Source organism: Macaca fascicularis, chromosome 16 (assembly GCF_037993035.2).
Source record: "Macaca fascicularis isolate 582-1 chromosome 16, T2T-MFA8v1.1".
Lineage (NCBI taxonomy): Eukaryota > Metazoa > Chordata > Mammalia > Primates > Cercopithecidae > Macaca > Macaca fascicularis.
This window is the reverse complement of record NC_088390.1, coordinates 64,097,184-64,320,545: the sequence shown is the minus strand read 5'-3', so window position 1 is coordinate 64,320,545 and position 223,362 is coordinate 64,097,184. Positions and strand designations below refer to the sequence as shown.

General features: G+C 46.3%; 6 protein-coding genes, 2 long non-coding RNA genes, 1 other non-coding gene and 1 pseudogene across 80 annotated transcripts in view; 5 read left to right on the top strand and 5 right to left on the bottom strand.

The window, feature by feature from the left end:
• Positions 1 to 21,034: 21,034 nt before the first annotated feature.
• LOC135967973 (U2 spliceosomal RNA) lies at positions 21,035 to 21,225 on the top strand. The gene has a single exon (XR_010582360.1). It is a non-coding gene; the product is annotated as a U2 spliceosomal RNA (small nuclear RNA).
• Positions 21,226 to 21,326: 101 nt separating this feature from the next.
• LOC141408826 (uncharacterized) lies at positions 21,327 to 22,722 on the top strand. Its single transcript, XR_012425901.1, has 3 exons — positions 21,327 to 21,423; positions 22,170 to 22,272; positions 22,572 to 22,722. It is a non-coding gene; the product is annotated as an uncharacterized lncRNA (long non-coding RNA).
• A 20,694-nt stretch (positions 22,723 to 43,416) lies between these two features.
• On the bottom strand, positions 43,417 to 62,879 carry TMEM106A (transmembrane protein 106A). Of its 8 annotated transcripts, none has more exons than XM_065532440.1 (9): positions 62,832 to 62,879; positions 61,191 to 61,422; positions 60,242 to 60,305; positions 58,208 to 58,361; positions 57,562 to 57,702; positions 57,411 to 57,454; positions 56,839 to 56,892; positions 55,878 to 56,085; positions 43,417 to 43,631 (listed from the first exon to the last, which is right to left on the bottom strand). In XM_065532440.1, exons 2-8 carry the CDS (start codon positions 61,399 to 61,401, stop codon positions 55,920 to 55,922), a joined length of 834 nt encoding a protein of 277 aa, XP_065388512.1. In that variant the 5' UTR covers positions 61,402 to 61,422; positions 62,832 to 62,879; the 3' UTR covers positions 43,417 to 43,631; positions 55,878 to 55,919. The 8 variants fall into 8 exon arrangements, with proteins under 8 accessions (XP_065388512.1, XP_073875847.1, XP_005584387.1 ...); XM_074019746.1 differs by lacking the exon at positions 43,417 to 43,631 and adding an exon at positions 62,360 to 62,525 and having other exon boundaries at positions 54,146 to 56,471; XM_065532439.2 differs by lacking the exon at positions 43,417 to 43,631 and adding an exon at positions 62,360 to 62,525 and having other exon boundaries at positions 55,194 to 56,085.
• On the top strand, positions 45,294 to 55,087 carry CCDC200 (coiled-coil domain containing 200). The gene is made up of 5 exons (XM_005584354.4): positions 45,294 to 45,398; positions 49,576 to 49,927; positions 50,548 to 50,606; positions 52,573 to 52,732; positions 54,977 to 55,087. Exons 1-4 carry the CDS (start codon positions 45,294 to 45,296, stop codon positions 52,597 to 52,599), a joined length of 543 nt encoding a protein of 180 aa, XP_005584411.3. The 3' UTR covers positions 52,600 to 52,732; positions 54,977 to 55,087.
• Positions 62,880 to 63,065: 186 nt separating the features above from the next.
• NBR1 (NBR1 autophagy cargo receptor) lies at positions 63,066 to 104,530 on the bottom strand. Of its 26 annotated transcripts, XM_065532433.1 has the most exons (22): positions 103,752 to 103,852; positions 99,519 to 99,639; positions 98,845 to 98,955; positions 96,706 to 96,768; positions 94,663 to 94,681; positions 93,223 to 93,245; positions 88,910 to 89,107; positions 86,250 to 86,327; positions 85,567 to 85,781; positions 84,237 to 84,404; positions 83,431 to 83,640; positions 81,736 to 81,895; positions 81,351 to 81,641; positions 80,480 to 80,629; positions 79,936 to 80,011; positions 78,162 to 78,272; positions 77,745 to 77,909; positions 74,241 to 74,676; positions 73,041 to 73,135; positions 72,146 to 72,218; positions 71,070 to 71,175; positions 63,066 to 64,841 (listed from the first exon to the last, which is right to left on the bottom strand). In XM_065532433.1, exons 3-22 carry the CDS (start codon positions 98,944 to 98,946, stop codon positions 64,668 to 64,670), a joined length of 2,913 nt encoding a protein of 970 aa, XP_065388505.1. In that variant the 5' UTR covers positions 98,947 to 98,955; positions 99,519 to 99,639; positions 103,752 to 103,852; the 3' UTR covers positions 63,066 to 64,667. The 26 variants fall into 26 exon arrangements, 22 of the variants coding, with proteins under 22 accessions (XP_065388505.1, XP_045231865.2, XP_015294017.2 ...); XM_045375930.3 differs by lacking the exons at positions 99,519 to 99,639; positions 103,752 to 103,852 and adding an exon at positions 104,112 to 104,530; XM_015438531.3 differs by lacking the exon at positions 99,519 to 99,639.
• A 1,742-nt stretch (positions 104,531 to 106,272) lies between these two features.
• On the bottom strand, positions 106,273 to 118,220 carry LOC141408823 (uncharacterized). Of its 3 annotated transcripts, XR_012425897.1 has the most exons (6): positions 118,124 to 118,220; positions 114,157 to 114,219; positions 112,433 to 112,451; positions 111,543 to 111,645; positions 106,794 to 106,855; positions 106,273 to 106,686 (listed from the first exon to the last, which is right to left on the bottom strand). It is a non-coding gene; the product is annotated as an uncharacterized lncRNA (long non-coding RNA). The 3 variants fall into 3 exon arrangements; XR_012425898.1 differs by lacking the exon at positions 106,794 to 106,855 and having other exon boundaries at positions 106,547 to 106,686; XR_012425896.1 differs by lacking the exons at positions 106,273 to 106,686; positions 106,794 to 106,855 and having other exon boundaries at positions 110,729 to 111,645.
• Positions 118,221 to 119,105: 885 nt separating this feature from the next.
• On the top strand, positions 119,106 to 205,163 carry BRCA1 (BRCA1 DNA repair associated). 38 transcript variants are annotated; one of them, XM_065532412.1, is made up of 25 exons: positions 119,106 to 119,316; positions 119,649 to 119,815; positions 120,442 to 120,540; positions 129,784 to 129,837; positions 136,105 to 136,194; positions 140,329 to 140,406; positions 142,190 to 142,278; positions 143,530 to 143,669; positions 147,903 to 148,008; positions 150,855 to 150,900; positions 152,578 to 152,654; positions 153,634 to 157,059; positions 157,465 to 157,553; positions 166,776 to 166,947; positions 173,336 to 173,462; positions 176,065 to 176,255; positions 179,166 to 179,476; positions 182,712 to 182,799; positions 186,114 to 186,191; positions 186,691 to 186,731; positions 190,894 to 190,977; positions 197,677 to 197,731; positions 199,907 to 199,980; positions 201,780 to 201,840; positions 203,659 to 205,163. In XM_065532412.1, the coding sequence occupies exons 3-25, from the start codon at positions 120,461 to 120,463 to the stop codon at positions 203,781 to 203,783; spliced, it is 5,682 nt and encodes a 1,893-aa protein (XP_065388484.1). In that variant the 5' UTR covers positions 119,106 to 119,316; positions 119,649 to 119,815; positions 120,442 to 120,460; the 3' UTR covers positions 203,784 to 205,163. The 38 variants fall into 38 exon arrangements, with proteins under 38 accessions (XP_065388484.1, XP_065388488.1, XP_065388481.1 ...); XM_065532416.1 differs by lacking the exon at positions 119,649 to 119,815 and having other exon boundaries at positions 120,455 to 120,540; XM_065532409.1 differs by lacking the exon at positions 119,649 to 119,815.
• Positions 169,507 to 169,991, bottom strand: LOC135967848 (large ribosomal subunit protein eL21-like; annotated as a pseudogene).
• Positions 205,164 to 220,608: 15,445 nt separating the features above from the next.
• Positions 220,609 to 223,362, bottom strand: part of RND2 (Rho family GTPase 2) — a 4,680-nt gene continuing 1,926 nt past the window's right edge. Inside the window, exons 3-5 of the mRNA XM_005584329.5 lie at positions 222,853 to 222,962; positions 221,951 to 222,085; positions 220,609 to 221,409 (exon numbers count right to left, since the gene is read on the bottom strand). Coding sequence (XP_005584386.1) covers positions 221,161 to 221,409; positions 221,951 to 222,085; positions 222,853 to 222,962 — 494 coding nt within the window. The 3' untranslated portion in view covers positions 220,609 to 221,160. The remainder of the gene's footprint in view (positions 221,410 to 221,950; positions 222,086 to 222,852; positions 222,963 to 223,362) is intronic.
• The window catches only part of VAT1 (vesicle amine transport 1), a 15,835-nt gene continuing 14,938 nt past the window's right edge, over positions 222,466 to 223,362 (top strand). Inside the window, exon 1 of the mRNA XM_074019741.1 lies at positions 222,466 to 222,606. Coding sequence (XP_073875842.1) covers positions 222,481 to 222,606 — 126 coding nt within the window. The 5' untranslated portion in view covers positions 222,466 to 222,480. The remainder of the gene's footprint in view (positions 222,607 to 223,362) is intronic.

Genomic DNA, 223,362 nt, shown 5'->3' with positions numbered 1-223,362 from the left:
TCTCTCTCTCTCTCTCTCTCTCTGTCTCTCTCTATGTCTCTCTCTCTGTCTCCCCCCCCTCCTTTTTGGTATCCCCCCTCCGCCCCCCCACAAGTTCTGGGGTGCATGTGCAGGACGTGCACGTTTGGAACATAGGTGTACGTGTGCCACGGTGCTCTGCTGCACCTATCAACCAGTCATCTAGGTTTGAAGCCCTGCATGCGTTGGGTATTTGTTCGAATGCTCTCTCTCCCCTTGCACCCCACGCCCCGCCAGGGCCCGGTGTGTGATGTTCCCCTTCCTGTGTCCATGTGTTCTCACCGTTCAACTCCCACTTAGGAGTTTGGGTTTCGGTTCCTGTGTCAGTCTGCTGAGAATGAAGGACATGAACTCATCCTTTTTTATGGCTGCCTAGTAATTCCATGGTGTATACGTGCCACGTTTTCCTTATCCAGCCTATCGTTGATGGGCATTCGAGTTGGTTCCAAGTCTTTGCTACTGTAAATCAACATACGTGTCCATGTGTCCTTCTAGTAGGAAGTTCTTCCTCTTCGGCCCGCTGAGTAGCTGGCACTTGAAGGCAGGTGCCAACGCACCGGCGACACGCTTCCGTGTTTGCCCAGGAAAAACTGCGGTGCAGGTAATATAAGCCATGTATCGGGGCAGTCCAAGCATCGTGGCTCCGCCGTTCATGCTTGATGCATCTGTAGGCTCCGTTCTAGGTATGCACATCGTTTACGGGATCAGCCACCGGCAGTTGCCTTGCAACCGTGATGACAAATCTCTGCCGGCTCTTTTGGGTCTCATCCCTGTATCTATAAATTGCATCCCAACATAAAGATCGGAATGTTCCTTTTGCTGGCCCAATCTCTCACCCTTTCCAAACTCCAGAAATCTTGTCTGTCCTCCGCAAAACTCCCCCTGCTTCTTTCTCTGAAGGCGGTCTTCAGGCCGGGCACACTGGGAGGATCGCCGGAGCCCGGAAGGCCGCAGCGAGGTGAGGTGAGATCACACCATTGCACTGCAGCCCCGGCTGCAGAGCCGGAGCCCCGTCTCGAAACAAACAAACAAACACACACACAAAAAGAAAGAGCCCAGGCAACCTAGTGAAACCCTGTTCGGGCTGGGGCGTATCTGCACCCCAGCTATTCCAGAGGCTGAGGCAGGAGGATGGATGGAGGCTGGGAGGTGGGTGCTGCACTGAGCAGTGACTGCACCGCTGCACTCCAGCCTGGGTGACAGAGCCAGACCCCATCCCAAATCAATAAACATAAAAATAAAGGAACCAGTTTGTAGAAAGCGGGAGAGGGTCCCATTGAACTTCAAGCCTTCAGGCTACAGCTGCGGCTGGACAGGTTGGAGCAGCAGGCTGGAGCAGTGGCCATCTTGGCAGGGATCATTGACCCTGATCTATCATCGGGAGGAGGAAGAGCTGATCTCATGCAGGGAGGGCAGGTGGACTACGTGTGGACTCTGGTGATCTGTTTGGGTGCCAGGTGTTGCTCCCAGGGCCACCTGTAACTGTGAATGTGCGGGAACCCTGACTTGAGAAGGGCGTGGCCACGGCGAGCCTCGGCCCCTCAGGGATGAGAGTTTGGTTCACGGTACCCAGGGAAACCACCAGCATCGGCAGTGGTGATAGCTGAGGAGGAGGGGGGATTTGGAGGAGAGACACAGGATGAGTAGCAGGGGCAGCCCTGTGATCAACAACTGCTGCAAGAGGGGCTGTTTGTTCGACTCACTAGTCTTCTGCGGCTCTATGCAGTACTGAAGAGCAGAAGACAGAAGACACAAAGACCACAAAAATTAGCCGGGCGTGGTGCTGTGCGTCCATAATCCCAGCTACTCGGGAGGCTGAGACAGGAGAATCGCTTGAACCCGGGCGGCGGAAGTTTCAGCGAGCCTAGATCACGCCATTCCAGTCCAACCTGAGCATTCGAGCGAGACTCTTATCTCAGAAAATAAAGACAGAATTAAAGAGCCCGGTGCGGTGGCTTACATCTGTGATCCCAGCGCTTTGGGAGGCCCAGGCGGGCGGATCGCCTGAGGTCAGGAGCTCGAGACCAGCCTGGCCAACGTGGCGAAAGCCCCGGAAAAATACAAAAATCAGCCAGGCGTGGTGGCGTACGCCTGTAATCCCAGTTACCCGGGAGGCTGACGCAGGAGAATCGCTGGAACCCGGGAGGTAGAGGCTGGACTGAGCTGAGATGGTGCCACTGCACTCCAGCCTGAGTGACAGAGCAAGACTTTGTCTCAAGAAAACACAAAACAAAACAAAACAAAACAAAACAAAAACAAACAAACAGCAACAAAAAAGCCGGGCGCGGTGGCTCACGCCTGTAATCCCAACACTTTGGGAGGCGGCAGCTGGGCAGATCACCAGAGGTAGGGAGTTGGAGACCAGCCTGACCAACATGGAGAAAGCCCGTCTGTACTAAAAGTACAAACTTAGCCGGGCGTGGTGGCGCATGCCTGTAGTCCCAGCTACTCGGGAGGCTGAGGCAGGAGAATCGCTTGAACCCGGGAGGCGGAGGGTGCGGTGAGCCCAGATCGCGCCATTGGACTCCAGCCTGGGTAACAAGAGCGGAACCTCCGTCAGAAAAAAGAAAAAAAAAAAAGAAAAAAAAAAATGTGAGAGTTGTACTCATCCTGTCTTCAAAATCCCATGTGTATTTGACACTTTACAGCACAGCTCCATTAGAACTGACCACATTTCCAGGGCTCCCTAGATACCTGTGGCTAGCGGCTGCCATAGTGCACTGCGCTGGGCAGTAGAATGGGGGATGACAAGACAGGGCGGCGGAGATTGGGATGGCGTGAAATGAGGGAAACACTCGCCGGTGGGAGAAAGCAGAATAGTAAGGGGGCACCGAAAGATTCAGTAGTCCACGTGAATATCTTGATTATCTTGTAATCGAGATAATGTGGGGTCCAGCTCTACCGGGTCTGTGGGTTTTCTCTTCGTGTGCGGAGACGAGAGATCGTAGAAATAAAGACGCAAGACAAAGAGATAGGAAGAAAGACAGCTGGGCCCGGGAGACCACTGCCACCAAAGCGCGGAGACCGTAGTGGCCCCCAGTGCCTGGACGGCGCTGCTATTTATTGTATTCAAGGCAAGGGGGCAGGGTAAGGAGTGTGAGTCATCTCAGATGATTGATTGATAGGTCACGCGAGTCACGTGTCCACGGGACAGGGGGGCCTTTCCCTTTGTGGTAGCCGAGGTGGAGAGGGAGGACAGCAAACGTCAGCATTTCTTCTATGCACTTATCAGAAAGATCAAAGACTTTAGTCCTTTTACTAATTCTGCCACTGCTCTCTTCTAAGAACTCAAAAGGAGGAGCCAGGTGTACAGGCGGAACGTGAAAGTGAACACGGAGCGTGACCGCTGAAGCACAGCATCACAGGGAGACGTTTAAGCCTCCGGACGACTGCGGGCACGCCTGGCTAATGTCAGGCCCTCCCACAAGAGGTGGTGGAGCAGAGTGTTCTCTAACTCCCCTGGAGAAACGGAGATTCCCTTTCCCGGTGTGCTAAGTAACGGGTGCCTTCCCAGGCACTGGCGCTACCGCTACACCAAGGAGCCCTCAAGCGGCTTTTATCTGGGCGTGACCGAGGGCTCACACTCTTGTCTTCTGGTCACCTCTCACTGTGTCCCTTCCGCTCCTAACTCTGTATGGCCTGGTTTTTCCTAGGTTATAATAAGAGAACGGAGATTATTGTAATCACAGAACAGAGAGTCATACTACAAACTAATGATTAACACTGTTCACATATAATCATATCTGTATCCTATTTCTAGTATCACTTTTCTTATTCTAATTATTTTCTTTATTACACTGGAACAGCTTGTGGCTTCAGCCTCTTGCCTCGGCACCTGGCTGTCTTACCGCCCCCATCGCCCCCCTTTTTATTGACCAGGATCGTCACTGCCATCATTGCTTGTCGTTGACTTCAGACTTGTCCTCGGACCCCTCGGAGACATCTGCAGACTAAAAGCAGCCAACATAAACGTACCGACGTTAATAATGCCAAAGACAACAGTGGTCTTCTGAGGGGTTTGATCCATTTAAAGGGATTTGGATCAGATAACCCTTTGGTTATTCCTTCAAAGATGTCTGATCCAGGAATGGTAGTTAAGTGAGCCTGCGAGTCCTCAAAAATTTGTTCTTTAAGTTTTGAGATACCTAACGTTAGGTTATCATCCCAGGCTTTTAAATTTAAGTCTCATGACTTTTTCCAGCTATGCTGATCTTTATTATAAGCATAAGGCCTTATGTAATAATCAGAAGTATTCCAATCACATTGTAATTGCATACGGTGTTCCAAATTCATAACTCTATCTCCCAGCCATATCATACTCTGGCGGAGATCATTAATTTGATTAGCCAATTTTTGATCAGCCTGAGCCTGAGAATTCCGGAGTCTAGTGGAGTTTTTCTGCCATGCTTCCACATATTGAGCGGTCTGGACAGAATTGTGGATAGCAAGTCCAGCGGCCGCTGCTGTGGCAGTAACCGCAATTAATCCCGCAATGACTGCAGTAAGAGTAAAGAGGAACCTCTTAGTTGTCTGAAGGGTACGTCTAAGAACTTCATTGACTATGTGAATAGAGGGAGAAGACTCCCATGGACGGTGTAAGGAAACTGGTATCCATACGCCCTCCCTAGCCCTCACCAGGAGAATACTTGTTCTGGGATCAAAAGGGGCATCAATACATGTGATGAGTTTGCAGTCATCACATTCTATAGTTTGTCTATTGGGAGTGACATTTATAATTCCAACTAACAGCATATAAGGGGGTTATCCCTTGTAGGCTCCTGATAGGTATTACCTGTTCTGACATTACAGTGACTTTAAATATGGGTGTTTTGGTATTGGTGGGAGAGATTTGGTAGGTAGCGTCCCATAGTCTGATTCCGGTCGTGGCCGCAGCTAATTTCCGTAATCGAGGATGTTCTGGGGCAACAATAGGATGAATCGTTTTTGGTCTAGGAGGAACGATTCCTGAGTCCATCCATTTGAATGGGTAAGGAGACACCCATTCCCTCAACCTGCAGGACTGCCATCCGTCTCGTACGCGATGTATCAAATAATTGAACTCAGAGCATTGGGTATTTTGGCCGGAGTAGTTCCGCCAATAATACCCTCTTGGAGCCCAGTCAATAACAGCTCCTGTAACTAGGCTCCGTAACACTACGTACGGCTTTTGGAGCATTACAGTCATTCCATATGATTGAGTTCCCTAAACAAGTTCCCTCGGTAGGTTCTCTTGAACAGTCTGGCAGTCCTTTTGTTGTATTATTTTTGGTGGTGACGGGAACTCTCCATTCCTCATGAGGATTAAGTTCAACAGCCATGATCTGAAAAGAATTACTGCTGAACACATGATGTACTTCATAAGAATCATTACTAGAGGATGGTACGGTCCACATCCAATTTTGATTAGAGAAAGCCAAGCAGCCAGGTGACATTGCTATGCACAATGGCGGGAATTTATATCCAATTGACAAATTAAACTGCATACCCTTTTCCTCTGGTTGAGCGGGAAACCTGTCATCGTTAGGGACTGGTATAAGTGCGCTATTACTAGTATACAGGCAGCATTTGCGAAGCTGTTGAATGACCTCATCATTTAGTATAGTTTGATTTGTAGTTGCAGGCCATTGTCCCCTTCCCAATAACTGGTCAGCTGCAACATTAACAGGAGGATTAGAGCCTTGATTAAGCTGAACTCGATCCTGGACAGCATCGACCCACCAAGTCCCGAATTGTAAATATTGGGATTTAGATAATACCGATTTTGCTAGAATTTACCAATCATAAGGCACCAAACTGCTGTTTATCTTCTGCGAGGGCTTTTAATGTGGACCGGACAAAAGGGGAGTTGGTGCCGTATTGCTTCACTGATTCTTTGAAATCTTTGAGGAATTTAGAAGAAAAACTTTCCCAAGAAGCAGGGCGTAGCTGGACCTGGCCTGGATGAAGAGGATCTGGTTGGACTACTGCCCGGACTGCAGGTATACCTGGAACTGGCTGCGCCGCAGGCAGTTGTGGAGCCTGGTGATTTGCCTGAGGAGCCTGACTGTCAGGCTGCGGAGCTTGAGGAGCCTGAGGAGCCGCGGGCTCAGCCACCTGCTGGGCAGGATCAGCGGGCTGTGGCTGATCCTGTGCCTCAGGGACGGGGGCGGCAGGCATCGGAGGTTGTAAAATTACAGGAAATTGCCAGGCTTCGGGATCCCCGTATTCCCTTCCCTGAGAGATGGCCCTCATAAGAGGAGTATCATTTTAAGGAATGTATGTGATTTGTTGCTCGTGAGCGGCCATGGTGGTGGCGGCAACCGCAGTGGTGACCGGACCAGAAGCAGAAAAGAAATGAGGGTTTTGAATAGAGGAAGAATTGAGAACCTGTAAGCCAGGTGGAGGCGCGAGTACCTGCTGAGCAGGTCTTTCAGGGGCCTGAAGACCAGGCTGCCGGCGGTAACTGCAGGACAGGCTTCAAGCGAGCCTGATACTCCGAAGGAGAAGCAGAAGTGAGAGATGGATAACCGGGTTGAGTAGGGATAGGGTTGAGGGCCTCGTTACCGGGCCGAACGGGCGGAAGGTGGAGAGGCCTGCGGCAGGTGGAGAGCCCTGCGGCAGGGCTGAACAGAGACAGTGTTGAGAGCCTCACTGGCGGGCTGAACAGGCGGAAGGTGGAGGGCCCTGCGGCAGGGCTGAACAGAGACAGTGTTGAGAGCCTCATTCGCGGGCTGAGAATTGAGAGCCTCCGTACCAGGCTGCATAGAAACGTAGTTTAGAGCCTCTTTTTCAGGCTGTATAGCCTCATTTCCGGGCTGTGTAGATGGAAGGTGGGGGGCCCTGTAGCAGGGCTGAGGAAAGATAGGAGGGTCCGGCCACGACGACGGCTGTGGATAGTATATTTCGGTTGGATTCTGCTGGTTGGCGGCGAGGACATCATTTGAAAGTTCATCGTAAAGTGATGATGGGGGCACGGCAGGCTCTGGTGTGGGCGGCGGGGCCCAAGGAATGTCAGAATGGAGGTCCGTCTGTAGAATCACGGCCTCAATCTGTGCAGTATCCTCAGGGGAAAGAGAACTGAGAATTTCCTCAACCTCCTCAGAGGAGAGGAAAGAGGGATCAGCCTCCACGTTGTCCACGCGAGTCTGCAAGGAGTCTAGGACAGAGCGAACCGAAGCCCAGACTGGCCAAATAGTGGGCGGAATAACGTGTCCCCCTTTATGAGCAATTTTAAATTGTCGGCCAATTTCATCCCAATGTTTGAGTTCTAAAGTTCCCTCAGTAGCAAACCAAGGGTAAAGGAGATCTACGACCTCGAACTGGTTTAATTCACTTATTAGTAGAAACTTTTACACCTCCGTCTTTAAGCAGAGTCTTTATAACATTTAAATAAGCCGAGTACTTGGTACCGGCCTGTCCCATGGTGTCCCCGGGATACTCTGAGTGCCCAAGCTTACCGCCCAGCCTATTGACCGCAAGCCTCAGGAATCTGTCGTCGGTAGTCCTCCGCTGAGTTCCGCGCTCAAAGTGCACCTTCACACAGCGAGAGAGAAATCCTCGTTGGGTGCCAGATGTAGGGTCCAGCCCTACGGGGCCTGTGGGTTTTCTCTTCGTGTGCGGAGGCGAGAGATCGTAGAAATAAAGACACAAGACACAGAGACAGGATGAAAGACAGCTGGGCCCGGGGGACCACTGCCACCAAGCGCGGAGACCGGTAGTGGCCCCGAATGCCTGGACGGGCTGCTCTTTATTGTATTCGAGGCAAGGGGGCAGGGTAAGGGGTGTGAGTCATCTCAAATGATTGAGAGGTCACGCGAGTCACGTGTCCACTGGACAGGGGGTCTTTCCCTTTGTGACAGCCGAGGCGGAGAGGGAGGACGGCATAGGTCAGCATTTCTTCTACGCACTTATGAGAAGGATCAAAGACTTTAGTACTTTTACTAATTCTGCTACTGCTATCTTCTAAGAACTTAAAAGGAGGAGCCAGGTGTACAGGCGGAACGTGAAAGTGAACAAGGAGCGTGACCACTGAATGAAGCACAGCATCACAGGGAGACGGTCCAGCCTCCGGACGACTGAGGGCGGGCCTGGCTAATGTCAGGCCTCCCACAAGAGGTGCCGGAGCAGAGTGTTCTCCATCTCCCCTGGAGAAAGGGAGATTCCCTTTCCCGGTGTGCTAAGTAACGGGTGCCCTCCCGGGCACTGGCGTTACCGCTAGACCAAGGTCTGTTAAGTAAGGAGGGCCTTCCCAGGCACTGGCGTTACCGCTAGACCAAGGAGCCCTCGAGCGGCCCTTATCCGGGCGTGACCGAGGGCTCACACGCTTGTCTTCTGGTCACCTCTCACCGTGTCCCTCCAGCTGCTAACTCTCTATGGCCCGGTTTTCCCTAGGTTAAAACAACAGAACAGAGATTCTTACAGTAGTAGAACAAAGAGTAATGCTGCAAACTAATGACTAGTAATAGTCATATATAATCATATCTGTATCCTATTTCTGGTATAACTTTTCTTATTCTGATTATTTTCTTTATTATACTGTAACAGCTTGTGCCTTCAGTCTCTTGCCTCGGCCCCTGGGTGGCTTGCCGCCCACAAGGTAAGATATATTGCATTGAACTATAGTTTGTGTTGATTGCCGAAGGGTTTGGGGCCGGGGGGGGGCACCCCCTGAAATTCCGCCCTGGAGGAGTGGCCTCACCCTAACCCCGGCCGTGCCTAATGATAAGGCCCACCTCTGACGGCCTTCGGCCGTCGAGTGAAATAAATGTTGGAGGTAATGCGCCTAAAGCCCTCAGCCCTCAGCTCTCCGCCGAAGTTGGGTTAGGAAGGAGGAAGGGAGAGGTAAATGCTGACCCCGCAGGCGGCAGTCTGTGCCTCGGAGAGAAACTTTATCGCAACCTTGCCGGGGGCCTTGACGGCCATCCTCCCGCAAGAGCACCCCGGCAGTCACCCCTGCCCTCTGGTGTCCTGCCACCCCGAGCCCGACCTTCCCCCTTTACCCCCGCGCGGGGCCAGTAACCTCCTAACTGCGTCTTCTCTGTTTCGGGCTGTCGTGCTCATCACGTTTGCGTCGTTTCTTCGCTCCACAAACGTTTACTGAGCGCCTTCCACACGCCAGGCACCAGACTAGCGCCGGCAAACGGGGATAAGTACTGGGGAGGGGTCCCAGCCCTCAGTGATGGGATTTCAGAGGGGGAGATAAAGGATTGCCCAGAAGGGTGGTGAGTGGAATAGTTGATATAAACAACGGGGGTGCGACGAAATACATAGGAGGGCTGCTAGTCACGTATGGGGTGAGTGCCCAGGGCCCTTAATTAAGGGAGGCTTCCTGGACGGGTGACACCCAAGCGGAGTCCTGACAACCTGCGTCAGGAGTAGCCAGGCGAGGAGGAGGTGAAAGGAATCCACGTCCCGAGCAGAGAGGCAGCTTTCCCTGCACAGCACAGGACACGGTCCGTGCACAGAAGCCACAGGAGACGCAGGCACAGGGGCTGGGGAGAATCCTTGCCGGGCCCTCGCCATCCACGCGCCGCCTCCCTCTGCCGGGTGTCTGGTGTCAGCCTCCCGCCCGGCAGAGGAACTCCAGCCCCTGCTCCCGGAAGCGCCTCCAGGCCTTCGGCTTCCCCGACTCCCTGAATGGGCCCCACGTCCGGCGGGTACGAGGCCGGTCTCCCCGCCCGCTGGTGACGAAGTAAAGGCCCGGCGCCGCCCGGGCTCCTGCCCTGGGACCTCGTCTTTCTCCAGGAAAACGTGGACGGCTCTCCGCCGAGCGGTCTCTTCCACAGTCCCCTCTCGCCTTCGCCCCCAGTCTCCTTCGGTTCTGTCTTCGCGCCGGCGGGATACAAACCAGGAAGTCGCCCCCAGCGGAGCCCCGGCTCCCCCACGCAGAGGCGGCCCCGGGGCGGAGTCAACCTCGGAGGCCGCGCCCTCCCTGAAAGGGCGGGGCATGTAAATTCGAAATGAAAGCCCGGGAACGCCGGATCCAAGCACCGGTGTGAGGTCATACCTTACACCCGTGCTTGGAGGTCGTAACTACAAAGGTCTTTCCTGAAGGGGAGTGTAAATTCCTTCTGTGTCTAACAGTGCTTATCACCCCTTGGCTATAGTTGAGGACAATAGCTCGATAGCTCCGTGGAGTGAATCATCCTGAGGTCCTAGCCCCACCCTACAGCCATTAAATTAGAATCTTTGGGACAGGGCCTAAGGCTGTTGTACTTCACAGCTTCCGGGGTATTTCCCTGGGACCAAAAGCACCTCTTAGAAATGTCCAGTGAAGACAGTAGTGAGCTTGGTCTGGAACAACGAATTGTCCCCGGAAGTGAAAGTGTTCAACAGGAGGCACTCAGTAACCAGTGTGTGTAAATGAGAGAGTAGCAAATCCCTTGGTTTTGTCACTGACAAGAGGCCACCCAGCCCAGTGAGGAGGCTTTTCCACCCAAATTGGAATATGTGCACAGCAAGTCCGACAGCTTCTGTGCTGTTCCCACTCTGCAGAACTAGATGGACCCCACCGCCACTACTGACCGAAAATTTATTTTGGAAATCGAGACTGGTGACACCACACAGGCACCGAGAAGGCGTGAAAGGTTTATAACTCACAAAATGAGGTGTTCTGGGAGATCAGAGTGGCTCCCAGGCAGGTCGGAAAACGACTTGAGAGCGAGGAGACTGGGTTGGTGTTTTGATGGGGGTTTGGGAAGGGGCAGGATGGAGGGCTCTGGGAGCGGGGGCTGGTGCTGCCTGCTGGGTGCCAGTGGGGGGAGCACCCGAGTTTTGTCGTCAGCTTGTTATCTCCACTCATAGAATGGGAGCCTCTTGTCATCTCCACTCAGATTGTCGGGACCTATTAATACACTTGGCTCTAAGAGGAGGAGGGCTGTGAAGGAACGCTAATGCCTACAGCGCCTTGGTCATTTAGGCTGAGGTTAAGTGCGGGACTTGCACTGTCAGTTACCGTTATTTCGCATTACATCAGCAAAGGAGATCTCTAAACGCTGTCTGCTGACAAGGTGGAATGGGAGGTTCTTTCGTTACCTCCACGCGTTTGCATTGGATCGTCGGGGCCTGTTAGCACACTTGTGTGTATATAAGTCAGCAGCGTGTACTTTGGAGAGTGTGGCTGCTTTAGATTTCACTTGGTTTAGTCACATGCGGTGTGACGATCATTGGATTAAAGGTTACCGCACCTACATCAGTATCCGTGTTCTGACTGGTCTCTGCTATTACTTGGCACACTCAGATGCGATATTCGGATCGTTATGTTTAAGTTTAGCGCCCCTACTTTACGAAGCGGGACGGTTTTTTTCATTTACGTGTCTCTATCCGAGGCAGTATAAACATCTTTCCATTCGAGTTTACCGCATGTGTTTCACCATCCAGAGTCGGACTGCTTTTCGATTTACGTGGCTTTGTGGGATGCGGTATGAAGATCGTTGCATTCAAGTTTGCTTTAAAGATAGTAATATGGGACTGGGTGCCGTGCCTCAGGCTTGTAATCCCAGCACTTTGGGAGGCCGAGGTGGGTAGATCACCTGAGGTCAGGAGTTGGAGACCAGCCTGGCCAAGATGTTGAAACCCTGTCTCTACTAAAAACAAACAAACAAAAACAAAAACAAAAACAAAAATTAGCCAGGCGTGGTGGCGCGCTCCTGTAATCCCAGCTACTCGGGAGACTGAGGCAGGAGAATTACTTGAACCCGGCAGGCGGAAGTTGTGATGAGCCGAGATCGCTCCATTGCACTCCAGCCTGGGCCAACAAGAGCAAAAACTCTTTTCGTGTGTATTTCCTGTTTCTTTAACTCTTCCAGGGGCCCCTTTCCCAAGGCTCCGCCCAGCCCTGGAACCAGTCAGAGCATGTGCTCCCCGGGGGGCTGCACCCTGGCCTCTTGGAAAACTTGCCGGACCAGACAGTTGAGAAAGGGCTAGAGGGACGAGACCTGAGTACCTGTCTCCATGTGTGCAGCTATAGAAAATATGCAATTACGTGTCTGTAACACATAATAAAGCAAGTACAGCAAGATGACTTTAGGTGATGGGCATACGGGTGTTCACCAAACAATTCTCTCAACGTATGTGTGAATAAAAGTTTAAAGAAATGTCGGATGCCGGCTAGGTGAGGACGAGAGGGGGAGGAGGAGGGAGAGGGAGGTGAAGGGAAGGAGGGAGGGAGAGGGGAGGGGAGGAGGGAGGGGGAGGAAAGAATAGCCCCATAGAGTTCTTCGTGTCTTTTTCGTTCTGGGTTTTTCCTCCTGAAGGGCAATGAAGCCGAAGGAGCGTTCCCAAGATCCCAGTGATTTACAGGCTCTTTTCTGTTCAGCAGTTGGCAGGCAGGGCACGGCGCGTCTGGGGCGGGGCATGCAAATTTTAAATGGCTGTTTCTCTCGGGAGTTATGGGAGCAAAAAAGGAAAGTGAATGTCCTCGGAAATAGTAACAATATTACTTAGGCAAGTTTTAAAATTTGGATAAAGATACACAGTTTCAACGTAGGAGAGAGAGTTATTGAGGGTGATATCTGTCACCCTGAGCTGAGGATGTGTGGAGAAGGAGTGCAGTGGACGATAGGTTCACTTGTACCGAACCTGCTCTGACGCCATTTACACTGTAAGGTTCCCAACGCCCTTTACGCCATAAACGCCATCATTCCCCCCCCCAACGCCTTCTGCGCCATAAACGCCATAAGGCTCTCGTCGGCAGTCTTCGATCCTGTTTCACGCCGTTTGTGCCGTAAGGCTCACAACGCCGCGTACGCCATAGGCTCGCATCGACGGTCCCAGAGCCTGCTTTATGCCATTTACGCTCTGAGGCTCCCAACGCCCTTTACGCCATAAACGCCATCATCCCCCCCAACGCCTCCTGCGCCATAAACGCCGTAAGGCTCACGTCGACAGTCTTCGTGCCTGTTTTACGCCGTTTGTGCCGTAAGGCTCACAACGCCGCGTAGGCCATAGGCTCGCATCGACAGTCCCAGAGCCTGCTTTACGCCATTTACGCTCTACGGCTCCCAACGCCCTTTACGCCATAAAGGCCATCATCCTCCCAACGCCCTCTAGGCGATAAACGCCGTAAGGCTCAGGTCGACAGTCTTCGAGCCTGTTTTACGCCATTTACGCCGTAAGGCTCCCATCAACAGTCTTCGAGCCTGTTTTACACCGTTTGTGCCGTAAGGCTCACAACGCCGTTTACGCCATAAGGCTCGCATCGACAGTCCCAACGCCGTTTACGCCATAAGGCTCGCATCGACAGTCCCAGAGCCTGCTTTACGCCATTTACGCTATTAAGGCTCACATCGACAGTCTCCGAACCTGCTTCACGCCGTTTACGCCATAAGGCTCACAACGCCGCCTCTGTTTTTACATTGGCCGCCTGTGCTTTGGAGAGCTTAGTTGCTTTCGGTTTCACTTGGTTGCGGCGTGACGATCATTGAGCTAAAGATTACTGCACTCACATCGGTCTCCATCATTCTCCGTAATCTGACTGCTCTTTGCTATTACTTGGTTTACTCACATACAGTATGCAGATTGTTCCATTTAAGTTCAGCGCCCGTACTTCACTATCCCGAGTGGGACTGCTTTTTCATTTACGTGTCTCCATCCAAGGCAGTCTAAACATTTTTCTATTCAAGTTTGCCGCATGTGTTTCACTATCCAGAGCCGGACTGCTTTTCGATTTACGTGGCTTTGTGGGATGCGGTAGGAAGATGGTTGCATTCAAGTTTGCCGCCTCCACTTAACTGTGCAGAATCTGACTGCAGTCAGATCTGTATGACAGATGTTGCACTCGTTTTCTGCGGGTACGTCACTATCCAGTCTACTTTTTCCATCAACGTGGCTGAGTCATATGTAGTATGACTGTCAGAGGCGTTGGAACCCGAAGCGACCCCATTTTGAGTGAGGGCTAGAAAAATGAGGCCGGGATTTACGGGCGTGCATTCTCTGAAGGATATTCCTAGCTGTCAGATGTTTACGGTTAAGGGAACAAATTAATGTTTACTAAGGAGACCCGAGTGTCCAGATAGCTGGATATCTGGAGAACAAAGGCGTTCCTAATTTTGCTTTAAAGATAGTAATAGGGATTCTTGCACAATATAATAATTAAAATTAATCCTTTATCACAAACCCTTGTAGCAGAGCACCTCTCCCCATGTGTACACGCATTGTACCTAGGGTGGATACGTTCCGTCTCTTAGTTTCGGGAACGTCCTACTCTGTCTTTGGAGTAGCTGTTCTTTCACTTTACTTTCTTAATAAACTTGCTTTTATTTTGCACCGCGGACTTGCCCTGAATTATTTCTTGCGCGAGATCCAAGAACCCTCTCTTGGGGTCTGGATCGGGGCCCTTTTCCTGTGACATATTTCTGGCGACCACAGATGGGACTGTAGTGCTTTGGGTAAGTGTTGGGGCCCTATAACATATTTCTGGCGAACGACGGAAGGGAGGATACTGAAGAAACTCACCCAACCCAAAGGAAGTAGATTGCAGCACTGATTGGACGACTTTGGGTAAGGGGTGGAGTGCCCGGGTAAAGAATGGGATTGGGTTAGAGACCCAACTTAGTGGAGTTAGAGTCTTTCCTAAAAGAGAGTGGGTTAGAGGCCCCTCTTAATAAAAGGCAAGGATGCTTGACCTCGGGTTGGGGGCCCAACCTAGGAGGGTTAGAGTCCCTTCTAAGATTTAGGGGGTTAGAGGCCCCTCAGTGAAGTCCCTCTCGGCTAAAAAATAGGTTTCACACCGCAAGCTATGCTCTTGGCATTAATCTGCCTTGTCCTCTTGGCATTAATCTGCCTCGTCCTCCTTGTCTTGGTTGCTGTCTCCCTTTCACTGTCATTTGCAGGAGACTTCATTTAACTGGTCTTAGGGATTTTACCTTATTCTTCCCCTGTGTCCTTCCCGATTTCTCTCCGTTTGCTTGTGAAACACTGAGAACAACAAGCATTGGAGGATCCGTCTCTAAAATTGCTGATTGAGATTTGGTATTTAACAACTATGAGCAATAAGATTAGATAGATATGGTTCTGTTTTGTTGCTGCTATGCTAAGTGTGATTGAGAAGCATTACGATGGAAATCAGGGGACTTTTCTCCTTGCTGTTTTGTTTCATTTTGCACACTAAAAAAGCTCCTTCATGGCCAAGTGCGGGGTCTCACGCCTGTAATCCCAGCACTTTGGGAGGCTGAGGTGGGCCAATCACCTGAAGTCAGGAGTTCAAGACCGTCCTGTCTAACACGGTGAAACCCCGTCTCTACTAGAAATACAAACACTACTCGGGTGTGGTGGTGCACGTCTGTAATCCCGGCTTCTTGGGAGGCCGAGGCAGGAGAATCGCTTGAACCTGGGAGGCGGAGTTTGCAGTGAGCCGAGATTGCACCACTGCACTCCAGCAGCCTTAACAACAGAGCGAGACTGTCTCAAAACAAAAACAAAAAAACTTTCCTTTCCTGGGTTCGGGCAAACCGGCTTCGCTTTGCTTTTCCAATCCATACTGCTGCTATTGCTTGCTCTGGTTGTTCTTATCTAAATCCTCTTCATTTATTTTGCCTTATTTGACATTTTTGTCGAAGTCCATGTTGTGGTTTATCTAAGATTCATGGCTCAGCTCACTTATGTTATTTGGATAATGTGAATCATGTTTGATGAGAGGAAAAGAAGAAAAAGATCTAGACATACTAGGTGATCCTTTAATGCAAGCCCCGCCGTGGTTCAGCGGGCATTTTTGGGTGGAGCAGAACCTCCTTCTGTCAGTTCCGAAGGTTCAGATGTATCAGTTCTTTCTCCCTCTAGTCCACCTGAAAGTTTCTGAGAACCCTTCGTCCCTTCTCCTTACCCAGCTAGTCCCACTCTATACCTACCACTCCCCACGGAACTCAACCCAGCGAGTACTACTCATAGTGGGGCCTCCTATCATCCTATCAACCTCCAAGGGGAAATCTTTGTCCACTTAGAGAAGTGGCAAACTGGGAAGAGGGCACTGTGAGAGTACATGTTCCCTTTTGTACGTCTGATTTGCCTCTATATGTAGAGAAGGTTGGTAATTTCTCTGAAGATCCAGGACAATTTATAGATAGGTTTGAGAAATCAACTCTGACCTATAGTTTAACTTGGTAGGATCCGCATGTTTTGTTGTCTCTGTGTTGTACAGTGGAAGAGAAACAATGCATTTTGGGGACAGCTAGGACCCATGCAGATGAGGTATTGGCTCGCGACCCGAACCATATGATATATCAGGCAGGAAGTATAGCAGTTCTAGATCAAGATGCAGAGTGGAACTATCAAAGGGGCAGTGAGGACTTGGGGAGGAGAGATCATATGGTCACTTGTTTGTTGGAAGGGATGAAGAAATGTATGAAAAAGCCTATTAACTATGAACAGGTTAAGGAAGATTCTCAGGATAAAGATGAGAATCCAGCTTTATTTCGAGGGCATTTAGTTGAAGGAATTAGGAAGTATATCACTGATCCTGCCTCAAAGAAAGGACAAACCCTTTTGGGAGGATATTGTATAACCCAGTCTGCCCCTGATATCCACAGGAAACTACAAAAAGCAGCTGTGGGAGCCGGTGTGGTGGCTGAAGCCTGTAATCACAGCACTTTGGGAGGCTGAGGCGGTGGATCACTTGAGGTCAGGAGTTCAAGACCAGCCTGGCCAACATGGCGAAACCCCGTCTCTATTAAAAATACAAAAATTAGCCGGGCGTGGTGACAAGTGCCTGTAATCCCAGCTACTTGGGAGGCTGAGGCAGGAGAATTGCTTGAACCCATGAGGTGGAGGTTACGGTGAGCCCAGATTGCGCCATTGTACTCCAGCCTGGGAGACAGAGCAAGACTCTGTCTCCAAAAAAAAAAAAAAAAAAAAAAAAAAAAGGAAAAAAGAAAAAAAAAAACCCCACTATGTGGCTATGTGTCCCTAGACTCCTATGAAACAGCTTTTGGATATGGCATCTTTAGCTTTTAATAACAGGGGCAAAGCAGAGACTCTCCTTTGCAGCACTATAGAAAGGATATTACCTCTATTTGACAGATGAGAAGTGATTTTCCCTAGTGCACACATAAGGCTTTCCTTCCTCTAGGCCTGGCATTTCCACAAGAAGCTTCCCAACTACCCAAATCAGAGAGGTGTCATCCTTATGCCCACGCTACAATTGCAAACCATGAGACTGCATATGGTTAACAGGTGGCTTGGGTTCAAATGCTGACCTTGCTTCCTTTTAGGCAAGTTGCTTAGCCTCTCTGAGTGTCACTCTACACAGTGCTGTTCCCTAGAAATATGTACCTCACATGTAACTTTAAATGTTGCAGTAGCCGTATTTTTGAAATAAAATAAGAACAAACAAGGAAATTAAGTCTAATTTCATTTAACTCAGCATATACAAAATATCACTTCGACAGGTAACGAACAGCTTTGGAAGGCCGGGGCAGGAGTATCACTTGAGGCCAAGAGTTCCAGGCAAAACTAGGCAACATAGGAAGACCGTGTCTCCATAAGAATTAAAAAACGGGTCAGGCGCAGTGGCTCATGACCGTAATCCCAGCACTTTGGGAGGCCCAGGCAGGAGGTCAGGAGTTAGAGACCAGCCTGGCCAACATGGTGAAACCACATCTCTACTATAAATAGAAAAAATTAGCCATGCATGGTGGCACGTGCCTGTAATCCCAGCTACTCGGGAGGCTGAGGCAGCAGAATTGTTTGAACCCGGGAGGCAGAGGTTGCAGTGAGCCGAGATCACACCACTACATGCCAGCCTACGTGACACAGCAAGACTCTGTCTCACAAAAAAATAAATAAATAGAACACTTGGTTCGGGAACAGTGGCTCAGGACTGTAATCCCAGCATGTTGGCAGGCCGAGGCAGGTGGATCACTTGAGGTCAGGAGTTCAAGACCAGCCTAACCAACAAGATGAAAGCCAACCTGTATTAAAAATACATGAATTAACTGGGTCTGGTGACCCGCACCTATAATCCTAGCTACTCGAGAGGTTGTGGCAAGAGAATCGCTTGAAACTGGGAGGCGGAGGTTGAAATGAGCCCAGATCGCCCCATTGTACTTCAGACTGGGCAACAAGAGTGAAATTCCGTCTCAAAAAGAAAAAAAAAAAAAAAAAAAAAGGCTCACGCCTGTAATCCCAGCAGTTTGGGAGGCCGAGGCGGGCGGATCACAAGGTCAGGAGATCGAGACCATCCTGGCTAACACAGTGAAACACCGTCTCTACTAAAAATAAAAAAAATTAGCTGGGCGTGGTGGCGGGCGCCTGTTGTGCCAGCTACTCGGGAGGCTGAGGCAGGAGAATGGCGTGGGCCCAGGAGGCGGAGCTTGCAGTGAGCCAAGATCGCGCCACTGCACTGCAGCCTGGGCGACAGAGCGAGACTCTGTCTCAAAAAACAAAAAGCAAAAAAATCTTAGTATGGGTACAGTGGCTCATGATTGTCATCTCAGCACTTTGGGAGGCCGAGGTGGATGGATCACTTGAGGTCAGCAGTTCCGGACCAGCCTGGCCAACAAGGTGAAACCCAATCTGTACTAAAAATACAAGAATTGGATGGGTGTGGTGACCTGTTCCTGCGTCCCCAGCTATTAAAGAGGCTGTGGCAGGAGAATCATTTGAACCCGGGAGGCAGAATTTGCAATGAGCCGAGATCTCATCACTGAACTCCACCCTGGGCCACAGAGCATGGCTATATCTAAAAAAGAAAAAAAGAAAAAAAAAAATAGGCCAGGTGCAGTGGCCCACGCATGTAATCTCAACACTTTGGGAGGCTGAGGCGGGCAGATCACCTGAGGTCGGGAGTTTGAGACCAGCCTGACCAACATATAGAAACCCCATATCTCATAGAAATACAAAATCAGCCGGGCATAGTGGCCCATGCCTATAATCCCAGCTACTGGGAAGGCTAAGGCAGGAGAATCACGGAAACCCAGAAGGTGGAGGATGCGGTGAGCTGAGATGGCTCCATTGCGCTCCAGTCTGGGCAGCAACAGCAAAACTGTCTCAAAAAAACAAAACGAAAACAAACAAAAAAGGCCGGGCACAGTGGCTCAGGTCCATAATCCCAACACTTTGGGAGGCTGAGGCGAGTGGATCACCTAGGGTCAGGAGTTCGAGACCAGCCTGACCAACATGGTGAAAGCCCATCTCCATTAAGAATGCAAAAACATTATCAGGGCGTGGTGGTGGGCGCCTGTTATCCTAGCTACCAAGAAGGCTGAGGGAGGAGAATAACCTGAAACCGGTAGGCAGAGATGGCAGTGAGCCAAAACTGCGCCATTGCACTCCAGCCAGGGCGACAGAGCAACAATCCATTTGAGAAAATCAAATATATATATATATGTATATATATGATATACGTATATATATGTATACATACAATATATACACATATATGTCACATATAAAGATAAAATTAGCCAGGCATGGTGGGAGGCTGAGGGAGGAGAATTGCTTGAGCTCAGGAGTGGAAGGTTTCAGTGAACTGGAATCCCTCAACTACACTCTAACCTGGGCAAACGGGTGAGTCGCTGTCAAAAAGGAAAACAATAGTAAACAACATAAAATTTATTTTTGAGAGTTTTAATCATTTTATATTGTTTTCTAAATCCCATGTGTATTTTAAACTTACAACACAGAAGCATTAGAATTGACCAACATTCGAGATAACGCGCCTAAAGCCCTCAGCCCTCAGCTCTCCGCCGAAGTTGGGTTAGGAAGGAGGAAGGGAGAGGTAAATGCTGACCCCGCAGGCGGCAGTCTGTGCCTCGGAGAGAAACTTTATCGCAACCTTGCCGGGGGCCTTGACGGCCATCCTCCCGCAAGAGCACCCCGGCAGTCACCCCTGCCCTCTGGTGTCCTGCCACCCCGAGCCCGACCTTCCCCCTTTACCCCCGCGCGGGGCCAGTAACCTCCTAACTGCGTCTTCTCTGTTTCGGGCTGTCGTGCTCATCACGTTTGCGTCGTTTCTTCGCTCCACAAACGTTTACTGAGCGCCTTCCACACGCCAGGCACCAGACTAGCGCCGGCAAACGGGGATAAGTACTGGGGAGGGGTCCCAGCCCTCAGTGATGGGATTTCAGAGGGGGAGATAAAGGATTGCCCAGAAGGGTGGTGAGTGGAATAGTTGATATAAACAACGGGGGTGCGACGAAATACATAGGAGGGCTGCTCGTCACGTATGGGGTGAGTGCCCAGGGCCCTTAATTAAGGGAGGCTTCCTGGACGGGTGACACCCAAGCGGAGTCCTGACAACCTGCGTCAGGAGTAGCCAGGCGAGGAGGAGGTGAAAGGAATCCACGTCCCGAGCAGAGAGGCAGCTTTCCCTGCACAGCACAGGACACGGTCCGTGCACAGAAGCCACAGGAGACGCAGGCACAGGGGCTGGGGAGAATCCTTGCCGGGCCCTCGCCATCCACGCGCCGCCTCCCTCTGCCGGGTGTCTGGTGTCAGCCTCCCGCCCGGCAGAGGAACTCCAGCCCCTGCTCCCGGAAGCGCCTCCAGGCCTTCGGCTTCCCTGACTCGGAATGGGCCCCTCGTCCGGCGGGTACGAGGCCGGTCTCCCCGCCCGCTGGTGACGAAGTAAAGGCCCGGCGCCGCCCGGGCTCCTGCCCTGGGACCTCGTCTTTCTCCAGGAAAAGGTGGACCGCTCTCCGCCGAGCGGTCTCTTCCACAGACCCCTCTCGCCTTCGCCCCCAGTCTCCTTCGGTTCTGTCTTGGCGCTGGCTGGGTAGAAACCAGGAAGTCGCCCCCAGCGGAGCCCCGGCTCCCCGAGGCAGAGGCGGCCCCGGGGGCGGAGTCAACCGCGGAGGCCGCGCCCTCCGTGAAAGGGCGGGGTATGCAAATTCGAAATGAAAGCCCGGGAACGCCGGATCCAAGCACGGGTGTAAGATTTCCCTTTTCAAAGGTGGAGAATAAGAAATGAGCCCGAGTGTGTAACGGCGTCCATAGTGGGGTGGACGAGACAGAGGGGATGGGGCAAGGAGCGCGGGTGGGGCTCTCACCGCGACTTGAATGTGGATGAGAGTGGGACGGTGACGGCGGGCGCGAAGGCGACGGCATCGCTTCTCGGCCTTTTGGCTAAGATCAAGTGTAGTATCTGTTCTTATCAGTTTAATATCTGATACGTCCTCTATCCGAGGACAATATATTAAATGGATTTTTGGAGCAGGGAGATGGAATAGGAGCTTGCTCCGTCCACTCCACGCATCGACCTGGTATTGCAGTACCTCCAGGAACGGTGCACCCCCTCCGGGGATACAACGCGTTTGCTAAAAGTAGAAGGGGCGCTTGAGAGAGAGAGAGAGAGAGAGAGAGAGAGAGAGAGAGAGAGAGAGAGCGCGCGCATGGGCGGGGCGGCTTGCACGCCAAGCGTGTGTGATACGCCGTCTTGCCGGCTCAACTGCTCGTTGGAGTACCGTGGGGTTTCTGACCTGCGGGCGGCAGACGGTAGGCCTTGCGGCACGCTTCCATTTACGCTGTGACTGCAGCGCTTTGGGAAGGCTACGACCCCCCCGCAGCCGACTGACTACTCCTTTGGAGGTCGTTAGATCTCAGCTTGGCAGTCGAGTGGTGGTGACCTTTTAAGGGAATGGGATCCACCCGGAATTGAACTCACTCCCTTCCTTCCTCTCTCTCTCTCTCTCACTCTCTCTCTCTCTCTCTCTCTCTGTCTCTCTGTCTCTGTCTCTCTCTCTCTCTCTCTGTCTCTCTCTATGTCTCTCTCTGTCTCCCCCCCTCCTTTTTGGTATCCCCCCTCCGCCCCCCCACAAGTTCTGGGGTACATGTGCAGGACGTGCACGTTTGGAACATAGGTGTACGTGTGCCACGGTGCTCTGCTGCCCCTATCAACCAGTCATCTAGGTTTGAAGCCCTGCATGCGTTGGGTATTTGTTCGAATGCTCTCTCTCCCCTTGCACCCCACGCCCCGCCAGGGCCCGGTGTGTGATGTTCCCCTTCCTGTGTCCATGTGTTCTCACCGTTCAACTCCCACTTAGGAGTTTGGGTTTCGGTTCCTGTGTCAGTCTGCTGAGAATGAAGGACATGAACTCATCCTTTTTTATGGCTGCCTAGTAATTCCATGGTGTATACGTGCCACGTTTTCCTTATCCAGCCTATCGTTGATGGGCATTCGAGTTGGTTCCAAGTCTTTGCTACTGTAAATCAACATACGTGTCCATGTGTCCTTCTCGTAGGAAGTTCTTCCTCTTCGGCCCGCTGAGTAGCTGGCACTTGAAGGCAGGTGCCAACGCACCGGCGACACGCTTCCGTGTTTGCCCAGGAAAAACTGCGGTGCAGGTAATATAAGCCATGTATCGGGTCAGTCCAAGCATCGTGGCTCCGCCGTTCATGCTTGATGCATCTGTAGGCTCCGTTCTAGGTATGCACATCGTTTACGGGATCAGCCACCGGCAGCTGCCTTGCAACCGTGATGACAAATCTCTGCCGGCTCTTTTGGGTCTCATCCCTGTATCTATAAATTGCATCCCAACATAAAGATCGGAATGTTCCTTTTGCTGGCCCAATCTCTCACCCTTTCCAAACTCCAGAAATCTTGTCTGTCCTCCGCAAAACTCCCCCTGCTTCTTTCTCTGAAGGCGGTCTTCAGGCCGGGCACACTGGGAGGATCGCCGGAGCCCGGAAGGCCGCAGCGAGGTGAGGTGAGATCACACCATTGCACTGCAGCCCCGGCTGCAGAGCCGGAGCCCCGTCTCGAAACAAACAAACAAACAAACACACAAAAAGAAAGAGCCCAGGCAACCTAGTGAAACCCTGTTCGGGCTGGGGCGTATCTGCACCCCAGCTATTCCAGAGGCTGAGGCAGGAGGATGGATGGAGGCTGGGAGGTGGATGCTGCGCTGAGCAGTGACTGCACCGCTGCACTCCAGCCTGGGTGACAGAGCCAGACCCCATTCCAAATCAATAAACATAAAAATAAAGGAACCAGTTTGTAGAAAGCGGAAGAGGGACCCTTTGAACTTCAAGCCTTCAATCTACAGCTGGGGATGGACGGGTTGGAGCAGCAGGCTAGAGCAGTGACCATCTTTGCAGGGATTCACGACCCTGATCTATCATCTGGCGAAAGAAGACGTGATCTCTTGCAGGGAGGGCAGGTGGACTACGTGTGAACTCTTATCGTTTGTTTAAGTTTTTTTTTTTTTTTTTTTTTTTTTTTTTTGAGACGGAGTCTCGCTCTGTCGCCCAGGCTGGAGTGCAGTGGCGCAATCTCGGCTCACTGCAAGCTCCGCCTCCCGGGTTCACGCCATTCTCCTGCCTCAGCCTCCCGAGTAGCTGGGACTACAGGCGCCCGCCCCTGCGCCCGGCTAATTTTTTCTATTTTTAGTAGAGACGGGGTTTCACCATGGTCTCGATCTCCTGACCTTGTGATCCGCCCACCTCGGCCTCCCAAAGTGCTGGGATTACAGGCGTGAGCCACCACGCCCGGCCCGTTTGTTTAAGTTTTAGGTGTCATTCTGAGGGTTACGTGTAACCGTGAATGTGCAGCCTTTCTCCCTTGAGAAGGGCCTGGCCCTTTTGGTTACTCATTGATTCTCATGAACCGGTACTCTCTTCTCTAGTTTCACATACTTTTCTTTTTTGTAATTAGTAATGTTGCATCAGTAAGACTGTTTCAAGTTTGTGGGAATATTCACATTCAATTTTAATTCCCATAGCTCCTGGGAGAAGCAGCCATTTTGAATTTGCATGCGCCGCCCCAGAGAACCGGCGCTCTCTCCTCCCTGTCCGCCGGTCAGCCACTGAATAGAAACGCCCTGGTAAATCACCGCAACCGCGGGGAAGCTCTCTCCTCTTTGTTGCTGTTCAACAGGAAAAGCTTAGAACGAAAGAGACGAAGAGTTCTGTGAGGCTTTTCTTTCCTTCTCTCTCTCTTTCTCTGTTTTTCTTTTTTTCTTTTCCGTTTTCTTTTCCCTTTTTTTTTTTTTTTTTTTTTTTGAGACGGAGTTTTGCCCTTGATTCCCATGCTGGAGTGCAGTGGCGCCATCTCGACTCACTGCAACCTCCGTCTCCCGGCTTCAAGCGATTCTCCTGCCTCAGTCTCTGGAGTAGCTGGAATTACAGGCCTGCGCCACCACGCCCAGGTAATTTTGTATTTTTATAGAGAAACTGGAGTTTCGCCATGTTAGGCAGGCTGTTCTCGGACTCAGGTGATCTGCCTGCCTGGGCCTCCCAAAGTGCTGGAATTACAGGCCTGAGCCACTGTGCCCGGTGGTTACAGAAGTTCTTCTTTTCTTTTCTTGCTTTTTTTTTTTTTTTTTTTTTCCCGTACGGAGTTTCGCTCCTATTGAGCAGGCTGGGGTGCAATGGCCCGATCTCGGCTAACCCCAAAGTCCGCCTCCCGGGTTTCAAGCGATTCTCCTGCCTCAGCCTCCCGAGAAGCTGGGATTACAGGCATGTGCCCCCACGCTCGGCTGATTTTGTATTTTTAGGAGAGACCGGGTTTCTCCATGTTGATTAGGCTGGTCTCAAACTCCTGCCCTCAGGTGATCCTCCCGCCTCCGCCTCCCAAAGTGTTGAGATTACAGGCGTCAGCCACTGCGCCCGGCGGTTACAGAATTTCTAAGCTGCAAAGCATTTAAGAGGTGATTTGGGTGTTAAAAGCATACAGGTTTTTGTTGTTGTTGCTGCTGTTGTTTTTATTTTTTTGAGACAGTCTCGCTCTGTCGCCGAGGCTGGCATGCAGTGGCAAGGTCTTGGCTCACAGCAACCTCTGCCTCTCGGGTTCAAGTGATTCTCATGCCTCAGTCTCCTGAGTAGCTGGGATTACAGGTGCCTGCCACCCCACCCGGCTAAAAATTGTCTTTTTATTAGAGATGGGGTTTCACCATGTAGGCCAGGCTGGTCTCAAACTACTGATGTCAGGTGATCAGCCCGCCTCAGCCTCCCAAAGTGGTGGGATTACAGGCATGAGCCATCGTGCCCAGTAGCATTCAGTTGTTTGTTTGTTTGTTTTAGATGGAGTCTCCCTGTGTCGTCCGGGCTGGAGTGCAGTGGCACAATCTCAGCTCACTGCAATCTTCATCTCCCGGGTTCAAACAATTCTCCCACCTCAGCCTCCCAAGTAGCTGGGACCACAGGCACCTGCCACCACGCCAGGCTCATTTTTGTATTTTTAGTAGAGATAAGGTTTCACCATATTGGCCAGGCTGGTCTCAAACTCCTGACGTCGTGATCTACCTGCCTAGGCCTCCCAGAGTGCTGGGATTACAGGCATGAGTCACAGCATCTGGCCAGCATTCAGTTGTAAAAGTGAAACAAGCCAGGAGCAGTGGCTCATGCCTCTTGTCCCAGCCCTTTGGGAGGCCGAACAGATCACAAGGTCAGTAGTTCAAGACCAGCCTGGCATAGATGGTGAAGCCCCATCTCTACTAAAAATACAAAAATTAACAGGGCATTGTGGCGGGCTCCTGTAATTCCAGCTACTTGGGAGGCTGAGGCAGAGAACTGCTTGAATCTGGGAGACAGAAGTTGCAATGAGCCGAGATCACACCACTGCACTGTGGCCTGGTCACAGAGCAAGACTCCATTTAAAAAAAAAAAGCCAGGCGCGGTGGCTCATGCCGGTAATCCCAGCACTTTAGGAGGCCGAGGTGGGTCAATCACGAGGTCAGGGGATTGAGACCATCCTGAGTAACAGGGTGAAACCCCGTCTCTACTAAAAATACAAAAAATTAGCTGAGCGCAGTAGTGGGTACCTGTAGTTCCAGCTACTCGGGAGGCTGAGGTGGGAGAATGGCATGAACCTGGGAGTTGGAGCTTGCAGTGAGCCACGATGGTGCCACTGCACTCCAACTTGGGCGACAGAGCAAGACTCTGTCTCAAAACAAAACAAAACAAAACAAAAAAAACACGTTAAAATGAGTATACAATTTCAAAAAATGTGCAGCCTGCAATGCAGTAGAAAAGAAAAACCCAGGCTGGGTGCAGTGCCTCATGCCTGTAATCCCAGTACTTTGGGAGGCTGAGGCAGGCAGATCACAAAGTTAAGAGATTGAGACCATCCTGTCCAACCTGGTGAAACCCGGTCTCTACTGAAAATACAAAAATTAGCTGGGCGTTGTGGCACACCCCTGTAGTCCCAGCTACTCGGGAGCCTGAGACAGGAGAATTGCTTGAACCTGGGAGGTGGAGGTTGCAATGAGCTGAGATTGTGCCAGTGCACTTCAGCCTGGCAACAGAGCAAGACTCCATCTCAAAAAAAAAAAAAAAAAGAAAGAAAGAAAGAAAGAAAGAAAAATCTGAGAAATTCAGGCTGGCCTCAGAAATTTGCATAAGTAACTAAGAGTCATGAAGTTAATCATGAAGACAATGGGGGGAAGTTTCTCCAGGTTATGTCAGAGACCTTCCGGTGGCAGACCCTCCCATCACAGGCTCAGAGGCCTAGGAGGAAAAAATGGTTGCATGGGCTGTGCCCAGGGCCCCCCTGCTCTGTGCAGCCTGGGGACTTTGTCCCTTCTATCCCAGCTGCTCCAACCATGACTAAAAGGGGCCTAGGTACACCTCAGGCTGTGGCTTCAGAGAGTGCAAACCCTAGGCCATGGCAGCTTTCATGTGGTGTTGTGCCTGAGAGTGTACAGAAGTCAAGAACTGAGGCTTGGGAACCTCCGCCAAGATTTCAGAGGATGTGTGGAAATGACTGGATGTCCATGTAGAGGTGTGCTGCAGGGGTGGAGCCCTCATGGAGAAGGACTGCTAGGGCGGTGTGAAAGGATATTGTGGGGTGCAAGCCCTGACACAGACTCCCAACTGGGGCAGTGCCTAGTGGAGCTGCAACTGCAAGAAAAGGGTCACTGTCCTCCAGACCCCAGAATGGTAGATCCACTGACAGCTTGCACCTTGCTCCTGGAAAAGCCACAGATACTCAAGGCCAGCCTGTGAAAGCAGCCGGGAGTGGGGGCTATATCCTGCAAAGTCACAGGGGCAGAGCTGCCAAGGCCATGGGGGCCCATCTCTTGCATCAGTGTGACCTGGGCATGAGACATGGAGTCAAAGGAAATCATTTTGGGGCTTTAAGATTTGACTGCTGGCCGGGCGCGGTGGCTCACGCCTGTAATCCCAGCACTTTGGAAGGCCGAGGCGGGCGGATCACAAGGTCAGGAGATCGAGACCACGGTGAAACCCCGTCTCTACTAAAAAAATACAAAAAATTAGCCGGGCGCGGTTGTGGGCGCCTGTAGTCCCAGCTACTTGGGAGGCTGAGGCAGGAGAATGGCGTGAACCCGGGAGGCGGAGCTTGCAGTGAGCCGAGATCGCGCCACTGCACTCCAGCCTGGGCGACAGAGCGAGACTCCGTCTCAAAAAAAAAAAAAAAAAAAGATTTGACTGCTGCCAGGCACGGTGGCTCACTCCTGTAATTCCAGCACTTTGGGAGGCCAAGGTGGGAGGGTCACTTGAGGTCAGGAGTTCAAGACTAGCCTGGCCAACATGGTGAAACTCCATCTCTACTAAAAATACAAAAAAAAATTAGCCAGGCATTGTGGCATGTGCCTGTAATCCCAGCTACTCTGGAAGCTGAGGCAGGAGAATTGCTTGAACCCGGGAGGTGGAGGTTGCAGTGAGCCGAGATCGTGCCACTGCACTCCAGCCTGGCCAACAGAGCAAGACTCCATCTCAAAAAAAAAAAAAAAATTTTTTTTTTTATTGCTCCACTGGACTTCAGACTTGCATAGGGTCTGTAACCCTTTATTTTGGCCAATTTCTCCCATTTTGAACAGTTGTATTTACTCAGTGCCTGTACCGCCATTGTATCTAGGAAGTAACAAACTTGCTTTTTTTTTTTTTTTTTTTTGAGACAAAGTCTCACTCTGTCACCCAGGCTGGAGTGCAGTGCCATGATCTTGGCTTACTGCAACCTCTGCCTCCTGAGTTCAAGCGATTCTCCTGCTTCAGCCTCCCGAGTAGCTGGGATTACAGGCCCATGCCATCACACCCGGCTAATTGTTTTGTATTTTTAGTAGAGACGGGGTTTCACTATGCTGGCCAGGCTAGTCTTAAACTCCCAAACTCAGATGATCTGCCTGCCTTGGCCTCCCAAAGTGCTGGAATCACAGGTGTGAGCCACCATGCCCGACCCTAACTTGCTTTTGATTTTACAGGCTGGTAGGCGGAAGGGACTTGCCTTGTCTCAGATGAGACTTTGGACTGTAGCCTTTTTAGTTAATGCTGAAATAAGACTCTGGAAGACTGTTGGGAAGGCATGATAGGTTTTGAAATGTGAGAACATGAGATTTGGGAGGGGCCAGAACAAAATGATATGGTTTGGCTGTGTCCCCACCCAAGTCTCATCTTGAATTGTAGCTCCCATAATTCCCACGTGTCATGGGTGGAACCCAGTGGGAGGTAATTGAATCATGGGGCCAGGACTTTCCCATATTGTTCTCATGACAGTGAATAAGTCTCACAAGATCTGATGGTTTTATAAAGGGGAGTTCCACCGCACAAGTTGTCTCTTGCTTTCCACCATGTAAGACATGCCTTTCATCTTCCACCATGATTGTGAGGCTTCCCCAGACACGTGGAGTTGTGAGTCCATTAAACCTCTTTTTCTTTATAAATTACCCAGTCTCAGGTATGTTTTTATTAGCAGCATGAGAACACACTAGTGCAGACCTATTGGACCCCAGGTAGCAAATGTAGATGTCTATTTTCCCCCAGCATGCCCAGGGTTAAGGTGAGCCCAGTCAGCTTCCACCAGTTACACTCAGTGGCACAGGTGCAGTTTGTTAGAGTTGGTGCAGTTAGATTAGTTAGAGGTGGGCCCAAGGACTTTGGGGATGTGGGTTGAGGGGGTGGGGAGTGGGGTGACAGGTACCAAAGGGTAGCAGAGGGAGGGATGGTAGAGGTGATTGGAGAGTGTGACCCTCAAAGTGGATGGGGTTATGGCAATCAACAATGACAAGACCTAGGGTTAGACCAGGTAAATGAGTGGCTGGGGTAGTCAAGGCTGAGGTCAAGGAACTGGGGAACTAGGGTGTCGATTGATGACAGGAGTTATGCTGGAGAGACAGTGCTCCAGGAGCTAAAACCTTCAAGGAATAAAGTAAATGTTGGCATGGAGTGACCAGCAGCCAGGAAAGACAACAGCAACAAGGAGGGGTAGTGGGCAGCACAGGTGAAAGGCACAATGGAATGAGAGGTGGGGAGAGCAAACAGAAAGAGGAAAGCAAGCAATGTCCTCAGGGGGAGGATAGAGCAAATGAAGAAAGGGGGGGCCGGGCACTATGACTCACACCTGTAATCCCAGCACTTTGAGAGGCCGAGGTAGGTGGATCACCTGAGGTCGGGAGTTTAAGACCAGCCTGACCATGATGGAGAAACCCCGTCTCTACCAAAAATACAAAAAAATTTAGCCAGGCATGGTGGCACATGCCTGTAATCCCACCTACTCCAGAGGCTGAGGCAGGAGAATCGCTTGAACCCAGGAGGTGGAGGTTGCAGTGATCTGAGATCACACTATTGCACTCTAGCCTGGGCAACAAGGGCGGAACTCCATCTCAAAAAAAAAAAAAAGAAGAAAAGAAGAAGAAGAAGAAAAGAAGAAAAAGAAGGAGGAGGAGGAAGAGGAAGAAGAGGAAGAAGAAGGAAGAAGAAGGGGAGGAAGAAGGAAGAAGAAGAGGAAGAAGAAGAGGAGGAAGAAGAAGAAGGAGAAGAAGAAGAAGAGGAAGAAGAAGAGGAAGAAAGAAGAAGAGGAAGAAGAAGAGGAAGAAGAAGGAAGAAGAAGAGAAAGAAGGAGAAGAAGAAGAAGAAAGAAGAAGAGGAAGAGGAAGAAAAGAGGAAGAAGAAGAGGAAGAAGAAGGAAGAAGAAGAGGAGGAAGAAGAAGAGGAAGAAGAAGAAGAAAAGAAGGTGTAGTAACTCAGGCCTGTAACCCCAGCACTTTGGGAGGCCCAAATGGGCGGATCACTTTGAGGTCAGGTGTTTGAGACCAAGCTGACCAACATGGCAAAACCCCGTCTCTACTAAAAATGCAAAAAATTAGCCAGTCGTGGTGGGCACATGCATGCAATCCCAGCTACTCAGGAGGCTGAAGCACAAGAATCGCCTGAACCTAGGAGGCAGAGGTTGCAGTAAGCCCAAATCTGGTGAAACCCCGTCTCTACTACAAAAAAATACAAAAAAACTAGCCGGGGGAGGTGGCAGACGCCTGTAGTCCCAGCTACTCGGGAGGCTGAGGCAGGAGAATGGCATAAAACCCGGGAGGCGGAGCTTGCAGTGAGCCAAGATCCAGTCACTGCACTCCAGCCTGGGTGACGGAGCGAGACTCCAGCTCAAAAAAAAAAAAAAAAAAAAAGGAAATGGAGACTAGCCACGGACCCAAAAAAAAACTAGCAAGAGTATAAAGCCTACTTTTGGCAATTGTGCATGTGGAGAGGAATGAATGCAGCGTTCTTGAAATCATTGAAATATTAGATCAGGAAGCTGAAGTGGGAGAACCATTTGAGTCTGGGAAGTCGAGTTCATAGTTCTGAAGCCAGTAAAAGTATAAAGAAGCCTTAAATAAAAACTCAACTACAGTTGCATAATATAATGCAATAGAAACATGAATATAACAAACTAATATTTGAAACACAACACTCAGTCACCCAAAAAACAAAAGTTAACCTTCGCTAGAAGTACTATATAACCTTCTATTCTAACTCTCATATTCCAAAGGCCCATTTGACATAGCATCCTTGGATAGAGAAGGTACATAAACAGTAGGCTAGTATAAACACAAAATTACACATGACATGAACTAAAAGGCCAGAAAATTTTAGTAATGTTAGCATTTTGGCTGGCGCCGTTACCACCCTCCTGTCACGCATATTACACTCACGTCACAGTGAGCCACGACAGGGGCAATTGAGAACTCCCTTTGTTTCTCAACAGGCCTGCTGAAAACAGCAAGCTGTTGGGCATGGTTTATTGTTGGCTACATTTTCAAGTGAATTCTCAGATCGGTTTTTGCCCCATGGCTGAAGCGCCATTTCTAATTTGCATGTCTCGCCCTTTCCCGCGTGGGTAGGCGTGGCTACAGCGGTCTGAGTCCCAGCTGCGGTCCAGCTCTGCTGGCAGGGGCCGAAGGGGGTCTAGACAGTGGTCAGGGGGAAATGGGTGTGGGCATTGTTAGGCAGGAATCTAGACCCAACATGGCGGCATTAACCGGCGTAGCAGGCCTTTTGTTAAAGACTCCCTTCACCCTTGTACACACCTGCAGACTTACATGCGTCAGAGTTCTGGCTGGGCAACCACACTCCACAGCTCACCTGCATTCTACAAGTTCATAAACAGCAGTTTTGGTTGACAGTTTCCAAAGACCCCTTCCTCATGACCCTTACTCAACTCCTGCCCTACTAGTTTCAAGACTCCCCAGGCCCTATTTGCACAACCAGCTTCCCTACCTCTTGGGCTATAAAAAGCCCCTACCCTCCTCCCTCAGCGTGACTTCCTTGGCCCTCACCTTTGGACCGAGGAACCTCGTCCGCGAGTCCTAATAAAGGCTATTCTCACTGCCATTTGCCTTGTGTCTTTGTTCCCAGTTCGGCTCCAGCCTCACTTTACCTTTACAGGCATCACTAGCAGTCTGTGGGAGGGAGTTGGAGGAGAGTGGTCCAAGTTCTTTTGAGGAAAGCTATCGGGTCATCACCGTAAAGACTGGAGCATCCCACGACCTGGCTGGGTCCGAAGCGAAGGCGGAGCCAAAGGCCCCCTGCCACCCCTCACCCCCTTCCTGGGACCACAGAGAGAAATTGGGCCACGAGACCGCACCCTGAGGGGGCTGCTGCCCTGGGAGTCACAGCCCCATCCCCGTGCCTTGCCCTGTCGGCAAACCACTTAACCTCCTGACTCTGTTTCCCCAGCTGGAAAGCAGAAACACCAATGCCTACCTCGTGGAGTGGAGGGAGCAGAAATGGAGCCGAGGAAGGGACGTGGCTCAGTAGTCTACAATGTGAGTCAGAGTGTCCCACGGGCTTCCCGGGAAGGGGTCATGACTGTGAAATGACTGAGCAACTGTGTTGCCTGAAGACAGTAATATAGGAAGCATTTACTGCTTGGCTTAGTCTCTGTGTTAAGTGCCCTCCTCATTACAAACTTGTGAAAGTTACATACAGATGCAGAAGTTGAGGCAGAGAGGGTAAGCAGCTTGCCCAAGACCACAGGGAGGTAGGATTTGAACCTACCTGTGTGCACTGGCCACAGCATCTTCCCCATCACTCCATCCACCTGTGAAGCAGAGAGCCTAGAGCCAAAAATGGATACCTAGAGAAAGATAATTTGTTCTTGTGTGTCCAGCACTCTATGAGACAAAGCATTGAGCCTGAGACACAAGTCTTCTGTCTGCAAAGAGGCAGGAACCAAGCTGTTTGCTGCAGCAGTTGAGAAGAGCCTTGGCCCTGGCATGGTGGCTTGTGCCTGTAATCCCAACACTTTGGGAGGACGAAATGGGAGGTTCACTTGAGCCCAGGAGTTCAAGACCAGCCTTGGCAACAGAGTGAGAGCCCCATCTCTACAAAAAAAAAAAAAAAGTATATATATACAGAAAATGTGCTGGGCGTGGTGGAGCAGGCTTGTAGTTCCAGTGACTGGGGAGACTGAGCTTGAGGGACCACTTGAGGCCTGGGAGGACCACTTGAGCCCTGGGAAAACAGCTTGAGCCCCAGGAGGCCAAAGCAGCAATGAGCTGTGATCAGGCCACCGCACTCCACTCCAACCTGGGGGACCGATTGAGACCCTATCTAAAAAAAAAATAAAAGGGCAGGCAGGGTGGCTCACGCCTGTAATCCCAGCACTTTGGGAGGCCTAGGCGGGTGGATCATCTGAGGTCAGGAGTTCGAGACCAGCCTGGCCAACATGGTGAAACCTCATCTGTACCAAAAATACAAAAAATTAGCCAGGCATGGTGGCTGGCACCTCTAATCCCAGCTATTTGGGAGGCTGAGCTGGGAGAATCGCTTGAACCCAGAGGTGGAGGTTGCAGTGAGCCATGATGGCACCATCGCACTCCAGCCTGGGAGACAGAGCAAGACTCCATCTCAAAAAATAAATAAATAAATAAATAAGTCGGGCATGGTGGCAGGTGCTTGTAATCCCAGCTAATCAGGAGGCTGAAGCAGGAGAATCGCTTGAGCCTGGGAGGCAGAGATTGCAGTGAGCCGAGACCATGCCACCCACTGCACTCCAGCCTGGGCAACAGAGCGAGACGCCATATCCAAGAAAAAAAAAGGCAAGGGAAAGCAGCTTAGGCAACTCTGAGGCTTTTTTTTTTTTTTTTCCTTTATAAAACAGGAATCTTAAAATCTAGCCTGTAGTCCTGGTGTTCTCTACCCTCATCCACACAGGATCTCTGTTCTCTTTTACCTGGCTTTATTTTACTCAATGGCACCTGTCACCCAATGTGTTTATTGCATTTTAGCATAGTAGAATGTAAGCTCGAGAGCAGGAATCTTTGTCACTTGTTCATTTTTATATGACTAGCACCCTGAACAATGCCTGGCATATAGTAGCCACTCATATATTTTTTGAATGAATGAATATTAAATATATTAGTATTTCCTAAAATAGAAAGTGATTAGTAAATCTCCTGGCTTGTGGTAAGTATCATGACCCTGCTGGGCTCACTATTTTACTGCCTCTGTGCTCATTTTCATGTCTATCAGGCCATCTTTTGCTTACTAATTTGGTTTCCCAGGTACTGCTTTTTTTTTATTTTTTGTTTTTTGGTAGAGATGGGTTCTCACTATGTTGCCCAGGCTGATCTCAAACTCCTGAGCTCAAGCAATCATCCTTCCTCAGCCTCCCAAAGTACTGGGGTTACAGGCATGAGCCACCATTCCCGGCCCCCAGTATTGTTTTGAGTACTTAGGGGAACCAAGGGGAAATTTCCCTTCTTTGCCCCCTGAAGATTCAGTGAAAAATCACTGGCACGAGGCAGGAGAAAAGGCATATGATTTTGTTTTTAATGTGTATACATGAGAGTCTTCAGAACAAAGACCCAAAGATACAGAAAAAATTGTCCATTTTAATGCTTATGGTCAATAGAGTATGGAAGGCCATATGAGTGGACAAGACGGCATGCTGTAAGGAGAGTACAATGAGTGGGGAAATCCCTAAGGCCCCTGTCTGTCCAGGTATTTTTTTTTTTTTTTTTTTTTTTTGGCAACACAGTCTCACTCTATTGCCCAGACTGGAGTGCGGTGGTGTGATCATACCTCACGGTAACCTGAAACTCCTAGGCTCAAGAGATCCTCCTATCTCAACCTCTTGGAGTAGCTAGGACTACAGGTGTGTGCCACCACACCCAGCAAAGTTTGTTAAGTTTTTAATTTTTTGTAGAAACAGGGTCTTGCCTTTTGAGACTCAAATTGGAAATTTTTTGAAACCTTTTTCATGTCTTTCTCCTCAGCCACATGACGAGCTGTTGCTGTCTGTCTCTTTCTCCTTTAGACTTTTGCCACATAGAGGATCTTGAACTCCTGGCCTCAAGCAATCCTCCCGCCTTGGCCTCCTACAGTGTGGGAATTACAGGCATGGGCCACCATGCCTGACCTGTCCACATCCTTGTTGGCTTCTCTGAGCATACATTCCTTCTGGATATGGGGCAGAATGCTCTGTGGAATGGGGGTCTTACGACCTACAGTCAAACACAGTAGGTCAGGTAATTTCTTTGTGGCCAGTTTTTACAGATAGGACAGAGGGAAAAACAGAGTAATATTTTTAGGCTTGTAGGTTGGCTTTGGAGAAAAGGGCTTCTGGTTTCTATGACCTGCCTCAGGGAAGAGGGATTTTCGTGTCTATGGCTAGCCTCAGGGGAAAATGGGACTGAGAGACAGGAGGAGAGAGTCGGAGAAAAACTTTTTACTTCTGAGGCTGCTGCTGAGGCCTTCATTTTAGGGTGTTGTTTTCTGAGCCCACTGTATGCCAGAGTATCTAAGTTTTCTTTTCGGTCTTTCAACAATCCCGAATGCAGCCAGGTATAGTGGCTTACACTTGTAATCCCAGCACTTTAGGAGGCAAAGTGGGAGGATCACTTGAGCTTAGCAGTTTGAGACCTCATCTCTAGAAATAATAATAATAAAAATAAGGCCAGTTACAGTGGCTCACACCTGTAATCCTAGCACTTTGGGAGGCCAAGGCAGGAGGATCACTTAAGCTCAGGAGTTCAAGACCAGCTTGGGCAACATAGTGAGACCTCATCTCTATTAAAAATAGTAATAATAAATAAAATAAAACTTAGCTGGGCATGGTAGTGCATGCCTGTGGTGCCAGCAAGTTGGGAGGCTGAGGCAAGAGCATCACTTGAGCCCAAGAGGTCAAGACTACAGCGAGCCGTGATTGGACTAGCACACTCTAGGCTGGGCGACAGAAAAAAAAATCCCAAATGCAACGTTATTTATCACACTTTATACTTGATGAAATTGAGGCTTCTCAACATCCTCAGCCTTCTTCTTCTTCCTCCTGCCAGAGTATAAAGGGGCCCCCCACTCTTGGCTGGCAATTTTATATCTTTATTATCAGTGGATCTTTATTCTCATTCACCTTAGAGGAAAGTGGGTCAGGTTTATAATCTCCATTGAACAGATGAGAAGGCTGAGTTTCAGGAAGGAAATTCGAGCTAACCAAATCTTCCAAGAGATTGACTTAGTTCTGTGATACATATTCAAGAAGGTGGAAACCTGGATGCTGAGGATGGAATGTGAAGAGCCTGGCACAATGATTAAGATCACAAGAGGGCCCATGTGGAGTGGCTCATGCCTGTAATCCCAGCAAAACTTTGGGAGGCCCAGGTGGGAGGATCGCTTGAGCCCAGGAGTTTGAGACCAGCCTGGGCAACACACTGAGACCCCATCTTTTTTGGTTTTTTTTGTAGACCGAGTCTCACTCTGTCGCCCAGGCTGGAATGCAGTGGCGCGACCTCTGCCTCCTGGGTTCACGCCATTCTCCTGCCTCAGCCTCCCAAGTAGCTGGGACTACAGGTGCCTGCCACCACACCCGGCTAATTTTTTTGTATTTTTAGTGGAGACGGGGTTTCACCATGTTAGCCAGGATGGTCTCAATCTCCTGACCTTGTGATCCGCCCATCTCGGCCTCCCAAAGAGCTGGGATTACAGGTGTGAGCCACTGCGCTCGGCCAGTGAGACCCCATCTTTACAAAAAACAAAAATATTAGCCAGGTGTAGTGGCACACACCTGTAGTCCCACCTATTCAGGAGGCTGAGATGGGAGAATCGCTTGAGTCCAGGCGTTTGAGGTTACAGTGAGCTGTGATCACGCTACTGCTCTCCATCCTGGACAACACAGTGAGATGCTGTCTCAAAAAAAAAAAAAAATCACAAGGGTATTGGGTATCAGGGATCAGCCTGCTGCACTCTATCACCCCTAGGAGTGCTGGGTCATCCCCAAGATCCGGTTCTCTCCTTGCTGCAGCAGGGGACAGCAGGGAGCAGCAAAGCAGCCCTTACCTCTCAGTGTGTTATGGCCTCCAAGCAGGCCAGAGGAAACTCTTCCATTCTGTGCTTATTTGGTCCATGAGAAAATTCAGGCCCACAGAGGGAAAGTTCAAGGTCTTCCAGGTGATGGATGACACCAAGGGTCAAGGTCCAGGCTTCCAAGTGACCACACTCCGTGATGGTGCCTGATTTCACTTATTTTTGAGACAGGATCTCACTCTGTCCCCAGGTATCAAGCAATGCTCCTACCTCAGCCTCCTGGGAAGTGAGAAGCTGAGACTACAGGTATGCGCCACCGCACCTGACTACTTTTTAAACTTTTTGTCAAGGCAGGGAAGGCTGGTCTTGAACTCCTGCGTCAAATGATCTACCACCTTGGTCTTCCAAAGTGCTGAGATTACAGGTGTGAGCTACCACGCCTGGATGATTTCATTTATTCAGAGAGCACATTTTTGTTCCATATTTTTATACCTCAGAAACCAGGATGCAACTTACATCCAATGCCAGGAGAAAGCACTACAGCTGTTTAAATGTCAGCATCTTTTTTTTTTTTTTCCTTTCTTCCTTTCTTTCTGAGGGGTACATAAAATAATGGTGCCTCTCACAATCCATGACATCTTAAACATCATGAAATACTACGATAGAAGCCTCTGTTTATTAAACCTTGTGCTTGACATGGATTACTGCTTTTTTTTTTTTTTTTTTTTTTTTTTTTGAGACAGAGTCTTGCTCTATTGCCAAGCTGGACTGTAGATGCGCCATCTCCTTCGGCTCACTGCAACCTCCACCTCTCAGGTTCAAGCGATTCTCCTGCCTCAGCTTCCCAAGTAGCTGGGTTTACAGGCATCAGCCACCACACCCAGCTAATTTTTGTATTTTTAGTAGAAACAGGGTTTTGCCGTATTGGCCAGGCTGGTCTTGAACTCCTGACCTCAGGTGATCTGCCTGCCTTGGCCTCTCAAAGTGCTGAGATTACAAGTGTGAGCTACTACACCTGGCCGAATTACTTCTTTTAATATACCAATACCTCTAGGATGGAGGTATTATTACCCCTACTTTGCTGGTGAGTGAACTGATAATAGAGGTAGAGCAATTGATCATATCTGTACAATTAACAATGCAGCTGATTTTTTTTTGTTTTCGTTGAGACGGAGATTTGTTCTTGTTGCCCAGACTGGAGTGCAGTAGTGCGATCTCGGCTCATCGCAACCTCCACCTCTCAGGTTCAAGTGATTCTCCTGCCTCAGCCTCTCGAGTAGCTGGGATTGCAGGCATGTGCCACCACGCCTGACTAATTTTGTATTTTTAGTAGAAATGGGGTTTTTCCATATTGGCCAGGCTGGTCTTGAACTCCCGACCTCAGGTGATCCGCCTACCTCAGCCTCCCAAAGTGGAGCCATCACGCCTGGCTTTTTTTTTTTTTTTAAGACTGAGTCTCTATTGCACAGGCTAGAGTGCAGTAGCGTGATCTCAGCTCACTGCAACCTCTGCCTTCTCGGTTCAAGCAATTCTCCTGCTTCAGCCTCCAGAGTAGCTGGGAATACAGGCACCTGCCACCATGCCTGGCTAATTTTTTTTGTAATTTTAGTAGAGACGGCATTTCACCATGTTGGCCAGGATGGTCTCTAACTCCTGACCTTAAGTGATTCACCTGCCTCGGCATCCCAAAGTCCTAGGATTACAGGCATGAGCCACCATGCCCAGCCTATTGTTTTGTTTTCTTTTTTTTTTTGAGACAGAGTCTCGCTATGTTGCCCAGGCTGGAGTGCAGAGGGCGATATCAGCTCACTGCAACCTCTGCCTCCCAGGTTCAAGCAATTCTCCTGCCTCAGCCTCCTGAGTAGCTGGGATTATAGGCGCTGGCCACCATGCCGGGCTCATTTTTTTATTATTAGTAGAGGCGGGGTTCCACCATGTTGGACAGGCTGGCCCGGAACTCCTGACCTCAAGTGATCTGCCTGCCTTGGTCTCCCAAAGTGCTGGGATTACAGGCGTGAGCTACTGTGCCCGGCCCTGCAGCTGATATTTCACAGGACTCATCTGCTTGTGCTTCTTTGTGTGTGTGTGTGTGTGTGTGTGTGTGTGTGTGTGTGTGTGTGTGTTTTGAGATGGAGTTTTGCTCTTTCGCCCAGGCTGGAGTGCAGTGGCGCCATCTCGGCCCACCACAACCTCTGCCTCCCGGATTCAAGCAATTCTCCTGCTTCAGCCTCTCGAGTAGGTGGGATTACAGGCATCCGCCACCACACCCAGCTAATTTTTTTGTATTTTTAGTAGAGACGGGGTTTCACTATGTTGGCCTGGCTGGTCTTGGTCTCTTGACCTCAGGTGACCCGCCTGCCTCGGCCTCCCAAAGTGCTGGAATTACAGGCAAGAGCCACCGTGCCCGGCCCTGTTTGTGCTTCTAAACACACTTTGCTTCTTCCAAAACAGAATATTCTGGGTCTTGAATAACAACAAACTTGCTTTATTTTATTTTTTGTAGAGATGGGGGTTGGGAAATGGTGGGGTGGGGGTGCCAGTTGATATGTCTTGTCTATGTTGCCCAGGCTAGTCTGGAACTCTTGGGCTCAGAAAATCTTCCCACCTTGGCCTCCAAAAGTGATGGGATTACACGCATGAGCCAGTGCCCCAGCCTACAGGCTTCATTTGTTTGTTTGTTTGTTTGTTTGTTTGACAGAGTCTCTCTCTGTCACCCAGGCTGGAGTGCAGTGGCACTATCTTAGCTCACTGCAACCTCTGCCTCCCAGGTTCAAGCAATTCTCCTGCCTCAGCCTCCTGAGTAGATGGGACTACAGGCACATGCCACCACACTGGGCTAATTTTTTGTATTTTTAGTAGAAACGGGGTTTTACTGTGTTAGCCAAGATGGTCTCGATCTCCTGACCTCGTGATCCGCCCGCCTCGGCCTCCCAAAGTGCTGGGATGACAGGCGTGCGCCATCGCTCCAGGCCCTGGCTAATTTTTTGTATTTTTAGTAGAGGCGGTGTTTCACCATGTTGCCCAGGATGGTTTCGAACTCCCAAGCTCAGGCAATCCGCCCGCCTTGGCCTCCCAAAGTGCTGGGATTACAGTATGAACCACCCAGCCCAGGCTTTATTTTAAATTGCAAATGTGCAAATCGTTAAAAAATTAGTGACAGCATGGTGCCCTGAGGACCAATGTGAGTTAAAATCCAGATTGTAAGGGAGAGTAGAATGTGGTGCAGAGCCCTAGAGGTGGAGCTGGGAGAGGCAGTGTGCACATGGGAGGCAGGAGGGGCTCAAAAAGGGAGATGAGGCTGGGTGTGATGGCTCTTGCCTATAATTCCAGCATTTTGGGAGGCTAAGGCTGGAGGATCAATCGTTTGAGCCCAAGAGTTTGGATCACCTTGGGCAACATGGTGAGACCCTGTCTCTACAAACAAAAAGGGCACAGGTGGGGAGATGAGGAGGAGGGAACGATTTTGGTAGAATCACTCTGAAAATCCTCTGGTAAGAAGACTGGCTTAGAGGGTTGGAGACTTTTCCCCAAATTCAGCCCAAGCCCCCTCCTCCACCCTAAGTATCCATCTGATCTCTGTCCTTCCAGGGTAGGAGGAAAGAGGGAAAGAGAGAGGAAGAGATGCCAAAAATAGCCACTTCCTCCTTTGCCCATTTAATTATTGAGACTGTTGAAGTGCCTTTCCTTCCCTCCTATCATTGTTTTCTATCTAAATATGTTTAGATATATAATAAGATAAATATGCTATGAAGATAAATGTCTAGTGACAAGCCTCAATGACATCTTTTGCATCTGGAAACCCTCCTGTACCTACAGTTACAGAAGACAATCTCTCAGTGCTGGGAGAAGGAACTAGCACTCCTTTTTACAAGAGAAAGACATCCAGCAAACCTTAGTGCCCCCAGCAGCAGAGCTGGGACGTCCCTACCACCTGGTCATAGCTGGGTGCCCCACTGTGAGGGCAGGCACTTTCAAGGTATTCTCTGGGGTCTTCCGACAACCTTAACAAGGAGAGAGGCCTTGGATACACTGAGCGCCCGACTGACCTGTCCAGGTACCCCCAGCTAGTAGGCATGCAGGGTCCTCCAGTTTCTCCTGCTTTCATACTGTGTCCTGACCATAAAGCAGAATGCTTTGCCTGCTTTTTGACTCAGCCCACTGCAAGTTTTCCCCAAAAGTCTTGAATCCAAACCATGGCCTTGAACAGCCATTGACAAAGATATATATGGGTTTAGGAGGAAAAAAAACAGTGCTGAGCCAAATTCTTCAAACTTTTATATACACTTCACACCCTGACCCTTCACTGCCGACACAGCGAGGTAGAACATCACTTTTCTCTCGCTGTCCATCTGGAGGATTGCTGCAGCACATCGTGTGCAGAAAAGTTCCCCTAAAACATGCTTTGGACCAATCACCTCGGTGTTGAGTGCTTTCTTTGGATTCCCCGCTCAGGACAGTTTGGGGCACTCCTTTGTGGGAATTCCAGCTGCAGTTTGGCAGGATGAAACAAGGTGACACAGCCAGGATTGAACCTGAGTCTGATTCCAAAGCCCAAGCTGACTCCACAACACTGGTTGCTGGAATTGACAGGCTCTCCTGGAATCCGTTTTTTTTTTTCCCAAATGTCTCAGCAGAATCATTAGACCTGTTCTGATTCAAGGGCTGCTCCCCACCCCAATCCCCACCACACTAGAGGCTGGATTTGAAGCATCCTTTTCACCTACACCCTTTCCTTGCCCCCAGCCCTGAAGCTAGACTTGGGCTCATTGCTTTCAGAAAGATTTATACCTCTGGGTAAAAGTGTGTGTATACATAGGAGATAGGTCAATGGTCTACTTGGGGAGATTTTTTTTTTTTCTTTTGAGACGGAGTCTTGCTTTGTTGCCCAGGCTGAAGTGCAATGGCACAATCTGCAATCGCCGCCTCCTGGGTTCAAGCCATTCTCCTGCCTCAGCCTCCCGAGTAGCTAGGACTAGAGGCACGTGCCACCATGCTTGACTAATTTTTTTGTATTTTTAGTAGAGACGGGGTTTCACCATGTTAGCCAGGATGGTTTCGATATCCTGACCTCGTGAGCTGCCTGCGTTGGCCTCCTAATGTGCTGGGATTACAGGCGTGAGCCACCTCGCCCAGCCACTTGGGGTGATCTTAAATGCACAGTCCCAGGCTGGGCGCAGTGGCTCACGCCTGTAATCCCAGCACTTTGGTGGATCACTTGCAAGAGTCACTTGAACCCGGGAGGCGGAGGTTGCGGTGAGCCTAGATAGTGTCATTGCACTCCAGCCTGGGAAACAAGAGTGAAACTCCGTCTCAAAAAACAAAAAATAAAATTAAAATTAAATTAAAAAGTTAAAAAATTAAATGTACAGACTATCCCCAAAAGCCTTCCTGGGCTTCCGAGAATAATCCTCTCACCTGTTCACTCCACCTACTGAGGACGCAGTCCTTGGAAGGGTCAGGTAGGATAATACCAACCTGTAGCTAAACAATTTTATACTTTATGGCCGGGCGCGGTGGCTCACGCCTGTAATCCCAGCACTTTGGGAGGCTGAGGCGGGCGGATCACAAGGTCAGGAGATCGAGACCACGGTGAAACCCCGTCTCTACTAAAAATACAAAAAATTAGCCGGGCGCGGTTGTGGGCGCCTGTAGTCCCAGCTACTCGGGAGGCTGAGGCAGGAGAATGGCGTGAACCCAGGAGGCGGAGCTTGCAGTGAGCCGAGATCGCGCCACTGCACTCCAGCCTGGGCGACAGAGCGAGACTCCGTCTCAAAAAAAAAAAAAAACAAAAAACAATTTTATACTTTTATTTCCCATCCATTATTCTATTTGACCCTTATAACAGCTATGTGAAAGAAGGTAACAAGCTATCACTTCTTCTTTAGGCAAGGAAACTGAGGTCCAGACAGATTAGGTAGGGTCTCCAGGATTATAGGAAGAGGTGGTGTGAGGCCCCAGATGGAGGTGGGGACAAGCAGAGCCCACTGCTCCCACCACCTCTGTCTCTTCCCACTCAGACCCCTCTGCCTGTAACTGGAACCACCTCACAATGTGGTTACTGCCAGGGCAACTGGGCAGGCCCTGCCTGCTTTGTTGAGGAAGGGAGGCGTTTTTCCCAAGGCTCTCAGGGAACATCTGCAAAGTACCTTTCTCTCCTGGGTGCTGAGCAGATGGAAGACCTTCCCACCTTAGCTTTGAGTCTCAGTGGGCCCCATGGAAAATTCAGCAGTAAAGTCTTTTCTCTCTGGCTTCTTTCCCCCACTCTCCCTCAGGGGCTTTTTAATACAGATGGGGTTTCTCCATGTTGGTCAGGCTGGTCTCCAACTCCCAACCTCTGGTGATCCACCCGCCTGCCGCCTCCCAGAGTGCTGGGATTACAGGTGTGAGCCACTGGCCCAGGCTTTTTTTTTTTTTTTTTTTTTTTTGAGATGGAGTCTTGCTCTGTCACACAGGCTGGAGTGCAGTGGTGCATCACCATCTCAGCTCACTGCAAGCTCCGCCTCCCAGGTTCCCGCCATTCTCCTGCCTCAGCCTCCCAAGTAGCTGGGACGACAGGCGCCCGCCACCATGCCCTGCTAATTTTTTTGTACTTTTAGTAGAGATGGGTTTTCACCATGTTAGCCAGGATGGTCTTGATCTCCTGACCTCATGATCTGCCCGCCTCGGCCTCCCAAAGTGCTGGGATTACAGGCGTGAGCCACCGCACCCAGACTTTTTTTTTTTTTTTTTTTTTTTTTTTTTTTGAGACAAAGTCTTGCTCTGTCACTCAGGCTGGAGTGCAGTGGTGCGATCTCAGCTCACTGCAGCCTCTACCTCCCGGGTTCCAGCAATTCTCCTGCCTCAGCCTCCTTGGGTAGTTGGGATTACAGGCATACGCCACCACGCCTGGTTAATTTTTGTATTTTTAGGGAGGGGTTTCGCCATGTGGGCCAGGCTGGTCTCGAACTCCTGACCTCAGGCAATCCGCCCGCCTGGGCCTTCCAAAGCGCTGGGATCACAGATGTAAGCCACCGCGCCGGACTCTTTAATTCTGTCTTTATTTTCTGAGATAGAGTCTCGCTCAAATGCTCAGGTTGGACTGCAATGGTGTGATTTCAGCTTACTGAAACTTCCGCCTCCCGGGTTCAAGCGATTCTCCTGTCTCAGCCTCCCGAGTAGCTGGGATTATGGACGCACAGCACCACGCCCGGCTAATTTTTGTGGTTATTGTGTCTTCTGTCTTCTGCTCTTCAGTACTGCATAGAGCCGCAGAAGACTAGTGAGTCGAACAAACAGCCCCTCTTGCAGCAGTTGTTGATCACAGGGCTGCCCCTGCTACTCATCCTGCGTCTCTCCTCCAAATCCCCCCTCTCCTCAGCTATCACCTCTGCCGATGCTGGTGGTTTCCCTGGGTACCGTGAACCAAACTCTCATCCCTGAGGGGCCTAGGCTCGCCGTGGCCACGCCCTTCTCAAGTCAGGGTTCCCGCACATTCACAGTTACAGGTGGCCCTGGGAGCAACACCTGGCACCCAAACAGATCACCAGAGTCCACACGTAGTCCACCTGCCCTCCCTGCATGAGATCAGCTCTTCCTCCTCCCGATGATACATCAGAGTCAATGATCCCTGCCAAGATGGCCACTGCTCCAGCCTGCTGCTCCAACCTGTCCAGCCGCAGCTGTAGATTGAAGGCTGGAAGTTCAATGGGACCCTCTCCTGCTTTCTACAAACTGGTTCCTTTATTTTTACGTTTATTGATTTGGGATGGGGTCTGGCTCTGTCACCCAGGCTGGAGTGTAGCGGTGCAGTCACTGCTCAGTGCAGCATCCACCTCCCAGCCTCCATCCATCCTCCTGCCTCAGCCTCTGGAATAGCTGGGGTGCAGATACGCCCCAGCCCGAACAGGGTTTCACTAGGTTGCCTGGGCTCTTTCTTTTTGCTTGCTTGAACCCGGGAGGTGGAGGCCACTGCACCCAGCTGCTTCGGATGATCTTAAATGCACAGTCTGAGGCCAGGCATGGTGGCTCACACCTGTAATCCCAGCACTTTGGGAGGCCAAGTGGGGCGGATCACCTGAGGTCGGGAGTTTGAGATCAGCCTGACTAACATGGAGAAACCCCGTCCCTACTAAAAATACTAAAAATACTGGGTGTGGTGGTATATGCCTGTAATCCTAGCTACTTGGGAGGCTGAGGCAGGAGAATCTCTTGAACCTGGGAGGCACAGGTTGCAGTGAGTCGAAATTGCGCCATTGCACTCCAGTCTGAGCAACAAGAGTGAAACTCCGTCTCAAAAAATAAAAATAAAAAAATGAAAATACAATTAAGAGGTAGACGCTAGGCTTGAGTTCAGCATTAGAAATCTCCAGAGCTAGGGTGTCTTCTAAGAAATCCCTTTGCATTCTGGGGTCTCAGACCTCAGTGAGGCTTAGTAGGATTTTGTATTTTCTTTCATTCTGACTCAGCACAGACATTTATGGGGGAGATGGGGAGAGGAGAGATTAAGGAGAAAAAGGTAATTCCGGAGACCTAAGTGGGGAGGGATGAGCAGAGGGGAGTCAGATGATGCTGGAAGCCTCTGAGGAAGAGTCGGGGAAAGAAACCAGAGAGAAAAGACTTTACTGCTGAATTTTCCATGGGGCCCACTGAGACTCAAAGCTAAGGTGGGAAGGTCTTCCATCTGCTCAGCACCCAGGAGAGAAAGGTACTTTGCAGATGTTCCCTGGGAGCCTTGGGAAAAACGCCTCCCTTCCTCAACAAAGCAGGTGGGGCCTGCCCAGTTGCCCTGGCAGTAACCACATTGTGAGGTGGTTCCAGTTACAGGCAGAGGGGTCTAAGTGGGAAGAGACAGAGGTGGTGGGAGCAGTGGGCTCTGCTTGTCCCCACCCCCACCTGGGGCCTCACACCATCCCACTATCATGGGTAGTGCCTACCACTGGGAGGCCCGGCGCCGGCAGATGGCTTTGGACCGAAGGAGGTGGCTGATGGCCCAGCAGCAGCAGGAGCTGCAGCAGAAAGAACAGGTGCATGGGATAGGCTGGGTTCTTCAGGGTCCTTTCTGGAGTAGGAAGGCAATGGAGAATGGAGACAGAACCCTAGGAAGCTGCCTACTATTTGGTGAATGTTGTTTGCTGGGGGTAGGAGGAAAGCAAGGTCATTTGGCGTTCTCTCAGATAGACTGTGTCTGTGTTGGGGAGAACACTACAAGCTAACTCAATTTCCCTGTTGTAATAGATTGGGGGAGGGCAAGTGTACTAGGCCTGGGAGGTTTAAAGATGTTCTGTCCAATAGGGTAACCCCCAGCCTGTGTGCTATATTGAGCTTTGGAGTGTGACTGAGAAACTAATTTTTTTTTTTTTTTTTTTTTGAGACGGAGTTTTGCTCTTGTTGCCCAGGCTTGAGTGCGATGGTGCGATCTCGGCTCACCGCAACCTCCGCCTCCCAGGTTCAAGTGATTTTCCTGCCTCAGCCTCCCAAGTAGCTGGTATTACAGGCATGCACCACCACGACTGGATGATTTTGTATTTTTAGTAGAGATGGGGTTTCTCCATGTTGGTCAGGCTAGTCTCGAACTCCCGACCTCAGGTGATCCGCCTGCCTCAGCCTCCCAAAGTGCTGGGATTGCAGGCATGAGCCACCATGCCCGGTCAGTTTTATATAAATTTAATTTAGTTTTTAAAAATGTTATTTTGGCTGGGCGTGGTGGCTCACACTTGTAATCCAGCACTTTGGGAGGCTTAGGCCAGTGGATCACTTGAGGTCAGGAGTTCAAGACCAGCCTGGCCAACATGACGAAACCCGGTCTCTACTAAAAGTACAAAAAGTAGCTACGCATGGTGACGCATCCCTGTAATTCCAGCTACTTGCGGAGGCTGAGGCAGGAGAATCACTTGAACCAGTGAGGTGGAGATTGCAGTGAGCCAAGATGGTACCACTGCACTCTGGCCTGGGTGAAAGAATGAGACCCTGTCTCAAAAAAAAAAAAAAAAAAAAAAAAAAAATTAAAAATTTTATTTTATTATTGTAATAGAGACAGGGTCTCACTTTGTTGCCCAGGCTGGTCTGGAACTCCTGGACTCAAGCAATCCTCCTACCTCAGCCTCCCAAACTGTTGACAGGTGTGAACCACCATGCCTGGCCTTGAATTAATTAATTCACTTATTTATTTATTTATTTTTTTGAGACGGAGTCTTGCTCTAGTCTTGCTCCCAGCCGGGCACGGTGACTCACACCTGTAATCCCAGCACTTTGGGAGGCTGAGGCAGGTGGATCACCTGTGGTCAAGAGTTCGAGACCAGCCTGACCAACATGGTGAAACTCCATCCCTACTAAAAATACAAAAATTAGCTGGGCGTGGTGGCACGCACCTGTAATCCCAGCTACTCGGGAGGCTGAGGCAGGGGGATTGCCTGAACCTGGGAGGCGGAGGTTTCAGTGAGCCAAGATCACGCCATTGTACTCCAGCCTGGGCAACAAGAGCAAAACTCCATCTTAAAAAACAACAATGGCCGGGCGTGGTGGCTCACGCCTGTAATCCCAATACTTTGGGACTTTTGAAGACTTAGTATGAAAACAAAGAATATAAAATACTTCATTGATATGTTCATATTGATGTTTTGGATGCATGGGGTTAAGTAAAATACATTATTAGGTCGGGCGCAGTGGCTCATGCCTGTATCCCAGCACTTTGGGAGGCCAAGGCGGGCTGATCGTTTGAGCCCAGGAGTTTCAGACCAGCCTGGTATCATGGTGAAATCCATCTCTAAAACAAATACAAAAATTAGCCGGGCATGGTGGTGTGCACCCCTAGTCCCAGCTACTGGGGAGGCTGCAGTGGGAGAATCACTTGAGCCCAGGAGGTCGGGCTGCAGTAAGCCTTGTGACAACGCCACTACATTCCAGCCTGCGTGACAAAGTGAGACCCTGTCGCACACAATAAATAAATAAATAAAAGTAATTAAAATTAGTTTCACTTGTTTTTTCTTCTTCTTCTTTTTTTGAGACAAGGTCTTCCTCTGTCACCAAACCTGGAGTGCGATGGCCCATTCATAGCTCACTGCAGCGTGATCTCCTGGGCTTAAGCCATCCTCCAGCCTCAGCCTCCAGAGTAGCTGGGACTACAGGCATGCACCACCATGCCTAGCTAATTTTTTGTAAAGACCAGGTCTCACTATGTTGCCCAGGCTGGCCTCAAACTCCTAGCCTGAAACAATCCTCCCATCTCAGTGCCACAAAGTGTGAATTACAGGCATGTGCCAGTGCACCTGGCCCTATTTCTTCTTCTATGTGGCTATTAGAAAATTTAGTGGCTAGGTGTGGTGGCTCATGCCTGTAATCCTAGCACTTTGGGAGACCAAGGCAGGCAGATCACAAGGTCAGGAGTTCAAGACCATCCTGGCCAACATGATAAAACCCTGCCTGTACTAAAAATACAAAAATTAGCTGGGTGTGGTGGCACATGCCTGTAATCCCAGCTACTCGGGAGGCTGAGGCAGGACAATCACTTGAACTCAGGAGGCAGAGGTTGCAATGAGCCAGATCAGGCCATTGCACTCCAGCCTGGGGGACAGAGCAAGACTCTGTCTCAAAAAAAAAAAAAAAGAAAATTTAAAATTACACGTGGCATGCTATATATATTATATATATATTATATAAGCATATTATCTATTATATATAAGCATATATATATATATAGAGAGAGAGAGAGAGAGAGAGACAGAGTCTTGCTCTGTCACCCAGGCTGGAATGCAGTGGCATGAACCCAGCTCATTGCCACCTCCGCCTCCCGGGTTCAAGTGATTCTCCTGCCTCAGCCTCCTGAGTAGCTAGGATTACAGGCGCCTGCCACCACGCCCAGCTAATTTTTGTATTTTTAGTAGAGACGGGGTTTCATCATGTTGGTCAGGCTGGTCTCGAACTCCTGACCTTGTGATCCGCCCGCCTCGGCCTCCCAAAGTGCTGGGAAGACAGGCGTGAGCCACGGTGCCCAGCCCGGCATGCATTTTATATATATATATATATATATATATATATATATTTTTTTTTTTTTTTTTTTTTTTTTTTTTTGAGACGGAGTCTCGCTCTGTCGCCCAGGCTGGAGTGCAGTGGCCAGATCTCAGCTCACTGCAAGCTCCGCCTCCCGGGTTCACGCCATTCTCCTGCCTCAGCCTCCCGAATAGCTGGAACTACAGGCGCCCGCCACCTCGCCCGGCTAGTTTTTTTTTTTTTTTTTTGTATTTTTTTAGTAGAGACGGGGTTTCACCGTGTTAGCCAGGATGGTCTTGATCTCCTGACCTCGTGATCCGCCCGTCTCGGCCTCCCAAAGTGCTGGGATTACAGGCTTGAGCCACCGCGCCCGGCCTATATTTTTATTTGACACTGCTATTTCAAAGCACTTGTAAGGTTAGAAGCACCCTTGGGCTATTAGAAAAATTACTCTGGGAGGCTGAGGTGGGAGGATTGCTTGAGGCTAGAAGTTCCAAACCAACCTAGGCAACATTGGAGGACCCTGTCTCTACAGAAAATTTAAAAATTAGCAAGTCATGGTAGTGCGTGCATTTGGTCCAAGCTATTCAGGAGGCTGAGGTGGAAGGATTGCTTGAGCCTGGGAGGTTGAGGCAGCAGTGAGCCAAGATTGCACCACTTACTGCACTCCAGCCTGGGCAACATAATGAGACCCTGACTCTATTTAAAAAAAAAAATTAACTGGTCATGGTGGTGTGCACCTGTAGTTCTAGCTACTTGCAAAGTTGAGGCAGGAGAATCACTTGAGCCCAGTAGTTCCAGATTACAGTGAGTCATAATCATGCCACTGCACTCCAGCCTGGGTGACAGAGTGGGAACCTGTCTCTAAAAAACAAAACACAACACAGGACATTTGCAGGGAATCATTCTTTATCCTCCAGCACTAAAAACTGCTTTCCGTGCTGAGCTCTCAAGTAAGGAAGCAGGTGCTCGAAGACCGTGCTATTTCCTGGGCTGGGGCTGTGCTACGGGTGCTGTCACCCAGAAATCATTCTTGGGTGTTACAGTGGGTGAGGGAGATAGCGTAGGCCCAATTTCAGCCTGCAGCTCTAGGGATCAGAGACCACTGCCACCTATACTTCTCTACTCACTTGCCTTGTTCCCTGAAGTTTCTCTGGCAGATGGGTGATTGGGTGGGGAGAGGAGGATGCCACTTGCCCGGGGGCTTCTTGCCAGGAACTGAAGAAACACCAGGAAGAAGAACAACAATCGGAGAAAAAGCTCCAGCCACCTAAGAAGTCAAATGTGCCGCAACCACCAGTGGCGAAATTGTGGACATCACGGGAGCAACGACGGCCATCACAGCAGCAGCCATCGGTGCAGCCAACATCGCAGCCACCACCACAGCCGTCACCACAGCCATCACCATTGCCACAGGCACAGGCGCAGGCGCAGGCGCAGGAACAGGCGTGGCCAGGGCCACAACCACCACAACCACAGCCACCACCTCAGCCAACACAACCAAGTGCTCAAGCCCGTTGTACTCAGCACGCCTCCAAATGCAATCTCCAAGATTCCCAAAGGCCAGGTCACCAGCCTACTTCAGTGGGAATCTATTAAGCTGGAGGGCAATCTCTGTATGAACAACAGATTCCAGGGTGGGCAGAAAATCCTTACAGACTCTGGACTGGAGCCTGGGAGTGGGAGGTGGTGAGGAGAGGAGCCCTTTGCTTCCATCCCAGACCTGTAGTGCAGAATCCGTATCCACTACCCTACCCTCTCTGCCTCTCCCAAGTACCGTCGGCCTTTAACGCCTTGCTAGTCAACTCCCTCTGGGTGGGTTTATGCCAACCTACAGCTGCAAAGGAGCCTTCCAACTTCTGCAGAGAGTGGCTGAGAAAGTTGTTGGCCCCTCTTCCAGAGTGAGTGTGACAGAGGAGCTGGCGGTGATCAGAGGGTGGGACAGGAGTTGTAGGCTTATTAACAGATATATTGAGCCCCGTGAGGTCTGGAACAGGGAACCACAGCACAGCTTCCTAGTTGAGAATCTTCAGGAAGGGCTCAGTCTGTACCCTGTCCCAGGTAGGAGCCTGTCCTCACCGTACCCCCATCACCCCCTGGGTCACCAGACACAAGCAGTCCAGGCTTGTAGTGTTCCATCCTTGGAAAACTGCTGGATGAGTAACCTGTACTTTGTTTCATCATCAGGTCTCATGAACCCATGCCAATCTAGCCCCATCAAAAACACTGGGTATTCACAACTCAAGGTAAGATAGAGACACAGACCCTGAAAGACAGACTCTGGGTGACTGAGTGTGTGTGTGTGTGTGTGTGTGTGTGTGTGTGTGTGTGTAGCCCAGAGAAACCTCCTTAGCAGGAGTAAGGGTAGGAAATTAGAATTATTTCACATTACTTCTGGACGGTCTATTCCTCTATTCTTTGCCCCCATTAAAAATATTTTGGTAGGAAGCTGGGTGCAGTAGTCCTGGCTACTTGGGAAGCTGAGACAGTAGTACTGCTTGAGCCCAGGAGTTCAGGTTCAGACTGGACAATATAGTGAGATCCCATCTCAAAAAAAAAAAAATGAAAAAAATGAAAGAAAGCCAAGTGTGTGGTGGCTCATGCCTATAATCCCAGCACTTTGGGAGATCAAGGTGAGAGGATCGCTTGAGCCCAGGAGTTTGAGTCCAGCCTGGGCAACAGAGTGAGACTCGGTCTCAATAACAACAAAAATTTTTAAAAACTAGCTGGGCAGCCGGGCACGGTGGCTCACGCCTGTAATCCCAGCACTTTGAGGCAGGCGGATCATGAGGTCAAGAGATCAAGACCATCCTGGCCAACATGGTGAAACCCCATCTCTACTAAAAATACAAAAATTAGCTGGGTGTGGTGGCACGTGCCTGTAGTCCCAGATACTCGGGAGGCTGAGGCTGGAGAATTGCTTGAACCCAGGAGGAGGAGGTTGCAGTGAGCTGAGATCGCGTCACTGCACTCCAACCTGGTAACAGAGTGAGACTTCGTTTAAAAAAAAAAAAAATAGCTGGGCATGGTGGCACACACCTGGAGCCCAAGCTACTTGGGAGGCTAAGGTGAAGACTGCTTGAGCCCCAAAGGGTGAGGCTGCCGTGAGTGGTGATCACACCACTGCACTCCAGCCTGTGCAACAGAGTGAGACCCTCCCTGAAAAAAAAAGAAAAAGAAAAAATGCCTGGGTATGGATGGCCTATTGCTCAGCGCTATCCATAAAATGAGAATAATAGATGATACAACTTCCTCAACAGAGGGTCATGCGGACTGAATATGGCAATTATTAGTAAAGGAAAGGGGCCAGGCGCAGGGGCTCACGCCTGAAATCTCAGCACTTTGGGAGGCCGAGGTGAGCAGATTGCCTGAGCTCAGGAATTTGAGACCAGCCTGGGCAATATGCTGAGATGCCATCTCTACTAAAAATACAAAAAAAATTAGCTGGCTGTGGTAGGGCGCATCTGTAGTCCCAGCTATTTGGGAGACTGAGGCAGAAGAATCACTTGACCCCTGGAAGTGGAGGTTGCAGTGAGCCAGGATCACACCACTGCACTCCAGCCTGGGTAAAAGAGCGATAAAAATAAATAAATAAATAAATAAATAAATAAATAAATAAATAGATAGATAGATAAAGGAAAGAGCACTAAAAGCACTTAGCTTGGAGTCCAGCTCACTGTAGGCCATCAAACTCAGGATGACAATTTTTTTTTTTTTTTTTTTTTTTTTGAGACAGAGTCTGACTCTGTTACCCAGGCTGGATCTCAGCTGCACTCCACCTGCAACCTCCACCTCCCGGGTTCAAATGATACTCCTGCCTCAGCCTCCCGAGTAGCTAGGATTACAGGCATGTACCACCACGCCTGGGTAGTTTTTGTATTTTTTAGTAGAGATGGGGTTTCGCTGTGTTGGCCAGGCTGGTCTCAAGTGATCTACCCGTCTCGGCCTGCCAAAGTGCTGGGATTACAGGTGTGAGCCACCACGCCTGGCCTGGATGGCAACTCTTAACAAGAATATATAATTGTGCAAGGCGTTAGAAAGGTGTCTCTGACAGAGGTGCAACAGATGAAAGAACCTGATGCTAGCACTTCTAGGATGAGGACTGGGCTGCTACATTTCACTTTGATTCCTCTGGCCTCACAGGATTTCACACAGTGTTCTGAAACCAGAAGCTGCTAACTTGTTTTGTTTCCCGTCTCTTCCTCTTCTCAGTCTACCAACTACATACAGCAGTGGTGACCCAGAGATTGAACCCGAGACCCCAGTGGCCATCCCCAAAATGCAGATGAGCAGCCACATCTTCTCAGCATCCAGCAACATCTCCACTTCAAAAGCCACCCACTCTAGAAGAGGTGGCTGCCAGGAATAAAACGTAATTCTTTTCCTGGGAGGAATCACAGCACTGGTCAGCTTTATGAGACAGGGATGAGAGGAAGCAGGCAGGAGGACTCACGAAGGGGATGGAGAGGGTGGAAAGAGAGTGGAAGACAAGTTTATGCTTCTCTAGGCAAAGCCAATGGGAGAACTGGGTCTTGGGTCCCCTGCAAGTATGCAACTCCTACTACTATCACTACCTGCCCTCATTCAGCAGTGATAAGTCTGTCAGGGGTTTCAGTTTGTGACTGTCACTGGAGCCATCACTCATTCCCCCAAGCCCATGCTTACTGAGATACAGCCTGGGGAAGGAGGGGTCACATCACATCAGAGCAGGCCTGCAGCAGCAGAAAGTGGTTGCAGGCAGTGATGCTCCCCACCTCCAAGCCCAGTGCAATGTCTGGCCTACAGTGGGCACTCAGCCGTCAAATGGACGATGGGGGCAGGGATGGAGAGAAAGAGCTTGGAGGAAAGTGGGGGCTATAGCCTCAGGAACATGACACTTGACCCTGGGACGGGGAGGGAGGTTTGCCTTCTAAAACCCACAGCCCTCTTCCTTCCTGGCTCTCAGCCTCTCCATCTAGCGACAACCAAGAGATTCACCAGCCCCAGGTGAAGGAGTGGGTAGGGCTGGGAGACCCTGGGTGTTAGACTTCAGGAAGGTGCAAGCCCTGGGAAGGCCTTTCTTCCTCCATGCTGAGAAAGGCTGCCTCAGTCACCTCAATCACAAGCCCCATCCAAGGGATTAGCTGGGTATTTCATTGTAGCCTACATAGCATTGCCTTTGGTCTGAAGGGGCCATTTCAGTGCAACCCACGAAATTTCCTGATGAGAGCAGCTGGGGAAGATAACGGGATGGTGGGGAAGATAACAGCACAGAACAGGAATAGTAAAATTGGAAGAGACTTTAGAGATACACAATGGGAGCAAGAGGAAGAGAGTGAGATCCTGTGAGCAATCTCATGGAAAACAGAAGGGCAGGACATATCATCAGCGGCCCAGAGGCCCGGGGAAGAGACCTTGCTGTCCGTTAGAACATTACAGTTTCGGCCAGGTGCAGTGGCTCATGCCTGTAATCCCAGTACTCTGGGAGGCCAAGGCGGGTGGATCACTTGAGGCCAGGAGTTTCAGACCAGCGTGGCCAACATGATGAAACCCTGTCTCTACTAAAAATACAAAAATTAGCTGGGTGTGGTGGTGCATGTCTGTAACCAAAACTACTCAGGGAGTCGAGGCACGAGAATTGCTTGAACACAGGAGGCAGAGGTTGCACTGAGCCAAGATCACGCCACTGCACTCCAGCCTGGGTAACAGAGTGAAACTGTCTCAAAAAAAAAAAGAAAAGAAAAGTTTGTGAAATAAGGAGTATCCTAGGGAGTATTCACTAGTGCCCTTCCCACTCCCAGGAGACTTTTTTGAATATTCTTAAGTATAGTTTATTGAATACAATATAAATACTCCACATTTGGCAGTCTATACACAGCAGCTCCAGCCTGGCTTCCCTGGACTTTTGCGCTCTTGCCAGCACCACCTTGACCTCAGCGTGTAGACAGCAGAGTCTCCTTCCTTCCCCTTGTTCCCCTAGTTACCAAGTTCTGTCACCACTTCTCCCTATTTCCATGCATCCTACTTCAAATTTAGCTTTCCCTGCTCATCTTTTTTTTTTTTTTTTTTTTTTAAGAGAGTCTCTCTCTTGTTGCCCAGGCTAGAGTGCAGTGGTGCGATCTTGGCTCACTGCAACCTCCGCCTGCCGGGTTGAAGTGATTCTCCTGCCTCAGCCTCCTGAGTAGCTGGGATTACAGGTGCATGCCACTATGCCCAGCTTCTTTTTTTTTTAAACAGGGTCTTGCTAATGTTGCTGCTCTTGTAAGAGTTGAACTCCTGGGCTCCAGAGATCCTCCCACCTCAGCTTCCTGAGTAGCTAGGACTACAGGTGTATACCACTGCACCCAGCTGTAAGACCAAGCCACCTTTAATGAGCAAATATCCTTCCTGTTCTGCTAAAGTACAGAAACCTTTCTACTAGGAGCCAGTGGGAAACCAGGGGTTATCTGGGGCTTAGCCCTAGCTGAGTGACAGGAAAGGGAGGGTCTAGACCAGTCCCTGCCGACGTGCTGCTCCACATTGTCAAAGCCCAAGGAAGGATGAGGCCTCTGGGACCAGAGTGGGCCCTGGTGCTAAGGTGGTGGTGGAACAGAACCCAGCAGCCTCAGCTGGATACTGACAGCTTCATCTCCTGCAGGCTTTCAGATGAGAGCAGCTGGGCCCACCGTTTGACCTGCCTGTGTCTACTCACATGGGCTCAGGATGTGGACTTACAGGTTCTCCTTCAATAAATATCTTATACAATGAATCTGACTTTGGCTCTTTTTTTCCTGTGCAGACCCACAGAATGCCAGGTGCCTCCCTCCCCTCCTCTACTATTTTGGCTCCCGCTATGAAAAGAATAGTGAAACTGCTTTATAGAGAGGAGAAGCTTTAGCTGGAGAACAGCTGTCTTCCTAGGAACCAGGGACAGTCAATAACCAGAAAGGACAGAGGGCTAAGGGGCCTTGGCTCATCTCTCAGATGGGTGGCAGACAAGTTACCAGAGAGAGAGAGAGACTGTCACTTTTTCACATGGTCAAAGCAGACAGGCACAGGAAAGCATCTATGATCCCCAGAAAGTCCTTGGAGATGGCACTGGATGTCCCCAAATTTTCCTATCAGAGAGTAGAAAACTTGAAAAGGGTCTCTTTTTTTTTTTTTTTTTTTGGAGACAGAGTTTTGCTCTTTTGCCCAGGCTGGATTGCAGTGGCATGATCTTGGCTCACTGCAACTTCTGCCTTCCGGTTTCAAGTGATTCTCCTGCCTCAGCCTCCGGAGTAGCTGAGATTACAGGCGCGCGCCACCACACCCGGCTAATTTTTGCATTTTCAGTAGAGACAAGGTTTCACCATGTTGGCCAGGCTGGTCATGAACTCCTGACCTCAAGTGATCCACCCGCTTCGGCCTCCCGAAGTGCTGGGATTACAGGCATAAGCCACTGCGCCCAGCCGGCAGGTCTATGTTTTAAAAGCCAGATAAAACTACAGCTCTCTCCCCATTCAGACAGGACGGCCAGCCCTGATGGAGCTGGGGTGAAATGGCCCCTTCAGACTCACCAGGTGCTCAGTACAGAAAGGCCAGGTGCCACTCCAGGGAATCTAAGGTGCCTCAAGAAGATGCCAGGTCAGATTTTCCTGAAGAAAGACCAGCCAGGCACAGTGGCTCACATCTGTAATCCAAGTGCTTTGGGAGGCCAAGAAGGGAAGATCGCTTGAGCCCAGGAGTTCAAGACCAACCTGGGCCAACAGTGAGACTCTGTCTCTACTGGGAAAAAAAAAAAAAAAAGACTAACCAAGGGCAGAATCTGATGGCAGCCCCTGAAAGAATCTGGGGGAAATTGGAGGATATGAGTGTGTGTGTATGAAGTTAACTTCAAAGCAAGCTTCCTGAGCGGGTGGGAGGTTAAGGGTGTGATGAAGCAGGGCTTCTCCTTTGGCAAAGCCTCTGTAGTCCTTCCTTAGTCACCAGGGAGTTGTGGGAGATAAAGACCAGGGTTGCAGGTGCCTGGAGTACAGGGACAGCAGACAGGTCATGGTGGGTGAGGGGTCAGCTGGTGGGGCACCGATGCATTTCCTCGGCAGTCCACATACTCATAGCTCTGGAAGACCAGCTGCTCTGAATGGCTCAGGTATGAGCAGGTCAGGGTGCCCCTGGAGAGGAAGCAGGCCTTGTTGCCATGGCTGGAAGGAAAATGAAAGCTCCGGCCCCATTATACTGTCTGGGGGTGGAGAGTTGGGGGCTCCCTCATTTTTCCCTTCCCTCTAGCTCCCCACTCTGCCAAGGTACCTGGGACAGCTGCCCCACCTGTTTTCCAGCAGCTTCCAGACAGCCCTATGCCTGTTGCCCCTAATAGTTTATAGGCAAGGTGAGACTTAGAAAAGGGGCTAGACTTGCTATTCCCAAGAGCCAACAAAGATTCATGGGGTCAGCTTGCATGACTCTGCCCAGAAGGTGGAGCTGAGTGAAACTGAAGTCAGAAGTGAGAGCAGGGACACCAGAGCTCCAAGCTCTACTTACTGGATGTGCAAAAGCACATGGTGGACTTTGATTTCCAGCCAGGTACAGATTTTGCTGAGAGAGAAGAAAAGACAACGTGGGACCACATGTCACATGGAGCAACCTGTCAGCTTAGAAGATGCCTGCAGGTCCCAGTTTCCTTACCCCACACAACCCCTTCCTTCCATCAGGTGCCCCCAATATGCCACTTCCACCCTTTCCCACCCTTCAGGTCAGTGTGGCAGCGTGGCTGCACTATCACTCTGACCTCCACTCACTTGGCCCAGGCACATGCTGGACCCCCCCTCAGGAGAAAAACAAAACATTCATCTTCCTCAGCAATGCAGGCTGAAGAGCCCAAGGTCACATATTGTAGAGATTAACCAAATTCCAGCCTGTTTTTCATTCTAATCAAGGTCCAAACAAGCAGAGACTGGGGACCCTGAACCCTTGCTTATTACATCCTTGGCCATGGGAGGGCAGTCCAGATGCTGGCTGAAGAATCTGCTAAGCAATCAGGAAAGCTGGTGGGTATTAAGTGGGTTCCTAAGCCAGGCAAGCGGCTAGGGAAGAAGAGATCAAGGGGTACTCACTACGTGTTTTCATCCGGTATCTTGGTGGCTACTGCGTAAAACATCTGTCAACCAAATGGGCACAGGGTTAGCCCCGACTCCAGTTGCCCCTTTCCCACCACCACACATCCACACGCTGGTGGGCAGGGCTGGCCAGGGAGAGGGGAGTCACCTGTTCACTGGTCAAAGGGCCAATGTGTAGGAGAAGGTTGTTGGAAACCTGCCCCACCACGAGGGATAGGTGCAGAACCTCGAGGGTCAGCTGTGTCACCGTAATGGGGTAGTAGTTGCCATTGGAGATGTTTAAGACATTCTGGGGATGAAGACAAGGGAAAGGAGGACTGAAGATGGCCCATCCTTAGGAAAAGCCAAACAGTTGCAAAAGCCTGGCTGTCTGGCCTAAGCCCCATCTACCATGACAAGCTTCAGGTGCAGAGGACCAAAACCAGGAGCCCCATGGAGGGGCACTGAATGGTGAGGGATCTTTACGAAGTTAAGCTGGCTCAGGATCCAGGCCCACCCTGTATGACTTCTTACCATTCAGTCCTGTCCATCCAGAGAGTCTCAGGCACTGTCACCCCACTCCACCCCTATGATTTATCTATCTGGTCCAGATTCTGACCCCTTACTGTGCAGAGTCCCAACCTTTACGATCTGTCATGGAGCTCATGGTTGCTCCTACTTCTCTTCAGGCTCCCAACACCCTCTGGGTGCCATAAGATCCCTGGCTTCCCATGCCCAGGGTCACAACGCTGGACAAAGGTTACAGTGAAGTATTGCTGGGAAGGAGGGGTTGGAGCCCAAGGGCACCCACCCACCGTTATGTTGAGGTAGATATCAGCCTCATCAAAGGCCACCGTGGAGGAGTTGAGGCCTGCAGGCTGCACAACGACGGACCGGGGAAACAGGAAAAAGATGATGAAGGAGGAGGTCACCAGGCAGATGAGCACGGCCAGGAACACAAAGAGCTTCCTGTGTGAAAGCAGGATCCAGGATGGAGGAATGGAAAAGTCTGAACACCAAAGAAACTTGGGGAGGAGGTTCAGACACTCCTCTCCATACACCAGGCTTTCCCCTGCACACTACCCCAACATCATTTAGCTCCCCAGATGTGGCCCGGAATGAGTAGGGGCACAGGATTGGCAGGCAGGCAGCCTGGTTTCCACTCCAGCTCTCTGTTCCCATTGACCCAATAACATGGAGCAGCCCACTTAATCTCCTTAAGTCTCAGTTTCCTTGTTGGTAAAAGGCAGATAATTGTACTGACCTCATAGAATTTGTTATCGGCTAATATATGAAAAAATACTAATCACAGGTCCCTGCACATGGCAAAAGCATGATGAATGCTAGTTATTATCACTAGAAGAAATAAGTCCATATTTGGAAGTTCTGAATTTTAACATTCAGAACAGGACACTATCCATCCATCTAATTCAAAATTCAGATACGCATTAAAGAGATAAGTACTTTGTTAGTATCTTATGATGGGCACGGCTAATTTCTTTTTTTTCTTTTTTTTTTTTTAGATGGAGTCTTGCTCCGTCACCCAGGCTAGAGTGCAGTGGCGCGATCAACATCCTGGGTTGAAGGGATTCTCCTGCCTCAGCCTCCCAAGTAGCTGGGATTACAGGCACCTGCCACTGTGCTCAGCTAATTTTTGTATTTTTTAGTAGAGATGGGGTTTTGCCATGTTGGTCAGGCTGGTCTCAAACTCCTAACCTCAGGTAATCCTCCTGTCTTGGCCTCCCCAAACTGCTGGAATTATAGGCATGAACCACCACACCCAGCCTGATTTCTTTTTTTTTTTTTGAGACGGAGTCTTGTTCTGTCACCCAGGCTAGAGTGCAGTGGCGTGATCTCAGCTCACTGCAAGCTCCGCCTCCCGGATTCACACCATTCTCCTGCCTCAGCCTCCCGAGTAACTGGGACCACAGTCGTCCGCCACCATGCTCAGTTAATTTTCTTGTATTTTTAGTAGAGACGGGGTTTCCCCATGTTGGCCAGGATGGTCTCGATCTCCTGACCTCGTGATCCGCCCACCTTGGCCTCCCAAAGTGCTGGAATTACAGGTGTGAGCCACCGTGCCCGGCCACGCCCAGCCTGATTTCTAATTCTGGTATAGTGGGGTGGCGGAGAGGGTTCGGCTTGGTGGTGACTCCCAGGTTGACACCAGGACCTTAGGAGGAGGTTGAGGGAGTTCCATGTCAGATAGACTCAGATCACAAACACAGTAGGCCCCAGGGCTGCCTGAGGTTCTGAAGTATCCCAGAACAGCAGAAAATAGGTTTTTCACCTCTACTGGGAGAAGAACAAGCAAGTCTGAACTGCCTCAGCAAGGGAGCTGCTTAAGAAAAATAATGTTTTCAAATCAATTGCAGCCAGGGCCACATGCTTGTTCCCTCCTTCCTGGGAGGACTTGCAGAGCTACCAGATCCTTCCTGTCTTGGAGAGGGTGCCATGTTTCCTGGAAGCAGTGATGCTTAAGGAAGGCCACCTGGTGTCCTCAAGTGACATCTGCTGCTGCTGCTGCTACTTTTTTCTTTTTTTTTTTTTTTGGTAGAGATGGGGTTTCACCATGTTGCCCAGGCTGGTCTTGAACTCCTGAGCTCAAGTGATCTGCCTGCCTTGGTCTCCCAAAGTGCTGGGATTACAGGTATGAGCCACCACACCCGGTCCAGGAGCTTCTAAATCAGGAAAAAATTCTTGGACATAAGGAGGTGGTATCTCTGAGGCTCAGGCTTTCTATGGAAGAACTAATAGGAATATATTAGGGGGGATCAAAACAGGGGAGACAAAGGGAGCAGCCCCCATGGGCAATGGCTTGTGGAGCTGAGGGAGGAAGAGGGGCTTACGTGTGCTTGGGCTTCAGCCTCTGGTCCCCATAGGGGATGAGAGCCACCAACTGCTTCTCCAGCTCTAGAGAGAGAGAAGGTGAGAGGGAGGGCAAAGATGAAACTGTGACAAATATTTCCTGTGCCAGCCTCCCAGAAGCATGCCTCCACCCACACCATAGAGTAATGTTTTTTTGTTGTTTTTTTGTTTTTTTTTTTTGAGACGGAGTCTCGCTCTGTTGCCCAGTGGCCGGATTTCAGCTCACTGCAAGCTCCGCTTCCCGGGTTTACACCATTCTCCTGCCTCAGCCTCCCGAGTAGCTGGGACTACAGGCGCCCGCCACCTCGCCCAGCTAGTTTTTTGTATTTTTAAGTAGAGACGGGGTTTCACCATGTTAGCCAGGATGGTCTCCATCTCCTGATCTCGTGATCCGCCCGTCTCGGCCTCCCAAAGCGCTGGGATTACAGGCTTGAGCCACCGCGCCCGGCCGGAGCAATGTTAGAAGCATGCCGCCTCTGCCCCAGAGCAGAACTGGAAGCACTGGACTCTGCTACCAAAGTTGGCAGGTCAGCTTTGCCATCTCTAGAATGGAAGTGAGATTTCCACTAATAGGTATGAAGAATCTCTGAAAGTCACCAGCAAATCAGAGATGCCCAGGATCTTTGGAAAGGTAATTTCTAACTTCCTGAACTGAATGAATCCTAAGACATACAGTGTTGCTTAGGAGCACAGTGGCTAGAACCCCTCTTTCCCACAAGGGGCTGGGGAATACAACCAGGGAAGGAGGGCAGGTTTTTGCAGGGAACCCAAAGATAGTTAAGTATCTCCCTGGCCAGCCTGAGACTGGGAGGTCAAGAGCTGGGAGCAGATCTAACCCCATCCAAGGAGATTCAGAGGGGCTGCCCCAGGCCAATAGGCTAAGAACTTTCCCTGGACTCCAGGGTATTTCCAGAGCCGTGGGCCACTCACCTTGGGGAATCTTGCCACTGCCCTGGCAGGTGGGACAAGTCACAAAGCTGGCACCAGCAGTTCCTTCACAAGGCACACAGGAACAAAGAGACTTGCTGCTACCGGTGCTGAAGTAACTGACAGCCTGGCTGCCAATGGCTGGATTGGAGGGCAGGATTGACTTGTTCTCGTCCTCCCGCCAAGAGCCCAACTGTGAAAACGTCTTACCCATTCTTCGGAGGCAGGGGTTTCACTAATGAGAAAAGACCAAAGTTCAGTGCTAAGCACTGACGCCAAATGTAATTTTGGTTTGAGGTTCTCAAAACTGGCAAGGAGCCCCACCACAGTTTAAGCAAGCTCAAGTCTAAGGAAGATAGGGTGTGAAAAATTGGGTGGTTACACGGGACTTTCAGAAGTCTCAACGCATTTCAACTCCTTTCATTATTTTAAAAGAGACCAATCTGCCTACAAAAGAGAAAACAAAAGAAAAGCAGAAGTTATTTCACTTTAAGGAACTTCCATAAATGATTGGCAGAGCATTTAATTTTTCTCTGGAAAAGTTGCTGAGCTGTCGCCGGGCGCGGTGGCTCAAGCCTGTAATCCCAGCACTTTGGGAGGCTGAGACGGGCGGATCACAAGGTCAGGAGATCGAGACCATCCTGGCTAACACGGTGAAACCCCGTCTCTACTAAAAAATACAAAAAACTAGCCGGGCGAGGTGGCGGGCGCCTGTGGTCCCAGCTACTCCGGAGGCTGAGGCAGGAGAATGGCATAAACCCGGGAGGCGGAGCTTGCAGTAAGCTGAGATCCGGCCACTGCACTCCAGCCTGGGCGACAGAGCCAGACTCAGTCTCAAAAAAAAAAAAAAAAAAAAAAAAAGTTGCTGAGCTGTCATTCAGTTCAAGGGAAGGAAGTTGGATAGGGCAGAAAAGAGATTCTTTGAAACAAGCAGAGAAGAGGCCAGACTGGTCACAGGTGTGGTTAAGACCCCTATCTAAAGAAGCCCTGGGAGAAAGCAGACACCTCACTGCTTTCTGAGGCGGGGTAAGAAAGCCTGAGGAGGTCATAGTGATACCAGAGTCTGTCTTTCACTAGGAAAAGTCAAGGCTAAATCTGGACTCTGTGTGGCAGAACGAGGCCGGCAAGTGAGCCACACAGATCTTTCTGGGCTAAAATATTGCGAGGCTCACCTGGTTCAGGTCTGGGACCCCAGGCTCCTCAGCTGCACAAGGGCGAGACTTTTGACGTGCGTCTTTGGGGAGAAGGGCCTCTAACGGCAGAGTGGACTGGACTGGGCTGAGCTGGGCGGTGGTGGGGAGGAGAAACACGGCGTGGGGCCGGCAACCGGCCGGAGTCCTAGGGGAGCGAATGTGCCGCACTGGAGAGTGGGGATAGCGAAGACGCTGACCTCCCCGAAGGGCCAAGCCGATTCCTGGGCTACATGGGGGCTCTGCCACGGGCCGACCCGGTGGGCGCGGACGGAGAAGGTGTGACTTCATTAAGGGAGGATTTCAAGTCCCACCACACACACCGAGAGGCCGTTAGTCAAGCTTACTACGCGTGCAGGGGGCGCCTGTGTGTTGGGCGAGACGGCGACAACAGGAGGTGTCTTGACCTCCGAAAGATAAAGTAAGTAAATAGAGTGTCTAGGGAGGGTCTTACCCGCGGACGACTGCAGCGACAGAAACGGCAGCAAGCAGAATCGAAAGTGCGGGAGCGGACACTCCCCTCAAGCTTTGACTCAGTGCCCAGGGAAGTCCCGCCCCAGCCCCTAAGGGCCCACCCCCTCGTCCCCCGGACCACCCCTTCGCCACGCAGCAGCCAAAGACGCTCCCAACTCTTCAAACGTTACCCGAGGGCCCGGACGCTGCTTCCGCAAGGACTGGCCAATCCGGATAGGAATTTCGAAGAACATTTATTTCACCATTCTTTAGGTGGTTATGTACAAGTGCAACGGAGAGGACAACCCGGGCCCTCCTGGCCCTCGACTATAAAGCTCCGATGGTCAAGACAGGTCCCGCCCATCAATCCAGTTACACACACCCTGCCGCTCCACCTTCTGCCCGGAAGCCCCGATTAAAATGTTTTAAATAATGAACGGCCTGGTTGGCTTGCAGTTTGAATCCTGGTTTATTTAAGTAGCATTCAGGAGTTATACTGTAAATAAACATCATTATGGCTAATGACTAATTAAAATCACCATTCATTACAAATACCAACCAGGTTAGATAATACTATTTTAACTATCTTTTCCCCTTCGGTCTGGAATTCATATTCTTCCTTTCCTGGAAGTCATTTTCATGGATAAAATATTTAGCATTTTTTGTTACCTCTTCCTTCACCAACTGTACTCAACTCCCTTCTGTAAACAGAGTGAGAACCTGGGTCCATGGACAAGCTCCTTCCCACTTATCTTGGAGTTAAACCAAAACTTTTTCAGCAACTTTGCCCCCATCCAAGTTTTGCACAATACCAGCTGCCTCTTCCTGTTCCAGGCTTTCTAGGGCTGGATACCTCTGAACGGACTTCAAGCATTAAAGAAGTCATCAGCATTTCCTATACCTCACACACACTCATTTGCCCACCCTGAACTTTACTGACATTAATTTAGGAGCCTGCCTTTTGCCTTTCACATGTTTCTATTTCCCCCACTGTACTGTAAAATAAGATCTGCCCTGACATTAAGAAAAAAGGTAACTGTTAAATTTACTTTTCCCTTTAAATAACAGAAGGATTTTTTCCTTTTCTACGAGATTAGCAAAATATTTCACACTACCTAAATTTTTTCCCTTAAATAAAAATGTATGCAAAATTACTATAATAGACATTGCTCAATAGGTGCTGGTGGGTTTATCAGCACACTCTTCCTCCTTTCATTGAAATGCAGAGATTCCCTTGAAGTTGGGTACTCTTGAATGCACCACGGAGTCTTTAGAAAGCAACGGTGCCAACTATTAAGTCTTGCAGGAAAATTTCTTTCTCCTTGAGAGAGGAAGAGTAACAACATTTCTATCATGCTCTGGGTGTTATTTTAATGCCAAATAGCTATGAAGCTTGAGCTGGGTTACAGAAATTATGAGAATAATTCTTAAAAACAACTTACGAGGTTAATGTCTTTCAAAACCTGAAAATTAACAGATATCCCCATAAAAAATCCACATTAATCAAAGAAAAACACTCAACTTCAATAAAAGCAGAAAGAAAAATGGTTCTATATGAAGTTGAAGTTATACTTGTCAATGCACTAAAATAGTTTTATCCAAATCAACTGAAAAACTGTCTTCATACTATTCATCCAATGTCTAAAGTGAAAATTTAAGTTCTGGTCTTTAACTTGCTCCCCAAAATACTGTAATAGGTATTGTCTTGGTAACTCAACAATGGGCTCTACACAGATTCATCAGATTAAAAATAAGCAAGGGCTTCTACCCCATACCCCAATGACAGAATAAAGATCATCTCTGAGCAGCAGGCAGTTATTTAATACAAGGTCACTCCTCAATAGCGTTCGCTGTACCAGTCATTGTTGTTTATCTGAAGAAGTTCCGTTACAACCTGCAGGATATTGTAATTGTGTTTCTTCAGCAGCCGTAGGTTCAGCTGCCTGTCACAGAATCCCATTTCAAAGAGATGGGCCATCAGGGCTGCTGTCTGATCTTCAGAAACTATTGGCTGTGTAGAGACAAGCAAAGCAAAAAAAAAAAAAAAACTGTATAATTTAAATGTTTATTTTATACATTTGTATCATCTTGTAAGCATACCAGACTTTCCAGATTTATTCAAAGTACTAGGTAATTAGATTCAAGGCTATGGCACTCCTGTGTACTTGATACCAACGGTTCCGACTGGGAAGACCCTGTTTTAGATTAGTTATGTGTGTACTTGAAGGAGGAGAAAAGGGAAACCGGGGAGCTAATGAACTACTTAGAACTAGGAGAATACTTCATGGGGAACTTTCAGGAAGAAGCATGTTTCGGCCAGATGAAGGAATGACAGCAAGCCCCGGAGACCCTGTGAACATAAATGTCATTGTGATGATGGGGCAAGTATGAGCAAGATAAAAGTGTTACTGAAAGATGCTATGGGAAATTTTGTCAGATATGCAGAGGAGCTGTACAAAAAAAAAACCGCTTGGGAAATTACAACCTGGGAAGGCTTCTTGATTTTTTCTCCTCCAAAAGAATAGGTAAGAAGGGCTGGGCGCAGTGGCTCACGCCTGTAATCCTAGCACTTTGGGAGGCCGAGGCAGGCAGATCACGAGGTCAGGAGATCGAGACCATCCTGGCTAACATGGTGAAACCCTGTCTCTACTAAAAATACAAAAAATTAGCTGGGCATGGTGGTAGGCGCCTGTATTCCCAGCTACTCGGAAGGCTGAGGCAGGAGAATGGCGTGAACCCGGGAAGTGGGGCTTGCAGTGAGCTGAGATTGCGCCACTGCACTCCAGCCTGGGCAACAGAGTGAGACTCTGTCTCAAAAAAAAAAAAAAAAAAAAAAAAAAGAATAGGTAAGAGGAAGTTAACATTCATTCATTCAAGCCCTATGGTGGAAGCATTACCTTCCTAAATCCTTAAACGCTTGTTTTTTTGTTTGTTTTTGAGACAGGGTGTCACTCTGTTCCCCAGGCTGGTGTGCAGTGGTGTGAACACAGTTTATTACAGCCTCAACCTCCTGGGCTCAAATGAACCTCCTGCCTCAGCCTTCCAAGTAGCTGGGACCACTGGTCCGTGCTACCACACCTGGCAAATTTTTAAATTTTTTACTAGAGATGAGGTCTGCCCTATGTTGCCCAGGCTGGTCTTGAACTTCTGGGCGCAAGTGATCCTTGAACTCTGGTCTCCCAAAAGCTGGGATTATAGATGTGAGCCACCTCGCCTGGCCTCTGGTTCTGTTATCATAATTTCACAGTCTGGGGATACTGAAGCTGTATAGCAGAAAGATTATTAACTTTGGAGACAGACAGGCTTAGACTCAAACCCTAATCTTCCATTTACTAACCAACTGTGCTACTGATTACTTTATGAACTGAAGATATCTCATACCTCCTACTTTGCAGGGTTGTTGAGAAAGTATGTAAAGATGAGAACAGTATGCAAACATGTTAAGCATTTCCCTCCACATCTGATTCCACTGTTCCCTTCTACCTTCTTATTTCAGAATAGATTATCCATCCTCCTTTGCAGATTAATGGAATGTACCTTGCATTGTATCTCATTACCTCTCACCACTTCAAAAATCTTTCTCCATCTCCAATCTGTCTCTCATCTTTATTATTAACCTCTTTCACTACTGGCTTGCCCATCTCTAAAGTCTCACCCAACTTTAAAAATGTTTCCTCTTGTCTTATGTATCCTAGCTTCTGCCTGCTGTAGCCTAGCTATTTGAAAGTGTGGCATACTTCCACTCACCACCGGTTCACATCTCTCTGTAGCATCTAACGCTGTTGACCATGTCCTCCTCGTTAAAACAACCTTCCCTAAGTTCCAGCATAGAACTCTCTCTTTATTTTCCCCCTAGTTCCCAGTTTTCTTTCAGAGTATTCCTTTCCCTGATCCTTAAAGGTTGCTTCTTGCTTTCCCCATTATTCCTGCAACACCTCATCCCATCAGATGGCTCCTGCTATAATCTGTAGGCAAGTGACTCTCAAGCCTGTATCACCAGGCCAAATCCCTCCCCTGTGATCTCGATGGATACAGCTGGCCTGCCATATCTGTGGGTTCCTCATCTATGGATCAATCAACTAAGAACTGAAAATACTTGGGGAGAAAAAAAGGAACACGTACAGACTTTTTTGTCATTATTCCCTAAACAATACAGTATAACAACTATTTATATAGCATTTACATTGTATTGGGTATTGTAAGTAATGCAGAGATGAAGTATACGAGATGGGCTGGATGCAGTGGCTCAAGCCTGTCATCCCAGTACTTTGGGAGGCTGAAGTGGGAAGATTGTTTTGAGGCCAGGAGTTAGTTGCCCTGGGCAACATAGTGAAACCCCATCTCTTCAAAAATATATATATTTTTTTTTTTTTTTTTTTTTTGAGACAGAGTCTCGCTCTGTCTCCCAGGCTGGAGTGCAGTGGCCGGATCTCAGCTCACTGCAAGCTCCGCCTCCCGGGTTTACGCCATTCTCCTGCCTCAGCCTCCCGAGTAGCTGGGACTACAGGCGCCCGCCACCTCGCCCGGCTAGTTTTTTTGTATTTTTTAGTAGAGACGGGGTTTCACCGTGTTAGCCAGGATGGTCTCGATCTCCTGACCTCGTGATCCGCCCGTCTCGGCCTCCCAAAGTGCTGGGATTACAGGCTTGAGCCACCGCGCCCGGCCCAAAAATATTTTTAAAAAACTAGCCAGGAATGGTGGTGCCCACCTGTAGTCCCTACTACTCAAGAGGCTGAGGTGAGAGGATTGCTTGAACCCAAGAGTTCTAGGCTGCACTCCAGCCTGGACAACAGAGCAAGACCCTGTCTCTAAAAAACTAAAACTAAACAAGTAAGCAAGAAGATATGCCTAGGTTATATATAAATACTACACTATTTTATATAAGGGACTTAAGCATCTATGGATTTCAGTATCCCATGGGGGGTCCTGGAGTCAACCCCCATAGATACTGAGGGACAACTATATATCCAGCTGCACTCTGGATATCTTTACCTTTACCTGGATATGCCACAAACTCAACACTGTCCAGCAAAACTGACCTAGTTGTCTTCTGCTCAAATACATCCTTCCCAGCATGTCTTATCTTAATAAATGGTACTAAACCAGAAATTTGGGATTTATCCTTGACTTCCCCTACCCCACCCCAAGATAGTGTCTGGCTTTGTTGCCCAGGCTGGAGTGCAATGGCATGATCTCAGCTCATTGCAACCTCTGCCTCTGGGGCTCAAGCTATTCACCAACCTAAGTCCCCCGAGTAGCTGGGACTACAGGTGTGCACCACCAAGTCTGGCTAATTTTTTTGTATTTTTTGTAGAGATAGAGTTTCACTATGTTGCCCAGGCTGGTCTTGAACTCCTGAGCTCAAGTGATCTGCCCACCTTGGCCTCCCAAAGTGCTGAAATTACAGATGTGAGCCACTGTGCCTAGCCTATCCTTGACTTCTTTTTAGCCACTTAATCATCATCTCAAAGTTATGCCATTTTCATCTCTTAATTATCTTTTCTACCCTTCCTTTCCACCAACATGTGGATTCTCTTAGGGATTTCCTTTTTTGTTGTTTTTTTTGAGACGGAGTCTCGCTCTGTCATCCAGACTGGAGTGCAGTGGCGCAATCTCGGCTCACTGCAACCTCCGCCTCCCAGGTTCAAGCGATTCTCCTGTCTCAGCCTCCTGAGTAGCTGGGATTACAGGCAAGTCACCACGCCCAGCTAATTTTTGTATTTTTAGTATAGATAGGGTTTCACTATGTGGGTCAGGCTGGTCTCGAACTCCTGACCTCATGATCCACCTGTCTCAGCCTCCCAGAGTGTTAGGATTACAAGTGTGAGCCACCACGCCCGGCCTTTTTTTTTTTGGAGACAGGGTCTCACTCTGTCGCCCATACTGGAGTTCAGTGGTGCGATCTCAGCTCACTGCAACCTCTGCCTCCCGGGCTGGAGTGATCCTCCCACCTCGGCCTCTTGAGTATGTGGGACCACAGGCGTATACCACCATGCCCAGCTAATTTTTTATAGTTTTAGTAGAGACAGGGTTTTGCCCTGTTGCCCAAACTGGTCTTGAACTCTTGGACGCAAATAATGTACCCGCTTCGGCCTCCCAACCTGCTGGGATTACAGGTGTGAGCCACCAAGCCCAGCTGGTCTTTTTTCATCTTACTCTTCTTCTCAGACCAGATTCACACTCCATGCTCACATTTCCAAGTCGTTTTTACTGGCTACACTGTCTATAATGATCTTTCTCTCCCTCTTTCCTGATGAACATTTACTCTGTCATTTAGGACTCAGTTCAGGCATCATTTACCAGAAAGCCTTAGTTGGGCACACCAGGCTGAAGTGTTTCATCTGTCTGATAGCACAGGCATAGTATCTTTTTTTTTTTTTTTGAGATGGAGTCTCGCTCTGTTGCCCAGGCTGGAGTGCAGTAGCACGATCTCACTGCAACCTCCACCTCCCGGGTTCAAGTGATTCTCCCGCCTCAGCCTCCCAAGTAGCTGAGATTACAGGCACATATCACCGTGCCCAGCTAATTTTTGTATTTTTAGTAGAGATGGGGTTTCATCATGTTGGCCAGGATGGTCTCGATCTCCTGACCTTGTGATCCGCCCGCCTCAGCCTTCCAAAGTGCTGGGATTACAGGCGTGAGCCACCACGCCCGGCCAACATAGTATCTTTATGTACTTCATGTACTTTAAGTATCCATGCACCTCACTTGTTTCCCATAGTTTTTAGGCAAGACTCAGAGTCTTTTTTTTTTTTTTTTGAGACGGAGTCTCACTCTGGTCCCCCAGGCTGGAGTGCAATGGCACAATCTTGGCTCACCGCAACCTCCGCCTCCTGGGTTCAAGTGATTCTCCTGCCTTAGCCTCCTGAGTAGCTGGGATTACAGGCGCCTGCCACCATGCGTGGCTAATTTTTGTATTTTTAGTAGAGACAGGGTTTCACCATGTTGGTCAGGCTGGTCTCAAACTCCTGACCTCAGATGATCTGCCCGCCTCGGCCTCCCAAAGTGCTGGGATTACAGGCTTGAGTCACCGCTCCCGGCCTGTTGTTGTTTTTTGAGACAGGGTCTCCCTCTGTCACCCAAGCTGGAGTGCAGTGGCTCCACTGTGGCTCACCATGGCAGCCTCAACCTCTTGGGCTCAAGTGATCCTCCCACCTTAGTTTCCCAAGTAACTGGGACTACAGGTGCATGCCATCATACTTATCTTTTTCTTTTTTTGAGATGGAGTCTCACTCTGTCACCAGGCTGGAGTGCTGTGGCGCCATCTCGACTCACTGCAAGCTCTGACTCCCTGGATCAAGCAATTCTCCTGCCTCAGCCTCCTGAGTAGCTGGGATTACAGGCACGCGCCACCATGCCCAGCTAATTTTTGTATTTTTAGTACAGACAGGGTTTCACCATGTTGGCCAAGATGGTCTCAATCTCCTGACCTCGTGATCTGCCCGCCTCGGCTTCCCAAAGTGCTGGGATTACAGGCATGAGCCACCGCACCTGGCCATACTTATCTAATTTTTGAATTTTTTGTAGAGATGGGGGTCTCACTATGTTGGCCAGGCTGGTCTCAAACTCCTGGGCTCAAGCAATCCTTCCACCTTGGTCTCCCAAAGTGCTAGGATTACAGGTAAGAGCCACCATACCTGGCCAAGAACTGGTGTTTTATTCATGCCATAGTGCCAACACCTGGAACAGCTTCTCTCTATAGAAAATATTAATAGATCATCAACAATAGATTCTTCTCTTTCTTTCCCGTAAGTAACTTGGCTAAAGTCATATAGTTAGAAAGTGGCAGAGTTGGCCGGGTGTGGTGGCTCACGCCTGTAATCCCAGCACTTTGGGAGGCCGAGGCGGGCAGATCATGAGGTCAGGAGATTGAGACCATCCTGGCTAACACGGTGAAACACCGTCTCTACTAAAAAAATACAAAAAATTAGCCGGGTGGCAGGCGCCTGTAGTCCCGACTACTTGGGAGGCTGAGGCAGGAGAATGGCGTGAACCAGGAGGCGGAGCTTACAGTAAGCTGAGATTGCGCCACTGCACTCTAGCCTGGGCGACAGAGCAAGACCGCGTCTCAAAAAAAAAAAAAAAAAAGAAAGTGGCAGAGTTGTGTGTTAACCAAAGACTAAATCTAAAGCCTATGCCCTTTCCACAATGCCATGTTATTCTTCAACCCAGATGCCACCACTTTCACTGGTGACATGGAGTTGAGATTCAGGAAAATAAAACAGACACACACACTGACCTGTGCAGTGACGGGTGGCCCAGCAAACAGGGCCTTGTATGCAGAGGCAGCAACAGACAAAGCCCCCTTCACCAGTCCTCCAGCAATGCTACTCCCATGATGGTGCCTGTAGAAGAAAACCAAATTATCTCCCCAAAGAGACACAAATCATTACCTTTTTACAAGATAATCTGGGCTCTAATCCTTGAAAGAAAATAAGATTTCCTTAAGAGAGAAAAATCAGATGTAAAAAGAGAACACGATTGCTTTCATATCAGCTTTATAGCTACAGATCATGGTCTGATGGAGGGCCCAGCTCTACTGGTGCAAGATATGGGCACTGCAGGAAACGCACGACTCTGGTAACCATGACAGCTCTCACTCCTAGCTGAAAATTAATGTGATTGAGGACACACCAGGGTATCAACAGTTTGTCTGCTCAGTTATTCTCTCAGAGAAAACACCTTGCAAAGGAAATGTGATTTTCTGGACACTGGCCTAATATGAGTGGGAACAGAGAACCAGGTAGGTCCAAGAAAAAATTATTTAGATGTATACTGGGCTTAACCTTTCTACCTTTTCCCCTGTGCTAAGGGTGAGATAATTTGGGGACATTACTTTCTTGTCTGGAACATAAAACATTCTTTTTTTTTTTTTTCAGACGTCATTTCACTTGTCAGCCAGGCTGGAGTGCAATGGCGCAATCTAAGCTCAGTGCAACCGCCGCCTCCTGGGTTCACGCAATTCTCCCGTCTCAGCTTCCTGAGTAGCTGGGATTACAGGCACGCGCCACCATGCCTAGCTAATTTTTGTATTTTTAGTAGAGACGGGGTTTCGCTATGTTGGCCAGGCTGATCTCGAACTCCTGACCTCATGATCCACCTGCCTCGGCCTCTCAAATAGAACACTCTTAAACATCAGCCTTAGCCCTTTGTTTAGTGTTGCTCAAAGGCTTAAGAAGAAATAAGAACAAGAAGGAACGAGGGTTCCCCTTCTCTGCCCTCTGAAGATGGGTATATGCTGTGAAGGGCTATTTTAAGCAGAAGGAATACTAGGATATCCACCTGCTTCTGAAAGAGACTGTACAAGGTTGTTACCTTGAGTGGTCATAGCTCTTCTGTCTGCTGTTTACAAGTCCTGATGAGCCTCTGGGCTCTAAAAGCAAAAGAGCTATTGGTTAGATGTAGCATCCATAAGCACCTAGTGTTTCCTAACTCAAGCAAGGCTATTACTGAGGCAGGTGGCAATCAGATCAGTGTTTGAAGTCTTTTTTTTTTTTTTTTAAGTATTTGGGAAGTTTTAAGGGTAGTTTAAGTGATAAGGAGAAACTGTCCAGAAATGCAATGCAAGATGACTGTTTATTGAATCAGAAAAATCAACTCTATAATCCCAATGCACTGATATATTTTGTAGTAAGAAAACAGACTCACAGCCATTAGAAACCTGCTGAACTGCTAGTCAGGAAAGGTGGAGATAGAGCTGGAACTTAGATTAGTTTGGCACAAAGCCTGTGTTCTTTCCACTGCCTCTGTGAGGTCTAACAATATATTCAACCAGAGAATAGAAATTATCAAGTATGCAGGAGGATCATGGAGAGTGAAGGGCAAGTTGTTTTTTCTTTTTGTTTTTTGATGGAATCTCGCATTGTTGCCTGGGCTAGAGCAATGGTGCGATCTCGGCTCACTCCAACCTCCGCCTCCAAGTAGCGGGGATTACAGGCACCCACAACCATGCCCGGCTAATTTTTGCTATTTTTTAGTAGAGACAGGGTTTCACTATGTTGGCCAGGCTGGTCTCAAACTCCTGACCTTGTGATCTGCCTGCCTTGGTCTCCCAAAGTGTTGGGATTACAGGTGTGAGCCACCATGCTCAGCCTGTGAAGGGCAAGTTTCTAAAAACCGCCAAGAATCACGAAGACAGAGAGGCTATTTATACCTGGTTTCCATTAGACAGGAACAGAGAAAAAGAGAAAAAGCTTAGGCTGATCATTACCTCCTCTGATCTGATCAGGGACTGAAGAAACTTCTGATACGGTAACTGGTAAATCCACTCCTGGGGAACCATGATGATGTACACAAGGAGGGCTCCTTTCAGAAAGACACAATATGGAAAGTAAATTGAAAAGACACTTATGGCATTAGTGGAGAAATAGTAAACACAGCACAGCAGTGCCAAATTCTCTACAGAGGCTTCACATTTCTGATCTAAATCACATGTCTGGATTTAGCGTTCCGTCATAAGGGCTACATTGTACCCCGTTTTCCTCTTTAGCCACAGCCAAGCTAGAAATGTTGGCTTCAGTCTGTTCATGTCCCTACCTACATCAAGTGGTGTCAATAAATGGAAATGTCTAGCTTTTGGGGAGAATGGTTTACATTATAGGCAAGGCTCCAGCATTTTCCCTACTATTAGGATAAGAATGATTCAGATAGATTCACCAGGGAATTGAAAACAATTTGTTTGGTTTTTTAGTGTTTTTTCCCATAATGGATTTAACTTCCTAATTATGGCTGTTTGGGTAGAGTTTTTGCTGCCTTTACTGAAGAGTCAATAAAACAAGGAGGGAAGGTCCAGGGATGTTTGTGTTTACAAACTGGCTCTCAGCCAGGCACAGTGGCTCACATCTGTAATCCCAGCATTTTGGGAGACCCAGGCGGGTGGATTGCTTGAGGCTGGAGTTCACGACCAGCCTGGGCGCATGGCAAAACCCCACTTCTACAATAAATACAAAAATCAGCTGGGTATCATGGCCCATGCCTACAGTCCCAGCTACTCAGGGGGCTGAGGTGGGAGGATTGCTTGAGCCTCAGAGGCAGAGGTGGCAGTGAGCCAAGATTGTGCCACAGAACTCCAGTCTGGGCAACAGTGAGACCCTGTCTCAAAAACAACAACAACAACAACAACAAAAAAAAAAAAACAAACAAAAAACAAAACCAGCTCTCAGTAATCAAAATATAAGCAGACAGACTATACTCAGATAATTTAAGGCCAACTAAAACAAATATTTCTTTAAATCCAGAATCCACAAATACTGGGAAATACAACCTTTATTCATCTAAATTCAGACTTTACTATGGAAAATAGTCTCTTCCCATACTGAGGAAAAAACAGGTTTTTGAGATCAGGTCGGTTCCTCTCACTCTTTATTTCACCTCTGAAGAACACCCCAGCTGAGGCGGCTGTGAGTGGTACCTGGGCAGTGGCGGTGGAAGCTCCACTACCTCTGGGATTAGGGGCACTGTTTCCAGAGTCTGTGAGGACGTGAGGATGTCACTTATGCTGTGCTCCTGTGGCTGGTTCTCCCCTCCAGGAAGTCTCTCCCCAGCCTCAGCTGGTTCCTGCCCAGCCTCAACCCCAGGCTCGCCTTCAGCACCTCGCTCCAGGCCTGGCTGTGAGAGTGCAGAGCTGTACATGGAATCCCCCAGGGGGCGGCTGGTATCAAAGCACTCAGGCAGGATGATGATGTAATCCTCTGAGGAAGCAGAGGACTGACTCTGAACTTCATCTTTGAGCTCCTCCTCCTCCTCCTCTTCCTCCTCCTCCTCCATGACAGCTTCTTCCTCAGTGATATGGACAATCTCCTCCCTCTCATCTCCAAGTGGTCCTTCCTCAGGCAAGGCAAATTTCACTAAAGGATGAAAGCAACCAATTTTAAGGTGGAAGCTAAAAGCAGGCCTAAGTACTATCCTTACTTGGTAAAGCCTTGTGGATCATGAGATAGAATTATGAAAGCCAGAGGAGAGGGAAGAACTAGCGAGAAGGGCTGGTTCTGGAACTATGACCACATTCTAAGGTTGAAGACTATGCAAAACAAAATAGAATCAAAGCTCACAGAAACAAGGTAGGCAGAAACACCCAGGCTTCCAAAAAGTTCTATGAATCACAAAAGGAGGCAGCTCCATCCCTTCCCTTTTCCTTTTCATGTGATGGTTAATACACTGAGGTAGAGTTTAAACCAAAATGGATACACTAACAATGCTATAAAAAGAGAAAAAGTTAGGAGACTAGTATTGCAGGATTACATGCCTATTCTCCTCCTCTTCTTTACAAAGATGATGCAATCATGGGAGAAAACTGGCCAATCATGTTTGAGGGGGTAAGAAAGGGTATAAAAAAGCTACCCAGGGGCTGGGCGCGGTGGCTCATGCTTGTAATCCCAGCACTTTGGGAGGCCGAGGTGGGCGGATCACAAGGTTGGAAGATCAAGGCCATCCTGGCTAACATGTTGAAATCCCATCTCTACTAAAAATACAAAAAAATTAGCCGGGTGTGGTGGCAGGCACCTGTAGTCCCAGCTACTCGGCTGGCTGAGGCAGGGGGATGGCATGAACCTGGGAAGTGGAGGTTGTAGTCAGCCGAGATTGCGACGCTGCACTCTAGCCTGGGTGACAGAGAGACTCTATCTCAAAAAAAAAAAAAAAAAAAGCTATCCAGGCCAGGTGTGGTGGCTTACGCCTAAAATTCCAGCACCTGGGGAGGCCAAGGTGGGCAGACTGCTTGAGCTCAGGAGTTCGGGACCAGCCTGGGCAACGTGGCGAAATCCCATCTTTACAAAAAAAAAAATTTAGCTCAGTGTGGTGGCATGTGGCTGTGGTCCCAGTTGCTTGGGAAACTGAGGTGGGGGGAGCCCAGAATGTTGTGGCTGTAATGAGCCATAAACTTGCTACCCGCACTGCAGCCTGGGTGAGAGTGAGACTTTATCTCAAAAAAAAAAAAAAAAAAAAAAGGCCGGGCGCGGTGGCTCAAGCCTGTAATCCCAGCACTTTGGGAGGCCGAGACGGGCGGATCACGAGGTCAGGAGATCGAGACCATCCTGGCTAACACGGTGAAACCCCGTCTCTACTAAAAAAATACAAAAAAACTAGCCGGGCGCGGTGGCAGGCGCCTGTAGTCCCAGCTACTCAGGAGGCTGAGGCAGGAGAATGGCGTGAACCCAGGAGGCGGAGCTTGCAGTGAGCTGAGATCCGGCCACTGCACTCCAGCCTGGGCGGCAGAGCGAGACTCCGTCTCAAAAAAAAAAAAAAAAATACCCATAAATCCTATCAGAATAACAGCTGTGAATATTTTGGTATTGTGTTTCCAGACCATTTTGTTATGTATTTGTACACACATGTGGAAAAACATATAAAGATATGCACAATTGATTGATTGCTTGATTGACTGATTAATTTGAGACAGTCTCACTCTGTTGCCCAGGCTGAAGTGCAATGGCTTGATCTTGGTTCAATGTAAGCTGCGCCTCCCGCGTTCACGCCATTCTCCTGCCTCAGCCTCCTGATTCGGTGGGACTACAGGCACCTGCCACCATGCCTGGCTTATTTTTTGTATTTTTAGTAGAGTAGGGGTTTCACTGTGCTAGGATGGTCTCGATCTCCGGACCTTGTGATCCACCCACCTCAGCCTCCCAAAGTGCTGGGATTACAGGCATGAGCCACTGTCTTATTATAATTTTTTTAGATGGAGTCTCGCTCTGTCACCCAGGCTGGAGTGCAGTGGCGCAATCTCGGTTCACTGCAACCTCTGCTTCCCAGGTTCAAACAATTCTCCTGCCTCAGCCTCTTGAGTAGCTGGATCACAGGTACACGCCACCACGCCCAGCTAATTTTTGTACTTTTAGTAGAGATGGGGTTTCACCCTGTTGGTCAGGCTGGTCTTGAACTCCTGAGCTCGTGATCTGCCCAACTCAGCCTCCCAAAGTGCTGGGATTACAGGCGTGAGCCACTGCGCCTGGCCTTACATGTGTATTTTAAACAAAAGTAAGATAAATAATATTTAAAGATATAGGTCAAATTTCATTATAATAGATAAAGAGATTCTCCAATATTATTTTGACACAGTATTATTTGAATTTTTGGATACTTCTTAAAATATATGCTATTGGTTCTATTTGATACCCAGAAGTTTCTGTTATAAAGGTATTTATTCCTTTTTCTTTTTTTTTGAGATGGAGTTTCACTCTTGTTGCCCAGGCTGGAGTACAACTGCGCAATCTCAGCTAACCACAGCCTTTGCCTCCCGGGTTAAAGTGATTCTCCTGCCTCAGCCTCCCGAGTACCTGGGATTACAGGCATGTAATCCCTGGCATGTAGCCACCACGCCCGGCTAATTTTTTGTATTTTTAGTAGAGATGGGGTTTCTCCATGTTGGTCAGGCTGGTCTCGAACTCCCGACCTCAGGTGATCCACCCACCTCAGCCTCCTAAAAGTGCTGGGATTACAAGCGTGAGCCACTGTGCCCGGCCTATAAAGGCATTTATTACAGCAGAATTTAACCTTGAGAAACTTTGTTTGGTACTCCTGTTTCTATCCACTGTTTCTGGGACTGCTGCCCTTGGAGAAAGCAGACAACTCAGCTACCCAGAGGGGTCTTTGCTAAGGAGCTCTGTCAAATTACAGGAAGATTCCTTACTGCAGAATCCAGGCAGCACAACTGGCTGCTATTCCACTGTGGAGTGCAGCTGTAATTCTGCCCGAGAAGACGGAAAAAGGAGTATGGTGGCTTCTTTGCTCCTGATGCTCTAATTAGAACAGTCAGGTAGCATATGTAGAGTCTAAAGACACAAACAAGATCAGAATTTCTAACAAAGATTCACTCTCCTTTCACTCTCAGTGAAGAACAGCACATCTAACTCATCAAGTCTGGCAGTCACGATTCAGGTGTCACCCTGCTAGGTGGGGGAAATGCAAGGACACTCACTCTGCAAGGTTTTCTGTCTGCAAGGAGGGTTGTGGTCTGGGGCAGCATCCAAGGTAAGGGATCGGATTACTGTCTCACACACAAACTGGGTCCCACTCAGGTCTTCTTCTGCTTCCTCCACAGAAGCAATGTTCTGAGTCTTTCTCTTTACTGACACTGTAGAATCTGAAAGACATATGAACCTTGTCTGCACTTAGTGTTTAAAGTGCTGAGGAATGTTCACCAGTCATTACCCATGCTAAAACTAAACCAAGGAATAGCTGCTATCTGTGCCACGTGAAGGTGAGGCAAAACATGAGATGCTATAGAAAGAAAGCCCATTTACATGCTAAGTAAGGTCAGTAGGGGATAGCTGTAAAATAGAGTATGGTATGGAAAGGAAGGATGTAAATACTTTACAAATATTTAATCCCTTACCAGGAAGTGCTTTAAATCCTGTCCCTTCACTCTCTTCCTCTATCTGCCCCAAGCCTGGCTTCTCTATTAAAGGACTGTCATGTGGCAGAGGAGACATGCAGGGAGTCATATCTGGAGAATGAAGAGAGGAGAACCATCAATCAAGAGAAAGCATCATATCATCAATAGTCAGTGTCCAGAAGTAGCACTTAGCAGGCTTCTTGCCTCCTGCAGAACTAAAATAAACCAAGATATGCTTTGAGGTCTCTTACAGAAAATTTCTCCAGACCAATAAGTATGCAAAATATCTCAGATCAATCAATGCAGAAAGAATCACAGTTATTTAGCCTGGAAAGCTATGGCCAAGATACAAAACCATGAATATAAAGGAACAAAAGGACAAAATGTCTAGAGAAAAAAAGAGAAGAATATAAAGGAACAAAAGGACAAAATGTCTAGAGAAAAAAAGAGAAGAGGATTCCTTTACAGTGGAAAAGCCTTGCACAAACTTGTATCATTGCTTCTTTTTTTTTTTTTTTTTTGAAATGGAGTCTTGCTCTGTCACCCAGGCTAGAATGCAGTGGCAAGATCTCAGCTCACTGCAACCTCTGCCTCCTGGGTTCACGCAACTCTCTGCCTCAGCCTCCCGAGTAGCTGGGATTACAGGCACCTGCCACCATGCCCGGCTAATTTTTGTATTTTTAGTAGAGATGGGGTTTCACTATCTTGGCCAGGCTGGTCTTGAACTTCTGACCTTGTGATCCACCCGCCTTGGCCTCCCAAAGTGCTGGGATTATAGGCGTGAGCCACCATGCCTGGCTATGCCCAACTAATTTTTTTTTTTTTTTTTTTTTTTTTTTTTTTTTTTTTTTTTTTTTTTGAGACAGAGTCTCGCTTAGTCGCCCAGGCTGGAGTGCAATGGCGCGATCTCGGCTCACTGCAAGCTCCGCCTCCCGGGTTCACGCCATTCTCCTGCCTCAGCCTCCCGAGTAGCTGGGACTACAGGCGCCCGCCGCCTCGCCCGGCTAATTTTTTGCATTTTTTTTTTTTTTTTTTTTTGAGACGGAGTCTCGCGCTGTTGCCCGGGCTGGAGTGCAGTGGCCGGATCTCAGCTCACTGCAAGCTCCGCCTCCCGGGTTTACACCATTCTCCTGCCTCAGCCTCCCAAGTAACTGGGATTACAGGCACCCGCCAACTCACCCGGCTAGTTTTTTGTATTTTTTTTAGTAGAGACGGGGTTTCACCGTGTTTGCCAGGATGGTCTCGATCTCCTGACCTCGTGATCCACCCGTCTCGGCCTCCCAAAGTGCTGGGATTACAGGCTTGAGCCACCGCGCCCGGCCATTTTTTGCATTTTTAGTAGAGACGGGGTTTCACCGTGTTAGCCAGGATGGTCTCGATCTCCTGACCTCGTGATCCGCCCGCCTCGGCCTCCCAAAGTGCTGGGATTACAGGCATGAGCCACCGCGCCCGGCCAATTTTTTAAAGTAATTTTTGTAGAGATGGGGGTTTCACCATGTTGCCCAGGCTGGTCTCAAACCCTGGCCTCAAGTGATCCTCCCGCCTTGGCCTCCCAAAGAGCTGGGATTATAGACACCAGCCACCATGCCCAGCATATTGTTGCTTTTGAGAAAGGTCAGGAAAGAAAGAAAACGGATCCATGATTGCTGCTTTACTGTCCTACTGAGGGAGAATTCCTTGCCATTTCCTCAGAATAAAACACTACCAGCGTCTAGGCTATGGTATTGTGTGCCTATTAGTAAGATGAACAAGATGAAATGAGTGACATTCTTACCCACAGGGGTGTTATGGGGCACTCTCTCCAACTCTTGAACAATGTTTATATCCAACAGCTCAAACGACAGCAGGTCCTATAAAAAAAGACAGACAATGTTAGGCTGTTTGGAGTGCATGCTGGAGCCACGTCTTGATGGGATCTGTAGACCATTTCCACATCGTCTTGTATTCAACTCTGTTCAAATTCATGCCTGTCTCCAGACAAGTGAAAAAAGGAAGAGTTAAATAGGAATTAGGTGTTGAAATAACCAAATGGCAGGAAAGAGAAAATGCAGCAGGTAAAAAGGAGAATCAGCTAGGCCAAAGTGAAGAGGCCACTAAAGGGAGTTTGTGGGGAAGTACAGGATTGAGTTCCCAATTCAAAGAGGAAACATCTAGTTTACAAATTTGCTTCCATGGGTGATCTCCTTCCCATTAAATATACCGGACTAGATCAAAGTGGGCATATCTCTGATTTCCTGATTACCGCCTATGGCTCTACCACCTTCTCTCCTGTGCTCTCTCCCTCTGTCCCTTGCCCTACAAAGTGCTGAATCTTCCACCTGGGCAGTCAGAAGATCCACAGATGGGATGTAGAGCTCCCTCTCACTGGCAACATTTTTTGCCTTCTGTGGGATGCAGGCTGCTGATCCTTCTGTCTGCTCAGTCACTTCACCAAGTTGTCTTTCTTCTTTAGCCAGAAGAAAAGCTTCCTATAGAGACAAACCATTGAGACAAATTTTAGGCCTTCAACAGAACTGAAGAGGCAGGCTGACAATGCCCCCAAAAATAAAAACTCTGCTGTACCTCTGTATCTTAAAAAACTTAAGAAATGTTTTTGATATATTTTTACAGTTATAGAAAAGCTGTAAAAACAGCAGAGAGAATTCACATTCACCCAGCTTCCCCTAATGACAACTTACATTAACTATAATAGTCAAAACCAGAAAATTAACATTGGGTAACTTTAAGCAGTAAACACTCTGCCCGACTAATACAAAGAAATTGCATTAAAAAACTGTGCACTAAGTAGCAACCAGGGCAAGACTTCATTAGTATTTAGGAAACATACACACAGTATTTCAGGAGAGATGGATATTAAGGAGAAAAGCTATAAGTTCAGCAGTTCCATAGGCCAGGCCAGGCCAGGCGCCCCTTTTTCCCTTGTGCAGCCAACAGGCTGACCATGCAACATTACAAAGAAGTATTCAGGGACCGCCTGCGGCAAGACCCTAAAGATACTAAAACAAAGACACTAAAACAAACACCCTAAGGAAGAGGCCAAATATCAGCACAGAAATGTGTTGGGGGCGGGGGGAGATGCTAACCTTTCAAGATTTCTGGAAAACAACTAGCTATGAGTGGGTTCTTTTAGCCATGTCCTTTCTAACTATGATTTGGATACTGGGCCAAAGCCTGTCAGTCAATGCTCACCTCTTGCTGGCAGGTGAGATCATCAGTTTTGCTTGAGCTGATCATGCCCTTTTCAATGTTATCAGGGCTCTCTTCGGAGGGGAAAGGATCCACTATGATACTGCACCAGACTCGAGGCCCAAATTGCTGGCCTTTGTGAGAAAGACGCCAATGGGAAGTATACGTTCCCTCCAAGGCTGGGGCAATGAACTCCACAGATACAACTCCCACATGGCCGGCCTTGAGGCAAGGAACCAAAACATCCTTCTTTTCTGTGGAAGCCAAAGTCAGGTTTCCCCACATGAACTTGAGCTGAAAAAAACAGTAAGAAGAGAAAGCAAGCTTGTCAGCTGAGCACTCTGCCACTTCAAATCACCTCATCTTCACATTTTGTGGGAAAAATTACCTTTGTGTCTGCACTCCACTTCACATTTCCTGTATTCTTCATCCTCCAGTGTTTGATAAACTTGGTTCCTGGCTGAAGGTGAGTCCCATCAGGCAAATTCTCATCCACAAATGCTGCACTGAGCATTGGCATAACGGGGGTATAGGGTTGCAAAGGGAGCCTGAACAGAAATTCAGATGCTTAGTCACTTGCTGTTGGGTGTGAAGTCTTCAGAATATCTCGCACTGGCTTGAGAGTCTGGCTGTGACTCTTGAAAATGTACTAACCCATTTGCCTTAAAAATAATACTAATATTACTAGTATAGGACCACATATCATAAACAATAAATTTTCTGACAAACTTAAAACAATAAAACAAAACAGAGGATAGGTCTCACTCCTGAGCTAAAAAAGTCATGGTAAGAGTAATTAAAAGGGCCCATAAATACAACACCTAGAGAGTCAGGCTTTTAAAATATTTGTTCCTTTTGCTTCAATTCCAGACTGCCTCCAATGAAGAGAGGGACCCCACCATTCTGAACTTTAGTGGTTTCTATCTTTCTGAAGAAGGAAACAAAACAAGTGTCAAAAATAACTACCAAATGTGGCCGGGCACGGTGGCTCACGCCTGTAATCCCAGCACTTTGGGAGGTCAAGGCGGGCGGATCACGGTATCAGGAGATCGAGACCATCCTGGCTAACATGGTGAAACCCTGTCTCTACTAAAAAATACAAAAAAATTAGCTGGGCATGGTGGCGGGCACCTGTAGTCCCAGCTACTTGGGAGGCTGAGGCAGGAGAATGGTGTGAACACAGGAGGCGGAGCTTGCAGTGAGCTGAGATCGTGCCACTGCCCTCCAGTCTGGGCGACAGTGTGAGACTCCGAGACTCTGTCTCAAAAAAAAAAAAAAAAAAAAACTACCAAACTACCCTTTAATAATACTAACACCAGACCAGGCACAGTGGCTCACGCCTGTAATCTCAGCACTTTGGGAGGCCAAGGCGGGCGGATCCTGAGGTCAGGAATTCGAGGACAGTCTGACCAACATGGTGAAACCCCGTCTCTATTGAAAAAAATACAAAACTTAGCCAGGCATGGTGGCATGCGCCTGTAACCCTAGCTACTCAGGAGGCTGAGGCAGGAGAATCACTTGAACCCGGGAGGCGGAGGTTGCAGTGAGCCGAGATCACACCACTGCACTCCACCCTGGGTGACAGAGCGAGACTCCGTCTCAAAAAAAAAAAAAAAAAAAAAAAAAAGCTGGGCGCAGTGGCTCACGCCTGTAATCCCAGCACCTTGAGAGGCCAAGGCGGGTGGATCACAAGGTCAGGAGATCAAGACCATCCTGGCCAACACAGTGAAACCCTGTCTCTACTAAAAATACAAAAAATTAGCCAGGCCCGTGGTGGCGGGTGCTTGTAGTCCCAGCTACTCGGGAGGCTGAGGCAGGAGAATGGCGTGAATCCAGAAGGCAGAGCTTGCAGTGAGCCAAGATCATGCCACTGCACTCCAGCCTGGGCAACAGAGAGAGACTCCGTCTCAAAAAACAAAAACAAACAAAAAAGCCAATAACAAAAAAACTAAGACCAGATAATCGGAATTTTTAAGGATTTGGGTGTTAAGGGTTACCAACAAATAAGACGGAAGTTGGTTGAAGTTCCAGTTTCAGAGAGCTGGGCCTAAAGTTTTGGCTCCCACCCCAGCCCTGGGCTTACATCAGGGTATTAGACTGGAGCAAGCTCTCAGGTCGGCCTAAAGGAGACTTGGGGCTCTGGAGTCCATGGATTGAATTCCACAGGTGAATTTTCCTATGGAGTTTAAGTTGCTTTTTAAGTTCCTTGACCTCTGCTTTACGTTGTTTCTTCTCAGCTCGCAATCTTTGCTTTTCTGCTTTAAGAAAGTTCTTATCAACCTGTTTCTGGAGCCTGTGAGATAATAAAAGCAAGTCTTAAAAGAAAGTCACAAATAAATTCTGAAGTTACGTGGAGCCAATTGCAATCTTCATCAGTGTCAGCTTCTAGTTGAATTTCTTTTTTTGTTTCAGAATCAGGGTCTCACTCTGTCATGTAGGCTGGAGTACAGTGGTATAATCATGGCTCCCTTCCACCTCATATTCCTGGGCTCAAGCAATCTGCTCACCTCAGACTCCCAAGTAGCTGAAACTATAGGTATGTACCACCATGCCTGGCTAATGTAAATGATTTTTTTTGTAGAGGCGGGATCTTGCTATGTTGCCCAGGCTGGTCTCATATATTTGGCTTCAAGCGATCCACCCCCCTTAGCCCCTCAAGTTGCTGATAAAACAGTTATGGGCCATTGTGCCCAGCCTACTTTAGTTTCTTAATTTCTTTTTATAGTTATTATTTCTATTTCATTAACTTTGGATAACTGTCTTCATTATTGCACATCAACTGAAAATGAGCAGAACTAAGGAGACTATCTGCAGTTTTGTGATTCACACCTTGTCACCAGAACCAAGAAGTCAATCAGAGAATAAGCATCTCCATGTAGAGGGTTTTACCTGACTTGTTCCAGAGCAGCAGGAAGACGAGGAGTAGAGTATTTTGAGTGAGAGAATGGTTCAGAGGAGCCCACAACAGGTCTCCGCAACTTCAGCAGGACATGGTTAGTGTCGTGGCTATATGGCCCTGCTTCACAATCTTCACAGATATTGTAGGATGGGCATAGGCTGTGGGTAAAGAATGGCACAATACACAAGGGCAGAATAGGAAGTACCTGGGGTAGGGAGATATAAAACCATACCTCTATGTTTGCTCCAGTACCAACTAGCTGGTAACCTGAGCATGTCATCTGACTATGCCATGCCTCAATTTTCTTCATTAATAAAATGAAGATTGCCAGGCGCAGTGGCTCACGCCTGTAATCCCAGCACTTTGGGAGGCTGAGGTGGGCGTATCACAAGGTCAGGAGATCGAGACCACAGTGAAACCCCGTCTCTACTAAAAATACAAAAAATTAGCCGGGCGCGGTGGCGGGCGCCTGTAGTCCCAGCTACTCGGGAGGCTAAGGCAGGAGAATGGCGTGAACCCGGGAGGCGGAGCTTGCAGTGAGCCAAGATCGCGCCACTGCACTCCAGCCTGGGAGACAGAGCGAGACTCCGTCTCAATAAATAAATAAATAAATAAATAAATAAATAAATAAAATGAGGATAATAACACTTAACCCATATCCATTTTAAAGGAAAATCTATGGGAGGAAGGTAAGATGTGAAAGTATATGGGGCCAGGCACAGTGGCTCATGTCTATAATCCCAGCACTTTGGGAGGCCATGGAGAGGAGGATCATTTGAGTCCAGGAGTTTGAGACCAGCCTGGGCAATCTAGGGAGACCCCATCTCTAAAAAAAATTTAAAAAAATATGAGGCAGGAATGGTGGCCCATGTCTGCAGCCCCAGCTACTTAGCAGGCTGCAGTGGGAGGACTGTCTGAGCGTGCGAGGGTGAGGTTGCAGTGAACCGTGATTGCACCCTGTACTCCAGCCTGGGTGACAGAGACGCTGTCACCAGAAAAAAAAAAAGAAAAAGAAAAAAGAAAACAAAAAGGCATTTGGAATAACCGAGGAACTACCCTTAGTGATCTAATTTTGTGTGTTCAGGGGAACATAATTTTGCCTGGCTTTGCTAATCCAAATGCACATTTGAACAAAACAATCTGAATAGCACAACCCACAAAGCATGTGGGTGAAGAGTAGCTTGTGCTTCCAACTCACAGCTATGACATCTAATGCTCAGAAACAGGGCACAATCAATTTCCCTTCACCTACACAGAAAGCCAGGGAGATAAATGCTGTAAGGTCTATCACTAGCTAGCTACTCCCAAGCAACTGCTTACCTACACTGGTAGCGGACACCAACAATCCTTCTTTGGCAGTTGTTGCAAGCAATATGCCAGCTGAACTGGTTTTCTGGCAAAAACAATGTTTCCTCTGAAGTAGGCATTGAGACTTCTGAGGGATAAGAATCCAAAGATGGGTTCTGGAGGACAAGCTTTTCATGTAATTTCTGTTCAAGCTTCTCAACCGTTTCTTTAACCACTTGTTCTCTGAACTAGAATATGGAGCAGAAGGTGGGGAAAAAACTCAGTTCCAATACTGGAAAAAAGTGTGAAGATATCAATAGATCTGAAACCTAACTGTCTCTGGTATAACACAAAAACACAACAACCAACTGCTACTGAATAGACAGAAACATAGCAAAAGGTCTTTTCCTTCTAGAGCCAAACTGGTTCGAAGAAAATATCAAAAAATCCTTTTGATAAGTAAATTTCTAACTTTTTCTCAAGCAGAGATTTGTCCCTCTCCCTTACATGCTTAGAATTAGACTCCCTCTTTTTCTGGCACTTCACTGCAAAGGTTAGAGCTTTCTTGACTGGAACGGTTCTAAGTTTGGAAATTATAAGCTACCACTCTTCACGTGTACCAGAGGCAGCAGCCATCTGGGTTCAGTTTTCTATTTCTTCCACATTCCACCTGTGCCAACACCGCAGTTAAAACCCAAGCGAGAGAGAACACTCACTGTCTCCAGGTAGCTTGTGAACCAGTCTGGGGGCTTGTCCTGAGGCTGGTCTGTGTCACATGGAGCAAGTGGCAACGACTGGGAGAAAACACAAGCCGAGATGTTAGAGGTTACTTTTTCTATTTAAAATACTTTTCCCTGAGTGTATTATTTTGAGGTTTCTTTTGTGAAATCATACAAGTATATAATTTTTTAAAAAGTCACAGTATGAAGGCGTACTAAAGGTAAACAAAGTCTCCAGCCTGCTCTCCTTCTACAGAAGTAAAGGATTACCAGTTTCAAAAGTCAGAGATAGAGAGGAACACAATAATTCCCAAATCTCTGATAAATATGCAAATCTTACAACAAAGACAATGAGAAATAAATCTAGAAAGTGGATAGACTGAAACAGGCAATGGGGAAAGGATTCCCTATTTAATAAATGGTGTTGGGAAAACTGGCTAGCCATATGCAGAAAAATGAAACTGGACCCCTTCCTTACACCTTATACAAAAATTAACTCAAGATGGATTAAAAACTTAAACATAAGATCTAAAACCATAAAAACCCTAGAAGAAAACCTAGGCAATATCATTCAGGACATAGGCAGGGGCAAAGACTTCATGACTAAAACACCAAAAGCAATGACAACAAAAGCCAAAATTGACAAATGGGATCTAATTAAACTCAAGAGCTTCTGCACAGCAAAAGAAACTACCATCAGAGTGAACAGGCAACCTACAGAATGGGAGAAAATTTTTATAATCTATCCATCTGACAAAGGGCTAATATCCAGCATCTATAAGGAACTTAAACAAATTTACAAGAAAAAAACGACCCCATCAAAAAGTGGGTAAAGGACCATTTTTTTTGAACAGACACTTCTCAAAAGAAGACATTTATGAGGCCAACAAACCTATGAAAAAAAGCTCATCATCACTGGTCATTAGAGAAATGCAATGAGATACCATCTCAAGCCAGTTAGAATGGCAATCATTAAAAAGTCAGGAAACAGGGCTGGGCTTGGTGGCTCACGCCTGTCATCCCAGCACTTTGGGAGGCTGAGGAGGGTGGATCACAAAGTCAGGAGTTCGAGACCAGTCTGACCAACATACTGAAACCCTGTCACTACTAAAAATACAAAAAATTCGCCAGGTGTGGTGGTGTGCGCCTGTAATCCCAGCAACTCGGGAGCCTGAGGCAGGAGAATCGCGTGAATCTGGGAGGTGGAGGGTGCAGTGAGCTGAGATCGTGCCATTGCACACCAGCCAAGGTGACAGTGCAAGACTCTGACTCAAAAAAAAAGAAAAAAAAAAAGTCAGGAAACAATAGATGCTGGAGAGGATGTGGAGAAACTGAACGCTTTTACACTGTTGGTGGGGGTGTAAATTATTTCAACCATTGTTGAAGACAGTGTGGCGATTCCTCAAGGATCCAGAACCAGAAATACCATTTGACCCAGCAATCCCATTACTGGGTATATACCCAAAGCATTAAAAATCATTCTGCTATAAAGACACATGCAAACATATGTTTACTGCAGCACTATTCACAATAGCAAAGACTTGGAACCAACCCAAATGCCTATTTTTTGTTTGTTTGTTTGTTTGTTTTGAGACGGAGTCTCGCTCTGCCGCCCAGGCTGGAGTGCAGTGGCCGGATCTCAGCTCACTGCAAGCTCCGCCTCCCGGGTTTATGCCATTCTCCTGCCTCAGCCTCCCGAGTAGCTGGGACTACAGGCGCCCACCACCTCGCCCGGCTAGGTTTTTGTATTTTTTTAGTAGAGACGGGGTTTCACTGTGTTAGCCAGGATGGTCTTGATCTCCTGACCTCGTGATCCGCCTGCCTCGGCCTCCCAAAGTGCTGGGATTACAGGCTTGAGCCACCGCGCCCGGCCCCAAATGCCTATTAATAATAGATTGGATAAAGACAATGAGGCACACATACACTGTGGGATACTATGCAGCCATAAAAAAGGGTAAGTTCATGTCTTTTGCAGGGACACAGATGAAGCTGGAAACCATCATTCTCAGCAAACTAACTCAGGAACAGAAAACCAAACACAGCATGTTCTCACTCATAAGTGGGAGTTGAACAATGAGAACACATGGACACAGGGAGAGGAACATCACATGGGGCCTGTCGGAGGATGGGATGGTAGGGGAGGGATAGCATTAGGAGAAATACCTAAGGTAGATGATGGGTTGATGGGTGCAGCAAACCATCATGGCTCGTGTATACCTATGTAACAAACCTGCACATTCTGCACATGTATCTCAGAACTTAAAGTATAATAAAAAGGGCCGGGCACGGTGGCTCACACCTGTAATCTCAGCACTTTGGGAGGCCGAGGCCGGCGGATCACGAGGTCAGGAGATCGAGACCTTCCTGGCGAACATGGTGAAACCCTGTCTCTACTAAAAATACAAAAAAATTAGCCGGGCATGGTGGCGGGCGCCTGTAGTCCCAGATTCTCGGGAGGCTGAGGCAGGAGAATGGCATGAACCCGAGAGGCAGCGGAGCTTGTAGTGAGCCAAGATCGCGCCACTGCACTTCAGCCTGGGCGAGACAGCGAGACTCCGTCTCAAAAAAAAATAAAAAGATAAAATAAAGAAACCTATTCAGCTTTATTTTAAAAAAAAAGAAAAGATATTGGATAGACTGGGCCATACCCTTCATACCTGCACTGCAGGATCCTCTGGGGTCTTCTTCATGTCTGATCCCAAGACTCTCACCAGTGAAGAGTAATGTGCAAGTGGCTTCTTCCCTGCCCTGGCAGCTAATCGTTTTGCTCCTACAACTGGGGGCGGGGCTTCATCAACAACATGGTGCCCTTCGTGGACTTGCATCTGCAGTTGGTTTCCCTGTTTAACTGCCATCTAAGAGCATACATTATGAAACAAAAACATACGACGTGATTCTCCTCTCCTAAATAACATTTCAAAGACATCAAAACAGAAGATTGTGGTAAATTATGCTAGAAAATACTGGGATTTGTGTTTGCTTTATTAAATCCAACAACAATATAATGTTTACACTCAATTTGCTATTTCTTTGCTAAGAATGTTAACTAGAAATTTATTTATTTATTTATTTATTTTTGAGACAGAGTTTTGCTCTTGTTGCCCAGGCTGGAGTGTAATGGCATGGTCTTGGCTCACTGCAACCTTCGCCTCCTGGGTTCAAACAATTCTCCTGCCTAAGCTTCCCAAGTAGCTGGGATTACATACAGGTGCCAACCACCATACCCGGCTAATTTTTGTACTTTTAGTAGAGATGGGGTTTCACTATGTTGGCTAGGCTGGTCTCGAAATACTGACCTCAGGTGATCCACCCACCTCAGCTTCCCAAAGTGCTGAGATTACAGGTGTGAGCCACTGTGCCTGGCCTAGAAATTTATTTTTATTTTTTTGAGATGGCAATTTGCTCTGTCGCCCATGTTGGAATGCAGTGTGTGGCTCACTCCAGCCTGTCTCCTGGGCTCAAGCGATCTTCCCCACCTCAGCCTCCCGAGTAGCTGGGATTACAGGCACATGTTACCACACCTGGCTAAGGTTTTTGTTTTTGTTGGAGACAGGAGTCTCACTGTGTTGCCCAGACTGATCTTGGACACCTGAGTTCAAACTATCCTCCCACCTCAGCCTCCTGAGTAACTGGGACTACAGGTGCGTACAACCACACCTGGCTAATTTTTGTACTTTTCTAGAGGTGGAATTTCATGATGTTGCCCAGGCTAGTCTCGAACTCTCGGGCTCAAGCAATCCACCCACCTCGGCTTCCCAAAGTGCTCAGGTTACAGGTTTGGGTCACTATGCCTGTTGGCTAATTTAAAAAATTTTTTGTCATATGTTATCCAGGCCGGTCATGAACTTTTGTTATTAAAACCACAAAAGTACTGTGTTGCTTTATTCCACAAAAACAAACAAAAAACCCCATAAAACTAGGTTTTAAGATGGCAAATTAGGTAAGATTTTCCTTGACTGGGTTACTATTTTTCTGTTTGTTTCTTTTTTTTTTTTTTTTTTTTTTTGAGATACAGTCTTGCTCTGTCACCAGGCTGGAATGCGGTGGTGTGATCTCGGCTCACTGCAAACTCTCCCGGGTTCAAGCGATTGTCCTACCTCAGCCTCCTGAGTAGCTGGGACTATAGGCATGCGCCACCACACCCAGCTAATTTTTGTAGTTTTAGTAGAGACAGGGTTTCACTATGTTAGCCAAGATGGTCTCGACCGCTTGACCTCATCATCTGCCTGCCTCAGCCTCCCAAAGTGCTGGGATTACAGGAGTGAGCCACTGCGCCCGGTCTAATTGGTTTTTAAATAAGACATCACTTACGGAATCTTAACTCAGGTTTCCAAAAAAGTTAATTCTAGACTAACAAAACTCAAAAAACTTAAAGATATGTCCTATAATTAAGCATTTACTTTTCCAATAAAAATAGTATTTTGGGGCCAGGCGTGGTGGCTCATGCCTGTAATCCCAGTACTTTGGGAGTCTGAGCCGAGCAGATCACCTGAGGTCCGGAGTTCAAGACCAGTCCGTCCAACATGGTGAAACCTCATCTCTACTAAAAATACGAAAATTGGCCGGGCATGGTGGCGTGCACCTGTAATCCCAGCTACTCGGGAGGCTGAGACAGGAGAATTGCTTGAACCCAGGAGGCAGAGGTTGCAATGAGCTGAGATGGCACCACTGCACTCTAGCCTGGGCAACAAAGTGAGACTTTGTCTCAAAAAAAAAAAAAAGAATAAGGCCGGGCGCGGTGGCTCAAGCCTGTAATCCCAGCACTTTGGGAGGCCAAGACGGGCGGATCACGAGGTCAGGAGATCGAGACCATCCTGGCTAACACGGTGAAACCCCGTCTCTACTAAAAAATACAAAAAACTAGCCGGGCGAGGTGGCGGGCGCCTGTAGTCCCAGCTACTCGGGAGGCTGAGGCAGGAGAATGGTCTAAACCCGGGAGGCGGAGCTTGCAGTGAGCTGAGATCCGGCCACTGCACCCCAGCCTGGGCGACAGAGCAAGACTCTGTCTCAAAAAAAAAAAAAAAAAAAAAGAATAGTATTTTGGGGCAGTGAGAGGTGGTTCATGCCTATAATCCCAGCACTTTGGGAGGCCAAGGCAAGAGGATCACCTGAGGTCAGGAGTTCGAGATGAACCTGGCCAACATGGTGAAATGCCATCTCTACTAAAAATACAAAAATTAGCTGGGCACGGTAGCGCGCACACCTGTAATCCCAGCTATTAGGAAGGCTGAAGCAGGAACACTTGAACCTGGGAGGCGGAGACTGCTTTCAGCCAAGATCGCACCACGGCACTCCAGCCTGAGCAACAGGGCGAGACACCGTCTCAAAAAAAAAAAAAAGAAAAAAGGATTCAATGTGTAACTACATCTGAGGTGATGGATATATTAATTAGCTTGATTGTGGTAATCATTTCAAAACATATACATATTTCGAAACATCACATTTTATACCTTAAACACATACAAATTTTTAAAAATCAGAAACTAAAAACAAAAAAAAAGCATTCCATGTCCAAAAAGTGGCTATCACCTCTGCCTTAAACATAAGATTGTATGGGCTGTAAAGAACAGAGTGAGGTAGGCTGGGTACAGTGGCTCACGCCTGTGATCCCAGCACTTTGGGAGGCCGAGGCAGGCGGATCACTTGAGGTAAGGAGTTTAAGACCAGCCTGCCAAACATGGCGAAACTCTGTCTCTACTAAAAACTACAAAATAAATTAGCTGGGTGTGGTGGCACACACCTGTAATCCCAGCTACTTGGGAAGCTGAGGTATGAGAATCACTTGAACCCCAGAGGTGGAGGTTGTAGTGAGCCAAGATTGCACCACTGCACTCCAGCCTAAGCAACAGAGACTCTGTCTCAAAGGAAAAAAAAAGGAGAGAACAGAGTGAGGGAAAGAGGTGAAAAATGTGAACCAGAAAACATAGTTCTAGACCAGGCATGGTGGTGCACACCCATAGTCCCAGTTACTTGGGAGGCTGAGGCAGCAGGATCACTTGAGCGCAGGAGTTCAAGGCTGGCCTGGGTAACATAGCAAGACCCAGTCTCTTTAGGAAAAAAACAAAACAAAACAAAACAAAAATGGCATCAAGGCACAGTTCTAGAGAGTTTTTGTTTTGTTTGAGATGGAGTTTCCCTCTTGTTGCCCAGGCTAGAGTGCAATGGCATGACCTCAGCTCATTGCAACCTCCGCCTCCCAGGTTCAAATGATTCTCCTGACTTGGCCTCACAAGTAGCTGGGATTATAGGCATGCGCCACCACACTTGGCTAATTTTTTGTATTTAGTAGAGATGGGGTTTCACCATGATGGTCAGGCTGGTCTTGAACTGCTGACCTCGGGTGATCTGCCCGCCTCAGTCTCCCAAAGCGCTGGGAGTGCAGGCATGAGCCACCGCGCCCGGCCAAGATATTTGTATTTTTAAACACTAGAACAGTAGCACAAAGACCAGTAAAGAGATGGGACTATAACTGAGAAGGACCTTTTTATTATGAATTGCCTTTTGCTGAGTGTCTCCCTCATCAGTCTCCCTAAAAATAGGTTTCATGGTGTTTATACTTATTAGTCTCTGCCCATAACTAATGGAATTCAGGTTTGAGTTTCAGTCAATAAATATTTTAGGCCAGGCGCAGTGGCTCATACCTATAATCCCAGCACTTGGGAGGCCAAGGCTGGCAGATTGCTTTAGCCCAAGAGTTCTAGATCAGCCTGGGAAACATGGCAAAACCCTGTCTCTACAAAAAATATAAAAAGTTAGCCGGGCGTGGTGACATGTGTCTGCAGTTCCAGCTATTCAGGAGGCTGAGGAGGAAGGGTCACTTAAGCCTGGGAGGTGGAGGTTGCAGCAACCCCAGATTGTGCCACTGCACACCAGCCTGGATGACACAGCATAACCTCGTCTCAAAAACAAAAAAACAAACCCACAATAATATTTTTTACATTATTTGAATATGAGACTAAATACTCATTACCTTAAGCGCTTCTTCATATTCTCCTAAAAGGACAAAAAATATACAACATGATATTTCTTCACACACCCCAAAAGATTCTATTATTTTTAAATTATTTTTACTTCGTACACACCCATTCATTCATTCAAGAACCAAAAATTCTATAAGAGTAAGTATAGCCAATCCTAAAGATGAACTGTACAACATGAGGAACATATTATAGTTAAATAATCGTATATTCATGATTTTTGCTAAATAAGTAGATTATGGCTGGTTTCTGGGGAGGGCTCAGGGCACCACAGGGCCACTATAATGAGATGATGGATATGTTAATTTGCTTCACTATAGTAACCACTGCCACGTAACATTGTGGTCAACCACATGTATGATGGTGATCCCATAAGACTATAATGACACATTTTTACTGTACCTTTTCTATGTTTAGATATGCAAATACCATTGTGTTCCAACTGTTTATAGTATTCAGTACAGTAACATGCTCTGCAGGTTTGCAGCCTAGGAGCAATAGGTTACACCGTATCTCCTAGGTGTGTAGTAGGCTATACCATCTAGGTTTGTGTAAGTATACTCTGTGATGTCCATATAATGACAAAATCACCTAATTGATGCATTTCTCAGTATATATCCCTGTCATTAAGTGATGCATTACTGTATATGTATTTCATAACATCATGTTGCACACCTTCAATATATACAATAAAATTTTTTTAAACATACAGCCAATCCTGACATTAAAGAATTCTTAGCTTATTGTTTATGAACAGCAACTATCTTTTGCTGACAAACTCTCTTCTTCTTGCAAACAGAATCTACTGTAGATCAGTTCTTCCCCTTAAATCCCTCTTTCATCACTACTGGGAGTCTTCCAGTTACAAAATCTCAAGCCAGGTCCCTCACGTTTAGGCACTGTGATGCTCAGGACTCAAGAGAGTTCAGTGTTAATACTATCATTTCACCTGATTAAAATAAGATTTTAGGGGCTATCCTGGGAAACTAATTTTCAACTATAACATGGTTCCTATGGGATAATGCACTCCAAGCTCTGAACATCTGATAAATAAACTTTTGGAATACCACTTGTTTGTAAGTTCATATTAACATATATACAAAGTCAGAAACAAATGCAATACCATGGGAATACTTATATGTATTGAACTGGGAGGCATATTAATTTCAGAGGACTGGCATCTTAAATATGTGAACCTCCCGTTAAAGCTGTCCTTAGGGTCCATTCAAAGGCATCATCCTATACACAAAAAACTGCTATACAATAAAATCCCCTATGTAACTAATGTCCACCAGTGCAATGTCAATTTATAGTATACCAAATTCCAAACTCTAAAATTAATACTGCAATAAGGTTTGAGTACAAATAGAAATGCCTCAATGAGCAGATTAAGGCTTTTAAATAAGGCTGAACAGACTCTCTCAGGGACTCACCTTGACTGTTGATGGATACCTACAAAAGGAAAAAAAACAACAGTGAATTATAAGTGTCTCATCAATTGAGCATTTCTGTTACTAGGACCAGCCCCATAGGACAGACAAAAACTCAGGCCAAGCCTTCAGCTTTTCCGTATCACTTGCTAGTCATGAATAATACTTAAGAAATTTTAAGGCTGGGCGCGGTGGCTCACGCCTGTGATCCTAGCACTTTGGGAGGCCGAGGTGGGCGGATCATGAGGTCAGGAGATCGAGACCATCCTGGCTAACACGGTGAAACCCCGTCTCTACTAAAAATACAAAAAATTAGCTGGGCGTGGTGGTGGGCACCTGTAGTACCAGCTACTTGGTAGGCTGAGGCAGGAGAATGGCGTGAACCCAAGAGTTGGAGCTTGCAGTGAGCCAAGATAGCACCACTGCACTCCAGCGTGGGCGACAGAGCGAGACTCCGTCTCAAAAAAAAATAAAGAAATGTTATTGCTTATCTTCTGTGCCCTCCTTTATTTCAGATACATTAAGAGGCAGTGCAATATAACGGTTAGGAGCTTGAGTTCTACAGCCAGAGGGTATGGACTGAACCACTACTTTACTACTTCCAAGTTTTTGTGCGTTTGGACAAGTTATTTTCACCTCTGTGCCTCAGTTTCCTCATGGGTAAAACAGTGATGATAATAATGTACTCAATACATGGTATTGTTGCTAGTCTGCCACACTGTAACCACTCAATAAAGCTTAGCCATTAGCCTGGGCAATGAAGTGAGACCCCATCTCTCCAAAGAATTAAAAAATTTTGCCGGATGCAGAGGCATGTCCTAGGTACCCAGAAGGCTGAGATGGGAGGATTCCTTGAACCCAGGAGCTCTAGGTTGCAATGAGCTATGATCATGCCAATGCACTCCAGCCTGGGCAATAGAGTGAGACTCTGTCTCTTTAAAAAAAAAAAAAAAGCTTAGTCATTATATTTGTATTATTATAAACTAAGTGGTAGCTTATGCTATATGTGAACTTAAGGTCACTATATAATTTTAAAAGTTATCTTGGCCAGGTGTGGTAACTCACGACTGTAATGCCAGCACTTTGGGAGGCCAAGACGGGCCAATGGCTTGAGCCCAGGAGATCAAGACCAGCTTGACCAACATGGTGAAATCCCGTCTCTACTAAAAATACAAAAATTAGCCAGGCGTGGTGGTATAAACCTGTAATCCCAGCTACTCAGGAGGCTGAGACAGAAGAATCACTTGAACCCAGGAACTGGAGGTTGCAGAGAGCTAAGATCGCACCACTGCACTCCAGCCTAGGCGACGGAGTGAGGCTCTGTCTCAGGAAAAAAAAAAAAAAAAAGTTATCTCAGGCCAGGCATGGTGTCTCACACCTATAATCCCAGCACTTTGGGAGGCTGAGGTGGAAGGACTGCTTGAGTCCAGGAGTTCAAGACTGGCCTCAGCAACATAGTGAGACCCCATTTCCTTTTTTTTTTTTTTTTAAAGTGAAAGTTATCTCAGATATTCTTCAATGTTACTTCTCCATTTCTCAATTCCATCTCAGATGCTGCAAGTCTTCTTAGAATATTCAATTATCAAATATATTTAAACCACCACACAAATGAGCTAAACACTATTTTGAATTATTAAAGCCCATATCACTGGAGAAATAAGATTGCTATTCTTTTTTTTTTTTTTTTTTTTTTTTTTTTTTTTTTTTTTTTTGAGACTGAGTCTGGCTCTGTCGACCAGGCTGGAGTGGTGCAGTGGCCGGATCTCAGCTCACTGCAAGCTCCGCCTCCCGGGTTCACACCATTCTCCTGCCTCAGCCTCCCGAGTAGCTGGGACTACAGGCGCGCCACCTCGCCCGGCTAGTTTTTTGTATTTTTTAGTAGAGACAGGGTTTCACCATGTTCACCAGGATGGTCTCGATCTCCTGACCTCGTGATCCACCCGTCTCGGCCTCCCAAAGTGCTGGGATTACAGGCTTGAGCCACCGCGCCCGGCCATAAGATTGCTATTCTGAACACCTAGCAATAAGTACCATAATATACTTTACCTCTTCATTTTCCTCATCCAGGTATTTTATTTGAATAGTATTCAGATCAAATGAAACTTTTACCTACAAAAGAAATACACATTTAAAGGCAGGTTATAATATATGCAGAAGTCAAAGGATGAGCTGGGCATATTTCATTACATATTAAATATTTTATACAGTTAAAAAAATCCACAAAATCAAAAGACAAACAACAAACAACCATAACAACCCATAACAAAGGGTTAGTATCTGCGACACACCCAGAACATCAGCAAAACTGCTAATGATACAATTAACAACCCAGGTAAAAATATACATAAAATTCAGAGAAGAGGAGATCAGAACACCTAACAAGCACATCAGAAGACTTTCAAACTTTCTGGTGGTCAGAACAATGCAAATTGAAGCAATGAGATGACATCTCATCAGAATAGCAAATTGTGTGTGTGTGTGTTTGTGTGTGTGTCTGTTTGTGTGTCTGTGTGTGTGTGTGTTTTGAGGGGGGAGTGGGGTAGGGAACAGCAAACGTTTTTTAAAGTCATAACATCCAGTGTTGTCAAAAATTCAGGACATTGTCATGTATTTCTGTGTGCTGCTACGATTGTTCTGCAAAGCATTTGGCAGAATCTATTAAAATTCCAAATAAAAGGCTTTGTGACCCATTAATCTCACATTTGTAACAGGACAGAGTTTATCCTGTAGAACAGTGTATAAGTTATGTGTATAGATGGATACCTCCTGAAGTTTCATGATAAGAGGGAAAAAAACAAAAAGCATCTTTTGGTTTTTTTTTTTTTTTTTTGAGACGGGTCTTACTCTGTGGCTCAGACTGGAGTGCAGTGGCTCGATCTTGGCTCACCGCAGCCTCAACCTCCAGCACTCAAGCAATTCGTCCACCTCAGCCTCCAGAGTAGCTGGGACCACAGGGGCCTGCTACCACGCCCAGCTAATTTTTGTATTTTTTAAATAGAGATGGGGTTTTACCATGTCGCCCAGTCTGGTCTCAAACTCTTGAGCTCAAGTGGTCCACCCGCCAGGGCCTCCCAAAGTGCTGGGATTCCAGGCATGAGCCACTGTGCCCGGCCAAATAATGTTTATAATATGATCCTAGTATGTTATCTGCATGAACATGGAAAATGTAAAGTACATACAGGGCTGTTAATATTGGTTACCCAAAAGAGGTGGGAGTAACAGATGAGGGGAGGGAGAGTGGAGGGCTACTAACTGCTTGAGATGGTTTCTCTTCTTAAAATGGGCATGTATTATACTTTTACACTTAAAATTTACAATGAAGAAAAAAGGCAAGCTCTCAGCTCATTTAACTACTAGGAAAAGAAAGATAACTGTGATTTTCACATCTTTTCACAAACAAGATCTAACTTCTTTCTGAATCCAATATTTTTTTTTTTTTTGAGATGGGTCTCACTGTCACTGTTAGGATTCAGGTATTTGCTGGAAGGCAGACAACTACTTTAGATCATCTTTCAAGATCTACCATTTCTTTCCCTTTTTAGTTACCATCAGATATATAACCAGGTAAACGTAGAGTTTTACCAAAGGGAAAAACTCTTTCAGTAGAGAAACACATCAACACAGGAAGTAAAACATTCACCACTGCAAACTGAACAAAAACAGAAGAGTACAAAGGGCAAACCAACAGGAGGAAAAGCCTTAGCAAAAAAACAGAACAGATGAACTGCTGTCTAAGCAGGTATGAAAGTTTTTCCTGCTCAACTTTGAGATACTCAACCTCTGACCCAGCAATAAAAACAATCGATAGGTTCTTGCAAAACACAAGTTATATCCTCACTCACGCAAGAGAACATTTCCTTGGGACCTGGTTGGGGTGGAGCCCACAGCAATTCATTCCTCATACTGTTTCTAAAATTAAAAGGTTTTCTAAATCCTATCTCACTAAAAACAATTTTACCTTCCCTTTCTAAAATGTTCAAAAGGAAACTTATTTGTTGGTTCCCTTTATTGGGGCACATCTCATATATGAATACTGAACTCCTATCAAAAGCAATTTTCCAAAAGGCCCAGAAATGGTAACTATGACAGACTTTACAGCTATGAAACAACACTACTAAAAATAGCTACCTTTGGAAAAAATAACCACGCTTAAACCAAGGAGAAACAAAATAAAGTAACACTCACCATAGCCTCAATATCAGCCCAAGTTGTATTTTCTGGATCAGAAACCAGAAAGCTTTGAATTTCATTTTTAAAAGTCACATTTAGAGTAACCTGTGGTTCCATGCTGTGGGGCTAGGGTTGAGAAGGTTGGTAGGAAAGAGAGAAAAACACATTAGAAAAGGTTCTATAAGTTGCATTAAAAGTTCACTCAGCAAAACTTGTGAGGACCCAATATGGGCTGGGCTTAGGAGACATAGGACAAAAGAAACACTGTCCCTGCTCTTATCGAACTTACCATCACTGTTAAATAGAATTGTTTCAGGAAAGAGAGATAGGCTAAAACCATGCCATAAAGACTTGTACTTAAGTCACAAAAATTATTCTTGAAGCTATCAGGAACTTCCACATTAGAAACAGAAGTATGCTGAAAGTATTTAAATTTTGACCAAATTCCCAGAAATCCTCTAGCATTTGTAAAATCCTTAAATATTTTATGGTACTTTATGATGACTGGTTAATTAAACAAATCCTTACTAGTAGCAGGACATACCAACATGGATAAGAGAGATAAGGTCTCTGTCCTCAGGGAACTTGTATTCTTGTATGACTTGAGAGTGACATTCTACATTTTTCTTGCAGAAGGAGGGTTGTCATAACTTGAGAACCTAGGTTTTCTTTCAGTTTTAAGAACTTACAGGCCGGTCGGGCGCGGTGGCTCAAGCCTGTAATCCCAGCACTTTGGGAGGCCAAGACGGGCGGATCACGAGGTCAGGAGATCGAGACCATCCTGGCTAACACGGTGAAACCCCGTCTCTACTAAAAAATACAAAAAACTAGCCGGGCGAGGTGGCGGGCGCCTGTAGTCCCAGCTACTCGGGAGGCTGAGGCAGGAGAATGGTCTAAACCCGGGAGGCGGAGCTTGCAGTGAGCTGAGATCCGGCCACTGCACTCCAGCCTGGGCGACAGAGCGAGACCCTGTCTCAAAAAAAAAAAAAAAAAAAAGGAACTTACAGGCCAAAACACTAGCCAAGAAACTACACAGAGGTAGCATTCAACGCCCTCCATCCAAGTTACTATGTTTTTTTTACAATCTACTGATTTTTTTAATTAATTAATTATTTATTTCTGAGACAGAGTCTTGCTCTGTTGCCCAGGCTGGAGTGCAGTGGCGAGATCTCAGCTCACTGCAACCTCCACCTCCTGGGTTCACGCCATTCTCCTGCCTCAGCCTCCCAAGTAGCTGGGACTACAGGTGCCTGCCACTACGTCTGATTTTTTTTTTTTTTTTTGTCTTCTTAGTAGAGACGGGGTTTCACTGTGTTAGGCAGGATGGTCTCGATCTCTTGACCTCATGATCCACCCGCCTCGGCCTTCCAAAGTGCTAGGATTACAGGCATGAGCCACCGTGCCTGGCCTTGTACTAATTTTTTAAGTGGGGGATTTCAAACATATATAAAAGTGGAAAGTAATAAACACTTAGTTAAACCAATAATCAACTCAAGGCTATCCTCATTTGACATATACCCCTGCATTCCCCACTTCTGCCCCAACAAGTAACTGACAGTAGTCAACTAATGTTTTAACCAAACTATAATAATCTAATTATTTTATATTATTGTATTTATCTATTTTGAGATGGAGTCTCGCTTTGTCGCCCAGGCTCAAGTGCAGTGGCACGAACTGCAACCTCTGCCTTCTGGGTTCAAGCGATTCTCTCACCTCAGCCTTCCGAGTAGCTAGGACTACAGGCGCCTGCCACCACGCCCGGCTAATTTTTTTGTATTTTTAGTAGAGATGGGGTTTCACCATGTTAGCCAGGATGGTCTCAATCTCCTGACCTCATGATCCGCCTGCCTTGGCCTCCCAAAGTGCTGTGATTACAGGCGTGAGCCACCATGCTTGGCCTATTATTTTTAATATATAGACATATTTTTGAGACAGAGTCTCATTCTGTTACCCAGGCTGGAATACAGTGGCATGATCTCGCCTCACTGCAACCTCTGCTTCCCTTTGTTCAAGCGATTCTCCTGCCTCAGCCTCTGGAGTAGCTGGGACTGTTACAGGCACGTGCCACCACGCCCAGCTAATTTTTGTACTTTTAGTAGAGAAGGGGTTTCACCATGTTGGCCAGGCTGGTCTCGAACTCCTGGCCCACCTCAGCCTCCCAAAGTGCTGGGATTACAGGCATGAGCCACCGCACCCAGACTATTTTTTAAAGTATTTTTATGGGAAAATTTAAATCTATACAAAAGTAGAGAGAATATAATGAATCCCTATGGACCTATGAACTAGCTTCTTCCACAATTATCAACTCAGGACCAATTTGCTGTAACCAAAGGTTTACAGCAATACTGTTTCCCTACTAGATTATTTTGAAAGACATCCATCCTTTTACCCATTAATAATTGAGTATGTACCTCTAAAAGATAAGAAGTTTTTAAAAAACAGTGTAGATATCATTATAATGTCTAACAAGTTAACAATTCCTTAATCGAATTTCTATTCTGATCATTATGTTTTTAATTAAGGATTTTGTTTACTGATAAATGGTTACGTTTAATTGGTTTTTATGACTTTATGAAAAAATAGCTTAGGTTGAGAGAAACAAGATTAAGTCCCAGGGATTTACAGTGTGGTCTGTGGGGCCAGGGCCAGAGGCTGGGAGGGAGGCGGAGGAGCATACAAACTGGGAAGACTTAGTTTGCAGACATAGTTCTGGCCCATTACTAGACATAAAACTGTGAGCAGGTCAATTTACCTTTGAGCTTCAGTTCTTTAATCTATAACAGGTCTAATATATCTGCTCTGCCTATCTCACAGTGTTACCATAAGGATCAAATTAAAAATGTGTACACAAGTTCTTTCAAAATGTCATTCAAATATAAAAAATATTATAATGAAGGTCAGGCACAGTGGCTCATGTCTGTAATCCCAGCACTTTGGGAAGCAGAGGCAGGCAGATCGTTTGAGTCCAGCAGTTTGAGACCAGCCTAGCCAACATAGTGAAACCTCATCTCTACAAAAATACAAAAATTAGCTGTGTGTAGTGGCGCAGGTCTGTAATCCCAGCTACTCAGGAGGCTGAGGCAGGAGAATTGCTTGAACCTGGGAGGCAAGATTGCAGTGAGCCAAGCTCATGTCACTGCACTTCCGCCTGGGTGATAGAGCTAGACTCTGTCTCAAAAATAAAATAAAATAAAAAACTGGCTAGGTGTGGTGGCTGATGCTGGTGATCCTAGCACTTAGGGAGGCTGAGGCAGAAGGATCATGAGCCTAGGAGTTCCAAGACCAGCCTGGGCAACAAAGCCAGACTCCATCTCCTTAAAAAAATTAAGTTCAATTAAACATTCTAAAAGATAATAAACCAGTCTTTAGAACCATAAACCTGTAGTGTTTTCCACAATGTAACGCACTGCCCGGTAAAACACTCCAATTAAGACTGTCATTTAAAGGACCCTGAACTCTGTCAAGATCAGGCACTTTTTTGAAACCCTAAGACAATTATCCCCCAATTTTCTCCATTCTTTGTTTCTACCAAGAACCAAGTTCACCAGCAAAATAATACTAGTCTCTTAACAACAATCCTGCTGACATCTAGTATTCATTCATACGACATGTAATTATTGGGGTCTTTAAAATTTGAACAGAACCTTTGTCAATTCCCCAAGACCTTAGGCAAAAAATCAGGGAAACGAAGTAACTCTGTCTGCCAGAAGTGGATATTCTGAAACATCACTTTCCAGCTTCAAGAAACACACTTCCCTGCTTGTGAAGGAAATGAATCTTCCTCTCTTTTTCTCAAATTACACAATTGGAAATCAATTTAGATACTCTGGAGCTCCTCCAGCTAGTGGGCCAACTAAGAGAAAACAGGAAGTCAGAGATTCTAGCTTAGCTGGATCATATCCAGGTCTTCATAAGGAACTCTCTTCCGCTGACATGTAAAAAAATTCTTTCAGCAAGAGCGTTAATCTTGAACGTGTGTAAACACCAAAGCTATGGTTAACCCTATCTCACCCTTAGGTCTAAAGCCAGTATAGTCAGATAGCTGGGTCCTAGGCCTTCAGCTTTCATAACTGGCATTATTGTAAGTCCACGCCACTGACTCACCTTTGCTTGGCACGAGTTAACTTTTCCTCCACGTCGATTTTTTTTTCACCCTCAACAAAATCCCTTTAATGAAACAGACCTGGCAACCTGAGCTTTGATTTCTGTCTCCACCAGAGGTCTGTACAAGCCAAGTTATCCAAGCTTTAAAATGTGTGATTTGAGGCTGGGAGTGGTGGCTCATGCCTGTAATACCAGCACTTTGGAAGGCCGAGGCAGGAGGATCGCTTGAGCTCAGGAGTTCACGACCAGCCTGGGCTGGTCTTTCTCTGAGAAAGCAAGACTCTGTCTCAAAAAAAAAAAAAAAAAAAAAGTGTGCTCTAAAAGCTGGGTGTTTGACAAAAAGGAAAAACAGTGCCTTTCCAAAACCGAAGGTCCCTAACCAAGGAGATCTCTTTAAGGTCTCGAAAAAAGGAGGATGGAATGAAAAGGATGTGTAAGTAGTGTCATTTTTTAACTTGCAGAGTTCATCCTAGTCTTCCAGCTATCGTTTCATAGCACTCAATGTTCCCAAGACAGTGTCACCACCCCGACTTTCTCTCGTTTTCTTTGCCCAGGCCCTCATTCCACTGGGGAGTCGCGGCCTTCCATAGGTAGAAGCCGATGTTCTGAACCACGGACTCTCCAACTCTCCGGCGCTTTTCGCCCACTCGGTCCCTCTGAACACGAAGGGCTCTCTCATCCTGTCACTAAAAACATTAACTGTCCCGAGACACGGAAAAAGTCGCCCCTCTTCTTTGCAGGATTCCTCCCTTGAACTTCCCCAAACCCTCTCAGTGTGACGTGACCCCACCCCTAAGTAACCTCAGCCGCTTCCTTACCAGCTTCCCGCCCCCGGGGGGCGCCTGCCGTAGGCCAAGGCAAGGACCGTCCGCTGCCAGCTCTGCCGCTATCCCTGTGGGGTGAATCTAACATGGCGGATAAAGACAGTAACTAGTCCCCTGTTTCGCCGAGTTTTCGCCAAGATGATTGGCTCTTACCACTTGTCCCTCAAAACGACCACCCCATCGATTGGTGGAGATTGCGTCGACGGGGCGGGGCAGAAGAAACCTGAAGCCGCACAACAATAACAAACATTGGGGCCGAGGGGCGGAACTACGAGTGCGCAGACGTGAGCCAGAGCGGATTTCCCCTTCCCTAGGCAAATTCGGCGCCTATTGCGTCCCCCGCAGGTCACTGACCTTACAGGACGACTTGCCCAAGACTCGTGGGGCTGGATGGGAATTGTAGTCTTTCTAGGAGTTGTCGGTATCTCTTTGGCCTAGTCTCTGCTCTCAAGATACGAAAACATAACAACACTCCAATCCACAACTGTTGACATGTATAAGCGCGCGGAGGTCTCCAATCTATCCACTGGATTTCCGTGAGAATTGTGCCCGCTTCGGTATTGGATGTTCCTCTCCATAAGACTACAGTTTCCAAGGAACAGCGTGGCGAAGGCCTTTCATTCCGCAACGCATGCTAGAAATAGTAGTTCTTTCCCTCCACCCCCAACAATCCTTTTATTTACCTAAACTGGAGACCTCCATTAGGGCGGAAAGAGTGGGGGAATGGGACCTCTTCCTACGACTGCTTTGAACACTATCTTACACTCATATTCAGGCCTCGGGTAGCGATTCTGATCTTTGTACAGCGATTACTGTGACGTAATAAGTCGCAACTGGAAGCGTAAAGGCGAGAGGGCGGGCGCTTTATGGCAAACTCAGGTAGAATTCTTCCTCTTCCGTCTCTTTCTTTTTACGTCACCCGGGGCAGACTGGGTGGCCAATCCAGAGCCCCGAGAGACGATAGGCTCTTTCTGTCCCGCCCTTCCTCTGTGTCTTGATTTCCTATTCTGAGAGGCTGTTGCTCAGCGGTTTCCGTGGCAACGGTAAAGCGTGGGAATTACAGGTAAATTAAAACTGTGGAACCCCTTTCCTCGCTGCCGCCAAGGTGCTCGGTCCTTCCGAGGAAGTTAAGGCCGCGTTGGGGTGGGGCCCTCACCTCTTCCGGCAACTAGCACCCCGTCTGGCGGCCCCAGCCCCACACTCGCCCGCGCCATGGCCTACGTCTCCGAGCTCGCTTGCATCTACTCTGCCTTCATTCTGCCCGACGATGAGGTGACCGTCACGGAGAGTAAGATCAATGCCCTCATTTAAGCAGCCGGTGTAAATGTTGAACATTTTTGGCCTGGCTTGTTTGCAAAGCCCCTGGCCAACGTCAACACTGGGAGCCTCATCTGCAATGTAGGAAAAACAAAAACGTGACTGAGCGGCGTGAGCTCGCTGAGACTTTCTGGACGGGGGACAGGCCGTGGGGTTTCTCAGATAACTGGGCCCCTGGGCTCAGGAGGCCTGCACCCTCTGCTCTGGGTAAAGGTAGAAGAGCCCCGGAAAAGGGACAGGGGCCCAAGAGATGCTCCGGGGGACAGGCGGGGGAGAGTGAACTTCCGAAGCAGGCAGATGGGTATTCTTTAGGCGGGGTGGGGGGCGCGGAACCTGAGAGGCGTAAGGAGTTGTGAACCCCCTGGGGAAGGGGGCAATTTGTAGGTCGCGAGGGAAGCACTAAGGATCAGGTAGGGGGCACCGTGTGTCCGAGGGGGAATCCTCGGGATAGGAACTGAAATGTGCCTTGAGGGGGACACCATGTGTATAAGAACATCAGCTGGTTGCCGGGGACGGTGCCTCATGCCTGTAATCCCAGCACTTTGAGAGGCCAAGGCGGACGGATCACGAGGTCAGGAGTTCGAGACCAGCCTGACCAACATGGTGAAACCCCGTCTCTACTAAAAATACAAAAATTACCCGGGCGTGGTGGTGCGCGCCAGCTACTCAGGAGGCTGAGGCAGGAGAATCGCTTGAACCAGGGAAGCGGAGGTTGCGGTGAGCCTAGATCGCGCCATTGCACTCCAGCCTCGGCGACAGAACAACACTGTCTCAAAAACAAACAAACAAACACCGGCTAGTATTTATGAGAGGATGGGCCCTTGCGGAAGAAGAGGTGCTAGGAATATGTCTGGGACGGGGAGGAGACAGGATTTTGTGGGAGGGAGAACTTAAGAACTGGATCCATTTGCACTATTGAGGGAATAGCCAACAGGGAAGTAGAGGAGCGTCAGTAGTAACAGATGCTGCCGGCAGGGATGTGCTTGAGGAGGATCCTAAGATGAGAGCAGGTCACTGGGAAGGGTTAGGGGCGGGGAGGTGTTGATTGGTGTTGGTTTCAGTTTTATGCATGAGAAAGAAAACAGCCAGAAGCATTGGAGAAAGCTAAGGCAAACCACCACTTACCCGGTCAGTCACTCCCCTGTAGCTTTCTCTTTCTTGGAGAAAGGAAAAGACCCAAAGAGTTAGAAGCGATATGTGAAAAAATACAGAGTTTATGTTGTCTAATTACAAAAAGCAACTTCTAGAACCTTTAAAAATAAAGGATTTTGTATTCGAAACCTTCCAAATCTTAAATTTATTTTATTTTATTTATTTTTGAGACGGAGTTTCTCACTTGTTGCCCAGGCTGGAGTGTAATGGCGTGATTTGGGCTCGCCGCAACCTCTGACTCGTGGGTTCAAGCGATTCTCCTGCCTTAGCCTCCCAAGTAGCTGGGATTGCAGGCATGCACCACCATGCCTGGCTCGTGTTTTTGTATTTTTAGTAGAAACGAGGGTTCTCCATGTTGGTCAGGCTGGTCTTGAACTCCCGACCTCAGGTCATCCGCCCATCTCGGCCTCCCAAAGTGCTGTGATTACAGGCGTGAGCCACCACGCCCAGCCCTATTTACCTTATTTTAAAATGATAAAATGAAGTTGTCATTTTATAAACCTTTTAAAAAGATACATGTTTTTCTAATGTGTTAAAGTTCATTGGAACAGAAAGAAATAGATTTACCTGCTGTTCGCATTTAAGAAGTACAAAATGTCCTTAATGCAGAAAATCTTAGAGTGTCCAATCTGGTAAGTCACCACAAGAGGGTATTAATTTGAGATTCCTATAGATTATCTCCTATGCAAATGAACAGAATTGACCTTACATAGTAGGGAGGAAAAGTCATGTCTAGTAAGATTAGGCTATTGTAATTGCTGATTTTCTTAACTGAAGAACTTTAAAAATGTAGAAAATGACTCCTTGCTCTCCATCCACTCTTCCTCTCCCACTCCTCTCCTCTTCAAAACAAATCCTGTGGTCTGGGAAAGACAGGGACCCTGTCTTGATTGGTTGTGCACTGGGGCAGAAATCTAGTTTAGATTAACTGGCATTTTGGTTTTCTTCTAGCTCTAAAACCAGCTTCATCACTTGAAGTGGCAAAATAAATCATGAATGAGGCCGTGGGCAGTGGCTCATGCCTGTAATCCCAGCACTTTGGGAGGCCGAGGTGGGAGAATCATGAAGTCGGGAGATCGAGACCATCCTAGCCAACATGGTGAAACCCCTTCTCTGCTAAAAATAGAAAAATCAGCTGGGTGTAGCCGCGCATGCCTGTAATCCCAGCTACTCATGAGGCTGAGGCAGGAGAATCACTTGAACCGGGAGGCAGATGTTGCAGTGAGCCAATATCGTACCACTGAACTCTAGCCTGCCGACAGAGCCAAACTCCATCTCAAAAATAAAAATAAATAATAAATAATCGGCCGGGTGCGGTGGCCCATGCCTGTAATCCCAGGACTTTGGGAGGCCAAGGTGGGCAGATCACAAGGTCAGGAGATGGAGACCATCCTGGCTAACGTGGTGAAACCCCGTCTCTACTAAAAATACAAAAAATTAGCCGGGCATCGTGGCGGGCGCCTGTAGTCCCAGCTACTCGGGAGGCTGAGGCAGGAGAATGGCATAAACCTGGAGGTGGAGCGTGCAGTGAGCCAAGATCTCAGAACTGCACTCCAGCCTGCCACTCCAGCCTGAGCGACAGAGTGAGACTCTGTCTCAAAAAAAAAAAAAAAAAAAAAAAAAAAAGGCCGGGCGCGGTGGCTCAAGCCTGTAATCCCAGCACTTTGGGAGGCGGAGACGGGCGGATCACGAGGTCAGGAGATCGAGAGCATCCTGGCTAACCCGGTGAAACCCCGTCTCTACTAAAAAATACAAAAAAACTAGCCAGGCGTGGTGGCGGGCGCCTGTAGTCCCAGTTACTCGGGAGGCTGAGGCAGGAGAATGGCGTAAACCCGGGAGGCGGAGCTTGCAGTGAGCCAAGATCCGGCCACTGCACTCCAGCCTGAGCAACAGAGTAGGACTCCGTCTCAAAAACAAAAACAAAAACAAAAAAAAAACAAAAAAAAACAAACAAAAAACCATGGATGATTGGTGTCGTTTAGGGGATAAGTCTTTGAAAGAACCTTCCTCTGAAACTGGCTCTGTACATTTAAATAAGAATACTGCAAGTCATCAAAGCCTTTAGCAAGTCTGACTCTTGGAGTGAGCTTTTGTTTTTCTTGGTCTATAAAAGGAAAAGGGGACTATACTATTCACATTTTGCTTTTGAATTGAGGTATAATTTACATACAATGAAATGCAGAGGTTTTTTTATACAGGATCTCTGGTGCTATCACAGCTCACTGCAGCCTCAACCTCGCCAGGCTCAAACGATTCTCCCACCCTAGCCCTCCAGAGTAGCAGGGACTACAGGTGTGCACCACCATGCCCAACTAATTTTTGTATTTTTTTTTTTTGTAGAGATAGGGTTTTGCCATGTTGGTCACGCTGGTCTCAAACTCCTGACCTCAAATGATCTACCCACCTTGGCCTCTCAAAGTGCTGGGATTACAGGTGTGAGCCTCTGCACCCAGCCATGGTCTGAAAATCTTGATTGAAATACCTTTTCATTTCCAGACAGCGCTATTTAAAATTACAACACCCTCAAGACACACTTTATCCTCCATTCCTGCTGCTTCTCCATAACATTTATGACTAGCTGACATTCTAATCCATCCTTTATTTCGAGTACCACAGAACGTAAACTCCAGGATGGCAGCAGAGATTTTTGTTTTGTTTATGTACATCTGTATCTTCAGTAGTTAGAACAGTACTTGGGACCTAGTTGCCACTCAATAAACATTTGTTGAATACGTTAAATAATAAACTAAACTACATTAGTTCTTCGATTAATTTTTAAAAATATGGTCATTAGTAGTGAGTAACATTCAAAAAATAAGTTGAAAATGTGTACCTATTGCCTGTTACCCACAATAAAAAAGGGTAAATTCAAGGAAATTTTCTTTTGTGCTTTATGAAAATTGTTTTTCATATTTGGAGCCATGTCAATCAGATTAAGGAAAATGCAAGTTTTGTTTTCAGAGAGATAACAAGATTTATAAATAACCATCCTCTCCCTTGCCCTTCAACATTTAGCTAAACAAAAATAAGAGGAAAACAAGATTTATAATTTATCAATTTATTGAAAATCAGAGCCAGAGAAGCAGGAAATGACATTGTAGGAAAAAACTGCTTTTGAAAAAGCACAAAACTGCCGGGCGCAGTGGCTCAAGCCTGTAATCCCAGCACTTTGGGAGGCCGAGACGGGCGGATCACGAGGTCAGGAGATCGAGACCATCCTGGCTAACACGGTGAAACCCCGTCTCTACTAAAAAATACAAAAAACTAGCCGGGCGCAGTGGCGGGCGCCTGTAGTCCCAACTACTCGGGAGGCTGAGGCAGGAGAATGGCGTGAACCCAGGAGGCGGAGCTTGCAGTGAGCTGAGATCCGGCCACTGCACTCCAGCCTGCGCGGCAGAGCAAGACTCCGTCTCAAAAAAAAAAAAAAAGAAAAAGCACAAAACTTACTCATGACAGAGTGATCAAAAAAATCCTCAATAGTGTGGCATTTAGATCCCTTTCTCTTTACATTTCCATGGAACAGAGTCATAAAAATAGGATGTTCTTTCTCATTCTGGCAAATTAAACCATCAATTAAAAACTCAGATACATAAAAATTAAAGATGTAAGAATGAAAGTTAATGCTAAATTTTTATTTTCAGTCAGCTATTGTATGTTTTCTAGTTTTTCATTGCTTTTTTCCTGTTTTCTGTTAGATTACTTTTTTTTTTTTTTTAGACGGAGTTTAGCTCTTGTTGCCCAGTCTGGAGTACAGTGGCACCATCTTGGTTCACTGCAACCTCTGCTTCCCAGATTCTAGTGCTTCTCCTACCTCAGCCTCCTGAGTAGCTGGGATTACCGGGGCATGCTACCATGCCTGCCTAATTTTGTATTCTTAGTAGAGATATGGTTTCACCATGTTGGTCAGGCTGGTCTCGAACTCCTGACCTCATGATTCGCCCGCCAAGGCCTCCCAAAGTGCTGGGATTACAGATGTGAGCCACCACACCTGGCCTAGATTAATTTTTAATGGTTTTTTAGACTCATATGTATGGAAAGCTCTAGGATGGGGATCATATTTCACTTCCTTTTAATACAGTACCCAGTATAGCACAATTTGCAGTTATGTCTTAATATGTGATTCCTGATCATGACTGGAAACAGTGTTATTTGTGGTAGCTATAGGGTAAGTAAGGATTTCATCCTCCTTTAGTTTTCTTGAACTAAAATTCCTTCTGCTGGCCTCTAAGTCAGTATTGGCAGTTGTTTCCGATAATTGGTAGTTCTCTGTAACTTTTTACCTATGACTATAACATTTTTGACTTTCAGAAGAATTTGCTAAAATGTGTACACCAGTGGGTTGTTGTTTTTCAACCTAAACCTAGCTGCTTTTTCCAGTCACTTATCCGTATTGGAAGCTCAAAATGCAAATATACAGTAGGCCTAAAATATTGCCTGGTTTGAAAAGTGCTTAAAATATTTGAATCATTTTTATAGTAAACATTTACTCTCATCAGGACCTAGAAGAGGAACATTTTAATTTTTTTCGTATTCCCTTTTCACAGTCTTCCTTGAGCATTCATTACCTTTTTACATATTGGAGTTTTCATCTGTTCAAAGTTTGTGTTTACAGTGTGTTTATATAGTTTAGATTATAATTACCATACTGAAATATAATTATTTCAGAATTGAGTCAGTGGTGAGAATGAAAGCCATCTGGTATGATAACTGAATCCAATTTTCCTTTTACGGAGAATTTCTTTGAAATGTAGCTTATCTCAGAAATAGGGATTTAGTAACAAATCAGTTTTCTTTGTCAAGGTTGTTTCTCTTTTTTTTTTTTTTTTTGAGACGGAGTCTTGCTCTGTCACCCAGGCTAGAGTGCAGTGGCGTGATCTCGGCTCACTGCAAGCTCCGCCTCCCGGGTTCACACCATTCTCCTGCCTCAGCTTCCCGGGTAGCTGGGACTACAGGTGCCCGCCACGCCCGGCTAATTTTTTGTATTTTTTTTTTTGAGACGGAGTCTCGCTCTGTCGCCTGGGCTGGAGTGCAGTGGTGCGATCTCGGCTTGGCTTACTGCAAGCTCTGCCTGCCGGGTTCACGCCATTCTCCTGCCTCAGCCTCCCGAGTAGCTGGGACTACAGGTTCCCGCCACCACGCCCGGCTAATTTTTTGTATTTTTTTTAGTAGATACAGGGTTTCACCGTGTTAGCCAGGATGGTCTCAATCTCCTGACCTCGTGATCCGCCCGCCTCGGCCTCCCAAAGTGTTGGGATTACAGGCGTGAGCCACCGCGCCCGGCCATTTTTTGTATTTTTAATATAGATGGGGTTTCACCGTGTTTGCCAGGATGGTCTCGATCACTTAAGCCTGGGAGGTGGAGGTTGCAGCAATCCCAGATTGTGCCACTGCACGCCAGCCTGGATGACAGAGCATAACCCTGTTTAAAAAAAAAAAAAAACCCATAATATTAAATTATTTGAAAATGAGATTAAATAATCATTACTTTAAGTGCTTCTTCATATTCTCCTAAAAGGACAAAAAATATACACCATGATACTTCTTCACACACCCCAAAAGATTCTATTATTTTTAAATTATTTTTATTTTGTACACATCCATTCATTCAAGAATCTATAAGATTAAGTGTAGCCAATTCTAAAGATGGACTGTATAACATGAGGAATGTATTATAGTTAATCATATATTTATGATTTTTGCTAAATGAGTAGATTATGGCTGGTTTCTGGGGAGGGCTCAGGGCACCACAGGGCCACTATAATGAGATGATGGATATGTTAATTTGCTTCACTATAGTAACCACTGCCACGTAACATTGTGATCAACCACGTGTATGATGGTGATCCCGTAAGATTATAATGTCCATTTTTACTGTACCTACTGTACAAATGCAACACTGTGGGAATACTTTTATGTCTTGAACTGGGAGGCATATTAATCTCAGAGGACTGGCATGTTAAATATGAAAACCTCCCAATAAAGCTGTCCTTAGGGTCCATTCAAAGGCATCATCCTATACACAAAAAACTGCTATACAATAAAATCCCCTATGTAACTAATGTCCATCAGTGCAATGTTAATTTGTAGTATACCAAATTCCAAACTCTAAAATTAATACTGCAATAAGGTTTGAGTACAAATAGAAATGCCTCAACGAGCAGATTAAGGCTTTTAAATAAGCTGAACAGACTCTCTCAGGGACTCACCTTGACTGTTGATGGATACCTATAAAAGGAAAAAAAACAACAGTGAATTATATGTGTCTCATCAATTGAGCATTTCTGTTACTAGGACCAGCCCCATAGGACAGACAAAAACTCAGGCCAAGCCTTCAGCTTTTCTGTATCACTTGATAGTCATGAATAATACTTAAGAAATGTTATTGCTTATCTACTGTGCCCTCCTTTATTTCAGATACATTAAGAGGCAGTGCAATATAACAGTTAGGAGCTTGAGTTCTATAGCTAGAGGGTATGGACTGAACCCTGACTTTACTACTTCCAAGATTTTATGCGTTTAGGCAAGTTATTTCACCTCTCTGTGCCTCAGTTTCCTCATGAGTAAAATAGTGATGATAATAATGTACTCAATAGATGGCATTGTTGCTAGTCTGCCACACTGTAACCACTCAATAAAGCTTAGTCATTAACCTGGGCAACAAAGTGAGACCCCATCTCTCCAAAGAATTAAAAAATTTTGCCAGATGCAGAGGCATGTCCTAGCTACCCATAAGGCTGAGATGGGAGGATTCCTTGAACCCAGGAGCTCTAGGTTGCAGTGAGCTATGATCATTCCAATGCACTCCAGCCTGGGTGACAGAGTAAGACCGTGTCTCTTTAAAAAAAAAAAAAAAAAAAAAAAGCCTTAGCTATTATATTTGTATTATTATAAACTGAATGGCTTGCACTATATGTGAACTTAAGGTCACTACATAATTTTTTTTTTTTTTTTTCTGAGACGGAGTCTCGCTTCGTCGCCCAGGCTGGAGTGCAGTGGCGCAATCTCGGCTCACTGCAAGCTCTGCCTCCCAGGTTCATGCCATTCTCCTGCAGCAGCCTCCCCAGTAGCTGGGACTACAGGCGCTCACCACCACACCCGGCTAATATTTTGTATTTTTAGTAGAGACGGGGTTTCACCATGTTAGCCAGGATGGTCTCGATCTCCTGACCTCATGATCCGCCCGCCTCGGCCTCCCAAAGTGCTGGGATTACAGGCATGAGCCACCACGCCTGGCCACTACATAATTTTAAAAGTTATCTTGGCCAGGTGTGGTAGCTCACGCCTGTAATCCCAGCACTTTGGGAGGTCGAGGCGGGCCGACTGCTTGGGCCCAGGAGTTTGAGACCTGCTTGGCCAACATGGTGAAATCCCATCTCTACTAAAAATGCAAAAATTAGCCAGGCGTGGTGGTATAAACTTGTAATCCCAGCTACTCGGGAGGCTGAGACAGAAGAATCACTTGAACCCAGGAACTGGAGGTTGTAGTGAGCAGAGATTGCACCACTGCACTCCAGCCTAGGCGACGGAGTGAGGCTCCGTCTCAAAAAAAAAAAAAAAAAAAAAAAGTTATCTCAGGCCAGGCATGGTGTCTCACACCTGTAATATTACCCAGCACCTTGGGAGGCTGAGGTGGGAGGACTGCTTAGGCCCAGGAGTTCTAGACTGGCCTCAGCAACATAGTGAGACCCCATTTCCTTTTTTTTTTTTTTTAAAGTGAAAGTTATCTCTGAGCTATTCTTCAATGTTGCTTCTCCGTTTCTCAACTCTATCTCAGATGCTGCAAGTCTTCTTAGAATATTCAATTATCAAATATATTTAAACCACCACACAAATGAGCTAAACACTATTTTGAATTATTAAAGCCCATATCACTGGAGAAATAAGATTGCTATTCTGAACACCTAGCAATAAGTACCATAATATACTTTACCTCTTCATTTTCCTCATCCAGGTATTTTATTTGAATAGTATCCAGATCAAATGAAACTTTTACCTACAAAAGAAATACACATTTAAAGGCAGGTTATAATGTATGCAGAAGTCAAAAGATGAGCTGTGCACATTTCATTACATATTAAATATTTTATACAGTTAAAAAAATCCACAAAATCAAAAGACAAACAACAAACAACCGTAACAACCCATAACAAAGGGTTAGTATCTGCGACACACCCAGAGCATCAGCAAAACTGCTAATGATACAATTAACAACTCAGGTAAAAATATACATAAAATTCAGAGAAGAGGAAATCAAAACACCTAACAAGCACATCAGAAGATTTTCAAACTTTCTGGTGGTCAGAACAATGCAAACTGAAGCAATGAGATGCCATCTCATCTGAACAGCAAATTTTGTGTGTGTGTGCGCGTGTGGGAGCACAAAAAATGGGAAGACTTGGGTTCCAGACACAGCTCTGGCCCATTACTAGACATAAAACTGTGAGCAGGTCAGTTCACCTTTAAGATTCAGTTTTTAGCCGGGCGCGGTGGCTCAAGCCTGTAATCCCAGCACTTTGGGAGGCCGAGGCGGGCGGATCATGAGGTCAGGAGATCGAGACCATCCTGGCTAACATGGTGAAACCCCGTCTCTACTAAAAATACAAAAAATTAGCCGGGCGCGGTGGCGGGCGCCTGTAGTCCCAGCTACTCGGGAGGCTGAGGCAGGAGAATGGCGTAAACCCGGGAGGCGGAGCTTGCAGTGAGCTGAGATCCGGCCACTGCACTCCAGCCTGGGTGACAGAGCAAGACTCCGTCTCAAAAAAAAAAAAAAAAGATTCAGTTTTTAATCTTTAATCTATAAAAGAGGTCTAATATGTCTGCTCTGCCTGTCTCACAGTGTTACCATAAGGATCAAATTAAAAATGTATATGCAAGTTCTTTCAAAATGTCACTCAAATATAAAAAATATAATAAAGGTCAGGCACAGTGGCTCATGTCTGTAATCCCAGCACTTTGGGAAGCAAAGGCTGGCAGATAGCTTGAGTCCAGGAGTTCCATACCAGCCGAACCAACATGGTGAAACTTCGTCTGTACCAAAAATACAAAAATTAGCTGCATGTAGTGGTACAGGCCTGTAATCTCAGCTACTCAGGAGGCTGAGGCAGGAGAATTGCTTGAACCTCGGAGGCAAGGTTGCAGTGAGCCAAGATCATGCCTGTGCACTCCCGCCTGGGTGATATAGCGAGACTCTGTCTCAAAAATAAAATAAAAAATTGGCCCGGTATGGTGGCTCGTGACTGTAATCCTAGCACTTTGGGAGGCTGAGGCGGAAGGATCATGAGCCTAGGAGTTCAAGACCAGCAACCCCATCTCCTTAAAAAAATTAAGTTAAATTAAACATTTTTTAAAATAATAAACCAGTCTTTAGAACCATAAACCTGTACTGTTTTCGACAATATAATGCACTGCCCTGTCAAACACTCCAATTAAGACTGTTATTTTAAGGATCCTGAACTCTGTGAAGATCACGCACTTTTTTGAAACCCTAAGACAATTATCCCCCAATTTTCTCCATTCTTTGTTTCTACCTAGAACCAAGTGCACCACAAAAATACTACTACTCTCTTAATAACAATCCTGCTGACATCTACTATTCATTCATATGAAATGTAATTATTGGGGTCCTTAAAATTTGGGCAGAATCTTTGTCAATTCCCCAGGACCTCAGGCAAAAAATCAGGGAAATGAAGTGACTGACTTAGTCTGCCAAAAGCAGATGTTCAGAAATACCACTTTCCAACTTCAAGAAACACACTTCCTGCCAGGCGCGGTGGCTCACGCCTATAATGCCAGAATTTTGGGAGGCCGAGGCGGGTAGATCATGAGGTCAGAAGATAGAGGCCATCCTAGCTAACACGGTGAAACCCCCGTCTCTACTAAAACCACAAAAAAATTAGCTGGGCGGGGTGGCGGGCGCCTGTAGTCCCAGCTACTCAGGAGGCTGAGGAGGCAGGAGAACGGCGTGAACCCGGGAGGCGGATCTTGCAGTGAGCCGATATCGCGTCACTGCACTCCAGCCTGGGGGACAGAGGGAGACTCCGTCTCAAAAAAAAAAAAAAGAAAAGAAAAAAAAAAAACACACTTCCCTACTTGTGAAGGAAATTAATCTTCGCATCTTTTTCTCAAATTACACAATTGGAAATTAATTTAAATACTCTGGAGCTCCTCCAGCTGGTGGGCCAACTAAGAGAAAACAGGAAGTGGGAGATTATAGCTTTGGCTGACAAGTAAAAAAAATTCTTTCAACAAAAGCATTAATCTTGAACGTGTGTAAACACCAAAGTTATGGTTAATCCTATCTGCCCCTTAGGTCTACAGCCAGTATAGTCAGATAGCTGGGACCTAGGCCTTCAGCTTGCTTGCTTTTTTTTTTTTTTTTGAGACGGAGTCTCGCTCTGTCGCCCAGGCTGGAGTGCAGTGGCGCGATCTCGGCTCACTGCAAGCTCCGCCTCCCGGGTTCACGCCATTCTCCTGCCTCAGCCTCCTGAGTAGCTGGGACTACAGGCGCCCACAACTGCGCCCGGCTAATTTTTTTTTGTATTTTTAGTAGAGACGGGGTTTCACCGTGGTCTCGATCTCCTGACCTTGTGATCCGCCCGCCTCGGCCTCCCAAAGTGCTGGGATTACAGGCGTGAGCCACCGCGCCCGGCCCTTTTTTTTTTTTTTTTTTTTTTTTTTGATACGGAGGTGTGTTTTTTTCTTTTTCTTTTCTTTTCTTTTCTTTTTTTTTTTTTTGAGACGGAGTTTTGCTCTTGCTGCCCAGGCTGTAGTGCAATGGCGCGATCTCGGCTCACCGCAACCTCTGCCTCCCAGGTTCAAGCGATTCTCCTGCCTCAGCCTCCCTAGTAGCTGGGATTACAGGCGTGTGCCACCACGCCCGGCTAATTTTGTATTTTCAGTAGAGACGGAGTTTCTCCATGTTGGTCAGGCTGCTCTGGAACTCCCGACCTCAGGTGATCCGCCCGCCTCAGCCTCCCAAAGTGCTGGGATTACTGGCATGAGCCACCGCGCCCGGCCTGGCCTTCAGCTTTCATAACTGGCATGACTTTAAGTCCATGCCACTGACGCACCTTGGCTTGGCACAAGTTAACTTTTCCTCTACGTCTTTTTTTTTTTTTTTTTTTCCTCAGCCTTAACAAAATCCCTTTAATGAAACAGACCTGGCAACCTGAGCTTTGATTACTGTCTCCACCAGAGGCCTGTACAAGACAAGTTATTCAAACTTTAAAATGTGCGACCCGAGGCCGGGAGCAGTGGCTCATGCCTGTAATCCCAGCACTTTGGGAGGCCGAGGCAGGAAGATCGCTTGAGCTCAGGAGTTCAAGACCAGCCTGGGCTGGTGTTTGAGACAGTAAGACTCTGTCTCAAAAAAAAAAAAAAAAAAAGTGTGGCCTGAAAGCTGGATGTTTGACAAAAAGGAAAAAGAATGCCTTTCCAACACCGAAGGTCCCTAACCAAGGAGAGCTCTTTAACAGGGTCTCGAAAAAAGGAGGATGGGATGAGAAAGATGTGTAGGTAGTGTCATTTTTTTTACTTGCAGAGTTCATCCTAGTCTTCCAGTTATCGTTTCCTAGCACTTAATGTTCCCAAGACAGTGTCACCACCCCGAGGACTCTCTCTCATTTTCTTTGCCTGGGCCCTCTTTCCACTGGGGAGTCGTGGCCTTCCATCAGCAGAAGTCGATGTTCTCAACCACATACTCTACAACTCTCCGGCGCTTTTCGCCCACTCGGTCCCTCTGAACACGAAGGGCTCTCATCCTGTCACTAAAAAGATTAGCTGTCCCGAGACACGGGAAAAGTCGCCCCTCTTCTTTGCAGGATTCCTCCCTTGAACTTCTCCAAACCCTCTTACGGTGACGTGACCCCACCCCTAGGTAACCGAGGCTGCTTCCTTACCAGCTTCCCGCTCCAGTGAGGCGCCCGGCGGAGGCCAAAGCCAGAACCGTCCGCTGCCAGCTCTGCCACTATCCCTGTGGGGTGAATCTAACAAGGCGCATAAAGACTAACTAGTCCCGTTACTCCCAGTTTTCGCCAAGATGATTGGCTCTTACCACTTGTCCCTCAAAACGACCACCCCATTGATTGGTGGAGATTGCGTCGACGGGGCGGGGCAGAAGAAACCGGAGCCGGACAACAATAACAAACACTGGGGCTGAGGGGCGGAACTACGAGTGCGCAGACGTGAGCCAGAGCGGATTTCCCCTTCCCCAGACAAATTCGGCGCCCACTGGGTCGCCACAGGTCGCTGACCTTAGAGGACTGTTTGCCCGAGACTCGTGGGGCTGGATGGGAATTGTAGTCTTCCTAAGAGTTGTAGGTATTTTTTTTAGGCCTAGTTTTACCTTTCAAGATACGAAAACATAACAACACTCCAATCCATAACTGTTGACGTGTATAAGCGCGTGGAGGTCTCCAATCTATCCGCTGGATTTCCGTGAGAATTGTGCCCGCTTCGCTATTGGATGTTTCTCTCCATAAGACTACACTTTCCACAAGGAACACTGTGGCAACGACCTTTCATTCCGCAGCGAATGCTGGAAATAGTTCTTTCCGTCCACCCCCCCCCCCCCAACAATCCTTATTTCTTATATTTACCTAAACTAGAGACCTCCATTAGGGCGGAAAGAGTGGGGGAATGGGACCTCTTTTTACGACTGCTTTGGACACTAGGTAGCGATTCTGACTCTCGTATAGCAATTACTGTGACGTAATAAGCCGCAACTGGACGCGTAGAGGCCAGAGGGCCGGCACTTTAGGGCAAACTAGGGTAGAATTCTTCCTCTCCCGTCTCTTTCGTTTTACGTTATCTGGGGGCAGACTGGGTGGCCAATCCAGAGGCCCGAGAGAGACTTGGCTCCTTCTGTCCCGCCCTTCCTCTGATTGTGCCTTGATTTCGTATTCTGAGCAGCTGTTGCTTAGCGGTAGCCAGCTGGTTTCCGTGGCAACGGAAAAGCGCGGGAATTACAGATAAATTAAAACTGCGACTGCGCGGCGTGGGCTCGCTGAGACTTTCTGGACGGGGAACAGGCCGTGGGGTTTCTCAGATAACTGGGCCCCTGGGCCCCAGAGGCCTGCACCCTCTGCTCTGGGTAAAGGTAGTAGAGTCCCGGGTCCAAGTGATGCTTTGGGGGACTGGCGTGGGAGAGAGAGTGGGTATTCTTTTGGGGGGGGGAGCGGTGGCGGAAGCTGAGAGGCGTAAGGAGTTGTGAACCCTGGGGAAGGGGCAGTTTGTAGGTCGCGAGGGAAGCTCTGAGGATCAGGAAGGGGGCACGGTGTGTCCGAGGGGGAATCATCGTGATAGGAACTGAAATATGCCTTGAGGGGGACACCACGTCTATAAAAACATCGGCTGGTCACGAGGTCAGGACTTCCAGACCAGCCTGACCAACATGGTGGAACTCCGTCTCCACTAAAAATACAGAAATTAGCCGGGCGTGGTGGCGCTCCAGCTACTCAGGAGGCTGAGGCAGGAGAATCGCTAGAACCCGGGAGGCGGAGGTAGCAGTGAGCCGAGATCGCGCCATTGCCCTCCAGCCTGGGCGACAGAGCGAGACTCTGTCTCAAAACAACAGACAAAAACACCGGCTGGTATGTATGAGTGGATGGGACCTTGCGGAAGAAGAGATGCCAGGAATACGTCTGGGAAGGGGAGGAGACAGGGTTTTGTGGGAGGGAGAACTTAAGAACTGGATCCAATTGCGCTATTGAGAAAGCGCAAGAGGGAAGTAGAGGAGCGTCAGTAGTAACAGATGCTGCCGGCAGGAATGTGCTTGAGGAGGATCCTGAGATGAGAGCAGGTCACTGGGAAGGTTTAGGGGCGGGGAGGTGCTGATTGGTGTTGGTTTTGTCGTTGATTTTGGTTTTATGCAAGAAAAAGAAAGCAGCCAGAAACATTGGAGAAACCTAAGGTGACCACCACTTACCCGGTCAGTCACTCCTCTGTAGCTTTCTCTTTCTTGGAGAAAGGAAAAGACCCAAGGGCTTGGCAACAATATGTGAAGAATTACAGAATGTATGTTGTTTAATTACAAAGAGCCACTTCTAGAACCTTTAAAAAAATAAAGGATTTTGTCATTAGCTCTATGGTTTGTATTCTAAAACCTTCAAAATCTTAAATTTACCTTATTGTAAAATGATAAAATGAAGTTGTCATTTTATAAACCTTTTTTCAAACTATATATATGTATATATATATTTTTTCTAATGTGTTTAAGTTCATTGGAACAGAAAGAAATGGATTTATCTGCTGTTCGCGTTGAAGAAGTACAAAATGTCATTAATGCTATGCAGAAAATCTTAGAGTGTCCAATCTGGTAAGTCAGCACAAGAGGGTATTAATTTGGGATTTCTGTATGATTATCTGCTATGCAAATGAACAGAATTGACCTTACATAGTAGGGAGGAAAACACATGTCTAGTAAGATTAGGCTATTGTAATTGCTGATTTTCTTAACTGAAGAACTTTAAAAATATAGAAAATGATTCCTTGTTCTCCATCCACTCTGGCTCTCCCACTCCTCTCCTGTTCAACACAAAGCCTGTGGTCCGGGAAAGACAGGGACTCTCTCTTGATTGGTTCTGCACTGGGGCAGGAATCGAGTTTAGATTAACTGGCATTTTGGCTTTTCTTCCAGCTCTAAAACCAGCTCCATCACTTGAAATGGCGAAATAAAATCATGGATGAGGCCAGGGACGGTGGCTTAACGTTTGTAATCCCAGCACTTTGGGAGGCCAGGGTGGGAGATCACAAGGTCAGGAGATAGACACTGGCCTAGCCAACATGGTGAAACCCCCTCTCCACTAAAAATACAAAAATTAGCTGGGCATAGCGGCGCGGGCCTGTAATTCCAGCTACTCAGGAGGCTGAGGCAGGAGAATCACTTGAACCGGGAGGCAGATGTTGCAGTGAGCCAGTATCACACCACTGAACTCCAGCAACAGAGCTAAACTCCATCTAAAAAAAAAAGAGATCATGGATGATTGGTGTCCTTAAGGGGATAAGTATTTGGAAGAACCTTTGTCTGAAACTGGCTCTGTACATACAATGAAATTACATACTCATTTACATACAATGAAATGCAGAGGTTTTTTTTATACAGGATTTGTGTCAAGAAGCTGGAGTGCAGTGGTGCTATCACAGCTTACTGCAGCCTCAACCTTGTCAGGCTCAAGCAATCCTCCTGCCTCAGCTTCCAGAGTAGCAGGGACTATAGGTGCACACTACCATGCCCAGCTAATTTTTTTTTTTTTTTTTTGGTAGAGATAGGGTTTTGCCATGTTGGCCATGCTGGTCTCAAACTCCTGACCTCAAGTGAGGCCTTGGCCTCTCAAAGTGTTGGGATTACAGGCGTGAGCCATTGCACCCAGCCATGGTCTGAAAATCTTGATTGAAATACCACCTTTTCATTTCCAGACACTGCTATTTAAAATTACAACTCCCCCAACACACACTTTATCCTCCATTCCTGCTGCTTCTCCATAACACTTATGATTAGCTGACATTCTATGTAATGTATCCATCCTTTAGTCCCATAGAATGTAAACTCCAGGACGGAGAGATTTTTGTTTTGTTTTCGTACATCTGTATATTCAGTAGTTAGAACGGTACTTGGGACCTAGTTGCCACTCAATAAACATTTGTCAAATACATTAAATAATAAACTAAACTAAATTAGTTCTTTAATTTTTTAAAATATGGTGATGGTTAGTAGTGAGTAACATTCAAAAAATAAGTTGAAAACTTGTACTTATTGCCTCTTACCCACAATAAAAAAGGGTAAATTCAAGGAAATTTTCTTTCGTGCTTTATGAAAGTTGTTTTTCATATTTGAAGTCAAGTTAATCAGATTAAGGAAAATGCAAGTTGTGTTTTCAGAGAGATAACAAGATTTATAAATAACCATCCTCTCCCTTGCCCTTCAGCATTTTAGCTAAACAAAAATAAGAGGAAAACAAGATTTACAATTTATCAATTTATTGAAAATCAGAGCCAGAGAAGCAGGAAATGACATTGTAGGAAAAAACTGCTTTTGAAAAAGCACAAAACTTACTCATGACAATCAGAGTGATCAAAAAAATCCTCAATAGTGTGGCATTTGGATCCCTTTCTCTTTACATTTCCATGGAACAGTCATAAAAATAGGATGTTCTTTCTCATTCTGGCAAATTAAACCATCAATTAAAAACTCAGATACATAAAAATTAAAAATGTAAGAATGAAAATGCTAAATTTTTATTTTCAGTCAACTCTTATATGTTTTCTAGCTTTTCATTGCTTTTTTCCTGTTTCCTGTTAGATTAGTTTTTTTTGTTTTTTTTTTGAGGTGGAGTCTCGTTCTGTTGCCCAGGCTGGAGTGCGTGCAATGGTGTGATCTCAGCTCACTGCAGCCTCCACCTCCCAGGTATCAGCGATTGTCCTGCCTCAGCCTGCCAAGTAGCTGCGACTACAGGCGGGCGCCACCACACCCAGATAATTTTTGTATTTTTAGTGGATACGGGGTTTCACGATGTTAGCCAGGGTGGTCTCAGTTTCCTGATCTCGTGATCCGCCTGCCTTGGCCCCCCAAAATGGTGGGATTACAGGCATGAGCCACCACCCTGCCTAATTTTTTTTTTTTTTTTTGAGACGAAGTTTCGCTCTTGTTGCCCAGACTGGAGTGCAATGGTGGGATCTCAGCTCACCACAACCTCTACCTCCCCGGTTCAAGCGATTCTCCTGCCTCAGCCTCCGGAGTAGCTGGGATTGCAGACATGTGCCATCACGCCAGCTAATTTTGTATTTTATAGTAGAGACAGGGTTTCTCCATGTTGGTCCAGTTGGTCTGGAACTCCTGTCCTCAGGTGATCTGCCCGCCTCAGCCTACCAAAGTGCTGAGATTACAGGCGTGACCACCACGCCCAGACTTTTTTTTTTTTTTTTTTTTTTTTGAGATGGAGTCACACTCTGTCACCCAGTCTGGAGTGCAGTGGCTCCATCTTGGTTCACTGCAACCTCCGCCTCCCAGGTCCAGGCGCTTCCTCTGCCTCAGCCTTCTGAGTACCTGGGATTACAGGCGTGCACCACTGTGGCCGGCTAATTTTGTATTTTTAGTAGCGATATGGTTTCACCATGTTGGTCAGGCTAGTTTTGAACTCCTGACCTCGTGATCTGCCAGCCTTGGCCTCCCAAAGTGCTGGGATTACAGGCGTGAGCCACTGGGCCTGGGTTAAGATAAATTTTTGATGGTTTTTTAGACTCATTTTTATAGAAAGTTCTAGGATGGGGATCATATTTCACTTCCTTTTAATACAGTACAGTATAGCACAATTTGCAGTTACGTCTTAATATATGATTCTTGATCATGACTGGAAACAGTGTTATTTGTGGTAGCTATAGGGTAGGTAAGATTTTCAGCCTTTTTTAGGTTTCTTGAACTAAAATTCCTTCTGCTGACTTCTAAGTTGCTATTTGGCAGCTATTTCTGACAATTGGTAGTTCTCTGTAACTTTTTACCTATAACATTTTTGACTTTCAGAAGAATTTGCTAAAATGTGTACACCAGTGGGTTGTTGTTTTTCAACCTAAACCTAGCTGCTTTTTCCAGTCACTTATCCGTATTGGAAGCTCAAAATGCAAATGTACAGTACGCCTAAAATATTGCCTGGTTTGAAAAGTGCTTAAAATATTTGAATCATTTTTATAGTAAACATTTACTCTCATCAGGACCTAGAAGAGGAACATTTTAATTTTTTTCGTATTCCCTTTTCACAGTCTTCCTTGAGCATTCATTACCTTTTTACATATTGGAGTTTTCATCTGTTCAAAGTTTGTGTTTACAGTGTGTTTATATAGTTTAGATTATAATTACCATACTGAAATATAATTATTTCAGAATTGAGTCAGTGGTGAGAATGAAAGCCATCTGGTATGATAACTGAATCCAATTTTTCTTTTACGGAGAATTTCTTTGAAATGTAGCTTATCTCAGAAATAGGGATTTAGTAACAAATCAGTTTTCTTTGTCAAGGTTGTTTTTCTTTTTATTTTTTTTTATTTTTTTATTTTTTTTATTTTTTTTTTTTTGAGACGGAGTCTCGCTCTGCCGCCCAGGCTGGAGTGCAGTGGCCGGATCTCAGCTCACTGCAAGCTCCGCCTCCCGGGTTCACGCCATTCTCCTGCCTCAGCCTCCCGAGTAGCTGGGACTACAGGCGCCCGCCACCGCGCCCGGCTAGTTTTTTTTTTGTATTTTTTAGTAGAGACGGGGTTTCACCGTGTTAGCCAGGATGGTCTCGATCTCCTGACCTCGTGATCCGCCCGTCTCGGCCTCCCAAAGTGCTGGGATTACAGGCTTGAGCCACCGCGCCCAGCCGTTTTTCTTTTTAAAGTCACATTTGGTCCCAGTAATAACACCAACATTGGTACAAGTCATCTCAGGTTTTGAAGCATTTTCCCAAGTGGCATTTTATTTTGTTCTTGCAATAGCCCAAGGAGACTGGCAGGGTGAATGACAGAGAAGGAAACTGCGGTTTAGGTAGAGTGGTTAGCTCAAGGTGGCTCTGCTTATATACACAACTGGTAGTAGAAACCCAGCCTTCTGACTTAGTTCACTGTTTTTGTTTTCACTGCCCTGTGCTGCATCAGAAATTACATGATTACAAGAATTGTATTACCAAACCCTTTACAATAAGATTACTGTCCCCGAGCTTTTCTTGTGATCCTTTTCTTTTTTTTTAAATTTTTTTGAGATGGAGTCTCTGTCGCACAGGCTGACCCGCCTCAGCCTCCCAAAGTGCTGGGATTACAGCGTGAGCCCCTGCACCTGGCCCTTATGATCCTTTTCTAAAAAGTTAAATATTTAATGAAAATAACCACATTCTTGTCACACTACCAGGTTACTTGTTCTTTGATGTCCTGCCTGGACTTTACCCAAGAAGTTCGTTTCAAAAGTTTACATTTGGCCGGGCGCAGTGGCTCACGCCTGTAATCCCAGCACTTTGGGAGGCCGAGGCGGGCGGATCACAAGGTCAGGAGATCGAGACCATGGTGAAACCCCGTCTCTACTAAAAATACAAAAAATGAGCCGGGCGCCGTGGCGGGCGCCTGTAGTTCCAGCTACTCGGGAGGCTGAGGCAGGAGAATGGCGTGAACCCGGGAGGCGGAGCTTGCAGTGAGCCAGGATAGCGCCACTGCACTCCAGCTTGGGCGACAGAGCGAGACTCCGTCTCAAAAAAAAAAAAAAAAAAAAAGGCCGGGCGCGGTGGCTCAAGCCTGTAATCCCAGCACTTTGGGAGGCCGAGGCGGGCGGATCACGAGGTCAGGAGATCGAGACCATCCTGGCTGACACGGTGAAACCCCGTCTCTACTAAAAAATACAAAAAACTAGCCGGGCGAGGTGGCGGGCGCCTGTAGTGCCAGCTACTGGGGAGGCTGAGGCAGGAGAATTGTGTGAACCCGGGAGGCGGAGCCTGCAGTGAGCTGAGATCTGGCCACTGCACTCCAGCCTGGGCGGCAGAGTGAGACTCCGTCTCAAAAAAAAAAAAAAAGTTTACATTTAGGGCTAAGTGTAGTGGCTCATGCCTGTAATCCCAGCTGAGGCAGGTGGATCACTTGAGGTCAGGACTTCAAGACCAGCCTGGGCAACATGGTGAAACCCTTTCCCTACCAAAAATACAAAAAAATTAGCTGAGCGTAGCAGCACACGCCTGTAGTCCCGAAGGCTGAGGCACAAGAATCACTTCAATCGGAGAGGCAGAGGTTGCAGTGAGCCGAGACCGCATCACTGCACTCCAGCCTGAGCCGTAGAGTGAGTGAGACTCCATCTCCCCACCCCACCCAAAAAAAAAGATTCACATTCAGAAGAAAGCTAAAGACCAGGTACAGTAGCTCACACTTGTAATCCCAGCACTTTGGGAAGCCGAAGCAGGAAGATTGCTTGAGGCCAGGCATTCAAGACCAGCATGGGCAACACAGTGAGATCCTGTCTCTACAAAAATTAATTAACATTAATTTTTTTTTTTTTTTTTTTTTTGAGACAGAGTGTTGCTCTGTCACCCAGGCTGGAGTGCAGTAGCGTGATCTCCACTCACTGCAAGCTCCGCATCCTGGGTTCACGCCATTCTCCTGCCTCAGCCTCCCGTAACATTAAAGATTTTTAAAATGGCCGGGCATGGTGGCTCACTCCTGTAATCCCAGTACTTTGGGAGGCCGAGGCATGGTGGTGTGTGCCTGCAGTCCCAGCTACTCGGGAGGCTGAGGCAGGAGAATCATTTGAACCCATGAGACGGAGGTCACAGAGAGCCGAGATCGAGCCACTGCACTCCAGCCTGGGAGACAAAATGAGACTCTGTCAGAAAAAAAAAATGAAAAAGACCAGAATAAAGCTGAAGATTTTTTTTTTTTTTTTGAGACGGAGTCTTACTCTGTCGCCCAGGCTGGAGTGCAGTGGCCGGATCTCAGCTCACTGCAAGCTCAGCCTCCCGAGTAGCTGGGACTACAGGCGCCCACCACCTCGCCCAGCTAGTTTTTTGTATTTTTTAGTAGAGACGGGGTTTCACTGTGTTAGCCAGGATGGTCTCGATCTCCTGACCTCGTGATCCGCCCGTCTTGGCCTCCCAAACTGCTGGGATTACAGTCTTGAGCCACCGCGCCCGGCCAAAGCTGAAGATTTAAAATAGCCTCCAGGTTCCTACCAGGAGTTACCAACTACCTCTCTGATGGTCTTTCCCTACAATATCCCGCTGGATTATTATATTTTAGCACCTTGACCTATCTGATGTCCTGCATACATAGGCATGGTCCTGCTTAGGGTTTGCCTTCTCTGCTCCCTCTTTCCTGGAACGCTCTCCCCCTAATTGTTTCATAGTGTGTTTCTTTACATTATTAAGCTGTTCTCTAGTCTTACCTCAGTGACACTTTCCTGACCCCCTCCATGTACATCTCACCCCCACATACATATTGAACTACCTGTTTCCCCTTACCCTGCTTAATTTTTCTCTTTAATATACTTATTCCCATGTATTCTTTAATTCTGCATCAACTGTCTACCACACTAGAATGTGAGCTCTATGAGAGCAGGCTTTATTTTGTAAACTGCTGTATTTCTATCTCCTAAAATAGTACTTGAGTATAGTAGTAGATACTTAATAAACACTTGTTGTATTAGTATAATAAATGAATTAATCTCAGGAAGGCCTTGGTTTTGTGGATAGACAGGTAGGGATGGGAACTTGGGTGATGTATTTTCTAAAGTTTTAATTTTTTAAGCTTATTATTATTATTTTATTATTATTTTGAGACAGAGTCTAGCTCTGTTGTCCAGGCTGGCGTGCAGTGGTGCGATCTTGGCTCACTGTAACCTGCACCTCCCGGGTTCAAGCGATTCTCCTGCCTCAGCCTCCCAAGTAGCTAGGATTACAGGTGCCTGCTACCCTGCCCAGTTAATTTTTGTATTTTTAGTAGAGACAGGGTTTCACTGTGTTGACCAGGCTGGTCTCGAAATCCTGACCTTGTGATCCGCCCTCCTCGGCCTCCCAAAGTGCTGGGATTACAAGAATGAGCCCCTGCATCTGGCCTTATTTTCTTTTTCTTTTTTTTTGAGACAGAGTCTTCCTCTGTCACCTAGGTTGGAGTGCAGTGGCGCGATAGTGGCTCACTCTGCAACCTCCACCTGTGGGATTCAAGTGATCCTTCTACCTTAGCCTCCAAAGTAGCTGGGACCACAGGCATGCCCCACCATGCCTAATTTTTGTATTTTTAGTGTAGACGAGGTTGCACCATGTTGCCCAGGATGATCTGGAACTCTTGAGCTCAGGTAATCCACCCACCTCAGCCTCCCAAAGTGCTAGGATTACAGGCATGAGACCAGGCCTGGCCTTAAGTTTATTATTTTCTAAATTTCCTTTGGTGAGTACTTTTTACACTGTTTTTACAAAGTAATCACAAACCAAACACCATGCCTCTTCTGAAGTGATCTAATAAGAGTACACAGTACCATCTGTAAAGTCGTCTTGCCAAAAAGTTGAACCTGAATTTGATTAAGTGTATAAGTCTAGTTTACAGGAAATAAGGCTAGTGATACAAGTTAAACCTCACCATGGGGTTATACAATCAGCAAAATCCAGAATGTGATAAACTCCACAAGTCAAATGACCTAATTTTAAAAATAAATGTTAAGGGAGGAAAAGTATGGGACACCTGTAGATTAGAAGACACTCGGGACTGGGCATGGTGGCTCACGCCTGTAATCCCAGCACTTTAGGAGGCCAAGGCAGGTGGATCACCTGAGGTCAGGAGTTCGAGACCAGCCTGGCCAACATGGTGAAACCCCATCTCTACTAAAAATACAAAAAATTAGCTTGGTGTTGTGGCGCATGCCTGTAGTTCCAACTACTTGGGAGGCTGAGGCAGGAGAATCACTTGAACCCGGGAGGCAGAGGTTGCAGTGGGCCAAGATCGCACCATTGCATTCCAGTCTGGGCTACAAAAGCGAAACTCCATCTCAAAACAAAGAAGACACTTGGATTGGGTGTGTTGGCTCTTGCCTGTAAACCCAGTGCTGGGAGGATTGCTTGAGCCCAGGAGTTCAAGGCTGCAGTGAGCTGTATTTGCACCAGTGCACTCCAGCCTAGGTGACAGAGTGAGACCTCATCTTAAAAGTAATAATAATTAAAATAATCTGGGGTGGGGTGGATATGGATGAAACAACTTGGCCATGAGTTGATGATTGTTGAAACAGGGTGATGGTCTATATAGTCCATTTTATTATTTTATTTACTTGAAATTTTGAAATACTTAAAATTTTCCATATTGATTTATAAAGGCATTTACAAGGCCGGGCGCGGTGGCTCAAGCCTGTAATCCCAGCACTTTGGGAGGCCGAGACGGGCGGATCACGAGGTCAGGAGATCGAGACCATCCTGGCGAATACGGTGAGACCCCGTCTCTACTAAAAAATACAAAAAAACTAGCCGGGCGAGGTGGCGGGCGCCTGTAGTCCCAGCTACTCCGGAGGCTGAGGCAGGAGAATGGCGTAAACCCGGGAGGCGGAGCTTGCAGTGAGCTGAGATCCGGCCACTGCACTCCAGCCTGGGCGACAGAGCCAGACTCCATCTCAAAAAAAAAAAAAAAAAAAAGGCATTTACAGTAAAATTTTAAAAAAAGGGCTAGGAAGGAATTCAAAAGAAATATAAGCAGAAAATTTTGTCTTTATAGAGCTTAGAGTTAAGATTTGAGATGGGCACCCACAGTGATAGTGCAGAAAAATATATCACTGAAAATGAATTTGTACCAACTATTATCACGTAATCTTTTAAATGCTGATGATAGTATAGAGTATTGAAGGGATCAATATAATTCTGTTTTGATGTCTGAAAGCTCACTGAAGGTAAGGATCGTATTCTCTGCTGTATTCTTGGTTCCTGGCACAGCAGACATTTAATAAATATTGAATGAACTTGAAGCCTTATGTTGACTCAGTAATAACAGCCCAGAGTTGAACTTATTCATGAAGAATATCTTTATTTTTAAATAAATTATTGAGTCTCATTTATTTTCTTTTTTTTCCTCCCTTCCCTACTAGTCTGGAGTTGATCAAGGAACCTGTCTCCACAAAGTGTGACCACATATTTTGCAGGTAAGTTTGAATGTGTTATGTGGCTCCATTATTAGCTTTTGTTTTTGTCCTTCATAACCCAGGGAACACCGAACTTTATAGAAGCTTTAGTTTCTTCAATTAAGTGAGAATGAAAAATCCAACTCTATTTCATTCTTTCTCAGTATACAGTCATCAAAAGTTGGTTGTAATCATAGTTCCTGGTAAAGTTTTGACATAGATTATCTTTTTTTTTTTTTTTTGAGACAAAGTCTCGCTCTGTCACCCAGGCTGAAATGCAGTGGCACGATCTTGGCTCACTGCAACCTCTAGCCCCCAAGTTCAAGCAGTTCTACCTCAGCCTCCCGAGTAGCTGGGACTACAGGTGCCTGCCACCACGCTTGGCTAATTTTTGTACTTTTAGTAGAGACGGGGTTTCACCATATTGGCCAGGCTGGTCTCGAACTCCTGACCTTATGATCCACCCTCCTCGGCCTCCCAAAGCTCTGGGATTACAGGCGTGAACCACGACACCCGACTGACATATATTATCTATTAGGATGTAATATCATTTTGAACAGTGTTTTGTATTTTTTGCGTCCACCAGTGAAAGCAAACTGTAAGCAGTTGTGAAATAAGCAAATTGTGTTTGAGCCTTCTCAGTTTCTCCTTTCTGTTCATTCTGCATATCTTTATGCATTCCCCCTTTTAAGGGTCAGTGTTTGCCTGCTTCATAATCCTTGCGAAGACAGTAAAGGACGTGAGACTAGTATCTATTTAGGCCGAAATTCATTTATAGTGGTGATTCAAGTTATATTTACGTATTTGATTATCTTGACCTTTGAAATGAAAATGTTTGTTTCTTAATAAAAGAATTTCAGAAAAAGTAGAGTAGGTAATTTAGTAGAATAAGTGGGCTTTCTCCTTTTCTTTATGTTAAGCTATGGCTCACAGCTTACCTTAAATGTCAACTAATTTATTTTTAAGTATTTATGTACCTGGTACATTACCTGGTAGCAGGTACAAACTATGTACTTGGTAAAAAGTTTATTGGCACAAAAAGGTATATGATGCAAAGTATATTTCCCTCTTACCCTACAATCCCTGCCTCCCTGTTCCCTGCCCAGACAACCACAATGATCAATTTCTTATGTATCCTTTGAGGAATTTTTGAATTCCAGAGTTCTTAACTTGGGGTTTATGAATAGTCCTTATGAATTTCCTAGAATTATATTTAAATTGTGTTAAAAACTATGGCCATGTACATTTTTCTGGGAAGGTAGTCCATAATTTTCATCAGATTATTAGGATGTTTCCATAAGCTAAAAAAGGGAACAGCTGCTTCTCTAAGGATAATGAGGGCTGGCTGAAGCTGAAGGAAACCTGTTCCCATTGGAGAGAGACCCTGTGAACACAAGTCTGCCAGCTGGCTGGTGCCTTCCTCTGAATTCTGTCTTTTTCTTCCCATTCTTCTGTCCCAGTAAGAATTCAGAAGCTCATTTTCACTGTCTTTTCCCTGTGCCATGTCATGCCACTGGCCTAAATCTGTTCCCAGCAGTTTCCATCTGATTCCGCAGCCCCTGGTCCCTGGACATGCGCCAAGACAACACAGCTTTATCTCTCTACTTCAGGAATTTTTAGTATAGCCTGGCGCGGTGGCTCACGACTGTAATCCCAGCACTCTGGGAGGCCGAGGCAGGCGGATTATGACGTCAGGAGTTCAAGACCAGCCTGACCAACATGGTGAAACCCTGTCTCTACTGCAAATACAAAAATTAGCAGGGCATGGTGGTGCAGCCCTGTAATCCTAGCTACTTGGGAGGCCGAGGCAGGAGAATCGCTTGAACCCGGGACGCGGAGGTTGCAGTGAGCCGAGAGCCAAGATCGCACCAATGCACACTGCACTCCAGCCTGGGCAACAGAATGAGACTCCGTCTAAAAAAAAAAAAGCAAATAATTTTTAGTTTAATAATTTTGTGGCCTCTACAGCAGTACTTCTCAAACTGCCTATGGTGTAGGACCAATTTCTTCACAGGTCAGTACTTCCGAAAAAGAAGGCCAGGCGTGGTGGCTCCAGCCTGTAATCCCAGCACTTTGGGGGGTTGAGGTGGACAGATCACTTGAGGTCAGGAGTTCGACACCAACCTGGCTAACATGAACATGGTGAAACCCCATCTCTACTAAAAATACAAAAATTAGCCGGGCATGGTGGTGCGCACCTGTAGTCCCAGCTACTCGGGAGGCTGAGGCAGGGGAATCACTTCAACCCGGGAGATGGAGGTTGCAGTGAGCTGAGATCATGCCACTGTACTCCAGCCTGGGGGGAAAATGAAGTTTAAAAGTCCCATTATTGGCCAGGTGCAATGGCTGAGGCCTGTAATCCCAGCAGTTTTGGAGGCTGAGGCAGGTGGATCACCTGAGGTCAGGAGTTTGAGACCAGCCTGGTCAACTTGGTGAAACCTCGTCTTTACTAAAAATACAAAAGTAGCTGGGCGTGGTGGCGCATGCCTGTAATCGCAGCTACTCAGGAGGCTGAGGCAGGAGAATCTCTTGAACCCTGAGGGTGGATGTTGCAGTGAGCTGAGATCATGCCACTGCATTCCAGCCTGGGTGACAAGAGGGAAACTCCAAAAAAAAAAAAAAAAAGTCCTAGTATTTACTATAGATAGCTAAAGATTAACCTTATAAGTGCTGGGGCTTTCAATTTCTCTGGATGAGACTCTTTCTGGAATGAACTGTATGTTTTCTTGTCACCTTGAGTAACAAATGCTGAACATACTATATTATTACAGTGACTTAAGAAAAGATTAAGGGTCCAGTGTGGTAGCTCCTGCCTATAACCCCAGCACTCTAGGAGGCCAAGGCAGGAGGATTACTCGAGGCCAGGAGTTCGAAGCTATAGTGAGCTATGATCACACCACTACACTCCAGCCTAGATGACAGAGTGAGACCCTGTCTTTTTTTTTCTTTTTTTTTTTTTTGGAGACGGTGTTTCACTCTATTGCCCTGGCTGGAGTGCAGTGGTGCCATGTCAGCTCACTGCAACCGCTGCCTTATGGGTTCAAGCAATTCTCCTGCCTCAGCCTCTCAAGTAGCTGGGATTACAGGCATCTGCCACCACACCTGGCTAATTTTTGTATTTTTAGTCAAGATGGGGTTTCACCATGTTGGCCAGGCTGCTCTTACTCCTGACCTCAGCCACCTTGGCCTTCCAAAGTGTTGGGATTACAGGTGTGAGCCACTGCGCCAGGCTGACCCTGTCTCTTAAAAAAAAAAAAGAGAGTGATTAAATTATGAACATTAGTTGCTTTGAGAACTTGTGGAAGAAGGAAATTATAGGCTTATAGAAATGTACAAAGAAACGAAAATAGAGGCCGGGCGCAGTGACTCACACTTGTAATCCCAGCACTTTGGGAGGTCGAGGTGGGCGGATCACGAGGTCAGGTAATCAAGACCATCCTGGCCAAAATGGTGAAACCCTGTCTCTAGTAAAACACAAAAAAAACTAGCCTGGCATAGTGCACGCACCTGTAGTCCCAGCTATTTGGTAGGCTGAGGAAGGGGAATCACTTGAACCTGGGAGGCAGAGGTTGCCCTGAGCCGAGATCATGACACCGCACTCCACCCTGACGACAGAGTGAGACTCCATCTCAAGAAAAAGAAAAAGAAAATAGATTACATCCATGAAAAAGAAACTAACTTTGCATATGTGTATAGGAGTTGTGTTAGAAAAGGAAGAAGCCCTCAAAAATGGGGAAGATGTTTGCAAGAAAGAGAAGGTCCAAGAGGAGACAGAAGGGATTGGAAATAGAAAATGGATGTAAGAAAGAGTTAATTATTACTCATAAACAGTAATGAAGGAAAAGGAAAGTAATTCTACAGGAAGATGCTGAGGTGCTTTGAGCCCAGTGACGTAGGAGGTAAAGGCAACTGTTGAGATTGAGAGGGTTAGAGTTGGCAACTGGAGAAGAGTGAGAAGCTTGAAACCCCTAATAATGAAGATTGTGATAATCAGTAAAGAACCAGTCATATAGATATATATGTGTGTATACATATATATTATAGAAATATGTTATATATACGTGTGTGATACATATATATGTTTGTTTGTTTGAGACAGTGTCTCCCTCTGACACCCAGGCTGGAGTTCAGTGGTGTGATCATAGTTCACTTTTACCTTGCACTCCTGGGCTCAAGCAATCCTCTCATCTTAGCCCCCCAAGTAGCTAGGACTACAGGTACATGGCATTTGCCCAGCTAATTTTTTAAGTTTCTTGCAGACATGGGCCAGCCATATTTTAAATTGTGTTTTGAATGTTATATTAAAAGTCCAAAGCCGGGCGTGGTAGCTCATGCCTGTAATCCCAGCACTTTGGGAGGCCAAGGCAGGCGGATCACGAGGTCAGGAGTTTGAGACCAGCCTGGCCAATATGGTAACCCCATCTCTGCTAACAATACAAAAATTAGCCAGGCGTGGTGGCGCACGCCTGTCATCCCAGCTACCTGGGAGGCTGAGGCAGAGGAATCGCTTGAACCCGGGAGGCAGAGGCTTTAGTGAGTTGAGATCGTGCCACTGCATTCTAGCCTGGGCAACAGAGCAAGATTCAGTCTCAAAAAAAAAAAAATGTCCAGTATAATGCCCATGTGCTAGATTGACTTTTTCATGATATTACTTCTGAATATCAATATAATCTGAATAATACTTTGATCTATATGATGAGAAAGCTGGGAGCCTGGGAGCGATACCCCCATGCTTTGATTGTATTAATTGTATTTTCTACGGATAAACTCTAATTGCTAAAAATAAAACAACTTTTTTGACCCAAGCAAGCCTAAAGTTCTGAAATCTTTTTTTGTTTGTTTGTTTTTTGGGTTTTGTTTTGTTTTGTTTTGAGACAGTCTCGCTCTGTCGCCCAGGCTGGAGTGCAGTGGTGCAGTCTTGGCTCACTGCAAGATCTGCCTCCTGGGTTCTTTTCATTCTCCTGCCTCAGCCTCCCGAGTAGCTGGGACTACAGGTGCCCGCCACCATGCCCGGCTAATTTTTTTGTATTTTTGGTAGAGACAGAGTTTCACTGTGTTAGCCAGGATGGTCTCCATCTCCTGACCTTGTGATCCGCCCGCCTTGGCCTACTAAAGTGCTGGGATTACAAGCATGAGCCACTGCGCCTGGCTGTTTTGTTTTGTTTTTTGTTTTTTTGGAGATGGAGTCTCACTGTGTCGCCCTGACTAGAGTGCAGTGGCATGATCTCAGCTCACTGCCACCTCCACCTCCTGGGTTTAAGCGAGTCTCCTGCCTCAGCCTCCTGAGTAGCTGGGACTACAGGCATGTCCCACCATGCCCAGCTAATTTGTATTTTTAGTAGAGACAGGGTTTCACTATGTAGGCCAGGCTGGTCCCGAACTCCTGACCTCAGGTGATCTGCTTGCCTTGGCCTCCCAGAGTGCCTCCCAAGGTGGCTCACAGGCATGAGCCACCTTGCCCAGCCAGTTCTAAAATCTTTTATGAAGCATACAAAAAAAGATAATAATATCAATCTAGAAAAAATTTCTTAAGGCATTCATGCATTAGTTTGAACTTTCCAAGCAAAAGATGCAATGTGTAATACTTTTTTTTTTTTCTTTTTCTTTTTCTTTTTTTGAGATAGGATCTTGTTCTGTTGCCCAGGCTGGAGTGCAGTGGCACAATCTCAGCTTACTGCAGCCTCCGCCTCCCTGGTTCAAGCGATGCTCCTGCCTCAGACTCCCAAGTAGCTGGGCTTACAGGCGTGAACCACCATGCACGGCTAATTTTTGTATTTTTAGTAGAGACAAGGTTTCACCATGTTGACCAGGCTGGTCTCAAACTCCTGACCACCTCAGCCTCCCAAAGTGCTGGGATTGCAGGCATTAGCCACCACGCCCAGCCTTGTACTTTTAGTAGAGACTGTGTTTCAGCATGTTGACCAAGCTGGTCTTGAACTGACCTCAAGTGATCTGCCCACCTCCACCTCCAAAAATGCTGGGATTATAGGCATGAGCCACCACACTCAGCCTGTAATACTTTTTTGAAGATCTAGAATCACATTGTTCAAAGAGATAGAAAGTGAGCCATAAATGTAACTTAAATTTTTCAACAGCTACTTTTTTTTTTTTTTTTTTGAGACAGGGTCTCACTCTGTTGTCCAAGCTGGAGTGCAGTGGTATGATCATGAGGCTTACTGTAGCCTTGACCTCCCAGGCTCAAGTGATCTTATCACCTCAGCCTCCCAAGTAGCTGGGACTATAAGTGCACACCACCATGTCAAGCTAAATGTTGTGTTTTCTGTACAGACGGGGTTTCGCCATGTTGCCCAGGCTGGTCTTGAACTTTGGGCTTAACCCATCTGCCCACCTCGGCATCCCAAAGTGCTATGATTACAGGTTTGTGTCATGCCTAGCCAGTATTTTAGTTCGCTCAGTCTTTTCAAGTCATATACAAGTTCATTTTCTTTTGAGTTTAGTTAACAACCTTTATACACGTGTTCTTTTTCTAGCACAAAGAAAGATTTGAATCCCTATATTGGTTGATTTCTGCATACCTAGTTCCGCTGCATTATTTATATTATTGTGTAGACTACAGCACAAGACAGCTTAGCTTGTCACTCTACTGTACTATATTCTGCAGTACAATCATAAGGGAATTTCCTCTCTTCCCCTGCTCTGAATTGTTCAATTGTACTATTTGCTGGAGTAATGCTCGATGCCTCCGTGATCCATTATACTAGAGTATATGTAGTATTTGTAGATTCTGAAGGAGCGGGAGCCTCTATTCTGAGTTTTAAAGGTACTTATGTACAGTGGAGGTAGCTTTTTGACAGCCTCATCTTCCAAACTATAGAGTCATTGTTTTGTTGAGTGCAATATGGTACTTGAAGCATCTATATCGGCAAAGAAGGACCCGAGTCTCCTTGACCTTACCTACTATATTCACTTTCTCTAGTAGGAAGATTGTGGGTGCCTCTCCCCAGACTTAGTTTCCCTGTCAAAAAAGAAAAAAGGAAGATTGTGGGCTTTGCAACAATCCAATTCTGGATCCAATATAACCTTCACTGCTTAATTACTGTGTGTTCTGGGACAAGCCTCTACTCTATAAAAATGAAGATAAGGCCAGGCGTGATGGCTCATGCCTGTAATCCCAGCACTTTGGGATGCCAAGGCGGGAGGATCACTTGAGGCTAGGAATTCGAGACCAGACTGGGCAATATAGCGAAACCACATCTGTACAAAAATAAAAATAAAATGTAGCCCGGCGCAATGGCTCACACCTGTAATCCCAGCACTTTGGGAGGCTAAAGCAGGCGGATCACTTGAGGTCAGGAGTTCAAGACTATAGAAAGACAGAAAGAAAGAGAGATGGGTTTTTTTATTTGTTTGTTTGTTTGTTTCTTTGTTTGTTTTTGAGATGGAGTTTCGCTCTTTTTGCCCAGGCTGGAGTGCAATGGTGCGATCTCAGCTTACCGCAATCTCTGCCTCCCGGGTTCAAGAGATTCTCTTGCCTCAACCTCCAGAGTAGCCAGGATTACAGGCACATGGCACCATGCCCGGCTAATTTTTGTATTTTTAGTAGAGACGGGGTTTCTCCGTGTTGGTCAGGCTGGTCTCTCCCAAAGTGTTGGGATTACAGGGGTGAGCCACCATGCCTGGCCTTTTGTTTGTTTGTTTGTTTTTGTTTTTGTTTTTTGTTTTTTGAGACGGAGTCTCGCTCTGTCGCCCAGGCTGGAGTGCAGTGGCCCGATCTCGGCTCACTGCAAGCTCCGCCTCCTGGGTTTACGCCATTCTCCTGCCTCAGCCTCCTGAGTAGCTGGGACTACAGGCGCCCGCCACCGCGCCTGGCTAATTTTTTGTATTTTTAGTAGAGACGGGGTTTCACCGTGGTCTCGATCTCCTGACCTTGTGATCCGCCCGCCTCGGCCTCCCAAAGTGCTGGGATTACAGGCGTGAGCCACCGCGCCCGGCCCTTTTTTTTTTTTTTTTTTTTTTTTTGAGACAGAGTCTTCCTCTGTTGCCCAGGGTGGAGTACAGTGGTACTCTCCCAGCTCACTGCAACCTCTGCCTTCCTGGATTTCAGTGATTCTCATGCCTCAGCCTCCCAAGTAGCTGGGATTCAGGCGTGTGCTCACCATGCCTGGCTAATTTTTTTGTATTTCTAGTAGAGATGGGGTTTCACCACGTTAGCCAGGCTGGTCTCAAACTCTTGGCCTCAAGTGATCTGCCTGCCTCGGCCTCCTGGGATTGCAGACATGAGCCACTGCACCCGGCCAAGAGAGGGTAATAAATGTTAAATTACCTGACTAGTAAAAAATATTCTCTAAGTGTCTTCTCTCACAATTCCCAATGCCTTTTTTTTTTTTTTTTTTTTTTGAGGCAGAGTCTCACTCTGTCGCCCAGGCTGGGGTGCAGTGGTGCAATATTGGCTCACTGTAACCCCCACCTCCCAGGTTCAAATGATTCTCATGCCTCAGCCTCCCAAGTAGCTAGGACTACAGGTGTACCACCACCACAGCCAGCTAATTTTTGTATATTTAGTAGAGACAGGGTTTCACCACATTGGCCAGGCTGGTCTTGAACTCCTGGCCTCAAGTGATTCACCCACCTCCTAAAGTGCTGGGATTACAGGTGTGGACCACTGTGCACGGCCCTAGTCTCAACACTGTTTTTCGTAATTTTTTTTAGCCCCTTAATCTTTTCTTTCCTGGGTCTCTTCATTGTCAGTGTCAGCTATTTACTCCCTACCTAGTCACCCCCTTCACCAGTATATTATGTCCTTTATGTTTTATTTTTCAGGATCTTATTTTGCTTTTCTATTAATCCCCTCCATCTATAATAGTACTAGACATAGTAAATATTGGTTGTATGAGTGAATCGCTGCTTTTAATTATCATCACCATTACTCTCTCTGCTTCTGGTCTATGATCCACTTTGAGTTAACTTTGGTTATTTGGTGTGAGATAGGAGTATAACTTCATTCTTTTGTGTGTGTGTGTGTGTGTGTGTGTGTGTGTGTGTGTGTGTGTGTCACAGAGATTTACTCTCATTGCCCAGGCTGGAGTGCAATGGCGCAATTTTGGCTCATTGCATCCTCCGCCTCCCAGGTTCAAGCGATTCTCCTGCCTCAGCCTCCCGAGTAGCTGGGATTACAGGTATGTGCCACCACGCCCAGCTAATTTTGTATTTTTAGTAGAGAGGGTGTTTCACTGTGTTGCCCAGGCTGATCTCGAACTCCTGACCTCAGGTGATCTGCCCGCCTCAGTCTTCCAAAGTGCTGGGATTACAGGCGTGAGCCACTGTGCCCGGCCAAGAGTATAACTTCATTCTTTTACATGTGGGTATATTCTTGTCCCAACACTATTTGTTAAAAAAACAAAAAGTATTATTTTCCCATTTAATCATCTATGGCCTGGGTACGGTGGCTCATGCCTGTAATCCCAGCACTCTGGGAGGCCATGGCAGGTGGATCAATTTGAGGCCAGGAGTTCAAGACTAGCCTGGCCAACATGGTATAACTAAAAATATAAAAAATTAGCTTGGCGTGGTGGTACATGTCTGTAATCCCAGCTACTCGGGAGGCTGAGGTACGAGAATTGCTTGAGCCTGCAGTGAGCCGAGATTGTGTCACTACCCTTCAGCCTGGGTGATAGAGCAAGACCCTGTCTCAAAAAAAAAACTAAGAATATAAAAATCATCTGGTATTTATTATTGTTGAAAATTACTTGATCACAGATGTATGTATGAGTTTATTTCTATACTGTCAATTCTATTTTATTGACGTATGTGTCTATTCTTATGCTATTACCACACTGTCTTGATTACTGTAGCTTTGTGGTGAGGTGTTGAGATTTTAAACTAATTATAAGCATCTTACATGAACTACTTACCATTTATATTTGATTATGCAACATGAAATAATGAATATATCATTAAATATGTCATATTAAGTTTTATGTGATCATAACAGTAAGCCATATGCATGTAAGTTCAGTTTTCATAGATCATTGCTTATGTAGTTTAGGCTTTTGCTTATGCAGCATCTAAAAACAATTAGGAAACTATAGCTTGTAATTCACCTGCCATTACTTTTTAAATGGCTTTTTTTTTTTTTTTTTTTTTTTTTTTTTTTCCAGACGGAGTCTCGCTCTGTCGCCCAGGCTGGAGTGCAGTGGCCGGATCTCAGCTCACTGCAAGCTCCGTCTCCCGGGTTCCCGCCATTCTCCTGCCTCAGCCTCCCGAGTAGCTGGGACTACAGGCGCCGCCACCTCGCCCGGCTAATTTTTTGTGTTTTTAGTAGAGACGGGGTTTCGCCGTGTTAGCCAGGATGGTCTCGATCTCCTGACCTTGTGATCCGCCCGTCTCGGCCTCCCAAAGTGCTGGGATTACAGTCTTGAGCCACCGCGCCCGGCCTTAAATGGCTCTTAAGGGCACTTGTGAGATTATCTTTTCATGGCTATTTGCCTTTTGAGTAATCTCTCTACAAAAGGAAGTAACTTAAATTGTTCTTTCTTTCTTTATAATTTATAGATTTTGCATGCTGAAACTTCTCAACCAGAAGAAAGGGCCTTCACAGTGTCCTTTGTGTAAGAATGATATAACCAAAAGGTATATAATTTGGTAATGATGCTAGGTTGGGAGCAACAACAGTAGGAAAAAGTAGAAATTATTTAATAACATAGCTAACGTTCCTATAAAACCATTCATCAGTAGAGAAATTTATAAAAGAGTTTTTAGCAGACAATAAATTATTTCCAAAGTTATTTTCCTGAAAGTTTTATAGGACATCTGTCTTATACAGGTATTAGAAACTTACTGCCTTTCTCTAATGCTTCTAAATACCGTAAAAACTTACAGACTTACGTAAAGTAGGGCTGTATCGCTGTGCCTCCATTGTCTGCTAATCTTGTTTTTATTTCTTCATTGTGCTTCCTTTTCTTTTTTCTTTGAGACGGAGTCTCGCTCTATTGCCCAGGCTAGAGTGCAGTGGCACGATCTCGGCTCACTGCAAGCTGTGCCTCCTGGGTTCACGCAATTCTGCCTCAGCCTCCCGAGTAGCTGGGACTACAGGCACCCGCCACCACGCCCAGCTAATTTTTTGTATTTTTAGTAGAGACGGGGTTTCACCATGTTAGCCAGGATGTTCTCGATCTGCTGACCTCTTGATCCGCCCGCCTCGCCCTCCCAGAGTGCTGGGATTACAGGTGTGAGCCACCACACCCAGCCTTTTTTTTTTTTTTTTTTTCAAGACAGGGTCTTGCTCTGTCACTGAGGCTGGAGTGTAGGGGCATGATCTTGGCTCACTGGAGCCTCCGCCTTGAGCCTCCTCCTGCCTTAGCCTCCCAAGTAGCTGGGACTACAGACGCATGCTACCATGTCTGGCCAATTTTTGTATTTTTTGTAGACATGAGGTATCGCCATGTTGCCCAGGCTGGTAACTTCAGAGCTCAGGTGATCTGCCCACCTTGGCCTCCCAAAGTGATGGGGTTACAGGTGTGTGTTTATTTCTATCTAATTATTTACATAAACACAATGTATTTTTATATTGTGTATCTCTTCTGCTACAATGTAAATTCTATGAGAGTAGTAACTTTGTCTGTCTCAACACTGTTTTTTGTAATTTGGTGCATAGTAGGCACTCAGATGCTTAAAGGAATGAATGGTGTTTTAATTCCACTTTCCTAAACCCAGATCTCCCTTTGGACATTGTTATCTATGTGTTTTCAAAGAAATGTAATCATAATTTGACAGAAATCCTTGAGAGGCCGAACTAACAGTGAGGGATTGGGCAGGGTTCAGATGTTAAGAACAGTAAGCTCAGCAGGATGTGATTGTTTATGCCTATAACCCTAGCACTCCAGGAGGCTGAGGTGGGATGATTGCTTGAGGCCAAGAGTTTGAGATCAGCCTGGGCAACATAGTGAGACCTCATCACTACCAACAAAAATAAGTAAATATACATGGTGGCATATGCCCATAGTCCTAGCTACTTGGGAGGCTGTAGTGGGAGGATAGCTTGAGTACAGAAGTTTGAGACTGCAGTGAGCTATGACTGGCATTGCATGTTAGCCTGGGCAATACAGCAAGACCCTGTCTCTAAATTTAAAAAAAAAAAAGTACTCTAGTTTTCTATGCAATGGATTATATCTCCTGTGGATTTAGAGCAGTATTGTATCACAATTTTAGGCATTTGGTAGGCTTAAACGAATGACAAAAAGTTACTAAATCACTGTCACACAGTTTATACAGATGTCAGTGATGTATTGATTATAGAGGTTTTCTACTGTTGCTGCATCTTATTTTTATTTGTTTACATGTCTTTTCTTATTTTAGTGTCTTTAAAAGGTTGATAATCACTGCTGAGTATGTTTCTCAAACAATTTAATTTCAGAAGCCTACAAGAAAGTACAAGATTTAGTCAACTTGTTGAAGAGCTATTGAAAATCATTCATGCTTTTCAGCTTGACACAGGTTTGCAGTGTAAGTGTTGAATATCCCACGAATGACACTCAAGTGCTGTCCATAAAAACTCAGGAAGTTTGCACAATTACTTTCTGTGACATGATAAGACCTTTTAGTCTAGGTTAATTTTAGTTCTGTATCTGTAATCTGTTTTAAAAAAATTACTCCCACTGGTCTCACACCTTATTTTATCAATTGTAAGGTGCACATTTTTCTTTTTTTTTTTTTTTTTTTTTTTTTTTTTGAGACGGAGTCTTGCTCTGTCACCCAGGCTGGAGTGCTGTGGCCGGATCTCAGCTCACTGCAAGCTCCGCCTCCCGGGTTCCCGCCATTCTCCTGCCTCAGCCTCCCGAGTAGCTGGGACTACAGGCGCCCGCCACCTCGCCCGGCTAGTTTTTTGTATTTTTTTTTTTTTTTTTTTTTTTTTTTTTGAGACAGAGTCTCGCTCTGTCGTCCAGGCTGGAGTGCAGTGGCCGGATCTCAGCTCACTGCAAGCTCCGCCTCCCGGGTTCACGCCATTCTCCTGCCTCAGCCTCCCGAGTAGCTGGGACTACAGGCGCCCGCCACCTCGCCCGGCTAGTTTTTTGTATTTTTTAGTAGAGACGGGGTTTCACCGTGTTAGCCAGGATAGTCTCGATCTCCTGACCTCGTGATCCACCCGTCTCGGCCTCCCAAAGTGCTGGGATTACAGGCTTGAGCCACCACGCCCGGCCATTTTTTTTGTATTTTTTAGTAGAGACGGGGTTTCACCGTGTTAGTCAGGATGGTCTCGATCTCCTGACCTTGTGATCCACCCGTCTCGGCCTCCCAAAGTGCTGGGATTACAGGCTTGAGCCACCGCGCCCGGCCAAGGTGCACATTTTTCACATCTTAACGTCTCTGAAATTGGGAGCATTTTACTATTGATGGTGTGTCATTTGTTTAATTTGAGTGCTTGCTTTCTTAGTGATACAGAAAATAATAGTGCAGCTTACATTGTTGGTATCTTAACTTTAGTGAAATACAGTATTGATAGGCAGATTTCTTAGTGTTAAGGTGGAAGACAAGGACTCTAAGTAAGTTTGATGGTCTTGTATTTGTTTTTGTTTCCTAGGAGTAAAATTTCCAGTTGATTTTTTAAAATTTGATTTTTCAAAAAATCACAGGTAACCTTAATGCGTTGTCTTAACACAACAAAGAGCATACATAGGATTTCTCTTGGTTTCTTTGATTATAATTCATACATTTTTCTCTAACTGCAAACATAATGTTTTCCCTTGTAATTTACAGTTGCAAACAGTTATAATTTTGCAAAAAAGGAAAATCACTCTCCTGAACATCTAAAAGATGAAGTTTCTATCATCCAAAGTATGGGCTACAGAAACCGTGCCAAAAGACTTCTACAGAGTGAACCCGAAAATCCTTCCTTGGTAAAACCATTTGTTTTCTTCTTCTTCTTTTTTTTTTTTTTTTTTTTTTTTGAGACGGAGTCTTGCTCTGTGGCCCAGGTTGGAAGCAGTCCTCCTGCCTCAGCCCCTCTAGTAGCTGGGATTACAGGCATGCGCCACCATGCCCAGCTAATTTTTGTATTTTTAGTAGAGACGGGGTTTCATCATGTTGGCCAGGCTGGTCTCAAACTCCTGACCTCAGGTGATCCACCCACCTCGGCCACCCAGAGTGCTGGGATTACAGGTGTGAGCCACTGTGCCTGGCCGGTAAACCCATTTTCATTTATTCTGGCACCATCTCTTTATTGAGCATTGTGAGTATGTTAGTATATGTGCTAGATGCTCATAGATTTATATAAAAAGTTAATGAAGAAGGAAAGATGGTATATTCAGTGGTTAGACAAGTGTTCGAATCAGTTAGAGTTCAGAGAAGGTCAGGGTACCTGGTATGATCAAGAGAGAGACCTTACAGCCAGGTGAGGTGGATGTACCTATAATCCTAGCTACTTGGGAGGCTGAAATGGGAGGATCACTTGAGCCCAGGTTTGAGACCATCCCAGGCAACATAGCAAAATCCCCATCAGATACACCAAAAAGACAGATTTTTTTTTTTTTTAATTTTTTTGAGACAGAGTCTCACTCTGTCACCCAGGTGCCCAGGCTGGAGTGCAGTGACACGATGTCAGTTCACTGCAACCTCTGCCTCCCAGGTTCAAGCAATTCTCCTGCCTCAGCCTCCTGAGTAGCTGGGACTACAGGGGCATGCCACCAGACCTGGCTAATTTTTGTAATTTTAGTAGAAACGGGGTTTCACCATATTGGTCAGGCTGGTCTTGAATTCCTGACCTCAGGTGATCCCACCTTGGCCTCTCAAAGTGCTGGGATTACAGGCATGAGCCACCACGCCCAGCCAAAAAAGAGAGCTATTATAGGCCCTTCCTTGCTTTGGAGCTTTATCTGCTCTGTGATGCTTATCTAAAATAGCTGTAAGTTCACTGATATTTTTAAGCATTTGGAAATTACTTCAGCTGGGTGTCATGGCTCATGATTGTAATCCCAACACTTTGGGAGGCTGAGGTAGGAAGTCCTTTGAGCCCAGTGTAGGCAACACAGTGAGACACTGTCTCTACAATTAAAAAAAAAAAAGCCGGGTGCCATGGCTCACGCCTGTAATCCCAGCACTGGGAGGCTTGAGGATTGCCTGAGCTCAGGAGTTCAAGATCAGTTTGGGCAATATAGCAAGTCCTTGTCTATTTTAAAAGTGTATTTAAATTATCCGGGCATGGTGGTGTGTGCCTGTAAAGTCGCAGCTACTTGGGAAGCTGAGATAGGAGGATCACTTGAGTTCAGGAGATGTAGACTACTGTGAGCTATGATCACTCCACCACGCAGCGACAAAGCAAGACCTAGTTGCAAAAAAAAAAAAACCTGGCCGGGCACAGTGGCTCACAGTGCTGTAATCCCAGCACTTTGGGAGGCCAAGGCCGGCGGATCACGAGGTCAGGAGATCAAGACCATCCGGGCTAACACGGTGAAACCCGTCTGTACTAAAAAAATACAAAAAAATTAGCCGGGCGTGCTGGCGGGGGCCTGTAGTCCCAGCTGCTCTGGAGGCTAAGGCAAGAGAATGGTGTGAACCTGGGAGGCGGAGCTTGCAGTGAGCCAAGATTGCGTCACTGCACTCCAGCCTGGGTGACAGATCGAGACTCCATCTCAAAAAAAAAGAGAGAGAAAATTACTTCAACTTAAAAGGTGTAACTGTTAAAGACAATGTAGTGATTTGCTCTGTTGTTACTTATATATGCATGAATGATGGAGATCTTAAAAGTATTCATGGCTGGGCGCGGTGGCTCATGCCTGTAATCCCAGCACTTTGGGAGGCCGAGGCGGGCGGATCACGAGGTCAGGGAATTGAGACCATCCTAGCTAACACAGTGAAACCCCATCTCTACTAAAAATACAAAAAATTGGCCGGGCACGGTGGCTCAAGCCTGTAATCCCAGCACTTTGGGAGGCCGAGACGGGCGGATCACGAGGTCAGGAGATCAAGACCATCCTGGCTAACATGGTGAAACCCCATCTCTACTAAAAAAAAAAAATACCAAAAACTAGCCGGACGAGGTGGCGGGCACCTGTAGTACCAGCTACTCGGGAGGCTGAGGCAGGGGAATGGCATGAACCCGGGAGGCAGAGCTTGCAGTGAGCCAAGATCGCACCACTGCACTCCAGCCTGGGCAACAAAGCCAGACTCCGTATCAAAAAAAAAAAAAAAAAGTATTCATTCTGGGGCTGGGCGTAGTAGCTTGCACCTTTAATCCCAGCACTTTGGGAGGCTGAGGCGGGCAGATCATTTGAGGTCGGGAGTTTGAGACCAGCCTAGCCAACACGGTGAAACCCCGTCTCTACTAAAAATACAAAAATTAGCTGGGTGTGGTGGCACGTGCCTGTAATCCCAGCTACTCGGGAGGCTGAGGCACAAGAATTGCTTGAACCTAGGACCCGGAGGTTGCAGCGAGCCGAGATCACGCTACTGCAATCCAGCCTGGGCGACAGTGAGACTCTGTCTCAAAAAAGAAAAAAAATATAAGTGTTCTGGCTGGGCAGGGTGGCTCATGCCTGTAATCCCAGCACTTTGGGAGGCCGAGGCCGGCGGATCACGAGGTCAGGAGATCGAGACCATCCCATCCCAGCTCACACAGTGAAACCCCGTCTCTACTAAAAATACAAAAAACTAGCCGGGCGTGATGGCGGGCGCCTGTAGTCCCAGCTACTCGGGAGGCTGAGGCAGGAGAATGGCGTAAACCCGGGAGGCGGAGCTTGCAGTGAGCCGAGATCACGCCACTGCACTCCAGCCTGGGCGACAGAGCCAGACTCCGTCTCAAAAAAAAAAAAAAAGACCAGCCTGGGCAATGTGGCGAAACCCCATCTTGACAAAAAATTAAAAAATTAGCCAGGCATGGTGGCGTGCGTGTGTAGTCCCAGCTCCTTGGGAGGCTGAGGTGGGAGGATCTCTTGAACCCAGGAGACAGAGGTTGCAGTGAACCGAGATCACACCACCACGCTCCAGCCTAGGCAATAGAGCAAGACTCTGTCTAAAAAAATACAAATAAAATAAAAGTAGTTCTTATAGTACCAGCCTTCATTTTTCAAAAGCTACAGAAAGGCTAAAAAGGAAGAAAAAAAGAGTAATGTTGGGCTTTTAGTTCCTATACTGAATGTTCTTAGGAGTGCTGGGGTTTTATTGTCATGATTTATCCTTTTTAAAAATGTTATTGGCTGGGCACGGTTGGCTCATGGCTGTAATCCCAGCGCTTTGGGAGGCCGAGGCGGGCAGATCATTTGAGGTCAGGAGTTTGAGACCAGCCTGGCTGACACTGCAAAGCCCCGTCTCTACTAAAAATACAAAAATTAACTAGGCGTGGTGGCGCGCGCCTGTAGTCCCAGCTACTCGGGAGGCTGAGGCAGGAGAATCAATTAAACCCGGGAGGCGGAGGTTGCAGTGTGCCAAGATCGTGCCACTGCACTCCAGCCTGGCAACAGAGCAAGACTCTCTCAAAACAACAACAAAAATATATATATGTATGCAAAAATTAGCTAGGCATAGTGGCACATGCTTGTAGTCCCAGCTACTCAGGAGGCTAAGGCAGGAGAATCTCTTGAACTCAGGAGGCGGAGGTTGCAGTGAGCTGAGTTTGCGCCACTGCACTCCAGCCTGGGTGACAGAGCAGGACTCTGTCCCCCCCCCCACAGAGAAATGTTGTCAGGTGTGATTGGAATGTATATCAAGTATCAGCTTCAAAATATGCTATATTAATACTTCAAAAAATCACACAAATAATCAGTTTTGAAAAATTTAAGACAACAGAAAGAAAAAATATTCAAATCACATGTATCCCAGACATTTTTTTTATTACTACTACTACTATTTGTAGAGACTGGGTCTCACTCTGTTGCTTACTCTGGTCTTGAACTCCTGGCCTTAAGCAGTCCTGCTGCCCCAGCCTCCCAAAGTGCTGTGATTATGGGCATGAGCTACCACTCCCAACCACTGAGATTTTAGTGTGTAAATTTCCAGGCATTTTTTTCCAGGCATCATACATGTTAGCTGACTGATGATGGTCAATTTATTTTGTCCATGGTGTCAAGTTTCTCTTCAGGAGGAAAAGCACAGAACCAGCCAACAATTGCTTGACCATTCTTTACCATACTGTTTAGCAGGAAACCAGTCTCAGTGTCCCACTCTCTAACCTTGGAATTGTGAGAACTCTGAGGACAAAGCAGCAGATACAACCTCAAAAGAAGTCTGTCTACATTGAACTGGGTAAGGATCTCAGATTTCTTAAGTATTTAATAATAATTGCTGGATTGCTTGTTATCATTTTGCAAAAAATCTTGGTCATAATTTACATTTGTGGTAGGCAGCTTTGGGAAGTGAATTTTATGAGCCCTATGGTGAGTTATAAATAATGTAAAAGATGGCCGGGCGCGGTGGCTCACGCCTGTAATCCCAGCACTTTGGGAGGCCGAGGCGGGCGGATCACGAGGTCAGGAGATCGAGACCATCCTGGCTAACACGGTGAAACCCCGTCTCTACTAAAAATGCAAAAAATTAGCCGGGCGAGGCGGCGGGCGCCTGTAGTCCCAGCTACTCGGGAGGCTGAGGCAGGAGAATGGCGTGAACCCGGGAGGCGGAGCTTGCAGTGAGCCGAGATCGTGCCACTGCACTCCAGCCCGGGCGACAGAGCGAGACTGCGTCTCAAAAAATAATAATAATAATAATAATAATAATGTAAAAGATGCAGTTCCCACCTTGAAGCATCTTACTTTAAAAAGGGAGCAAAAGAGTCTGTGCACGGTGGCTCATGCCTGTAATCCCACCACTTTGGGAGGCCGAGGCGGGCGGATCACCTGAGGTTGGGAATTCGAGACCAGACTGGCCAACATGGAGAAATCCTGTCTCTACCAAAAAATACAAAATCAGCCAGATGTGGTGGCACATGCCCGTAATCTCAGCTACTCGGGAGGGTGAGGCAGGAGAATCACTTGAACCCGGGAGGCGGAGGTTGAGGTAAGCTGAGATTGCACCATTGCCCTCCAGCCTGGGCAAGAAGAGCGAAACTCCATCTGAAAAAAGAAAAGGGAGCAAAAGAAAGAATATCTGGTTTTAAATATGTGTAAATATGTTTTGGAAAGATGGAGAGTAGCAGTAAGAAAAAACATGATGGATTGCTACAGTATTTAGTTCCAAGATAAATTGTACTGGATGAGGAAGCCTTTTAAGAAGAGCTGAATTGTCGGGCACAGTGGCTCATGCCTGTAATCCCAGCACTTTGGGAGGCCGAGGCAGGTGGATCACCTGAGGTCGGGAGTTCAAGACCAGCCTGACCAACGTGGAGAAACCCCGTCTCTACTTAAAAAAAAAAAAAAAAAAAAAAAAAAAAAAAAAAACAAAATTAGCTGGGGTGGTGGCACATTCCTGTAATCCCAGCTACTCGGGAGGCTGAAGCAGGAGAATCACTTAAACTCAGGAGGCGGACGTTGCGGTGAGCCAAGATCGCGCCATTGCACTCTGGCCTGGGCGACAAGAGTGAAACTCGGTCTCAAAAAAAAAAAAAAAAAAAAAAAGAGCTGTATCTTGGCTGGGCAGGATGGCTCATGCCTGTAATCCTAACACTTTGGAAGGCCGAGACAGAAGGACTGGAGTCCAGGAGTTTAAGACCAGCCTGGCCAACATAGGGAAACCCTGTCTCTATTTTTAAAATAATAATACATTTTGGCCAGGTGCAGTGGCTCATGCCTGTAATCCCAACACTTTGGGAGGCTGAGGCAGGTAGACCACCTGAGGTCAGAGTTCAAGACCAGCCTGGATAACATGGTAAAACCCTTCTTTACTAAAAATACAAAAAAAAAAATTAGCTGGGTGTGGTGGTGCACACGTGTAATCCCAGCTACTCAAGAGGCTGAGGCAGGATAATTGCTTGAACCAGGATGGCGGAGGTTGCAATGAGCCGACACCATGTCTCTACACTCCAGCCTGGGCAATAGAGTGAGACTCCATCTCAAAAAAAATAAAAATTTTTTTTAATAATAAATTTTTTTAAGCTTATAAAAAGAAATAAAAAGAAGAGTTGAGGCCAGCATAGTATCTAACACTTGTAATCTCAGCAGTGGCAGAGGATTGCTTGAAGCCAGGAGTTTGAGACCAGCCTGGGCAACATAGCAAGACCTCATCGCTAAAAAAAAAAATTTTTTTTTAAATTAGCTGGGTGTGGTGGTGTGTATCTGTAGTCCCAGCTACTCAGGAGGCATAGGTGAGCAGGTAGATTGAATCCAGGGGTTTGAGGCTATAGTGAGCTATGATCATGCCACTGTACTCCAACCTGGGTGACAGAGCAAGACCCCATCTTGAAAAAAAAAAAAAAAGAAGAGCTGCTGAGCTCAGAATTCAAACTGGGCTCTCTAATTGGGTTATTTTTTTAGAATATATTTATAATTAAAAAGGGTAGCTGTCTTTTGAGCTCCCAGGCACCACCATCTATTTATCATAACACTTACTGTTTTCCCCCCTTACGATCATAAATTCCTAGACAACAGGCATTGTAAAAATAGTTATAGTAGTTAATATTTAGGAGCACTTAACTATATTCCAGGCACTATTGTGTTTTTCTTGTATAACTCATTTAGATGCATGTCAGACCTCTGAGATTGTTCCTATTATACTTATTTTACAGATGAGGAAATTAAGGCACAGAGAGGTTATGAAATTTTTCCAAGGTAGTAAACCTAGTAAGTGGCTGAGCCATGATTCAAACCTAGGAAGTTAGATGTCAGAGCCTGTGCTTTTTGTTTTTGTTTTTGTTTTCAGTAGGAACAGGGTCTCACCTTGCTGGCCAGGCTGGTCTCAAACTCCTAAGCTCAAATAATCCACCCATCTCGGCCTCCTAAAGTGCTGGGATTACAGGTGAGAGCCACTGTGCCTGGCCAAGCCCGTGTTTTTAACCACTTCTCTGTATTACACACTGGCTTAACTAGCGTTGTACCTGCCACATACTAGATGCTCAATAAATATTTCTAGTTGAATATCTGTTTTTCAACAAGTACATTTTTTGTTTAACCCTTTTAATTAAGAAATCTTTTATTGATTTTTTTTGGGGGAAAATTTTTTAGGATCTGATTCTTCTGAAGATACGGTTAATAAGGCAACTTATTGCAGGTGAGTCAAAGAGAACCTTTGCCTATGAAGCTGGTATTTCCTATTTAGTTAATATTAAGGATTGATGTTTCTCTCTTTTTAAAATATTTTAACTTTTATTTTAGGTTCAGAGACGTATGTGCAGTTTGTTATATAGGTAAACACACGATTTGGGATTTGGCATACAGTTTTTTTTCATCATCCAGTTATTATTAAGCATACCTCACAGTTTTTTGTTTCCTTCCTTTCTGAATTTCTCCCTCCTCCCACCTTCCTCCCTCAAGTAGGCTGGTGTTTCTCTAGACTAGAATCATGGTATTGGAAGAAACCTTAGAGATCATCTAGTTTAGTCCTCTCATTTTATAGTGGAGGAAATACCCTTTTTGTTTGTTAGATTTAGTTATTAATACTGTCCAAAGGAATTTAGGATAACAGAACTCTGCACATGCTTGCTTCTAGCAGATTGTTGTTCTTTAAGTTCCTCATATACAGTAATATTGACACAGCGGTAATTGTGACTGATGAAAATGCTCAAGGACTTCATTTTCAACTCTTTCTTTCCTCTGTTCCTTATTTCCACATATCTCTCAAGCTTTGTCTGTATGTTATATAATAATCTACAAGCAGCCCCAACTATGTTACCTACCTTCCTTAGGAATTATTGCTTGACCCTAAGTTTTTTTTTTTCTTTTTTCTTTTTTTTTTTTTTTTGGAGACGGGGTCTTGCCCTGTTTCCAGGCTGGAGTGCAGTGGCGCCATCTCGGCTTACTGCAATCTCCAACTCCCTGGTTCAAGTGATTCTCCTGTCTCAGCCTTCCAAGTAGCTAGGATTACAGGCACACGCCACCACACCCAGCTAATTTTTGTATTTTTAGTAGAGACAGGGTTTCACCATGTTGGCCAGCCTGTTCTCAAACTCATGAGCTCAAGTGATCCACCCATCTCGGCCTCCCAAAGTGCTGGGATTACAGGCATGAGCTACCGCGCCCGGCTCCTGGTCTGATTTTTGTGGCTGTGCGTCCTCGGTCTTTGACCATTCCATTTCTCTCTTTTTTTTTTTTTGAGACAGAGTCTTACTCTGCCACCCCAGGCTGGAGTGCAGTGGTGTGATCTCGGCTCACTGCAACCTCCGCCTCCCAGGGTCAAGCGATTCTCCTGTCTCAGCCTCACAAGTAGCTGGGACTACAGGTGTACACCACCACCCAGCTAATTGACCATTCCATTTCTTTAATTTTTTTTTTTTTTGAGACAGAGTCTTGCTCTGTTGCCCAGGCTGGAGTACAGTGGTGTGATCTCACGTTTCCGCAACCTCTGCCTCCCGGGTTTAAGCCGTACTCCTGCCTCAGCCTCTCAAGTAGCTGGGACTACAGGTGCACACCACCACACCCGGCTAATTTTTGTATTTTTAGTAGAGACAGGGGTTCACCTTGTTGGCCAGGCTGGCTTGAACTCATGATCTCAAGTGATCCACCCGCCTCGGCCTTCCAAAGTGCTGGAATTACAGGCGTGAGCCACCGTGCCCAGCAACCATTCCATTTCAACTAGAAGTTTCTAAAGGAGAGAGCAGCTTTCGCTAACTCAATAAGATTGGTCAACTTTCTGTAACTGAAAAAGCTAAAATATTTGATCTTGGTCATTTGACAGTTCTGCATAAGTATAACTAGTGTTTCTCATTAGGACTCTGTCTTTTCCCTATAGTGTGGGAGATCAAGAATTGTTACAAATCACCCCTCAAGGAACCAGGGATGAAACCAGTTTGGATTCTGCAAAAAAGGGTAATGGCAAAGTTTCCCAATTTAACAGAGTGGGTAGATACAGTACTGTAATTAGATTATTCTGAAGACCATTTGGGACCTTTACAATCCACAAAATCTCTTGGCAGAGTTAGAGTATCATTCTTTGTCAAATGTCATGGTATGATCTGATAGATTTAAATGGTACTAGACTAATGTAGCTATAATAATAAGACTTTCTGTAACTGATTGTTGCCCTTTTGTTTTTTGTTTTTTGTTATTTGTTTTTTGTTTTTGAGATGGGGTCTCACTCTGTTGCCCAGGTTGGAGTGCAATGAAGCAATCTTGGCTCACTGCAACCTCCACCACACGGGCTCAAGCTATCCTCCCACCTCAGCCTCCTGAGTAGCTGGGACTACAGGCACACGTCACCACACCCGGCTAATTTTTTGTGGTTTTATAGAGACAGAGTTTCGCCATGTTTCCAAGGCTGGTCTCAAACTCCTGGACTCAAGCAGTCTGCCCACTTCAGCCTCCCAAAGTGCTGCAGTTACAGGCTTGAGCCACTGTGCCTGGCCTGCCCTTTACTTTTAATTGATGTATTTGTGTTTCATCTTTTGCCTACTGGTTTTTAAATATAGGGAATGGTAAGTCTGTAGATAGAACAGAGTATTAAGTAGACTTAATGGCCAGTGATCTTTAGAGTACAGCAGAACTGGTTTTCTGATGGCCAGTCTGCTTTTAATTCACTCTTAGACATTAGAGAAATAGGAGGTGTGGTTTCTGCATAGGGAAAATTCTGAAATTAAAAATTTAATGGATCCTAAGTGGAAATAACCTAAGTAAATAGGAATTAAATGAAAGAGTATGAGCTACATCTTCAGTATACTTGGTAGTTTATGAGGTTAGTTTCTCTAAATATAGCCAATTGGTTGATTTCCACCTCCAAGGTGTATGAAGTATGTATTTTTTTAATGACAATTCAGTTTTTGAGTACCTTGTTATTTTTGTGTATTTTCAGCTGCTTGTGAATTTTCTGAGAAGGATATAACAAATACTGAACATCATCAGTCCAGTAATAATGATTTGAACACCACTGAGAAACATGCAACTGAGAGGCATCCAGAAAAGTATCAGGGTAGTTCTGTTTCAAACTTGCATGTGGAGCCATGTGGCACAAATACTCATGCCAGCTCATTACAGCATGAGAACAGTTTATTACTCACTAAAGACAGAATGAATGTAGAAAAGGCTGAATTCTGTAATAAAAGCAAACAGCCTGGCTTGGCAAGGAGCCAACATAACAGATGGACTGGAAGTAAGGAAACATGTAATGATAGGCAGACTCCCAGCACAGAGAAAAAGGTAGATCTGAATGCTAATGCCCTGTATGAGAGAAAAGAATGGAATAAGCAAAAACTGCCATGCTCTGAGAATCCTAGAGACGCTGAAGATGTTCCTTGGATAACACTAAATAGCAGCATTCAGAAAGTTAATGAGTGGTTTTCCAGAAGTGATGAACTGTTAAGTTCTGATGACTCACATGATGGGGGGTCTGAATCAAATGCCAAAGTAGCTGATGTATTGGACGTTCTAAATGAGGTAGATGAATATTCTGGTTCTTCAGAGAAAATAGACTTACTGGCCAGTGATCCTCATGAGCCTTTAATATGTAAAAGTGAAAGAGTTCACTCCAGTTCAGTAGAGAGTAATATTAAAGACAAAATATTTGGGAAAACCTATCGGAGGAAGGCAAACCTTCCCAATTTAAGCCATGTAACTGAAAATCTAATTATAGGAGCACTTGTTACTGAGTCACAGATAATGCAAGAGCGTCCCCTCACAAATAAATTAAAGCGTAAAAGGAGAACTACATCAGGTCTTCATCCTGAGGATTTTATAAAGAAAGCAGATTTGGCAGTTCAAAAGACTCCTGAAATAATAAATCAGGGAACTAACCAAATGGAGCAGAATGGTCAAGTGATGAATATTACTAATAGTGCTCATGAGAATAAAACAAAAGGTGATTCTATTCAGAATGAGAAAAATCCTAACGCAATAGAATCACTGGAAGAAGAATCTGCTTTCAAAACTAAAGCTGAACCTATAAGCAGCAGTATAAACAATATGGAACTAGAATTAAATATCCACAATTCAAAAGCACCTAAAAAAAATAGGCTGAGGAGGAAGTCTTCTACCAGGCATATTCATGCGCTTGAACTAGTAGTCAGTAGAAATCTAAGCCCACCTAATTGTACTGAACTACAAATTGATAGTTGTTCTAGCAGTGAAGAGATAAAGAAAAAAAATTACAACCAAATGCCAGTCAGGCACAGCAGAAACCTACAACTCATGGAAGATAAAGAATCTGCAACTGGAGCCAAGAAGAGTAACAAGCCAAATGAACAGACAAGTAAAAGACATGCCAGTGATACTTTCCCAGAACTGAAGTTAACAAAGGTACCTGGTTCTTTTACTAACTGTTCAAATACTAGTGAACTTAAAGAATTTGTCAATCCTAGCCTTTCAAGAGAAGAAAAAGAAGAGAAACTAGAAACAGTTAAAATGTCTAATAATGCCAAAGACCCCAAAGATCTCATGTTAAGTGGAGAAAGGGTTTTACAAACTGAAAGATCTGTAGAGAGTAGCAGTATTTCATTGGTACCTGGTACCGATTATGGCACTCAGGAAAGTATCTCATTACTGGAAGTTAGCACTCTAGGGAAGGCAAAAACAGAACGAAATAAATGTATGAGTCAGTGTGCAGCATTTGAAAACCCCAAGGAACTAATTCATGGTTGTTCTGAAGATACTAGAAATGACACAGAAGGCTTTAAGTATCCATTGGGAAGTGAAGTTAACCACAGTCAGGAAACAAGCATAGAAATAGAAGAAAGTGAACTTGATACTCAGTATTTGCAGAATACATTCAAGGTTTCAAAGCGCCAGTCCTTTGCTCTGTTTTCAAATCCAGGAAATCCAGAAGAGGAATGTGCAACATTCTCTGCCCACTCTAGGTCCTTAAAGAAACAAAGTCCAAAAGTTACTTCTGAATGTGAACAAAAGGAAGAAAATCAAGGAAAGAAAGAGTCTAATATCAAGCCTGTACAGACAGTTAATATCACTGTAGGCTTTTCTGTGGTTTGTCAGAAAGATAAACCAGTTGATAATGCCAAATGTAGTATCAAAGGAGGCTCTAGGTTTTGTCTATCATCTCAGTTCAGAGGCAACGAAACTGGACTCATTACTCCAAATAAACATGGACTTTTACAAAACCCATACCATATACCACCACTTTTTCCTGTCAAGTCATTTGTTAAAACTAAATGTAACAAAAACCTGCTAGAGGAAAACTCTGAGGAACATTCAGTGTCACCTGAAAGAGCAGTGGGAAACGAGAACATCATTCCAAGTACAGTGAGCACAATTAGCCATAATAACATTAGAGAAAATGCTTTTAAAGAAGCCAGCTCGAGCAATATTAATGAAGTAGGTTCCAGTACTAATGAAGTGGGCTCCAGTATTAATGAAGTAGGTTCCAGTGATGAAAACATTCAAGCAGAACTAGGTAGAAACAGAGGGCCAAAATTGAATGCTGTGCTTAGATTAGGGCTTTTGCAACCTGAGGTCTGTAAACAAAGTCTTCCTATAAGTAATTGTAAGCATCCTGAAATAAAAAAGCAAGAACATGAAGAATTAGTTCAGACTGTTAATACAGACTTCTCTCCATGTCTGATTTCAGATAACCTAGAACAGCCTATGGGAAGTAGTCATGCGTCTGAGGTTTGTTCTGAGACTCCTGATGATCTGTTAGATGATGGTGAAATAAAGGAAGATACTAGTTTTGCTGCAAATGACATTAAGGAGAGTTCTGCTGTTTTTAGCAAAAGCATCCAGAGAGGAGAGCTCAGCAGGAGCCCTAGCCCTTTCACCCATACACATTTAGCTCAGGGTTACCGAAAAGAGGCCAAGAAATTAGAGTCCTCAGAAGAGAACTTATCTAGTGAGGATGAAGAGCTTCCCTGCTTCCAACACTTGTTATTTGGTAAAGTAAGCAATATACCTTCTCAGACTACTAGGCATAGCACTGTTGCTACCGAGTGTCTGTCTAAGAACACAGAGGAGAATTTATTATCATTGAAGAATAGCTTAACTGACTGTAGTAACCAGGTAATATTGGCAAAGGCATCCCAGGAACATCACCTTAGTGAGGAAACAAAATGTTCTGGTAGCTTGTTTTCTTCACAGTGCAGTGAACTGGAAGACTTGACTGCAAATACAAACACCCAGGATCCTTTCTTGATTGGTTCTTCCAAACGAATGAGGCATCAGTCTGAAAGCCAGGGAGTTGGTCTGAGTGACAAGGAATTGGTTTCAGATGATGAAGAAAGGGGAACGGGCTTGGAAGAAGATAATCAAGAAGAGCAAAGTGTGGATTCAAACTTAGGTATTGGAACCAGATTTTGTGTTTGCCCCAGTCTATTTATAGAAATGAGCTAAATGTTTATGCCTTTTGGGGAGCACATTTTACAAATTTCCAAGAATAGTTAAAGGAACTGCTTCTTAAACTTGAATCGCGTTCCTCCTAAGGTGCTTTTCATAGAAAAAAGTCCTTCACCCAGCTAGGATGTCATCTCTGACTGAATGAGCTTTAACATCCTAGTTATTGGTGGACTTACTTCTGGTTTCATTTTGTAAAAGGAAATCCCGGTGTCCCAAAGCAAGGAGTTTAATCATTTTGTGTGACATGAAAGTAAATCCAGTCCTGCCAATGAGAAGAAAAAGACACAGCAAGTTGCAGTGTTTATAGTCGGCTTTTACATCTGAACCTCTGTTTTGATTGTTACTTAAGGTGAAGCAGCATCCGGGTATGAGAGTGAAACAAGCGTCTCTGAAGACTGCTCAAGGCTCTCCTCTCAGAGCGAAATTTTAACCACTCAGGTAAAAAGCGTGTGTGTGTGTGGTGTCCTTTGCATTCAGTAGTCTGTATCCCACATTCTTAGGTTTGCTGACATCATCTCTTTGAATTAATGGCACAACAATTGTTTGTGGTTCATTGTCTCCTTAAATTAGACTGTAAGTACCTTGATGGAACTCGTACTACCTTTTATTTCACATGTGCGCGCGCGCACACACACACACACACACACACACACTGCCTAGCTCATTGTAGTATACTAAATACTGATTTTAATGAATAAGCTAAACCTTTGAAACCCATTTGCTAATCCCAGCACTTTGGGAGGCCAAGGTGGGTGGATCACCTCAGGTCAGAAGTTTGAGACCAGCCTGGCCAATATGGTGAAATCCCACATCTACTAAAAATACAAAAATTAGCTGGGCATGGTGGCCAATGCCTATAATCTCAGCTACTCTGGAGGCTGAGACAGGAGAATCACCTGAACCTGGGAGGCGGAGGTTGCAGTGAACCGGGATTGTACTACTGCATTCCAGCCTGGGTGACAGAGTGAGACTCTATCTCAAAAACAAACAAAAACACATCATCTCCCCTGTAACAAAAATATGACATTCTTATTGTATCAAGAGAGGTGAGAAAAAGAAGCCACGGCAGGATGATTCAAGGGGGTCTGCATAGCTCCTTTTTAAGAATATGCCTATTGCAGGTCAGAGAAGGTAAGCAAACTGCCTAAGGCCACACAGCCAGGTATAGAACTCTCACCAATATTATTGCCAGCAATTGCAATTTTGGTGTTTATTCTTGGTACCAAGTTGGAGACTATAGGATTCTCTTCCTAATAGAGACCATCTAGCCTTTCACTGTTTTGTGGATACTTCTGTTCTTTTTTTTTTCCCCCCTTTTAAAATCTAGTTATTTTTTCTTTTTGGTTTCTTTGATACAGGGTCTCTTACTCTGTCGCTCAGGCTGGAATGGAGTGGTGCAGTCATGGTTCTCTGTGGCTTTGACTTCTGGGCTCAAGCGATCCTCCTACCTCAGCTTCCCGAGTACCTGGTACCACAGGTGCTCACCAACACATCCAGCTAATTTTTTAATTTTTACGAGAGACAGTGTCACTATGTTGCCCAAGCTGTTCTCAAACTCCTGGGCTCAAGTGATCCTCCCACCTCAGCCTCCCAAAATGCTGGGATTACAAGCATGTGCAACCACGCCTGGCCTAATTTTTTTTTAATTGCTCATAAGTCATCTTTTCTTTGAAAAAGACAGATGGGAGGCTAAAGCATGAGAATCACCTGAACCCAGAAGGTGGAGGTTGCAGTGAGCTGAAATCATGCTGCTGCTCTCCAGCCTGGGCAATAAGAGTGAAACTCCATCTCAAAAAAAAGAAAGTACACAATTTTACTTTCTGGACCTAATGGTCAAGGCCAATAATTTGGTCACTTATGAAGTAAATAAAAGCTTTACCATATATATGACCATTTGGTAATGTGAATGTTTATGTACTAAAGGCAGAATAGTCTAGAAAAAACATTCTGTATCACAGCATCTAAAAATTAACATCGTCTTCATCAAAGAACCAGGCTCTGTCTCCTAATTTTTTTTCTTGAGATGGAGTTTTGCTCTGTCACCCTGGCTGTAGTACAGTGGCACAATCTTGGCTCACTGCAACCTTCGCCTCCCAGGTTCAGGTTCAAGTGATTCTCGTGCCTCAGCCTCCTAAGTAGCTGGAATTACAGGTGCCTGCCACCATGCCCAGCTCATTTTTTTGTATTTTTTTAGTAGAGAGAGGGTTTCACCATGTTGGCCAGGCTCATCCTGAACTCCTGACCTCAAATGATCGGCCAGCCGCAGCCTCCCAGAGTGCTGAGATTACAGGCATGAGCCACCAGGCCTGGCCTTCTAATTTTCATTTGGCACCAAAATTTTCCAAGTTCTCATGCAAAAATTCAGGCTCATCTCAGTTGATTTTTTTCATTTATTTATCTCCCACTAGATTGACAACTTCTAATAGTTAGACTGATTCTTTGTATTCCTAGCACAGGGTTCTATGAAGGATACACACAGCAGTTGCTGGCGGTAATATTGGTGAGAGTTCTATACTGGGCTTTGTGATCTTAGACAGTTTGCTTATGTTCTCTGACCTGCCATAGGCACGTTCTTAAAATGAAGCTGTTCAGATCCCCTGGAATCATCCTGCTGTGGCTTCTTTTTCCCACCTAAATGAAATACCCTTTTAGCTGCTAGTAAGTGAATGATGTTTTTTTGTGAACTTTCTGAAGTTAGATTAGATGAAGTTGAGAAAAGCCTGATATTCTTATAAAGTTATATATGTGTATCATGGAAAACTTAGAAAATACAAATAAACAAAAATCATCCATGGATGAACCTTGAAGACATTGTATTAACTGAAATAAACTGGACACCAAAAGACACATGTTATATGCTTCCACTTATATGATATACCTAGTATAGTTAAATTTGGTTACTCTGGGCACATTGCCTATAGATAAGCCTTGCTCCACAAGGAGCATTAAAAAAGAAAAAAAAGATAAATTCATAGGACAGAAGGTAGAATAGTGGTTACTAGAGACTTGGGGAGGGAGAAATGGGGAGTTACTGTTTGATGAGTACAGATTTCAGTTTGGGATGATGAAAAAGTTCTGGAGATGGATAGTGACAATGGTAATACAACAGTGTGAAAATACTTAATGCCACTGAACTGTACACTTACAGTGATTAAAATGGTAAGCTAGTTGCAATTTGTGTTATCCAGAAATGGTTACCAATTTATTGGTGTATATTCTTTTAGTATTCCTGTGTATGCACAGGGGTGCTTTGTATATACTTTATCTTTAAAATATATCCAGGAGGCCTGGCACAGTGGCTCACACCTGTAATCCCAGCACTTTACGAGGCTGAGGCAGGAAGATTGCCTGAGCCCCAGAGGTCAAGGCCACAGTAAGTTGTGATCATGCCACTGCACTCCGTTCTGGGCAACCCCTGTCTGGAAAAAAACATTAGTGAGGCTTAGTGGTGCACACCCGTAGTCTCAGCTACTTGAGAGGCTCGGGTAGGATTGCTTGATCCCAGCAAGTTGAGGCTGTGATGAGCCATGATGGTGCCATTGTACTCCAGCCTGAGTGATACGGTGAGACCCTGTCTCAAAAAAAAGAAATCCAGATAATTCTGTACGTAATCTAGCTTTTACTGGATGATTAAAATCCTTTATTTTTATTTTTTATTTATTTGGTTTTTTTCTGAGATGTAGTTTCGCTCTTGTTGCCCAGGCTGAAGTGCAATGGCACGACCTCGGCTCACTGCAACCTCTGCCTCCCAGGTTCAACCGATTCTCCTGCCTCAGCCTCCCGAGTAGCTGGGATTACAGGCATGTGCCACCATGCCCAGCTAATTTTGTATTTTTAGTAGAGACAGGGTTTCTCCATTTTGGTCAAGCTGGTCTCAAACTCCTGACCTCAAGTGATCCATCCACCTCAGCCTCCCAAAGTGCTGGGATTACAGGCATGAGCCACTGTACCTGGCCTGGGTTGTTAAAATTCTTAAATGACTTCATTTTTAATTACTATATGAGATTCTATCTTTCCAGTGTATCATGATTTATTTGACCTATTGCTGAATGTTGAAGGTTTCAGGGTAAGAGGCACAGTTTGCTATTATGTACTTTACTGTAGTAGCAGCCTGGTAGCTAAATATTTGCCTACATCTCTGATTATTTCCTTAGTATAAATTCCTAGGACTAGGATTTTCGTGTTTGATACATGTTGCTAAATTGTTCTTTAGAAAGATTAAACCAGTTTGTGATCTTCCAGCCCCTGTGGTAAATGATAGTTCCCATTTTCCTGTACCTTGCCAACATTGGGTGATATCCAGTTTTAAAATCTTCTAAATCTTGCATTGCTATGAGAACTTCAATTAGAGAGGGCTTATCTTCTACTGCCCATTCTCTGTACAGAGCAAATCCCTCTAGACCTGAAGCCCCTTGGAGTTGTCAAGAAACCTTTGAGATGACTCCCCACTCTGTATCTGAGCTGTCACTAGTATTCTCCACTTCTTCAGGATTGCCATGGCAACTAAATTGATGAAAAGATTTAGGAGGCCTTTTCTCTGTTTGCAATTACTATGATCCTTTTTGGATGTGTGTTTGGGACTCTGTCAATATACCCATTGTCTAATTCTGTCCATTGTGTTTTAAAGTTTAAGACTGCAATTTCTAAGGCCGGGCGCGGTGGCTCAAGCCTGTAATCCCAGCACTTTGGGAGGCCGAGATGGGCGGATCACGAGGTCAGGAGATCGAGACCATCCTGGCTAACACAGTGAAACCCCATCTCTACTAAAAAATACAAAAAATTAGCCTGGTGAGGTGGCGGGCGCCTGTAGTCCCAGCTACTCAGGAGGCTGAGGCAGGAGAATGGCGTAAACCCGGGAGGCGGAGCTTGCAGTGAGCTGAGATCTAGCCACTGCACTCCAGCCTGGGCGACAGAGCAAGACTCCATCTCAAAAAAAAAAAAAAAAAGATTGCAATTTCTGATTACATCTGCCTTAGCCATACTGTATTATGTTTGACATTCAATATACAATGTCCTTGTTTTTCTGTATTTCTTTTTTTTTTTTTTTTTTTTTTTTTGAGACGGAGTCTCGCTCTGTCGCCCAGGCTGGAGTGCAGTGGCGCGATCTCGGCTCACTGCAAGCTCCGCCTCCCGGGTTCACGCCATTCTCCTGCCTCAGCCTCCCGAGTAGCTGGGACTACAGGCGCCCACAACCGCGCCCGGCTAATTTTTTGTATTTTTAGTAGAGACGGGATTTCACCGTGGTCTCGATCTCCTGACCTTGTGATCCGCCCGCCTCAGCCTCCCAAAGTGCTGGGATTACAGGCGTGAGCCACTGCGCCCGGCCTGTTTTTCTGTATTTCTGATCTTATTCCCAGAGATTTGTCTATTTGTTCAGGATTCATTTTGCAAAGTGTTTTACTAAGCATCTACCCAAAACAGCTGAAGTCAGATTTCAGGCTATCTTACATCTAAAGTAGCACAGGCAGGAAAAACTGTTGAAGTGGAATTTTTTTCCCTGTTTGTACTGAACCGAGAAAAAGCATATAGATGATAGAGAATTCCTCATTTGGTGTCATTGGTATCTGGGTATTTGTTTGTTTTTACAGAAGACTGATTAACTATACTTATTCATTAATTTATCTTCTCATTAATAAACACTTGCTGAGTGCTTACTGTCTGCTAGGCATTAGGGAGACAAAAATGATTAAGCCAAGATTCCTTCTATCAAGGTCATGTGTTCCATTTGGGTATACTAATGCATTAGCAATGTAAATCAAGTAGTGAGAGATCATCTGTTCCTGATAGGAGATGGATTATTGGTGGGGACTTCTGTGTGTGTGCGTGTGTGTGTGTGTGATAAAGTAAATATAGGAAATGTTAGTTATAGATTCTACATAGTAGATATGGAAACATTCATTGCAAAGTTGCTTCAAGTTTTCTGTATATTTGAAAATATTCACAACATGTCAACAAAACTAGCATGATAAAGCCTCTATTTGTGCTAAGACTTCAGCTTGTATTTGGATTAGGCTTATTATGTAGTAGTAGGAACAGTAGAAATAATTTTTTTTTGTTTTTTGAGACGGAGTCTCGCTCTGTCGCCCAGGCTGGAGTGCAGTGGCCAGATCTCGGCTCACTGCAAGCTCCGCCTGCCGAGTTTACGCCATTCTCCTGCCTCAGCCTCCCGAGTAGCTGGGACTACAGGCGCCCACCACCTCGCCCGGCTAGTTTTTTATATTTTTTAGTAGAGACGGGGTTTCACCGGGTTAGCCAGGTTGGTCTCGATTTCCTGACCTCGTGATCCACCCGTCTCGGCCTCCCAAAGTGCTGGGATTACAGGCTTGAGCCACCGCGCCCGGCCAGAAATAATTTTAACTCATTAAATACACATGTTTTATGGGAAGGTTATATATATATTTATATGTAATGAATGTGAACAAACGGGTCTGCTTCCCTCCAGACCAGTTCCGGCTGCTGTGCTGCACATTTCAGGAGTCTTACTAGAATTAGCCACATTCTGCCCACTTGCCCTTCTCGTATTTCACGACTCCTCCTGGTGGGGACTTAAGGAGACATTCAAGGTAGGCCTTGAAAGATGAGAAGAATTTTTTCAAGTGGAAAAAGAGGAGTGGCAGCAAGTAAGGTAAAGGTAGAGAGTCGTGGAATTCCCAGGAAATATAAAGTTGTCCTGTGTTATGGGAAAACAACTTGTGTGAGGCGTGTTGGGAGAAATGAGAGATAATTACCAGGGTGTAAAGGGCCTTTTGAATGCTATGTTTAGGAATTTGGACTTTATCCTAATGGCAATAATGACTAACAATTATATAGTGTTCAAAAAGTATAACTCAGCCGTGGTATATCCCTAAGGTTTTTTTGTTTGTTTTGTTTTGTTTTTGTTTGTTTGTTTGTTTTTGTTTTTGTTTTTTGAGACAGAGTCTTGCTCTGTTGCCCAGGCTGGAGTGCTGTGGTGCGATCTTGGCTCACTGCAACCTCCACCACCCGGGTTCAAGCGATTCTCCTACTTCAGCTGGGGTTTCACTGTGATGGCCAGGCTGGAGCACTAAGGGTCTTTATGGAAGAAAAAGACATGATAAACAAGGCTTTTAGGGAACTTCTACAGTAATGTAGCAGTGTTAAAAGTATAGATCAGAGCAGCATAGTAGAAACAGAAGACTAGAGCTAATTGAAGGAGCACTTCAGAATTAGAATCAAGAAGTCTTAGAAACCTATTGGTTTTATTCTCCCTAATGTATTTGACCACTTGCCTGCTGGGGAATTTGTCTAAGTTATAAAAAATAATTCCTTTGGGAAACCCAAAGGAAAGTTATCTGTTAATAATTACCCCACTACTATTTTTTCTGATTTATGTGATGGCCACATAGAGGTTAGATGTGATGGTTGTGACAGCAGTGACTAATATAGCCTATGAAGCATTTTGGTCAGATATCTATGTGCTTTCATTCCAGGTTTACTGAGGCAGACCTTGGCTAGGATTTGATCAGTGATGTAACTACTCATGAGTACCACGTGGTGGCAATGGCGTTGCTGCAGACCTTGGCAGCAAAGCAGTGTTAGAGTAGCAGTGGAAACCTTTGTGAAGCTAGGAATACATTTTCTGGTCATAAAAACCTCCTGAAAATTATGAACTCAGCACAGCAGGAGAAAGAAGATGGCTTGGTTTTAGTAAAGGGCAAAGTCATTTTTAAGGATCGGAAGAAGAAGAAATGGAGAGTGAAACAGTGTGTTCCTGCCCACACTCCCACACTGGACTTTTTGGCAACCATTGATGTTCCTTCTCAAAGTGATTTTTAAACATGTATATTTTGAAGCCAGTCATGGTGGCTCATGCCTGTAATCCCAGCACTTTGGGAGGCCAAGGCAGGCCGTTCACCTGAGGTCAGGAGTTCAAGACCAGCCTGGCCAACATGGTGAAACCCCGTCTCTACTAAAAATACAAAAATTAGGCTGGGCACAGTGGCTCACGCCTGTAATCCCAGCACTTTGGGAGGCTGAGGCAGGCGGATCACGAGGTCAGGAGATGGAGACCATCCTGGCTAACACAGTGAAACCCCATCTCTACTAAAAATGTGGCAGGCGCCTGTAGTCCCAGCTACTCGGGAGGCTGAAGCAGAAGAATGGCTTGAACCTGGGAGGTGGAGCTTGCAGTGAGCCTAGATTACGCCACTGCACTCCAGCCTGGGCAACAAAGTGACACTCTGTCTCAGAAAAAAAAATTGGTTGGGCATGGTAACAGGTGCCTATAATGCCAGTTACTTGGGAGGCTGAGGCAGGCAGAATTGCTTGAACCTGGTAGGCAGAGGTTGCAGTGAGCTGAGATTGTGCCATTGCACTCTAGCCTGGGCGACAGAGTGAAACTCCATCTCAAAAATAAATAAATAAAATAAAATAAATTTTTAAAAAGGATATTTTGGAAAACTCCTTACATACCGAAATTCTTTTTTTATCAAATATTTGGACTTAGCACATTCTTCTTTGAAATGGACCAATAAACAACAGGAGCCCATAAGCAAGAAGAACCCATTATTTTAACAGTAACTATCCTTACAGGCTTTCTTAGGGCTCTTTCTGTTGAATCCTTCCCTCTCACAGGTCCTTGCTAATGATATCTAGGTGGACACATTCTAGATAAGATGTCCCTGTCTAGAATGGCAGCACCATGAGGACTGTATCCTCAATACTAGGACAGTGCCTGGTGCTTAATAGATAGTAAATAGTTGTCTAATTAACTGAGCAAACAGATAGACTCATAAATTAGCTTTCTGCTTTTTCTGTTAGAAACTAAAGGTTCAGGTCAGGCACAATGGCTCATGTCTGTAATCCCAGCACTTTGGGAGGCCAAGGCGGACGCATCACTTGAGGTCGGGGGTTCAAGACCAGCCTGGCCAACATAGTAAAACCCTGTCTCTCCTAAAATTACCAAAATTAGCCGGGCATCATGGCAAGCACCTGTAATCCCAGCTACTGGAGAGACTGAGGTGGGAGAATCGCCTGAACCTGGAGGAAGAGGTTGCAGTGAGCTGAGATGGTGCCAGCCTGGGTGACAGAGGGAGACTTAAAAAAGAAAAAAAGAAAAGAAACTAAAGGTTCAGAGCATCCCAGAAAAGGAAGAGTCCTCACAAGCCAGTAATCTAGGCAGGATTACTGATAGTATTTTTCTGTTTGTTGTATTTTTATAAAATGCCATAGATAGGGGGCTTTTTTGACATTACATTAGTCTAAAAATCACACATTTTTAGATGAACTAACCTAAATGTCTGATGAATCTCACAACACCAAGTCTTTGAAATGTGCCTGTATAAATAAAATATTAATAGATTCATGCTAATATTAAATATCGATAATGTTTAAATACCTTAATTATTTTTTCACTCCCTAGCTTTAAAAGAAAATAACCAACCTCAAAAGGACATCACAATAAATCAAGTCTATTTGGGGGAGTTGGAGGATTTTTTCCCTCACTAGCATCATTTGGAAATAATTTCATGGGCATTAATTGCATGAATGTGGTTAGATTAAAAGGTGTTCAGCCAGAACTTATAGTTCCATACTAGGTGATTTCAATTCCTGTGCTAAAACTAATTTGTATGACATATTTTCATTTAATGGAAAACTTCTCAAAGTATTTCATTTTCTTGGTACCATTTATCGTTTTTGCAGCAGAGGGATACCATGCAAGATAACCTAATAAAGCTCCAGCAGGAAATGGCTGAACTAGAAGCTGTGTTAGAACAGCACGGAAGCCAGCCTTCTAACAGCTACCCTTCCATCATAACTGACTCTTCTGCCCTTGAGGACCTGCGAAATCCAGAACAAAGCACATCAGAAAAAGGTGTGTAATGTTGGCCAAACACTGATATCTTAAGCAAAATTCTTTCCTTCCCCTTTATCTCCTTCTGAAAAATAAGGACTTAGCTCCAACATTTTATGATCCTTGCTCAGCACATGGGTAATTGTGGAACCTTGGTTCTTGTCCCTGCTTACAACTAACATACCAGTCAGAGGGACTCAGGGCAGTCATTCGTGTTGTCATCTGAGTACCTACAACAAGTAGATGCTATGGGGAGCCCATGGAATATAGATGGTATACAATATAGCTCTTGCTCTATTGGAAGCTAAGTGGAGTAGGAGAAATTGGTGACAGGCAACCCCATAATTTCAGAAAGCTATGAAAAAATACTCAGACATATTCCTTATTACACTGGTGTCACATCACAAAGACCTATTTAATATGCTTCTGATTTATAGGAAGAGACATCCTATACTTCAGGAACTGCACTTTGATCCACAGAAAGCCTAGTGATGTAGAGCTCCTGTTAGTTCAGAAGGAAAGAACACAGAAAGCCTAATTTTATGCAGCAGAGTCAAGTGCTTTATAGCAATGTTACAGTTACCAGAAAAAATCCGGATGGACCTCTGAGAGGATGCCATTGGAGTAACCAGGCAGGTGCAGTTGATCAGAGCTAACTTCCTAGAAGAAGCGAGCACTGAGCTGAGGAATAATAGCATAAATGAAGGAAAGTGAGATGGAAATTTGAGTTTTTAATTGGAAAGACAACACATCAGGCAGGTTTTTAAACAGGGGCAAACACTAGACACTTAGTAGAGGCTGGGCATGGGGTCCCCACCAGGATGCTGCTTAGAAACATGCAGGGGTGGTGAGTGCTCTCAAAGTACACTTCATTCCTATCTCAGTGATTCTTATCTGAGTGTTAAAGTTCCTTCTTCAGCACCCTGTTCCACAGTCCAACTGGGGACTTTAAGGCCTTTCTTTGAGTCTTTCTAGGAACTCAAGTCTGTTACTTACACAGAACAGTGGCCTTGGTCCTCAGTTGTGCCTTGCAGTATTTTTGTATTCAGGAACAAACAGTAGCTCTTGGATAAAGAAGCTAGCTAGAAACTCTGTTGCTATGGCAGTGCTTCAAAATGTATTTCCTTAAATGCTTTCATTGTAATTATCTTCATTTAGTTCATCTCTCAGATAATGAGAGTTCAGAGTCCCTTCCCTAGTATAATACTCTTCTTTGGGGTGCTTTCACCATCTTCAGTCTAAACACAGACTAGACTTTCAATTGTAATGTGTAAGACATAAAATGTTATTATTGTGTGACTTTGAATATCTGTGTAAATCTACTATCTCCTCTTTGGTGTATATGTGTGTTTATTTTTTTCTGCAGATCTGTAACTGAAATGCTTCATTTCTGAATCATTTTGGATATCACAGCTTAATACCAGCATAAGTTTTGAGCCTTTTCCTCCCTAAATCTGGTTGAGTCTAACTGAAACTCAAATGAACTTTTTAAAAATAATTTTTTTCTTTAATTTTTTTTTTAAGTAGAGACAGGGACGCACTGTTAACTAGGCTGGTCTTGAACTCCTGATTTTGAGCAATCCTCCCACACCTCAGCCTCACCTTTTTAGAGAGGGTCTTGCTCTGTTGCCCAAGCTGGAGGGCAGTGGTATAGTCACAGCTCACTGCAGCCTCTCAAACTCCTCAAGAGATCCTCCTGCCTTAGCCTCCCAAGTAGCTGGGACTATAGGCATCCACCACCATATCCAGGTAATTTTTTTTTTTTTAATTTTTTGTAGAGACAAGATCTCCCTATGTTGCCCAAGTAGGTCTCAAACTCCTGAACTCAGGCAGTCTTCTCATCTCAGCCTCCCAAAGTGCTGGGGTTACAGGTATGAGCCATGGCACCTGGCCAGAACTTCTATGACGGACACGGTGGCTCACGCCTGTAATCCCAGCACTTTGGGAGGCCGAGGCGGGTGGATCACCTGAGGTCGGGAGTTCGAGACCAACCTGATCAACACAGAGAAACTGCGTGTCTACTAAAAATACAAAAAATTAGCCAGGTGTGGTGGCACATGCCTGTAATCCCAGCTACTCGGGAGCCATGGTGCCCGGCCTAGTTTATTATTTCTTAATATCTGTTGTCTTCCAGTGTCTTCCTTAATTCTTCACAATACCCTGTATAATGCTTAGCACACAGTGGGCAGTCAGTAAGTTTATTAAATGTTTGGTGTGGCCCATACTTCCTACCCACGAAGAATGTAACATGTTAAGACATCTAGATGAGGGAATGATTTAAGAGGAACTACAATACTATTCTGAAACTTGGGCTCTGGATCTCTGCATTTGTACTTTCCTAAACCAGCCAGCAAGTAGATCATCATGTCACAAGGCCTAGATTGGGCTTGCTGTTCAGAGAATGAAATAAGAATTAAGGAAGAAAAAAAGGAGAAAGGTTTTGCTCTGTTTTTCAGGTTCTACTGAGTTATTGACGTCTGACTTAACTTGTCTTATCTTCTTCATAGCATGTAGTAACAAGATGAATTTATACGCTAAATGTTGCGGTGATGGAATGACTTTTTTTTTTTTAAACACCTATTATGCCATGAATTCATAGGGAATAGGTTCCAGCTGCTCAGGCTCCTTCCCACTGGTTCTCACAAAGTATGCTTCTCTGGGTGGAGCAGGCTGGCGCTTCAGTTGAACCCACATACCTTTCTCTTTGGCTTCTTTCTTTTTCTGATCATTTTCCTTCACGCGTTTCAGGAAGCTATCTTGGCTCTTAGAGTGCTTAATATTCTCAATATGCACATTAATTCTCTTGGCAAGAATCTTGCCCTTAACTTGTTTGTTTACAGTGCCAACAGCATGCTAGGTCACATTGTAGACTCTTCCAGTTTTGCCATGGTAACACTTGTGGGGCATTCCTTTTTGAACAGTACCCATTCCCTTGATGTCTACAATATCACCTTTCTTATAGATTCACATATACGTGGCCAAAGGAACAATTCCATGTTTTCTAAAAGGCCTAGAGAACATATATCGGGTGCCTCTCCTCTTTCCCTTTGTGTTCGTCATTTTGGTGAATTACTGGAAGATTGCGGTTCTGGCTGAAAGCAGGAATGACTTTTTAATAGCTGTGTTTGTATCTGAGCCTTCTTTCTGCATTTCACTTTTTTTGTTGTTGTTGTTTTTTGTGTATTTTGTGTTTTTTTTTTGAGACTAAGTTTCGCTCTTGTTGCCCAGGCTGGAATGCAGTGGCGCGATTTCGGCTCACTACAATGTCCGCCTCAGCCTCCCGAGTAGCTGGGATTACAGGCGCCTGCCACCACGCCCAGCTAATTTTTGTATTTTTAGTAGAGACAGGGTTTCACCATGTTGGCCAGGCTGGTCTCAAACTCCTGACCTCAGGTGATCTGCCCACCTCGACCTCCCAAAGTGCTGGGATTATAGGCGTGAGCCACCTCACCCGGCCACTTTTTTTTTTTTTTTTTTTAACTCTTTCCAGTGGTTAATTCTGTTTGATATGATTCCTTGGAACTTGCACATTACCCTTTATCAATTATCACCCTGTATTGGGGGTGGGGAGGATGATACCTCTCTTCATAGTTAGATCCTGCTTACTTTCAACAGAGTTCTAAATGACCCTGGAAACTCACAGGTCCAGAAAAGACAAGCATAAAGGAAACTATAAATAATGCATTTGAAGACTAACTCAGGAAATCAATGATTATTCCCCCCCTAGGCTACCCAGTGTCTTAAAAACCAGTTTAATTAATATAATCTTTTGTTTCAATTTTCTACCTATATTTATGACTTTTAGCTTTTCTAATAAAAGCTCAAAATCAGTGACTTTTTAATGAATAGAAGACATTTGCAATTTTTAACTATTTGTTTTTACTTATGAAATATTTCCACCTTGGCCGGGCATGGTATCTCACGCCTGTAATCCCAGCACTGTGAGATGCCAAGGCAGGAGGATCACTTGAGCTTAAGAATTTGAGACCAGGCTGGGTGTGGTGGCTTATGCCTATAATCCCAGCACTTTGGGAGGCCAATTTTGGCGGTTTACCTGAGGTCAGGAGTTCAAGACCAGCCTGGCCAACATGGTAAAACCCCATCTCTACAAAAAATACAAAAACTAGCCAGGGGGTGGTGGCAGGCACCTATAATCCCATCTTCTTGGGAGGCTAAGGCAGGAGAATCACTTGAACCTGGAGGCAGAAGTTGCAATGAACTGAGATCACACCACTGTATTCCAGCCTAGGCAACAGAGCAAGACTCCATCTCAAAAACAAAGAGTTTGAGACCAGCCTGGTCAATACAGCAAGACACCCATCTCTTTAAAAAATTAAATAACGGTCGGGCACAGTGGTTCACGCCTGTAATCCCAGTACTTTGGGAGGCTAAAGCAGGCGGATCACCTGAGGTCAGGAGTTCGAGACCAGCCTAACCAACATGGAGAAACCCCATCTCTACTAAAAATATAAAATTAGTTGGGCATGGTGGCTCATGCCTGTAATCCCAGCTACTTGGGAGGCTGAGGCAGGAGAATAGCTTGAACCCAGGAGGCAGAGAGGTTGCAGTGAGCCAAGATCACGCCATTGCACTGCAGCCTGGGCAACAAGAGCGAAACTCCATCTCAAAAAATAAATAAATAAATAAAGGCTGGGCGTGGTGGCTCACACCTGTAATCCCAGCACTTTGGAAGGCCGAGGCGGGCAGATCATGAGGTCAAGAGATTGAGACCATCCTGGCTAACATGGTGAAACCCTGTCTCTACTAAAAATACAAAAAAAAAAAAATTAGCTGGGCATGGTGGCGGGCGCCTGTAGTCCCATCTACTACTCAGGAGACTGACCCAGGAGAATGGCGTGAACCTGGGAGGCGGAGCTTGCAGTAAGCTGAGATTGTACCGCTGCACTCCAGCCTGGGCTACAGAGGGAGACTCTGTCTCAAAAATAAATAAATGAATGAATGAATAAATAAATAAATACTTTTGCCTTTAAGCCATTTCCTAGAAGGCAGTGGCACAAAGTGATACATTTGGAGGAATTAATATATTACAAAATGAATTAGGCCGGGCACAGTGGTACATGTCTAACCCCTGCACTTTGGGAGGCCAAGGCGGGTGGATCACTTGAGGTCAGGAGTTCGAGACTAGCCTGACCAACATAGTGAAACCCCATCTCTACTAAAAATACCAAAAAAACTAACTGGGCATGGTGGCGGGTACCTGTAGTCTCAGCTACTAGGGAGGCTGAGGCAGGAGAATTGCATGAACCCAGGAGGCGGAGGTTGCAGTGAGCCAAGATTGCACCATTGCACTCCAGCTTGGGTGACAGAGTGAGACTCCGTCTCAAAAAAAAAAAAAAAAAAAATGAACTAACCTGCCAGAACTTTGCCTTCAGTATGTTTTGTGTTTTTTCCCTTCTGTGGCATTTCATCATTAGTTCCATGTATTATTTAAGATTTCTTATTGGCCGGGCACGGTGGCTCAAGCCTGTAATCCCAGCACTTTGGGAGGCCGAGACGGGCGGATCACGAGGTTAGGAGATCGAGACCATCCTGGCTAACACAGTGAAACCCCGTCTCTACTAAAAATACAAAAAAAAATAAGCCGGGCGAGGTGGCGGGCGCCTGTAGTCCCAGCTGCTCGGGAGGCTGAGGCAGGAGAATTGCGCGAACCCGGGAGGCGGAGCTTGCAGTGAGCGGAGATCTGGCCACTGCACTCCAGCCTGGGCGACAGAGCCAGACTCCGTCTCAAAAAAAAAAAAAAAAAAAAGAAAAAGATTTCTTATTAACCAGCACCTTGGGGTTTTTTTTGTGTATGTGTTGGTTTAGGGGGTTTATTTGTTTTTTTTTTTTCTTTTTTTTTTTCAGTAATTGAAAATGTGAAGCAAAATGTCACCTGTTTTTTCTTTCTTGTCTGACACACATGTCTTGTTTACCCCCCACATGCAGAAGCTGAAACCCCCATTTCACACAGTCTTTAATGTGGAGGCAGTGGGGATGGAGAAAAATGTATTTTGTGCTTTCCAGTACTCTTTCTTTCCTATTGTCTGAGAGGAATTTGGGCATAATTTATTTGCTGCAGAGATAAAAAATTGTTATATATATATTTTTATCATTCAGGGCCAAGGAATATAAATTTTTTTTCAGCCTTGTCTCAGCTGGGTGTCTTTATTTACCCTGTCTTAAAGTGTTCCTTTTATTACCATTATTATTTTTTAATCATTGAATTCCATCTAGTGCTAGCATCTGGCTGTTGCGTTACTTGTTTATAAAATTCTGCCTGATATACTTGTTTAAAAACCAATTTGTGTATCATAGATTGATGCTTTTGAAAAAAGTCAATATTCTAACCTGAATTATCACTATCAGAACAAAACAATAAAGTAGATTTGTTTTCTCATTCCATTTAAAGCAGTATTAACTTCACAGAAAAGTAGTGAGTATCCTATAAACCAGAATCCAGAAGGCCTTTCTGCTGACAAGTTCGAGGTATCTGCAGATAGTTCTACCAGTAAAAATAAAGAACCAGGAGTGGAAAGGTAAGAAACATCAGTGTAAAGATGCTGTGGTATCTGACATCTTTATTTATATTGAACTCTAATTGTTAATTTTTTTCACCATACTTTCTCCAGTTTTTTGTATACAGACATTTATAAACTTTTATTGCTCTAGGATACTTCTTTTTTTTTTTTTTTTTTTTTTTTTGAGACGGAGTCTCGCTCTGTCGCCCCTGCTGGAGCGCAGTGGCCGGATCTCAGCTCACTGCAAGCTCCGCCTTCCGGGTTTTACGCCATTCTTCTGCCTCAGCCTCCCGAGTAGCTGGGACTACAGGCGCCTGCCACCTCCTCCGGCTGGTTTTTGTTATTATTTAGTAGAGACAGGGTTTCACCGGGTTAGCCAGGATGGTCTCGATCTCCTGACCTTGTGATCCACCCGTCTCAGCCTCCCAAAGTGCTGGGATTACAGGCTTGAGCCACCGCGCCCGGCCAGGAGACTTTTTTTGTTTAATTGTATATAGGCTTTTTGAACCTATAACATAAACTACAACATGAGAAATGTGCGGTTAGATAGATATGTCCCTTCTAAAGGTCAGAAAAAAATATAATGGAGCTAAAACCTGAACAAGCTTGGAAGCTAATGGTAGACTTCTTCAAGGCAGCCCTTGCCCTAATTAAAATTCTTGTCTTTCTAGAAAAAGTCTAGCTCTTGATTTACCACAGATAATAATAGTAATTATTATTATTATTATTTAACACAGGGTCTCCCTCTGTCACCTAGATTGCAGTGGCGCAATCATGGCTCACTGCATCCTCTGTTTTTCAGGCTCACGCAATCCTCCCACCTTAGCCTCCTAAGTAGCTGGGTCCACAAGCATGCACCACCACGCCCATTAAGTTTTTGTATTTTTGGTAGAGAGGGAGTTTTACCTTGTTGCCCAGGCTGGTCTCAAATTCCTGGACTCAAGTGGTCCACCCACCTTGCCCTCCCAAAGCCAGAAAACATTTAGAATATCTTTTAGAGATGTGTATTTACACCACTATTAATACAGGACTATATAGCAGTCCGGTACTGGACTATGTAGTCCAGTACCATTCTTTTCCTTACTGGAGGGCCAGGTATGGTGGCAGGTGCCTATAATCCCAGCTATACAGGAGGCTGAGGCAGGAGAATCGCTTGAACCTGGGAGGCAGAGGTTGCAGTGAGCCGAGACCGTGCCATTGCACTCCAGCCTGGGCGACAGAACAAGACTCCATCTCAAAAAAAAAAAAAAAAAAAAAGAGCAGTAATTCAGTTCGCACTCATCTTCAGTCCAGGGGGCCTAGCCTTAGTATTTGACCCATAGTAAGCACCCAATAATTGTTTAAATTAATTAACCTCTGAGGCCCTTTAAATCTATTGATAAGTATCTTATTTTGCAAAATCCTAAGCACTTGGAAGACTAGAGGAACTATTTACTGGGTGTGTATGCTTTTCTAACAATATTTTATAGCTGGCTTTTGTTTTTAGAATGAATTTGGACATTGAAAAGGCAGGCAATAGTGGCTGGGCACAGTGGCTCACGCCTGTAATCCCAGCACTTTGGGAGGCCAAGTCTGTTGGATCACAAGGTCAGGAGATCGAGACCATCCTGACCAACATGGTGAAACCCCACCTGTACTAAAAATACAAAAATTAGCTGGACGTGGTGGCATGTCCCTATAGTCCCAGCTACTTGGGAGGCTAAGGCAGGAGAATCACTTGAACCCGAGAGGCGAGAGGCAAGGTTGCAGTGAGCCGAGATCGAGCCACTGCACTCCAGCCTGGGTGACAGAGCTTGAGACTCCATCTCAAAAAAAAAAAAAAAAAAAGGAAAAGGCAGGCAATAGGGATGATTCTGTAATTCTGCTAAAACTGAGTAGAAATAATGAGTGTAGAGATGTTGACATTGATCAACATTCTATCTTCATAAGAGATCTGATTCTAACATATCCATTTGGACTCAAGTAGAATATTGTGTATAGAGTGAGTGGCAGTGAGTAATTTGGTAAAAATTTGCTGACCTACTTGCTTGCCTGCTTTTTCTTTTTTCTTTTCTTTTTCTTTCTTTCTTTTCCTTCCTTCCTTCCTTTCTTTTTCTTTCTCTCTCTTCCTTTTTTTCTTTCTCTTCCGTTCTTTCTTTTCCTTTCTTTCTTTCTCTTCCTTTCTTTCTTTCTCTTTCTTTCTTCCTTTCTTCCTTTCTTTCTTGACAGAGTCTTGCTCTGTCACCCAGGCTGGAGTGCAGTGGCGCAATCTTGGGATCTCAGCTCACTGCAACCTCTGCCTCCCAGGTTCAAGCAGTTTTCCTACCTCAGCCTCCCGAGTAGCTGAGAATACGGGCGACAGCCACCACACCCAGCTACTGACCTGCTTTTAACAGCTAGGAGATACAGTGCCTCAGACCAACCCAACCCCTCGGGGGAGATGTTATATGTCAACCCTGACATATTGGCGGGCAACATGAATCCAGACTTCTAGGCTGTCTGTCACGTGGGCTCTTTTTTGCTAGTCATTTTTGATCTCTCTGACATGAGCTGTTTCATTTATGCTTTGGCTACCCAGGAAGTATGATTTGTCTTTTCACAATTGGTGGCGATGGTTTTCTCCTTCCATTTATCTTTCTAGGTCATCCCCTTCTAAATGCCAGTCATTAGAGGATAGGTGGTATGTGCACAGTAGCTCTGGGAGTCTTCAGAATGGAAATTACCCATCTCAAGAGGAGCTCATTAAGGTTGTTGATGTGGAGACGCAACAACTGGAAAAGTCTGGGCCACACGATTTGATGGAACCATCTTACTTGCCAAGGCAAGATCTAGGTAATATTTCATCTGCTCTAATGGAACAAACACTTTGATTTTACTCTGAATCCTGCATAAAGATATTCTGGTTAACCAACTTTTAGATGTACTAGTCTATCATGGACACTTTTGTTATACTTAAGCCCATTTTAGAAAAATAGCTCAAGTGTTAAGGTTTACTTGAAAATTGTTGAAACTGTTAATCCATCTATATTTTAATTAATGGTTTAACTAATGATTTTGAGGATGAGGGAATCTTGGTGTACTCTAAATATATTATTTCAGGCCAGGCATAGTGGCTCATGCCTGTAATCCCAGTACTCCAGGAGGCCGAGGCAGGTGGATCAACTGAAGTCAGTTAGAGACCAGCCTGGCCAACATGGTGAAACCCTGTTTCTACTAAAAATACAAAAAAATTAACTGGGTTTGCTAGTGCGTGCCTGTAATCCTAGCTACTCTAGAGGCCAAGGCAGCAGAATCGCTTGAACCCGGGAGGCGGAGTTTGCAGTGAGCCAAGATCATGCCACTGCACTCTAGTCTGGTTGATAGAGCAAGACTCCATCTCAAAAATATATATGTATATATTTTATTTCAACTGTTAGACAAGAGTCCTAAGGCCAAAGAATAAAGTTTTAGGCCAGTCCTTTATTAGAAAGTGAGTCAAATCTCAAAGCAAGCTCTTCTTTTATGAGTTAATTAATATAAATGATTATATATTTTATGCCTTAAAAATCACTTTTAATGAATGGTGTTTTATGGCTTGTAAATCAGAGTTTTAATCAGTAAAGAAAGTTTTTAATTAATCCTCAAAAACACATTATCATAAAAGACACTGGCGTCAAATGTGGTATTTGGCCATGTTCATTAGGGTCATTTTAGGAATCTCATATATTCCACTTAGCTATGCTTAATTCCTGATAGCATGGCATTTTCTGAAATGTTTCGAGGATGACATCTCTGCTGTTTTTAATTTGGTAATGATACCTGCTGATTTATTAAGTGAGAAAAGTAATGGTGTCATTACCTTGGATGAAGAAACAAAAATAAAGCATTTGCCACATTTGTCAACTTTTTTTTCCTTTCTTACAAAATTACTATATGCTCATTGCTCCCAAACTGGACAATATAGGGAATAAAGAAGATAATTTGGGGCGAGGTTGGAGACGGCATCTTGCTATGTTGCCCAGGCTGGTCTCTAACTCCTGGCCTTATGCAATCTTCCTGCCTTGGCCTCCCAAAGTGCTGGGATTATAGGCGTGAGCCACTTCACCAAGCTGAGATGCCACCTTGTAAAAGATAAAATAAGGACAGATGCAGTGGCTCATGCCTGTAATCTCAGTACTTTGGGAGGCCAAGGTGGGAGGATTGTTCAAGGCCAAGAGTTCAAGACCAGCCTGGGCAGTGTCACAAGACGTGATCTCTACAAAGTTTAAAAAAAAAAAAAGAAAGAAAAGAAAAGAAAACTAGCTGGGGCCAGGCATGGTGGCTCATGCTTGTAATCCCAGCACTTTGGGAGGCCGAGGCAGGCAGATGGCCTGAGGTCAGGAGTTCGAGACCAGTCTGACCAGCGTGGTGAAACCCCGTCTCCACTAAAAATACAAAAATGAGCCAGGCATGGTGGCACATGCCTGTAATCCCAGCACTTTGGGAGGCCAAGACAGACAGATCACCTGAGGGCAGGAGTTCGAGACCAGCCTGACCAACATGGAGAAACCCCGTCTCTACTAAAAATACAAAATTAGCCAGGCTTGGTGGCACATGCCTGTAGTCCCAGCTACTTGGGAGGCTGAGGCAGTAGAATTGCTTGAACCCAGAAGGCAGAGGTTGCAGTGAGCCAAGATCACACCATTGCACTCTAGCCTGGGCAACAAGAGCGAAACTCCATCTCAAAAAAAAAAAAAAAAATTAGCTGGAAGGTGGCAAACACCTGTGGTCCCAGCTACTCAGGAGGCTGAGGCAGGAAGATCACTTGAGTCCAGGAGGTCAAGGCTGCAGATGAGCCATGTTTGTGCCACTGCACCGCAGCCTGGGTGACAGACGAAGACCCTTCTCAAAAAAATAAAATTACCTGTACTCTTTTTTTTGAGACGGAGTTTCACTCTTGTTGCCCAGGCTGGAGTGCAATGGTGTGATCTCGGCTCAGTGCAACCTCCGCCTCCTGGGTTGAAGCAATTCTCCTGCTTCAACCTCCTGAGTAGCTGGGATTACAGGCATGCACCACCACGCCCGGCTAATTTTTTGTATTTTTAGTAAAGATGGGGTTTCTCCATGTTCATCAGACTGGTCTCGAACTCCTGACCTCAGGTGATCCACCCACCTCGGCCTCCCAAAGTGCTGAGATTACAGGCCTAAGCCATCGCACCCGGCCTGTACTCTTATTCTTTAATAATAAAATATTTCTGTGTTTCTTTAGTCATTTTACATAAACTTTTATTTTTAAAATAATGTCATGATAAATAATATTGCTTAGGTATCTTCTTTAATATATTAGTAACATTTCTGTTTTATTGTACATCAACATTTATATTCAAACTAATGGGTGAAGAGTACTCCATTGGACTAGGTATATCGTAATTTAATCTATTATTGGACTTCTAGATTGCTTCTAAAATTACACTGTTATAAGCAGTGTTACAGTGAACATTCCTATGACTAAACCTTTGCATACATCTTTTGTCTCCCTAGGATATATTTCTAAAACTAGCATTGTTGACTGAAAGTATAAACACAGGTTAAGGTGTTTGCTACATAATGCCGTATTTCCTTTTTAGGTAATTAGGCTACTTTGGATTTCCACCAACACTGTATTCATGTACCCATTTTTGTCTTAACCTAACTTCATTGGTCTTTTTAATTCTTAACAGAGACCAGAACTCTGTAATTCAACATTCATTGTTGTGTAAATTAAACTTCTCCCATTCCTTTCAGACGGAACCCCTTACCTGGAATCTGGAATCAGTCTCTTCTCTGATGACCCTGAATCTGATCCTTCCGAAGACAGAGCCCCAGAGTCAGCTCATGTTGGCAGCATACCATCTTCAACCTCTGCATTGAAAGTACCCCAGTGGCAAGTTGCAGAATCTGCCCAGAGTCCAGCTGCTGCTCATAATACTAATACTGCTGGGTATAATGCAATGGAAGAAAGTGTGAGCAGGGAGAATCCGAAATTGACAGCTTCAACAGAAAGGGTCAACAAAAGAATGTCCTTGGTGGTGTCTGGCCTGACCCCAGAAGAATTTGTGAGTGTATCCATATGTATCTCCCTAATGACTAAGACTTAACAACATTCTGGAAACAGTTTTATGTAGGTCCTGGCAATTAATAACCTAGAGGAAGAAATCTAGGAAACAATCACAGTTCTGTGTAATTTAATTTCCATTACTAATTTCTGAAAATTTAGATCTAGATAAAGCTATAGTGTGGATTATTTTATATATATTTACTTGAGAAAATAATTATTAAATATTAGCAGAAAAGCTATACTTTGGTATGATATAGGACTTTTGAATTTGAATTTTCCTTTATATCTGTAAAAGCAAGTAGGTATAGCTTTATTCCCCAGAAGGCATCTTTTTTCCCCCTTGGCTCACATGGGTGAATTTACCAGCATATTTAACTAAATTCAGACTGGTTCCAAACATACTGCCAGACAGAGTAGCATTTCTCTACTGTTTGTTTTTATCCTGGCTTGTAAGACAGTTACTCAATAGCCTGCCCTGCCATGTCTGCCCTGTAACATCCCTTGCTATTAGGATTTTGGCATCACCTTGGGTCCTTAATGCCAGAAATGGGAATTACTTCACACTGTGGAAAAATACTCATTAAAATATTAAGACCAGTAAAACCTCATTTCTTTTTGGGCTATTTGTGGATTTCAGACATCCTGAGAAGTTTACCACCCCTGTAATTAATTGTCTTTGTCATCACTTCATAATAAAAATAATTCGTGGCCGGGCACGGTGGCTCAAGCCTGTAATCCAAGCACTTTGGGAGGCTAAGGCGGGCAGATCGCCTGAGGTCGGGAGTTCAAGACCAGCCTGACCAACCTAGAGAAACCCCGTCTTCACTAAAAATACAAAATTAGCTGGGCGTGGTGGCCCATGCCTATAAGCCCAGCTACTCGGGAGGCTGAGGCAGGAGAATCGCTTGAACCCAGGAGGCAGAGGTTGCGGTGAGCCGAGATTGCGCCATTGCACTCCAGACTGGGCAACAAGAGCGAAACTGTGTCTCAAAATAATAATAATAATAATAATAATAATTGCGTGAATATTTCTTTAAAACTATGATGAGATAACATACCAGATTATCAAATGGATTCAGTAGTGGGTGTGCCATTTATTGCACACTGAGAGATGACCAAATCATTCTGAAATATCTTTCTTAATATATCTTTCCTAGGATTTTTCATCCTAACTTCTCCATAGGTAGTGACTTAGCATAACATCTCTGTGGCCAGATGTATCCCACTACTGAAAGGGCAAAGTAAGCTGTGGCTGCCCTGGTAGATACACTGAGTAAGTGCACAGTGATGGCTATAAATGTTTTCATCTCATAATCCCATGCCCAGACCAGCAATTTGCTCTAAAAGCTTTTACCTGTGTCTGTTTCAATGGCTCTTGATCATTTGCCTGCACATCCGGAATTCCTTACTTATTCATTGAAAATTAGCATTCTTTATCCCTTTGTTTTGCAAGTTCAGCTTTTTAGAGATGGCTAAAATGGTCTAATCTTTCTTGCCAAAGGCAATTCTGAGCTGCAGTTTAGACTACAAGTGGCTTGGGTACGTGTTGTCTTTAAACAAGCAAAGAGGAAAACTTTGAGCTTTATTCAGACTTGGTGAAGTGTGGTAAATTTATGATGAAAGCTACTGACTGTATTACACATGATTAATTCTGAAGCCCATATTAAGATGATCTTTTCATCAGTTCAGCATTGCTCTTCTAACAGAACAGTTTCAAGGCTGGGATTTTAGCAATTAATCAGTTCAGAATTGCTAATGATCCTGGCAGAGGGTGGTGGCAAAAGGGGGAGGATGTCATTAGCTTCTCTAGCCTGCATTTTTTCAGCGCCCTGTGGCAGTATGGAGTAAGGCAACATGAAAGAAAGATGGCCTGACCTTCATGGCAGTATTGTGCAACACGTAAATACTGGTGTGGGTGGCTGTGGCTATGGCTAGTAAATGACGGCCCTTGGTAAACAAAGTTATTTATCAGACAATACCTACCAACTAGGTCAACTGTGCCCATAATGGATCTGGTTAATTTCTTTTGCTATTGATTTTTATTTGGTTGATAGATAATAGCTAGAGGACTCTAAATTTCTTTGGGGAAGAATATGAACCCCTTCTAAGCCTTCTCCTTACAAGAGAATTGATCGCTTTTGCAATGACCTTTAGTAACATCTTGATTTCAGTGTTTTGTAACTATCAGAGGGTTGAGTCTTGGTTTTAAGCCATATATGTCTGTAGCATAACTTTCTGTGTAGGGTAGTTATCTCTCAGCTTATAAAGCGTAGGCTGATAAATTTATAGTAGAGTGTCACTATGCAAAGAAACTGTCTTAGGGAATCAGATGATATCAGCTATTAAAGCAAAATTAATATATATTTTTTCTTTTTACTTTTTTTTTTTTTTTTTTTTTAAGACATGCGATCTCACAGTATTGCCCAGGCTGGCCTTGGTCTCAGACTCTTGGGTTCAAGAGTCCCACCTTAGCTTCACAAAGTGCTGGGTTATAGGCACGAGCCACCGTGTCTGGCCCAATGTATATTTTTTTAAGTTTTAAGTTTGTGGTACATAGTAGGTGTATAATACTATTTTGAATCCTTAGTTGTAATTCTATGTCTGCTGATGTGTACATAATTTTTTATTAAACTATTTGAGACTTCAAGTATCTTTTTAGGGCTGGGGATGGAGTCTTGCACTCTTGCCCAAGCTGGAGTGCAGTGGCGCCTTCTCGGCTCACTGCAAGCTCCGCCTCCTGGGTTCACTCCATTCTCCTGTCTCAGCCTCCCAAGTAGCTGGGACTACCACGCCCGGGTAATTTTTTGTATTTTTAATAGACACGGGGTTTCACCGTGTTAGCCAGGATGATCTCCATCTCCTGACTTCATGATCCGCCCGCCTCGGCCTCCCAAAGTGCTGGGATTACAGGCGTGAGCCACCGTGCCCGGCCGAGACTTCAGGTATCTTAGAATTTTTTAAAATGTACCCTTTCTGAGAAAAACAGAGACTTAAAGCTAGGATAACTGGTATTATTATTTTTTCTTTTTTTTTTTTAATTTTACCTCCAGCCTGGGTAACAGAGCAAGACTCTGTCTCAAAAAACAAAAATTCACCTTAAATAATTCCAGGACACATGTGCAGAACGTGCAGGATTGTTACGTAGGTAAACATATGCCATGGTGGGATAACTAGTATTCTGAGCTGTGTACTAGAGGTAACTCATGATAATGGAATATTTGATTTAATTTCAGATGCTCGTGTACAAGTTTGCCAGAAGATACCACATCGCTTTAACTAATCTAATTAGTGAAGAGACTACTCATGTCGTTATGAAAACAGGTATACCAAGAACCTTTACAGAATACTTTGCATTTGCTGCATAAAATCACATGAGGCCAGGCATGGTGGCTCACGCCTGTAATCGCAACACTTTGGGAGGCCAAGGTGGGCAGATCATGAGGTCAGGAGATCAAGACCATCCTGGCCAGCATGGTGAAACGATGTCTCTACTAAAAAATAAAAAAATTAGCTGGGCATGGTGACGTGCGCCTGTAGTCCCAGTTACTCGTGAGGCTGAGTATCACTTGATACTCAGGGAGATGGAGGTTGCAGTGAGCCAAGATCATGCCATTGCACTCCAGCCTGGTGACAGAGCAAGACTCCATCTTAAAAAAAAAAAAAAAAAAGAAAAAAGAAAAAGTAAGAATATTTGTTGAGCATAGCATGGATGATAGTCTTCTAATAGTCGATCAATTACTTTATGAAAGACAAATAATAGTTTTGCTGCTTCCTTACCCCCTTTTGTTTTGGCTTAAGATTTGGAGTGTGGGCCGGCCGTGGTGGCTCACACGTGTAATCCCAGCACTTTGGGAGGCCAAGGCAGGTGGTCACCTGAGGTCAGGAGTTCGAGATCAGCCTGGCCAACATGGTGAAACCCTGTCTCTACTAAAAATACAAAAATTAGCCGGGCGTGGTGGTATGCACCTGTAATCCCAGCTACTTGGGAGGCTGACGCAGAAGAATTGCTTGAACCCTGGAGGCTGAGGTTGCAGTGAGCTGAGATTGTGCCGCTGCCCTCCAGCCTGGCGACAGAGTGAGACTCCGTCTCAACAACAACAAAAACCTGGAGGCAGGTTTTTGAGGAAAAACCTGGAGACCCCAGCTTCATGTAACACCTAGTTTGAGTATGTTGAGAGTTTTTCAGGAAAAAAGTCTGGTAACAGCTCTGAGATAGTCTTAACATATGAAAAACCAAAAAAGGAAGGGGACAGATCATTTGTTCTATACCTTTCTTTTTTAAGGTTTTAATTATAACTTGTGTGATACAGGAGACCTCTGGGAGTTTTTAGTTGACTTAAAAACTAAATCTGAGTAAACATTTCAGGGCTGCTAAAAAAGCTTATTTGAAACTGGGCCGTAATAACACAAGCATAGGGTCTGGAGCAAGTGAAGTACAGATCCCGAGCCCCACAGTATTCTCCATTGGAGTGACTGCCTGAAAGCTGATGTCTGTTTTAAGCACCGTGCTTGGTTTTTAACATGGTCACTGACAAACTGGGGAGTGTTTATTCAGAGTTAAATGGTAAAGATGCAGAAAAGTAACTTGAAATAATGTCTTTTGAAGAAGAAATGAGAAGATTTAAGGAAATAAGACACTGTCTTCAAGTATCTGAAGAACCACTACCCGGAAGACAACTGTTATCTGGAACAAAAGTAAGACTCACTCATGGGGCTCCAGAAAGCAGACGAGTGCATGGAGGACGCAGAAGATGCAGATTGTGTGGCTCAAGTCTAAAATATTTCTAACAAAGTTGGTTCTCTGGATGTGTTCCAGTCCACTCGATGATGAATTTTTTTTTTTTTTTTGAAGTGGAGTTTCACTCTTGTTTCCCAGTCTGCCAGAGTGCAATGGCACGATCTTGGCTCGCTGCAACCTCCCCCTCCTGGGTTCAAGCACGTCTCCTGCCTCAGCCTCCTGAGTAGCTGGGATTACAGGCAGGTACCACCACACCTAATTTTGTATTTTTAGTAGAGACGGGGTTTTCCATGTTGGTCAGGCTGGTCTTGAACTCCTGACCTCAGGTGATCCACCTGCCTCAGCCTCCCAAAGTGCTGGGATTACAGGCATGAGCCATCGCGCCCAGCCCATGATGATTCTTTTCGGAGAGATACAGGCACTTGAGGAGAGGATGTAAACCCCTTGGATACATTGCCATAGAACTTCTATGATCTTAGGTTTCTACTTACTCATGAAAATTATACCACAGGGTCAGAGGATAGTGCTCATTGGAGCCAGGTGCCAGAAAAAGTTATTACAAACTACTGTTTTAGAGAAAAATGTCATTAAAGTTTAATATACCTTAAGCTATAGGTTTGCATCAAAGCTAGTGAAAGGTAAAAAAATTTGACAATGCAAATTAAGGCCAGGTGCGGTGGCTCACACCTGTAATCCCAGCACTTTGGGAGGCCGAGGCCGGTGGATCACGAGGTCAGGAGATCGAGACCATTCTGGCTAACATAGTGAAACCCCATCTCTACTAAAAATACAAAAAATTAGCCGGGCATGGTGACAGGTGCCTGTAGTCCCAGCTACTTGGGAGGTTGAGGCAGGAGAATGGCGTGAACCTGGGAGGCGTAGCTTGTAGTAAGGTGAGATGACACCACTGCACTCCAGCCTGGGCAACAGAGCAAGACTCCGTCTCAAAAAAAAAAAAGGCACCCGGCTAATTTTTTTTGTATTTTCAGTAGAGACAGGGTTTCACCATGTTAGCCAGGATGGTCTTGATCTCCTGACCTCGTGATCCACCCGTCTCGGCCTCCCAAAGTGCTGGGATTACAGGCGTGAGCCACCGCACCCGCCCCAGGTAGACATTCTAGGGGTGAAAATTTGTCATTACATTGACATTTCAGATTTAGGTTTTCTTTTTTTTTTTTTTTTTTTTTTTTTGAGACGGAGTCTCCCTCTGTTGCCCAGGCTGGAGTGCAGTGGCTGGATCTCAGCTCAATGCAAGCTCCGCCTCCCGAGTTCACGCCATTCTCCTGCCTCAGCCTCCCGAGTAGCTGGGACTACAGGCGCCAGCCACCTCGCCCGGCTAGTTTTTTGTATTTTTTAGTAGAGACGGGGTTTCACCGTGTTAGCCAGGATGGTCTCGATCTCCTGACCTCATGATCCGCCCGTCTCGGCCTCCCAAAGTGCTGGGATTACAGGCTTGAGCCACCGCGCCCGGCCCAGATTTAGGTTTTCAACAATACTGTTTTCTTCTCCTTTCACATATTGCCATCTAGTAATATAGATGTTCTCCGTCCACATTAATCAAAACTATTGACATGGATAATTGCTAATTCCTTGAACACTATAATGGAGTTCTATAGCTAGCCTTGGCATCTAGAAGATGGGTGTTGGGGAGAGGGAGTGGACAGACATTCCTCTGGTCTTAACTTTATATCAGCCTTCCCTAGACTTCCAAAGATCCACACCTGCTGGTTATAATTAATGGTGTTTTCAGCCTCTGATTCTGTCACCAGGGGTTTTGGAATCATAAATCTAGATTGATCTTGGGAGTGTAAGAAACTGAGGCTCTTTAGCTTCTTAGGACAGCAATTCCTGATTTTGTTTTCAACTTCTAATCCTTTGAATGTCTTTCATTCTGCAGATGCTGAGTTTGTGTGTGAACGGACGCTGAAATATTTTCTGGGAATTGCGGGAGGAAAATGGGTAGTTAGCTATTTCTGTAAGTATAATACGATTTCTCCCCTCCTCCCTTTAACACCTCAGAATTGCATTTTTACACCTAACATTTAACACCTAAGGTTTTTGCTGATGCTGAGTGTGAGTTACTGAAAGGTCTTTAATTGTAACACTAAACTACCTTTATCTTTAATGCGTATCACTTTGTTCAGATAAACTGGTGATGCTGGGAAAATGGGTCTCTTTTATAACTAATAGGACCTAATCTAGCAATGTTAGCATATGAACTAGGGATTTATTTAATAGTTGGCAGGAATCCATGTGCAGCAGGCAAACTTATAATGTTTAAATTAAACATCAACTGTGTCTCCAGAAAGAAACTGCTGCTACAAGCCTTATTAAAGGGCTGTGGCTTTAGAGGGAAGGGACCTCTCCTCTGTCATTCTTCCTGTGCTCTTTTGTGAATCGCTGACCTCTCCATCTCCATGAAAATAGCACGTTCTTCTGCTGTGTGTAACCTGTCTTTTCTATGATCTCCTTAGGGGTGACCCAGTCTATTAAAGAAAGAAAAATGCTGAATGAGGTAAGTACTTGATATTACAAACTAATCAGAGACATGGTGTCATTCAGTCATATAGTTAAAAATGTATTTGCTTCCTTCCATCAATGCACCACTTTCCTTAATGCACAAATTTTCCATGATAATGGGGATCATCAAGAGTTATGCAGGCCAGGCACGGTGACTCACACCTATAATCCCAGCACTTTGGGAGGCTGAAGTGTTCGGATCACCTGAGGTCGGGAGTTCAAGACCAGCCTGACCAACATGGAGAAACCCCATTTCTACTAAAAATACAAAATTAGCCGGGCATGGTGGCGCATGCCTGTAATCCCAGCTACTCAAGAGGCTGAGGCAGGAGAATCACTTGAACCGGGGAGGTGGGGGTTGCAGTGAGCTGAGATAGCGCCATTGCACTCCAACCTGGGCAACAAGAGCAAAACTCCATCAAAAAAAAAAAAAAAGCCAGGTGCGGTGGCTCATGCCTGTAATCCTAACACTTTGGGAAGCCAAGGCAGGTAGATTGCCTGAGCTCAGGAGTTCGAGATCAGCCTGGGCAACATGGTGAAACCCTGTCTCTACTAAAATACAAAAAATTACCCAGGCGTGGGAGCACGTGCCTGTAGTCCCAGCTACTCAGGAGGCTAAGGCAGGAGAATCGCTTGAACCCAGGAGGCAGAAGTTGCAATGAGCCAAGATCACGCCACTGCACTCCAGCCTGGCAACAGAGCAAGACTCCGTCTTAAAAAAAAAAATTTGCAGAGCAAACCAGGATATCCTCTGTTCTCATTTGTTCTAGATTTCAAAAGAAAGTCCTTTCTTTGAGGAAAAGAGAAAGGAAAAGGAGTTTATAAAGGGAAAGAAAACATTCATAAGATAAGAAGTGTGCCCATTTGCATATACCTTTGTAGAAAACTGTTCAGTGTTGTTGAAGAAAACTCTTCATATTAATATGCAGTCCAGGTGCAGTGGCTCAACACTTATAATCTCAGCACTTTGGGAGGCTGAGACAGGAAGATTACTTGAGGCCAGGAGTTTCAAACCAGCCTGGGCAACATAGTGAGACTCTGTCTCCACAAAATTTTTTTTTTAATTAGCCAGGCATGGCAATGTGCACCTGTAGTCTTAGCTACTGAGGAAGCTAAGCCAGAAGAATCACTTGAGCCCAGGAGTTCAAGGCTGCAGTGAGCTATGATCATACCACTGCACTCTTAACACTTGCACAGAGCAAGACCCTATCTCTTAAAAAAAATGTGTGTGTGTGCATATGCGTATATACATATATATATACATGCAAATGTATCTTTATAATTCAAATTGCTTCAAAAAGATGTTGCACTGCCTGTAATCCCAGCACTTTGGGAGGCCGAGACGGGCGGATCACGAGGTCAGGAGATCGAGACCATCCTGGCTAACACGGTGAAACCCCGTCTCTACTAAAAATACAAGAAAATTAGCCGGGCGAGGTGGCGGGCGCCTGTAGTCCCAGCTACTCGGGAGGCTGAGGCAGGAGAATGGCGTGAACCCGGGGAGGCGGAGCTTGCAGTGAGCCGAGATCGCGCCCCTGCACTCCAGCCTGGGGCACAGAGCAAGACTCCGTCTCAAAAAAAAAAAAAAAAAAAGATGTTGCACTTTATGATACTGAGAACAGTGAGAAGTAAATAAGATAGAGTGTAGGAGAAGGAATAATTTTTTTTTTTTTTTTTTTGAGACGGAGTCTTGCTCTGTAGCCCGGGCTGGAGTACAGTGGCCGGATCTCAGCTCACTGCAAGCTCCGCCTCCCGGGTTTACGCCATTCTCCTGCCTCAGCCTCCGGAGTAGCTGGGACTACAGGCGCCCGCCACCTCGCCCGGCTAGTTTTTTTGTATTTTTTTTAGTAGAGACGGGGTTTCACAGTGTTAGCCAGGATGGTCTCGATCTCCTGACCTCGTGATCCACCCGTCTCGGCCTCCCAAAGTGCTGGGATTACAGGCTTGAGCCACCGCGCCCGGCCTGGAAGGAATAATTTTAGAGCAGCCATCTGAGAACTTCTATGACAACAGATCAGGCAAAATAAAATGTGAAAGTAATTTTATAGGCCAGGCGCGGTGGCTCATGCCTGTAATCCCAGCAGTTTGGGTGACTGAGGTGGTTGGATCACTTGAGGTCAGGAGTTCGAGACCAGCCTGGTCAACATGGTAAAACCTTGTCTCTACTGAAAATATAAAAAATTAGCCGAGCACAGTGGCATGTTGGCCAAGCTGAGGCTGGCCTTGAACTCCTGACATCAGGTGATCCACCCACCTTGGCCTCCCAAAGTGCTGGGATTACAGGTGTGAGCCACTGTGCCTGGCCAGATGCGTGAATTTTGAGATGTATACTAGACATCTGGATAGAGAAGTTAAGTAGGCAGTTGGACACATCGTATGAAGCTCAGGAGTACAAGGAGGACTATAAACATGGGAGTCTTCTGACAAATTTATCACTAGACTCCTCATTCAAGTAACTAGGAAATGTCAGATATTCTTCCCCTAGTAATAGCCGGTGGTTATACTCTTGCCTTTATTTTTCTTCACAATACTCTTGGCAACACATAAGGCCTTCCCTACAATGTGAGTTTCAGTCAGACTTGTTTCTGAGCATTCTTCCTCAAGTTTCTCCCCAGTCTCATTATTCTTTATTCTCATGTCCATGACTAGTCATAATAGTGATTACGAAAAACCTCTAACTTTCTTTAGTGTATTGAATGTATATCTTATCATTTTGGTTGTGTTAACTGTGTAAATCTCTCAGTGGAAATCTGAAAAGCCTTTATTTCCTTAGATGATAATATGCAATTGATTTAGGAGAAAGGGAATTTTTCAGTTACCTTTATAACAGCAAAATATTAGCAGTTTAATCTAAATGCTAAGTGAATGTTTTGAGAGGAGATAGATGTTGAAAATCAAGATACATTAAGTCCCAAGTGAGGTGAAAAGCTGACTGTTAATTTCTGCACACAAAGATTTGCTTCAGTGAATTGATTTCAACAGCTGAGATACTGATCATTTCACCTGGTCTACCAAAAAGAATGATTTTACTTTCTTTTTTGTCAAATCTCTGCCCAGCAATTCTTTTTCTTTCTTTCGTTTGTTTGTTTGTTTTTAGCCAGGTCTCACTTTGTCACCCAGGCGGGAGTGTGGTGGTATGATCATAGTTCACTGCAGCCTCCAACTCCTGGGCTCAAGTGACCCTCCAGCTTCAGCTTTTCAAGAAATTGGGACTACAGACACATGCAACTATGCCTGACTGAAATTCTATATATCTTTTTTGTAGAGAAGGGATCTCACTGTGTTGCCCAGGTGGATCTCGAGCTCCTGGTCTCAAGCCATCCTCCTGCCTCAGCCTCCCAAAGTGCTAGGGTTATAGGTGTGAGCCATTGGTGTCCAGCTACTGCCTGCCTGGCAATTCTGAATGCCTTAATTTTTTTTTTTTTTTTTTTTTTTCTTGAGACAGAGTTTCACTCTGTCACCCCAGCTGGAGTGCAGTGGCATGATCTTGGCTCACTGCAACTTCCGCCTCCCGGTTTCAAGCAATTCTCACGCCTCAGCCTCCCAAGTAGCTAGGAAGTAACTGGGACTACAGGCGCACGCCACCACGCCCAGCTAATTTTTGTATTTTTTTTAACTTTATTTTTAATTTTTTGAGATGGAGTCTTGCTCTGTCACCCAGGCTGGAGTGCAGTGGCACCATCTCGACTCACTGCAACCTCCACCTCCTGGGTTCAAAAGATTCTCCTGCCTCAGCCTCCCAAGTAGCTGGGATTATAGGCGCCTGCCACCACACCCAACTAATTTTTTGTATTTGTAGTAGATAGAAGGTTGCACCATGTTGGTCAGACTGGTTTCGAACTCCTGACCTCAAGTAATCCGCCCGCCTCAGCCTCCCAAAGTGCTAGGATTACAGGCGTGAGCCGCTGCACCCAGCCTTGTGTTTTTTTGTTTTTTGGTTTTTTTTAGTTAAGCGGAGTTTCACCATGTTGGCTAGGCTGGTCTCAAACACCTGACCTCAAATGATCCAACCACCTCGGCCTCCCAAAGTGCTGGTATTACAGGCGTGAGCCACTGCGCCTGGCCTGAATGCCTTAAACATGACATGTCTGCTCCACTTCCATTGAAGGAAGCTTCTCTTTCTCTGATCCTGATGGTTTGTGTTTGGTTTCCTTCAGCATGATTTTGAAGTCAGAGGAGATGTGGTCAATGGAAGAAACCACCAAGGTCCAAAGCGAGCAAGAGAATCCCCAGACAGAAAGGTAAAGCTCCCTCCCTCAAGTTGACAAAAATCTCACCACACCACTCTGTATTCCAGTTCCCTTTACAGAGATGGGCCACTTCATCTCGTAAGACTTACTAGATACATACACACTGCTTAGATACTTTCACGCAGTTTCTTTTTTCACTCTTCCATTCCAACCACATAAATAAGTATTGTCTCTACTTTATGAATGATAGAACTAAGATATTTAGAGAGGCTGTATAATTTGGATTCCTGTCTGGGGTTCAGATCTCAGCTGATAAGTGGAAGAGCTGAGACTTTAAGCAGATGGGAATCTAAAGCCTTTGCTCTTTTCACTTCACTGGGGTGTCTTTCTCTCTCTCTCTCCTTTTTTTTTTCCCGAGACGGAGTCTCACTCTGTCATCCAGGCTGGAGTGCAGTGGTACGATCTCAGCTCACTGAAAACTCCGCTTCCCAGATTCAAGCAATTGTTCTGCCTCAGCCTCTCAAGTAGCTGGGATTATAGGCATTGCCACCACACTGGGCTCATTTTTTGTATTGTTAGTAGAGACAGGGTTTCACTGTGTTGGCCAGGCTGGTCTCGAACTCCAGATCTCAGGTGATCCCCCCAACTCAGCCTCCCAAAGTGCTAGGATTACAGGCGTGAGCCATCACGCCCAGCCTAGAGTGTCTTTCTCTAAAGCAGTGTGGTAAATGCTGTGAGCAAGCCATACACAGTGCTGTCTGTGGAAGCATAGAAGAGGAAGTGATTAATAATAGCTATTTTTTTTTTTTTTGAGACGAAATCTCACTCTGTCGCCCAGGCTTGAGTGCAGCGGCACAATCTCAGCTCACTGCAACCTCTGCCGCCTAGGTTCAACCAATTCTCCTGCCTCAGCCTCCCGAGTAGCTGGGATGACAGGCGCCTGCCTCTGCACCCAGCTAATTTTTATAGTTTTCAGTAGAGGCAGGGTTTAACTATCTTGCCCAGGCTGGTCTTGAACCCCTGACCTTGTGATCTACCTGCCTTGGCCTCCCCAAGTGCTGGGATTACAGGCATGAGCCACCGTGCCTGGCTAATAATAGCTAAAATTTATACACTGTTCACTAGGCCAGGCACAGTGGCTCATTCCTGTTAGTTATCCCAGCACTTTGGGAGGCTGAGGCAGGCAGATCGCTTGAGCCAAGGAGTTCGATACCAGCCTGGGCAACATGGCAAAACCCCATTTCTACCAAAAAAAAATATACAAAAATTAGCCAGGCGTGGTGGCATATACCTGCAGTTCCAACTACTTGGAAGGGTGAGTTGAGAGTATCTCTTGATCCCAAGAGGTGGGGGTTGCAGTGAACCGAGATTGCGCCACTGCATTCCAGCCTGGATGACAGAGAGAAGGTCTCAAAAAAAAAAAAAGATCACTTTATGCCAGGGGCTGCTGTAAAGGCCCAACCATGTTTTAAGTAATTAACAATTATATGACAACTCTATGAGCTATGTACTGTAATTATGCCTATATTACAAATGTGAAAATTTAGGTTCAGAGAGGTTGAATAAGTTGCCCAGAGTCACACAGCTAGTAAGTGATGGAACTAGAAGTTGAACTCAGGGAGTCTAGCTCCAAGTCTAAACTCTTTGTTAATTTATTTTTCGGGCCAGAGTCTTGCTCTGTCACCCAGGCTGGAGTGCAGTGCCGCTATCTCTGCTTACTGAACTTGGGAGGAACTTTTACTTCCCAAGTTCAAGCAATTCTTGTGCCTTGGTCTCCCAAGTAGCTAGGATTACAGGCATGTGCCACCACACCTAGCTAATTTTTTGTCTCATTCTGTTGGCCAGTCTGGAGTGCAGTGGCGCAATCTCAGCTCACTGCAGCCTCCAGCGCAGGTTCAAGTGATTCTTGTGCCTTAGCCTCCCAAATAGCTGGGATTACAGGCACTTGCCACCACACCCAGATAATTTTTTGTATTTTTAGTAGAAACAGGGTTTCAACATGTTAGCCAGGCTGGTCTCAAATTCCTGACCTCAGATGATCTGCCCGCCTCAGGCTCCCAAAGTGCTGGGATTACAGGGGTGAGCCACCATTCCCAGCCTTAATTTTTATATTTTTATTAGAGATGGAGTTTTGCCATGTTGGCCAGGCTGGCCTTCATCTCCTGGCCTCCAGTGATCCACCCACCTCGGCCTCCCAAAGTGCTGGGATTACAGGCATGAGCCACTGCACCCGGCCTCCAACTCTAAACTCTTAACAATACCATAGTTTCTTGAAAAGTTATTGAAGGCTTCACAGAGGGAAAAAAAATGGAGCATTCTAACAATTTTGCAGATGAGACCCAAGAAGACTCAATGACTTTCTCCAGATCATATTGTAGCAGACGACATAGTCAGAACTGTGACTTCCTCTCAGGGAGAACTCTGTGCAAGATTTCACACCTACCTGTCAGGCCTGAGCTGGCTGCTTTCTCAGCTCCCTAAGTGCTATGTTCCCAGTTTGCTTTTCTTCCTTTTTCAAGTGTGCACTGCTAGCCATTTCAGAACATCCCAGGCCGGTCACAGTGGCTCATGCCTCTAATCCCAGCACTTTGGGAGCCCAAGGCAGGTGGATCACCTGAGGTCAGGAGTTAGAGACCAGCCTGGCCAACATGGTGAAACCCCATCTCTACTAAAAATACAAATATTAGCTGGGTATGGTGGCAGGCACCTGTAATCCCAGCTCGGGATTACTCAGGAGGCTGAGGCTGGAGAATCGGTTGAACCTGGGAGGCAGAGGTTGCAGTGAGCCAAGATTGCGCCACTGCACTCCAGCCTGGGGACAAGAGGGAGACTTCGTCTCAAAAAAAAAAAAAAAAAATCCGAGCTGGGTGCAGCGTCTCATGCCTGTAATCCCAGCACTTTAGGAGGCCAAGGCAGGAGGATCACTTGAGCCCAGGAGTTCAAGACTAGCCTGGGCAACATAGTAAGACTCTGTCTCTACAAAAAAATTTAAAAATTAATTGGGTGTTGTAGCGCACTCCTGTATTCCCAGCTACTCAGGAGACTGAGGTGAGAAGAATGCTTGAGCCTGGGAGATCGAGGCTGCAGCAAGCCTTGATGGTGCTACTGCACTCCAGCCTAGCCAACATTGTGAGACCTTGTCTCAAAACAAAACAAAACATCCTTCTACTGAGCACTTTCTGTTATTTTATAGAAACTTAACAGGGAACCAGTAGAGGTAATTTCCTAAGGAAAACTGCTTTGGGACATGATCACAAATCAAGCCTGGAGTTTTGAACTCTTGAGGTCAGCCTGTTTTTACCTTCTGAGCCTATCAAGTAATTGTTCCAGATGCCAAGAAAAGCTGCTGGCCTTATTTCTGCTTCTGCCTTTACCACAGGGGAGCACCATGTGAACCAGTCCTCTGTTTTTCCTCCACTGTATGCTAGGCAGTATTAGCACAAGATTCTTCCTTTCTTTAAAAAGAAATTCTAGTGCTTTGGATTTTTTCCTCTGTGCAGAATAGCAATAATGGAAAGTATGTGGTCAAAGTAATGACATTCTGAGGATACTAAATGTCACCATAGTATTTTTCTCTGGAAGAGAAATGTATGTGTAGAGGTGAAACTTCACATTTCCTTTTTTTTTTTTTTTTTTTTTTTTTGTGGGAGGATGAAGTTTTGCTCTTGTTGCCCAGGCTGGAGTACAATGGCGCGATCTCGGCTCACCGCAATCTCTGCCTCCTGGGTTCAAGTGATTCTCCTGCCTCAGCCTCCCAAGTAACTAGGATTACAGGCATATGCCACCACATCCAGCTAATTTTGTATTTTTAGTAGAGATAGGGTTTCTCCATGTTGGTCAGGCTGGTCTTGAACTCCCGACCTCAGGTGATCCACCCACCTCGGCCTCCCAAAGTGCTGGTATTACAGGCCACTGCACTCAGCCTGAAATTTCAAATTTATTTTTTTCCTTTTTCTTTTTTTTAATTTGAGACGGAGTCTCGCTCTGTCACCCAGGCTGGAGTGCAGTGGCGTGGTCTTGGCTCACTACCAGCTCCGCCTTCCAGGTTCACGCCGTTCTCCTGCCTCAGCCTCTTGAGTAGCTGGGACTACAGGCACCCCCCACCACGCCCGGCTAATTTTTTGTATTTTTAGTACAGACAGGGGTTTCACTGTGTTAGCCAAGATGGTCTCAATCTTTTGACCTCGTGATCCGCCTGCCTCAGCCTCCCAAAGTGCTGGGATTACAGGCATGAGCCACCACACCCATCCCAAAACTTCAGATTTCTTGTCTCATAACTAGACATCCTCATCACTGAGTGTTAGCCTGGATATAAGCATTCCTAATCTTTTGTACTTTTCATGTCAGCATTTGGCTCCAGCTAGCTGCCTGGAGAGAACTTCTAGCATTATGAACATGCAGGTCCTATCAACAGGTTGGGGGTGCAGTTTATTGATACAGATAGTGAGAGTGGCACAGATGGATGCTGTCCCTTAAAACAAACAGATTTGTCTTTGGGAGTCTGAGGCGGGTGTATCATGAGGTCAGGAGTTCAAGACCAGCCTGGCCAACATAGTGAAACCCCGTCTCTACTAAAAATACAAAGAATTAGCCAGGTGTGGCCGGCATGGTTGCTCACACCTGTAATCCCAGCACTTTGGGAGGCTGAGGCGGACGAAGCACAAGGTCAGGAGATCAAGACCATCCTGGCTAACATGGTGAAACCCGTCTCTACTAAAAATACAAAAAATTAGCCGGGCGTGGTGGCAGGCGCCTGTAGTCCCAACTACTTGGGAGGCTGAGGCAGGAGAATGGCGTAAACCCGGGAGGCAGAACTTTCAGTGAGCCGAGATTGCACCACTGCACTCCAGCCTGGGCTACAGATCAAGACTCTGTCTCAAAAAAAAAAAAAAATAGCCAGGATTGGTGGTGTGCACCTATAATCCCAGCTACGTGGGAGGCTGAGGCAGGAGAATTGCTTGAACCCAGGAGGCAGAGGTTGCAGTGAGCTGAGATCACGCCGTTGCACTCCAGCACAGGTGACAGTGCGAGACTCCATCCCAAAAAAAAAAAACAGACTTGTCCTGCTGCCCTTTCTTTTCCCTCTGGCAGGAGAGAGAGAGAGAGAGTGTGTGTATATGTGTGTCCGTCTGTCCGTCCGTCCGTCCGTCCGTCCATCTGTCTGTCTGTCAAGGGGGAGGGTGACCACTTTCTAAAAGGCCATCTGTGTATTTTTAGCTTCCTGATTTTTTTCTCTATGGCAGTCTCTTTGAAGCCAGGTGAATTTTAGGCCTTGGCAATTTTCTTTTTATTAGAATGGGACGGTCAAGACAATGAGAGTCACCCAAAACATATCCATTCAAATGATACAATTTTAGGGTTTATTTTTAAGTGATACCCAAGTTTTTTGCTAAGAACCTATGCCAGTGTGTATATGAGAATTTGCACTGTCCCACACTGTTGCCACCAGCCACATGGGACTGTTTAAAGTTAAATTTTACAAATCAGCCAGTCGTGGTGGTGTGCACCTGTAGTCCCAGCTACTTAGGAGGCTGAGGCGGGAGGATTGCTTGAGTGCAGGAGTTCAATGCTGCAGCAAGCTATGATCGTGCCACTGTACTCCAGCCTGAGTGACAAAATGAGACCTCATCTCTTCAAAAAAAAAAAAAAAGAAAAAAATTAAAATATGAAGTTTAGTTCTTCATTCACCCTAACCACATCTCCAGTGCCCAATAACTATATGTGACTCATGGCTACCTTATTAGCATAGATATAGAACACTGTGACTATCACAAAGTTGTTTTGAACAGTGTTGCCAAACCCTGTAAGTGGAAGAGGCGGTGCAGTGTGGTCTGTGTCTTCAGGAAACCAGGCAGTCAGACCAGTTCAATGAGGAGAGGCAGAACATGGCTTCACTTCTAAATTAAAAACTGCTTAGGTGGTCTAAAGATACAATGGCCATTCTCAGAGTAGTGAGAAGGAAGGAACAGATGTTTAGGGGGCTAGAAGAAAGTCAGAGAGGGCCGGACGCAGTGACTCATGCCTGTAATCCCAGCACTTTGGAAGGCCAAGACAGGCAGATAACGAGGTCAGGAGTTCAAGCCCAACCTGACCAACATGGCGAAACCCTGTCTCTACTAAAAATACAAAAATTAGCCAGGCGTGGTGGTGGGCGCCTGTAATCCCAGCTGCTCAGGAGGCTAAGGCAGGAGAATCACTTGAACCTTGGGGGCAGAGGTTGCAGTGAGCCCAGATTGCACCACTTCACTCCAGCCTGAGTGACAGAGTAAGACTCCGTCTCAAAAAGAAGGAAAAAAAAAAAAAAGTCAGAGGAGACAAGGAGCATGTACACCTAAAATCAACATAGACCCCTCTGCTGATGGGGTCATGGTGAGTACTTGAGGTACCAAGTCTGGATAAACATCAAACTTCAGCCAATAGCTTTGAGTTTCTAGCCATCCAAGCCTTTTATTAAACATACAGAAGGACCTTTTTTCCCTTACATCTAACAAGTAAAAGCACCTACAAAGAATGCCTATAGAGTGTAGGTCAACTACATATGCACTTCAAAAAGATCTTCCGAAATCCTTTAGTGTTCTGGACATTGGACTGCTTGTCCCTGGGAAGTAGTAGCAGAAATCATCAGGTGGTGAACAGAAGAAAAAAGCTCTTCCTTTTTGCAAGTCTGTTTTTTGGATAAAAGCCAATATTCTTTTATAACTAGATTTCCTTCTCTCCATTCCCCTGTCCCTCTCTCTTCCTCTCTTCCAGATCTTCAGGGGGCTAGAAATCTGTTGTTATGGGCCCTTCACCAACATGCCCACAGGTAAGAGCCTGGGAGAACTGCAGAGTTCCAGCACCAGCCTTTGTCTTACATAGTGGAGTATTATAAGCAAGATCCCCCTCGGCCGGGCGCGGTGGCTCAAGCCTGTAATCCCAGCACTTTGGGAGGCCGAGGCGGGCGGATCACAAGGTCAGGAGATCGAGACCACAGTGAAACCCCGTCTCTACTAAAAATACAAAAAATTAGCCGGGCGTGGTGGCGGGCGCCTGTAGTCCCAGCTACTCAGGAGGCTGAGGCAGGAGAATGGCGGGAACCCGGGAGGCGGAGCTTGCAGTGAGCCGAGATAGCGCCACTGCACTCCAGCCTGGGCAACAGCGTGAGACTCCGTCTCAAAAAAAAAAAAAAAAAAAAAAAAAAAAAAAAGATCCCCCAATGGGGGTTCCTCAGATTGCTGAGATGTTGTAAAGGCTATTCTATTTCTCTATCACCCTCCAAACAAAACAGCACCTAAATGTTATCCTATGGCAAAAAAAAAAAAAAAAAGCTATACCTTGTCCCCCTTCTCAAGAGCATGAAGGTGGTGAATAGTTAGGATTTAGTATGTTATGTATTCAGATGGCATCGAGCTGCTGTTAGTGCCAACATGTTAGTGAGAAAATACCTTTGGATAGGTAAAACTCAAGAAGTTCTGCTCTTCCTAAACCATTACTTACATAGAAGAAAGCACAGCAGCTGGCCCACCATGGACAGACCCAGAGCAGGGGAAGAATCTTGGTGAACATTTTTTTTTTTTTTTTTTGAGATGGAGTCTCTGTTGCCCAGGCTGGAGTGCAGTGGCGTGATCTTGGCTCACTGCAACCTCCACCTCCCAGGTTCAAACGATTCTCCTGCCTCAGCCTCCCAAGTAGCTGGGACTACAGGCGTGTGCCACCACGCCCAGCTAATTTTTTGAATTTTTTTTTTTTAGTGGAGACGGGGTTTCACCGTGTTAGCCAGGATGGTCTCGATCTCCTGACCTCATGATCCACCCGCCTCGGCCTCCTGAAGTGCTGGGATTACAGGCCTGAGCCACCACACCCAGCCCTCTTGGTGAACATTTTCTAATTAAACTTGACACTGAATACAATGTTATACTTAGGACTGCAATAAAGCTCACCTGGAGTTGCGCAGCACAAAGGCCCTGGTGTGTGTATAAATTTGGTTGGTTCTTTTCACAGCAAAAGCTACCCACCTTTGCCTCCTATGCCTGCTTCTGCCCATGGACTTAGGTCCTCTTACACCTTAGAGGAAGGCCTTAGCATCTGGTCACAGGCAGATGAGTGACAGCAAGAAAACCTGGCAGCAATATAATTTTGTTTCCATCCTCTTTATTAGTTATCAATTGGATTTTTATGAAATTTCCAAGTTCCACTCAAGGATTTCTGTGTTTTTTTACTTTGGTATAGTGCAAACCAGGGTTGCCAGCAAGTATTATTTTGGGGGTGAGTTAGTCAGCCTTCGTTCAGTCAGACAGACAGGAGCACCTCAGCAATTCCCAGAAACAGGCTGATGGGAAAGAGCAACATACATGAATGTCTTGAAGAACACATCCAACAGGGCCCATTGGGCAGTTCTGATTTTCCAGGTACACGGAGAACATCTCCACAGTCTCTTCTGATTTCTTTCCCCCTGAGTATATGGATTCCAGCTCAGCATGTAGCCTTTCCCTGCTGAGTCTCTAACCCGGATGACGTGTATTTTTTTGACTGGATGAATTATCTTCCCATCTCTTGACATTTACAGTAATTACCACCAAGTATGGTATTTTCAGTGGCCATGATTATCAATTACCAACACAGAATTAGGATGAAGGGAGAAAGGGAGGGAAGGAAGGTGGGTGTTTTTTCACACAGTGTCTTAGCCAGCAATTTAGCAAATTAATGGAAATTAGATCTTCGATTTTTTTTTTTCTTTCAAGCATTTTATTTGAGAGACTGTCAAACCTTCTACCAAGTGGCCTTATGGAGACTGATAACCAGAGTACATAGCATATCAGTGGCAAATTGACTTAAAATCCATACCCCTGGTATTTTAAGACCATTGTTCTTTGGAGCAGAGAGAGAGACTCTCCCACTGAGAGGTCTTGCTATAAGCCTTCATCCGGAGAGTGTAGGGTAGAGGACCTGAGTTAAGTACACAGATTACTGCGGTGATTTTACATCTAAATGTCCATTTTAGATCAACTGGAGTGGATGGTACAGCTTTGTGGTGCTTCTGTGGTGAAGGAGCTTTCATCATTCACCCTTGGCACAGTAAGTATTCGCTGCCCTGTCAGAGAGGAAGGGCACAGTATTCTCTCCTGTGATTGAGCAAGACTGGCACCTGTCAGTCCCTATGGACGCCCCTACTGTAGCCTCAGAAGTGTTCTCTGCCCACATACCTGTGCCAGAAGACTCCATCTGTAAGGGATGGGTGAGGATTTGAGAACTGCACATATTAAATATACTGAGGGAAAGCTCTTTCCCTCTAACTCTTTTTGCCATATGCCCCTCCCTCTCCTCTCTGACTGCCCCAGCATACTGTGTTTCAACAAATCATCAAGAAATGACGGGCTCAGCCGGGCGCAGTGGCTCAAGCCTGTAATCCCAGCACTTTGGGAGGCCGAGACAGGTGGATCACGAGGTCAGGAGATCGAGACCATCCTGACTGACACGGTGAAACCCCGTCTCTACTAAAAAAATACAAAAAAATTAGCCGGGCGAGATGGCGGGCGCCTGTAGTCCCAGCTACTCGGGAGGCTGAGGCAGGAGAATGGCGTGAACCCGGGAGGCGGAGCTTGCAGTGAGCTGAGATCGCGCCACTGCACTCCAACCCAGGCGACGGAGCGAGACTCCGTCTCAAAAAAAAAAAAAAAGAAAGAAATGATGGGCTGGACGCTGGGCATGGTGGCTCATGCCTGTAATCCCAGCACTTTGGGAGGCCAAGGCAGGTGGATCACTTGTCAGGAGTTTGAGACCAGCCTGGCCAACATGGTGAAACCCCATCTCTGCTAAAAAAAAAAAAAAAAAAAATACAAAAATTAGCCAGGCCTAGTGGAGCATGCCTGTAATCCCAGCTACTTGGGAAGCTGAGGTGTGAGAATCGCTTGAACCTGGGAGGCAGAGGTTGCAGTGAGCCAAGATTGCACCACTGCACTCCAGCCTGGGTGACAGTGAGGCTTCGTCTAAAAAAAAAGAGAAAAGGCCGGGCGCGGTGGCTCACGCCTGTAATCCCAGCACTTTGGGAGGCCAAAGCAGGCGGATCACGAGGTCAGGAGATAGAGACCATCCTGGCTAACATGGTGAAACCCCATCTCTACTAAAAATACAAAAAATTAGCTGGGCGTGGTGGCGGGTACTTGTAATCCCAGCTACTTGGGAGGCTGAGGCAGGAGAATGGCATGAACCCATGAGGCGGAGCTTGCAGTGAGCCGAGATTGTGCCACTGCGCTCCAGCCTGGAGAATCGCTTGAACCCGGGAGGCAGAGATTGTAGTGAGCTGAGATCACGCCACTGCACTCCAGCCTAGGTGACAGAGCGAGACTCCGTCTCAAAAAAAAAAAAAGAAAAAATGAAAAAATGATGGACTGGGCCTAGTGCCTCACACCTATAATCACAACACTTTGGGAGGCCGAGGTGGGAGAATCGCTTGAGCCTGGGAGCTCAAGACCAGCCTGGGAAATACAGTAGGACTTCATGTCTACAAAAAAATTATTAAAAATTAGCTGAGGCCAGGTGCGGTGGCTCATGCCTGTAATCCCAGTGGGGAAGTTGAGCCCAGGAGTTTGAGACCAGCCTGGGCAACATGGCGAAACCTTGTCTGTACCAAAAATACAAAAAAATTAGCCAGGGGTGGTGGTATGTATCTGTAGTTTCAGCTACTTGGGAGGCTGAAGTGGAAGGATTGCTTGAGCCCAGGAGGCAGAGGTTGCAGTGAGCTGAGATCACACCACTGCACTCCAGCCTGGGTGATGTAGCAAGACCCTGTCTCAAAAAAAAAAAAAATGATGACGTGACAGTTCCAATAGTCCTGCTCTCACACTCTCAATGCTCTTTCCTTCCTGGGGATCCAGGGTTTCCACCCAATTGTGGTTGTGCAGCCAGATGCCTGGACAGAGGACAATGGCTTCCATGGTAAGGTGCCTGCATGTACCTGTGCTATATGGGGTCCTTTTGCATGGGTTTGGTTTACCACTCATTACCTGGTGCTTGAATAGCACAGTTCTTAGCACATTTTGAATATTTGTTGAATGAAGGGCTAAAATGTCTTTTTGACGTTTTTATTGTTGTTTGTTTTATATTGTAAAAGTAAGACATGAACTGTTTCCATAGGGTGGGAGTAAGATATGAATGTAGATCACAAAAATATAAATCAAGGCCGGGGATGGTGGTTCATGCCTATAATTCCAGCACTTTGGGAGGCCAAGATGGAGGCCAAGGTGGGAGTGCAGGAGTTCGAGACCAGCCTGGGCAACATAAGGAGACTTCATCTGTACAACAAATTTAAAAAGTAGCTGGGTCTGGTGGCAGATGCCTGTAGTCGCAGCTACTTGGGAAGCTGAGGTGGGAGGATCACTTGAGCTCAGGAGGTCGATGCTACAGTGAGCCACGATCATACCACTGCACTCCAGCCTGGGCGACACAGCAAGACCATGTCTCAAAAAGAAAAAAGAAAGTATAAATTTACACAAAAACAATAAAATAATCCCAGTAATTCCACTACTTGGAGATGATCACCATAAAATTCCACCAGACATATGTGCATATATATACACGGGTGTATTTTATAAAATGTGATCATAATTACACTGTTTTGCTTTTTTCCTTAAGTTATCACATACATTTTTCCATATTGTTAAATTACAGTGCTGTTTTCCTGGTGGCTTTCCTTTAACAGATTGAAGTTCATGTTAATACAGTTGCCAGAGGCTGTGGGCTTTCACCAGCTGTCACTCCTTGGGCCTCTTCAGAGCAAGGCCTTATGTCCTGAAGCATTGCTTTTTTTTTTTTTTTTTTTTTTTTTGAGGTGGAGTCTCACTCTGTCACCCAGCAGGCTGGTGTACAGTGGCCCAGTCTTGGCTCACTGCAACCTCCGCCTCCTGGGTTCAAGTGATTCTTCTGTGTCAGGATCACCTGACATCAGGAGTTTGAGACCAGCCTGGCCAACATGGTGAAACCCCATCTCTATTAAAAATACTAAAAAAAATTAGCCAGGCATGGTGGCACACGCTTGTAGTCCCAGTTACTTGGGAGACTGAGGCAGGAGAATTGCTTGAACCCGGGAGGTGGAGGTTGCAGTGAGCTGAGATTGCACCATCACAATCCAGCCTGAGTGACAGAGCGAGACTCCATCTCCGAAAGAAAAATATAATTATCCTGGCGTGGTGGCAGGCACCTGTAATCCCTGCTACTTGGGAGGCTGAGGCAGGAGAATCACTTGAACCTGGGAGGTGGAGGTTACAGTGAGTTGAGATCGTGCCATTGCACTCCAGGCTGAGCAACAGGAGCAAGACTGTCTCAAAAAAAAAAAAAAGGCCAGGCGTAGTGGCTCACGCCTGTAATCCCAATACTTTGGGAGGCCAAGGCAGGTGGATCACCTGAGGTCAGGAGTTCAAGCCCAGCCCGGCCAACATCGTGAAAACCCGTCTCTACTAAAAATGCAAAAATTAGCCAGGTGTGGTGGCGTGTGCCTGTAATTCCAGCTACTCGGGAGGTGGAGACAGGAGAATTGCTTGAACCCGGGAGGTGGAGGTTGAATGAGCCAAGATTGCGCCATTGCACTCCAGCCTGGGCGACAGAGCAAGACTCCGTCTCAAAAAAGAATAATAATAATTGGCTTCTACCTCATTAATCCTAAGAATTAATGCAACCAGGACCCTGGAGTCTATTGATTAGAACCTGGTCCAGGAGAATGAATTGACACTAATCTGTGCTTGTGTTCTCTGTCTCTAGCAATTGGGCAGATGTGTGAGGCACCTGTGGTGACCCGAGAGTGGGTGTTGGACAGTGTAGCACTCTACCAGTGCCAGGAGCTGGACACCTACCTGATACCCCAGATCCCCCACAGCCACTACTGATTGCAGCCAGCCACAGGTACAGAGCCACAGGACTCCAAGAATGAGTTTACGAAGTGGCCTTTCCAGGCCCTGGGAGCTCCTCTCACTCTTCAGTCCTTCCACTGTCCTGGCTACTAAATATTTTATGTGCATCAGCCTGAAAAGAACTTCTGGCTATGCAAGGGTCCCTTAAAGATTTTCTGCTTCAAGTCTCCCTTTGAAATCTGCCATGAGCACAAAATTTTGGTAATTTTTCACCTGAGAAGATTTTAGACCATTTAAATGCCACCAATTGAGCAAGATGCTGATTCATTATTTATCAGCCCTATTCTTTCTATTTGGGCTGTTGGCTTAGGGCTGGAAGCACGGAGCGGCTTGGCCTCAAGAGAACAGCTGGTTTCCCTAAATTTGCTTCTCTAAAACCCTGTGTTCACAAAGGCAGAGAGTCAGACCCTTCAATAGAAGGAGAGTGCTTGGGATCGATTATGTGACTTAAAATCAGAATAGTCCTTGGGCAGTTCTCAAATGTTGGAGTGGAACACTGGGGAGGAAATTCTGAGGCAGGTATTAGAAATGAAAATGAAACTTGAAGGCTGGGCATGGTGGCTCACGCCTGTAATCCCTGTACCTTGGGAGGGTGAGGCAAGTGGATCACTGGAGGTCAGGAGTTCAAAACCAGCCTGGCCAACATGGTGAAACCCCATCTCTACCAAAAATACAAAAATTAGCCAGGCATGGTGGTGGACACCTGTAATCCCAGCTACTCGGGTGGCTGAAGCAGGAGAATCGCTTGAGCCCGGGAGGTGGAGTGGTTACAATGAGCCAAAATCATAACACAGCACTCCAGCCTGAGTGACACAGTGAGACTGTGGCTCCAAAAAAAAAGAAAGGAAAATGAAACTAGAAGAGATTTCTAAAAGTCTGAGGTATATTTGCTAGATTTCTAAAGAATGTGTTCTAAAACAGCAGAAGATTTTCAAGAACCGGTTTCCAAAGACAGTGTTCTAATTCCTCATTAGTAATAAGTAAAATGTTTATTGTTGTAGCTCTGGTATATAACCCATTCCTCTTAAAATATAAGACCTCTGGCATAAATATTTCATGTCTATAAAATGACAGATCCCACCAGGAAGGAAGCTGTTGCTTTCTTTGAGGTAATTTTTTTCCTTTTGCTCCCTATTGCTGAACCACACAGCTTCATAAATAATTTTGCTTGCCAAAGGAAGAAAAAGTGTTTTTCATAAACTCATTATCCAGAACTGTTTATAGCTGTTGGAAGGACTAGGTCTTCCCTAGCCGCCCCCCCGTGTGCAAGGGCAGTGAAGACTTGATTGTACAAAATACCTGTTGTAAATATTGTGCTGTTAACACTGCAAATAAACTTGGTAGTAAACACTTCCACCATGAATGACTGTTCTTGAGACTTAGACCAACTGACTTGTTTCAGAGCCTTTTCACTGTGCTTCAGTCTCCTCCTCTGTAAAATGGGGTTAATGATAGTATCAACCTCTTAGGATTTATTGAGGCAGCTTAAATACCTTTTGTATTTCCTGTTGCTACCAAAACAAATTGTTGCAAGGTCAGAAGTCTGAGGTGGCTCAACTGTTTCTTTGTTTCAGGTTTCATGAGGCCAAAATAAAGGTGTTTGCAGGGCGCCGTTCCCTTCTAGAGGCTCTGGGAATAAGTCCTTGTAGTTTTAGAACTAAGATCCCTGTTTCCCACCGGCTGTCGGCTGGGCATCATTCTCAGCTTCTTGAGGTTCCCCACATTCCTAGGCTTCTAGTCCGTCTGCCTCCACCTTCAAAACCAGCAATGGGTGGTCAAGTTTTTCTCACACTGAATCTTGCTGACTGCTCCATCTTTCTAACTCCTGCCAGAGACATGTCTCTGTTTCTAAGGGCTCAAGTGATTAGATTGCACCCACCTGGTAATCCAAAGTGATCTTCATATCTTAAAGTCCATAGCCTTAGCCATAGCTGCAAAGTCCCTTCACAGCAGTACCTAGGTTAGTGTTGGATTGAATAACCAGAAGACAGCAATCAAGGGAAGACATCTTTAGAATTCTGCCTACCACTTGTATTTAACATGCTTAATCCACAGATGACACTCTCTATCATTATTTCCTGGTCCTCACACTGCTCAGAGATTGGAATCCTTTTTGAGCAAAGAGAGTGAAGTCATCACACAATTCAGTCCTGCTGTATTTGCTGGAGACAGTGAAGGAGGATAGAGAAAATGGAGCTAACTGCCAGTATTACATTTTATATCAGTCTTCATCATAGCCCTATGAAGCGGGTATTTGTTACCTCATTGGAAAAATGGGAGTTGAATCTCAAGTTCCTTGTTTGTAAGATTTTACTCAGATTTGCACAGCTAATAAATGACTACATGAAGATCCAAAGCCACCTTTCTGTTCCCATCATCAGCTTTCCATCTGCCTCTGTCACTGGACCCTGGGACAGAAGGTTCAAGCCTTAAGGGAATTTGGGGAGAGAACTAGATTTTGAGAGGAACTCGCACTCACTTCCTTTTTGGGCCATGGTAGGAGATAGTAAAAGCAGCCCCATGTCAGGCAAAGGGTCTTACAGTAGTGGATCATGGCTGCTATTTCCACTTCTCTCTGGCCTTCCAGCTTATGACTGTGTCTTAGTTGTCAAAGCCTTCCAGTTCATCCTCACCTACAGCTTGACTTCCCTAGGGCCCATGCCAGCTCCCTGTCTACCTGCCAGCGAGTTGATGAGTCTCCGTGTTAGCAGTAAAGTCAGGCAGGAAGCAAGCAGAAGTGCTACTGGGCCTTGAGGCTAAGCCAGGCCTCAGCCTTCTGACCCCATCACTGTTGGGTTAATAGGAAAAGCAGTATCCATCTAGTACAGCCTGCGTTTTCAGGAATAGTGAGTGAAAGCAAAGATGACTAAAATACATTAAAGTTTTCTGTAATTGTCTCTAAGGTCTCCCAACAAATATACACCCCATCTGTTTCAAGTTCTGCATAACCTTTCCCAAAAGTCAAGTTCAGGCCCTGGCCTCATGATGCCTGGCCCAGGTTAAGAGTCTACCTAAGGCCGGGCACGGTGGCTCACACCTGTAATCCCAGCACTTTGGGTGGCCGAGGCGGGCGGATCACAAGGTCAGGAGATCGAGACCACGGTGAAACCCCGTCTCTACTAAAAATACAAAAAATTAGCCGGGTGCGGTTGTGGGCGCCTGTAGTCCCAGCTACTCGGGAGGCTGAGGCAGGAGAATGGCGTGAACCCGGGAGGCGGAGCTTGCAGTGAGCCGAGATCGCGCCACTGCATTCCAGCCTGGGCGACAGAGCAAGATTCCGTCTCAAAAAAAAAAAAAAAAAAGAGTCTACCTAAGGGGCCCGGTGCAGTGGCTCACGCCTGTAATCCCAGCACTTTGGGAGGCCAAGGCTGGCTGATCACCTGAGTTCAGGAGTCCGAGATCAGCCTGGGCAATACGGTGAAACCCCGTCTCTACTAAAAATACAAAATTAGCCGAGCATGGTGACACTTGCCTGTAATGCCAGCTACTTGGGACGCTGAGGCAGGAGAATCTCTTGAGCTGCGAGGCGGAGGATGCGGTGAGCCGAGATCGTGCCATTGCACTCCAGCCTTTGTAACAAGAGTAAATCTCTGTCTCACCAAAAAAAAAAAAATAGTCCTACCTGAGGAGAGTTAATCCATGTTCCTTTGACCTCTGACTTTAAGATGTCCTCCCACTTTTCCACCCCACAATCTCTAGCCCTCTCTGGGCACAGCAGCACTTGGGAACTGGTTCCTGTACTGCCTTTATCTCATTTTACAAAACAAACTTCTACAAAGAAGCTGGAAAGGAAGGAGAAAGGATTATCATGCAGGCACAGGGAGGGGGCCTAGAGAAGAGCTCTGGCAGATTATGTCCCTCCTAAAAAATGCAACCAGAATCATCAAAAAGTATTGCCTCAAAAACATGCAGGAGAAAAAGAAAGGAATCAGTGTTGGGGTAGTTTTAGCGGAAGGAGCCAAGCTGCCCAGAATGTGTCCTCTGAAGGCTGCGAGGAGCAGATAAGGTCAGCCCCAGAGGCAGACGGCACACAGAGAATGGCAGGATGAGGGGGAGCTGCAGATTTATGCAAAGAAGTCCCAGAGAATGGGGCCAGCTACCCAGGGAATGTGGGGGCTCACTTATCAAAGACTACTGGAAAATGGCTGAGCCGGCAGCCCCCTCCACTATAGTGATGCATGGTTCCCTTGAACACCCAGTAACTGCCTGTAACAAGGAGAAAATTAAAGAAACTAATCTGGCCAAATAGAAAATTAAGGAAAACTAGAAACAGCTCCTATGGAGAGCAGGGATTGGGGAGGTGTAGAGGGAGCTGATCCTGAATGTCTGGAGGATCAGGAGAATGTAAGCAATTGTTGAAGGGACTAGAAGGAATCGAGATCTAGAGAGACATCCCCCCGACTCTCGTGGCTGGGGAATATGAGCTGTGGAGACATGGTTTCAAGAACTCAAAATGGGTCGGGCGCGGTAGCTCAAGCCTGTAATCCCAGCACTTTGGGAGGCCGAGACGGGCAGATCACGAGGTCAGGAGATCGAGACCATCCTGGCTAACACGGTGAAACCCCGTCTCTACTAAAAATACAAAAAAAAAAATTAGCCAGGCGAGGTGGCGGGCACCTGTAGTCCCAGCTACTCGGGAGGCTGAGGCAGGAGAATGGTGTGAATCCAGGAGGCGGAGCTTGCAGTGAGCCGAGATCCAGCCACTGCACTCCAGCCTGGGCGACAGAGCAAGACTCCATCTCAAAAAAAAAAAAAAAAAACCTCAAAATGATATGTGACAGCTTAACATTACAGTTCAGTGCAAGGTTCTCAAAGCATGATCCCCTGATAGGAGTGTGAGGGGGCAACACCATCACCTAGGAATTTGTTAGATATGCAAATTCCCAGACTCAGTGAATCCCAGACTTAGGTGGGGCCAGCAACCTGTGATTCTGCAACAGGCTCAAGTTTGAGAACAAATGGCTTAGTGTAAGGGGCTGCTAATTGGTATATAAATGTTACCTGTGGTCTATTATTTTGTCTGTAGTGAATCTTGGGCTTGTTAAGGATAAATAAGGTTTGTGGGCTGGTAAGTGGTTCGCTACAAGGTTGCAACAGCTGACTTCAGTTACCTTCAAGAAGGCCCTTTAAGCAAAAACAGTAGTCCCCCCACTTATCCATGGTTTTGATTTCAGTTACTTATGGTCAACCATGGTCCAAAAATATTAAAAGGAAAATTCCGGAAACAAGTCATACGTTTTAAATTGTACACCATTCTGAGTATTGTTTGACTTGTTCTATTTTATTAGTTATTGTTAATCTCTTACTGTGCCCAATTTATAAATTAAATTTTATCATAGGTATGTATGTATAGGGAAAAACATCATATATACAGGGTTTGGTACTATCTGAGGGTTCAGGCATCCACTTGTCGTCTTGGAACATATCCCCCGCAGATAAGGGGGGACTGCTGTACAATGCAAAGGACAAAGATTAAATTATATTAGCAATCTAGGAGCAGAAGGGCAAGACTGCTTTTTTAAAAAACAGCTAAAGGTTTAGGAGGTTTTATTAATATTTAAATTGTATTGAAACCACAGCTGCAGCCTTTGACTCCAGCATAGATATGCAAATGTGGCTTTCAAAAGAAAGGCAATTTCAGACAGCCCTCAAGGTAACAAGAACAAATAAAACAAATGATTTTGTAATTTATCTTTATTGACTGATGGTGCGCAAGGCACAGACACCCATACCCTGTGAGAGTCAGCAACAGCTGAGCTCTCTGAGGAGCGAAGAGAAAGCCAGCCTGGAGGGAGATGCAGGCCGACCCGTGGACGGTAACAGAAAACACACAGAGCAGGCAGATGGGAGAAGAAGACAACTGAGTTAAAAGGGAAGGAAAATGAAAACCCAGCCCTGGATCCTGTAAACCATCTGATCTTGCTGGCTCTCAGCAGCAACAACAATAATCATTAATGACTATCATTTGCCACACTCCTAAGTGCCACGCACTATTCCCCACATACAAATGAGGAAAATGAAGCTTTGAGAGGTCAAGCAACTTACCCAAGATCACACAACAAAAGGAAGGGGCAGAACCCAGATTCAAACAAAGATTTGTGTGAGACTGAAGCCCTGTGCTCTTTCCAGTGCATTGCACTGGGAACCAGTCCTGGGAGGCGGTGAATAACAATAAGGTTAATGATTGAGGGGACACTTTGTGCCCGGTTCTGTGGTATTCTGTATGGGCATGCGTGTGTCTGTGTGTGCGTGTATGTGTGTAGCTATGGAAAACAGGGTGAAAAACTCCATTTCTGACCTTCAAATTGGTTACTATCCAATGAGTGAGGCAAGAAAAGAAAGCCAAAGAAAACTTGCAGAATTCTGGTGTAAAAGTTCTTTTGGGGCCATGTGGTGGGGCCAGGCTCTGCCTGTTGTGGGAGACTTCTGGTGGAGGCATCTCAACTGGGCCTTGGGCCTTGAGTAAGATTTAGCCAGTTGAGGCCGGGCGCGGTGGCTCAAGCCTGTAATCCCAGCACTTTGGGAGGCCGAGACGGGCGGATCACGAGGTCAGGAGATCGAGACCATCCTGGCTAACACGATGAAACCCCGTCTCTACTAAAAAATACAAAAAACTAGCCGGGCGCGGTGGCAGGCGCCTGTAGTCCCAGCTACTCGGGAGGCTGAGGCAGGAGAATGGCGTAAACCCGGGAGGCGGAGCTTGCAGTGAGCTGAGATCCGGCCACTGCACTCCAGCCTGGGCGACAGAGCGAGACTCCGTCTCAAAAAAAAAAAAAAAAAAAAAAGATTTAGCCAGTTGAAAACGAAAGCTGGAGATTCCACAGGCCCAGGTGAGAGCCTCCAGCTGCTAGAATTGGAGGAAGGAGCACCTGATCCAGAGAGATGAGAAAAGACAAGAGAGTCCTGAAAGGATACATATCTCTGACCCTTTGTCCCTACCCAATCTCCCTAGACCTTCCATCCCAAGCCCAAACCCAACCTTTCCAATTCCTTACCCGCTGCTCCTTTTCAGGCACCCTGGCCACCAAATATAGGAACCCATAAAGTTTGCTCATACTCTATGTTCTACTAGGCAAATCCTGATCTGCCGTCTCCACAGGCCCCAATCCTGCCCCCTCACCCCTACAGAGCCTTCCCTGGGTTTTCTAGGCCAGAATCTCTCCCCAGTTAGAATACTTCAGAAGTTTTGCTTTATTTGTGACACTTTATTCAATCGAAGTTATTTGTGTGCATATTTTATCCTCTCTATTTGACTAGAAGGTCCTTATAATCTCTTATGACCATAATTATTTTATCTTTGGTATAACCCAGTTCTGTAACTAGCAGATACTTTGTTAGGCACCCAGTGAGTTTTTCCTGAATGAATGAAGTAAAGGATGAAAGGAAGTAAATGATGACTCAGTGCATTGAAGGGCTTATCCAACTACTGGTTCCACTCTCAAGACCTTTGGAAAACTAGCCGTGTTCTGGAATGCTAATTATCTTTAATGCCTTTTGCCCATTTTTCTATGATCCTAACTTACTCCAAAAACAATATAAGGGATCTATGTGTCCAAGAGTGGCTTCTTCTAAACCCACACCTAAGGATTTTCTTTTTTTTTTTTTTTTTTTTTCGAGACAGAGTTTTGCTCTTGTTGCCCAGGCTGGAGTGCAATGGTGCGATCTCACTGCAACCTCTGCCTCCAGGGTTCAAGCAATTCTCCCTGTCTCAACCTTCTGAGTAGCTGGGATTACAGGCGCCCGCCACCACGCCAGCTAATTTTTGTATTTTTAGTAGAGACAGGGTTTCACCATATTGACCAGGCTGGTCTTGAACTCCTGACCTCAGGTGATCCACCCACCTCAGCCTCCCAAAGTGCTGGGATTACAGGCGTGAGCTACCACACCTGGCCTCTTTGATTCTCTTTTGCCTATCATGAAGGCTACCCCTTTGTACTTAATTAGACCAATGTCCACCCAGACAGAATAACATTTTCCCCTATCTATCAGCAAGGTCTTCTCCATGATGGACATTCAAGGCAGACAGAGAGACTGCTGCTGCAATAACTGGGGAAATAATTATGGTGTTCATGATGATTTCTTTGCAGGTTCAAAGCATTAGCCCAGCCATTATCTCTCCCACTTCACTAGGATAAAATTGCTAACCGCACTTTATAGGTGCTAAAACAGGTCCAGGGCCTTGTCAAAGGTCACTCAGTGAGCTGGTGGCAGACCTGGAAATAACTAACCTAGGAGTCCCTGTTCATTAGGCCACAGATGGAAATGCCCTCATTATGCTGTCTGGGCTATGTCTAGGAGAGAGTCAACTAACGACTCCAGTTGAACAGAGATATGCACTGGAAGATAATAGGAAGTTTATGACTATAGAGTGTTTTTCTCTGCAGTGCTGCAGCAGTTGACACTGGTTAATTCCAGAGGGCGTGTGTGTGTGTGTGTGTGTGTGTGTATTTAAAACATTATTGCACGTCCTAGATGAGGGAATAGAGGGTGAATCCAAGGTAACACAGACACACAGGTAAGCAGATGTTTGCCATCTTCTCTTGAAAGTCATATAAAACCAAATACTAAAAATTAGCCGGGCGTGGCAGCATGCACCTGTAGTCCCAGCTGCTGGGGAGGCTGAGGCAGGAGAATGGCGTGAACCCAGGAAGCGGAGCTTGCAGTGAGCTGAGATCACGCCACTGCACTCCAGCCTGGGAGACAGAGCAAGACTGCATCTCAAAAAAAAAAAAAAAAGTCATATAAAATAAAATTACAGTGTATATTAGCAAGAGAAACTCAACTTAGGAGGCTCTTCCCAGCTGTTAGGCTATATGACTCTGGAATAAGCTAGTACACATTAGGTAGAAAGTCTAGGATTGTTCCTAGGGTTCTAGGTGGCAGGAGGTCTTTCCTGGAGGCAAAGGACTGTGGGGCTGTCTCAGAGCCTTCTGCAGCTGCTAAAGTGAGAAGCCTGCCGACGGAATCATCCCCAAGCCCACAGAAGCTCTGAAAGCTATGGAAACCAAGATCTGTACAGAAGCCACTTCTGGTTTCTAATGCCTGATAAATTAAAATGGAAAAAAAAATTCCCAAGGAAATTCAAGAATGCAAGAATGTTCTGGGGCCGGGCGCAGTGGCTCATGCCTATAATCCCAGCACTTTGGGAGGCCGATTGCCTAAGGTCAGAAGTTCAAGACCAGCCTGGTCAACATGGTGAAACCCTGTCTCTACTAAAAATAGAAAGTTAGCCAGGCATGGTGGCGTGCACCTGTAATCCCAGCTACTCAGGAGGCTGAGGCCAGAGAATCACTTGAACCCGGGAGCTGGAGGTTGCAGCAAGCTGAGATCATGCCATTACACTCCACCCCAGGCAATACGAGCAAAACTCCATGTCAAATAAATAAATAAATAAATAAAATAATGTTCTACAATGTGGCCACAGGTCTGTGCTGGCTAAGGCAGTGACGTCCCCCTCCCACCAAAGCCTAAGCCTTCTAACGTCATCCTAAAGCATGGGGATCACCTCTTCACCTCAGGCCAGCTCTGGGCTTTTCTCAGCCTATTCACCAGCCTCCATTAGTCCTCAGCTCTGCCCAGTCCCGCTGAAGGCTGTAGGGCATCGAATGGGCAGAGGGCATAAAACCTGAGTCCAGAGGTGGTGGTTGCACAACATTGTGAATGCACTAAATGCACCTGAATTGTATATTTTAAAATGGCTAATTGTATGTTATGTGAATTTCAATCGATTTTTTTTTTTTTTTTTTTTTTTTTTGAGACGGAGTCTCGCTCTGTCACCCAGGCTGGAGTGCAGTGGCCGGATCTCAGCTCACTGTAAGCTCTGCCTCCCAGGTTTACGCCATTCTCCTGCCTCAGCTTCCCAAGTAGCTGGGACTACAGGCGCCCGCCACCTCGCCCGGCTAGTTTTTTGTATTTTTAGTAGAGACGGGGTTTCACCGTGTTAGCCAGGATGGTCTCGATCTCCTGACCTCGTGATCCGCCCATCTCGGCCTCCCAAAGTGCTGGGATTACAGGCTTGAGCCACCGTGCCCGGCCTTCAATCAATTTTTTAAAAAAATCAAACTGAGCCACCTTTGGGGTGGGGAGAGGAGCTGGGCCAGGCTCGGAGGATTTGAGGGTTGAAACTCCTTGCAGGGAGTGCAATGAACGACAATGGGGAGGCCAGTCTGGGCCTCCCCACTCCTCCTCCAGGACCAGATGGGAACTGGAGCTAGGGAGAAAGGCCCAACTGGGGCAGCGCTGGGCTCTGGACAGAAGAGAAGCACTCAGTGAATGTGAGGAGGCTGCAGCCGTGGGCTCATTTGCATCATAAGTGATTGGTTTTCCCTGCTCGTCCCTCATTAGGACACAATGGACAGTTGTTTGCTGGCGCAGCAGATCCATTTACCAAGGGAGAGAGGAGACAGAGCACAAGTGACCAATGGGTAATAGTGTCGAAGGGTGGGCAGCCGCGTCCCCTCCCCTGTGTTCCCAGGCTACTGGGACTCTTGTTCTCACACAATGAGAAGGGACCTTAGAGAGCAAATCACCCCTTCACTTTATAGAAGAAGAGACTGAGGTGCTGAGAGGGGGTAAGACTTGCTGTGGTCAAACAGCAAGAACATGGCAAACCTAAGCATTTTAGACTCTAACCTCTGGATCCTTTTTCTTTGAGACAAGGTCTCGCTCGGTCATGCAGGCTGAAGTAGTACAGTGGCACAATCTCAGCTCACTGCAACCTCTACCTCCCAGGCTCAAGTGATCCCCCCACCTCAACTTTCTGTGGGCCACCACACCTGGCTAATATTTTATAGAGACAAGGTCTCACTGTGTTGCCCACATTGGTCTCGAACTCCTGGGCTCAAGTGATCCTCCAGCCTTGGCCTCCCAAAGTGCTAGGATTACAGGTGTGAGCCACAGCACTGGGACTGTTTTTTTGTTTTGTTTTGGTTTGGTTTTTTTGAGATGGGGTTCCACTCTGTCACCCAGGTTGGAGTGCAGTGGTGTGATCACTGCTCACTACAGCTTCGAACTCCTGGTTCAAGTGATCCACCCACCGCAGCCTCCTGAGTAGCTAGGACTATAAGTATGTGCCACCACGCTTAGCTAATTTTTATTTATTTTTTCTAGAAACAGTGTTTCCCTATGTTGCCCAGGCTGGTCTCAAACTCCTGGGTTCAAATGATCCTCCCACCTCAGCCTCCTGAATAGCTGGGATAACAGGTGTGAGCCACTGCACCGGGCCTGGATTCTAAACTGTCATTTGAGGGTTCACTTCGTTTGCCCACAATACCTTCTCCATGTTCCCATTCCCATCTCTGTGGTCTCCTGTTCTCGGGGCCTTTGTTTCCATCATTCTGTCTCCTGTGTCTATTTCTTTTTCTCTGTTTCTGTTCCTCTCTGTATCTTTTCCTCTTGGTTTCCAGGCAGCTAGGATAATTACTAGACTTCTAATTAACCCCTTCCCTAACAAAGGTGGGTCTGGCATGAGACGCAGCAATTAAGCAAGTGTCTTGGTTTGTTTTGGGGATAGGTCGGGAGACAAAAATATGAGTTGGGGCCTATTATAAACCAGGCACTAAGACAGACACATAACACACTTTATCTCATTTCATCCTTTCAATCTTGCAAGGTAGGTGTTCTTAGAGACAAAAAGGGTGAGGCTCAGAGAACTTGTGCAAGGGCACCCAGCTAGCAAATTGTAGTTACCTGACTCCAAAACCTCTGTTCTTCCATCTCACACCCTGGCACAGGGTCTAACGCAGGGTAAGGGGCTCATTGACTCCAGACTCAAGTGAGCCACGAAGTCGCTGAAGGAGACCACTGTTTTGTTGCTGTCCTCTAGGCAGCAACTGCCTCTCCCCAGAGCCCCCTCCTCCTCTGAGCCCCTTCTGCAGGGTGGCGAAATCTCACAAATGCAAGCTTTTCCCCCCGGGGAGATGGGGAGGCAGTGATCAAGAGAGAAACCTGACCAACCCAGACCAACCATGGGGGTCTCCCTCCTGCTAACACCCCTCCCTAACACCCCTCCCGGTGGTTCCCCGTCTGCCCCTCCCCTCATGGGTCAAGCCTGCCGGCGTCTGTGTCTGTTTCATTGTGCTGTGGGGGAAGGGGAGAGTCAGGGGTGAGTGGGTGTCTGTGTGCATGAACATAAGGCCTCCCGGTTCATTCTGACACTGAATGAAAAACTCACCAATTATTCGTCCAATCTCATTAATATGCAGACAGACATCTGTTATTTAAGAGTCAACAGCAGAGGCATTTTCTCGTGGGGAGGGGCACTAGTGTACATGGCTTTCTTGTCTCTCGGCTGCTAGGGGGTAGCTACTCAGGAATCATCCCACACCTCCTGACCTGGAGCCTCCCCACTCTCTGACCCTCACTCACAGCCTTGAGGGCAGCAAGTAAGGGACTGACCAGACAGAGCTGGAGGGAGATCTGAGAACCCGGCTGGAAGGAAGGAAGCAGGAGAGGAGCTGCCTTGTGTAGAACAAACTGAGAACAAAATGCTAAACCCTTTCCCGGGGAAGAGAATGTGGAGTCGGGGGAGAGAGCTGTGCCAAGAGTGCCTGCCCCACTGGGCATCTCAGGGACATGACCCCTTCCCCCACACCTTCCTCAGCCTGCAGGACAAGTCTGAGTGCACCTGAAGCAGGGAGAGCGTCACTATGGCAACATGAAGTCCTCACCCAGAGACTGCAGAAAAAGTAATAAGAGGAGTTCAGAAAAATGGAGACCAAGGGACCTCAATCTTTGGAGGAGTCACTAAAGCTCTCTTCAGGCCCAGGATAGGTGTGGGAACAAGACATAACCACCTCCCGCTTCCTATCTTCTGTCTTCCTCCAGCCTTCCAGTCCCAGCACAAAATACCCCTCTAAGAAGCCTTTCCCGACTCCCTCAGGCCCAGTTTAGAAGCACTTAAGCCTTGGTGTCTTGGTTGTAAAGAATAAAAGTTGACATCAGCTCAGCAACACAATGAGGAAGATGTAGTGATCCGCCCCCTTTTCTAGGTGCAAAAACTGAGGTTCACAGAGGTGCTGAGCCTCACCAAAGACTCCCCAGGGAAGAAGCAGCAGAGCTCAACCCAGGCCCCGGGACTTCTGCCTCTGAATCTGAAGCTCTTCCCACGACTGTCCCTCCTGGGAGGGCCAGAGTCACAAGGGGAGGACCCTTGTCAGCTGAAGTGTTTCAGTAGTTTGACTGAGTCCTCTCTTCCCATCCACCCTGTCCTTCCCCCTCCTCCCTCCCAGGCAGGCTTACTGCCTAGGTTAAGAAACACCAGGGCGGGGCGCGGTGGCTCAGGCCTGTAATCCCAGCACTTCGGGAGGCCGAGGAGGGCAGATCACGAGGTCAGGAGATTGAGACCATCCTGGCCGACATGGTGAAACCCCGTCTCTACTAAAAATACAAAAATTAGGCCAGGCGCGGTGGCTCACGCCTGTAATCCCAGCACTTTGGGAGACTCAAGCAGGTGGATCCTGAGGTCAAGAGATCGAGACCATCCTGGCCAATATGGTGAAACCCCGTCTCTACTAAAAATACAAAAATGGCTGAGCACGGTGGCTCACACCTGTAATCCCAGCACTTTGGGAGGCCAAGGCGGGTGGATCACCTGAGGTCGGGAGTTCAAGACTAGCCTGACCAACACGGAGAAACCCCCTCTCTACTAAAAATACAAAATTAGCTGGGCATGGTGGCGCATGGCTGTAATCCCAGCTACTTCGGGAGGCTGAGGCAGGAGAATTGCTTGAACCTGGGAGGCAAGGTTGCCGTGAGCCGAGATCACGCCCGTGCACTCCAGCCTGGGCAATAAGAGTGAAACTCCGTCTCAAAAAAACAAAAAAAAAACAAAAAAAACCCAAACCTAAAATTAGCTGTGTGTGGTGGTGCACACCTGTAGTTCCAGCTACTCAGGAGGCTGAGGCAGGAGAATCATGTGAACCTGGTAAGCAGAAGTTGCAGTGAGCTGAGATGGTGCCACTGCACTCCAGCCTGAATGACAGAGCGAAACTCTGTCTCAAAAAAAAAAAGAAGAAAAAAGAAAAAAAAAAAAAAAACAGAAACACTGGCAGCCATCACAGTGTGATTAGTTGTTTATTTCATTAAATGTTTAAATGAGGCTACATTGTTTCCCAAACCAGTCTCGTTTGTGAGGGAAACAGCTGCAGAGAAGAAAGCTGAGTGACTCCTGCATCTGGGGTGGGGAAGGGAGTAAGGTCCCCTCCCTTCAGCCTACAGAGGCCTTTGAGGATCAGGAACAGTCCCATTCCCTCCTCCCACCCACTGAGCTGCTCAGCCCAGAGCCCTCCTCCCCAGAAACAAAACATCTGGCAATCCAGACCTGCAGAAAGGGACCAAAAATCCATTCCTGGTAGTATTAAAAAGGTATTAAACTTTGGGGGTTCCTCCAGCTGATTGATCTTTCTAATTATGTTTGCATTCCCTGAGCTCACATGGCAGGAGATGGAGATTAGAGGAAAGAGGGGGCACAAACACTCCACATTCTACACTTTGGTGATTGCAGGCTTGAACCTGCTATGCACTGAGAAGTCCAAAGTGAAAAGAGAAGCCACTCAGCTAAAAATCACAAGTCGATTTTTATGGCAGGTCCTTGTGGGGAAAGGGTCAGTCCTCAAAGACAGATGGAGATCCACCTAGCTGGGCCTGGAGCCCCTGCCCTGTCCTGTACCCTTAGCCGAGGACTCAGGGTCCTTGAGTCAGTCCCTAACCAGGTCTCAGTTTGAGGGGCACTTAGATAATTTCAAATGCCATTGAAGTTATCCTAGAATCTTTGAGACGGGCTGAGATGAACTAGTCCCATAGGAGAGGTTGGGATAGGGGTATCTGATGAGCCAGGGAGTGGTGGGTGGGAATTTCTTGTCTCTCAATACTGGAACCTGGCATAAGGGAAAAGAGAAGCTATTTTTTCTTTTTCTTTTTTTTTTTTTTTTTTTTGAGACGGAGTCTCGCTCTGTCGCCCAGGCTGGAGTGCAGTGGCCTGATCTCAGCTCACTGCAAGCTCCGCCTCCCGGGTTCACGCCATTCTCCTGCCTCAGCCTCCCGAGTAGCTGGGACTACAGGCGCCCGCCACCTTGCCCGGCTAGTTTTTTTTGTAGTTTTAGTAGAGACGGGGTTTCACTGTGTTCACTAGGATGGTCTCGATCTCCTGACCTCGTGATCCACCCGTCTCGGCCTCCCAAAGTGCTGGGATTACAGGCTTGAGCCACCGCGCCCGGCCCTCTTTTTTTTTTTTTTTTTAAGAGACAGGGTCTCACTCTGACACTCAGGCTGGAAGACAATGGCATGATCATAGCTCACTGCAGTCTCGAACTCCTGGCCTCAAGCGATCCTCCCAGCTTGGCCTCCCAAAGGAGGAATCTTGGCTGGGATTATAGGTGTGAGTCACTGCTGACAAGCTATTTTAAATGACACATCTCAGAGCCAAATCTCCCAGCCCCAAATACCTCATCCAGATAACCATCTATCCAAAAAACAACTCTGATCACTTCACTCTCTGCCTGAAATTCCTGGTGGCTTCATCCTCTGAGGATGATTTCATTCATCCTCAGAATGAAATCCTGGTTCCTCTGTGGACCCTGCAGTAGCTTCAGGGTACCTTCCTAGCCTTGTCTTCTATTCTCCCTGCCATGGGAGCCCCAACAGTGCTATGCTCGTTCTCATCTCCACGTGTTTACACATGCTGTACCCTCTGCCCAGAGTGCCTTTCCTACCCCTTCCCTGCCTGGCAAACTCCTCTTCAACCCTCAGGACCTGGCTAACAGGACTGGCTTCTCAGGCTGCAAGGAGCTCCCATAGCACCCTGTACATGTACAAATATCCCTCAGTCATGGCACCCTCACACCTGGGGTACTTCTCTTCCACATTGGGTTGGCCTCCAGAAGCTTAGAGAGTGGTCCTTGCAATCTCCCAAGCCAGTGTATGGCACACAGTTGGTGTTCAATACATACTTGCTGAATGAATGAAGAGGGAGGAATGGGCTATAAATTTGGGTGGGATCCCAGCAGACAGTTGGGTAAGGTCAGTGTTCTCTTCCAGTGTGTCTGGGAGAACTGGCTAGGGCTGGGGCTGGGGGAGGGAAGGGCCAGGGATGGTTCCTGGGGGAGAATGTCACCGAAAAGAGGCCAGTGGGACCAGAGCCAGGGAGGGAATACAGGACAATCTGAAACCAGACTCCCGAGAAAACAGACCAGCACTGTCTTTCCTGACAACAGGCGCTCGGCCGTCCTTTCCACCATCTTTCCTTGAAGGGACAGAGTAGGGGTAACTCTAACAGCTGATGCTTCCCTGAAAGTCATCAAGGAACTCAGCATGGAAGGAGAGAAAGGTCCCTGGCCTGAGCCTCTAAGACCCCAGAATCAAACTACTGACCCCTTAGGAAACTTCACGCTGTATAGGGGTAGCTTCTGTGATGTGGAGGTTTTTGATGCCTCCTCATCCCCACAACCCCCAGGGCACCAGCAGACTCCAAGCCAGGGGTACAGATGGCGAGCAGGACCCCTCCCACACTAGCAGCAGGCTTGGCTGGGCTGAGAAATACTGACTAATTGCATGTCAGTCTGCTCTAAAATCCCCTAATGGCCTGAGAATTGCCCACTTTATTAACTGGGATGAACAGTCCCAGGATGTCTCCTTCTCCCAACTCTGACTCCTAAAAGGACACTTCTGATCCAACCTATGGCTTTGTCCTCTGTTCTATCTGCGGACATGGAAAGTTCCCCGGCTGAGGTCTAACTTTCCCTCTTACTGCTAGAGACTGGTAGATTGATTTTTTTTAAAAGCAACAAAACTAAAGCCACAGCCGTTTTCCATGGACTTGGGCTTTATTGGGTGACTGTAGAGGCAAGGGAGGTTCTAGGGCTGGTGGACTGATGGTGGGGGAAGGGCTTCTCCTTGCTTTTGAATTTAGTGCATGTTGCCTAGAGGTTAGGTGTGTGAGAATAGCTGCAGAAGTGAGAGGAGAGGAAAAGAGAAGGTCGTAGAATGGACATTTTCCTTGGGCCAGAACCAGGATATGGGGGCTGGGGGTGGAGAGGGAGGGTACTCTTCACATAGGAGACTCCACCAAGGTCACTATTTGATATCAGCTTCCCTAACCCCCACCTGCCCCATCTCAGTTCATGCCCCAGATGCCAGCCCTGTTAGCTCCCTCAATATCCACTGGAGAAGAGGAGGGAGGAGGAGATGAGAAATGATGATATCCTTCTGCCCTCCAGCTCCCCTGCCCAGAAGAATTGCTTGCTCTGCCTGCCCTGACTTCCCAGCCAGGCTCAGGAGGTCAGAAAGCCTGGGCGCAGGCAGGGGAACAACTGTGTCCCTCACCACCCCTCTTCACACTCTGCCCTCTCCTAGCCCCTCACATGAGGTTGCAGCTCTTGGCTCGATCCTTGTGTATCTCGCCCTCATTCCCCCGGTCTGGCCGTCCTGACAGCTGAGTGGATCGCTGCATTCCCCGGCGTGAGTCAGTTCGGCGCAGCTGCCTATGGCCACGGCCAAGGGAGGCCACTGTGGCCACGTGGAAGACATCCCTGACGCTGCGCTCAGAGGACCTGGAGGAGCACTCAACGTAGGACACAGCCCCCACCTGCTTGGCCAGCACAGTGCCCTGGAAAAGGAAGGAGTGCATGGAAGAAAGTTATAGGTCTTAGCCTGCAGCTTAGAAAGGGGCACGGAGGCTATGGGCTGGGGTTGAATGTCAGGGCTGGGGACAGTCAAGGGATCAGGTCAGAGGTCACAGGCCAGAACAAAGGATGAGCCAGGTAAGGTGTTTTCTTTTTTTTTTTTTGAGACGGAGTCTCGCTGTGTCTCCCAGGCTGGAGTGCAGTGGCGTGATCTCGGCTCACTGCAAGCTCCGCCTCCCGGGTTCACGCCATTCTCCCGCCTCAGCCTCCCAAGTAGCTGAGACTACAGGCGCCCGCCACCACGCCCGGCTAGTTTTTTGTATTTTTAGTAGAGACGGGGTTTCACCATGTTAGCCAGGATAGTCTCGATCTCCTGACCTCGTGATCCACCCGCCTCGGCCTCCCAAAGTGCTGGGATTACAGGCTTGAGCCACCGCGCCCGGCCAAGGTGTTTTCAAATCAGAGACTGAAGGTGCAGAGGTGACAGGTCTAGGCTGGGATGAGGTCAGAGGTCAAGGGTCCCACCTGCTCATGTGTAACAGGGATAAGCCTCTGCTTGGACAGCTCCCTCAGTGTGGCCAGGTCAGTCCGCATGTCCAGTTTACAGCCAACCAGCACAACCTTGGCATTGGGGCAAAACTCTTGAGTCTCTCCCTGCCACTATGTAGGAGAAGAAAAGAGAATTGTGGAGCGGTGGAGGGAAGCACAGGGTGAGCCTTTGCGCCATGCCAGCAGTGTGCCCTCTCTTCCTCACAGCATGCAGAAACCACGTATCCCTCGGAACTCTCCCACACAAGGAAGAGGTGAGAATGCTAGGCTTGGGTTGAGAGCAGGATGGGGTGAGAGAGAAGTAGGGGGGACGAGAGGGCTGGCGTGGGCCTGCGGACTCTTCTCCCTCAGTGGCTATGAAGGGTCTGCCAGCCTGGAACCTTCCCATTCCCACTCGCCTTTCCCATGCTGTCTCCTGGGAACAAATTTATCCCACCCTCCCCTCCCCCACCTGGGAACTGGGGCTGCCCTAGCTGACTTCTGTCCATTCACCACTGGCTTTTCTCATGGAAATTGGGGCCTGGAGAGGAGGCCACAGGGCTTTCCTGAGTTCCAGGATCAGCCTTCACATCCCATCCCCTCCATCTGGGGCTCCCACTGCCAAGGACTTGGAAGAGCAGAGAAAGAATCCCGTGAGTGCTTCTCCCTTCACTCCCCCACCTCCCCTAGCTGCTGTATCCAGCTCTGAGGACTTTCAGGAAGCGGGTGGCTGGGAGGGATGGGGGCTGGAGGCAGGGGTGGCAGGGATGAGAGCTTCACTCGCTAACCAGCTGACGGCTGTACCCCAGCTATCACTCCCTCCTCCTGGCCCATTTTATGTCAGGACCATGGTGGCTGGTCCGTCTCAGTCTAGCTGCCCTATTTCCCCAGGCTCCCACCTTCTTGAGAACACTGTCCAGTGTTTCTGGTCGGCTAATGTCGAAGCAGATGAGCACAGCATCAGAATCAGGATAGGCCAGAGGCCGGACATTATCATAGTAAGAGGAACCTGAAGGAAGAGAGAGCATGAGGGGCCTGAGTGGATGGGAGGCCTGGAAGGGAATGGGAGACCTTCCAGATCCTGGTCAAGGGATGCTGGGAGCAGAGAATGGAAAAGAGCAACCACTAATACCCATCATTAATACCCATCATGGAGTCTGGGTTTCCCAAGTGGGGCAGTGGGCAGAAGGGGAGTCAAATGGTGGGAAACGGCTCTCTGCTTCCCTAGGGGTTTAAAAAGTAATAATTTTTATTCTTGACTAAGGTTTGGACCCCTTTGAGAAGCTCATGAAATCTATAGTCATTCTCATAAAATGTTACGTGTGCTTTCTGGGCTTTGGCAGTCTAAAGCCCCAAAGGGAACTCTTGTAAAAATAAAAACCCGGCCGGGTGCGGTGGCTCAAGCCTGT

Bases quoted from the DNA above. Each gene is read 5' to 3' on its own strand.
- CCDC200 (XM_005584354.4), top strand. From the start codon at position 45,294: ATGGGTAGTGCCTACCACTGGGAGGCCCGGCGCCGGCAGATGGCTTTG. The intron at 45,399-49,575 runs GTGCATGGGATA...GCTTCTTGCCAG, and splicing joins AGCTGCAGCAGAAAGAACAG to GAACTGAAGAAACACCAGGA. The intron at 50,607-52,572 runs GTAAGATAGAGA...TCCTCTTCTCAG, and splicing joins CTGGGTATTCACAACTCAAG to TCTACCAACTACATACAGCA.
- TMEM106A (XM_065532440.1), bottom strand. From the start codon at position 61,401: ATGGGTAAGACGTTTTCACAGTTGGGCTCTTGGCGGGAGGACGAGAAC. The intron at 57,455-57,561 runs GTGACTCCCCTC...TTTGGTTGACAG, and splicing joins GCCCTTTGACCAGTGAACAG to ATGTTTTACGCAGTAGCCAC. The intron at 56,086-56,838 runs GTAAGTAGAGCT...TTTTTTTCCCAG, and splicing joins CATGTGCTTTTGCACATCCA to TAGAGACAGAGTCTCACTGT.
- NBR1 (XM_045375930.3), bottom strand. From the start codon at position 98,946: ATGGAACCACAGGTTACTCTAAATGTGACTTTTAAAAATGAAATTCAA. The intron at 83,641-84,236 runs GTAAAACCCTCT...ATTATCTCACAG, and splicing joins GCTGCTCTGGAACAAGTCAG to GCTCCAGAAACAGGTTGATA. The intron at 81,896-83,430 runs GTAAGCCCAGGG...ATTTCTGTTCAG, and splicing joins CTCCAGTCTAATACCCTGAT to GCTCCCTTTGCAACCCTATA.
- BRCA1 (XM_065532416.1), top strand. From the start codon at position 120,461: ATGGATTTATCTGCTGTTCGCGTTGAAGAAGTACAAAATGTCATTAAT. The intron at 179,477-182,711 runs GTGAGTGTATCC...ATTTAATTTCAG, and splicing joins GCCTGACCCCAGAAGAATTT to ATGCTCGTGTACAAGTTTGC. The intron at 201,841-203,658 runs GTAAGGTGCCTG...CTCTGTCTCTAG, and splicing joins AGAGGACAATGGCTTCCATG to CAATTGGGCAGATGTGTGAG.